Below are 272,414 nucleotides of genomic sequence, written 5' to 3'. Positions count from 1 at the left end.
AATATAATATGTCTGAAGAAACTACTGCTGAGTGTTCTGATACTTAAATAGAATGACAACATACAGAAAAGCGCCTATTGCAGTATTAGAACACAGAAACTCAAGTTCTTACTATTGTCCTGGAGCCCAGGTCAGGCTCCTACATACTCTGGATGGAAGATTTTTAGCCCAACCTCTGACTAATATCTACAGTTAACAGGTCATTCTGCAAAGCAATCATTTGGTGGATTCATTACCAAAGAATTGAATTTGGGGGATATTTTAGTCAGCCCGGGCTGCAGCGAAACAGCATCCAAGCCACAGACTGGGTGGCTTAAATAACGAACATCTATTTCTCACAGTTTATGGATATCCTGGGAAGTCCAAGATCAGGGTGCCACCAGCTTCCCCAGATTTGATGTCTGGTGAGAGCCTGCTTCCTGGTTTGCCAAGGCCTTCACCTTCATCTTTTTATGAGGGCATTAATCCCATCATGAGGGCCCCACCCTCATTACCTAATCTAACCCTAGTCACCTCCCAAAGGCCCCACCTCCAAATACCATTACAGTGGGATCAAGGCTTCAACATACACATTTTGGGGAGACACGTCCAGTCCACAGGAGGTGAATTGGCTGATTCCACACTGACTTGGAACTTCAGACGCAGAAGCCTTGGAACTTTCTCCAGGTCTGATCCACGGTCAGCAAACAAGCTCCTCTGTGGCTCGTGTGGCCTTAGCCAGGGATGCTAGGGAAACTGTGTATTGTCTGGGTACCTAGCACAGAGTAGGCACTCACCAGATAGGGATTGAGTGGGTGACTGTAACTGAAGTGGGTCCACCCAGAGTCCACACCTGGCGCTGTACTTTTCCCCACCAACACCAATGCTGTGGGGTTGCTCTTTTGCTAGGATATTTATATACCCTCCATGCATCATGACAGCACTGATTTTGCTTCTGGTCTCAGTTCCATTTCAGGGCTGGGATAAGTGTTTACCCCCTGCCCAATGCCCTCCCTGCTGGGATCCAGGCAGCACTGAGCAGCCCTACACAGAAAACTGGGGGAGCTCGTGGCCTGCCCTTGTCCACGCCTACTAAGGGCTCCAGCACCTGGCTCTGTGCGATCAGCCTCGGGTGCTGGTGGCTGGCAGCGGCCATCCCACAGGCAGCAGGGCCACAGCATGCAGACATCAGCTGGCTCCTCTCTCCGCACTGCCCCATCTGCTAGATGCAGGTGACACCAGGAGAGGCAGGGGCAGCTGGCCAGCTCGTAAACTTCCAATATGTGTGTGCTTGTTGCATCTGAGCTGGGAGAGTGAGGAAGGGTTGTGTTGGAAGGGCACCTCGCTGTCCCCAGGGAAAGAGCAAGGAAAGGTTCCCTTCCTAACCCACTTTCTAGACCAGCTGACACTGGGATTCCACCCTTGGGGTATGTTACTTGCCTGCCTGAGCCTGAATTTCCTCATCTGTGTGAAAGATGGAGAAAATCATCATAGAAAGCCATGTTATTAGTACCAAGAAAATGAAAGGTTAATTTCCCAAATTCCTACTGCCCAAAGGCTGATGGGTGAGACTTGTTAAGTTTTCTGCAGATGGTGAAGCAAGGGCTAAAGGTAACAGGACTCCTGCCAAGGTTACATGCCAAGCCCACCCCACCATGGCCTTGCATACCTCTGGAGGAGGAAGGATTGGATCAAAATCGCAGACTATCTGTAGATTTACAGCCTCCAATTTTTCCAGGGAGAGGACTTGGAATCAAATGGCTTTGAGAGTCAGGCAGGTATCATAAATGGATGGAACATGCCAGGGGTTTGCATGGTAAACATTAACCACGTCCCTCACTTTCACAGTGATGCTTTCTCGACTTGCTGGTAAAACAAGTGGTCCTTCGGGTATATGTTTTGTTTTCTCATTTTTTTGTGGATTCATGATCACAGAGAAATTTTCTCTACTCCAAGCAAAATACTAAACTACAGGTTCAAGTTGCAGTTTATGGAAGGAGCTGGGGAGACTCGGCAAGCAGAGCAGCCCCAGCCCTTCACTGAGGGGTGGACATGGGGACCAGTATGGCCAGACCTTCTACTGTGCTTATGTAATAAATGCTGGGCATCCTGACTTTTTAAAAAATGTAGAACCTCCTGTTTTTGCTGTTTTGGTTTTCTTCTTATCTTTTAATAGTGCAAATGTCGTTTAAACCTTTGTGTGCACCAAATAAAACCTACCTGCCTGTGGCCCATGTGTATCCCACCCTCTGCCAAGTACTTGAATGTTGAAGCAGTTCTTGCTAAATTATTCCAAATTTAGCATTCCATGTGTCCCTCCTCGTGCAGCTGGGATGTTGGGAGCCTTTGGAATCCTCAGTGACCAAGGGAGTTATGTCTTTGACCTTGACTTGGGCCTTGTGTCCTTAGGGGATGCCAGGATGCTGGTGCAGGCTGGACAGAGGTGCAATCTCCTTTACTCAGTAGAATTTCTTTCCTGGAGTCTTTCTGTCACCCTGAGGCGCTGGCCCCTTCTGCGGGCCACCTCCTGACCTCTCCTGGGGTGATATTAAAGAAGAAACACTATCCTGCTGTCCTCACTGACTTCCTGGGAGAGATGACAGACCAGTAGCACTAGGGTGAACCCTTCAGGCATCGAGGCCAAGCCCCTCACTTTACACATAAAGAAGCAGAGATGCAGAAATCTCCCGCCACCATCCTGGGGCCCACAGCTCATGGATGACCGTCAAGAGGTGAGCTCCTAGGTCTCCTCCTCACTGTCCAGCACTGTCACTTGTCCACTGCCCCTGCCCACACTGAGGACACTGACCCCTCCAGACCTTCTCTAGAGGTTACTGGGCATTGGTGTTGCATAAATGGAGAACTTCAGAGCTGAGGTTGGGAAAAGTGGGGAAGGCCAGAGGGAAACTGAGGTGGGGGCAAATTTGGAATACTGTCTCCTGGAAGTGAGCAGAATGCACCTGAGATCCATCCAAGAAAGGATTCTTACTTATTTTGTCCCCAAGGTCTGTGGGCACCCGTGCCCATGGAGCCTATGAGGTCATGCCAGGCAAATCCGATGTGCAGGCAGCCCTGGCAGAGGTGTTTCACCCACTGGTCTCACCAGTTCACATGGCTGCTCCCCCAGGCTGGCCAGAGAGGTGAGCACCGGCTCTGTGGGGACTCCGGCTCCACCTCCCCAGGCCTCCCCCTCTATCCCCCGCTCAGAGGCTTCCACTTGCTTGAGATTCAAATCCAGGCACTTCTCACTCGGGCGAAGGATTGGCTTCCCTGATGCAGTGTATCCTGGGAGGGAAAGAGTGGCTTGAAGATGGCTGGTCCTGTGATTTCTAACCTGTGATCTGCTATTTCATCCTAAATGACGCATTCTTTTAAATCAAGAGCTTCAACTTTCTATCCAACAATAACCTATGAAAAAAATTGTTAAGAAATGGGGATGTGTGTGAATTTAGTTTGGTTTTTTTCTTCTTTTCCTGATTATGATGGGGGTGGAGGAAGTAACATGATTGAACTCCGAGTTATAGTCCACTAGATACTTTTATATACCTTACCTCATGTAGTCTTCAAAATATTTCTGGAAGGTGTGATATCTGTTTTTAATTTTTTTTCTATGTTACAAATGGGGGGATCAAGCCTCAGAGAAAGTGAGAAATATACTAAATATATACCCCAGCTTGGAGGGACTGTGTCTGTCCCATCCCAGCTATTTTCTTAGGCCTTTGCACAGTCCTGGCATGGAACAAGTGCTCAATAATGTTATTTTCCAGGGTGGAAGCCTGTGAGTGATGAGACCTTCATGAAAGATGAAAAAAGACCTTGTGGGATGAAGGAGAAAAGAAAGAGGTTTGCATAATTAATACTGAAATAAGAAATGACTTTGATTTATACCACAGCATCTTTCTTCCAAGGATTCTGAGGTATTTGACAGTTATCTCACTTGTCTTTTCACCAGTTCTGGCAATATTCCTGCCAAGTGGGGGGACATGAAGCGTGGAATGATTTAGAAAGGGCCACACGCGCAGCGCCAGGGCCAGACACAGTTAGCTCCTGCTCTGCGTGCATGCCCCCTGGCCCCACTGGGATCTTCAGGGCACTCCCTCTTCGGGCAGAAGGCCCCCTCCCCCATCCCTATCACCTAGGGGATGAACTCAGCAAAGGGGAGTCACTCGAATTCACCTTGGGCTTTTAGCAGGTGGAGAGAAAACAACTTAGAAAATCGACTGTGGAGAAGTGTTTAGACAACACAGATGCGGACAACACCCCTAATCTGGCTTCTTCCCCAAATAGGATCTTTCACGCTTATTGCGATACCTAGAACATTGCAGGAAATTGAGTTGAACTGAAGCAAAACCTCAAGTAAGCCCTTTGCTGAGCATTTCTGTGTTGCTTTTATTATTACAAAAAAGAACATACTGCTAATTTTAGCTATAGCTACAAGCTTTGCTTATATTAATCTGATATGGTATCTTTTCACCAAAATCACAAAGGGAAGGTTATAGAGGAAGTGACTTTACCGTCACAATACTTTAGGAGATTTCTGTACCCAAACTAGAACTCTAGAGACCTGTAAACTGGAAGCCTCACACGAGACTCCTACGTACACACTTGCCACTACCTGTCTCAAAAGCTTGTCTGAGACACAGAAGTCTTAATTAAATGCAGATGAAAAGGTGTCCTGAGTTGATTTTCTCATTTAACATTGACTTTCTTGATTTGAGCAGCTCAGTAAGAAACGAGACATAATTGAGTCTTGCTTTTAATTAACATACAGATATATATTTATTTATTTACTAGTTCCACTTGGATATTGCTTAATTTTCATTAATGCTGCTGAGTTTTTTCTTTCCATAGAACAATACTCTTGTTAATCTTGCTCGCATGCAATTAATTGTGCTGTGTTTATCTTCCTGGTTTCACCATTAATTCCAGCGTAGAACCAGTTATTTTTATTTTTCACTGTTCACAACATCCTTCAATAGGAACATTCATCAGTAATGCCATGACTCACAGTATACTTTTATTTTGGGTGGAAGGAATTGAGGACTTGGTTTGGAGGAAGAAATGAGAGGGAGGTGTCTATAAAAGACTCTTCATTGGGAAGCATGGGATGGAAATGTTCCACAAGTGCCCACTTTTTGATATAATTATGATGCTGTGCTTGGCTTCCTGCATTACTTCCTGTTCTCTCAGAGGCAGATGACAGTACTAAGAAAACAGTCCTAGGAAAAGATTCCTGTATAGTTATTGCGTTCCTAAACACCCAACAAACCTAAACAGCAAAACACCTTCATGCAGTGGTTTTCAACCTTTTTGGCACCAAGGACCGGTTTCATGGAAGACAGACTGGGGTGGGAGGAGGAGGATGGTTCAGGCGGTTATATGAGCCATGGGGGTCGATCGGGGGGGCTGATGAAGCTTCGCTCTCCCACTGCTCACCTCCTGCTGTGCAACCTGGTTCCTAACAGGCCATGGACCGGTACGCGTCCCGGGCCCCGGGGTTGGGGATCTCCGTCTTAAGAGACAGCGATGTATTGATTCACTACACACCTCTGGTCAAGTTAGGAGTCAGGAGTTGAAACATGACATATGAGGACAGTTCAGATTCCCTCTCCGTGGAAAATATATAATAGTCTAAGCATCCGAGGCTTAATAGAAAACTAAGCCTTCAGATGACTTTGGGGGCCTTTAATCGAGCACTCTCTGAAGCCTGTTCTGCACGCCACTCAAAGGACTTCAGCCAGATAGCCCCACTTGGCTTTTGATTCCCCCTTGAACCGGGCATCATCCGTGGCCATACGAACAGGTGGAGAAGAAGTAAATAGAAGCCACTTTCAATTCACAGCATGTCTCCAGCTGCCTTTTTTGCTTTCTACAGACACTCAGGAGCACTGGTGGAGCAGACTAATCATTTTAGAGAAGAGAGCGAGCTGATTACATATAACCTTAGCCTTATCAAAACTCCTGACTGAAATACTTCCACTGGTGAAAGAATATGTACCAGGCCTCAATATTTTCAACAACCATTTTCACTCCCATGTACTTGGATTTAGTCTCTGCTAGTTATTAGCCTAAAGGCAGTTCTAAGTTCTCCATCGAATTCTATCTACAGTGATTAGAGGAGTTGCTCTTAACACATTCTTCGAGTCTTCAGCTTCAGCCCCTGACATGAATGAATAAATGGGAGTTGAGTATTGCTGGCAGGAGGAGAGGGTTCCAAAGACCCTCCTTTGTCTTCCATTCCAGGAAAGGGCAAATCAGATCATGCAATGCCTTTCCCGAATGTCACCTCCTGTTCTCTGGTTTCACTGAGGGAAGAGGATGTCCTAACAGAACTCTGTGCTTGGAGGGATCGGGTCTGCAGTGTAGCAGCGCTTGTCGTATCAGTTTATACGCCAAGTCAGCTTATGTTTGATTTGCTTCTTTGGTGATAACCCAACAGAGGTAAATACAAATTCCAGGATACATTAGGCTCATCTCTAGGCGATCGTGCCAAGTCTAACTATTTCTCTCCTTCCTCCTGGGCCAAAGTTTAGTAAGAAGAGGAAAAGGAGAAATCGCTGACAGTTCCTGAGTGCTTACCTTGGGCCAGGTACTGTGCTAAATGCTTCACGTGCATTACCTTATTTCATCTTCATTTGTAAAATGAAGACACAGAGGCCCAGAGAGGTTAGGTGACTTGCACAGGGTCACACAGCTGGTGAAGCACAGGGCGTGGGGCGCTCTGACTCTGTGCAGATTGCCTCTCCCCTAAGTGCCTGCTCCAAGGTACCAGGTGCTCAGAAAAGATGAAATCTAGAAGCGTAAGGCAGTGTCACTACTCCACAGAAAAAGAACTATTGTCAGGAAACACTGAAACGTCTGTGGCCTTCTTTCCAGGGTAAGAATACATTTGCTGAACTATCCTTTAAGGCACTAATGACTGGGTCGCTGAACACCACCAGCTATTATTGTTTTCCAGGCTGACACTTGGCCAGTTCTTTCTCTTCTTTACTTTCAGGCTAATAATTAGATCTAAATCCCTGACAGGACACTAACTGTCACCCCAGGGGATTCTAGATTTCTTTACTATTGCCTGCAAAGATTTCATTTTAAAAAAGCCCTTTGAAACTATAAGTAAGTGACACTCAGCCACAGCTTTAAAAAAACCTATTATCCATTTGAGTCTTTTGAGGAAAGCATGCTGCTCTCTCTCTCCTCACCTTGAGGGATCAAACCTTATCTTTATCTCCAATTTGAAGACGGAAGATCCCCAGGAGGACCAGAGAAGGTAGCCTCATAAAAGTGTTGTTTCCATCAGCACCGGTGTCGCTGCCAGGTTCCCTTGGACAGCATCCCGGCCCTTGGAATAGTGTTGACTTGGAATTTTTGTTTTTGTTTTTAATATAAATTTGTTTTCTACATATAGTGACCATTATGGTGGTGGCTTTGCTTCTCAGGGGAAAAAGTATAAAACTGTTCTCTATATGAATAAATTAACCTCTTGGCCTCCGTGCGAGGTCACTTCGAGCAAGGCGTTTAGAGGCGAGGTTTGCTGTTTACCCACCGTTGCCCCGCTCTCCTCCATGCCCCTGCCTATTTGCGGCAGCGCCCAAGCGGCTGTGATCTTGGAAGGCAGCTTGTCTCCGTGTAAGAACACCTGACCCAAATGGGGCACTTTAAATCCTCTGAGGAGCAATAAATAAGTCACATAAATAAGTTACTGGCTCAGGTGGGGATCTCTGGCCTCATTAACATGTGTTAAAGCAACTGAGTGGCCTCTCAGGGAACCCAGGTGTTCAGGAAAAATCTGTTCTGAGACCTTCTTATCACTTTATATTATGACTCCTTTGGAGAATCCTAGTTCCTTTGAGGAGGGAGGGAAAGAGCTGACTGGTCTCTACTAAGTCTAGTCTATTTACACAGTAAAGAAAATGATTCTAGCCAGAAGGCCCCAAAATGAGATTTGGTAACTATTCCAGCCAAACATTTTAGCCAAATGTTTTCTGGGAGACTGTATCGAATACTTTTTCAGAGACATAATATTAATACAAGAATATTTAATTTTACTAAACGTGAGCGTTTGAAAAAATTGAAAAAAATGTTTTGTAACATTTCAAGCACAACTATTTTAAGGCAATTACTAAATGCCCCACCATCTGTCAATCAGCTTAAGGCATAAAGGAAGATTCTATAATTTTCTAACAACTTTCTTTGAATGGGAGTGAGAACAACTGATATTTGTTGATGCTTTCAAATGCATTTCTGCACAGGACCCAGGGTAATATTTTCGGTTCCACTTAGGAATAGCTGTTACCAGAATAATCCCTGTTGACAGCTCAGGCATGTACCTAAATGTATGAGGAGACATGGGTTCTACTGAATTCAGGATAATTAAAAATTTTTTTAGAGATTTATGTTATTATTTATTTACTTATTTTTGGCTGCATTGGGTCTTTGTTGCTGCGCACGGGCTTTCTCCAGTTTCGGAGCAAGGGCTCGAGGCATGCGGTCTCAGCAGTTGTGGCGTGCAGTCTCAGCAGTTGTGGTGCACAGGCTCAGCGGCTCGGCGGCATGTGGGATCTTCCCAGACTAGGGCTCAAACCCATATCCCCTGCATTGGCAGGCGGATTCTTAACCACTGCGCCACCAGGGAAGCCCCAGGATAATTAAATTTTTAAAAATCCAACATACGTGCCTACCAATTCAACTCTGAGACCTGAACAATTGGTAACATTGCAATAAAGGTTTCTTGGGGTAACCAAATACATGCATTCTCTGACTTGCAAGACTTACAAACATTACATTCTAAAAACATCTGGTTGAGCTGGGGGTGGAAACTCCCCGGAGGGTGGGGCAGCAGCCCTCCAAGGAGCTCCTGGGAGGGGGAGGGGGAGGCGTCGCAGCACAGGGCTCACGTCCAAGATGGCGGGGCAGCTATTCCTACAGCCGCTAGGGAAAGACATGCAGCAGTGGGGAAAGCGAAAGTTCCAGTACTTTCCAGCTGCCCTCAGCATGCGAGCAGGAGAGAAAATTTTCCCCACAGAATTTACACGATTGGTATGTACACAAAAGTTTACTTCACCCATAATGCAGCCTAACCACAGCACCCCCCCAAACAGTTTTTAATAAAAAATGACTCAGAAAGTCTTTACAGACTGACCTAAAGAGCTAACTTACCATTTATTTTAAAAATTAATAAGTAGAGAGCTTCCACGGAAGTTTTAATCCACGTTTTAAACAAGTACACTTCTCTGTAAACAATCCACTTGTTGAGAATGGAAGTCCACCAGATTTTATGTTGTCAAGTTTAACCCTGAGGAATTTTGCAGGCAATTCAAAGAAAATTAGGAAGTAAATGATAGTTGTCCTTTTTGGAAGACAGGTCTATGATTAAATAAGAATATTTTAAGAGAAGGATCCTGGCTCCTGGTACCATGCCATGGTGTTGCAACATCTTTAAGAGAACAGCAGCTGCAGGTTTGCAAATCTGCCAAACTCACCTACTATCTGGCCTCCAGATTGACATCAGATGGCAGTTTTAAGAACTATAAGTCATTTTCTCTCAAAATCAGACTCTTTACCAAGCATTTCTCATCATCCAAATTGGGAAAAGATACCTGGTCGTCCACAAGTGACTATTAACAGAGCTGAAAAGCTGCTGTCTTACAGCCAAATGACTAAATAAATAAATGACTGTTGAATAAATGGAGTTCTAATCATTCAATCCAAGATCACTTCTATGTAGTCTGCAGTGATGTCTCTGGCATTAAATAATCAATCCAATTATCCATAACTTAGGGTTAAATACTTCATTTCCTTCTGATTTGATGGAAGGGTACTTGAGCATCAAGCTTAAATACTCAAACGCCAGGGGCAGAGTTCCCACACAGTCTCACTTCTAACACCAAACCCTGTCAGTTGTGCTGAAATCTCTGAGCTACCGGTGAAATCATGTCCTACATGGATGGTGTTACCATAATCCATTATTTTCTAAAGCTGTCAAACTTGAGGACTCGAGCTGAAAAGGTTGCCACCCAGAAATGAAATCCAGTTGCATCCAGAAGCCTCCACCTCTGTGGGAGTTCGAATCAGGTTGAGTGCAGTTCTGTGCTACACAGAACAGCTTTCTGTGCAGGTGGTAGGCTATTAAATGCTTTCTGAACTCCATTAGTTACTCCTGTTGAGAGTGAAAAAAATCCTCATCAATGCATAAAAATTAAATTGCCTATGAGGTAAGGAATAAGACAGTGATTGGCTGCCAAATATTATTTTCCATTCAAATGGTTTACAATCACACACACAATGCAGAATCAGAGTACATACCTGCAAGGAACGCGCCTAAAATCTAACGCCATCTCACTCTGGTTACGATCCCGGTTTTGCTTCAAGTTAACACCCACTCTGCCCCCACCCCCACCCCCGATGGAGCCCGCGACTCCATTACTGGAGGCCAGACACTCACGGGGCTCAGGCTGGCCCAACCGGGGCGGCAGAGATGCTTGGCCTCTGTGACTGAGAGAGGTGCGTGGCTCAGGCAGAGCGCAGAGCTGCAACCTGGGGTGGATGGGACTATTCAGAAAGAGAGAGGCATTCTTTTTTTCTCCCCTCTACCCTCCCTGAACTGAGGAGAGAGGTGGGTCTGGGATTGCAGTCAGCCGAATGTTCTGTCATCACACACACGCACTGAAGGCAGGCCACAGGAAGGAGACTAAAGCTGAAAGCTGGAGAGACGGCTGCTTGGAGGCCCACTATCCAGCTGCACATCTGAATTTTCAGTTATGTTAGTGAATAAATCCCACTTTTCTTAGATTCAGTTTTACTTCCACTTGCAATCAAACTAGTCCTAACTGATAACCAATTAAAGTGGAGAACCATTTCCATTTCAGTCTTAAAGAGACTTATCTCATCCTACAGATAAGGAGGCACCCTCAGAGGCAGGTAAGTGGCTTGCTGAGGTCCTCCGCTAGTTAAGGTACAGCCAGGACTAGCAAGGTGATGTTTTCACTCTACCATTGGAAGAATTAATGCATTGGACTTGCATAGAACTTTTAAAACTTTGCTCTGATTGAAAATTTTCTTATTAGATATTGTTATACTTTAAAAAAGAATCTGTAAGTTAATATTTTAAGTCATCCTTTGCATTGTTACCTAGGACATGGACTCGAAAATATATTGATAAACTAAATTTCTCAGTAATGTGCTTGTGGTCTGCTGAAGCAGCAACAGAAATAAGTCCAACGAAAATTGCTTAAAATGTTTTATTAAGTATATATAATATTACAGGGTAATATTTACAAAGTTATGTTTTTTAAATAAAAAAAGTATCTTGGCAAAGATCGCAGATATTCAAAGCTTCAAACAGTGATAAATTGATTTAATACATATAAAAAAAGCCTTTAACGGTAACACAGCTGTAAAACAACTTTGGTCTTTAAATCACTGCAAAAAATGGCTACTGACAAATAGCACACCTTTAATTGCTATGGAAAAAAGCCCAGGAGAGGATCTTGCACATAGCAACACTGGAGTTTCCTTTATTTAGAATGGTTAATGGATATTTATTCATACGGTGTGGGATCTAATTCTCGGCAATGGCTTTTTGTAAATAATGCTCCATTTAATAAAAACAAAAATGCTTCCCTCTCTCACCAACCCTGATAACAACACTTTTAAGATTCCACTGATGTTGCCTTACAGAGAAGTTTATTACAAGTGCTCTCTTTTTTCAAAAGGCTAAATTTATGGGAAAGCTGGTCATACATGTTAAGTAAGCGCTGTCAAAAGCCAAGGCGGGAAAACTTCCTGTCCACTGCTCATCTCTTAGAAGTTCGTCTGGATTATCCCTATTAGCCATGGAAAATAACAAAGGACCCCAGCGGATGATGGCCGTCAGTGATTTTGAAAATGTGACACATGTAAAACAGTTTCTAAACAAACTCTCCATCAAATGAGACACAACAAAAAGATAAAGGGTTGCCCAACAATCATTTCTCTCGTTTCCAACAACAGGTAAATAAAGGGGTATGCCATTCCACACACACACCAGATGTCTGTGTTTTCATACCCATGTTAGGACAAGAGAAATCTAGGTGACACAGAACTTAATTGTTATTAGTGAGGAGGAGGAATAAACTCACCACTTTTTAAGCTTTATTATAACTCAAACCCCAATTTGGTTGGATGACTACAGCATCCTGAAAAGAACAATACTCTCAACTATGGGATAGTCCCATTATTTTCATTCTGACATTCTCAGAAATTCTAGCAGACTGGACCTGGGGTTTCCAGGTGAAAAAATCATCACCTTTTAAGGTTTTCAGAACATGTGAAATTTGTCTAAAAAGAAAACTCTCTAGCTCACCCTATTACAAACACGGGGAAATCTAAATACAGCCTACTCTCAATCATCAAACTTATGGAGTGAGCATCTAATGTATGCAAAACACTGCAGGAAGTGAAAGGAAGAAAAAAAAGGCTCTTGCTATGTATGGAGGAATTTTTAAATTGAACGAGAGAAGCAAGACAGAAGCCCAACAAAGCAAATAAGCAGAGACACGTGAAGTACTAAGAAAGGTAACTAAGAGATGAAAGAGGCAGCTGGACAGATAGGCACAGACCGCAAAGGAGAGCCAGTGGGGGAGGAAGGGCAGAAGGACAATGTTTTGAAGGAGAATTCGATTTGGCCGAAAAGGTTGGAAAGGTTTGTTGCCAAAATGACAAATGGTGTCACTCTGAGAACATACAGTAAATAAGACTGAATGGAAGAGTTGATGGCAAAAACTGGGATCACTGAGTGAAAAAGCAGATTATTGGTGGGGGTGGGGTGGGGACAGATATATGATGTTCAAAACATTGTTAGCAACTTTAATTTGGTGTGACAGAAACCTTACTGCCATTATAAGTCTAATTTAAAGAGCATGAACTGGCCCAGTGATGCCCAAGGAAGAGGGCTCCTGCTGCTGTGGTCCCTTTTCCAGAGAAGCTGACGAGTGAAGGGTTGATTTCATCTGGCGTTTCTCCGGCTACCTCTGTGCATTGTCTAGGGCAGTGAAAGCCTCAAAAGACAGGCAGTGTTAAAGAGAACACAAAGGATGGGTAAGTCCCAAGACTGAACCCCAAATAAATGAGAGTTGACTACATATTAAAAGGTACAACTCCGGTTCACAAAAAACTTTACTATAAAGATCTCATACCTGACTTTTTCTTAATAGAGACTAGGAACTTGGATCTTTTTCAAGTCCATCTGCTTTTTCCCTCCTTTCACCAAAATTGATTTCTAAAGTAACAAACCATATTAGTAAAATATAAATATTTTCGGAAGGAAAAAGAGCAGTGGGAGCCACCAAATTTGTACAAAGGAATACAGCTCTCTCTATACGTGGTAATATTTTGGACAGGAACACAGTTAGGGAAGAACTTTTTCCCTTTCTTTGTAATAAGAGCTGTCTTCATAGCGTGTTCACCTTTCTGAGAGGCATCAGCAGGTTATAAATTTTGGTTTGCCGTAGACAAACCACTTGGTCCCAACGTAAACTATGACAAGTAATTGGGCATAAAAGAGGCACATGGGAACATTCAGTGGACTAAGAAATTATTAATAATGCAACTACAAATATGAATATCTTATTACACAAACAGGAAGAATACCTAGTATTTTTAGAGGGCACTAGTGAGCAGTCAAAAAGCTTGGCAAGTTACCTAGAATTTTTAAAAGTTTTAAGTGATCAAATATTCACATCAAATGTAAGTCCACCCAATAAAGATCTTTGTTTTTAAATGTTTTCACTAAAAGCATGAAATTCACATTTGCTCTCCCGTAGGTACCCCACTGCTGTCCATACAGAAGATGCATGTGCCTATCTTATACATGTGCACGTACGAACACACATCCACAAGGGAAGAAAATCTAATAATCTAAAAGTACTCCAGGCGATCACGACTGTCAGAATGTTAATTTTCTTCTAACGGGGGTAGGAAAGCTGGGGGTTTTGTTTTACTGTTCAGTCTCAGAGTAAGGTGAATACGAGGCAGGACTACAGGAGGAAGATGATGGGTGTTTATCATGCAACACAGATACAACAGCAATAAAACCACCCACTCAGGGCTGGCCGATTGGCCTGACGGTGACACACACTATGTTACCATGCAGGAGACTCACAGTTCAAATCTCAATCTTGGTTTTTCATGCCCCAGATCAGAAAAGAAGCGAAGAAACACTGTAGATTGTGCCTTCAAATCCGAGGAAGGGAGTACGTATGTTACAACCATCGCTATTTCTGCTGAAAAGTGGGAACATAGTTCTCTGAGAATAAGTCTGGCTCCTTTCTGCAGTGATGCTACCGTGTCACTGGACCATGTTCAAAGCGGAGAAAAAGTGCTACATCTCATACAGCAGAAGCAAATAACAGGAGGACAAGACAGATGTAAAGGGTTGTGTGAAACAAAGAAGAAAATATCCCTCAATAAAATTACCCTCCATCTGGAAAGGGCAGGTACACTGTATGTTGAAGGAATAACGTGTGAGTGGCAACCCCCAAGAATGAAGACCACGATCCCCACTGGTATCACATCCCACGCAGGCAGCCCTCAAGACGTTCCCAACTGATTCTTGTCTGTACTTAATGTTATTCCCTTGACCCAGAAGTGGCAGACACATTATTCAGCTAACACAGTAACTGCCAAACTGGCTGCGAACCTGAGTTTGCTAAGGTTCTATGGAAGCCACTGTTTTCATAGATAGTTCTGGGTAACCAAGTTAGTGCCAGGGAATTCTCACCTTGAACCAATTTAAGCTGGTGACCTAGAGTTAAGAGGCCCCAGAATCTGAGAGGGATCATTCTTGGAAGTTGCCTACTCTACTTTTGCCCCTAACTGAATAAAAATAACAACAAAAAACTGAATATCAATTGGGCACACAACACAGATCATAATTCTTTTATTAACTAAATTAAAAATGCTTTGAATAAAAACTTAACTGTAACAATCATTTAAAGGTCAATTATCTACTCTCTCCCATAGATGGAAACCCATTATTTTTCTTGTTTTCTTCTCCAAAACAGTGAATCAAGGCCATGGTGCTTAAACACAAGTGTATTTCTTTCATGTCGTACTACTCTCCAAATCAGAGTCCATCACTTCACTTCAGTTACTCTGGAAAATTGAAAAATGAACATATAATTGCTATGCATGTCTATTTTCTATGCCTTAACAAGTTGATGTATTTTAAAAATTGAAAATCATTTCAGATAGGCGGTACCTAAAAATAAACAAAAATTATGTAATCTTAGATTTGCAAAAAGGTCACAGACATAAACCAGGCAAATCATTAGCCTTTTTAATTGCAGTCAGTAAAAGGCCAATGCCAAATGGAAATAAAAAGCAACAAAATCTGATAATCTCCGTTTGCTGGGGTGACTGAGGAGAAGCCAAGAGGCTTTGATTTTTCCAAAGCAGAAGATATTGATCCTAGAATAATATTCTATCACTTTCACTTTAGATCAACATCACTCATTTAATGTAAGAGAATTAAATACGTGATCAGGCATAAGCGAAAGAGGAAATGGGACGGTGGTCCTGAGAGGGTACTGGAACCTCACTCACCGACAAGGCAAATAAACTGTGGGCATGGTGCACTGTCAGTGCACCCACCGTACAGACATTGGAAAAAACCCAACAAGTTCTGAGCAGCTAAAAATCAGCAAAATGAAGGGGATTTCAAAGGTTGTTATAGATTTCACGCACAAAAGCTGCTGTCTAACTCCTTATACGATGGTGCAAAAAAAAAGGTCACATCTTAAGGGAAATTAACAAAGAAGAGGCACTCAAGGTTCTTCTTCTGGTTTTCTGAAAATGCAGAAGTTTAGTTTCTCCATACAACTACAGAAGAATGACACCACAGTAGGAGAAGGAAAAAAAACAATGAAATTAAAACAACAGAACACCAGACTGTAAACATGGACAAACCATGCCACACTTTCAGGTACTAGCTCTTTTTTTAAATGTCATTTAATATATTCCTGCTAATGTCTTTTTTTTAGGAGGGCAGTGGTTGGCAGAGCATGCATTTTTTGTAATAAAGGCTGTGACACAAACTTACAAAAGTGGGATCCTTCTATGAATGCTTACTGAACACAGTCTAAGCATTGTTTTAAACTTAGTCCACCACACACAATCAGCATGTTTTTAATCTTATACAAAAATTAATTGCACTCAGGGGAATAGAGCCTCTTGAGTTAAATGCTGCACTTCGATGTAGAGGTAAGCAGGTAGGTCACAGACTTTACAACAGTAAAATAGAAAGCAGACTATTCACATGATCAAGGAATGATTGTAATTATCAAAGGTATATATAGGAAGTTTTGATAAAATGAAAACAGTTATGAAAATGCTAACAGAACTAAAGTATCAGAACATGTTAAGGTAAAATCAAAATGAATGCTTATAGTACTCAATATCGCAGGTTTATTTATCTTTAAGAACTAATAAATGTCTTTGAAATAGTCAATGAAAATTATGTTATTAGCCCAGAGTCCCCCCAAAAAGCTGGAGTGACTAAACATTTCTCTCTCTTTTTTAAAATCATTCCCAAAAGATTAGAACCCAGTTCCTGCTTGGGAACCCAGAGATATTAAGGCTCCATGGGTTAAATGCAACAAAATCACCAACACAAGCACAAAAGAAACCCTGTCAAGATGATAAAAATTTGCGCCAAATTATCTAAGTGGAGAAGAGTTTAGTTTCAGTCACCAGACACTGCATATGAAAAATGTTTTTTAAAAAAAGCAGGAATTCCTCTGTTATGAGCAATATATTGGAGAGTCTGATAAGTGACATCCTACAGCTTTTATATTAGTAGTTTTGCAACTTTTAATAGAGTAGATTTATGTTTTACAAGTCAAGAAATGTAGGCCGTTATGATTTGACAGTGTCCCTTTTATTTAAAAAAAAGCCATACTTTAAAGAAGCAATTTTATTTCTTTTCAGTGTCCATATTTTAACCCCCCTATAACTGCAGGTGCATTTTACACTTACCATCATTCATCATTCCTTTTGATTCTTTAAATGCTAAGAATTAGTAAGAAGCCAAGCAGTTAGTAAGATTCCACAATGAGAAATCATTTCTAGACAAATATGCAGTAATGTCATGCCAACTATTCCACAGCTCTAAAGCCAAATTAATTTTAAGGTTATCTGATTACAAAAGCCTTTCTGTGGATCATACCCACAGGATGCACAAAGGACAAGAACTCAGTTGGGAATACAGATCTAGATTTAGGGAGAAAGAAAGTGAGATGTTTTGGTCTCACTCCATGATGACAGCCTGTGTCTTCCTGAAATTTATAATTAGAAGTTGAAATTAACTGAGATTCTTCTCTATTGGGGGTGTTACATTTCATCTTGGCCAATTAAAAAGGCAACAGTCGGGGGTGGGGAGGGGCACAGTTCTTGAGGCACTAGCCTACTGTGTTCCCCCTTTGCCTGGCAAAGAAATAAAGCCACTCTTTCTTTCTCCTCCATTAAAAAGAAAGAAGAAAAAAAAAAAAAAGGCAATAGTCCCTCACCCAAATATCACTTGCCTAGCACAACTACTCGAGAGACACAGAACAGTGCATTTTTCTCAGAGGTGAGAACATTACAAAAGCAATACTCTTAATCCTTGATGAATAATCATGAAAAGAGAGGTTAAGGCAATTAAAAAAAACCTAGATTCTTCCCAAGGCATAGACAGCATTCTAACTGCTTTGGGGGCAAGTTCAAATTATTATGACCTGGTAATGGATCAAGAAGAATATATAAATTTGTAATAACCACATACCATTAAGGGGTTCCTCTACAGGTTTCTGGAAAATATTTAAAATATATTTACATAAAATAGAATTTATTTCATGTCCTTTTATACTAAAATTTATATATGCTAACATTTAAACTATATGTAAACAGCGAATCCTACAGTCAGAAAACAAACTAAGGTAATAAAGGTTAGTTAGAAAAGCAAAGCTTGCCAAGTATAGTTAATAGTTTTATAACAACTGAATTATTCTCTAATATTCTTTTATGCAGAATTTCCCACCCCACCCTGCCTCTCTCTGTTTTAGAAATTGTGAGAAGCACAAACACAGAAAGCAACATAGTAAATAATACAGTTAAACCAGAGATGAGAGAAAAACAATCATTTTCAAGTCATGCAAATTGAGGTCAGTAACAGGGAAAGAAAAAGTGTTAGTATTTAAGTGTCTAATGGCTGGATTACATCTAACAGAGGCACTTTTAAAACTTCTGGCTGTTTGTGACCAATGTAGCTATGGCACCAATCTTTTTAGAATGAACACCTGGGGTAAGAGGCACTCCCACCTCCCTTGCCTCTCAGGCACCTGTGTGGAGCCTCATCGGCTTTACGGGCATATGCAGTCTCCACTTCCTGCCACGGACAGCAGTCTCACTTCTGGCATTCCAGACAGAGCTATTATTAATCCTTTATAGAAAGATGAATACAATATAGTCCTTTCAAGATCTTATTTCCATAAAGTAGCTCTTGTGCTTGTCACCATGATGAGTCTTTATCTATAAATGTTTTTTTTTCACCCTCTCACCCCTCATTTATCCCTCTCACTTTATTCCCTAAATTTGCTCCTTTTCTTGGAATTTTCTCAGGTAGCTTATTAAGGCAGCGAAGATACAGTAAAAACTACAGTACAATTTGGAGGAAGAAAAATGCTTATAAAGTGGGGGAGGAGGGAAATGAATCAATTCGGCTATTTTTCAGCCACATTTCCATTTATTTTATAGATTATCATTTTTAATGAAATCAATTTAATATAAACGTCTCTCCCTCATTGTTAAGTCTGAAATATCATTCTGTATATCCACATCAAATGGATCTAACAGGTGAGGCAATATATTGGAATCCTTGACTTCCTTCAGCAGATAATGCCTGTTATTCTTACACATAAACTTTTCATTTCTGGGTGTGGGAAGACAGCATGACCTTAAGGAATCATTTATTCTATCCCATTGCTAGTAAAAGACCAAAGAGAAGCTTTTTTTTGTTTTGTTTTTACACCCTTTATTGGACTATAATTGCTTTACACTCTTGTACCAGCTTTTGAGGTACACCAAAGTAAATCAGCTGTATTTATACATATATCCCCATACCCCCCTCCCTCCTGCAACTCCCTCCCATTCTCCCTGTCCTGGCCCTCTAAGGCATCACCCATCATCGAGTTGATCTCCCTTTGTTATACAGCAACTTCCTATTAGCTATCTATTTTACAGTTGGTAGTATATATATGTCTATGCTACTCTCTCACTTCGTCCCAGCTTCCCCTTTGCCCCCTGCCCCCCCAACCCCGTTGACAAACAGAAGTTTTAAAACAGATTGGATCTATCCATGCAAAGGTCATGAAATGACTTCAGTGTTCTCTTAATTTGATGTCACACTACACAGGGAGCAATGGGGTTGAATATCTCAATTACCATTCCTCAGACTAAACCATCAAGCAATCATACCCAATTCATTTAAGAAATTTTAACTTACCCTAGGAGGCTGTATAGTCTTGTGATCAGAAGCTGGTGAAATTAAAAAATAAGACAATGAATTTAATAAATGAAAGAAATTAAGGCAATATTATGTTTAATTTTAAGATAAGATGTTCAGGGCTAAAACTAAAGGTGCCAGAAACTCCACTGAAAGAGTCCTGGCTTTGACAGACTTAAAAAATACAGAACACTCTTAATTATATACACTGACAGAATAACACGATGCAAATAATCCACCCCAATCAAATAATAAAGAGACTAAACACACATACCCTATCATTTGTGATGCGATATCACCCCCCAAATCAGCCACTTGTTACACTCCATAGTGGAAAAACTTTGGCATCTATTCACCCTCATTGTAGGCTCTACATCCCTCACTACCCAACCCAGCTGGAATGTGGAAAGAATGGCGCAGGGACCACTCCATCGCTCGCTCACTGCTCGTGTTCCCTGTAGCTCAGTATTCTTTTTTTCTTATTCCATCTTTCCAGTTTTCAAAGCTCTACATAGCTAACAAACTAAAGAAAATATCAGATCCCTCTGAGTTTAGAGAATTATTCTAGGCAGCTAGTTTTAGCTACGATCAAGCCCTTCTCCATATTCCTTCTTAGGTTTTCAAGTTACCCTTCACTGCTTCTCAACAGATTGATTAATGAAGATGAAGGAATACAGGGCATGAAGAAAGTGACAAAGGGAAGAGGACTGCTCTAGCTGCATAGGGAAGAAAAGAGAACTTTCTTACAAAAACCAAGTGAGAAGGTCCAGGAGCAGCTAAAACCACTCCTGAATACAGAATCAGAGTTCTACAGATAACAAAAGCATCAACGGGCAACATCTGGTGAGTGACTCTATAGGAAGGTGATGCTACTGGACAGTCAATTCCACTGTTCTCTGGATTGGATGATGGCACTGGATTTACTTATGAGCAGACTGAAGCAGGCCCCCAGAACTGTTCTGCTCTTCTGTGCTAATTATTTCCTACCACTCCTCCATGGCCACTCTATTAAGCTTCCAAAACTGATGGGAAATGGGGGTGAGACCTGATCCATGCGGAGTCAATCTATAGAGGAGTCAGAAGCTCGTAAGGCTCACTCCAACAGAGGGAAATAGCAACTGACTGGCCTGAAAAGTTTCTCTCTCCCATTGGAACTTGGAGAGGAGACACAGAAAGAAGACTAGAAAGCTGGTGAAGGGAAAGAAAGGTGAAAAGGAGACAGAAAGTAAGCAAAGAGAAGCTCAAAGCTTAGAGCCAAGGGTAAGAAAATATACCAGTGAGAAGACATGAATAGGATCAAAAAATAAAAACATTAAGGAGAGGATGAGCTAGATGGCTAGCAGGTAAAGAACCAAAGGGAGAGGAACTAAGGAACTACACTGGCAGGAGGGCATCAGCTAACTCTTGTTACTGAGAGGGCAAATGATGACTCAGTCTTTAGAGATGTACTGGATTCTTCCAATTCCTAAACCACTCGCTGTTCCACTCTCTGTGAGGCCCAGTTATGTATCTGTTCTCATGAGATTCCCATCTCTGTTAGTGTCATGTGTGGCTTGAAAGTAAATCTCCTCTACTAGAGGCACTTGGGGAGTGGTTTGGTCCTTGCAACCAAACAAGGAAACGTCTTTTCAAAGTACTATGGAGTGAAATGTGTCGGGAATATGGGTAAATCACACTTAGCAACCTCCCAAACAAACCAAGCAGAATTACAGAACGTTTTTAGGGACAATCGTGACAGTTACATGTAAATACCACTTACTGCGTCTATGTTCTATCAAGGACAAGAGAACTGAACACCTATGTAAATTTCTGATTGGCAAGGTGAAAGGTCAGAGGTAAGATTTTAGAGCTATATTTTTGAGCTCATAAATTATTTATCAGAATTAGTTCTAAGAACTGCCAAGCAACTCCCTTAATAACCCTAATAACGTGTAAAGAAGAGTTTCTGAGTTCTAATTCTCAGGTCCAAGGAACGTCACATTTGGCTAGCCCATTATGAAACAAAGGTATCTATAAAGAACAGTGATTCAAAGGGCACCAGTCGGCTGTGATCCCTCAAATATTATAAAACCAAACAGTGCAGAAGTGAATTTTGATTGAGTTAATCCTCTCCAATAGGCATATGACCTATGTGACTAAAGGATGATTGTGATTTATCTGCTGTTACCATGGGCCTAAGGCATCAACAGCCATGTGTATATATATATTTTTAAATCACAAGCCTTAAGCATCCCATATGAGCTCACTTGCGATGCTTCTTGATTTGTTCTTTTCTTCCAGAAACACTTGACACATGCTATAAATATATTTCCAGCTTTTGAATTTTCTGGGACAACTTTTTCTACTGATACCAGATTCACCTCTCCTCAACAACGGGGAAGAAAATATCACTGAATTTTACATATTTATTTCATGTCCTTCTAAAATATCTGAGATGTGGTAAGTATGGTTTGTGACTGCCAGTAGGTTGATTTGTATCAAAACATGACTATATTCCCTGATACTGAACTAAATACTAATGGCTTAAGAAAATTAACGAGTACTGACTCTTATGAAGAATGGACTTAAGTTTCCTACATAGGTAACACACCCAACTTCAGTGAGTTTAGTTAGTTCTTTTTAATCTTCTATATTTTCTCACATTATTATTGTTCTCAGCCCTTGGTTTCATTTTATGAAATTTAAATGTTTCAGTAAACAAACAAACAAAAATTCCCAACACAGTTAAAAAAGAGGAACATAGAAAATGAAACTTAAAATCCTACTGCTTAAAGTAATAATTAAGGCTCCAAATTTAAGCTGGGAAATAATGAAAATGATAAAAGTTAAATCTCTCAAAGGGACATAAACTTACTCCAAGATAGCTTGGATTTAAAAAAAAAAAAACTATCTGAGGATTTTATTATATTTAAGTCAAGACACATTCTTTAGACTTTTCCAAAACAGAGCCTCTGAAACAAGTAAAAGCTACATTGGAAGCATTTACAATTTTTACTTCCTGATACAAATGCTCAAATTTGCAACCTTAATGTTATGTATACTCAGATTTACACATTCAGATTATTTATGAAAAACACATTAACTTTTCTAGTCTACATTATCTAAAGAGCTACTTTCCTGTACCTTTTCTCTTCTTGCCCTTCAACTGACTGAAGGTATTCCTCTGAACTCTGGTATCAAACAAGTTGATTTGAATAGTTAATTTAGAATGGTCTCAAAATGTAAAGAAAACTAAATTCTTAACTCACATATGGTATATTTATATATCAAACTATCAGAAAGAAAATATAGTTTGGGGAACTTTCCAGGATTTCAGTTTCAGTTTGAATTGGATGTGAGAATAATACGTTTGTAATGATACTGGTTTCGCAGGCTTCTCAGGGATGTAGTGGTGGAAAAGAGAAGAGAACAAGTTCAAGGCGGTAGAAGCTAGACAATGCCTATTTCCATTGAGTCAGCATCTCCAGACCTGCTGGTCTTCCTTAGACATGGAAGGCATCGGGGAACATGGGGATAAAAGGGAGGGTAATCCAGATAATGAGGGGAAAAAAGAACAAAAAGCTGACCATCAATCAAAGACACCTAATACTACATCACGCTGCACGGATAGTGCAGTCACATACTGTTCTTAAGTGTTCGTAGCAGCACCAGCAGCAGTGTCATCTTCAAGACACAGACAGACAGTGATTAGAAGACTCAACAAAAATAGAATCTGTACCAAAATTCACAACGTTATACTCAAGATGGCTACCAAATGAATGCCATTCTGCTTTAGAAGTCTTAGTTGTGTTGTATGGCTTGAGCTAAGAAAATTTCATTGAGGAAACAACTCTGACTTATGAACACATAAACTAAAGATAGTTAATTTTTGTTAGGTATTTTAATTGTTCATCTAATATGCATTAATTAAAGAGGGGCAAAAAACACATAACAGAATTGAACTCCATGATTAGTCAGTGAAAGCTGAAGTTCATAAATAAAAGTAAAATTTCTTTGAAAGTACTATACAAGTCATATGGGGAATTATTTGACTACAACAATTCGAAGTTTATATCAATTTTTAGAAACATAAATTTCACCTAAAGCAAAGCAGAAAGACTGACTTTTTTACCCCATTAATTTGTAACTTTTGATTATTTTGACAAATGTTTGAGTTTGCTTTACTTCATAAATAAGAAACAGATATCTTTTATTTAAAGGGCAACTAATATAAGCCAGATTGTAGGGAACATCCTTAGCTTAAGTAAGACATCACACTAGTTTTAGGCACTATTAAAAGCATCTATCTCCATAAACGTATTAAAAATAAGAATTTACACAAAGATCTGTTATTTGAAAATTGGAAGATTAAATACAAAGTTCAGAAACAATAAGCTAAGTCCACACTTACTCACAACTGATTTTAAGAGTAGTAAAACCCTAAAATTTAAACTCAATGTTCTTATCATACTGGTTTTAACTAAAAATATTTTAAAGTCAAGTGCCAGAGAACACTGCTCTTAAATTAACAAAAGTGACAGCTTTTGAATTTCAATTCTGTCTACCAGGGGAATCAAGGTCTGTAAACAGTCTGCGAGAATAGCAACTGACAAACAGGTCTCTGTGAAAGGGCTCTATCACAGAAACAATGGGCCAATTAAAAATCCTTTTTTATTAATTAAAATGAATCCTCAACAAGCTCTCCTTTTATTTAGTATAAAAACGTCTATACATTCTAAAACATAAAGCTGTTTTCTTTTAAACTAGTTAATAATCTAAACTTTTCATTAGTTCATGAGTTCTACCCTCTTTTATTACCGCCCAAATAATTCCAAATTTATTCTTTAAAAAGTACAGCATCATTCACTGTATTTTCTCATTTTTGGAGTTCCAATGCATTTCTTTTATCCTAAACAGTAAGAATCAACCAAAAGCATTTTCCAGATTATATATTTGAAATTCCTGGCACAGGCTAACAAAAATAAGTTTGACTTACCAACACATTTCATAAAAACTAATCCAAGTAATTCTGCTAGAGCTATAATACCCAAACCTGAAATCGGAAGAGGACCATGCACTGGGGTACACTCTGTAAAAACAAATGAAATTCTATATCAGAAATTCACATGAAATAATTGAATTTTTAAAAAGAACTAGCAGTAACAGTAATAATATTGAGTTTTAAGGAGATTAATTCTTTTTCTAATTATCAAGAAACAAAAATTATCTATATATGCTCATCAGTATTAAGTCAGTGAAATGACTCCAAATTATGAAAAGAAAAAAGCCTTTGTCTGCATAATATATACCTTATCACATCAAGACTAATGGAAAATAGTGTGTAAAGCCTAAGGCTCCAACTAACTGGATGGAGCCTGGCTGTTTTAAAAGCTCTCCCACAAATACAGGCATTAGGAGTTTGGCTGCTGGAACAACCAGCCCGCAAGCCATCTACAGCCAGTATTCTCATGGCAGTGTGGAAAGCACTGTTCTCAGTGGGGTGGAAATGAGAGTTCTAAAAGAAAAGCTCACAACAGCAAATGCTGGCAAGGATGTGGAATTTTCAACCACTGCTGGTGGTAATACAAAATGGTACAGCCACCTTGGAAGACAGTTTGACAATTTGCTAAAAAACTAAATATATTCTTAATGTCCAACCCAGCAACTGCACTCCTTGGTACTGACCCAAATGGAGTTGAAACTTAACATCCACACAAAAACATGCACATGGATGTTCAGAGCAACTTTATTCTTAATTGTCCCAAACTGGAAGCAACCAAGATGTCCCTCAACAGGTGAATGGATAAACAAACTGCAGTACACACATACAACGGAATGTTATTGAGTGCTAAAAAGAAATGAGCTATTAAGCCACAAAAAGACATGGAGGAAACTTAAGTGACTATTACTAAGTAAAACAAGCCAATCTGAAAAGGCAAAATACTGTATCATTCCATCTATAAGACATTCTGGAAAATGAAAAACTATGAAGACAGTAAAAAGATCAGTGGTTGCTAGGGGTTTAGGGGGAGGGAGGATGAATAGGCAGAGCACAGAGGATTTTTAGGGCAGTGAAACTTTACCGTATGATATTATGACTACGATCCATGTCATTATACACTTATCAAAAATCACAGCATGTGTTGATACAACACTAAGAATGAACCCTAATGTAAACTATGGATTTTGGGTGGTAATATGTCAATGCTGGTTCAACAACTATATCGCATTTACCACTCTGGTGGGGGATAGTGGAGGAGGCTGTTATGTGGGGTATATGGGAAAGTACTCTCTGTACTTTCCACTCAGTTTTGCTGTGAGCCTAAAACTGCTCTAAGAAATAAAGTCTATATGTTTAAAAAAAAAAAAAGAAGAAAGAAAAAGAAAGAGAAAGAGAAAGAAAAATTCTCCCTAGTAGGACGAAGTGAGACTAGAGAAGGATGGGACTCTTACCTGAGACACAAAGGCCGAATCCAACCACAGAGAGCACGTAGCCCAGTACTTGAAGGATCAATATGGCAAAGGTGAAGAGGGACATCCCTGTAGCTGGAGAGAGGAAAAATGGGTTGAGAGTATCTAAAAAAGCAATCACTCCTACTTGTATTTTGTACAATCAAGAATAATATCGTATGACCAAAGACTGCCTCTGGAGTTCCTTGTCAGATGGTAGATTCTTTTCCAGTGATCTAAACCTTGCCTTTCCATACAAGTGGTAGGCTCCAGATATACACATTGAGCAATCTTTAATTTCCACACTGAGCTGAGGTGGACTGGCAGTTTTTACCCAAAATCTTAAAAATAATGTTCGCTTACCACACTTGTGCATTTTACAGCGTGAATGGCTATCATGCCTGGCTTCACCACATGCATACAAAACTGCTGTGGTGGAGAGAACTGTTAGGAAACATGCCATTGTAAACATCCTAACCTCTATCCGTGTGTCTAGATCTGTGATTTTATAACAAATCAATACCTTTCCAATGTACAGCAAGCCAGAGATACGCTCTAAGGCTGAGAGTTAAACATGCAAATAGAAAAAAAATAGACTCTAATAATAACAAAAATTTTTTAGTGACTTATTCCCAAAATGCAGTGAAAATGACACCAACTATAGGTTGGATATCTACATCATTTTTAAAACTACAATGCTAAGATTTGCCAGTAACTAAAAAAAATTAAATAAAGCTACTCTCTGTTATTTATAATCCTATTTTGTAGAGCTAGTTTTTTTAAAGAGAGGCTTAGGAAAAGAAGAGAAAGGGCATGTTTAATATCTACTTACAGCTTCAAAAAACTGAAATAAAAACACGAAGATAATCATTAAGAAATTATGTAGCATAATTTTAAAAATCCACTGATATCAAGTATCCATGAAAATAATTTTTTACAAGATAACCGAATGCCTTGAAAACCTAAGCTAAACTTAAAATTAATCCATATGAGGAAAATATCACTAAGAATAGCCTGGGAAATCTTATAATAAACCAACTTCTACTGAGTTGTTAAAAAAAATCATACAAGAATATTTTAACCAAAAATGCTGCTTTTTAAATGAAAAAGGTGGGCAAAATTATGCTATAACAAATACTCACCTATCACAAATACATAGTACTGAAGTACTAATAATATTGCTGTAGGAATTACAATTAAACCAAGTCCACAAGTATTCTTTGTTGAATATTCACCTGTTAATAATTAAAAATGATAATTAATATTTTCCTACATACTTCCTACTCTTATGGGATGTTAAAGTACTTAACTTATTAAATGTATTAATCTCAATACTACTCTTACAAACTACAAAAGGTTTAAAAATACATATTTCCCCCAAAACTTCACACAAAATGACTTTTCTTGTTTATTCAAGACCAAACTTAAGACATTTAAATGTCAACATCTAAGTCTCAACGTGTCAAACCTTGAATCGGCTCTGCCTCCTTACCTACCCTACATCATTCCAGTGAGAAACTCTGTAAACTCTTACCATTCCCTTCATTTGCTATATTCAATCTGTCCCAAAGTCAAAGCAGTTGTTCTTTCAGGTTTTCTTCTGAATTCATCTCCTTCCTCCCCATGTCTTTATTAACTCCAGTTGCAAACAGAGCTGCCCAATGTATGCTCCTAAACACTACACCTATACTGTATTCTGCGTGAAAGACAACAAAGGCTTTCTACGATTTACACTTGTGAGTCCCAGCCTGTCTCTACTGCTCTTTCCATGTGCCGCAGACCCTTATTTCCCACTCACACTGCCATCCTTCAAGAGCAACTGCAATTTCAGATAGATCTGCTCCCCACGTCCACTCCCACCTCCAGGTCTTGGCCGAAGAAGTGTGCCTCTGGAATGGGTTGAGTGGTGGCCCTAGAGATATGTCCACCTCCAAATCCCCTGAATCTGTGAATATTAACTTATATAGTAAAAGATACGATTAAGTTAAGGATCTGAAAAAAGGAGCTTATCCCAGATTATCCAGGTGGGTTGTGAATCCAATGACAGGCATTTTTGTAACAGAGAGGCAGAGGGAAATTAAGTGGAGTCAGAGGGGAGGAGGATGAGGTGATGTGACCACAGCGGAAATCAGTTACGCTGCCATAAGCCAAGGAGCTGCACAGATTGCCAGATATGCCAGAAGATACAACAGGCAAGGGATGGATTCTCCCCTAGAGTGTATGGAGGGTGTACGGCCCTGATAACATCTTTATTGCAGATTTATGGCCTCCAAAACTGTGAGAGATTTCTATTGTTTTAGGATACCTAGTTTGTGGTAATTTGTTACAGCAGCCAGCCCTAGGAAACTAATATGCACCTCTCCAGAAATGCCCTCAACCTTATCAATCCTGCTTTCTCTCATAATAACCGTACATCTTACCTGGGATGAACAGAATGGCTCCAACAATGACAATGACAGTGAGCACTAGTCCAGTACCTAACAGAAAAATGGTTTTCTCCTTCGTACAACTGGATTTATATTTAAGCGCTTAAAAAGAAAAAAAAATTACATGAACTTAGTCACAAGAAGTAAAGCCATTTCTGTAACTTACAAGGTATAAAGATTAAACTGATAACCTGCTATAATTGAACAACCTTTGAGGAACAACTCCACATCATGTCGAGCCGTCTCAAATCTTTTACATGATAAGTCAATGGCTAAATGGTGTCACGGCAGTGTAAATATGGATGCTGAATTTACAGGTGACACTTTACTTCCCTAGAGTGAAATTAATCAGGCTCTCTCAATCGCGGCATTATTCATACGAGAGTGAGTCAAAATTTATCTGCACTCTGGCTGTAGAATCTATAGAAGTTTTCATATAACCGGAGTGTGGATAATTTTTGACTCACCCTCGTATTTTGGGTCAGATAAGTTGTTGTAAGGGACTGCTCTGCGCATTACAGAAGGTTTAGTACCATCCCTGGCCTCTGCACCCTACATGCCAGTAACAGCCCCCAAGTTGTGTCAATCAAAAACATCTCCAGACATTATCAAATGTCCCCTGAGAAGCAGAACTGCTTCAGGTTTACCACTAATATACACACTGCTGATGAGACATAACTTGCTAATTAGTAATAGCGAGAAAAAGAGAACTCTGTTCCACCTTATATAAAATTACTAAAGCAACTGGAAATCTAAACATTTTGTTTTGAAAAAGTAGAGTGAACACTGGACAAATCACATCCTCTTGAAATCCTGATGTGAGGGAAAATGCTTTAATTATCCAACCAAAATAATTTCATAAAAATAAACTACAAATACTCAACAGGTCGTAACATACATGTTATGCTTTTGATGCTAGCTCTGTTGTCAAGTATCCAGCTTCCCTAAAAGAATAATGTAATGCATAAGCCTAAAAATATTATTTTGTATCATATATTCACTTTTTGGGTTTTGTTTTGGTTAATATTTAATTTTCACCAAGAAAGTTGTTAAAAGTAACCTAAAAGCAGACTGAATAGCACAAAGAGAGTGCGTGACTGAAATTGTTTCCTCCACACATGATATTCTCCATGCCATTTATTAATGGGCAATCGTCCTGAGGGGGAAATTTTAAATAATTTTATATTTAGCATTTCATTTGTATCCACTAAAATGACAAACAGATCAATTATAGTAAAAACAACAAATAAACTCCTAAATGACCATGATAAAATCTATGTTTACGGTAGTATAATTTAAGGTTAGATTATAACCTATGGTTAAGGTATTTAATGGATAATACAGGTACCTGAATTTAAAATCTGTACTCATACTTTAGTGGCTGTCCTCTTTAGGAGGAGATGGAGGGCTAATCAGTAATCAGTCCTGAAAGTGAGTAAATGAAATCCACATTAATCAGAAAAGAGCGAGAAACAATACAGCAGGCTTCCCAAGCTTTTTTTTTTTAAGCTCTTTATTGGAATTTAATTGCTTTACACTATTGTGCCAGTTTTTGCTGTACAACAAAGTGAATCAGCTGTATTTATACATATATCCCCATATACCCCCCCATAAATAAACAAATAAATAAATTTATTTATTTGGTTGCATTGGGTCTTCATTGCTGTGCGGGCTTCTTTAGTGGCAGCGAGCGGGGACTGTTCTTCGTTGTGGTGTGCGAGCTTCTCATTGCAGTGGCTTCTCTTGCTGTGGAGCATGTGCTCTAGGTGCACGGGCTTCAGTAGTTGTGGCTCACGGGCTCTAGAGCTCAGGTTTAGCAGTTGTGGCGCACGGCTTAATTGCTCTGTGGGAATGTGGGATCTTCCTGGACCTGGGATGTGGGATCTTCCTGGACCATGGATCAAACCCATGTCCCCTGCATTGGCAGGCAAATTCTCAACCACTGAGCCACCAGGGAAGTCCCCATAGAATGGTCTTTTCAAAACCTCTGGAGTTAGCTTTTGTTCCTGTTGATTGGTTCAACTACCAATTTTCAAGGCTACCTAAATTATTCCTCAAAATTAAGCAGCAATTTCTAACAAATATATTAGCAGGGTCTACTTAAGTAACTACTGGCAATGAAAGACCATGTCCGTGTTTTCTTTAGTGAACCTTTATAAAGGGTTTGTTTTGACTCATTTTCTTTGTTTATAAGGCCCACGTTTTAGCAGGTCCCATAGCAAGTCTGGAGAAAGTATCTTGTTGCTAGGCTCAGATGTCAAATCTCCAGTGTAGCTAAATGGTCAGGAATCTGATACGGATGCCACAGGACCCAATAATCTCAAGGATTTTGTGTGTGTGTGATCTACTCTAGTCCTTTAATACGTGGATTAATTCTTATTTATCAAACCTATCAAAACTTTAAATGTAACAATGAAAATAAATTCAAGTAATTCCCCAAACATTTAGCATTAAGATAATTTAATGTGGTTTTCTCTGCAGGCTCTTATCAAACTTCCTGGTATGATTTTCTGACAAAAATCTGCATGCTTTAAATGATAGGCCTTAGGTAAAAATACTGAAATCAATGCACAAAATAAAATAGGGGAAATACAGCATTTGCACTTTTTAAAGACTTAAGGGCAGTTTAAGGTTTACAACAAAACTGAGAGGGAAGTACAGAGAATTACCATATACTCCCTTTCCCCACATATGCATAGCCTTCCTCATTATCAACATCACTCACAAGAATGATACTTTTTTTTTTTTTTTAAACCAAGGATGAACCTGTACTGACCCATCATAATCACCCAAAGTCTACAGTTTACATTACGGTTCACTCTTGGTGCTGTACATTCTATGGGTTTAGACAAATTTATAACACCATATATCCAATATTACAAATTACACAAAGTACTTTCACTGCCTAAAAATCCTTTATGTTCTGCCTATGCACCTCTCCTCCCCATCACCTCCCCAGTCCTAGAACCACTGACCTTTTGTCTCTACAGTTTTGCCTTTTACATAATATTTTATTGTTGGAATCATACAGTATGTAGCCTTTTCAGATTGCTTTTACTTAGGAATATGTATTTAAGGTTCCTCCATGTCTTTTCATAATTGGCAGCTCATTTGTTTTTAGTGCTGAATAATATTCCATGGTCTAGATGTACCGCAGCTTACCGATTCTCCTACTGAAGAACATCTTGGTTGCTTCCAAGTTTTGGCGATGATGATCAAAGCTGCTATAAACATCTATGTGTAGGTTTCTGTGTGGACTTAAGTTTTCAACTCTCTTTGGGTAAATACCAAGGAGCACAAGGAGCACGATGACTGGATCATATGGAAAGAGTATATTTAACCTGCAAACTGTCTTCCAAAGTGGCTGTACCATTTTGCATTCCTACCGGCAATGTAGGAGTTCCTGTTGCTCCACATTCTGACCAGCATTGGGTGTGGTCAGTACTTACATTTTAACAAAAACTTATGAACACAGTGCTTCCTGACATGGGAATACCAAATATAAGGGGAAACAGTGTCAAGTTGTTTCAACAAATTAGGAATTCTGAAAGTTTCCCTTTTATACCTTCTATAAAGTAATTAAATGTAGCTAGCCACTTCTCAGAGATGAGATAGGCTGTTGATTCATTTGTTCTATAAATATTTACTGTGTGCCTACCATGTACTGGGCCCTTTCATTAGCCTAAGTCATATCAACCAAAATGGGGTATGAGTGGAGGTTACTTTATTCAATAATAATTGGTCAAGCACCTACTATGTGACAATCACTATTATAAGTCCTGCAGTGAACAAAGACAAATATTTCTGCCTCAATGCTCCTCACATTCTAATGTGTGAATGAGTGTGTGTCGGTGGTGGGGAATGAGTCATGGGGAGTTTTACTCCCAGATCATCTCCTCCAGTTAAATAAAAGGTGTGGCTCTACTCTAGCCTAAGAAAGTCCTATTATGTATTTAATCTTTCAAATTCATGAGAACAGAGAAATGACACGTCCCTGTAGCCACCTGAAGAAACGTGGCCAATACTATGAATAGATACTCCATTAAGGCTTTCTTGTCCTGTTGTCACTGACATAAAGCACATACAAGACAGAACGCAGGCTGTGGTTGAAGAAGTCTAATGAAATTACCAGGCTCAACTTGGAGATCAAATAAAACTATCATCTTAGTTTCCATGACACCCCAAAGTCGGTATTCAATCAGCCCATACAGATCCACACAAGCTGAAGTCCACCTAACAAAACTTGAGAATCCGTAAATGCAAAACCTGTTCTAAACGCATGACATTTATTTATTTATTTTTAAGAACTTTTATTGAGATACAACTGACACTAAATGCATGACATTTAAACGATCCCTTATTAAGTGATTAGTGAGTTAGTGGCGAGATAGGAAGGTTAACCAGTGAGGTAAAATGCACATCAAATAAAGAATAAATCATAAAGAGAGACACGTTTGATTTTATTATTATAGTGCTATTTTCTGATAACTCTCAGAAAGTAATTTTAAAATGTTTTCTGTATCTGTTGTGCCACACATCAATACTGTCTCCAATACAGGATAAAGCACATCTGAGAAGTTTTAAAATAAAATTACATTTCAAATTTTTTTACTTAAATTAAAATTACTATTTTTGTAATATTGAACACACTCATTAAAAAAAACAATGAAGGTTTTGTGAAACTGGTGCTGGCTAAAAATGAATATTAATGCCAATAATAACTGATTACTTGCCAGAAAGTGAGTAAAATAATATTATAATGAACTCCATATATTACCCAACTTGATTTGATGAAACAATTTTGTCAAAATGAAGACTGACTAGAAATCACATTCCCAGACTACAGGACCCAGAAATAAAAGAGCCCAAGCTATATGAAGGCTGGGCTTTGAAGTACTTTGAATAAAAAAGATAAAAGAAGATGTCTAACACACTAACTTCCTTTCCTGGGTTCCAAACATTCCTGGTCTTGTGGGTGGTGCCACACCTTCAGAATATATGCAGGAAGTTGGGACGTTTGAATTTGGAAAGGGTCAAAGGTACAGCAACTGTATTTCTATAGAAGAGTATACTGCTAAGGTATAGTTTTGTTTAGTTCCTTCCACAATAAAATCAGTGTATAAAAACATGATTTAATAACAGAATTTGATAATTATGTAGATAGAATCAAGGGGAAGTGACGGGAGTTCAAGATTATTTAACAGAATTTTTTACAATAATATTTATCGTGATGATGTTTCACCTTCCTGGATAGAAATTTCCCGGTGCAGTTAGTGTATGTCTTTACTTCTTCCGAATGATTTTTCTAATCTACGAAGAAATTCTGTTCCATTATTTCCTATAAATGTGCTTTCACAGCCTAATCACTTTCAATATTAAGCTAGTCCTCATGATTGGCTCTCAAGACTGTTGTGATAGAGATTTTTTCCCCTTGATTTCCAACAATGATTTTTATAGACACCCCTAACCAAATACCTCTGAGCAGTAACCAAAATTCTTGTGGAATAACCTTGAGCAGGGACTAGAAAGTTAGAAAACGAAATGAAAGGTGCCTAGAATGCACAAACTTGAAATAAATTACAGCTGTCCTCTCCTTACCTGGTTCTGATATGCATGAATTTCATTTATCATCATTCAGTTAAAGAACACAAGTCCCCCCAAAACACAGTTCAAATTTCAGCCACCACAATATATTAACTAAGTGCATAAAGTGTAAACTTCACTGCCCTCTCTTCAATCCACAGATCACAACATAAATAACAGATATGCATCACGATCAGTGACCAATCATGTCACCTTTTTTGAAGACTGCTGGTGACTGATCACTGGACATCTGTTATTCAATTCACGCACAGACAGCAAAGCACATGTTGTGTTACCTCCTGTCTCCCAGTCATAAACCATTGTAACATTTTACAATGGATAATCAAAAGAGGAAACTGGGCAATAAAGGCAAAGGAGCAAAGGAAAGAGATGTGATAATGCTGGAAGTGATACTCGAATAAAGGTAATTGGCATTATAGAGTATCTGACTGTGGAATGCCAACACTATTGTCATTCAGGAGGCTCTAGATATGTAGCCAGAAGAACTTGGTAGAAGTGAACTTATTGGCATACATGAGGACAATGAGGCAATTTTGACAAAAAATGAAGATGTCCCAAAAGAAGTGACTCTGGCAAAAAAAAAAAAAACTTCACATGAAAGGAACTCCTGGAGATTGTTCATGACAATGAAATTGCAAAGGATAGTTCATGACATTGAAAGTGATGGAAGCTGACTGGACCTAGGAAAGAAGTATGACAATTCACCAAGCTATAGACAAGATACATGCTCTGTATTCAGTTATATGACAAGATGAGGAAAGCATTTTTCAAACTACTCGATAAAATTCTTCAATTCTCAATGTTTTTAATGTTTTAACTTATCATGTACTAAACATTAGTTTTACCATTTTTTTTTCATTTCCTAATACATTTACTACTGACAGTAAGAGAGGTTTTAACGTTTTGACAAAAAATTTAAAGGTCATGGAACAAGAGTAAATTCTGGCATTTTTATCAGATTGGTTTGCAGAGTTTCAGCTTACATGGTCATGTTTTTAGTCCCACAGTTCTATGTAAAGCAGGGATTCACTGAACAATACAACAGTTCTAAAGAAGAAAAAAATAAGGATATTCCTATCTCAAAGAATTTCAACATGTTATCCAGTTCTTGATATGGAGTTGAACCTTAATCCTATAAAACCTAGAGGTATTGATGCAGCACTTGAAATCATTTATCAAACATCTAAATGATGGAAAACACCTATTATATTGTCAAAGAGTAAGGAAGAACAACCCTGAAAATCAGCCAGGAACAAAACTGTCAGTGCAGTGGAAAACTCAGTTGGTACAGTTTTCAAAACAAACCCAAAATACCTGAAATGCAACACTATTAAGAGAATTGGTGCTTCAGTTAAGGCTCAGTGTTTGATTCTAGGATTCCCCGAGCTGTTTGCTAAGCATAGGATTCTGCTTAAAAGTTTGTAAGTTAAAAAAGCTAAATGCAAAGGTATTTAGGAACATTTTCCTGTGAGAGACCTTCGTCTTCAAAATGTTTTCTAGGGCTCACCATATTTGGGAGCCTTTGGCTTGGCTTCCAGAGTTCAGACATCTTCTCAAGGCTTCTTTCTCAGTAGGATCGATGGCATCCTGAGATACAGTTCAAGATACAATTCTGGTATAAAGAAACTCTTTCTCCTCAAAGTGCAAACATAATCTGCTGTCTTTACTGGGTGTTTAGCTGACAGAAGGTCTAGGTTTTATCTTGGATCACCAAAAACAATGACACACAGAGCTAAAAAACCAGAGAGAAATCCCCTGTGGTCAAGTACAGAAAAAGTTAACAGGAACTAGAAATTTAGAAAGTCATGGGTCTGAGTTACTATTAATACTTTAGAGCCCATAAGCTTCCACACTCTTAAAAAATGCGTAACCAAGCAGCAAGTGGGAAAAAAAAAGGGGCTTTCCTGTTGATGGAATCCCCAGGCCATAAACAGGAGGCCTCCTACAAAGAGTACCAAGGGAGAAGTAGATTTAGATTCATGTCGATCCCAAAGATGTGACAGAAGGCACAGAGCAGTGCTGTAAAGCCATGGGGCAATTTATTTTTCGCTTCTACATCTCTAGCATACAGCCCAGTGCCTAGTAATCAGTAGGCACCCTGTCAAAAGACATTTACTGAATAAATAAAGTGGGTCCACATTCTATTCTATCAACAACAGTTTCATTTACTCAGTGTGCATACCCAGATATAGGTTCACCCTTCATGGAAAGAAAAAAAAACCCTTGAAATAATTTCAAGACAGGGAGGCAGGATAATGCAGTGGTAAACAGCACTTTTTCAAATCCCAGTACTACCAAGAAACAGCTGGGTGACTGTGAACAAACTGCCTAACCTATCTGCGCCTGTTTCTTGTCTATAAAATGGGAATAACAGTATCTATTCCCATAGAGCTCCTGAAAGAAGTAAATGTGATTTCAGAGGTACTTTGCATAGCGCTTATCACACAAAGCAAGAGCTCTACAAATATTTAGGTATTATTATCAAAAACACCTTTAAATATGAGCACAGACTGGGTAAATCAATTATATAGGTACCTCCTAAATACACACACACACCCCACATTTACTTGTTCTAAGATTAGCCTAATTAAAAAACTGTCACTAAAATATTTATTAGATTTATGATCACATTCCTCAAAATATGACCAATAGAAGGGAATTCTCTGGTGGTCCAGTGGTTAGGACTCCGTGCTTCCACTTCAGGGGGCATGGATTTGATCCCAGGTTGGGGAACTAAGATCCTACAAGGCATGGCCGCCCAAAAATATGACCAATAGAATATAAAAAAGAACATTTATCCTGACTATCACAAAAATGAAAATTAAGATGATGTTTTTTCAATCATCATCTTAATTACCAAAGATTTACTGAAGATTTTAGAATTATAATGATGTCAAGCTTGTGAGGTGAAAGACAGGTATTCTCACCTGCAGTAGTAATTGATACAATGGTGCTGGAAAACATGTTGGCAATATGTATCATGAGCCTTAAAATACCTTCTCTGCCATTTCTAGTGTTACATATCTTTAGCACAGTTACTTTCATAGTATCAAGAAAATATGGAAACATCCTTAATATCCATCAAGATAAGAGTTAAGTAAATTATAGTACATCCATAAAAGTGGAGCACAGGCAACTATAAAAAGATTTCTGAAAACATGGGAGGAAAATGAGCATTTACAAGTATATAAGCTATATGAGTCCACTTACGGTTTTTCCTTTTTTAAGAAGAAAGCCAGAAAGGGAAGCAGGTAATTCACTAGAATACCTCAATAGTTTTTTTTCCAGGCTGTGAGCCTCTAGATGATTTTTGTTTTTTCTCTATACTTCCTACAGTGCTTAAGAATCTGACTGCCAATGCAGGGGACATGGGTTCGATCCTAGGTCTAGGAAGATCCCACATGCTGTGGAGCAACTAAGCCCATGTGCCAAAACTACTGAGCCTGCACTCTAGAGCCCGCGAGCCACAACTACTGAGCCCATGTGCCACAACTACTGAAGCCCCACGTGCCTAGAGCCTGTGCTCCGCAACAAGAGAAGCCACCACAATGAGAAGCCCGCACACCACAACAAAGAGTAGCCCCCACTTGCCACAAATAGAGAAAGCCCATGCAACAAAGACCCAACACAGCCAATAAATAAATAAATTAAATGAATAAAATAAAATAAAAAAAGAATACTCTTTAAAAAAAAAACAATGGTAAAGCTTATTTTGTAAAAATATGATTGACAGTGAACACATTCCTGGTTCAGTCCACTAAAAATAATGGTAATGGTAATAATACTAATGGTAACGTCATGACCAGCACAGTTCAACCAATCCAAATGCAACACAGCACACTTCAGTGAAATGATTTCACAATCTTAAAAAAAAGGCTATTTCCTATCTAAATCTTATATGACACAGACCTTAAGGCCTGGGTCTGCCAATTAGGGTTAAAGGCTTTCCCTAACACCAGTGGATGAGGTCTTGATGCTATACCAGACTTTTTTTCTTTGTTTCTTCTTCTTGATATAAAAGGCTTACTGAAATTCTAAGAAAATTTCCACAAGAATTTTAGACACTGTTTTGAGAGTAAGAGTTGTGAAATGTCTTGACAGTTGTCTCCCTTAGCCCTTTCTTCCTCTTTTTTGCCTTTTAGACAAAAGTTGAGAACAGCTTTGAAATAACAAAGCATTTCCAGAATGCCATACATTGAAAAGAGTCCTCAGAATACAAAATCAGTCACCTCCCTTCCATTTTTATATATCACTTTGGATACACATGACAAACTTCTGAGTAAAATTCATGAAATGTACAATAGGCCAATCCACTACAATATTTTACTAGCTTTCATTTTATAAAAGTTGCAGAATAAAATAAATGAAATGAGCCATTAATTACTCTTTGCCTTATATAAATGTTTACTGGCCTTCAATGACTATTTCAGTGTGTTATATAGGAAGATGAGAAATAAATCTTACATTTTAAAAGTCTAAAAGTTTAGACTGTCACCTCAGAACTTTACTAAGTTAGTAAATTTCCTTTACCAAATTGGTATGGAAATATGTTTGAATATAAACATCAACCAGGATGCATAATACCTTTTTACCTACTAGTGACAATTCTGCATTGTTGATGCTAAACTTAATATGGCATCAAGATTTGTCCTGAGAAGTTTGGTCACATGATTATTACAGCAAAACATGATCAAAAAACATAACTTTCCAAAGCTACTTCCTTAGAGGCTGCAGAATTGCACAGAAAGGATGACAAAATATGGCTCAAACTGGGCTTTTCCAAGGATGAACCATGAGTACAGAGAAGTTCAAACTTGGAAAATAAAGACAGGAAAGTCTTAATACTCAAAAGAACAAGATCCTGTTTTTTTTTTATTGAAGTATACTTTATATACAATATTATATTCATTTCAGGTGTACAACACAGGGAATCAACATTATATACATTATGAATTGATCACCGTAAATCTAGTAACCATCCGTCACCATACAAAGTTACTGACTATATTTTCCATGCTGCACATTATATCCCCATGACTTATTTATTTTATAACTGAAAGTCTGTCCCCCTTAATCTCTTCATCCATTGTGCCCACCCCCCCAAATCCCCTGCCCTCTGATGACTACTAGTTTACCTTCTGTATCTATGAGTCTGCTTCTGTTTCGTTTGTTCATTTGTTTTGTTTTTTAGATTCCACATATAAATGAAACCATATGGCATTCATCTTTCTCTGTCAGACTTATTTTACTCTAATACCCTCTAGGTCCATCCATGTTGTTGCAAATGGCAACACTGCATTCTTTTTTTATGGCTGAGTAATATTCCATTATATACCACATCTTCTTTATCCATTCATCTAACAATGGTCGCTTAGGTTGCTTCTATACCCCGGATATTTTAAATAATGCTGCAATGAACACAGGGATGCACGTATCTTTCCAAATTAGTGTTTTCATTTTCTTCAGATAAATACCCAGAAGTAGAATTGCTGGATTGTATGACAGTTTCATTTTCAATCTTCTGAGGAACCTTGATACTGTTTTCCACAGTGGCTGCACCAATTTACTTTTCCACCAACAGTGCATATCCTGGCCAACACTTGTTATTTGTTGTCTTTTTGATAATAGTTATTCTGACAGGTGTGAAGTAGTATCTCATTGTGGTTTCAATCTGCATTTCCTGATGCTTAGTGATGCTGAGCATCTTTTCTTGTGTCTGTTGGCCATGTGCTTCACTTCCTTGGGAAAATATCTATTTAGGTCCTCTGTCTATTTTTAAAATGGGATTGTTTGCTTTTTTTTTTTTTTTTTTGGATATTAACATGTGTTAGTACTTTATATATTTTGGATATTAACTTCTTATCAGACATATCATTTGCAAATATCTGCTTCCATTTGGTAGTTTGCCTTTACATTTTGTTGATGGTTTCCTTTGCTGTGCAAGAGCTTTTTAGTTTAGTTTAGAGGTACACCCATTTGTTTATTTCTTATTTTGTTGCCCTTGCCTGAGGGGACAGATCCAAGAAAACACTGCTAACACTGATGTCAAAGAATGTACTGCCTATGTTTTCTTCTATGATTTCTACGATTTTAGATTTTACACTGAAGTCTTTAAACCACTTTGAGTTTACTTCTGTATATGGTGTGAGAAAGTAATCCAGTTTCATTCTTTTCCATATACTTGTCCAATTTTACCAACACCATTTATTAAAGAGAGACTGTCTTTCCCCCACTGTATAGTCTTGGATCCTTTATCATAAATTAGTTGACCATACGTATGTTGGTTTATTTCTGGGCTCGCTATTCTGTTCCACTAATCTATGCATCTGTTTTTGTGCCAGTAACATACAGTTTTGATTACTAAAGCTCTGTGGTATAGTTTGAAATCAAAGAGTGATAACCTGCAGCTTTGTTCTTCTTTCTTAAGATAGCTTATTCAGGGTCTTTTGTGTTTCCATGCAAATTTTAGGATTATGTGTTTCAGTTCTGTAAAAAATGCCATTGGTATTTTGATAGGGATTCATTAAATCTGTAGATTTCTTTGGGTAGTATGGATATTTTAATGATATTAATTCTTTCAATCTATAAGCAAAGAATATCTTTCCATTTATCTGTTGTCTTCAATTTCTTTCATCAGTGTCTTATAGTTTTTAGAGTATAGGTCTTGGTTAAATTTATTCTTGGTTAAATTTATCCTTTTTGATGCAACTGTAAATGAGCCTGTTATCTTAATTTCTCTTTCTGATAGTTCATTCTTAATATATAGATATACAACAAATTTCTGTATATTTATTTTGTATGCTACAACTTGTTGAATTCATTTACTAGTCCTAAGTTTTTCTGTAGAATCTTTAGGGTTTTCTATATGTAGTATCATGTTATCTGTTTTAAAAGTTTATCATGTTAAAAGTTTTACTTTTTCCTTTCCAATTTGGATGCCTTTTATCTCTTCTTGTCTGATTGCTGTGGCTGGGGCTTCCAATACAATGTTGAATAAAAGTGGTGGGAGTGGGTATCCTGTCTTGTTTCTGATCTTAGAGGAAAAGGCCTCAGTTTTTCTCCATTGAATATGATGTTAGCTGTGGGTTTGTTATATGTGGCTTTTATTATGTTGGGTATATCCACTTTGTTGAGTGTTTATCATAAATGGATGCTGGATTTTCTCAACTGCTCTTTCTCCTTCAACTGAGATGATCAAATGATATTTATCTTTTGTCTTGCTAGTGTGGTGTATCATGTTAAATTAATTTGCAGATATTGAACCATCCTTGCATTCCTGGGGTAAATCCCATTTGATCATGGTGTATGATCCTTTTAATGTACTGTTGAATTCATTTTGCTAGTATTTTGTTAAGGATTTTTGCATCTATGTTCATCAGAGATGTTGTCCTGTATTTTTTTTTTCTAGTGTCTTTGGTTTTAGTATCAGGGTAATTCTGGCCTCACAGAACAAATTTGAGGGTATTCCTTCTTCAAATTTTCTGGAATAGCCTGAGAAGGATAGGTAATAACTCTTCTTTAAATGTTTAGTAGCTTCACCTGTGAAGCTATCTGCTCCCAGACTTTTGTCTGTCCAGAGTTTTTTAATTACTAATTCAATTTCACTTCCAATAATTGGACGGTTCAGATTTTCTATTTCTTCCTGATTCACTCTGAGAAGATTGTGTGTTTATAAGAATTTATGTATCTCTTCTAGGTTGTTTAATTTGCTGGTGTATAACTATTAGTAATAATCTCTTATGATCCTTAGTATTTTTGTGGTGTCAGCTGTAACATTTCTTTCATTTCTTATTCTATTTATTTGGGTCCCTTCTCTTTTTCTCTTTGGGCCCCTTCTTTTTTTCACTGTTTTTTTAAGTCTCTTTTTCATTTATTTTTGCTATGATCTTTACTATTTCCTTCTTTCTACTACTTTTGGGCTTTGTTGGTTCCTTTTTCAGTTCCTTTAGGTTTAAGATCATATTGTTTGAGATTTTTCTTACTTCTTGATGTAGGCCTGTATCACCTTAAACTTCCCTCTTAGAACTGCTTTTGCTGCCGTGCAAAGATTTTGGATCATTGGGTTTCCATTTTCATTTGTCCCCAGGTATTTTTTAATATCCTCTTTGATTTCTTCAGTGACCCAATGGTTGTTCAGTAGCATGTTGTTTAGCCTCCACTTGTTTGTGTTTTTTCCAATTTTCTTCTTATAACTGATTTCTAGTTTCATACTGTTGTGATAAGAAAAGATGTTTGATATGATTTCAATCTTTTTAAATTTACTGAGACTGATTTTGCTGCCTAGCAGGCAATCCATCTTGGACAACATTCCACGTGCACTTGAAAAAGAGTGTGTATTCTGTTGGTTTTGAATGGAATGCTCTATATATATATATTAATTCTATCAATCCTGATGTATCATTTAAGACCAATTTTTTCTTATTAATTTTCTGTGTAGATGATCTATCCACTGATGTAAGTGGAGTATCAAAGTCCCCAACTATTGTATTACTGTCAATTTTCCTATAATACTTGCTTTATATATTTAGGTGCTCCTTTGTTGGGTGCACAAATACTTATGCATGTTATATCCTCTTCTTAGATTGATCCCTTTATCCTTACATAACACCCTTTTTTGTCTTCTCTTAAAGTCTTTGTTTTAAAGTCTATTTGGCTTGATATGAATACTGCCACCTCAGCTTTCTTTTTGTTTCCATTTGCAAGGAACATATTTTTCCATCCTTTCACTTCCAGTGCATGTACATCTTCAGGTTTGAAGTGAACCTTCTGTAGGCAGCATACAGATGGGTCTTGTTTTTGTGTCCATTCAGCCATCATATGTCTTTTGCTTGGAGCACTTAGTACATTTACATTTAAGGTGATTACTGATAGATATGCACTTTTATTGCCATTTTGTTAATTGTTTTCTGGTTGCTTTTGTAGTTCTTTTCTGTTCCTCTCCTTTTTCAGTTTCTTCCCTCATGGTTTGATGATTTTTTTTTAGCTTTGTATTTCGGTTCCTTCACCCTTACTTTTTGTGTAGCTATTAGAGGTTTTTGGTTTGTGGTTACCATAAGGTTTATAGACATGGACCTATATACACAGCATACTGTTTTAAGCTGATAGTCACTTAAGTTCAAACACATTCTGAAAACTATGTTTTTACTTCCTCCCACCATGTTTTATGTTTATGTCATATTTACATCTTTCTATTTTGTATACACAAATAACACTGTCATTATACTTGATTTCACAACTTTTGTCATTTAACATTCACTTTTTAAGTAACAATCCACTGCCTTTGCTGTATATTTGCCTTAGCAGTGAGAGTTTTCCTTTTATATATTTTCTTATCTCTAGTTATGACCTTATTTTCTCCACTTAAAGAAGACCCTTTAACATTTATTGTAAGGCTGGTTTAGTGGTGATGATCTCAGTTTTTGCTTGTCTGGGAAATTCTTTCTCTCTCCTTCAATTCTGAATGACAACCTTGCCAGGTAGAATACTTTTGGTGGTAAGATTTTTCCTTTCAGCATTTTAAATATAGTAAGTCATTCCTTTCTGGCCTGTAAAATTCCTACTGAAAACTGGCTGATAACATTATGGGAATTCCCATGATTATAACTAGTATTGTTTTTCTTTAGCTGCCTTTAAAACTCTCTCTTATCTTTAACTTTTGTCATTTTAATGATATGTCTTGGTGTGGATCTGTTTGGGTTCATCTTTTTGGGGACTCTCTATGCTTCCTGGACCTGAATATCTCTTTCATTCCCCAGCTTAGGAAAGTTTTAAACATTATTTCTTCAAACACATTTTCTGCCCCTTTCTTTCCCTCTTCTCCTTCTGGGACCCCTATAATGTGAATGTTAGTATACCTGATGCTGTCCCAAAAGCCCTTCAAACTATCCTCATTTTAAAAATTATTTTCTTCTGTTCAGTTTGAGTGATTTCTAGTACTCTGTATTCCAGATCACTGATCTGTCCTTCTGTATCATCTAATCTACTGTTGATCCCCTCTAATGTATTTTTTACTTCAGTTATTTTATTCTTCAGTTCTGATGGATTCTTTTTTCTATTTTCTAACTCTTTGTTGAAGTTCTCACTGTGTCCATCCATTCTGCTCCAGAGTTCAGTAAGCATCTTTGTGATCATTACCTTAAACTCTTTATCAGGTAGATTGTTTATCTGTTTCATTTAGCTCTTTTTCTGAGAGCTTCTCTTGTTCTTTCATTTGAAACACATTCCTCTGTCTCCTCATACTGCCTAATTCTGTTTATTTCTATGTATTAGGTAGATTCATTACATCTCCTGCCTTAGAGAAGTGGCCTTATGTAGGAGATGTCCTATGGGGCTCAGCAGCAAGCTTCCCTATGGCTACCAGAGCCAGATGCTCCAGGGGTATCCCCTATGTGGGCTGCATGTGCCCCTTTATTGTGAGGTCAACTCTTATGGGCACACTGGTGGGCAGGACAGGCTCCCCAGCAATGTTGGCTGTGCAACTTGTCAGCATGCAACTGCTACAAGTTGCACGATTGCTAGTGGGCTGTGCTGGCCCCTGGTGCTAATATGTTAGAGGGAGGATTCCAATATGGTGCCCATCAGTGCAAGTGTCAGAGTGGTAGAACAAGACCATAAAAATGGCTGCTGCCAGCGTCTCACTTCTGGGGGGATCCCAGCTGCTTCCTGTCTCTCAGCGAGGCTCCCCAAGATAAGCAAGTGGAGACTCAGACACCTGAAACTGCTGACTCTGTGCTGGGACTTGGAGCAAGTAAGTTTTCATGCACACCCTTTAAGAGCAAAGTCTTCATATCCTACAGCCCTCTGGTTCTCCCAAACATAAGTCCCACAGGTGTTCAAAGTCAGACATTTTGGGCACTTGTATTCTTGGTTTAGGACTCCCAGGATGGGGAAGCAGATGTGGGGCTTGACTCCTCAGTCCTTGGAGAGGATCTCCATTGTTGTGATTTTCCTCCCACTTAAGATCCTTAAGTGTGAGTCCTGACTAGACCACATCTCTGCCCCTCTTATTCATCTGGTTGTTGTTTCTTATTTATATCTTTAGTTGTTGAATAACTTCTCTGTTAGTCTTCAGATTATTCTCAGAGATAGTTGCTCTGTAAGTAGTTTTAACTTTGGTGCACCATGGGAGGAGGTCAGCTCAGGGTCTTCCTACTCTGCCATCTTGATCACTCTTTCTATAACATCCTATCTTAACACCAATGTAGGTGTTACTATCTCTTTACCAAAGAAAATAATGTATGTGTAAATGCTCTGTAAACATTAAAACCAGCTGAGTCAAACATAGTTATTATCAGGATTTTCAATGTTCATTCTTAAGAAGTTAAAAAAAAAAGGCCACCTTCTTAGGAATTAAAAGTAAACTGAAGCAAATTATGAGTGACAATATGGACTTCAAGGAGAATATTAATATTGACTGTGTTCTTACTTACCACACTATCATGCTTGCTAATACAATTTGGTTAAATAAAATATTTCACCAACATTGCCTGTCAGAAATAACAATTTAACTGCTAAAACATAAATGAAAAATAGAAATAAATACTTACTCACAACACCAAATTGTCCCCAGAACAGAAGTATAGCCAAAATTGGGAAAATAACAATGAGGATATTTTCTTTTGGAGAAAACCATGAAACTGGGAAGAGAGAAAACAAAAATCACAATTAACATTTACTATAAGCACTTTAACTCCTGCCCATGAATAGTCAACAATATATTTTATTATGGAGATGGAAAATAAAAACAATTAATTAAAACTTTGGCCATACAATAAATAACGAATTATACATATAATTTAACTTATACAGCAAATTTTACTTACGAAACAAGAAACTAGTTATTTAAGTACTTTTCATCACATTTTCCGTAATCCATGACTTCTAGAAGGAGAAAATATGGCACAGGAGCTGAGAACAAGGTTCTGTAGCCACAGTGCCTGGCTTTGAAACCCAACCCTAACTTACAATCTCTGTGACCTTGGACAAAGTCTTAACACCTCTCTGTTCTTCAGTGTCCTCACTGTTACACTGGGACAACTAGACTGTTGCGACTGTTAACAAAGTTAATACATGCAAAGGGCCTAAAACAAACCTTGGTATTTACCAAGTGCTCAATAAGCATTAACTACAATTACTATTATGTGCTCCTGCAGTGAATACCTGTATGTGTCACACGCCAAGAATTTACCTTAAACCAACAATGAAGTCTTTCTGTAAAGACTGACTCAGGGTATCAAAGTGAGGAAGTTGTACAACTGGGTACCTTCACCTTACTCTGATTAAAACCAAGACAGATGTGAGCCCTAGCTTTTCTCAAACTTACTCTGGAACAGGAGTCGTATTTATGAATAATTAGGCTTCAAATGATTGTCTACATATAAAGTAACATCAGGGGCTTTAGGTATTAAGGAAGCTTCTATTAAGTTCGTTACAAGTTACCTAGAGAATGATAATATAAAATATGTTCTATATAAAGGAAATTGTGATGTTAAGTCTTCAAATAAGATTTGTTGAGAACTTAAAAAAAATTAAGTTTAATTGCATCTTATCAACTCTTAAGACCATAATTTTACCTGTGAAATTTCTTCTCTAACAATAAAGCCAAGTAAATGCACTGAAAGCATTTCAAAGTTTCCCTGTGTAGAGGGAATTTGCTTTGTGAAGAACTCTTCTGAATGCTGCCCAAAGTAACCATTTGTGTTCCTCTAAATTTAACCCTTTCAAATCTTCCATTACTCTGCCTCTGTATCAGCATGTTAAGAAACTTGTGGGCTTTCGTACAGTAATGCTAGCCATGCATTTCTTGTGTTAGCTTATAATGGTAAGCTCTGGTAAATGTTCACAATAATATAACATTATAAATTCTATCTGGCAGATACTAGCTCTCCATAATCTAGCATCTTGCCCTACACATAGTAGAGACTCAGTTGGTTTGTTGCTGAACGTTCCAACAGTCAAAAAATAGTGAGTGAATCAAAGACAGCTTTTTGGGGTGGGGGTGTGTGGATGCTCTCATGGCTGCAGATCTCTACCAAGGGACAGATGTTTTCAGGTAATCTGAATTAATACCTTAATTTCTAACTGAATTACTGAGCATCTTCCTATACCAAAAAAAATTCATTTCAATTCAGTGTAAAATCCTACCGGGAAAAACTTTCATGAATCATCCTTAGGTTTTCATGTCTAATGCCCAAAGGATTTGGTAAGAGCTCTATGATCTAATGACTATTCTTAACTTATTTTTCTCTACTTGCTTTATTATTTTATTTTTTTTGAGCTCTGTACATTAACTCCTCAAATCCTCACAATCATTACATGAGGATTAATTAATCCCTCCTCCTCACTGAGGAAACTGAAGCCTAGAGAATTAAGGGTCTTAAGTATCTTAAATTTTCAGGTCCCAAACTGACTTCTGACACTCCTCTCCCTACTCCTTCACCAAACCTACCCTCTTGGTTTTCCCCATTTCAGTAGTGGTGACCCCATTTCTCCAGCTGCTCAAGCTAAAAACCTTGGAGTCATCCTTGACTCCTTGGTTTCTCTCACACCTCACTTCTGGTCCTTCAAGATATAGCCAGTATCTGATTTCCTATTCAAGATGGGCTGACGAAGAAATGTTCTTTCACTGGCCTTCCCACTTATACAACAAAACAATCTTCAAGTCTTAGCACATATTAAGAGAAATCTCTCAGTGAAAATAAGAAGTGTGTTTGACCTGGTCTGACCACTTATTTTCCACTTATCACACAAACATTTATTAAAAGCCCACCATGGGTAGGGTACTCTTCTAGGTATCTGAGATCTAGCAGTGAACAAGCCAAGTGGGGCCATGGGGCTTGGGTGGGGAGGGGTTGAAGAACAGACTCTTATGGGTAGTAAGGCCTCTGGGGAGAGGAACTGGCTCTGAGCCTTGGACTGGAATGAGCCTGCCACATGAGGACAGGGGAGAAGATACACCAAAGGAACAGCAAGTTTGAGCAACTGAACGATGGCCAGTGTGACTAGAATTTAATGATACAAGATGAGGTGGAAAGAGTTTGCGAGGGTTAAGATCATGTTGGGTCTTCTCAATTTGTTAAGAAAGTTTGGATTTTATTCCACAAGCAATGACAAGTAATCAGAAAGCTTAAAATAGGGAAGAAAAGTGACCAGATTTATTTAAAATCTTCTTTGGCAGCCACGAAGGGAATGGATTAAAGAGAAGCAGGACCTATCAGAGTTAATCAGCAATCGGGTAGTAGCAGGAAGGTAGGACATGGCCCACAAATGCAGTCCTGAGTTCAGTTTACTTATCAAATTTAAAGACATAATAGGGAACTGTTCCAAAGGAAAGTGACTAGGATAGGGATGCTGAAACCACAAGCAATGGTTAAAGGAACTGGGGATTTTTACCTTAGACAAAAATAAACTTGGAAGAGAAATACCACAGCCCTCCTACTGAGTGAGAAACTGCAGGGCTGCAAGTTTTAGCTTGACTTCAGGAATAACTGCAACTGCCTGATAACAGACTAAAATCCTCTGGAAAGTAACAGTCTCATTATGTCAAGTGCTCACGTAAAAAGTCTGAATGACCAACTACCTGGGGTGTGACAGAAGTAATTCAGGAATTAGATAGGGAGGTAGACTAGATGACTCATAGCTGGCTCTACACCTCTATGCAAAAATAATAAGAGCCATTTCAAAGACAGAGGGTGGGATTATAGAACCAAAAATATAATTGTCTAAGTGATTCTTAACTGGAGCTTATCAAAATTACCTGGGGTTTATCCAAACATCACATACTCTCCCCTTTCAGCTTCTATTCCAATAATCACTCACACGTGTGGGGAGGGGGGGGCAGGCCATGATTCTCTGTTTAAAATCACTGCTGTAGCTCCCTGCTGTAATTTATCTTCTCTCACTGACATGAACACTTTACCTCTAATTTGTTAAGGTGGGAAAAATTTGAGGATCACTGAATTGGATATCTGAGTATCAAATGAGATGCTATGGAAAAACCCAATGTTTTATATAAAACTACGTATATTCCTATTAAGCTACTGATTTGTTATGGTAAATAGTACTGTCAGATGACTCTTTATTTCCCAAGGGGTGAGGGAGACAAAATACTTCTCTAAGGTCCCTTTCAGTTCTGAGTTTCTATAGCACTAAGAAAATTAATTAAGCTTAAAATGGACTAAAAACAACATTATTTTTCCACCCCAGGATTAAGAAAGATGATCCAAGGTTATCCACACTCTTATTCCACCCATGCTACGTCTGACAACTATGCCTATTATTCTCCAATTCCTGGTCAGGTAGAGTGGATCGCAGGAAAATAAACTTAAGGCAAAGAAATGATACTAAGAGGATGTGGTCTATGCGTAAGTGTTTAAATTTTGCTTCCAAGTCTAAATATTATAAAAACCCAGGACTTCATTCCTCTTATCGTTGTGTACAAAATGGGACAACCTGAAAGAGCCAAGAAATAACTCTAATCAATTAAGTGTGCCTTTCCTTCAAACAGATACAAGGTACACTTCTGCACAGAGAACAAGTTTCCACAAAAAAGGATCACAATAAAATTTCTGGCACTAAAATTCAAACCACATTTTTACATGCTGCTTTAGGACTGTGATTTTTTTTTTAATTTATCGACTTGCCTAGGATATAGTCCCCAGTTATTTAAGCAAAGCCAGAATTCTAAGGTGGCCCCCCCAAATCCCACCCCCTGCAAGCAGCCTTTTTTAATTTCCTCCCCTTGAGGTAAGGATGGGACTGTGACTATGACAGATTTCATTCCCATGATTATGTTGTTTCATATGGTAAAAGGGATTTTGCTGAATGTAATTAAGGTCCCCAATTGGTTGACTTTGAAAAAGAGTGATTATTCTTGACGGAGGGGGGTAGACCTAAAAAGACCTTAAAAGGGTTTGGGATTGTTCTAGCAAAAGAAATTCAACATGTGGCAGGGATTCAACAAGAAGAAGAGTCTGCTTAGCTGGCTTTAAATAGGGAAGAGGCAGTGTGGCAAGGAATAGGAGCAAGCTCTAGGAACTAAGAGAAGCCCCCATCAGACATCCAGCAAAGAAACAGGGACCTCAGTCCTATAATCACAAGGAATTGAATTCTGCCACAACTATGTGTGCTTGGAACAAGACCCTGAGCTCCTGATGGGAACACAGCCTGCTAAAACCTTGATTTTAGCCTTGTAAGACTGAATGGAGAACCCAGTCATACCATGACCAGAACTGTGATCTACAAAATGGGTGCTGTTTAAAGCTGCTACATTTGTGGTTGTTTGTACATGCACTAGAAAACTAACACAAGCAACTCAAAAGGCCATCACGTCAACATTATGAACATAATGTATCTCATGCTGATAAAAACGGAAATGGCAACTTTGCTAAACCTGAACAGACCTTTTAAAACAAAACCCTAATAGCTTACTCAAAAAAAGGTAAAATTTTAAGCCTCTAAGTTTTTGTATCATTAATACAATAAACATAAATATTAATAACACATTTTATAACTCTTATTGTTTACATTTAGTAATTTGGTTGTTTACAAGGTATTTTCACAGAAACCACATACAGTGGTGGTAAACATACTGGTTTTAAAGACAGACAGATCTAGGTTAAAATCCTGGCTATGACTCTGGTCTTGAACAAGCACCCTAAATCTCTCTTGCCTCTTCATCTGTTAAATGGTTAAGACCTATATCTATCTCCTAGAGTTCTTGAGTTCAGGACACAACACACATAAACTATCTGGCACGTGCCCTAATAATAGTGCCCAGCTCACAGTAGGTGCTCAATAAATCTTTGTTAAGTAAGCAATATATTTTGAACAAGCCTGTGATGGAAATGGTATTCCCATTTGACAGACAAAAAACAGAGGGCCAGATAGGTTGAGTTTCTTATCCAAATTTTCTTAAACTAGAAAATGATAACGTATAGAAAAAGCTTTCTAAATTCCAGTCCTGTGCTCTGTCCATGGTACTATACTATACATAGGCACCAGAGGTATATAAAATCGCATAAAGAGGTATATATATCTCATAGATAGTATTTCTAAAATACTGTGATCAAAAAAAAGGGCAAAAAGAATGGCCGCCCTTAGTTCACATTCTAGTAAGCAGAATTCTCTATTACGCAATTTCTATTCCTCATTTATGCCTGTATTTGTGAAAAAGTACTGCACTGTAAAAATGGTTTCTATTGCCTAAATCCCCAAAGTCTACATGATAGGTAAGTCTCATTATCACAATATATTTGTATTCCACTATAAGAGTCCTGCCCCAACTAACTTTTTGTGCAGAGAGAAGGGTTTTTTGTTTGTTTTTTTCCCCCGTAAAACATGGGTGCAAAATCATGACATAACAAGAGCAGATGCTGGCAAGGATGTGAAGGAAACCAATGTTGCTGATGGGAATGTAAAATGGAACAACCACACTGGAAAACAGTTTGGCAGTTTCTTTAAAAACTAAGCATATACTTGCATACAACCAAGTAATTGTACTTCTGGGCATTTATTCAGGGAAATGAAGACTGTGTCCACCCAAAAATCTCTACGTGATAGTTCACAGCAGCTCCATTTCTAACAGCCAAAAACTAGAAACACCCAAAATGTCCTACAATAGGTGAACAGTTAAACAAGCTGTGACATACCCATACCATGGAATATTAGCCAAAAAAGACAGAGAAAGAGAACAAATTATTGATACAGGCAACAACTTGGATAGATCTCGAGGTACTGTGCTGAGTGACAAAAGCCAATCTCAAATGATTATATACTGTATGATTCCATTTATGTAACACTGTTGAAATAACAAAAGTATAGACATGGATAACAAATTAGTGCTTGACAGGTTAGCATGAGGGAGTGCTCTGTGCTAACTAAATAGTTCTATATCCTGATGGTGGTGGCAGGTACACAAATATACACATCATAAAATGACAAAGAAATATACATACATTGACCACTGTCAACTTCCTGGGTTTGATACTTTATTATAGTTACATATGATGTAACCATTAGGGGCAACTGAGTGAAGAGTACACAGCACCCCCAGCACCCCTCTGTTCCATCTTTGCAACTTCCTGTGAACCTATAATTATTTCAAAAAATAAAAATGGGTGCAAAGCCAAATGTCTGAGACCTCTGATAGAATTTTCTACATTCTCTACAATGAAACAATACCTCCTCATTTGAATGGTCCCAAAGTAAACACAATTCATATTTTTACAGGGTACTTTGAAAACAAATAAAGATGAAACAATCACACACAAAATTATAAACTTTCTCTTCATCTCAGGTGTTGGTACCCCTTTCCCATCCATCTTCATTCCATATTCTGGCCTTTCAAGTCTCATATCTCGAGTTTACTTCTCAGTGACCCTGAAACTACTAGTCCCTACGTCTTGTTTTTACATTCCAATGAAACTACATTCCTTCAGAAAAATTTCAACTAGATATTAGATTATCCAATTCCAGAGTAGACCCCTGCTGAAAGGTATACTTTAAAATAAAGAAAAAAAGCTCTTCATCCTAAATGAATATCAAATTAATAAAAGTTACAATGTAAGAGAGATTTCTAAGCAGAAAAGCTTTCCAGATTCTGCTAGCCTACTCTAAGCCATCTCCTGCCCTTTCCGTGGGGAGCAAAAATCCCTCTCACAACACCCCAGGCCAGCTTTAGGAACTTGATACCTTCCTTTATAAAACAAACACCCCCAAGAGCACAATATACATCTGCAAGGCACTTTGGTTCACAAAGCACTTGTACACAAGGGATCTCATTTGGTGCTCATTAGACTGCAGAATACATAAAAGCAGGTATCTATTTTCATCCCCTTTTTTAGAGAAGAGGTAACTTGACTTGGCGAATTTACTTCTCAATATCATAAAGGTGAACAGTTAAGTTGCAGAATAGGGCATATAACTTAGGTCTGCTGATCCCTAATCCTAAGCAATGCCAAAATATTCTATCAAGCTAAGCACCCCATTCCCAGTGTGGTAACAGACATTTAATAACAGTAAATGCAAGAAGAACAGAGGCAAATAGTAGATCCAACTGACATGATCTGATCCAACTGAAAGCAGAAGTTCTCAAAGTATGGTCTAATCCTGAGATCAGTAATATTTCTAGTGACTCTAAATACACCTTTCAAAATGGGAAGCTGAAATGTACTTCTGTGTGGTTGAAGAACTCAGCTGGCACAGCAAGGAATAGAATAGAAAGGAGACTTTTTAACTTCAGCTAACTTTACCGGTTTATGCAACTCACCAACTCAAGCTGGTGAAGAAAGGGCAGAATTCATGGTGCTATAATCAAGGCTGAATTTAAACAAATTAAATTGGATGCCTAGCTCTCCCACATCTTGGCCAAGGAAAAAAATACCAAAGCAAGGCTAAGCACAGGAAACCTCAAGGAATCATCTATGATAACCTGATTTTAATATTCTGATTCTCCACTTAATCTGTTCTTTCCAGAGGAAGCATGGCTATCTAGGACTTGTCAACTCTTGATCAAAGTGTAAGGTTTAAAAAAAAGGTGAAATAATTGGAAAAAGCCTTGAGAATTAATCACAGGAAAGAAAGTACTTTTGATGGTAGCAAACAGAAATGCAGAGTAGATGACCCCAGACTGCTCACTTCAATATAACAGTCCTCAGAACAAAAGTTTGAGAACCACATGATGTACAAATTAATAAACAACAAAGGAGATTTATTGTGAAAAGCAGAAGGGCAAATAAGATAAAACTCATGATCTTAAAGCTGCTAAACATTCCAGTGACATTTATTATTAACAGTTTGCTTTTTGATTCAAAGGAGTTCCCCATTTTACCCCCCTTTCTAACAGGATCATGTTGCTGCAGGAGAAATAAAAGGGAAACTTTATAAAAGTCTTACCAACACGATACTTTAGTTCTATGATGGTTTCGCCTTCTCTGCTTAATTCTGTTACTTCACAAGTGTAGTTTCCTGGGATGGCATCATTCTTATTCATCATCAAAGAGGCATCGCCTTTTAGTAATTCTGATTCTGAGATTCTTGCGCTACTAAATTCAGGAGTGGGCTTAGCCATTCCCTGACCTCCATCAAAGATGAAAATGTCTTTTCCTTTAAGTTTCCACTTGACATACAATTCAGCAATGTTCCTCGCCTCCACGTTACTAACAAAACATGGGATGACAACAGTTTGATTGCAAGTGGTGTATTCTACAGATTTGGTTGCATTAAATATCAGCTGAGCTGAACCTGGAAAAGAGAAATAAAATTGTTTCATTTCATTACAGAATTCTATACTATGAGATCTCAGGTATGTTACAAATCCTTAAGATAAAAAGAAATGTTTCTATTGTTCACTTAAGTAAGCAAGCAGCTACAGAGAAGAGAAGATGGGCAAGGTGAGAAGAAGAAACCAAGTATTTTAATATTAATTGAGCACCGCTGATAAACAACATCGTACCTCTTCCTTATTCATTCCCAGTAAAACAAAATATACATTCTCATGCATCTTGGGAATAAATTCAGCAACTGTTTTAGAACATGCAGGTGTAGTGTTTGGCTTTTGAAGCTCTGAAGTAATCATTACTGTCTTCTGATATATGTAGAAAAATGCTGTCTTATGAGAAAATTTTAAACAGAAAATAAAACCAAATATTATATTCAGTGTCAACTTCTATACACGTCCTCCAAATAGAACTTGCTACACTGATACGAAGTTTATCTCTATCCCTATGTTACATTTCCAAAAAAAGGTGGCAGGCTCTACTCTACTTAAAAATAAAAAGTAAATCACATGAATCACATCACATCTTCCCACTAGGATGGAAAGTCTTAGAATGCTAAGGAGAAAAAACCATTCTCTATGGCTATTTTCCCATTGCAAAACAGACAGCAACAGACATTTTGTATGCAAGTATAATAAAGGATTATATACAGTTGAATGGCATTTTCCCACTCCCACATTTCACTGAAACTAAGGAACAACTTCCAAATGTATATTACAGGTATCCCTTCCTTCTAGAAACAATATACTACCCAAAATAAAGCTAAGATGCAAGTTGAAACCAAGAGCAGATACTGCTAAGAAGTAGTATATATTCGATCCACTCTTTTCAATAGGATAAATTACTGGTTGTTGCCTTATAAAAGAGGGATTGAGAAATGCATCTTCTTTCATCTAGAATGTGCGAAAATGTGGAGAAGTTGTAGCTGTCTTCCATATTCTTCAGCCATTTAATGACTCTTTCACCTAAGTAGTTGGTGCTTCCCTCAAAAAGAGCACTAACAAATATAAATAAAACCTCACGTTTAATCGTCAAAATTTGTTCCTTCATCAGGGGCAGAGGATGTCATTACTCCAGGAAAATAACTACTAATCGATAAACGCCCACTGCACTGAATGCTAGGATGTGGAGTGGAATATAACTGAACAATGTTCAGGAAGCCTGAGAACAAATCGCATCTTTGTCACTTTTCAGTATGCAACCTTAAGCAATTCACTTAAGTTTTCTATGTCTTGGTTTACTCTCTGTAAGTAAGGAGATCAAAAATGAACACCGGGCTGCTTCACAGAATTTCGGTCAGCATCAAAAGAGAAAATAATATTGGCAAGTGCTCTCTAAACAATACTGTGCTATAAATCTGTGGGGTGACATTATAAAAACTAGGCACTACAGCATTTTAATGTAATGTTCCGAACCTTCTCTGACTGGCAGGTCTGAATTGTTACATTTCTGGGAATCTGCCCTCTGAATCAACCCTGTGGGCATCTACAGCTCACCCCTCCCCAGTTCTCTACATTTCTAGCCATCCACATATCAGGAAGCCCCAGTCGAAACCTGGACTTCCAACTGCATTCTTCAAAACCCTGGGGTTGTGAATTATTTCCCCCGAGAAATAAGCACTGGGGGATTATATAGTGTATAAGGAGAGAAGAAAGCGACTACGATGTTGGAATCAGAAAGGGAGGAAAGTGTCAGAAAACATGGTCAATGATTTTGACGTGGACAGAAAGATTACTGAGAGTCCTTTCAATGGAGTGCTGGGCACTGTCTGACAGATCCTTTGAATATCTGATTCTATAGGCGCCTGTGCCTTTTGCTAAGACTGGGCTCTTTTCACAGTTTTGTAAGTTGTAGAAAACTGGTGGACAATGCACATGATTCCTATCCACAGAGATACAAATAAACCTTGTTCTGCAACCAACTTCCACCTGGTGGAAGAAGCAGTTTATAAACTATATTTTAGGGCCTTCCCGAGCAGTCTAGTGGTAAAGACTCTGTACGTCCACTGCAGGGGGCACAGCTTCCATCCCTGGTTGGGGAACAGAGATCACACATGCTGCGCCACAGGCAATAATTAATTAATTAATTAATTACATCTTATTGCCCCGAGGACACTGACCAATTTTGCACCTTTTCACAAACTCATTTCACCATTCCTGACTGCCTATATGTACTCTGTCTATTGCCTATATGTCTGTTCTTCCAATTCTCCTAAAACCAAGATGGTTGTACCATGTTGCTGGTTTGCTTACTAATGCGCAAAATAAAAACTTTGACACATTCATTTTATATTTGTTTCAGTCAAGATTTTACCTTCTTAAAATTATCCTTTAATAAAAGATACAAGTGAAGAGCTAAGTTATCCCAGCGAACTTTTTTTAGAAGCCTCTAGGTGAGAAAGAAGTCAGTAAGCACTCCATGATTTCATAACTTATATTTAGAAAATGATTTCTAAAGAATATAGAAAGCACTGATTACACTGCATTATTTGTTGTAATAGTAACACAAACATTTTTATAGCTGAAGCAATTTCAGTAGAATAAATTCTGTCAATAAAATTCAAAGTGAAATTGACCTGCATAAACTATAATTTGAATAACCCTTGCACTAATAATTAATCAGTGCAGTCCAAAAACGTTGCTCCATCAGCTGTTAACTACAACTTCATCCTCTATAAACATTTGTTAAAAAGCTATTAAGCAGTCAGATTATCTGATTTGGTTTTTCTCTATGTTGCCTACTGCCTTATGATGAAACAGCAAAGCGAAGAAAGGATCTAAAATACACAGAGCAAATAAAGGATCGTATAGATCATTGTCATGAATAAGTAAATTCTGAATAATCAAGAAATGCCTACAGCAGTCTCAATCAGACAGCAATTGGTAAGTACAACCATCAGTGGCACCAGCGTTACAGATAAATTAACAAATGAAATGGGAAAATTCACTTACATCAAATGCCAAAAATATTGGACCCGACAACCTCTATGAATACAGACCACCCACTCACACCATCTCATACTACAGTCCTGAAAACATCTACTATACACTTGCAGAGAAGGCTTAATACATGATACAGCACACAGATCTAGCTCAGAAATGCTAACATGCAACAAATGTTTATTGAGAATTACCTGATCTGAAACACTGTGACAGGATGTGGGGATACAACAATGAAAAAAAGTGTAGGGATTACCTTTAAGACGCTTATAATTCTCACTTGGGGGACTGATACATACATTTTATAACCCGAAGTCATAAGTGCTGTCCTTCCTGCATGACCTGTATGAACAAAGTGCTATGGATGGGCAGGAGAGGAATCAGTCTCACAGGTTTCTAAGAAAATGTTTGTTGCTGCTACGGGAACAACAGAAGACTGTCATAGACCCTGCCCTTTTTGGCCTTCAATCTTCTATCTTTTCGCATGTTCCATGTAAAATTTCTCTCCTTCATAACAACTCTGAAATCACTCTCCTTTTGCAAGCGCTTATCCCTATACTCTCCAAAGGAGCCCTCTCCTCCTATTTCTTATTTCAAGTTGAGTCCTCCAGATAAGAAACCAGAAGCTTCTAATACTTCCACCTATAAACTGTCCTGCTACCCCAACTATCCACACCTCTCTTCCGCTCACTTCCTCCTCTTCAGAAATGAACTCCTTCACCTAAGAGCTAGTTTCCATTTCTGCCTCCACTCATTAATCTCCTCAAGGACTTTCCCTAGTTGATTATCATCCTCCAACATCCCCCAAGTTCATTTACAATAGGTTTAAAAAAATTTTTTTAATTGCATGAATGTTAGCCAACTGGAAAAAAAAAATCCCTTGTACTTGTCTCTCTCTCCTAGCATCCTATAAAGATAACCTAAATGCATTTCTTCACCTCACTCACTTCTAAAATCTCTGCCACCTGGCCTCCACCGTGCCTTCTTCACTACAACAGCTCTTGCCGAAGTCACCAATCACCCCCTGTGAAAACTGAATGCACGCGGTTCACTCTATCTTGACTCCTCTACAGTTCCTGAGCCAGTGGGCAGCTCCTTCTTGCTCTTATCTCAGCTTCTATATCTCTGGGTTTCTTCCTAGAGCTCTCTCCACCTCACTGCAGCATTCTTTCTTTACTGAAATCTATTCCCTGACTCACAGTAAATACTAGGTTCCTAAGAACTTCCTATCCAGCACTGCCCCCTCCCCCTCCCTGCCCCAGTATTCTCCCTTACTCCAGGTTTTAACTACCCACACATTTTATTTAACTAAGCCCCACCTTTTTCCTTAACTGCAGACCTTTGAAAGTCAACCGCCTGCTAGATGTACTACAGTTACTTCAGAGTCAACACGTCCAAAAATCCCTTACCCTCTGTCTACCTCCATCCCAAACACTCACCTTCCTAAAGTATTTTCTATTATTTACCAGTCAACCAGCCCTGGATCTAAGAATCGCGCTGGATTCTGCCTTCTCCTTAGCCATGGAGAATTCTTGGTAGGCTCAACCTATTTAACAGTTCCTAAATGCAATGTCTGTTGTATGAATTAGACATTCATCATTTCTGCCTTGAACTATTGCCATACCCACCTAACTAGCTCCCTATCTCCAGCCTCAATGTTTCCCCATCCCAGCCATGTATTTTCCACAGTTCCCAAAATAATTGTTCCAAATGCAAATGTGCACTCTTTTGCCCAATATATTTTAACAGCAACCCCCCTCCCCCTTCAAGCTAAATTCTAAGTGTGTTAGCATGGAATACAAACTAGGTCCTTCAAAATGCTGTCCAGCCCCACTTCCTGTACTCTCTCATTTCTAAACTAAGCTTGGATCATAATGACCTTGAAATTCCATGGATATGCAGATACACTCTCATCTCCATGCCTTTTCCCACATGCACAAGCGTTCCCCAGCCTAAGGAGGCCTGTGCCTTTCACTGGGTGTACAGGTAAGAGCACATACTTTGGAGTCAGACCTTGGCTGGAGACTTAGCACTTCAACTAAGGTGTATAACCTTAGGCTAGTTACTTAATTTCTATATCTCAGTTTCCTCATCTACAAAATGTGAATAGTGATAATGTATACCCCATAGAGATTTTGTTAAGATTTGATGAGATAATGAACGTGGAGTTCTTTTCTTTTCTTTTAAAGTCTTTATTGAATTTGTTTCAATATTGCTTCTGTTTTATCTTTTGGTTTTTTGGTCCCAAGACATGTGGGATCTTAGCTCCCAGACCAGGGATCGAACCTGCAACCCCTGTATTGGAAGGCGAAGTCTCAACCACTGGACTGCCAGGGAAGTCGCAACATGGAGTTCTTATTGCAGTGCCTTTCCCATACACAGCGAATGTTCAGTAAATGGCGGCTACAGTTCACTAACTCTGGTTCTTCCTGAAAGCACAGCTGAGATGTTCAATCCTGTCCCCCTCACGACTACTATTCAACTGGATTCATCCCTCCTCATTGCTCCCATTGCCCCCTGTTCAAGTGTCGTCACTGCACTTACTATCAACTCTTGTAACTACTGTTTTACTTTACTGATCTATTAGCATCAAAAGATAGGAATACAACAACAATGTCTTCATTTGGTATCCTATGGATCTAACCCAGGGTCCAGCAAGTAGGACTCAATACATTCCTTCTGAATGTAAAAATTTAAAGTATGAATCCCAAGGAAGGAAAATCTAAACATCTTATCAGGAAAGATTCACTCTTCTATATTTCAAGAGAATCCTCCTCTGTTTCTTACTTCTATAGACCTGATTACAGTATCGTGAAGCTACATATTTTAATGAAAAATCTAAATCAAGTCAGTTGCAGACTGGATGGAACAGTTCCTTTAAAATCACTTGATGTGTCTAAGAATGCCCTTCCTAGCAGGTGGTGTTTGAACTGGCTCTGGAAGGATGAGTACCAATGTCATAGAAAAGGGCTTTCTAGGCAGAGTACATAATGAGTACAGACAAATGAGGAAAGAGTATAACCGGAGGCCAACGTTTACTCCGGTGAGCTCTAGGAAAAAGGGCTGAAAAAGATGGTTAAGAAATAATGTAAAGGCTTCCTTGAAAGTCATTCTGAGGAGTCTGGAGTTGATAACATAAGCAATAGTAAACCACTCAGACTTACTTACATTTTAAAAAATAATACAGCAGTATGAAGCGTGAATTGAGGGCAGGAAGGGAGGTGGGAAAGGAGACCCATTAAGAGATCACTGCAATAATCCAGGAAAATGACAACTGAAGAGAAGGCCAAAAATTACAGTGAAAAACAAAAAAGTAAAGTCAATGTAAGTCAGATGTGGGAGGTAAAGGAGAAGAGAGAATTAAAGTTGTTAACTAAAATCATATGTATAACTAGTTAGACTGTGGACTAACTACAGAGAAAAGAGATTTAAGAGATTTCGGGGTGAATATTCTTTCAATATTTAATAGGCTGAATATTAAAAGTACCTGTGGTACAATGAAATGGAGATGTCCAGTAGATCCCAGGATACGTCAATCTGGATTTAAGAAGAAAGATCTGAGCTACAAAGACTTGGGAATTACCAAGAACACAGCTGGTAATCGAAACTGTGAGCATAACAAGATCACCCAGAGAGTCCTTGCAAAGCAAACGGAGCAGGTACCAGAGAAGAAACTGTTGGGGAATGCCAATATTTATGGAGCAAATAGTTAAAGAGGAACAAACTAAGGACATGAGAAAAGGAAGTGACAGAAGTAGGTGGGGCAGCAAAGAAAGCCACTGGAGACAACAAGGAAGGGTCTTAATATGCACAAAACAGATGCTAAGCAGGATGAGTAAAAACAGCCTCTAGATTTAAAATTTCATCCTTAGCTTCTTCATCTGCAGCAATGTCAGCAGACTAGGGACTCCAGTCAGACTGCATCTGAGAAGTGAAGGGGAGGGGAGAAAGAAGAGGCAGTGATTCTCTGTGAATAAATCCGGCAGTATAAGAAAGCAGAGAAAGAAGGCAATAATGGAAAGAGCATGGAGGCAGGGACGAGGCCAGGGTTGTTTTGGTTGTTCTTGTTTGTTTTTAACACGGGGTAAAACTTGAGCATGTGTGCAAGCTAAGATGAAGGAATCACTGAAGAGGGAAAGATCTAAGGTGCAAGACTGAAGGATTAAGGTGACTGGGAAGGTCTCCAAGATGGCGGAAGTGAAAGAGCTGTAGACAGGGGGTCCTTTCCTTGGAAGGGTGATTAGGAACACTTCTGACACTGGGGGAAGGAGAATGAGATGAACGTTGCCTAAGATATTACAGACAAGTTTAGTAATGGTGGGCGGGAAGTTGAGAGAGTCCATACCACACACCACTATTTTTTGCAGTAGAGTAGGAAGTTAATTATTTGCTTGGAATGGATGTTCAGGACTGGGGTAAGAGGCCGCAGCAGTCACTAAGGTAAATGAAGCAAAGCATGTGAGTAAAGACACTTGCTAGAAATGAATCCTACAAATTTTTGTCATCAGGCTTGGGCTCTGGTATGAAGAAATGGAGTCTCAAACTGAATCGGGTTAGAATTAGGGTCAAACGGAGGATTTGGTCAGAGCTCTCCTCACCAGAGACCAAATAAAGTCTGGGGTAAAATAGAGGTGTCCACGTGTGTTTAGTTCTGACTCAAACTAATCTCCCACTGGGCTTTAAAGTGGCCTCATAACAACAGAAGTGGTCAACCTAGAATTATAAGGCCCAGGGCAATTTAAACTCGGTAACATCCAGAACTACAGCTTTATCAAGCACTTAAAATATATTAAGTACTACTGAGGTAAAAGAAAAACAAAAAATTCCTTCTCTTTATAAGCTGCACTTTAAGTTATTAAAAGGCATACAGCCTGAAATTTGTCTGTATGTCCAAGAGGGCCCTGCAAAAAGCTTAGAGCATAACATGGGCTGATACTTGCTTGAAACAGAAAAAGCAATTTTGACAGACCCTGCACTTGCCAAATCCCTTGCCTTGCTTTTTAACCTGTATATGTGACATGTATTCAAATATGCACTTATTTTTCTAATCTAAATCTTAAACCCTGGGATTGAGCAGATTCTGAGTCTTATACAACTGCTCCATGGAGATGGGATAAAATATTCAGAGCAGGGTGTAGCTTCTAATTCCTGTTGCAACTCCATGTAACCACAAAGAGGGAAAATCCAGGTTCTATTGTCTTAGTCGGGGTATATCAGAATCAAATTTCCTGGGTGCTCTACATTTTTTTCCTTTAGTACTACAATGAGTTCAGCAAAATTGATCCTACACTATCATTCTCATTCTTTTATCAAAGAAGAAATATCAGCACTAGTACACAAAGTGAAAGTTGCTTTATCACAACCCAGGAGTACATTATATTAGGCTGAAGCACAAGATAGAAAAATACAGAAATTTTTATCTTGTATAAAAAGGTATGACAGCAAAAACCTAAAAGATGGGCAAAATGGCTATAGGAAAATTATGTCATGAAAAGAACATAAATGTATTAAAAAATGACTATAGTAGCTAGAATTGAACTAACATTAAGGAATGCAGTTTTAATAATGTATTTTGGACTTAGAATATTTATCAATTTTGGGAAAATCACCTATTTTTCATCTTTAGAACCTGGCCTTTCAAATCCCCATTAAAAACTCAGTGGCAAAGACAAAACATCTGCCAAAATACAGATGACAGCATGAGCAAGCGTTCTTAATGGTAGGCGTTTAGTGTAATGCTTTAGCACACTGCCTCTAGACTGCTGGGCAGCCCTGGAAGTAAGTACTTTTAAATAGGCATTTACTTCCTTAAAATGGAAAATTATGGTTAAAACTAATATATTTTTCAAAAGAAAAGAAGGCATTTTTGTTTTAGACAGCCAAATTACTGCTACACTTAGACAATAAAAATGCTTTTTTAGTCATGTATACCCTTGATTTTAAAAACTCACTTTGAACAAAGAAAAATCATTCAACTACTGAAAACACAGTTCATATCACTGTCATTATTTGAGTAACATTTTATTTACCAGTTAGTGAATACCACTGAAACTGCTGATGTGCTTTTAAACAATGTATACTTGGACATATGGGGGAGGGGGGAGGAAAAGAGAATAGTAATTCATTCTGCATCTTGTAAACCAATACAGGGTGTTGTATTTTGCCTGGAATTGGAAGGAATGGGCATTTTAGACAATGTCCTTCACTACAAAGATCTACTGAAACTGTAGTGGCTACCAGGAAAAAGCCTTTGATCAACAACCATAAATGAAACTGAAAGCAAAATCAAACTTGAGTACAAATAAACGTACAAATCCATTACTTCCTTACACATTCTAGAATCTAAACTTGGTCTCCCAAATACTCTGGTTTATAACTACTTGTGTCCTGAGACTGTTAACATCTCTTCATACATGTTCCTTTAAAACTACATGGTAAACACACACACACACACACACAAATCCATTATATCTTATGACCAACACTATCCCTTCCTGTTTTATATTCAACACTTAACAGAACTCAAATGCATAATGCCTCAATTTTGGGTTTTTTTCAGGTTATTATTAACTAAGTACAATAAAACACCATAAATTCTGAATTCTAAGACTCTGTAGGGACTTGAGCACATTAATATTGTATGTAAATGAGTGCTACTTATACGTGATCATACCTATTACTAAAGGAGGCCTATTTCTATCCTCAAAAGTACCATTCTAGCAGTTCTTTCTAATCCACTTGAAAATAGGACCCCTGTTTTTAAAACAGTACATGATTTACACTTTCTGTGCTTCAAACGAGCCTTGAGACCAACGGTCTGAATTAGTAATACTTTATTACAAATTCACAATCGGGTTCAATATAAGGGTTTCTGATCACACAACTGGTTTCTGAAAGCGGTATTATCTGAGCTATAATGATCGTAACAGGCAATAAGCCATTAAGGATGTTAACAGGAAACACTACCTTACCTAATATCAAGCCTTTAGGTAACAGAGATTGATTATTCACAGCTCCAACATCCCAGGAGGTTTCACTGAGTGAGGAAAGAGCTAAGCCGGGACTTAAAAGGCATTTTGGAAATAGCTTGAAGTCACACGCCTTTATGAAGGGCACAGTGAGGCCAGTAACGCGCTTAAAATCTAATTAATTTATAATGTGGGATTCCAGAATTAAATGTAACAACTGCTTGTTACTGTCACTCCAACTCAATTCTGAATTTTACAAAAAGTTCACAAAAGGCTCTAGAGATGTGAAGGGTGACAGGCACTACAGACCCACGACAATTCCTATTCCTTCCTCAGGTTTTACAGACGAAGCACGTTTTGAAAAAGCGAAATGGATTCCCACAGCTGGAGGGCCAAAACGCCTTTGGCGTCGACAGACACCAAATCCCACTCCCGCCGCAAATATGCTTGGACTAGAGGTTACTGCCTTCATACTTCAAGCGAAATCTGGATTACTTTAAAAACGGTTCCCCTAAATAAAGTAGGAAAACTTGAACGTGCAATTTGGACAGTATGAAAGTGGCTGATGGGGCGTGGGGGTAGCGAGAAAGAGTTTCCATCCAGGAAGCTTATTTGCGGGGGTGGGAGAGGGGGAGCAGCCAGAAGAATCTTCTGATTAAATGCTGGGTTGGAGATGAAACTTATTTGTGTCCTTTACGTCCCCTTAACTCTTGTGTTCATGCGGGAGGGCAAACAGGAGAAACCCCTTCTTGCAGACTTTGCCAAAACGCGCACTTGCATCGTGAGAGGCTCGGGCCCTCCCACTCTCCCTCCTTCAACCCCAAATGCACTGAGGAGGGAGGGGGGGGACCCTAACAGCTGCCAACCCAGCGCCTGCGATCGCGCCCTTTCTCTTCACAGCTAATTTTTGCGCGCAGTGCGCGGTGTGGAGCCTTCCTCGGCGCGTGCATCTGGAGGTGGAGAACCGGAGAAGACGAGTCCCGCTCTCACCCAGGGGGAAGGGGACGAGGAGGGAAAGGAGGAAAAGACTGGGGTGCCGCCGACTCGCGGGGCCCTCCCACGTCCGCACGCCGCGCGTGCCGGGCCAAGGCGTCCCGCGCCCCGGCCACCCTCTCCAGGGAGCCGCCGGGCAAGCCGGGGCGCAGCCCACACACCCGCGGGGGGCCGCGGGGGCGGCCAGCCGCGAGCCGCAGAGCCAAGAGCCAGTGACCACCTACCGCAGCGCGCCGAGCCCAGCAGCAACAGCACCACCAGGAGCCACATCTCCGCGCCCGCCGCGGGGTCGCCGCCGCCGCCGCCGCCGCAGGTGTCCGGAGCAGGCGCCGCCGCCGCCTTTACGGAGAGGACCCGCCGCCGCCGTCTCGCGTCACAGGCAGGACCCACTGCCCAGGCTGCCTCGCCGCGCGCACGCGCGCTCCCGCCGCCCCACTCCCGCTCCCGCTCCCCCGCCCTCGCGGGCCGCGCACGCGCACTCGGCCTCGCCCCGCCCCGCCCCGCCCCGCCCCGCCCCGGCGGCTGTGGACGCGGCGCCCTCAGGGCTCGTGGCTTCGAGTTCCTGCTCCCGCCCGCTCCCTGGCGGTTGCGCACGCCGGGCCTCCCGGCGCCGCCCAGTCGCCCCCGGCCCCCGCCCCCTCGTCCGTGTCCCCGCCCCCCACGGGAGGCCGGGCGTGTGTTCCCACGCTCACGGGGGCCTCGTTTCTCCCGCGCCTGTCTGCTATTTCCCTGTTGCCTTCCGCACCGCCCTGGGCCCCGCCGTTCTCCCTCCGCGCGTCCTCCCCACCCTCACGCTTCAGGAGCCGCCGACCCCGGGCGCTGCTCACCCAGACCTCGGAGCCCCGGCCCCTCTCGGGCTCCTGACCGTCCGCCTCTCCCGGCGCTGGGACCCCGACGCCTCCGCGCCCCTTACCTCTGCCCGTCGGCCCCCCCCCGCCCCGAAGCTCGGCCGCCTGCCGCAGGAGCGCGCGCCGCGTGGGGGCGTCTCCGCGCCTCCCCCGCCGCGGCGAGCCCGGGGGCACCACGCCGAGGGCAGCCCGATGGCGGGCGCCGGTCCGCAGGGAGCTTCCCCTCGCGCCTCGCCGGCTCCCGCGCTTGCTCGGTTCGCAGACTGCCCCCATCTGCTTTGGTGTCGGGGTCTCGGCTCTTTCTCTCGCCTGGCCAACCTTTGAACGGCATCACTTACACAGGTTCCGCTCGTGGTGGGAAACCCTGTGAGGTGCGGTTGACGCTGAAACCCCGGGGGCGATCAGGCACGGTCGCAGACGTTAGCAGGGGTGTCCGAGACGTCCCTTTCTGCAGAGTCGCTGGGCCAGGGTCGTGATCTCACGTGTGCACTCATGCAGTTTGGGTTTAGCTTGCTTGCAAAATGTGTTCACAGTGAGGCTCCAAGCCACAGTATGGACGAGGCCTTTGAATAGCTCCCCGAATCGTACAGGCCACATCATTCATACCGAAGCGAAAGCCCTTTTAGAGCTACTTTTAACACTTACCCTAAATGATGGAAACTCCTGTCAAAAAGTCATGCTCTGGTGACTACCCTAAGGGCGTGCACGTCCTGTCCCCTCCTTTGGTTGTTTTTCTCTTACCTGGTGGAAAACAAAGTAGTTTCCCACCACCGTATTGCACTCCTCCAAATCCCCTACCCATGGCGTCTCCTTCATTGCTTCCCAATAGTAATAAAATCCAGGAAGTGAAATTACCACTCTGACCCTCTGTAGCAGTGTACTGTGTTACATATACTATGGAACTCTTCCCTATGATTGTTTTTCTGTGTGCAAACCTCTTCCCCACAGCGTTATCAGTTCTTTAAAGTCAGAGAGGGTATTTTACATATTCTCTTCTCCAAGACTTCCTGTTGAACTGGGCAAACAGAAGGGGTTTTAATAAACGTGTTGATGTGACTTGAGGCAAGCGTTGCTCCAGTGAAATTTGATTGTTTGTTAATGATTAAAAAAAGAAAGAAAGAAAGAACGAACAGTTGCCTGGCAGATATCTTACTAAAACAATGGTTAATAATTATGGTGGTAATGATTTGAATGGCAGCCTTGACACCCTGAGGCTACCAAAGGGACTGATGGATTCTCCTGCAACTGCTGCTTATGTGGATACAAAAGAATCATCCATCAGACTTTGAGCATTTGGGACATTGTGTATCACAGAGCAGCTGGTTGGCTAAATAAGGCTGTCAGCTGTCCCTGAGATCAACCAACCCCCCTAAAGCCGAAGAGTGACTGGGAAGGACTGTCCCCAACCTTCAGGGATCAGTGATGCTCTTTTTTATCCTGGGAGCTGCTGAGGCTGTGTGCTTAATGTAGCTTTGTGCAGAAAATGGAATAGGCTTAAGTCAGGTGAATGAGAAGTCACCTGGGTGACCACCTCTGCTCTTGGGAATCTAGCTGGGATATATTTTGTTGGTGGGGCAGAAGGAGGCCTGTTCCAGGAGAGACGATCCAAAGCAACCTACCTAGGTGTGATGATCTTCTCTCTGAGATAACTTTGGGTTCCTTTCTCTAGTATCTAACCACCTCACATTTGTGTTTCCCTTTTAACATTTGCAAGCATTTTTATTTGGATTTTGAGCTCATCTTATCTTTATGTAAGGAGTTTTCTTGGATGGAAAACAAGGGAGTAATGCATAGAATGTTTTCAACCGAGGTAATACACACTAGGCATATTACCTAAATTAATCTTCATAACAACCTTAGAATGAGTATTATGATCTTCATTGTAGTGAGGAGGAAACAAAGGGAAAAGAGGGATGATATGCACATTGCCTGTGGTTCTATGATACTTCTTATCTCTCATGAGTGTCTAACTCCCTTGCCCTCTTTTCCCTACTTTTTCTTTTCGCTCTGTAACATCAAAGATGCCGTAGTTTCCCCTTTGTAGATGAATAAACTTACAATTCCCAAACAATTGCCACCCTTTATCATTATGATTACCCTTATAGATGAGGAAAGTGAAGCTTGCTCACAAGCTCAGGGAGGGGATGGTGGTTGGTCTGACTCCAAGGCCAGTGAAAATGTTCACAAGCTTCCCTTCTCAATTCATGGTCAGCTCCCCTTTCTTTCACTTTCTATCTTAACAGTACATGCACTTTTATGTTTCTATCTTAACCATATCTACTTTTATGTTTCTCCCCAAATTACACCTACATCCTACCACACAGCCTGTATTGATATGCTATCATCTAAAAATGTGTATTGACATAGTTGTATCCTTACTGTAATTTTTCATTCAACTAGACCTTTTTTTTTTTGCCTCATGTTGGTGTGCCACGCAGGGCCATGCATTGTCCCTGATACTCCTGAGAGAGAGCTAGAACTGTACATGCCTAACTGTCAAGAGGCCTGTGCTCTGTGCAGAGCCAGGTGCACCTTTCTATATAAGTGGACCCACGTCAAAGGACCCCACAGCAGACTAAAGCCCAGGATTACCCCAGTACAAGTTAAATGCCCCTTCTCTGTATTTTCAGTCATGTTTGGTGCATATCAGTTACCTTATTATATTGAAACAACCTGTTTGTGTTGCTGTCTTCCTGTTCTACAACCACTCCTTCCTAGACTGTAAGCCCAATGAAGGGAGAGACCACAGGAGTCCTATTCACTGCTAGCCCCACTGCCTGGCACGTAATAGGTAATCAACGAGTGGTTGTTAAAAAGATGAATGAAAGAATGATAAATAACCTCTCAAGGCCAGGAACTCCATCTTCTATGATTCTCTGGCAAAGTACCCATCATAAGGGGATGTTCCATGAACTGAAATTCTGTGAACTGAACTATTGAGCTAACTCTGGTGTTTATCTGATATACCAGAGGTTTTTTTTTTTTTTTTTTATCACCACTAAGTTCCAATTTTTGGCTTATCAATCATCAAGCTAGTTGTAGTACCTGCTGAGTATTACCTCTCAGTGTCTCTGACTATGAGTTTTTTTTTTTTTTTTTTTTGGTTTGGTTTTTGTAATGAAGTGTCTTATATTCTTAACACTTCTGGCCCATGTGATCCTAGCTAACTTCTCTGCCCTGGTCAGGCATTTTACATGCACAACAATGGCTTTTCCATGCTGGGACTATTCTACTTTCAGGTGTCTGTGCTTCAGTCATGCTGTTCCCTCTGCTTCATATGTCCTTCCCCACATTCTCTTCTTTTCTCTTCGACCCAAAGAATTCCAACTCATCCTTCAAGGCCAAGATCAAATGTTACCTCCTCCAAGAAGCCTTTCTCAACCCTACGTTTGCTTTTTCCTGTAACTCTCCCTCTTTTCAGGTCTAATGACCTTTTCCATTATATTGTACTTTGTTCATGCTGCTAATAAAATGTGAATATATATTTCTTTCTACATACCTGTCTCCTCTTCTGTCATGTTATCTAGGAAAAAAAGTGAAATGTTTTTGAGTATATTTGTATCTCCAGGGTCTGGCACAGTGGCTGGTTGAGATCTAAGGAGTGTGTGTGTGTGTGTGTGTGTGTGTGTGTGAAATCAATCAAGAGAAATCAGTGTGCTGTGTAGTATACAGAAACACGTTAGCCTAGGTTTGAGTTACAGCCACGTACTACCAGTCAACCTTGCACAAGTTATTTAACCTTTCTGAATTCTAGTTTCCTTTCCTCATTTTAAAAGCTAGATGATAAAATGATAAAAGTAATAGAAGTTAACTCTTCAAATTGCCTTGAGAATATAATGTTAACACTTTTACAGTTACATAGACCAATGCCTGGTGCACAGTAATCACACAATCAACATCAGCTCTTTTTATTACAATCTTCTTATACTGAGATGGGTCTTCTAGAAGGGCAGTGAAAAGTATTTCAAAAGGATCACCAATTGCTGGCCTGGAGGTTTCGCGAACTATCTACAATTGTGATTTAAGCTAGAGGCACGTGTCTGTGCCCATTGGGTAGCCCCTAGTCCTCTCGCTCTTCTGCACACTGTGCTGGTGATTGAATGCTGAGGGACCCACATCTCTGTCTCCTGGCTCAGGGCCCAGTGTTCTAGGATGTTATTCCAACTTGACCTAGTTATTAGAGCATAGGAGTCCCAGTCATTAAATAAAGCCGTGTAGCAATGAGGGTCTGTGTACTCTGGGCAAGGACTGGGTTTGGTTGGTTAGGCAGCTGGAAGATATCCACATGTGGCTGGGGAGATGGATTTTGGAAGGAAGGCTCCAGCAGCAAGGAATGATCTTCTTCCTCGGCTGCGCTTCAGTTAGGGGCCAACGCTCAAAATAGAAACTGCCTCCCAGCAGGAGGATAGTAGGTAGGGATGAAGGTTTCTGGTAAGAGGTATCCTACCGGAGAGACGACAACCTGATCTGGTGTGAATTTCCTTGTGGATATCAGATGTGCGCAGGCTTCTTTTGCCTGGGTCAGGGAGAAGAACTGTGTGTCCTGCTCCTCCTGCTGTTGCTGCTGGAGGCTACCCCTGTAGCGGGTCCGCACTCATGACTGCTGGAAAGCACTAGAGAAACACAGCTTCTCTGTTAGGTTGTAAAATCGCCGCAGGCTTATTTCTATAAGAGCACATAACAGTTGGGGTCCTGGGAAGGCCCCTTGTATCTTGCCCAACTCTCCTCATTGAGGGCAGATAACATACATATAGGGGGGTCACGCTATATACCAAGACCTCACCATACTAGCGTGTTGTATTCTAACCCTGCCAGAACAAATTACCACAAATTTAGGAACTTAAAATCACACCCATTTATTATCTCACAGTTCTGTAGGTCAGAAGTCCAGTGGGCTCAGCTGGTTGCTTTGCTTCTGGTCTCACAGGGCCAAAATCAGGGTGTCGACTGGGCTCCTTTCCCTTCTGGAGGCTCTAGGGGAGAATCCGTTTCCAGGATCATTCAGGTGGTTAACAGAATTCGGTAGCTATAGAACTGAGGTCCACCTTTCTTTGCTGGCTGCCATCTAGGGGGGGCTCCTTAGCACCTGGAGGCCTCTTTTGGGTCATTGTGTATAGCTGCACATAGCCTCAAAACATGTCGGAACTAGCAATGGTACACCAAATCGTTCTTTTGTTGTCATATTTTTTCTGCCTACCCTTCTTCTTCCACATTTCTATGACTGACTCCTCCGCCTTCCTCTTCTACTTTTAAGTGCTCAAGTGATTAGATTGGGGCCCTCGGGTAATCCAGGATAATCTCCCTATTTTAAGGTCTGTAACCTTAATGACATCCACAAAGTCTCTTTTGCCATGTAAAGAAACATATTCGCAGACTCCCCGCGGTTAGGGGCCTGGAAATCTCTGGGAGGCATTATTCTGCATACCACCCTTAGGCTCTTTCACATTTATGTCCCTCAGTCCTCATCACGGCCCAGTGAGGGAAGCATCTATACCCATTGCGCATGTGTAGAAACCGAGGTTCAGCGAGGCTTATATCACAGGTTAGGAGATAGTGGAGCTGGAGTTTGCATCTTGCTTCAGATCTCACACTCCTTCCTCTGCTAGAGAGAAGGAGTAGTGGGAGCAAAGCAATTGCATGATCTGCCACTCTTGCTGCAGTTCCTGCTATTGTTTCACGAGTGCTGTTTCTCAACGTAGTGAGGTAGTCACCACCGTGCCCACCAAATTTCCAGTTCTCCTCCTAGATCTCAGGTAAGTGTATCCGCTAGGCATCAGCAGAAAACAGGTAGCATACTCCAGTGAAGTGATTTAGAAGAGATGGATTAAGAGACTGTTTACAAGAATGTGGGTGGGGTTAAAGGAAACGGGCAAGAAAAGGTGAAGGGCTATTAGCTAACAATAGCTATTGACCCCGGGGTCCCTAGGTCTGGAGGTGCAAAAGGAGGAAGGGGTTACCAGAAAGAGAAAGGAGAAACTGAAGGAGGGCTGCTGGGCAACAGCTGTGGCCTTTGATGGAGGAACACAGCCACCACCAGCCTGGTGGGGAGGAAGGTGTCAAAGTAAGTAGTCAGTCTTCACCTCTCAATTCCTGCTGTGGGCAATTCTCAGCTGTAAGCTGGGGTGGGGGGTGGGGGTGGGGTGGGAGGTGGGGGGGTAGGGTGGGGGGTTGGGGAATGTCTGGAAAGTTCAACTTTCCAGGCTCAGCAGAGTATGGAAGGGTGGAGAGTCAGGCGTCAGCACAGTAGGACTATCCCTCCCTGTCCCCTTGAAACTGGGGAAGACTGACTGCGCAGTGCATTAGTTTCCTAGAGCTGCCCTAACAATTTACCATAAACAAAGAGACTTAAATCAAGATAAATTTATTCTAGAAGTGTGAAGTCAAGGTGTCCACAGAGCCATGCTCCCTCTGATGGCTCTGGAGAAGAATCGTTTCTTGCCTCTTCCTAGCTTCTGGTAGACCCTGACAATCCTTGGAAATCCTTGGCGTGAACTGCAACACTTCACTCTCTGTCTCCATCCTCACATGGCCTTCTGCTCTGTCTGTACAGAGCTCTGTCTCTTCTTATAAGGACACCGACCATTAGAGTTAGGGCCCAACCTAAATTTAGTATGCTATCATCTCCAGATCCTTAGCTATCAGCAAATACATCTGCAAAGGCCTTATTTCCAAATAAGTTCACATTCTGAGGTACAGAGAGCGGACATGAATTTAGAGGGGATATTATTCAACTCACTATAGCCAGGAAAGTGTGTTAATTCTGGGCAGGGAATTTGCCCCTCTCTGTCTTTCCCTCCCCCGTGGCAATCAGCAGTGCTCCAGACAGTGGCTACTCCCTCAGCCTGGGTCCTGGAGTGAAGATAGAGCAAAGCGGAGCCCCAGCTGATCTACAAAGGAAGCGCAACAAGAATAGAAATAAATGTGTCATCTCTCCTGAAGGGATAGCATTGAAGTATTTAATGACCACAGTCCAGCCCTTCAGAGATATTTCCAGCAGCTAATGCAGCTCCCCATTTCTTTCCTTACCTACAAAAACACCCTTGAATACTGATGTTAACCAAAACCACATTGCAGGCTTCCTGTTCTTCTTAGTCCCAATTCCACTGGCAATGTTTTACTGCTTATTGTTCCTCTTTGGGGCCAAGGTGTAGAAAGAGATCAAATTTAAAGACAGCCTTTTGTATCCTTAGAGGGGTAAGTTTTCTAGAAAAAAAAGAAAAAAAGAATGAAGGCTAGAGCCCATGGGTGTTCTAGGAAATTAGCTGCAGAAGAACTGTGTACATTTCAAGCTGACAGTCTCATCTCCAGTTTCAGAAGAATTCCCCACCTGCAGCAGCTGGAACTGTCTGCTGAGGAACCTTTGTTCTCTGCCAAAACCAGGGCTCCCTAGATGTGCTCCTCCCCGCCCTACTATGGTCATAGCACAAAATTACTCAAGACACTTGTGCCTCATGATGTCTGCTTATGGAGGCTACGTGAGATCTCTGGGTACATCTGCCAACCTACTTTTCTCTAATACTGGTCTGATTGCGATGGGTGTGGGCCAGGGACTCAGGCATCAGACGGGCTTTAAAAGTGAAGTGCATATACTAGGACCAAACTGCCAGACGAGACAGATGTACATATTTGGAATCATGAGAAAGATCGCCTGATTCCATGTGCCTTTAACCTCACTTGTCTGTCTGTCTGTCTTGAATGGCAGCCTGGACTTGAAGTCTCCCACATGCCAACAGCCACTGCTGCAACTTCTACTCGCTTTCTCCCAACCAAAGATCCCGTGAACCCCAATAGCAGGAGGAAAAGAAGAAGTTATTGAGACACTGTGCTTAGAGGGATGGTTCTCTAAGCATGGTATCTGAATCAGCCCCATCCACAGCACCTGGGAACTTGTTGAAATGCAAACTCTTGGACCTTACCCCAGAAACTCTGGAGTGAGGCCTAGCAATCTGTGTTTTAGGGAGTCTTCCAGCTGATTCTGGTGCATACGGAAGTTTTAGAGCCAGCAGCTTAGGGTTTGATCTCAGAAGTCAGGTGGCCTGCCTAGGAGGTCATCCATCTTGCTAAAAATATCATCAACTCCTCTGTCCCCTTTGATTTGGTGGGAAAGACCCACATGTAGTACAGTGGAGAATCCCTGGGAACCCCGCTTATCTCCTGGCCCTCTGGGCATTTTTTAGTTGCTGTAGGTCACAAGTGCTAGCCGGGCTGTGGCGGTGACCTGGAGACAGAATCACATTGACCACAAGACAAACATCTTACATGGGGGCAGGGTTTCTCTGACATCTCGTGGTGAAGGAGCACATATCCCACCTCATTCTGAGAGAAACAGAAGTATATTTCCATATGGCTTGAGGATCTCTTTAGCTCTATATTTAGTGAGTTTAGCAGTAGTTTAAGAAATTGACTTTATCGTAGTTTATAAATGGCCTTTCTTGTGTGTCCATCAAGGTACTTAGGACCTGAAATCTGTGCTAATCTCTTGTGAGTTTCCACTTACAAGATGCCATTGTGATGTAGAAATGTAGAAATCTTCCATATGGTTACATACCTGTGCTTCTTTGTCTAGAGAATGAAGTAAATGAAACGGGGGGATTCCCTGGAGGAAGGACAGATCAGTACCCATTTCACCAGATAAATTCAGAGGCACCCACGGGGCAGCATGTAAAGTAGGGGAGAAATGAGTCACATTCTATCATAATTTAAAAGAAAATGTGTTCATTTTAAACAGTCACAAGGGGCTAGCCCACCTGGAGCTTAGTTCTGGTAAACTAAGGTAAAGGGTTCTGGTTAAGCTGCTCTGTTGCTGAGAGATAAGTGGCATTCTTTTCCGGGGGTATGCACGAGCGCTCCTTTCTCTGGAGTTGAGAGGAGGGCTCCTGATGGACGAATCAGTCAAATGTGCTGGTGGATACATCCCGCTCCTTTAGTCGCTCAGACGATTCTCTTAATTTTGTTAGCAGTACCGGCTTGCCTGAGAAAGTCCACTGTTTTCCCTGTACAGTACAAAATCTTGTGAACTAGGAATTTTATTTTTTGCCCTTTTTTGTGTGTGTGAAATGGTTGCTTTTATTGAGCAAGCTCTTCCTCCTCTCCACTTTCAGAACCCTCACTGCATTTTGGAGCATGGTAAATATAGCCCCAGAAGGCCAACTGAACGTACTTGAGATTTTACCTCCCCTTTCCCTAGCTCATCTCTTCACGGGGCTAAGTCTGTGTCTCTCCAGCTTCCTTTCCCTCCCCAAGAAGTGGCTTCGTGCCAATAGAACTGGAAGCTAGATGAAAAGCTATCAAAGCACTAAGGGAAGGAATCGATAGTAATATATGTAAGCGTGTATATATATATCACAAGCGACAGGCTCATTTCCATGCAAGTTAAGATATTCTCAGTGCCTCTAATTGATGCCCTGCGTATCTGTGCACACACACACTTTGATGGGGATATGCACGGCTGGATTCACCCTGCAGAGGCGAAGTGGACAGCTGCCCATGGGCTGGGGTTTGACTTGGCTCTAGGGCCCTCTCTGTGACTACCGCAGCTGGCCCAGGCCCTTTGCCTGCTGGGAATTCCCACATCACTGGCCTCTTTGGATTCAGGCACTGAAAGTTGTTTAAATGCAAATTATTTTCTAAGTGGTAGAGACATTATTATTCATTAATATTTGGGCTTTCATGAGTTTATGAGCTTAGAAGAGAACAGGCCAGAGTCTTTGGTAACAGAAGCCAGAGAGATATGTTTTAATAATGATAGGTGGAAAAGAAAGAGATTGGAAATACTACAGACACTATAGCCATAGGCTCAAGGAATAGCACGAGGACACTAGTTATATGGTAAGGAATAAGATGGAAAAAGGAAACTGGAACATAAGGTGGCTCCCTAAGTCATTTTTGCCAGGAGCTCCTAGAGATTCTTTCCTAGGCAGGAGTGTTTGTAGAAACCCTTGCTGAGACACTGGTACCTTTCACATTTGCTGTAGCATCACTATTTCCAAGGATTTATTTAGTGATTCAAAGATACTTATTGAACACCTAGTACATGCCTAGACACTGTGGGTGTATCAGGACAACAGACCAGACAGAACCTAGCCCTCAAGGAGCTTGCATTTTAGTAGGGGTGGGTGGGGGTGGGGTGGGAGAGACAACAGACACAGTGCGTGAGGGAAGTGTGGTAAGTTAAATGGTGATAGAGCTCTGGAGAAGAAGAAAGCAATGAGGGGCTGGGGAGGGAGGGCCATTTTAAATGAGGTGGTCAGAGAAGGCTCACTAGAAGGTGACATTTGAGTGAAAAGTGAGTAAGGAGTAAGGAAGCCCTGCACACACGTCCATGAGGAGATCATTTTCAGCAGATGGGAGAGGGAATGCAAAGTCCTACGTTAGGAGTCTGCCTGGCTTGTCTGAGGAAGGGCAGGGGGTGGGGGAGGTAGGGGGATGCGGGATGGGGCGTGGACAGTGTGGTGCAGACGAGAGAGAGCACAGGGGAGAATAGTAGGGGACAAGGTTGGAAGACCATGGGGAGTCCAGTTCACACAGAGCCTTATAAGACTTAACTTTTACTCTGAGTGACAGAGTTTTGAGGGGCAGTGTTCTTATCCAAGCTTCCATTTAATAGGCTACTGCTAGGGTCGGCCAGAGATGGTAAATGTCTTTAGTAGGTCACGAGGTCTCTGTTGCCACTCCCTGACGATGCTGTCATAGCGCAAGGTGAACCAATGAGTGGGGCTGTGTTTCAACAAAATGTTATTAACAGGGACAGGTGGCAGGGCAGGCTTGGCCTGTGCTGATCCTTGGGCTGTTGCAATAACCCACAGGAGAGACGAAGGTAGTTTGGACCAGGGTGGTAGCTGTGAAGTTGGATCAGATATTGGCTACATTTTGAAGGTAGAGCCTGCAGGACTTGCTGTTGGACCAGATGTGGGGTGTGAGACAAAGCAAGGATGACTCCTAGGTTTTTGGCTTGAGCAGCTGGAGGACTGGAGTTCACCACCACTGAAATAAATGGAGAAAACCCAGCAAGGAGGCTTGGTGTAGGATTCAGGGGAGGGTATCAGGAGTCAGTTTGGGAAATGAAAATGTAAGATTCATTTAGGATAAAGGAATTGGATCATATGTTCCCTAACTCTCCTTCCAGCCCTAATATTCTATGATTTCACAACTGTGAGAGAATGAACACCTACCCTGGTGGCTTCGGCGGTAATTGTGTTCTCCAGGGAGACTTTCCACGCTGCATTACTCCATCTTTCCCAAATGCGATTGGTGATTATGCTAGCTAGAGATCCGTTGCTGGAAGGAAGAAACACTGAAAGGGAGGCAACTGCCAGCTGAAACTAGCAGGGGGACTTGGAAGAGTGGCAGGAATGGCGTACGTGCCCGAGGAGGCTTTGAGGGCTGGAGGCAATTCCTGTGTATCTTAAGTTTCCTGGAGGTTATTCCTAATGGAGGGTTGTCAGCCGACAAGGCTAAGGATGTTCAATTTGTTTTCAGAGAAAAAGCAAAGCATCTTCTTCAACTTCACCTCCACCCTACCCTCAAAACAGCCACACTTCAGACCCGCTCACCCTCCGCATAGATACCCTGGAGCCGGGCGCTGATGCTGACAGCGCCTGGGGCCCCAGGGGACACAGACGTGGTCTTTGCCGTTAGCTTCTGCAGGCGATTTCGCCTCTCTTCTCTCTTATCGCTCCTCCCTGGGAGATGTGTCTTCGGTCTGCCCAAATTCTTCCACCCAAGAAGTGGCTCGGTGCCAGTGGGGTTGTTTGCTGTGTGGGGAGCTGGCAAACCACTTTGGGAGTGAGCTGATAGTAATGTATTTAAAATATGAGCATTTATCAGAGCAGCAGATGGAGGCAGCAGAGTGGAGCTCCCAGAACGGAGGGCAGAGAGTGTTTTGCTCAAGTGTAAAGCGCGCACCATCTAGACTCAGCTGGCACCAGCTCCTGAAACCAGTGAAGAGAAGGAGGAAAACAAAAAAAGGCCACCTTTGTGCTAGGTTCCGGAGGTCACAGCATTCCCTGACCGCGAGTCCTCAGTGCTTCAAAGACTGCATTCTCTCCAGGATGGGAAGGAAAACCCCTCTCGGTTGTTCTTCTTAACATATTTTACTCCCCTAAAGCTTAGTAATTTTAATAAAAATTCTGAAGCGCGGAACAAAGGGAAATACAGACCATTTCATTTATGTATGTGTGCATTAATTCACTCACCAAACACTTATTACATGCCTAGACATGCCGGGCGCCGTGGCATCCCCTGGGACAGAGAACTAGGCAGATGTACATGTTGTTGCTGTAGTTCTTAAATATTACAACTGTCAGAAGTATTTTCGTTTTAATTTTTAACCACCATCTCCATAACCCACCCTAAGAGTACAAATATATTCAAGACTTATTCTATTTACTATTTGAACTAAAGGAGTATATTTTTTAGTGGTAAATTTCCTTAGAGCCCAAGTACTACCCTCAGTACATTAGCGGGGAAAAAACCTGTGATATTAATTTCAAATGGCCTGTTTAAGAAGTGTATTACTTTTATCATGTCAGGGTAAAGTAGATACATTAGAAAACACTCAGTTGTTATAGATGACTATATCTCTAATCCCCAAACTACATGCTCTTAGAGTTGTTCTTTTTATTTTTCTGGGTTTTTAAAAAATTTATTTATTTATTTTTGGGGGGCGCTGCACTGGGTCTTCGTTGCTGTGCAGGGGCGTTCTCTAGTAGCTCCAAGCAGGGGCCACTCTTTGTTGTTGTGTGCGGGCTTCTCATTGCGATGGATTCTCTTGTTGTGGAACACAGTCTCTAGGCGTGCAGGCTTCAGTAGTTGCAGCACGCAGGCTCAGTAGCTGTGGTGCACGCGCTTAATTGCTCTGTGCATGTGGGATCTTCCCACACCAGGCATGAAACCCGGGTCCCGTGCATTGGCAGGTGGATTCTTAATCTCTGTGCCACCAGAGAAGTCCTGCTTTTTGTTTTTAAAGCCATTTATTCAGAAACCTTTGTTGAACATTTATTCAGTTTCATATTGTGTGATTCCCTGGGCAGTTACGAAGGTGACTGACAGACATTCCTGACCCACATACCTGCCCTCCTGCACCACAAGGGGCTGGACCAGACCTACATTCAGGAGAGCAAAGGACCATGGAAGGAAAGAGCCAGACAGCCCCAGGGTTGGAGAGGTGGTCTGTGGTGAGGATGATCAAGGCTTGAGGGAAGCCCTAGAGTGGATCAGGTCAACCAACAGTTCTCAGCAGGACATGCATTGCCCTCTCCAAGAGTTTGAAAATCTTAGGGGGTGTTAGCGGTGGTCACTGATGGGAGGACAGCTCTGGCATTTAGTGGATGGAGGCCAGAGATGCTAGATGTCCTACTATGTGTGATTTGGTCACATACCACAAAAAAACGTCCTACACCCAACATGATGTTCGAGTGTCCTGCCAGACATTCATCTGGGTGAAAATTTGATCATAATTATCTGAGTCTAAAATCCAACACGTCACATATAAACACAAAGTATGCTTTGCACAGTTTTAATAAAAACTGCATTTCCAGGAATACAACTCTCTTATGAGTCAAAGAAAGACTGTGTTCTGTTCTTGGAATTTTGCCAAGAGTCGTTCACCGTCCTGGAAAGTCATATCACTGATTGTCTCATTTCTTGTGGTATTTGTGTCGCCAATACAATATACCTGAATCGGCTCATTTGTATCTATGAATCCCCAGTGGTTCTAGGCGAATACTTGTTATGTCTTTGAGTGTCGTTGTGCCCAAGCATTTACATACAGAAACACATATTTTATTCTGTACTACTTGCATTTTTTTCCTATTACAGTTAAAGTATTATTTTGGATTTTTTAAAATTATGAGTGTAGATATGTTATCCATGACATTTATTGCAAGATAGTAAAGAACAGGTTACTTTTTAAAAATATATGCAAAAGAGGCATTGGATCCCTGGGGTGAGAACCAATGGGATTGGCAAAGTAGGTGGAAAAAGCATTCTAGGCCAGTACTCTAAAATTTTAATGTGAATAAGAATTGCTGAAGGATTTTGTTAAAATGTGGATTCTGATTCAGTAATAAGCTTCTGGGTGAAGCTGATGCTGCTGGTCCATGGACCACACTTTGCAGGTGCGAAGGTATGACGTCTTGGAAGAGTTTTTCTGGGAAACGACTAGGAACTTGGTATAATCAGCACAAAATGCAAAAGGTTATATGGTGGGAGATAAGCTAAAGAGGGAGGCAGGGTCAGATCAGGGAGGACCGTGGCCACCCTGGTTTCACTTCATTTTGTAGACAGTTGAGTGCCCTGAGAGAATTTTAAGCAGAAATGTGTACTGGTTCATCTCTGCCACCATGTCAGATGGGTCTGCTGTATGTAGAAGTCCAGTGAGAAGGCTTTTACAATTGATTCCTGTGAGAACACAGAAATAATAAGGACCTGAACTGAGGAAGCCACAGCAGAAGTGGAAGGAAGAAGATAGGCCTGATGATTTGTAGTTAGATTTACTGGAACTTGATGATTGATTGAATGTGGATGGTAAAGGACAGGAAGGATCAAGAATGACTTGCAAGCTTCTGACGTGAGCTCTGGGTGTATAATGATGCTATTATTGACCAGTATTGCCAGCAGAGGAGGACATACAAGCTTGGGGGCAATGTTTAGGGAAATTGACGTTCAGATGAATGAATTCCACGTGCCTATCAAAAACTAGAGAGATGTCCAGCTGAACTTTGATGTGAGGACTTTCATTGAGTATGTGTGGAGAAAAAGGACCCTGTACATTGTTGGTGGGAATGTAAATTTGTGCAACCACTATGGAAATTAGCTTGGAGGTTCCTCAAAATATTAAAAATAAAAAATGATATGATCCAGCAATCCCACGTCTGGGTATATGGTTAAAGGAAATAAGATCAGGATCTCAAAGAGATCCTGCATTCCCATGTTCATTGCAGCATTATTCACCATAGCCAAGGGATGTGTACAACTGAAACGTCCATCAACAGATGAATAAAGAAAATGTGGTATATACACTCAATGGAATATTTTTCAGCCTTAAAAAAGAAGAGAATCCTGCTGTTTGTGACAATATAGATGAACCAGGAGGATATTATGCTAAGTGAAATAAGCTAGACACAGAAGGACAAATCATACATGATACCATTTATATGAAGAATCTAAACCAGTCAAACTCATAGAAGCAGAGAGTGGAATGGTGGTTGCTGGGGCTGAGGGGAGGCAGAAATGGGGAGGTATCCGTTTAAGGGTACAAAGTTTCAGTTATACAAGATAAATAAAGTCCTAGAGATCCACTCTACAGCAAAGTGCTTATGGTTTACGATTCTGTATTATACACTTAAAAATTTGCTAAGAGAGCAGCTGTTACATGTTATCATAAAAAATTAAAAATAATAAGCTAAAGGGCAGGAGGAAACTTTTAGAGGTGAAGGATATAACTATGGCATAGATTGTGATGATGGTTTCATGGATATATATATATCTCCCCAACTCATAAAGTGGTATACACAAACTACGTTCAGCTTTTTGTATGTTAATCATACCTCAATCAAGTGGCTTTTAAAGAAGTGTATTGTATTTTACTCTAACAGATGTCACTCACATAGGTGTTCGTTTGCCATGTTCTAGTGGATTTCCGAAGGAGTAGGGGAGGAATGTGTACAATTCCTACAAGCTCCGTGGTTGTCCAGGCCTGGTGTTAGGATGGGAAGAAAAGGGGCAGTACTGACATTTTATTGTGAAAAATTGGGTGAAGTATTACAATCACCTGGTAGGTGTCAGAGAGTAGAAGACACAGGTGGAATGAATTCCTGCTTCCCAGGTTCAATCTCTGTCTCTTTCTGGCCCTTTCCTCTGTGTCTGTCAACACACACACACACACACACACACACACACACACACAGAGTTCTGTCTTTGTGCTGCCACCAGTTTACGGACATTCGCCTGGCAGTAAGTTCGAGGTGGTCCTGTGAGTTCATGGGCCTGGCGTTCCGCCTTCTTGTGCTTAATTGTATCAAGCTCCACAAACATCATGAGCAACTGTTCTTGAGTGCTCAGGACCAGTCCTTGCCCATAATCTTAAATTGCTTTATCTTAATTGATTTTCACTGACTCTAAGAAGAAATTTTGTAAATGAGGAAGCTGAAGCTTACAGAGGTCAGGTAATTTGCCTAAGGTCACACAGAGAGAGGAAATGATAAATTTAGCCTGGACCCCATTTCCTTCCTTACTTGAGCTGCAATTCATTTCCCCTAAACCCTCCCTTTCACACCAAAGTAGTCACTGTGCCCCTAACACCCCTTGCTGCTCCACACCTCTGCACACACTGCGTACTTCTGCTTGGAATCCTCCTCTCAGATATTCAGCTGTCAATGTCCTGCCTAGTAATCTGTCAGTATCCTACCCAGGGACCCCCATATCTGCAGAGACTCTTCTGAGCGTCCTCCCTTGATACCCTGCACACATTCCCCTCTTGCAAGTATCATGCGTCACTGTAATGATGTGTTCACATACCCCTCCCTCTCTCCAGGCTGTGGGCTCCTGAGGGCAGGGCCAGCATTAGTGTTCTTGACTCACTGTGTCGGGTAGATATTACTTTCCAGTAAGGGCTTTTGAACTAAACTGGTGTGTATACTTATTAGTGGGTTCTCAGTAAATGTCACTGGACCTAATAGTGCCTGGGAGGATCAAACCAGTTTCTAGAGAATGTAAACACTAGCAATGGGGGTGGGGAAAAAAAAAGTGGCTTGGAAAATCATAATCTCGGAATCCATTATTTATGTATAAAACTTTTAGTGATTGTTTTCCTCTCCTGTAATTCTTCACCATTAATATTACGCTTAAAAAATATATTAGGCTTACTTATTAAGTTTAGTTTATTGGGAGTCAATGTTTAATTTAAAAATTTTATTCTAATTAGATTTTTAATAAATAGTAACATGTAATAACTGCCAATAATATTTTAGCATATAAAACACTTAATTTTTAACATAATTAACTTTTAAATAAAATGTAATAGAAAAATGACTCTACATGCAACTCTATACTTTGACCAGGTTTTAAGTGCAATCTTATCCTTGATTCTCTTCGTATAGCTCGTTCCACAGCTTTCTGTCATTTTTGTTGCCTGTTATTTCTTAGTAAGGTTTATGTGAAAGAAGATGGACTTTCTTCAGGCTGACAATAAAGTGGGGGAAAACAACACTGACTAAAGAAAACCAAACAAAATATAGTTACTTTTAATATATAGGAAGATATAAAAATGTCTACAAATAAACATTTTGGGGTTTAATTCCATTTTTTCTGTAGCCTATGTTAATTTTATTATAAATTAACAAGTGTTTTAAAACATCTACAATGTTGTCTGTCCTGGCTTTTGTGATTCAGAAGAGGTTCTGGGGTTCGGGGCTACACTAACAGATACAAATTACTATATATAAAATAACCAACAAGGACCTATTTATAGCACAGGGAACTATATTCAATATCTTCTAATAACCTATAATGGAAAAGAATCTGAAACAGAGAATATATATATATATATATATATATATATATATATGAACCGAATCACTCTGCTGTACACCTGAAACATTGTAAATCAACTATACTTCAATAAATAAATAAACAAATAAAACAAAAACCAAATCAAACCAAACCCAGTTGCAAACTAATGTCCTTAGCAAGACAGCTCAATTAATAAATTGTAAATTTTCACTGTCAACTCCTAAAAAAAAAAAACTCCCTAAAGCTCCTGTTAGAATCTTCAGGGAACAGTCACTCAGATAACCTCAAGTAATGTTAACTTATCCTACAACCATGTTTCTCAAACTGAGGTCGCCACATCTCTGAGGATTACATGAGTTACTGGCCAGGAATTTATGGGAAGCAACCAAAAAAGAATGTGGCATATCTTCCTAAGTTGTTAATTTAAATTAATGGCTTAAACATTATTTTTATATAAAAACCATTTTATATAAAACCCATTTTTATATATAAATCTCTTAAGGAGGAGAATGCAAATTCCTCATGAAATTTTAAAGATAAAAATAACAAGAGACTGCAAAGAAATGTTGAACTTGTGATAAGCTGTTTGGGCTCTGTTTCAGACTGCTAGTAGTGCACAGGCTTTCCTTTTCTGTGTTTAAGTGGAAAGGTCAGAGAAATATTATATAGGATTCACACAGAAACAAGGACAATAGCAAGAGCTGCACAACGCAAAGTTGGAGACTGGAATGTTGTTCAAAGAACAGAGTGAGATAAAAAAAAAAATGGCTAGGATGCTAGGGTGACTCTAGCAAATGAATTATCTTGACATCACTACCGCAGTGGAATGCTTCATCCTCTGCCCTTAAGATAACTCTGGCTAGGGTCTATATGTCTGCTTCAACGTTTCTTACTCCCACCAGCCAACCACTCTCTCCACTCCTTTGTATATTGATACCTTTGGGTTTCTTCTTTCTTATTGCATTTGCTTTCTAATAATTTTAGTATATCCAGTAGTCTTTCACACATCCTTTACAGCCTACCCTCTTTCTGGGTATCTTTTCTTCTGCTCTATCTTCCAAATGCTCAAACCAGTTTGTGTATTACATGTAAAACTCTCCAAAAGATGGAATATAATCCCTCCAGTTAATCACCAATATTCCTGTTTTGGCATAGATTTTTTACCAAGCTGCCTCATAGAGCACCAGCCAGCCTACCTGTCGTTTGCTGTCGAGTTCAGTTCCCACTTCTGGGGAGGCTGGCTTTTGTTCTGTCAGTGGTGTAACACAGCTTACAGATTAAAATCACATCAGTTGAAGGTTCATCAGGTCAGGTTTTCTCTGCAGGAGACTGTGGAATTGTGTCATGGGCATTCTGACTCTTACCTTCTCCAAAACAGCCCATCTAAAAGATGTCAGAAATGGATTCCTTTGGAAGGATGAACAGCTGATATAATAAGACAAAGATCTGAAGACTTTTCATTGATTCCAGAATTCTGGATAAACTTACATAGAAATTTAAAGAACAGAAACTTTGTTTGAAGGGACCACCTAGGTAATACAGGTATTCTTCATTATTTATTTTTCTTTTTCTTAATTTTTTTTTTTTTTTTTGTATTTCAGTTACAGAGGGGTGAGTTGACCATACTCCTTAGTTCCCAGCCCAGCATCACTATTTGTCTGAGCAAGGCCTCCTTTGGTTGATTTATTGATTAATTGGAATCCTTTCCACAATGTCTCTGACAAACATTTTAACCTACTTCTGGAACTCACTGTCTCTAAAGGGAACAGCTAATACCATATACAAGGCCCTCCAACTCTTAGATAATTCTTTCTTACTTTATACCAAAAATAACTTTCCTATAACTTTGCCCCAAAGTTCCCAGGTTTTCCTGTAGAACCCTACAGAAAAAAAATCAATTCTTTCCTCAACTGATAGCAGGAAGCCCAAAAAACACCACTTTTCTTTGTGAAATATATTCTGTTTCTTAATTGAGTCTTCATATGATGTGGGTTTAAGACAATTTACTACCTAGTCACCTTCCCTTGGAGAAACTCTAGTTTGACAATGACTTTTTAAAAAATAGGTATTCAATTATTTTGAAATTGACGTGCTCTGCCAATGCAAAATATAACCCCCTCCCCTTCCTTAATTTCAGTTTCTATTAATGCATTCTAAAATCTGTGTTAGTTTTTTCGAAATAATACCACATTTTTGACTCTCATTGAACTTTAAGTCTTTTTCAAGTGAACTTCTGTCAATCCAGAGCTTTTCTACCTTGTATTTAAGTAGTTGATTCTTTGAACTTAGATGCAGAACTTAACATTTAACCCTGTTAAGTTGTATATCGTTAATTTCATTCCACCTTTCTCCTTTGTCAAGGTCTTTTTCAAGTTTGATTCTTTAATATGGTTTATCAGTTTTTCCTCCAACTTTTAGTCATCTATAAATTTGATGGACAAAATTTATATTGGAATTCACCTATCTTACTGAGTAGTATGCTTAAGATTTCAGGAAAGAGGGCAGAGAACTGTAGAGTGGCTCTCACATGTTAGTGTACAAAAGAATTATCTGGGACATTTGTTAGACATGCAGATTCCAAGTCTCATTTCTGGAAATTTTGATTCAGTAAATGGGGATGGGACTTCAGATGTGTGTTTCCAACAAGCACCACATGCGATTCTGGTGCTTTGGGTCCTAGGTCACACTTTAGAAACATGTTCAAAAATTTCCTTTAAGCCTGAGTTGACAGTAATGTGTTCATTCATTCTAATAGGGCGGCTGTCTATCACACTGCTGAACAAATTGCTAACGCTGAATGAATGAGTGAAGAGATGAAGGAACGAAGAATGGGAATGAAAGCTCAGCTAATAATCCAGTTCATATTTTTCCATTTTAATCACAATATCAATATGATTAACTTTTTCAAATACTTTGTTGCAATTAAATTGTGTCTTTGATATTCCCCACTGGGAAAGGTGTATTTTGTATGACCTATTCTTCATAACATATGTCGTCACCTAATGGTCGTGTCCTTTCTAAGTGCTCACATGTCATGCGTTTAATTCCTCTAAAATTTCATTGAGAATTAAAGGGTATTTTATATTAAAGCCCAGAGATCTCCCTCTACTAATTCCTCCTTGACATAAGAAATTAGGGTGTATTTTTAGTGTTTGACTTCTTTGCTCCCCTTCAGGCCATGTTGTTCATCTTTTCTGTTTTAACATGTTTGCAGATAAATAAGAACCCAAGTGCCAGACACTTCAACAAGGAAAGATTTCTTACTTTTCCCCAGATTTTATAGTTTGGAAAATTTTCAAAGTCCACAGAAAGACTCAAAGGCTAACACAATGTTCTTTACGTAGATCAACAATCGCTAGCATTCTGCCACATTGGGTTTTTTTGTATCTAGCTATAGCTAGGTAGATTTCTTTCCCCTGAACCAATTGGTCACCATGTTTCTTTAGTCTCTTTTAGTCTAGAACAATTGCTTTACCCTGTTTTCTGCCTTTTGGAGTGGACATCTGAATTATCTAAGTATACTTCTTGTTTTGTTTGTTTAGTATTTTAAGTGCTGGCCTTCAGATCACATAGTTTCACATATTCCAAAAGTAAAATTAAAGAGTTTTTTTTTTTAAGCTAACTTTTAAAATTTGTTCCTAAAGGGGAATTGGAGCTGCACATCACAGTGTTCACCACAGATTTTAAGGAATCAGACCTGAGTATAGGAGAGAGGGACAGAAAGCTGGATGGAAGCATCCTAGACCCTGTGAAATCTAAGGAAGCTTCAGCAAAGCCATCAGGGATTTCTCTAGACAAAGTAAGCCATCAGATCAGGGAAGGACCTGCCTTAGTATCCCTGCCAGCACAAATACAGGATGGATTTCAGATCCCAGCCCTGGGTATGTGGAAGGAGACCTGAGAGGTGACACAAGGCTCCACACCAGGGTCATGCCCCCTTCTAGGGGTGGTGCTTATCTGATTGGTTGCAGGGGGCTTAAGGACAACTGCCCTCTCGCCCCAACTCAGGACAGATCTGGAGGGTCCCCACTGAGGCTCTGTCAAGATCTCATCACAGTTCAATGTCTCACTCTGCTCAATCCTGCTTCCCTCCTTTAGCTACACCTGTCGGTGATTTTAGGAGCATTCTCTAATAAACCCCCTGCACGACCATCTCCAAGCACTGTTTCAAGCTCTTATTAGCTATGAATGTATATAATCCTCAAATGCGATGAGGTAGGTGCTGTTAGCATCCCTATTTTATATGTGAGGACCCTGAGGCACAGCAGAGTGGCTAAGTGATTGCCCAAAAGTACAAAGGCTTGACTCCACACAAGGCACCTGACAGCCCTGCCACTCCCTGATCTGCCACAAGTGGCTCTCCTCTGTGACAAGAGATGGCTGTTGGAACACAGAGTATCCTAGTTCTATCATATTTTCAAGATGCTTCCTAAGCAAAGATGTAGAAAACCTTCCTGTAGATTTAACATGGGAGGGGATTTGTCCTGATTGTGCAAGAAAGGCAGGTATAGGCAGTCTAACCAGAATCTTTGTTCTTCCAGAGGGCTTCAGCCCTAACCTGGAGTTCACTTCACCCTCTAAGCTGACTTCCTGGAGCTCAGTTTTCCTCTGGAGACATGATACACCTGCCACTCTCACTCTTGCAAAAGGAAAGAATATGCACAGCACAAAAAAGGTAAAGAGAGATTAATAGGCTTCTCTTCCCGGGGACAAGAGGTAGTTATTGTTTCCTGACCTATTTGGGTATGCATTCAGAGCTTGTATAATAGCTTAACCAGCCCATTTAGCATTTATGCAATCTGTTCTACTTTCAACAAGCTCTTTAAGATGTGACTTACTTAAAAATCTTCATAAACCTGTAAGGTCAAAATAGCCACTTCTATCTATAGGAAGACTCAAAGAATTATGAAGACTACTATTGTAGTTCACAGTTGGGAAATCTTTTCACTCCAGTGATTTCTTTGAGGCCAAAAGGTAGGATGACCAACTGTCCTGCTTTTGCCTGGGCTGAGAGGGTTCCCAGGACGTAGTATTTTCTTTGCTGAAACATGTGAGTCAATCACCCTACAATAGACACTTTATGATTCAGCACCATTTTGTTACAGGAAATGCCTGCTTCTCTATTGCAGATACTTTGTATTATCTCAAAAATATTATATTTTATTATTAAACTAGAAAATTTAGCATGGAAGGAAATACCACGGAAGGAGAAACTAAAAACCACACAAGTCCATAGTACAGAGATCACTATCTAAACGTTTTGGCACCTTCCATACGTTTTTCCTTGTGTGTGTGTGTGTGTGTGTGTGTGTATGTATACATATATTTTACAAATCTAAATTGTGCAGTACAAATAATTTTGTATCCTGATTTTCACTTAGTGTGAGCATTCTTCCATATAAGTAAATTCTTTTTGAAAACACCATTGCTAATGGTTGTATAATTTCCATTGAGGATGTGCTATATTTCAACCACTCTCCTATTGTTCAGCATTTAGGCTAATTTTTTTTCTGTTAAAGATAATGTTGCTTTGAACACCTTTGGGTTTTTAATCATTTCTTTGGGAAAGGTTTCTAGGACTGAACTGGGTGAAAAGTTATGGGCTTAGTTAAAGCTATTGAATCCTATCTCCAAAATGCTTCCAGAAAAGGTTGTATATCAGTGGTGTTTATGCCTGCTCTGCTGAACTCCTGCCAGCACTGAGGATTTTTTCAATCTTCATCAATGTTACAGGTTAAAAAGAAGTTACTCTAAACAATCTGCCTTTCTTTGTTTAATGAAGCTTAAACCTCTTTCATATCTTTCTCATTTGAACTCTGTAAATTGTTTGTTCAGATACTTTCTCAGATTTTATATTTAATATCTTGCTTCTCAGTTGACATGAACTCTTTACAGACTAACTATAGTAACTCCTTTTATGTCATACTTGTTTCAGGTACTTTTCTTGATTGACGGTTGGATAGATGTTTTTAAAATACCCTTAAAAACCTTAGATGTTTGTGACCTTTAAACAGTGTGTCAAACTCTGCACACATGCACACGTACACATACAACCCTTGGGAGAGGTCTATGCTGAAAGTCTATTTTTTTAACTCTCGGCTCATCAGACTTAAAATTATTTTGTAATATTTGAAAAGAATATGTGTAATACATATGTAGCTTTGAAGAAAAATGGTAAAACAAAATCACACGAATTAACCACCCAACCTAAGAACTGAACAATGCTAACTACTCAGTGTTCCTCCCCTTGATGGCTAATTTTGTGTGTCGCATTGACTGTGCCATGGGGTGCTCCAGGGGAGCCATTATACCCGAGCATGTCTGTGAAGGTGTTTCTAGATGAGACAGCATTTGAACTGGTGGACTTAGTAGATTGCTCTCTTCTGTGTGGGTGAGAATTATCCAATCTGTTTGGGGCCTGAAAAAAACAAAAAAGCGGAAGAAGGAAAAATTTACCCCCTTTGCTTCCCGCCTGCCTGTTGAGCTGGGACATTGGGTTCTCCTGCCATTGGACTGGGGTTTACCCCATCAGCTCCCCTGGTTCTCAGGCCTTTGGACTTGAACGACACCGCCGGCTTTCCTGGGTCTCCAGCTGGCAGATGGCAGATCCCGGGAATTCCCAGCCTCCGTAATCTCATGAGCCAGTTCCTTATAATGAATCTCTTCCTCTACATATATTATTGGTTCTGTTTCTCTGGAGAACCCTGACTAATACGCTCCCCAATCTCAGATTCCTGTCTTTCCTAAGATTTAGCTACCACCTGCTTTTGCTTTTATCATTCCCTTGTTTTTTTTTTAGAAAAACAGTTTTATCCTGTATATGTTTGTGCCTCTAAGCATATGTTTAGTTTTCCTATTTTTGAGCTTTACAAAAATAGATTCATCTTTTAACTTATCTTCTCAGTTTTGCTTCCCCCCTCCATTAAGTACTGTATATAAGATTTATGCATCTTTTATGCGAAGATACGAGTCACTCACCTTCACCCCTGGATAATATTTCATTTCATGAATTATATATATTATATGTATACCTATACATACTGGTATACACATAGGAATGGAATGGCTGGGTTGAAGTGTTTGTTCATGTTCAAATTTATAAGCTATTGCTAAATTGTTTGCCTGTGTGCTTGCACTAATTACATTCCCAACTGCAGAGTATAAGATTCCTGTTTCTTGACTTCCTTGCCAATGCTATGATATTTTCAAGTATTGAAATCTGGTAGCCATTTTTCACTCAGGAGATTTGCACTCACTTTTTAGGCTAATTTGTCCAAGTCCTTGAAGCCTGAAAAGTAGTTCTCAAAACAAACCCAACTTCTTTGGATTTGGGTTTCCAGTTTCTCCTTGAGGTCAGTCAGCTTGGCATGGTAGCTTTCCAGGAAAACACTTAACAAGCTGTTCATAATGTGTCTTGCTGGGTCTAATGCTCAGCCCTCCGAAGAAGAGACCACATCGGTTCGGACAAGGGCACCGCAGATGGAGTTGGGAATTGGGAAGCTTGGGCTCTAACTTGGTTCTGTCCTGCAGCTTTGCAGGGCAGGCATATAAGTCATGTCACCTCTCAGCATCCCATCTGCTCACCAGGCAAAATAGAGCTGACCTTCCTCCCTGCCCTGCAGTGAGAATGAAATCCTGTTGTGGAGCACTTTGAAATCTTTGGATGAAAAGCATGACAGAAGTGCCAAGTGTGATTGTTACCCGTGCCAGCAACACTATAAGACAGCATAAAAATAGGAAGCAAAGAAAATTTCATTTCACAAAAGCGTCAGGGAGAAAATTGGCTGGTCAGAATGTCAGTCCCTGTTTTTGGTTCACATAGACACTGGCTTTTATAAAATTAAAAAAAAATAAATGTACACATTTTTGTCTTTGCCAGGCAGAAACCCTTTGATCATTGACATCCCTGTGACATCAGGTGAGTCACTGATGCAGAAGGGTGATTGATACCTTCAGAGACTCTGTGAAATCACTTCTTTGTAGTTACCCCCCAAATTCTCACCTTTCATTATAAGGCACTAAAGCCATAAAGTCTGAGGGGATGTTACAGGTTGAGGCTTGGGGAGGGTCCAAGCCTCAACACAGTTATAACGTCCAAGACACCATCAGCTGAAATGGAGACCTGGCCTCTGCTCAGACGTTCTCAGAGCCCCATTCTGCCCTTCACATGAGAACATAAGACATGCAGATTTAAATTCTCATACGGGACCTTTGCAACAACCTTTGATATATTAGGAACCCCCAAATAAAGTGACTCATGCTAATTAATGCACAGGTTCATGCTAAAAATGACTTAGGCATAATTTTAGTAGCTTAGACCCATCTTTGGTATAATGCTGTAAGAGACGTGTGATGAGCTGTAATCACTTTACTCATGAATCGGATGGGCTGTGGAGACAGTTCTAAACCACAGAAACGACAATTTCTCACCCTGATCTTGCTGCCTATTATGACACTTAGGGAATTTAGAATGGGAACTTTTGATTCTTTTGCCACGTCTTTATGACCCAAGTTTTTTTTTAAAAAGTCAGACCCCTACAGGGTGGTTTGGTTGCTGCACCCCACTGAGAAGTTGAGAAAGTAAAAGGTTAGAAGGTGTAGCCATGGGCGTGAAGGGGGATGTGAGTGACATGAGTCCACCCACAGCAACTGTTCCGTGAAGTTATGAATCATTGTGCTGAGCTCCTAATTTCCACCCAGGAAGGCAAAACTACTGAGCCTCTGGAAATCTTTTGTTCAGAATTTCTCAGAGAAAGGGTCTCATAGTGTTTTGTGGAATAATCTCTATTTTTAAATGGCATAATAAAATTATTTCCCTAGAATCGGCATGGTGTGACTTTGGTAGAAATACTTTCCATTAGGACATACTCCTTAGGACAAAAAAATGTCCCCTGTAGTACCCAGTCACCTGGCAATCTCTGTTTATTCTATTCAATAACCCCATGAGAAGGGTCATTCGCACTGTATTTTCAATCGCTTACCTGAAGAAATGAGTTGAAAAGTGAAAATCCAACCTGCTGATAGTTTCTTTATCTCCCCACACCTAATAATTGGTTTGACTGATTGTTCTCTTTTAATTGACAGATTATTTATGCCTCTGTGAATTACAGTGTTGCTAGGGTATTTCTTCAAAAAAATTATTTTAGAGGTTAGAACTGTCCACAGTCAGGGTAAAATTCCATTCCCGTCTTCGTCATTCTTGTTTGCATGATATGACTTTCTAACAATGTCTGGAGAGTGGAAAATTCCACATTCTGGAAACACCATGTTGATTAAAACAATGGAGCACCATAGGCAAATGATATTAAGGGAAAAAGAAAATGAAATTGCACCTGTACCATAATTTCAAATACACATATCATGCATATATGAGCATGGACTGAAAAAGGAATATAGACAGAGGAAAAAAGACAGTTGGTTAAGATGGTGGGATTATGAAAGTTCCCCTCATGTTTTTTTTAGTTCTCCACTGACACTCTTACAGTGTTGCTTGTGTAGTAAGTACGGTTATAAAAGGATTCAGCTGGGTGCAGGAGAAGATACAACGTGAAACCTAGTAAAGTGTAAGCTGCAGGTCCCCTCACTTACCTGGGCTCAGTGAGCACCTGAGTTGCTGAGCGTTGAAGAGCTTTCCAGGTGGAGAAAGGAACCGCGCGACAATCAGAAGCATTTCTATGTCAGCATTTCTGGAAAATCTCAGAAGAAAGGGACCTAATTCTCCAGTGCTCCTGAAATTTGTCATGATCTATTTTCTCGTTCGAAGTAAATATTCACTTCCATGCCTAATTTTGTATTTGTAAATGTGCATTTTTTTTTCCTTAAAGAGGGCTCTCGTGATTGTATAAGCTTCATGCCTCACAAACCCTGAAGGTGCCTTTGATTAGCTGGGTCCTCAGAACATCAACCGAGGACCGCCAAATGTGAAGTCTGCCACCGGATTCCATCCCTGATTTTCCTAAGTACCGTGGAGAAAGTGCTGTTGTTTTTGGGTCACCACACTTCTGATTCTACTTGTCTCCTCCTAAACTGATCTCGGTACTTATTAATGGGAAAAGCAGCTAGGAAATACAGTTTAGAATCTCAGGGTAGGAAGGGACCTACCTGAGGGTCAATTTCAGCCACTCCTCTGATGCTCCATTCTCCTTTTGAAGGCGTCTGAGCCTAAGTCTCAACCCTTTGCCAGAGGCAACACATTACAAAGGCTTTTTTCTTGCCTTGAGTCAAAACCTGTGGCTATTGGTGTTGCTCTGTGCTCCTGGGTTCAGTAGAACAAGCCCAGCCTTTCAGATGCTAATGGCAGAGAGCAGGGAAAATGAAGTAACTCAGTTCTTCCTCGACTTCCCTACTAGGCTTGCTGTGAAGGGTTTTAATACACAAACCTATAGAGAAGATTAAGTCTCTGAGTTAGGTGTTCTTATTATCACCAAGGGTTATTAGATTTAGTAAATAAACTAGAGAAAGCCCAGTGAAATTCAAATTTCAGATAAAAGCAAATAATTTTTAACATACATATGTCCCTCCCCCCAAAATGTGAAATGAACTTGTCCTTGGAGAATTGCTACCAAAGTGTCATGCCTTTTACTGGCAATACTATTATTATGCTTGTTTTGGAGCTGAGGAAACTAAAGTTCAGAGTCTCGCAAGAAGCAGAGCTGGAATCCAAGCCCAGGTCTTTGGTTTTAAAGCTCAGGTTTTTTTTTTCCTTCATTATATGATACGATTATGCAATATCTCCCTCTGACCCACTCCAAGCAAAATGTGAAATTAGTTCTTTTAGAGAAGAACTACCAAAGCTATTAAAACAAACAAATAAACATCAAACAAAGAAATAACAAACCAAAAGTCAAACATATATTTTCAACTATCAATAAGAGAAAACAACACCCGGGAAACTACTGGTCCACTTATTTAAGATTATGGTTAGGATTCCTGGTGGGAAACCAGCAAGAGCTTTAGGTTGGAGTGAACCCTGGAGGTGTGAAGTGACCCTGAGAAATAGAAGAGAACCATGGGCTGGAATCCCCTTCTATACAGAGCTGTTTCCAAGGCCGAGGAAAGCATTCTCCTTCTTCGTGGGAAAGGGGAGGTTGGGCCCCCAATGCACACCTTCCCACCTGGGTGTCACTAGAACCCGATGTCCTAATCATATTTCCCTGTCACCTCTCAGCACTGATTTACTTTCTCTTCCCATCCTCCATGCGGCAGAACTAATTGCCTGCCTAATTGCCAAAACTAATTGCTGTGACATTCATTGTTCATCTGCTCTCTTCTCTGGCTTGAGCTCAGGCAGGTGGCTCACGCAAAGGCAAGGATGGAATTATTTCTGGATCGCTTCGGGAATAGGGTGCTTTGGAGCCATGTCCCAGCCATTGCTTCTGTCACGGAGGTGGACCAAGGAACCAGCTTCCTCCCTGCAGAGAGGACAGTGATTCTTGGCAGAAGTTCACCTTTTTCTGGCGTGAGATGGGGTTGCTTTGATGGAGTTTGAGTGCATTAAATTATACTTCTCAGGGAGTCCTTTACTCCTATTTAGAGATTAAAATTAGATTTGTTCATTAAAAAATTCAGAGAGATGAGCCTTCTTCTCTCTGGCCACACAGTTCATTGGAGGCAGAGCTGAATCTTGTGCTGGGATTTCCCAATTCCCACCAGGATCTCTACTGTACCACACTGCAACTGTTACAGTTGCACTCAATTTTTCTTTTACATTTCTTTATACATTTTTATTAAAACACTTTCAAGTAGTTTCCTCATTGGTAGCTAGAATAATAATTGTTAATATTTATTGAGTTGTTATGAATATTAAGCCTTTTCCATGCATTATCTCATTTAATCCTCAAAAACAGCAGCATGAGCAGGTGCTATCAGCATCCTTACTTTACAAATGAGGAAACCGAGTCAGAGGAAGGTTAATAACCTGCTTGGGTTTGATACCAGAGCCCATCCTCTGGCCAACACAAGGTCATGTGCAGGATCTTGATGACAGCTTCTGGATTCTGATAGACAGAAGAACTTCGAAAGATGGATTGAAGGTTGGAGCAGTTTGAAACTAATCAACCAAATTATGCAAATTAGCATTTAAATTTATTGTTGAGTCAGGATTCATGACATCCTCTTTCCTCCATATTGCTGAGATAAACACAAATGGATCGCACTCCTGGTTTGGGATGAACTTGAGGAGATCAGGAGGAATTCCTGGGACTTATCGGACAGTGGAAAGGACTGTGTGATGAGTCAGAGGCCTGAGGTTGGGTTCAGTATCTGCCTCTAGCTAGCTGCGTGGTCCTGGGATGACCTGGTTGCCTCATTTTCTTCTGTGAAATGAAGGAATTAGACTCCATGGTCTAGAAGACCAGGACCGCGGCCATTCTACACATCTTGGATAGCACGTCCAAAATGGAAGGAGACAATGGCAGAGGCCTGTAATAACTTCCAAGACAGCTCACCAGTGGCTGTTAATAAAAGTCTTATTGTTTGGTTCTTGATCCTTTCCCCCATCAGTGACAGGAAGAATAATAAAAGCAATGGCACTATTGTGTGAAATAAGAGTTTTCTCATCCAGAAGAGAACTATGACATATACAATAGCAAACTATTTGGAAGCTGAGAAAATAATTATATAATTGACTGAACAGGGTAGGAAAAGTGAATTATGATAAGGGAAAAGGACTAAGAGCTAAAAAATGTTTTGGAATTTTGTTTGCTAAAAAAGGGTGCATTGTAAGGTGACTAACGTATAGAAAGAAGGAACTATTTCAGAGAATTTTTAAAAAGAAGGCCTAAGTGCAATTAGAAGAACACAAGGAAGGAAAAAATAAAAATTTAAGTTCATCTGAGGAAAAAAAAGTTGTCTTCATGAAAAACTCAGATTTTGAAACAAAGACTTCTGTCTTCAGTTGCCTTTTTAGAATTCTTCTGGGTAATTTTGAGACCCTTGTGATCTGCAACATCTAAATGCCTATTTGAGGGGAAGATAGTAAGGCATGAATTTAAAAATTAATTTTCAGGGTATAGATTTTATAGTAGAATGTTCCTTAGCAGGATGTACCATGGAAACCTGGTAGAAGGACCCCTGTAGAAGAGGGCAGAATTCAAGTTCCCTATCTGCTCCTTCCTTCTGTGTGACCTTGGGCAAGTCCCATCCTCTCTCAGGGCCTCAGTGCCCTCCTCTCTTCATGAAGTCACTGGATTGAATGCCTCCAAGGCCATATTCTGTATATGTGCATTTCTCATTGTAGAACATGGTTAAAAAACCATTTTGTGTTGTCAGTCTACAGGCTACAGACGTCAAGGTAAAACCCAGAAAATCTATTTTTAAAATTCTGAGTGTTGGGTTTAGTGAAACAGTCATATTTTGGACTAGGAAGTTCTGCTGATAGGACGATTCTAGAGCAGTATGCCTTGCTCTCAGGTCAGAGGAAGTGAATGCAGGCTCTTCTTTTCCCTCTTTCCTTCTTTGCTCAGGGAAGTGTGCACATTGTTTTGTGGGGAACCACAGCAGCAAACCATTCGAGAAAGCACTTGTGCAATTCAGTGTGGCTTGTAACTACAGTTCCTCCCAGAGGCCCTCACTGAGCTGCTTGGCTGTGGGAATGCCACGTGCTCTGCATGGCCGCTGGGAGCCGAGTTAGAGCTTCAGCTGCAGCGTGGGAGTGACGGGGAGAGACTGCCTTGCAGTGGGGTGGGAGGCAGAGCCACCTGTTAAATGGAAACACCCGCTGCAGAGGGTACACTGAAGCCTGAGAAATAAGGGGGTCCAGGGCTCTGAGCTCCACCATTATTCTGGTTAGAATGTACCAATTAGATCACAGTGCCGTGAGGGAAACCAAGAAAACCACGAAGGCCAGTGAGTACTGGCCTGCGGAAATAACAAGTCATTGAAATAGTTCTGAGGTGGCGGCCAGAGGGGCTGGGGTGGAGGAGAAGTCAGGGAGTGGGAATGGGGAGATAAGGGGGGCCAGATGCAGTAGTCTAGGGCCTGTCTCACGTCAGATATGTGACCTAAGATCTGTGTGTGTGTGTGTGTGTGTGTGTGTGTATCTGTGTCTGTGTGTGTGTGTGTGCTCGTGCAGGGGAGGGGGCTGTCACTGGAGGAGGAAGCATGGGGAAAGGGAGGGAAAGGAGAGCGATAAAACCATGACAGGATAATAAGCATCTGAAATATTTAATTACTACAAAGTGTTCTGAGGCTTTGTCTATAGCCATCGTTTCCATACTGCAGGTTGTGGCTTGCAGACGGTTGTGAGATAAATTTGGTCGTGCAGGAGTTCTTAGCCTGGGTCCATGGACACCGCTCCCCCTCCCCTCAGAGGCACAAGCATAAGATTGTATTTCAGTATAATTGAAATATGAGTTTTTTTTAATGTATTAAAAAACATTAGTCCTATGAGTTTTGTTTTATGCATTAAAAAACATTATCCAAGAAGGGATCCATAAGCTTCACCACCCTGAGTAGAAATGGCACCAAAAAAAGAGGTTAAAAATTCCCAAGGTCAAGACCAATATTTTTAAAAAGTTATTATGATAGACTAGATTAAAAAGGAAAAGAACGATTTGAACTCCACATGTAATAAGGGTGAGTATTATTTTATGAAACTTTTGCTACAGATATATAAACATGTGTGTGTACAAGTACACATATGCATATACTGTGTGTATTTATACATATACATATTTATTTCTAACAGTAGAGTATGGCGAAAAAAAAATTGGTAGCCTTCAGTCTATTGGCTTCTAGACATTAGGGTAAAAATTTTAAAATCCAATTTAAAAATGTTGGGTGTAGAATGTGGTAAGATTTTCATATTTTGGATGCAGACATTTCACACTGTACATTCTGCACAATGACAGAATTCCAGCCAACCTCTTGGTGAATGGTGACCAGCTGGCCCTGACCACAGCCTGTAATGCATGGTTACATCTCTTTCTGCCTTGTTGAGGCCTGAGTTAATCTGAAGTGATGAAACCTCTAAGAACACGTGTTGATTCCTGTCGCTACAAGGCACAAAGAAGTGTTAGAAGCAGAGGTATTATTTCCTGAGAGGTGTGTCTTCCTGTTATTTCTGCCAGGAAGTTTGTTCTTTCCTGCCAAAACACCAAGGCCATCTAAAGACACAGAGAGTGACTCCCACTGAGGGTGACAGCAAAAAACGAAATGCAAAAATGAAGACAGAGAAATAGGAGGCAGAGAGGTGAGATGTGGCAAATGTTCGACAAAAGGAGGGTAGGGTCATCACGGAGAGAAAGGCAGAGAGAAAAATAGCAAATGTATAAGGCAAGGAGCGGGCCAGCTGACCCGCAGTGTAGTGAGAAGCTACTGCTAAACTCTGTTAGCCCCCTGCAGGATTCACAGCATCAAGGATGGTGAAACGAAAAGAAAGAAAAGGCAGTTTGGCAGGAAAGATCAACAAAGACAAATCCTAGAACAAGACAAAACTGGGGTTACACTTGAACCAAGCCGGAGATACAACCTCCCCTGTTGGTGAGCTGTTGCTAACTTATTAGTATTTTAAAAATGAAACTCATATTTACTTGGTTAGCGCAGGAAATGTAAGTTTCACCAAAGTGCGGACTTTGGTCTACCTCATTTCCTAGATCAGCACCAGTGTCCTGGTAAAAGAACAATCAATATGTGTAAAAGAATATTAATTGGTCAGCTGGTAGTTGATATTTGATTCCTTGGAATAATAATAATAGTGATAACTAAAACATATGCAGTGCTTAATAGTTTAGAAGTCAATTTCATGGGTATTATCTCATTCAATCCTCACACAGTCCCATCAATTATCACCGTTAGCAGCCTCATTTTAAAGATAAGGACACTAGTTTAATGCCATTCGATGGTAAGTGTCTGGGATTTTAATCCATATTCTCTGAAGTGAAGGCAAAGGCCAAGGCCAGTATAGCACTTTGCCTCTTTTGGAATGTTGTACACTTAATGTAAAAGCCTTGTAAATGTAAGTACCATATCCATACTAGGTATGTGTATAAGTTTGCGTCTTCCAGGAAGCTGACACTCTGATGGAGTTAGGAGTGTGGGGGCGGGGAGGGAGGAGGAAGTGCCACATGTGAAAGATAAGGAAGGAGGGAGCAGGATGGGGTACGGACACTGATCTGGCATCCCTCCTTATGAAAGAGGAGGTGGAAGGAAGCAGAATCAAGCTGGGAGTGCCTCAGACCATGATACAGATCTGAGGAAGTCTTAACCAATACCAGGGGAATCCCAGAACAAAGATTTCCTGTAGCAGAGTCCCACATTGGATAAAATGGCCAGGCTTTGGCCCTCACCATGCTCATCAATGTCTGGGTCTGCCCAGGAAGCATGTGTCCTTGCCTTGAAAGTTGAGGTGGATTCTGCAGGCAATGCAGCTGGATGTTATCCGCTAACTGTACTTCTCCTAGCTGAGTGACAAGCTCTTTCTCAAGGGGAGAGGCAAGTGGTTGCCCCGCCACGGTCAGTACAACAAATATTGAGTGTTACTTAAGATACGACATTTTCTCTACAATTACATTTTAAGTACGCTAGCTGGGTATTGTCCTATTTAGGATACTTTGACATTCTAGTTAGCAAACTATGGCCCGCATCAGGACTAAATGTCCCAGTTTGAGAATACTAAATTCCTACCTACAGGGTTAACAGAAGAAAAGCCATTACACTAGGTTGAGCAATTAAAATTTGATACACTGGATCAGGTCAACCATTACAAAAACAAAGGTGCCGCCACTCCATTTTTCACATTCATGGTGGCCTTGGCCGACTGATCACAACTCTTCCTCATGAGTTTGTTGTCTGCCTCAAAATTATTCTCAGCGTAGTGATCCCGACAGCCACTACCAATCTATCAATGTTGGCACCTGAGATGAAACCAATTTATCATCCTAGCACTAGGTAATGGGGCAAATATAGGTCTTTGAGCAGGTGTGTGTGTGCAGAAATGTGTGTGTGTCCCTGCTAGTGAGAGCATTGAGTGGGGGGAGACGTGATGAAGATGAACCCTCGAACCTGTTTAATAGGGACTTAAGTTTCATGAACATTTTAAAAAACATTTTTATTGAAGTATAGTTGATTTGCAGTGTTGTGTTAGTTTAAAAAAAATGTTTAAAACTTTTTAAAAAGTTTGAACCCAGAACATTTTGTCCCCCCAGAAGCAATGTTATAAATAAGAATTATACACAAAAGTCGGCACCTACATTCCTACTTTCCCTTACATACGTATTAATAGAGATGCTTTTGGATCCTAACAACACGCATTGACCTTATCGAATAGGGGTTTGCTTTTTCTCCCATAATAAGAAATTTGCAGATAGCCTACTGCCAGCATAGATTCCGTGTTTTAACAATGCATCCCTGTGCTTCTGTGGCTACTTTCTTCACAGTTACGGAATGGTTGTTTTTGTTCTGGGTGTTGCTTTCAATGCCAGAAGAATTTGGAAGCAGGGGTGCCCTGATTCACCAGGAAAGAACGAGCTCTCTATGAAACCTCCCCTAGAAGACTTCCATTTACATCTCATGGGCCAGACAGAATCACTGACTATCTCTAGCTTCAAGAAAAGACGGGAAAGCACATGTTTTGTTTTCGAGCCTCTATAGTGGGAGGTGGAAAGAGAGAAGGGATTGGGAGCAGCTCTTGAATAGCTCACCAGTAGTGAATGACACACCTGGAGGATAGTCATAATTGAATTCTACAGGTTAAAGTGACTTTCAGACGTTCTTGAGCACAGGTGGAAAATACTGTTTACTCTTCTATTTTCAAATGAAGTGTCCGTGTACAAGTACATTCATTGGATGAGGGAGCATTCCATGTTTATGTGCTTTAGAAAAATACACGCTTATTTTGAGCTTCAAAGAACCTATGTCTTAAAATCTAGTCATTAGATAATTTTGAGCCCAAATATTATTGATACATCAATATTCACTATAGGATTGACCCAACAACTCAACTGCAAACTAAAACGAGAATTCTAAAATTAAATTAACAATGAATTGTAATTAAAGGTAACAGTGGCAGAAGCCAAAATCTCCAGTCCACTCATGATAGCAACACTAAAAATGTAGACCATATTTACTCAAAATTACAGAAGTTCCAAACTATCTCCACGCCTTTAAGTAGGTCACATGCCAAAGTTGACAATCCTTTGGTGCTATTCAGTCTTCTTAGTAGATATAGAATTAAGTCCTTGGTAAACTCTAACACTGTGTTAATTTTAGATGACAGTACCATATTTTAGTAATCCTTAGTAACATACTTTGTTGGTTATTAGAAAGAAGCTCTCATATGTAAAAAAGAAAATCTAAGGCATTGTATGCCATTTGCTTCTAAGAACTGGAAGAAGGAAATTTTGGGAATTCGTTTTTGGTCCAGTTTTGGATAATATGTTGACCTCTATTTTAAAGAATCATGATGTAGTAGAAGAGAAAACTGGTCTGATGTCAACTTCTGGATTTGAATTTTCATTCCACCTCTGACTACTTGGGGCAAGTCTCTTAATCTCTTCAAAGCCTGCTTTCCTCACCAGTAGACCAGATACTGATACAGAAACTCTACTTACAATCAAGGTGTAAGTGAATCCATTTGGTGGAAAGTCCCAAGTAACTAAACTTGCAGTCCCAAGTGCATTTCTAGAATTAGGAGCATGAATCAGTTTTGTAAACTTTTAACAAAGTCTAGTGGTCTTATTCATACATGAGCCATGCCATGAATGCCTAGCTGAGACAATAGAGCTTGGCACACAGAAGACACTGGATAAATATTTTTTGAATGAGTGAATGGTGTGTTTTCTCCAAATCATCCTTATATGTATCTGTTGGAAGTCTGTGCAGGCAGAAAACTGCTGTCTTTGGAAATGTCCCAGTGTCTTGATCTGCCCCTTAGCAGCTAGTCCCCATTCTCACCACCTCCGCCCTTGTGTGGATGTAAGGCAGATTGGAAGAGAATTTCTCTTTGGCTAGAGACAAGAGTTTCAGGAGTACAGCCCCATCAGCTCATCCTTAAACTTCTCCAATGCCTAGAATAAACCCATGGTTCCTACCCACACTGTGTCTAGCCACATACTCAAATAGTGTTCCACTGTATCCCTCTTCCCATCTCTTATGGTCCATTGGAACAGGTACAGCATTTTTATATGTTACATGATTTGCTCTTTGTCCTTCAGAATCATTTTTACTCTTGAATTATTCGTTCTATATTCACATGAAGCATTCCTACTTTTCTCACCACTTTAAAATTTTAAAAATCTCTTCTGTTTCCATAGTGATTGTATATCTTGACAAAGACTTTTAACACTCTCAGTGTTCTTGGACTTACTGGACCTGATGTGGTTAATAATGTTCAAGGAAAATGTCTTAAAATAAACACAAACACAGCAAAATGCACTGATGGCAAGCAATGCAGTTTTAGAGTCCAGAAGGCAGCAGCCCACAGTGCAACATCATCTGCTGGTACCATGTAGTGTGTTCTCACAGGAGAGTTTTGTTGTTATCTGTGCACATCCACAGGTTGAACGTCGGCAAGCAGAAGAGTGACTGTAACTAATCTACTTTCTTCACAGGTTTGTTGTTGGAATAAAGTGAAAGTGAAACCGTAAAATATTATGCAGCTCTTTGTTGTCATTTCCTGTAACAGGCTCCATTTCCTCACTTCCATTTTGGGACGCCAGGAGCAGATTTTTGTCCCACAGTAAAAGTGGGAACTCCAAGCTCAATCCCTCTTTATTTCAAACATAGGAGCATGCGTTCAGTCATCTTCAATTCTCTTTTTTGTTTTCTTTCTCTTTCTTCTCTCTCTCTTTTATCTTCTTTCGTCTTTATGCTATTTCAAGTTAAAGAATCTTTAACTTACTGTTATAGATCAATACATTTGGACCAGGTGGACCAATAAAGAAGTAGTATATAAAGTGGTTAAAACCCAGTAAAAATATCTTTCTACATGTCTATTTCTGTCTGAGTGTGGTACATGTTTTATTTACACACACACACACACACACATGCAATCTCACTTAATTCCCTCAACTGCACAACTGTATAATAATTTTATGCCCGATTTTCAGATGAATAAACAAATAAGTTAAGTAGCTTCTCTCTCACACACACACACACACGAATGCCACAATCAGCAGGAGAGGTAGGGCTCCTGGTTCGAAGAGTTTACATCCCCTACAGCAGGAAGGGGAGTAGAGACAAAATTCCTAGTTGCGTATAACTTGTGAACTCTCTCCATTTTCACAAGAAAACAGTTCCCATTATTTACTTAATGGAAGAAAGCAAATCTTTTTATACATATTTTGAATTGGACTAAAAGAGGACACAGATTGAGATTAGAGTGAAGGATTTTTATTACATCCCAGAGCACCAATATAAATTGTGTTGCAGTTATGTTTAGCTGAAAGGTTTTCTAAATAATAAAGAGGAGACTCACTTATTGGCATTTCTGAAATGCTATAGGAATGAGCAAGTGGAGATGCCAGCTCGTGTTCATGTAATGTAATCAAATAATGAACGACCAATTTTTATGTTGAGTTATAGAATCACACAGTTATAAACAATTTATATAGAAGGAGGGGGTCATAGAGATAACCTATAGGAAAAACAAGATGGAATTTTCCAGCCAAACTTGTCTTGGCTCACAACTACCTTAGACATATTGTCAGATTTTGTAAAGATATTTTTCCTCTCACACTTCACTTTCACTATCTAGAAGCCAAGTTGAGGCATTTTCCTTGATGAGTGGGACTTGTAAGGACTAGCGCAAGAGTGGAGTGGGCTTTAGGCAAAACTAAACGTGGGGGAAATTACTGGTGTAGCTGCATCTTGTTTCGGTGTCTTGAGCCCAAGCCCTATCCTCACCAGCTCCCCAGGCACCACAAATCTCTGCAGATACAAAATCCCCCTTAGAAGCAGCTCCCAGGTCTTTTCACAGTGCCCTGGGCTTAATTTCTCTTTTGTCACCATTCAGGTTTAGCAATTCAAATATTTATTGCTTCAGGGCCTCAGTTTGTGGACACTAATTTGTGCTAATACCCATAGTTCTTAAGATCTAAAAGTGTTTTTCTTCCGAGTAAGAGGTTTGCATTTTAACACAGGTAAAAAAAAAATATGCCTTAGTTCAGAAGACTGGCATCATAGGACTGTTAAAATCCCACTTCCTCCAGGAAGTGTCTCCTGCCTCCCTCGACCCCCACAGGTTAAAAGTTTCTAGAAAGGCTCCCGAGCAGAATGTACTTTTCCTGCCGAGACACGGAGCACCCATTACTGTGATCACTGTTTGGTTGTCCCCCTTCTGGACCCACTGTGAGTTCTGTGTGTTGCAGCCTCATGTCTATTCATATACGTGTACTGCTCTATGAGTTCCCACCACCTAGTTCTGTGATGAAATGCTTGGAGGACCTCAAAATAAATGCGTGTGGACTGGAGAATGAATGAAGTGCTAAGAATTTCAGAAGCTAAAGTGAGGGGAGAGGAGAGCAGCATTTTGGAGGCCAGATGGTTTTTATTTATGCTTCCTACTTAGTTATTTTATGAGGCTAGAAGGCCCTGCTGACAAACCTCTGAAAATGGCACTTGAAGATAACAGACACAGATTTCAACATCACTTCATGCATTTCAGAAGACCACTCAGCATTGGACGTAAATGGTTAAAGAGGGCAGTCTTGATCTGTTATAGCCAGAGGTGCTGTTCATATACAGAAATTATACAGAAAGTGTCAGGGCATCCACGTTTTACTCAGTGAGGGAATTTGTTGTTCAGGTTGAAACCCACATGAAAATTACTCCTTTCACCAACAGGAGCAGAGAATGAGAAGAAAAATGAAAGTAAAATCTCCCCAGTATGACGTAGACTACAGCAGGCCCTCATCTGCTGTTTCGCTCTCCAAACTTTCAATTATCCACAGTCAACCTTGGTCAGAAAAGATTAAATGGAAAATTCCATAAATAAACAATTTCATAAGCTTTATGAACACCCAGTTCCAAGTAGCATGATGAAATCTCTCTCCGTCCCTTCCAGGCCATGAATCATCCCTTTGTCCAGTGTATTCCACCAGGTAGTCACCTAGGATATCCAATCAACTATGGTGGTATCATATTGCTTGTTTTCAAGTAACACTTATTTTACTTAATAATGCCCCCCAAACACCAAAGTAGGGATGCCGGCAATTCAGATATGCTGAAGAGAAGCCGTAAATTGCATCCAAATTTAAGTGAGGTGAAAGTTCTCGACTGGATAAGAAAAGAAAAATATCATGTGCTGTGGTTGCTAAGATCTATGGTAAGAATGAATCTTCTCTTTGTGAAACTGCACGAAGGAAAAAGAAATTCACATTCACCACATTAAGTGATAAGAGCTTAGTTAAGATGGAAAAGGTATTAAATCAGTACAATAAGGTATTTTGAGAGAGATCGTATTCACGTAACTTTTATTACAGTATGTCATTATAATTATTCTATTTTATTGTGAGTTATTGTTGTTAATCCCTTCTTGCTCCTAACTTATACATTAAACTTTATCATGGGTATGTATGTATAGGAAAAAAACATAATATATAGAGAGTTTGGCACTATCTGTGGTTTCAGGCATCCACTGGGGGGGTCTTGAAACGTATCCCCTGTGGATAAAGGCAGAGGGCTTCTCTAGTCAGATAAAGAGAAGAAAGCTCTTAAGGAAGCAAAAATAAAAAGAGGAGTATTTCAATGATATCCTAAGTAAACAGTGGCTAGCATTTTGACTCAGCCACTGGAGAGTATGAGCCCTTCCTTAGCAATACAGTGATAAGAGCTCTTCTCAAAGTAAAGCAAACTTGGAGCACGTGAATGAGAAAACACTGAGAACAGGGGCCAGCTAGGCTGCAGCCTCTCAGAGCAGGCAGGGAAGGCTTCGCTGAACAAGAAGAATAGGAAAGTTTATCCCAGACCAGAGACTGCTCTATTTGTCTTTCCTGTGGGAGTCTTCTTCAGTTCTCAGTGAGGAGGAATTGTGAGTTCCATCAGAACTCCACTGCATGGAACATACCGTCTTTTAGTACAACTACGGCTAAGTCAACAGCATGTAGCTCTCAGTAATACGGCATCTTGGTCATTTTCAATTTTCTTTTTCTTCTTCCTTTTTCTCTCTCAGTCTCTTTCACGTCCCTTTGTATTTACAATATTTCAAGCTAAAGAACCTCTTTGATGCTATTATAGATAAATACATTTGGACCAGGTAGACCGATAAAGAAGTTAATACATAAAGCAGCCTAAACACAGTAAAAGCATCTAATTTCTACATGTCTATTTCAACCTGGATGTTACCTGTTTTGTTTGTATACACACACACACAGTCTCATTTAATTCCCCCAACAGCCCCGCTCTATAATAACTTTATGCCTATTTAAAACAATTTTTATTGAAGTATAGTTGATGTATAATATTATATGTTACAGGTGTACGGCATAGTGATTCACAATTTTTAAAGGTTATATTGCATTTATAGTTATTATAAAATATTAGCTATATTTCTCATGTCATACAATATATTCCTATAGCTTATTTTATAGCTAATAGTTTGTACCTCTTAATCTCTTACTCTTATGTTGCCCCTCTCCCCACTGGTAACCACTAGTTTTTTCTCTATATTTGTGAGTCAGCCTCTTTTTGTATTACATTCACTAGTTTGTTGTATTTTGTAGATTCTATTCCATTTGGAATCTTAAAAATGCCCATTTTAAGATGAATAAACAAATCAGGTAAGTTAAGTAGCCTGGTCAATAACTGGGATGCGGAGCACCAATTTAAAGCCACACTGTCTGGCTCCAAAGCCTTTATTCCTTTCCTTGCCTATCTTGGGAGATAACAGGTACAAAGTGCGGCCAAATCAATGTTGCAATTATTGTTTAGCTTAGCTAAAGATGTAATATCCTCATTCCTAGGGAGTACATTTCCCTACTCTTGAAGACAAAATTGTTTTAAAGCTACAAGATACGACTGAAGACTCAGAAGTGATCCACACACAAGTTTTTAAACCCAGCATCTTCACGGTTTCCTTCTTCCTTTAGCCTGGGCCAGTGGACACAATGGCCACGTTCCTGGCATGGGGATCGCATCCTTAGTAGGTGTTTCTGAATTGGTGCCTAAGGCTCCAAGGCTTAGGTGAATTCCTCCAGGATCCTACACACCTTCCACCCTCCCACAGGGCACCTGCCCAGGTGAGTGGCATGCCCTGGAACTGGTTCAGGATCTACCACTTCTACTTCTCCCTGCTTGGCTTACAGTATGACCTAGTACAGGATCAGAATGTTGATATATTTTAATTTGCTCATATGCCAAATGGCAGTGTTTATATTTGCAATTCTGAACATTGATGGGGAGAATAAATGGAATTGGAATTCATACATGCGAACACCACGAAGTACTTTGAGCTTCACTGAAAGGGGAGATATATGAGACATTACATTTAGAAATCATTTAGGAGCAGCAAATGGAGAAAAGCAACATTTTGCTTTTAAAAAAAAATCCCACATCACAACCCCTTCGCTATGTGCAGCACGCAGTTTAACAGGTGTGTGATTTATTCATTTATTCAGACTCATGGACAAACCATTCCATCACAGCACTATTGTCTGTGAAGCAAAACACATTTACAACAAACTGTATCAGCTTCTTCAGAGACACTGAATCAGCTGATCTCCAGAAATCCTTTGCTGCCAGTTGAAAAAGAGGGTTAATGATCACCAAAATGGTGAACATGGATAATTAAACTTGACCTCAATAAACTCTTTTCCGTCCTGGGATTTCTGGGTCATCAGTAGCTAGTGCTTGATATGAAAGGAAAAAGTATTTTTGTGTATTATTTCCATTGGAGAAATAATGAAAAATAAGTTTCTCTACATGCATCCTGAATGGTCAATGGCCCTGGTGGGACATGTTCTATAGCCCTGCCCTTCCCACCTTCCTCAGTTCTTCTCTTGGAGGAAGATGGTCTTCTAATTGGTGAGACTAGGTGAAGAGCGCCACCTACTCGCCACATTTCCTTACTGGGCAAAGTTAAGTGTTGATAGGTCACTGTTCTTTTTCTCCTGGTTTCTTAGACCCAAGTGCTCCTAGGAGCTGCATGTACCTATCTCAAGTCTCCAAGCGCTTAGCTTGTCACTGATGGGTCCAGCTATGTCACTTGTTCTTGCTTCTTCACTTGCAGGTGGGTGATAAGTCATGGTCCAGTGGATCCCCAGGTATAGATACTGAGCAGAGAACTAGTAGGTCCGGGCTGTACTTCTGCGCAGATTATCAAAGTGCCCTGTGTCCTCTGGCCCATAACAGAAAGCTGATCCTGTGATGGACGGTGCAGTGTTATCCTATCCTACTTTACTGCCGATAAAGCTGTCACTGTGCTTTGATCCTCCACTTGCTCCTTTTGCCAAGTTCTTAACTGAGTGGAATTGGAAGGTGAGTATTGGATGAGTGATTTTAACCCTGCCCCCGAACTCCTATAGAACAGGAGGATCCCTGAAGAGAGGCCGGGCAGCAAGGAAACTGAGGTGGGGAGGATAGTGTGGAGGCATGTGTGTGCCTCTGGGTGTATGTGGAGAGAGAGCTGCTTTTCACTTTCTGCCTGCCTTTAATACATTACAGTGCCCTAATTTAAAAAACTAAAAAGCTACGTTCAAAAATGATCCTGGGGACTAGAATGCTGTCAGCATAGTGGGAAACATGCAGTCAATAAGTAAACAGACCATATCAGCCTGGAGACCTTTCAGAACAACATTTCTACTCAGGAAAAAAAAAAGGTGGATTTAGTCTATTTAAATATTTCCCAAGATCGCTGTTAAATTCCAGGTTTCTTCCTTTGAACTGTGTTGCATGTTTGCCTTTGACTGAAAATAGCCTGGGCTAGAGACCATTTGATATTCACCCTGTGACTATTTTAGTATTGGAGCTGGACCAAAAGAAATTCATGCTCAATGAAATGATTTTCACTTACTAAGATGAATTCACTTTTTGCTTCCTTCAGCAATTCATCAATCTAATGGGAAAATAGAAGCTATCATAATAACGAGAATAGACTTCTAGGAGCAGGAGCCAATATCAATACTTTAATAATGCAAATTCTATTGCTATATACTTGGTTTCAGTCCAAATTTGCTTTTAATTAAGTTTTCTTGCCATTGCATGCTCCTTTTCCCTCCTCCCTCGCTCTCCACACACACCATATATATATACATATATATATATCTTTTTTCATAGCACAGGTGTCACATTTGACCAAATCTTGTTGTCTCTAGACAACACTGATAATGATGAGGAGGACATCAATATCACCATCATCGTTTTCGTCATCTCGATAAACATTTTTAGAACATTTTGAATGTGACTGTCAGCTGGGTTTTGGATAAAGTAAATACCTTCTGTCGGATATATCCTGAAATAATAACACTAATTGAAAATTGCAGAGAATATTGTTTAAAGTAACATATTATCATAATATATAAGTATCAAAATTTCATACTGTATCATGACTAAACTTATATAGCATAGGACACTCAAACTAGAAGGGCTACCAAATTCTGTTATTTCATTGTTTATGTATAGGACAATTTTAAATATTTTTAGGGTAAGTGGTTCTGAGCAGTAGGCATCTATGTACCTAAGAATGGTATGGTCAGTCTCCCAAGGCAATAGAAATAAAAGTAAACATAAACAAATGGGACCTAATCAAGCTTATAACGTTTTACACAGCAAAGGAAACCATAAACAAAATGAAAAGACAACCTATGGAATGGGAGAAAATATTTGCAAATGATGCGACCAATAAGGGCTTAATTTCCAAAATATACAAACAGCTTATACAGCAAAACAACAAGAAAACAAACAACCCAATTGAAAAGTGGGCAGAAGAACTAAATAGACATTTCTCCAAAGAAGACATACAGATGGCCAACAGGCACATGAAAAGATGCTCAACATCGCTAATTATTAGAGAAATGGAAAACAAAACTACAATTAGGTACCACCTCACGCTGGTCAGAACGGCTATTATTAAAAAGTCTGCAAATAACAGATGCTGGAGAGGGTGTGGAGAAAAGGGAACCCTCCTGCGCTGTTGGTGGGAATGTAAGTTGGTGTAGCCACTATGGAGAACAGTATGGAGGTTCCTCAAAAAACTAAAAATAGAGTTACCATATGATCCAGCAATCCCACTCCTGGGCATATATCTGGACAAAACTATAATTCAAAAAGATACATGCACCCCTATGTTCATTGTAGCACAATTCACAATAGCCAAGACATGGAAACCATCTAAATGCCAATCAACAGATGAATGGATAAAGAAGATATTATATATATATACACACAAACACAATGGAGTTCTACTCAGCCATAGAAAGGGATGAAATAATGCCATTTTCAGTTACATGGATGGACCTAGAGATTATCACACTAAGTGAAGTAAGTCAGAAAGAGAAAGACAAATTCCAAATGATATCACTTTTATGATATCACTTATATGTGGAATCTAAAATATGACACAAATGAACTTATCTATGAAACAGACTCACAGACCTAGAGAACAGACTTGTGGTTGCCAAGGGGGAGGGGGTGGGGAGGAATGGAGTGGGAGTTTGGGGCTACCAGATGCAAACTATTGCATATAGAATGGATAAACAACAAAGTCCTACTATATAGCACAGGGAACTATATTCAATATCCTGCGATAAACTGTAATAGAAAAGAATATTTATAAAAAAGAGAGTATATATATCTATAACTGAATCACTTTGTTGTATAGAAAATATTAACACAGCATTGTAAATCAACTATACTTCAATAATAAAAATTAAAAAAAAAAAGAATGGTATGAAATCCTGTGGCTTCTCCCATCTTGTCCCTCTATCTTCAGTAGGATGCTCTGGACATCCCATAGTTAGCAGGCATTTCCCAGTCTCTGGCTCCTTCATTTCTCATCTGCTCCTGGGCTATTTCCTGCCCATTCATGACTCTGCTTTATTGTCCCCTACTCTCTATCTCCCTTTATTCCTTGAACCAGGCCTTTGATTTCGGGCTCCCTTCAAGGACTCTTGCCTCACTTTCTATCTGCTTGAAAAGGGATAACCCACCCAAGCAGACTCCAGATACAGCTGCTGACCTAGTTTCTCTGGTGGGTGGATTTGGACAGCACAGATTCAGACCATAACGTGGTTGTTCTTCATCCTTCTTTACCCAGTCATTAAATATTGAATTTGCAAAAGGCTTAGCCCTGGGTGGAAGAAGGCAAGTCCACACTGATTAATAAAATAGTTACTAGAGTCTGAGAACCATGCTATGAGTTTTAATAACCTCATGCCATTTCATATTCCCAACAGTGTCATAAGGTGGGAAATATTATTGTCTCTGTTTCACAGGTAGGAAAATTTGGTTTGGAGTATTTGAGTAGTTTCCTCATGGTTGCACAGCTAGGAGGTAACCGAGCTGGGATGCAAATCCAGGCAGTTTTACTCCGGGACCTCTGCCCTCAACCACCACTCTGTATTGCTGTGCGTTATATGGAATCCTAAGTGTGGTGCTCTCATCCACACTTATGAGTGCAATTGCCATCAAAGCATGATGATGCCTGAACTTCAGGCACCTCCTCCAGATCTCCATTTGGATGTGTCAAAAACACTTCAAGCTAAGCATATCCAAAAGTTAACATAATTATTTTCCCCTCCAAACCCAGTCCTCTTAAGTGTTCCCTCCATCAGTGAAGGGCAGAGTCCTCCACTTAGAGGTACAAGCCAGACACTTAAGCATCATTCCTGACTCATCCTTCTCCTCTCCTTCAGTGCTGTGTCCAATCCATCATTAAGTCCTGCTGCTGATACCTCTGAAATACGTCTCAGAGCAGTCCTCTTCTCCCCATCTCCAGGATCACTTGCTTTGCCCAAACCACTGTTATCATTCACCTGACCTAGTGCCGCCACCCTAAATGACGTCCTCACTTCCAGCCTTGGCCCTCTTTATCTGCTCTTGACACTGCAGTATAAGAGCCCTTTTAAAAATGCAAACTGACCCTGTTATCCCCTGCTTTCATGGTTCTTATTGTTCTTAGATAAAGAACTATCTAATGCTCTCTGTACTCATGACCACTTTCCTGCTTTCATGTGGGCATCTTCATCCTGCTGCAGGGCCTTTGCACATGCTGTTTCCTCTGTCTGAAATGTTCTTCCCACCTGGCCCCACCAACTCTGGTTAACTTACTCATGCTTCAGTTCTTAGACCACATGTCACTTCTTCAGGGACCCCTTCTTGCCACCCCCCACCCCCACCTTCTCAGACTAGGACAGGTTCTCCTGTAATATATCTTTATAACACCCTGAACCTCATTGTCATAATACTTAGCTCAGTTTGTAATAATGCTTGTGTCTTATGTGATTATTTACTCAATGACTCTCTTCCCCAGTGGACTATAAACTCCCTAAGGGCAGGGACCAAGTCAGTTTTTGCTGAACATTGTATCCCCTGTAGGCATTGATAAATATTCATTGAATGAATATAAGATGAATGAGTTTTAAAACACAACTGAATTAATTTTAAATGCAATGGATTAAATGGCAAGAAATAAATCTCTGTTGAGTGATAGGGAATATATTAAATTTTAAGGTAGTCAAATTTTTTTGACTCAAAACTGTCTTCTAGTGTAAGCTTCTTACCACACTCTGAATATCTCGCTGAATAATCCTTTTAATTTTCTCAGTGACATATGACAAATGGGTATGCTCTAGTCCGTTCCATCCTTGGGTCTTGAAACTTGGCCAAACTGCAGTGTGTGGCAGCCACAGGGCACTGCTTTGGGGTACTGGCCTGGCAGCCCCCCTTTCCATCATCCTCACCACACTTCCCTGCATCTCCAACCTTCTGGGCTTCCCAGCTGCCCTGCGTTCAAGCCAGAGCCTGTTGCTGGCCCTTGGTTGGTGTGATTCTTAGGCTCTGTTTTTTGTTCCACCCTTGAATTTCGTGTCTGTACAGCTTCAGTGGAAGTAGGGAGTGCAGGGCTGGAGGTAGAAGGGAGAGAGGGCGGCATTGGGGATACTGGTGGTTGGGCTCATTGCAGCTTCCTGGCGGGAGGGAAATTTGTGAAGGTCTGACCTAGAATCCAAACAGCCTAGAAGAAAGAACAGGGAGTGTTGAGAATTGCATGAAAGGATGAGATACTAATAGGATTCAATATTTTCAGTGTGCTTTGGGGAAATGATTAAGTGCCAGGTCTTCTAACTCTGAATCTCTGAGCCTGGTCCAGAAATCTGCACTTTAATATGCAGCCCAAGTAATTTTGGTGCATGTGGTCCCTGTACTGCACTTTGAAACAACACAGACATACAGCATACAGTCACCTTTTATTCAGAGCACTGTTAACACTTATTCTCAAAAAAAAAAAAAAAAACAAAACAACAACAACAACTCTGTATTCTCAGCTCTACTGACTTGCTTGGAACAAGATACATATATTCCACCAATGGGCTGATGCTCTGGTCCTTTCTGCTAAATATATTAATGGATATCTTTGTGTTTTTATGCTGAGAAACATAGAGGAGCAGTTACCTGTTTCTCTTTGTGAATCCCAGGAACATCTGTTGCCTAACACCTGGCATTCTCTGTAACAGGTGTATGCTCGAGATAGCAATGGTGAAAAATCAGATGATTTTGGCCTACACTGCAATTTGCAGCCTGTCACTCCTGCCAAATGGGTCAGTTGAGATGGAAACCACAATTTGAGCAGATGTGTATTAATAATTTAGAGAAGTGTGACAATTTAGAGGAAAGAGAACAAGAAGATGGGCTATCTTGTGAAGTGGGAGAGGCAGTTTTCAACTATCCAGGAAACTCATTTTGGTTCTTCCTCTTTATAAGATCTGCTTCCCTCCTTACTTGTCCCCCAAAGCATTAGCTACTTCTAAAGCCTATGAAGGAGATAGAAGTTGGAACTTTGTTTGAACAAAAGAAGGAAGTTGTATCAATGGTGGAGAGAGACCTCAGTTAGAAGACTGTTAGATTGTCTGATTCAAACCTTTCATTACATAGACGAGGAAGTGGAGGCTTAGAATATTATGTGATTGAGCCCAGGGATGGGCTACTTTATCTTTTATTCTGTCTGGAACCCATAGTGCAGCTAGAATCCAGGTGTCAGATGTAGTTTATTATTCTTCCCACATTATCACAACATGGTAACTCAAAGAGTTCTAGGCAAGGGAAATGGTCAATGATGTTCTCTCCACTACAATAGAGATTGTATGACCACAGGCACCTTGCCTGTCTTGTTCTTCACTGTAACCTCAGCATTTAAAACAGTGTCAAGCACAATGTGAGTAATTGGTAAGTCTCAAGAAACCCAGGTAGCTTCTGCTTCTGTGTTTCTGGAAACCTTGGGCTGCCTGTAAGTAGTCTGGCTACTCTGATGGAGGGACCACGTGGAGAGACGTGGTCCCAATCGGAACCTGAGAGTGAGACCTTATTTGGAAATAGGGTCTCTGCAGATGGAATCAAGTTAAAATGAGGTCATATGGATTAGATGCGACCTAAAGCCAATGGCTGGTATGCTCATAAGAAGGCCATGTAAATACACAGATACCCAAGGGGAAAAGGCCACGTGATGACAGATGCAGAGATTGTAGTGATGCAGCTGCAAGCCAAGGAACCTCAAGGATTGACAGCAACTGCCAGAAGCTAGAAAGAGGTGAGGAAGGATTCTTGCCTAGAGCCTTCAGAAGGAGCGCGGCCCTGCTGACGCCTAGACTTGGGACTTGTAGCCAACAGAACTGTGAGGGAATACATACCTGCTGTCTTAAGCCACCGGTTTGTGATACTTTGTTACAGCAGCCCTGGGAAATGAAGAGAAGAGAAGAAGCCTTGGAACTACATGGCGAGGGAATGAAGACCAGCTACCCAGCACTCTGGTTGGTTCTTCAGGTGACTGTAGCCCCAGCTGCCATCTGACCACAACCACACGAGAGACTCCAGGTGTGACAAGCAGAACGGTCAAGGGGCCTCAGACGCGTGAGGATCCACAGCACGGGGTGTCTTGGACATTCCAGCCCAGGAGAGCTGAGGACTGTAGCCCCAGCTCTCATCACATGGGACAGAAGAACCACCCGCCCGAGCCAGTCCACCCACTGAATTGTGAGAGATAATAAAATGCTTGTTTTAACTACTACATTTTGGGATGGTTTTACTACACAGCGATACATAACCAAAATATTTGGACTCAGAAGCAGGTGCTGAGATAAGGGAGGGATTTAGTAGGAGGTATTCCCAGGAATTCTAGAAGTGAATGGGGGAAGTGGGACAGCAAAGTGAAGACAGCCAAGTGAGGATATGGCACTGAAGTCCCGGAGGGTAAGTTTGGCTAGTCTTTCAAGGAGCCCTGGAGACAGTGAAAGTCCTACCTCAGCATTGTCCCCATTAGGATCAAAGACACTGGTGTTATCTGAACTCCTTTACCCTTCAGTCATTGGTTAAGAGTTGCCCCAGGAGCAGATAAACTCTCAGTCACTTGTGGCTCCAAGGTGGGGGATGGGGAGCAGGTTAGGGGAGGTTAGCATCCTGAGGGCAGCACGTCAGCAAAGAGACACAGGTGCCAGGAGTGAAGACACTCACAGAAGCAGAAGTGTAAATTAGAAAAGGGAGGGTGATCAGTTTGTCCCAATTTGCTAGGGACCTTATTTAAAATGGAAATTCCCTAGGGAGCTCACTCAGTTCTAGGCGAGTCAAACAGTGAGTTGGTCACCCTAGAAAGGGACCCCAGGGGACATGGGCAGAGCCTGACAACATCTGCTATAGCGGATGCACGAATATCTCTAAACTGGAGAGAGTGGAGCCCACAGGACTCTCCAGAGTCACCTCTGTAAGAGACCAAGGATGCTGGAGGTCAACCAGCAGTCAAGGACCCTCTTAATGATAAGAGCATGTGACCTATGACAGGTATAAATGATTTCAAACTGTTTCAAACACTGCAGAAGGGCTGAGGATGATCAGAGTGGGGAAAGGTCTTTTAGTTTGACAATTGCAGGCATGGGTGAAAGAAGAGGGGCAGAAACACGTTGGTACGACCTGAAACTCAGCAATGGGCCCACAGCGCAGCATCCCCCATGGACGAGGGTATAAAGGGAGCAAGAAATCTGGGAGTTAGAGGAATGATGGGGGACAGGAAGAGATGAATATATTGCTAGGATTTTTTAAAAAATGTCTGTGTTCCATAATAATTATTTTTGGGTGTTTTCGGAAGGAAAAGAGTTCATGGATGAAAATGAAAGTAAAAGGTAGTCAGGGGAGGGGTGAGGTTGGTGGCTGATTGTTCCGGTAGGGGGAAGAAATGGAGTCCCAGTCACTTCAATTACAAGCAGAGAAGCTGATTTAATGTAATTAACGGAATGGAAATAAGGAATTTATTAGCAGGAATGAGAACTCTTCAGTGACAAAGGCAAAGATAATGGGGAGATTTCATTAAGGCTTATAGATTAATGAATGGTTTGAGGACAATAAACATAAATATGTTCGTTTAATCTCAGCACATTGGATGAAAGGGGTTTGCTTTTCAACAAAGAAAGAAATGCTTATAGGATAAACAAAAGGAATGCTATTTGATTTAATTCAACAAGTAAATATATCAAAGAGTCCCTGCTAACAGGGTGTAATATGTAGGCTAAATTAGAGATAAAGAGGTTCAACACAGGTTTGCATAAATTACTGAGTGCAAATTCATATCAGATTAATAAAGAAAAGTGCTTAAGATTTTCCTGCTTATTTTTTCATTTGTATTTTATTTGGTTTAAATATTTAGTAAATATAAAAGGACATACAGTGAAAACTTGCTCTCTTGCACCTGTCCTACAAGTGCCTAGTCCCTGCCTCTCTGAACAAGTAACCACTACTATGGATTTCCTGTATCTCTTAAAGTATTTTAAAAAGTATATACACAGGCAGATAAGAATAAATTCTTTGAAGGCAGGGAGTTTAGTCTGTTTTGTTTGCTGTCAAATCCTCAGAGTCTAGAAGAGTTCCTGGGACATTGAAGGTGCTCAGTAAATATATATTAAATGATCAAATATAATTATTAAACAAATACCAGCATCCTATACATACTTGCTTGTTTGCATCTTGCTTTGTTTATTTGAAAATATTTCTTTGAGAGCTCTCCTTGTTTGCACATGAGGACCTTCTTCATCCTTTTTTCAGAGCTGAGTTATATCCCATTGTATGGATGTGCCATCATTTATCCAGCCAATCTCATTAATGACCGCCTAGCTTGTTCCCAAGTTTTTGTTTTTACAAACATCACTGCAATGAATGATCTCATGTGATGCGTGTATTTGTAGGATAAGTTTTCAGAAGTGCAACACCAGTTTTTAAGAAGTCAATGTCTCAGATAATGGTGACAAAAATTCTTGATCAAATGGACCACTGACCTGCCCCGCGTGACATTTCTTATGTTTTAGTCAGTGGTCATTGGGGTTGCTAATGCCAGGTGTCTTTGGACTGCTTTAAAAAAAAAAAAAAACAGATTTGCAGAATGAGAAATAGGGAGAAGTACTGAAAGCAGTGAAACTGACACATGGATGCTCAAGATCAGGGAAACTGGATGACCGGTGATGACCTAGAGGCGTGGGACAGGGAGGGTGGGCGTGAGGCTCAAGACGGAGGGGAGATGGGATACATGTATACATACAGCTGATTCACGTTGTTGTACAGCAGAAATGAGCGCAACACTGTAAAGCAATTATACACCAATAAAGATCTGGAGGAAAAAAAAGGCCGAAAGTATCGAATCATTGCAGAATTTAATCTAAAATCCCAACTCTTGTGTGGCCACTGCTTGGATGTCTAAGCTGGCTGTTTTCACTGTGAGGTATAGGTTTTAATTGCCACTGTATCATAACACACATTTATGTTTTCATTCTTTTCTAAGGACAATTGAGTGCCCAGGGTTCTTTGTGATCGTGCTTCATCATAGCCTTTTATTTTCCTCGCAGCCTTGGGGCTTTGATCTTATCATTTCGGTCAGACCATGACACCAGGGACATCAGGCTGAAATGACAGCATCCCACTTTGTTTATCTCAGTGTTGTTTCTTACATGGGAGGGCAGAACTGAATTAGACGTGGATAATGGTGCTCAAAGTAAACAGTCTCCGACCCCTTAACCCAGACACGCATGGCTATGCTTCTTTTCACAATCATGTTCCCATGTGGAACATGAAAATAATGGTACGTGGCCTGCACCCACTGAGGGCGTGGTGGTGAATATTAATAAGATAAGCTTCAAAATGCGGCTTGAGCTTTTCAGTCCTGAGGTTCTTGATAAAAATTGGGTTATAGAATTAGTGAGATAAAGAAGCACATTCCAACCATGACCATTTTTCATTATAGAGTACCTCGACAATTGCTTTAAGCCTCAAACTCCAATACAATACCTAGGAACTTTTGGTACAGCGCATGTGTATTTTTAATATTCTGCTTTATCTTCTTATGTACTAACTGCCAGGGACGGTGGGTAGTTTAGTCAATAGGCAGATATGTTTTAAATGTTCACTGGATTCTGTGGAGGCATCAGTCTGAGAAAGAGCCCTGGGCTGCCAGCCGGGAGACTGGCTTTTCTCTGACTCCTTCCCAACCACCTGAGTGCCCGTGGGCAGCCACTTCACCTGAGCCTCAGTTTCCTTTTTAGCAAATCAGGATGATTCCTGCCCTGTGAGTCTCTGTGGGTGGATGGGAAATGTTGTTTAGTAGGATAAGGGCCATTGAAGATTAATATGACTATTAATGTCTCTGCAGGGTACTTCCTCACGTGGGAAAGAAAACTGAGATATCAGGAAACAGGGGCCACACACTCTGGGTCAGGGCTTCCCAACCTCAGCTGGGCTATAGACCAGTAACGTATCTAAGTTTTCTACTGTGGTGTATCAAAACTATATAGGCCCATGTGTGTGTAAAATATGTATGCCGGATACATGTAAAATATGGTATATGGATATAAAATATAGGGAGAGCAATACTTCAGTGATACCAACAACAAAAAGATCTTCCTTTCAGTCAGCTCACACTGAACCGGCCTATGAGGGAAGCTGCCCCCTGAAGGGATAGGAAATGTCAGAGTGGCCCAGGGCCAGACTCAGAGCCCTGCCAGCCCACGTTCCAGCCCTGAGAACAGGACTGTGGCCTTTGGATGCCCTTAGGAGCCTAGTACAGACTCCATTCCCAGAGCTCTAGGGACTCAGTCAGAGGGGGGAGAAAACCTGTTGATCATTTTTTTTTCCCTGAAAGTGGCCAACTAACTGGGGGCCAGTGATGCTGGTACCTGTGGGGCTGACTAGAGTCTAGGAGGCAGCGAGGATTCACTCATTTCCACTCAAATGCCTACTGGGCTAAGCAGTAATGCGGAAGAGGGAAGTAGCCAACATAAGGATTCCTATAGCCCAGAGTCATTATACTTTATATTTAGAACTGCAACCGAAGGCCTCTCATCTCAGGAATACAGCTGGGAGTAGGGAGGACTGAGGTTCAACAGAGCGCATCCCTCCTCTTGATCTGAGGTCACACGTGGGAATGCAGGCTTCCTGTTGTGGCATCTTCCAATTTTTAGTTGAGGTCTACATCTGAATTTTATGTGACATTATTCTAAGTTGGGGATGTTGGCACGTGTGTACATGTACTCATACACACATGCACAGCTCATTATGTGAGACAAGCTGGGCTGGTCTCCTGGGCATCCCTGGACCCTCAGGGGTGGGGAGGAGATGGTGGTGCCAGGCAGACATGATTATAACTCAACAACATAATGGGCTCTCCTTCTGGAGCTCAGCCCAACATCCAAGGTGCGGGTAGAGAGGCTGCTGGGCCATGATGGAAACTTTCATCAATTTCCTAGAGCCTGGCAGTTGAGGAAGGTTACTTTACAACTGTTTAGATTCTGCATTTGGTTTGTCAAGGATTATGGGTTCCCCCAGCCATAAGAGAGTTAACATGCAGGGGAGAGAACTATGCTTTAATAGCTGCGTGGGTTTCTGAGAGAAACAATATGAATTGTATTACAGGAAAGGTGGGTCCAGGAAATGGAACTTGGTGATTCCTATAATCATAAACACTGGCTACTTCTAATAAGGGGAAAGGTAAACATGCCGAATAGCAGAGCTAAGCAGCAGACCCCCGTAAGGAAATTCCAGGGAAATGGTTTGCTCTAGAATTAGAAGGAAAAGTACTTCCAAATGATTCATTGTCTTCCTCCTTTCAACAGCCTGGAATTTTCCAAATGATAAGCGATAGGCAAGAAAGCGTCTGCCAGGGCACAGACTAGAACTATAAATTCGCATAGGGTACTTCTATTCAGCTGATTATTTCAATTTTCTCACCCAGTAAGCGCATAGCAAAGAACACCTTTCATACCCTGTGAAAGCTGATTTGGAAACTATAGGCTTGATTTTTTTCTTTCACTATTAAGCCTGTATGTAGAAATCAGCCACACCTAATTTAATCACACCATGTTTCTATTTTGATGATGAGATCAAAGGATTTATAAACTGAGGCGTCTAACCCCAGGAAAGCGGGAGGGGAGGCAGTGGTGCTGGAAGTGGTGAATGGTGAAAATCAACACATGTTGAACACCCAAAGATGCAGTCATGTCCACGATCTCATTTAATACTCAAGAGTCCCCAGAGGGAGGTATCATTATCTTCGTTTTATAATGAAACAAATTTTCTTTTTGAAGGTTTGTTCTAATTAGAAATCAAAGTGAAAAATAAAAGTGATACACAGGAAATGAGGGAAGCAGGGAAAGCAAAGAAACATTAGAAGCTGCATTCCCCTTACTTGCCTTTAACTGATCTGACTAATCCATCTTACTTTCCTTCCTCTGGACCACACTTAAGGGGAAGCACTTCCAATCCTCAGTCCTTTTCCCCGCCTCTGTTTCTGAAAGATCTTACCTATGCCAGCCTTGAGATACAGCCTCCTGAAAGACGACTCCCATCTCTGGCCCTGATTCTGTCCTAATTCCAGACCTGTGTCAGCCTCGCTCGCTCCCAGCTACCTGTACACATAAATGAGCGGAGCTGAACTGCTCACAGGCAACCCGTGTGTGTGCGGCCAGAGTCACTCCAGCCCCTTCCAGAATCTCAGTGAAAGGAGGACCAAAGAGCATCTGCCTAAACCAAGAGATCAAAAATCTGGCCGAAGGGGGCACGCTGGATGAGCAGCACCCTCTGGAAATGATAGGGCTACAGAATGGTTTCCAAGGACCTTGCACTTTCCTGGTGTCCTGGACATTTTGGATCCCCTCCCAGGTGTGTTCACTGCAAGAGGATGCCCATTCCGTATCCCTACCAAACCCTATTTTCCTTCCAGCTCCAGGGCCTGGGAAGACCAGCTCTTACTCTCACTGTCCACAATCTGGCCTTACCTAGTTCAGCATTTGGTATCATACACACTCTGCTCTGACCTCTGTCCTTAGATTGAAACCCCAGGATTGCTACTTCCTGATTGCAAACTGGACTAAATCCTGACATCCCTGAGCAGACTTTGCCAGGAATCAGTCTTTGGCATGTCAGCCTCCTCCAAGGAATGGAAGCTTGGTCCATTTTCTCATTTTCCATTTTAGCTTCAAGTCAGGTTCTTCATCTTCTCCCATACAAACTACTGACTCACAGTCCCAGAAGCTGTCTATTCGAGTGTATCCACATGTAGGTTTTGAACGTGCTTCAAATTCCATGAGACTCAAATAAAGCAGGGTCTCTCTCCTAACCCTGACTCTGGTTCCTTCTCTATGTTCACATGGAAGAAGTGTCGATGGCAGTAGGCAGAGAATGGTGTAGTTGTCACCTATAGCTGCCAAGGCCTCCTCACTTTTTCTCCACTGATACCTCTCTGGAAAGTCATGACTGGTGTCTTCTCTCCCTCCCCCACTCAGCTGCCTCTGCCCTTTTACGTGTGGCTTTGCCACTAACTGGGTGACTTTGGTCAAATTTTTTCTTCAAGCTGTTTTGAAAATTTAATACAGGCATGCCTTGTTTTATCGCGCTTCACTTTACTGTGCTTCGCAGATAGTGTGTTTTTTACAAATTGAAGGTTTGTGGCAACCCTGAACAAGTCTATCAGCACTAATTTTCCAACAGTGTTCTCTCACTTTGTGTCTGTGTCACGTATTGGTAATTCTCACAACACTTCAAACTTTTTCATTATTATTATTATTATTACACTTGTTATGGTGATCTGGGGTCATTGATTTTATTTTATTTATTTATTTAAAATTTACCTATTTTTTAAATTTTCTTTAAGAACTTTTATTGAGATACAATAGACATAAAATAAACTGCATATATTTAAAGTGTACAATTTGATTTTTTTTATTAGTAATGTATATGTATATATGGCAATCCCAATCTCCCAATTCATTCTCCCCCAACACCCCCTCTCCTTCCCCACTTGGTGTCCATATGTTTGTTCTCTACATCTGTGTCTCTATTTCTGCCTTGCAAACCGGTTGATTTGTACCATTTTTCTATATTCCGCATATAAGTGTTAATATACGATATTTGTTTTTCTCTTTCTGACTCACTTCACTCTGTATGACAGTCTCTAGGTCCATCCATGTCTCTGCAAATGTCCCAATTTCGTTCCTTTTTACAGCTGAGTAATATACAATTGTATATATGTACCATATCGTCTTTATCCATTCCTCTGTTGATGGGCATTTAGGTTGCTTCCATGTCCTGGCTGTTGTAAATAGTGCTGCAATGAACATTGGAGTGCATGTGTCTTTTTTCATTATGGTTTTCTCTGGGTATATGCCCAGTAGTGGGATTGCTGGGTTGGGTCAGTGATTTTAATGTGACAATTGTAATTTTTGGGGGGCACCATGAACCATGCCCATAAAAGATGGCAAACTTAATGGATAGATGTTGTGTGTGTTCTGACTGCTCTACTGACTGGCTGTTCCCCAACTCTCCCCCTCCTTGGGCCTCTCTACTCCCTAAGACATGACAATATTGAAATCAGGCCAGTTAGTAGCCCCATGATGACCTCTAAGTGTTTAAATGAAAGAAAGAGTCGCACGTCTCTCACTTTGATTCAAAAGCTAGAAATGATCAAGCTTAGTGAGGGAGGCATGTAGAAAGCTATGCCTCTTTTGCCAAACAGTTGGCCAAGTTGTGAATGAAAAGGAAAAGTTCTTGAAGGAAATTAAAGTGCTCCTCCAGTGAACACACAAATGATAAGAAAAACAGCCTTACTGCTGATATGGAGAAAGTTTTACTGTTCTGGATAGAAGATCAAACCAGCCACAACATTCCCTGAAGGCAAAGCCTAATCCCGAGAAAGGCCCTGATTCTCTTCAATTCTATGAAGGCTGAGAGAGGTGAGGAAGCTGCAGAAGCAAAGTTTGAAGCCAGCAGAGGTTGGTTCATGAGGTTTAAGGAAAGACGCTTCCCCTGTAACATCAACATCAAGTAAAAGATGAAGCAGCAAGTGCTGATGTAGAAGCCACAGCAAGTTATCCAGAGATCTAGCTGAGATAACTCATGAAGGTGATTACACTAAACAACAGATTTTTCAACATAGATGAAACAGTCTTATATTGGAAGAAGGTGCCAGCTAGAACTTTCATAATGAGAGAGGAGGAGTCAATGCCTGGCTTCAAAGCTTCAAAGGAGAGGCTGACTTTCCTGTTAGGGACTAATGCAGCTGGAGACTTTAAGCTCAAGCCAACGCTCATTTACCATTCCAAAAATTCTACGGCCCTTAAGAATTATGCTAAATCTACTCTGCCTGTGCTCTCTAAATGGAACAACAAAGCCTGGGTAACAACACATCTTTTTACAACATAGCTTATGGAATATAAGCCCACAGTTAAAACTTACTGCTCAGAAAAAATGTTTCCTGGACTTCCCTGGTGGTGCAGTGATTAAGAATCCTCCTGCCAATGCAGGGAACATGGGTTCAAGCCCTGGTCCAGGGAGATTCCACATGCCATGGAGCAACTAAGCCCGTGCACCACAGCTACTGAGCCCGCACTCTAGAGCCCGTAAGTCACAACTACTGAGACCACTTGCCACAACTACTGAGGCCTGTGTGCCTAGAGCCTGTGCTCCACAACAAGAGAAGCCACTGCAATGAGAAGCCCCTGAACCACAACGAAGTGTAGCCCCCGATCGCCGCAACTAGAGAAAGCTGAGTGCAGCAACGGAGACCCAACGCAGCCACTAAATAAATAAATAAATAAATAAATAAATAAATAAATAAATAAAATTTAAAAAGCTTTACAAACAGATTTTAAAAAAAAGGAAAAAGAAAAAATGTTTCCTTTCAAAATATTACCACTATTGACAAGGCACCCAGTCACCCAAGATCTTTGATGGAGATATACAATTAGATACCTGTTGTTTTCATGCCTGCTAACACAACAACCATTCTGCAGCCCACGGATCAAGTAGTCATTTCGACTTTTAAGACTTAGTGTTTAAGAAATACATTTCATAAGGCTGTAGCTGCCTTAGATAGGGATTTCTTTTATAAACCTGGGCAAAGAAAACTGAAAACCTTCTGGAAAGCATTTGCCATTCTAGATGTCATTAAGAACATTTGAGATTCATGGGAAGAGATCAAAATATCAACATTAACAGGAGTTTGCAGGAGGTTGATTCCAACCCTCAAGGATGATTTTGAGGGGTTCAAGACTTCAGTGGAGGATATAACTGCAGATGTGGTGGAAGTAGCAAGAGACCTGGAAATAGAGGTGGAGCCTGAAGATGTGGCTGAGCTTCTGCCATCTCATGATGAAAGCTGAACGGATAAGGAGTTTCTTTTTATAGATAAGCAGAGAAAGTGGTTTCTGGAGATGGAAACTGCTCCTAGTGAAGATGCTGGGAAGATCGTTGAAATAACAACAAAAGATTTAGAATATGATATATACTTAGTTGATAGAACAGCAGCAGCAGGGTTTGAGAGAATTGACTCCAATTTTGAAAGAAGTCCTACTGTGGGTAAAATGCTATCCAACAACATTTCCTGCTACAGAGAAATCATTCATGAAAGTCAATCGATGCAGCAAATCTTATTGTTGTCTTATTTTAAGAAATGGCCACAGCCACCCTAAGCTTCAGCAACCATTACCCTGATCAGTCAGCAGCCATCGACATCAAGGCAAGACCCTCTACCAGCAAAAAATGACGACTCTTTGAAGGCTCAGATGATGGTTAGCATATTTCAACAATAAGGTATTTTTAAATTAAGGTATTTACATATTTTTTAGACATAAAGTTATTACATACTTAACGGACTACAGTATAGTGTAAATGTAACCTTTGTATGCACTGGGAAGCCAAAAAATTTGTGGGACTTTATTGCGGTGGTCAGGAACTGAACAACAGTGTCTCCAAGGTATGCCTGTAGATATACTAAGTTCCTCTCAAAATTGTAGCTGCTCAGTAAAGGATTATTATAATTGAAAAAAATGTATCACACTATAACCAGCTTGACTTACTGCTGCCCTCTCATGCCATATATCTTTACTTTTCTCAGACTGAGTGTGTTACAGCATAATGGGTTCAATTCTACTATCGTGAAGCCTTGGGCATATTACTTAGCTTCTCTGCATCTCAGTTTCATATCTGTAATATGGAAATAATACCTGTCACTCAGTTGCAAAATGAAATCTGATAATACAGATAAGATGCTCAGCACCGTGCCTGGCATATAGGATGAAAATCACTATCTTTGTGCCTTTGTTCATGCTAGTCTTCTTAGAACACTGCTTCTCTTCTTTTTCATTTTGCAAAATTCTAGAAGTCCTGGTTGAAATATCCTTTCTTCCCAGTGGATTCATGTTTCCTCAGTTGCATCCAGGTCTATTATCACAGTCTATTGCATTATGCATATTTGATTGACCACTTTTCCTGCTTGACTTCTTATCCTGGTATCCATTTTATCATCCTTTTCTCCCGGTGCTCCTCTAATACTTCCTCTCGGTCACCTGATCCCTTAATCCTGTAACACATCCCCATGACTTTGTGTCTTTCCTTCCGCCTGGAATGGCTTTCCCCCATTTTCCTTTGCTACTGGAATCTTCTTCATCCATCAAGGACCAGCTCTATGAATTCTCTGTCTCCTCCAAGTCAGAATTACTTTTTCACCTAGCTTCAATAACACTGTTTATTTCTCCATTAGGAAACAGCATTATAACATTTTGATGATATGTACATATCTTTCCCATTAGACTGTGAGCCCCTGGAGGGAAGGAGGATGTCTTATTTCATGTTTGTTTCCCTCAGCACCTAATCCTGTGCTCAAAATATAGGAGTAATTCATCAAATTTTTGTCGTATTTGTACTACATAAATGTACTAAATAGCATCTTCCTAAACCAATAGGTTAGATATATGACTGAGGGTGGCACTTCGGGATCAGCAGTACCTTCTGTAAAGCTCATGGGTAGCTGAATGGTTTCCAAGAACCAGATGAATAGATGATTTAAAATGTATCACAATATCTATCTGAAATAAAATATCCAGTCATAAACATAAATGTAGGCTAACATTTAATGACCAACAAAGTCCAGGAAGCCTAAGAGAAACCAGGTCCTATGCAAGGATAATAGGTCAGTGAAACTAAGAAAAAAATCCAATAAATTCTGGCTGTGGTTTTTAGTTCCTGTGTATTTTGAAGAATCTTTACCGAAATTTGTGCTTTTGGAAAACTGGCCAGTTTCAGTCTCAGCATGGTTGGGTCAGGAATATTTCCTGTTACCAATGGGAAACTGCTATACAATTAAATGGGTCAGTGATGCAGGGAACTGAATTAGTTGTTTTTTTTTTTACCAGCAAGTAATTGAACTAGTTGTGCATTCTACATATTTTTGGTTGTACAGGCGTGATCTTTGAATCTATCGTGTAAGAAGATGCTTGGGCTGCTTTAGCCTATTGATTTGAGAAGCAGTAAAAGGAACTGGGTTTAGTTAGGAAGGCAGTAAAATGACATCAATAAAATAGTACAGGGGATGCACATTTGACACACGCGGTAGGTTTATGGAGACAATGATTTTTGAGAACAATTTGCAAATCTGGTCTAATTCAATTAGTACTATAATAATCTACCTTAAAATACGGTGGAACATTCTGTTGTGTATTTGCTGCATTTGGTTCTGGTCTGTGGGATATTATCACACTTATCAGTGGTATGCTGGTAAACCGGCTCTCTGCTCTGTTCTGTTTTTGTTTTTTAAAGCCCTGATTTTTAGTGTTTTCCTATTTCTGTGGTGTAAATATTCCCATGATGGGCTGGTTTTAAGCTACCAATGGTTTAATAACTGCTCTCAAAGTTTCTGAATCTCTGACAACCAGCTCTTAGGAGCTGGTACACCATTGCAAGTTATTACAAACAGTGGAGGAGAGCCTGTTAAAGTTTTAAAATCACGCAGTCTTAGGACTAGAAGTATCCAGAATATTCTAGTCCTACTCCTAGCTTTTCAGAAGAAGAAAATTGACACTGAGGATAAGTAACATCCTAAAAGTCATGCAGAAAATTACTAGCAAACTTGGGATTGGAATCAAGGTGTCTGTACTCCTCTTGCAGTATTCTATGCAAAACCCTTTATATAAGGTAGTAGAGAAAGTAGTCATTGGATATGAATGGAAATATTACTATATAATCTTGCATTGGGTTGTGGATGGGACTGTGAAAGTGAATTTCCCTCAGAGCTGTTCCAAGCTGCGTTGAGAATCACTTAGGAAATTGTGCCGTTTGGAATCTTGATTTGTTAAATGCGCAGGCCACTTAACCTTTTGGGGCTTTGGTTTTATGATTTTTTTAAGTGACAGTTTTTAATATTAGTATGTCTTAAACTCTAATGTTTGTTACATAATCTACGGTACTTATTAAAAATCACTCCAGGTGGGGCTAATTTTAAGATAGTTCACAGGCCATACTTTAAGAAACAATAATTTAGATCCTCTTTAAAGACCCTTTTAGATATAAAATGGTTTATGTGTTTACTTGTAGCCAGGAAATATATCTATAGTGGTAGCTCCTTAAAGTAGTCCTTAGATTAGCTGCATTAAAGCCACCTGAGGAGCTTTCTAAAATTTCTGACCACCCAAGGCCCCACCGAAGACCTGTGAAATAAGAACTGAGGGAGAAGAGGGCTGGAAAATTGGGTGTCTTTTTAGAAGTTGCCTATTTGATTTTGATTCCCAGTTAGAGTTAGGAATTTCAATGGTTTCTAGCCTAGAGACTGCTGTGTAGGGTAAGAAAGCGGTAACTAGTTGTTAACTACTGACCCATAGAGTAGAGGCTATGTACAAAGATGTTATCCAGTACCTTCTCAGGTAGGGGATGGGAAAAAGCAGGTGATGGGTTCTACCGTCTGAGGGTCAACTGGAAAGTGTCCTTGTGGTACTTAGCAATGCAAGGACAAAGTATGGAGGGGACCAAGGTGGGCCTCAAATAAAGCACTGATAGTGAGTCAGCAAATTACAGGTTTGAACTTTGCATGTCTGTTTCAATAGCACCCAATTATGGAAATCTAATGCTTGAGACCTGTTTAGAACAGGTAAGATGAGCATGGTTCTTGCCCTTCTCTTCCCTGTTTTTTTTTTTTTTTTTTTTTGCTGTGCGCAGGCTTTCTTTTAGTTGCAGTGAGTGGGGGCTACTCTTCGTTGTGGTGCACGGGCTCCTCATTGCCGTGGCTTCTCTTGTTGCGGAGCACGGGCTCTAGGCACGTGGCCTTCAGTAGTTGCAGCACATGGGCTCAATTGTTGTGGCTCATGGGCTTTAAAGCACAGGCTCAATAGTTGTGGCACACAGGCTTAGCTGCTCCGTGGCATGTGGGATCTTCCTGGAGCAGGGATCGAACCCATATGCCCTGCATTGGCAGGCGGATTCTTAACCACTGCACCACCTAGGAAGCCCTCGTTTCTGTATTTTTAAAAAGACTTGTCAAGAAACAGCAACAACAACAACAAACTAGTGAATCCAAAATTGTTTTTACCCTCTACAAGTGCCTTTCCACCTTTACAAATATAAAGTTTTAGGAGTTACAACTTTGTTGTTGGGCATATTCAGTTTTAAAAGATAAAGCTTTGACAGTGCTTGCTATTTGACCACAAAATAGAGGGGTCCTTTCTAACTACTATAATTGCATTGTTATAATGAAGACGGCTTTAAAGAAAACACAAAAAGCCTTTGGGGCTGGCATAGAAGAGTTTTAAGAAGAAAAGCATTTGGCCATTTAATCCTGGGTTCTCTACAAAGTTTCCCAAATCCTCAAAGTCTACTGCCATTCGGAGAGCGTCCATCCCATCCTTGTTAACCATCCACGTACCAGAGTTTTCAATCAGAATTACACGTGCTTCCTTATCTTCCTACACCGGTCCACCAGTTCTAAAAAAAGGTGGGAAAATAATCTCAGATTTGCGTACTCATTTTCACATACCCATTTAATTAAATCTGCATTCTTAAAGCATGTTCTGGGTGAAAAGGGTCTGTGATTATGTATTTGCAAAAAATAAAATAAAATAAAATAATGAAACTACATTTGCTGCTTGCAGATTCACAACGTAGATGAGAAGTCGTGAAGAAAATGAAACTTGGTTAACGTTTCTCAAATTTACTGGTTATGGAAACTATTGCTTTTGTTTAAACTCATGGGAAATACTGACCTAGATAAACTAAGAGGGCGGTAGAGGGAAACTTCCTTAGAGTTGTCAAAAAGTTGTTCCTACTTGGTCAATGAATAAATGACTATATAAATTTGACATGTTCAAGGCCATATAATTTTATTGGAGAGGTCATATGATTTACACAAGTCGATTGTCTATTTGATTCAGAAGGGGGGATTAACTTCTATATAAAGCATATCATTTCCAAGAACCATTATTTTTTTCCTTTATATTTTGAAATAATTTCAGATTTATAAAAAAGTTGTAAAAAATGTACAATGGATTTCTATATACTCCTCTCCAATTCCCAAAAGTGTTAACAGTTCATCACATTCAAAAAATCATTCTCCCTTTCTCTATGTATGTGAATACACACACACACACACACACACACACACACACACACACACACACACACACGTATATGTACATTCTTTTCCCCTGAATCATTTGAGAGCAAGTTGCTGACATGATGCTCCTTTACCTCCAAATACTTGTGTATACTGCTAAAAACAAGGGTATCCTTTTATTTATCCACAGTACAAATATCAAAAAATTAACATTGATTTAATACTATTATCCAGTCTACAGACCTTATTTTAATTTTACCTGTCTCAATAAAGTCCTTTTCTAACAAAGGTTTGTTTTTATTTTTTTCCTGGACCAGGATCTAATCTGGACTCACTTGTTGCATTTAATTATGTCTCTTTCAACTCCTTTAATTTGGAGCAGTTCCTTCGTCTTTGTTTTTCATGACATTATCATTTTTGAAGAACACAGGCCACTTTGTGCAATGTCCCTCCATTGGATTGTCTGATGTTTCCTCATGACTAGTTTCAAGTCATACTTTTTTAGGAATGTGTGCTCTTTTCAGGAGACACATGATGTCTATTTGTTCCACTACTAGTAAGGTTAATTTTTTTTTTTAATTTAATTTTTTTCATCTTTATTGAAGTATAATTGCTTTACAGTATTGTGTTAGTTTCTGCTGTACAACAAAGTGAATCAGTTATATGTATACATATTTCTCCATATACTCTCTCTCTAGCCTCCCTCCCACCCTCCCTATCCCACCTCTTTAGATCTTCACAAAGCATTGAGCTGATCTCCCTGTGCTATGCACCAGCTTCCCACTAGCTATCTGTTTTACACTTGGTAGTGTGTATATGTCAATGCTACTCTCTCACTACGTCCCAGCTTCCCCGTCCCCCTCCCCCACCCCCCATGTCCTCAAGTCCATTCTCTACGTCTGCCTCTCTATTCCTGCCCTGCCGCTGGGTTCATCAGTACCATTTTTCTGGATTCCATATATATGCGTTAGCATACAGTATTTGTTTTTCTCTTTCTGATTTACTTCACTCTGTATGACAGACTCTAGGTCATCCATCTCACTACAAATAGCTCAATTTCGTTCCTTTTTTATGGATAGTAATATTCCATTGTGTATATATATATATATATATATGCCACATCTTCTTTATCCATTCATCTGTTGATGGACATTTAGGTTGCTTCCATGTCCTGGCTATTGTAAATAGTGCTGCAATGAACATTGTGGCACATGTATCTTTTTGAATTATGGTGTTCTCAAGGTGTATGCCCAGTAGTGGGATTACTGGGTCATATGGTAGCTCTACTTTTAGATTTTTAAGGAAACTCCAAACTGTTTTCCAGGGTGGCTGTATCAATTTACATTCCCACCAACAGTGCAGGAGGGTTGCTTTTTCTCCATACCCTCTCCAGCATTTATTGTTTCTAGATTTTTTGATGATTGCCACTCTGACTGGTGTGAGGTGATACCTCATTTTGGTTTTGATTTGCATTTCTCTAATGATTAGTGATATTGAGCATCTTTTCATGTGCTTGTTGACCATCTGCATGTCTTCCTTGGAGAAATGTCTATTTAGGGCTTCTGCCTATTTTTGGATTGAGTTTTTTTTTTGATATTGAGCTGCATGAGCTGCTTGTGTATTTTCGAGATTAATCCTTTGTCAGTTGCTTAGTTTACAAATATTTTCTCCCATCCTGAGGGTTGTCTTTTTTGCTTGTTTATGGTTTCCTTTGCTGTGCAAAAGCTTTTGTTTCATTAGGTCCCATTTGTTTATTTTTGTTTTTATTTCCATTATTCTGGGAGGTGGGTCAAAAAGGATCTTGCTATGGTTTATGTGATAAGAGTGTTCTGCCTATGTTTTCCTCTAAGAGTTTTATAGTGTCCGGTCTTACATTTAGGTCTTTAATCCATTTTGAGTTTTTTTGTATGGTGTTAGGTAGTGTTCTAGTTTCATTCTTTTATGTGTAACTGTCCAGAGGCTCTTTTGAATTATGGTTTTCTCTAGGTATATGCCCAGTAGAGGGATTGCTGGGTCATATAGTAGTTCTATTTTCAGTTTTTTAAGGAACCTTCATACTGTTGTCCACAGTGGCTGTATTAATTTACATTCCCACCAACAGCGCAGGAGGCTTCCCTTTTCTCCGCACCCTCTCCAGCATTTATTATTTCTAGATTTTTTGATGATGGCCATTCTGACTGGTGTGAGGTGATATCTCATTGTGGTTTTGATTTGCATTTCTCGAATGATTAGTGATGTTGAGCATCTTTTCATATGTTTGTTGGCCATCTATATGTTTTCCTTGGAGAAATGTCTATTTAGGTCTTCTGCTCATTTTTGGATTGGGTTGTTAGTTTTTTTGATATTGAGCTGCATGAGCTGCTTGTGTATTTCTGAGATTAATCCTTTGTCAGTTGCTTCATTTACAAATATTTTGTCTCATTCTGAGGGTTGTAAGACCGGACACTATAAAACTCTTAGAGGAAAGCATAGGCAGAACACTCTATGACATAAACCATAGCAAGACCCTTTTTGAGCCACCTCCCAGAAGAATGGAAATAAAAACAAAAATAAACAAATGGGACCTAATGAAACTTAAAAGCTTTTTCACAGCAAAGGAAACCATACACAAGTAAGGTTAACTTTTAATCACTTAAAATGCTATCTGCCAGGTTTCACTAAAGTTACAATTTTTCACTTTGTATGATATCCTACGGGCTTTGAGATTATGTAAATATTCAGTTTTTCATTAAACTTTCACCCACTAGATTTAGCATCTGTCAACATAAATAAAGAGGTAGATTGAGGCAAGCTCAAATTATCAGAAAATATTGGTGCCCTTTTTCTAACAACATTTTGCTCATTTCATTCTCTATGTCCCATTTTGGTAATTCTTGCAATATTTCAAACTTTCATTATTATTATTATTATATTATATGTTTGGTGATCTTTGATGTTACTGCTATGACTTGCTAAACCTCAGATGATGGTTAGAATTTTTTATCAATATTTTGTAATTAAAATATGTACATTGTTTTTTAAAGACAATGTTATTGCATAGTTAATAGACTACAGTATATTGTAAACATAACTTTTATATGCACTGAGAAAATAAAAAATTCATGTTACTTACTTTATTGCAATATTCGCTTTATTGTGGTGGCCTGGAATTGAACCTGCAGTATGTCTGAGATATGTCTGCATGGTAGTTGCCAGATGGTGATTTCTAAACTCAGTATTCCCTTTGCTTTAGCTGCCATTCTATTGAGGGAAGAAACTTCTCTTCTGCTATTGGTTCATTTATCTCTATCTGTATGGACTTGTGGTTTCTTGTTTCATTCTGTGGGTTATAATTCATTACTATAATTATTTGTTTTGACACAATTGTTCCAGATTGGCTGGTGGGACACCCCTCAATCTGTGTCCTTTAGCCATATCCCCATCATTCTTTGAGCACATCCTTACTACCTGGCAGTGCAAGGTATTCCAGGCTTATCTTGTGCTTTCCCTGCCCCAGCCCCAGGAATCAGTCGTTTTTCTAAGAAGTCTGGGTGTGTGTGTTTGGTTGTTTTAAGTAGAAATTTAGAAACCAAGATCTGAGCATTAGGTATTTTCATTGTTACTGGGCTGTCACTGCTCCTAGACTCTCTTAGAGGAGAACTAGTAAATACATGTATACGTGTATATGCATTTCTACATCTATAAATATTTATATTTTCTATCAATATTAATCTATATATATGAAAAATCCATGAGTTCATACTGATGCTGCCAATTCCAATCCTGGACACATCATTTATAATCACTATCTTGAAACTGTGTCAAATATCACAGACTTGAAGACATTAAATTCACCTGCTGTAGAATAGGAACTACGAGATATTCTGGAACTGCATAATACCAGTCATCTACCCATTCATTTAACTAACTCTCACCCTATGTGAAGTGAAATATGGAAATGAAAAAGACTTTCTCCTTATCCTCAAGCAGCTCAATGTATTCGAGATGGTTAAGGAAAAAATAATTGCAATATAGTACAATAAGTTCTGTTTTAGAGTCATTCACAGTGCTCTATGGGAACAGAGAGGAGGGCCACCCAACCCAACTTGAGTAACCTGGGTTATTTCAAAGGAAGTAAAAATAGGTTGCTTACACTAGTTACTGGAAGAGTTCTTAGATTATTGCATTTGCATGAAATGAAGAGTGTACTTTGCTTCCAAGGAAAAGTGCATTTTATGGAGCACTCTGATTTACCTAGAAGGGTTCTCTGCATTGAATGAATTCATCACAAAACTGCTCAGCCATGACAATACCTATGCAAATAAGTCCCAGGGGAATCACTGTTTGTGGGTCCACTCTCTATTCCACCCCTCCCAATGACCATAAAGGAAGGGAAAAATTTTGGACTTTTTCAAACTGCCTATTTATCCCAAATTAAATAAACAGACTTTGCCATTGTATCAATTGCCACCCTCTTGAGTAATAGTTTATTTATACTGATTTTCTTTTATCTAAATTCAATCTTAAACTACAGAGAGTATGAAGAAAAGAAAAAGATTTGTGTGTGTGAGGGTATATATCTAGAAAGTAAAGGCTAAAAAAAGAAACTGAGGTGGGGATAAAACATTAGGATAAAAAATGAGGAAGGGATTTTATTATTTTTGTTGAATATATATGTATTCTTATCAAAATTTATCACTAGAGCTTTTTGCCCCCTGCTTTTCAAAAAATAAATGTGGGCTATCTTCTGGTTTGAGCACAACTCATCAGTTTCCCCCAGTCCCAAGTCTGGTCACTCTAATATTGCTCATGTCACCAATTTAGAAATCCCGGACTAGAAAGTTGCTCAGTAAGACGTGTAAGGAAAGATCACCAGTACCAGGAGGCTGATTTGACATGACTTGCTGTCTCTCCTTCCACTACAAAATGGTTATTTAGTATAGCTGATACCATAGAAAAAAGTAGAACTGAGAAATGTACATACCTTTTCATCACTATAGGAGCAGAGTCAAATATGACTGAAATATTTATTAGGTAGCCTTAGATCATAGAAGAGATAAAATCAGTTTAGCCATGAAATGCTCATGATAAATAATAAACTTCAAATGTTAATAAAGCTACTGAAAATTCTTCTTATGCTTTCTTTTTAAAATTTTAGGTAACCATAAAGCTGAGGCAAGGATAGTTTGGATTCTTGGAGAGAATCCCCAGGGACTTCCCTGGTGGTCCAGTGGTTAAGAATCTGCCTTCCAATGCAGGGGATGTGGGTTCGAGACCTGGTCAGGGAACTAAGATCCCACATGCTGTGGGGCAACTAAGCCTGCCTGCTCTAGAGCCTGCACGCCACAGTGAAGAGCCAGCGTGCTGCAATGAAAGATCCTGCGGTGCCGCAACAAAGATTCCGCATGCCACAAATAAAGATCCGACTCAGCCAAATAAATAAATAAAATTAAAAGAAAAAAATAAAAAGTAAAAATCCCCAGCCATCATTGGCTGCCTCTGGATGCAGAAGCACTTGTGATCCCTGTGTGTGGATCAAACGGAAGGGGTCAGGCTTGCATCAAAGGCCCATGTGCTGACAGCAGCAGCAGCCCCTGCAGAAAGCATGGGTCCTATACACTTTGCACATGTACCTCTCCCTCAGATGCAAGGAACCATAAGAACAATGAGCCACCAGGTGGGGGCTTCAACATATATAATGATTAGTGAAAGCTTCTTTGAAAATGAGAATTTTTAATTACTTTATTAAATATTATATTCAATTTAAAGGCTTAGACCATCCCTAATCATCATGATACAATATGTGTTGTATATATGTAAAAAATACCCATTCGACATGCTTTAAAAGGAATAACTGTTTTGAAATCTGTGCAACATGAAATATGATTTGATACAAAAAACCAGCTAATCAGAAGCATGAAAAACGATATGTTTTAATAAGAGCCTATTGCAGATTCTGGAATGACTGTGGCGTGCATGTCCCTGGTCATGTTGGACTTCTCCTTCAGCTTTGACTGGAGTAACGTGTGCTCCACAACACCGATTCTAATGTCCATCTGAATGGTTTCTTGTTTCAGCTTCGTTAAGCTCTGTTTAATCTTCACCAAAGGAGCTGCAGAATGAAAATAACATGGAATAAAAATGTTCATTTGGAGTATCCGTGTATTATGGAATGGTATGACATTTTCCTCACTTTGTGTTAAGCCAAAAATAGGGTTAAAAACACAGCTAACAATTTACTGACATTCACACGGTTTTGCTGTGGCATTTTAAACACCTGAGATTTCTAGGCTGGGAAATGATGTAGCATTTGACGTACTGAGGCTGAACTTCCTTTCTTTTCTAGAGGAAGAGCTGCTAAAAGGGTGTTTAAGGATGTCTTCAATATTTTTTAAGGGGGTAGTATTTTTGTCTAAAGGAAATGGGGATATAATGGGAGAAAAAGAGAAGGAAGAATTACCTTTGAGACATAGCTAATGAGCTCATTCAAACACACTGCGAACCCCTATACATCACCTTTTGAAAGATCACTCAGTATATACCACTAGAACTCTAGAAAATCTTTCTAGAGCATTGAAGGGGCTTAGGCAATCACCACTGGGCCACGTCAAAGTAACTAGTTCACAGCAGAGGATGATTACGGCAGGATTATTAATTCTCCCCTACGTGACCCTTGCCCAGTCTGGTCTACTGTGGAAGAGGGGGAAAGAAAGGTCATCACATCACCATCTTTGTGCCATCTGGGCATATACTTAGTGCTTTTTTTGTATATAAAATGGAATAATAAAGCTCATTTGATGAAAACAGAACAAAATATTGTTTTTTTAAACTGGCATAACAGAGTGCATATTTAAATATTTCCTACTCTTTCTGAATTAATAGTTTGAATTTTTAAAAAAATCCTACACGATAGTAAAAAAAAGATTGACTCTTCTCAGCAGCTCATTTGTAAGGAAAACAGTATACTGACTATCAGACTTCATTTTTGCACCATGCATCTCTCCCTCAAACAAATTCATTTTAAGCAGCAGACATGCTATTTATTAATACCTTTTCTGAAAATAGATTTCTTAAAGATATATTTTTCTTCTGCTCATTGTCTTCTTAAAATGAGTGTGTACTTACCACCATCAGTCATACTGCTGCCTTTTTCTTCCATTTCCTGTTTTACTTTTTCTAGCTCTTCTGTAACCTTTCATTGAAAACAAAAGTTTTCTGGACTTTAATAAACTTTCCAAATTTTTGTATGATGTATTAAAAATATAATACATACATAAAGGGATACAAAGATATTAGCAGTATTCTGGACATAATTTGAATAATAAGATAAAGTATGCAGATATGCAAAGCTTTTTATCTTCTGAGAGTGCTCCTATTGTTAAACTTCACCAAATTATTTCTTTATTAACTGTCTCAGGTTGTAACACGATAGAATAAAAATGATCTAAGTTGTTGTTTAGGCATCAGGCACTCAAGCTTTGCAGTTGTCTCGTAGCATCTACCATGCCAGTCTCTAATGATCAGTTATTAATTAAAATAGCGTAAGCATCCTAAAAGGATTTTAAATTTCTCAAGGTTTACTATGTATCTTTCATAATATTATAGTTTTATAAGAGAATATGCCACCTTTTCTTCTACAGGACACTAAAAATAACGTTTATACCATATGGCTATATATAAAAATATCCTGACTGCTTTATCCAAACCATGAACTCCAGGAAGCATACTGTGCTGTTATATCGGCTCTTATCTGTGCTCTATATCATACTCCAAATTATACTATTATAGCCTCTACAGATTCCAAACTAGCAATGATATAGGTAGAAAATATCATCTTTAAGAAAATTTTGATATGATCTAGAACTAAACCATAATTATTGTAACTTAGTGGGCTTTATTTTTATCATACTGGTGAGTAAAAACTTCCTTGGGAATAAAGTGCTCATCCAAGTAAAGCAAATTAATTTTTTTCAGGCACCTGAAATGTTACAACTGGGGATAACTATATACTCCAAAAGAACTAAATGGTTCCCTGGATTCCCTTCAAGTGTTAATTTACCTAACATCAGTGAGCATTTTACTTCTGTATAATGTTTTATTTGTCTAGAAGCACCACAGGGTTAGAGTCTAAATGGGTTAGAGTCTAAATAATTCTAAAGTTATATTTTTAGTATTTTAAAATAACTATTTACTTCTCAAATAATCTCCATAAAAGCAGCTTAATTCTACTATACAGAAAAGTTTGTAACAACTATATTTGATTGTATTCAAAGATAATCTTAGACTTTAGTCCCATATTGGCTACTGACCTTGCTGTAAGTTTTTTTCCTCTCAGCTCTTCAGTGAAAAATGGGAGTATATATTATTAATATACATATATAAATATATATAGGTAGGACCCAATATATAACATATATGTATTACTAATATAATTAATATGTTATATATTAGGTCTTACATCTTTTGCAAGATGATTAAAATAAATACAACAGTATATGTAAATATTCCATACGTTTTTAGAAGGGAAAGGGTTACAAGCTACTCCCAATTTGTGGACAGAGAAATACTCAGGATCACACACAAGTTATCAACAACGGTCACTGAAAACAAATCTTATATCTTCAAGACTAACGTTAAAATTTATTATAAGACATTTAAGTCAATGCTTTACCTACTCTTCTGTATTTTAATTAGTATGTTTCAAAAAAGATTAAGGAAAATTATAAATGTGCTAATATTATCAGCAGGTTTTATGTTACATTTAGTAAAGCAAGTTCAGGCATTTTGTGGAAACAAGTAGTATATAAATATGTAATTGATTCATTGATAAGAAAATTTAGGGATTTTCTCCTAAAGAAAAGGATTTTGAGCTACAGGAAGCAATTACTAAAGTAAACAACCCACGGCTGTAGCAGATTAAACCATCCATGGCTCTGAACAGCAGGGCCCTGCTGACAGGTGAGAATTCTGCAAGAGCACACTGTATGTACCTCAGACAGGAGTCTGGTCCTTTCAGTTACGCCGCCGTTTCCCTGCTGGTAACGCTCTCTCGCCTAAGGGAGAAAATATTTTGTTTAGTGGCAGATTCAAAACAGAAGCAGATTACTTAAATATGGCCTCTTTGTGTTTGTAACTTCTGCATACCATTTAATTACAACCCCCCTCCTTGTTTGTGAACACATTTGTGAAAAGTGACATTTTAACCATAGCTATTTTATGTCCCTAACAGGCACCGTGTGTTTAACGAAAGCACTATACAATGATGAACTACCTTAACCTTCATATACTGATTGTGTAACTCACAGGGGCATGGTTCACAGTGAAAACTGTTCTCAGCCATTCCTAAACAGTTTAGACAATGGCTCTTGGTCGATCTAATCTGCATGCTATGCAGAGGAAACGCGTTCTAAAAAATCAATCATAACAGAGCATCAGAATCAGTAAGGAGTAACAAACAGTAGGACAATATGGAATATGTTCTTGGGAACTAATTTAACAATCAATTATTTACTATCAATGTTTGGAGAGATACAGGGTGGCTTTAACCTAAGACTTTTTACAGCATTTTAAAAGTAAAAATATTTGCGAATAGATGTATATATGTGTGAATGATTAATTAAACAAATAATAAAACAGTGAAGCTTACTTTCTGCTTGGTCTTTGAGAACTTCTGAAAGTACAGAAGTATCTCAAGTTTATTTCCATTTTTCCCCTTCTAACCTTGTCTGCTGAAAGAAAAAAAACACGCCTTCAACTGACATTTGCAAGCACTCTTAGTAGTCTTCCTCAGCATCAGGAAAGAGGGGGCATAAACCCCAAAGGAAGCCTTTAGATCCCCACTGCTGGAACGAACCTGCTGCTTTCTAAGGCTGAAGGTTTTTCTTTATTTTTGGTTGAATTTCTAAAACTTTGGAAGGATTAAAAAATTTGCTCATTTAATTAATTAAACTGCTTGTCTTTGAACGTGTCTTGCTTTCATATTCCTTATTATGTGGTTGCAAGCTATTATAGCGAGGATGTCTTTTCTCCCTGACACATGTAAATGCATACTATTCTACGTCCTCCTACTCAGACAGCAAATTAACAGCAGACTTCGAAACAAAACCAGGAGTCCTGACACTCTGTTCCTGTTCTAAGCCATGTTCCTCAGCAAGATTACTTAAATCAAATGAAGAAATGCATTTAAAGACTTCTAGGAGGTAATTTCTACCACATGTAAAATGGAGATGACAAGCTCTACTTGCTTCCTAAAGCAGGGAGAGAATCAATGTGCTGCTGTTTGTGAAAAGTATTTCATGATTCTCAGATGAAAAGTGCTGTATCCAGGTTAGGGATTAGGGTCATTAATTGGAATGAACCTGGACATTATTCTTTACTTACTTCACTCAGCTGGGCCTGAGCTGCACGATATTCCTGAACCAAGTGCTCAAGCTGATTGTTGATGTACTTTTCTCGGCTGCCAATCTTTTCCAGAGTCCTACTAATTTCACTATGAAGTTTGTCCAAAAATCCCTAGAAATTTCATGAAATTTTAGTAGACAGAGAATTCACAACTACATTTTTCAAAAGTAATTTTAAATGGGTTAAACCTCCCTCAATTCATCCCACAAATTCTCAACCACAAATGAAAAAGAAGACAGTCTGAAATTTTCAGGAACAAAAAAGTCTGTAATGAGAATTATTTTAGTCACACGTTGCAGAATGTTAAAATAAAAAAGCACCTGGTAGTGTTAGTCAATTTCTTTGTCCTTATGCAAATCTAAAATGTATGTGAGTGGAATGTGCTTTATATAAAGTTCACAACTGAAGTAGGTAAGGGAGTAACATGATTTTCTCATAGCACTATTCAAAGATGACTTGACTATTCCAGTTGGAAGTAGATCATTAAACTTAGAGCTCTAGTCTGGGACTCATAACTTCTTATTCCAGCTTTGCTTCTTTGTGGTATTCTCCAAAAGTCCCTATTTCTGTCAGGGCAGCAAGCCTGGGAAACTGTGGGTTCTAGGCATTGCTGGCCTGGTGCTCTGTTATCCCTTGAGATTCAGAGAGGAAAGAATGATGAAATGATTCTACTATACCTATATATATATCTGAAGTATGTAATATACTAGATACATATTATATTGCTTTTATGTAGTTACCTTTCTTTAGCTGGTTTAAGTGTTAGTGCTGTTGAAATATAATATGGTACATTCAATCAGTGAACTCCTCAGGGCAAGGACTGAGTCTTTTTTTTCTTTCATGTTCTCCCTTAATGTACTCATGTACTCATCTGAAGGAATTCACATACCTTGGTCTCCTTTAGAGCAGATTCAATTCCACTTTTGTGCTGGTGCATTTGGTCAACATGGATTCTCCAGTCCTATGGGCATAAGAGCATATAGGAACAAGTAAAAATACTACACTTCCTCCTTTCCTCTACTTTTTTGAAGTTGTATCCTTTATTTTAATTACTTTGGTTGCTGCCCTATTTCAGGTGGGAGAGTCCTATATATAGCTTGCAATCAGATTATAAAGAAATATGTGTAGAGCACTTTAGGATAAAAGGTTCTAAATAAATGTAAATTATTTTATGTGTTCACAGAGTGATATCTGACAATTTGAATATAAATTATCCCTGCACTGCTGGTGGTTAATATTTATCACTACCCATCAAAATGAAAAAAAAAATTCTAATTACTAGAAAAGAAATACCTGTTTAAACAGTAACAATTATGTTTGCCAGAAGCAACTCTGGAATCAAGTATCATACATCGAATATTAGTTTGTCCCTTGAAATTAAAATGGGACACTTCTTCAGACTTTGGAATCTCTTTCTTAAGAAAGGAAGTCTATAATGATTATCAGAGTTCATATATTTGAGATGTACTACTGCGAGACTAATCTGAATTTGTGTGCATATTTGAAATCTCTCCACCAACATTTTAATTTCCTACAAGAGATCCTTAAAATGTTTTGGTTTATGTTACTAAAGATAACAATTTTAAGACTTGAGAAATACTCATCAGAAGTGAAGAAATATTAAGGTGAGTTGAAGTAAGTGATGGAGCCAGGACATCCCTTGATCACACGTATCTGCTTGTATGTCATGATACTCCACTGTGCTATTTACACTATTTTGTGAAGCAAAAACTATTTTGTGAATAGTCCCATTCTACTGACTTCTTAACTTTGAAATACGGGCCAGTGACTGTAGGGTAAAAAAATCCTTGGGTACTTCACACATACCAATTACAGAATTACATTACAGCTGCAAAGAACCTCCAAGAGCATCTAGCCTGACCTTCATCATTTCACAAAGGCCCAGCCACAGAAAAGTGCACACCCAAAGCCACAGAGGTGGTGGTGCACCTGGATCAGGAGCCAAATGCACTAATTCCCACGCAGTACCTTTTGGCAGTTCAGAGTTGATAAAAGGAGGAATCGGCTGCTTGACACCAGTGAAGGTGCTAGAGCAGAGAACAAACAGCACTTTCCTTTGTCCTTAAGCATTTTTCTGTCTCATGAGTGGAAAGTATCTCAGAATACAGAATGTGGAAAGGACCTTGAAGATCATCTACTCATCCATCTAACAGTCATCAAGAGCAGTGGTCCCCAGCCTTCTTGGCACAAGGGACTGGCTTCATGGAAGACAATTTTTTTCACGGACCAGGGTGGGGAGGGGCATGGTTTTGGGATGATTCAAGTGCATTACATTTATTGTGCACTTTATTTGTTATTATTATTACATTGTAATATATAATGAAATAATTATACAACTCACCACAGTGCAGAATCAGTGAGAGACCTGAGCTTGTTTTCACTTGCCACTTACTGATAGGGTTTTGATATGAGTCTGCAAGCAACTGATTTGTTATGGTCTCTGTGCTGTCAAACCTCTTTGCCGATGATGATCTGTATTTGCAGCCCTCCCCAGTGCTAGCATCACCGCCTCAGCTCCACCTCAGATCATCAGGCATTAGATTCTCACAAAGAGTGTGCAGCCTAGATCCCTCGCAGGTGCAGTTCACAGTAAGGTTTGCAGTCCTATGGGAATCTGAAGCCACTGCTGATATGATAGGAGGCGGAGGTCAGGCAGTCATGTGAGCGATGGGGAAAGATGGGGAAGGGAAGCGACTGTAAATACGGATGCAGCGTCACTGGCTCTCCTGCCACTCTCCTGCTGTGTGGCCCTGTTCCTAACAGGCCACAGACTGGTACCAGTCTGTGGCCCCAGGGGTTGAGGGTCCCTAGAGCAATGCCTTCATTTTACAGTTGAGAGGACTGCTCACCATCTACGACCATGGCTTGACAGATGCAGCCAGTAAACAGGCCCCTCCAACTCAGCCAGTCAACACTGGAATAGGAAGGAGAAGCAACTGGCTGGCCTGCAACTAGACCTAATATGTTGAGCTTCAAAATGGAAACCTCTTTAAGCCCAAGCAAGCATCTTTATGAAAGATAATAAACCTAACAAGCATCATTATATTAATTTTTTAAAGAAGTACTCATCCTGCCTGATTCCAAAAAGAATTTAAGAAACTTAATAAACACCAAGCTCAAGCATTCCCATGGGTCTATGCTCCTGTCAATAGATGTATATGTATCTGTGTGTATATATACATATGTAAATGTATAAACACACACATACATATATCTATGCATATATTTTATATATGTATAGTTTTAAAATTTATTGTAATTGATGTGCTTAAAATAGCTTGTGTTCTGCTTTTTCTACCTAGCATTATTTTCTATCCAGCAAATGTAAAAAATGTATTTTTTTCATGTTTTGATATTCAAAGTATTTTGAGAGACGCTAACATGCCTGACTCCTCTATGTATAACTATGAAAACTTACACTGATGTTGAGCTCCATGGAGGAGCTGGCATTTCAGTGGAACCTTGAAGCATGAGTAGCATTTCAACACACTGGAAAGGAGGGAGAGAGTAAGGGTATTTTAGGCTGAGGGAGTAACAAGAAGAAGATAAAACAGGAAAACAGCCTGGGCTGCTTGTATGGGGAACAAGCAGCCCAGGCTGGCTAGAATATAACACAAAAAGTTCTTGGGGTGGGGTGGGGTGGGTGAATCCCAAGGAACCAAAGCTGGAGAGGTAGGTTAAATTAGATCAAGGGCTTTAATTAAGGAGTGTGGATTTTATCTTGTAGATAATGGAGAGCTATCAAAGATTTTTGGTTTCAGTTTTAAAGGTAAGTCTGTGTTTTGAGACAGTAACACAGTGAAGGACTGATTAGAAAGGCAAGAGGCTGAAGACAGGGAGCAGACCAGTTGAGAGGCTGTGTCATGGTCCACCTGACAGATTAGCAGGGGTTAATTAGAGCAGTGCTTGTAAGAATGGAAGCTATGGGGAGGATTCGAGAGACACTGCTGAGAGACTAGCAGCACCGATTACTAAGGGCAAGTGCAGGGTGGCTGAAGTGGAGGTGGGCAAGTAGAGGAAGACCTCTGTAGGGTTTCTAGTCTGGGGAACTGAGAGGACAGTAATATCACAGTGTGACAAGAACAGAATAGATTTCAGGGAGTCAGAAATATTGAGGAATTTGAGTTTGGACTTTTTAATTTGATAAGCCACTGGGGTATGGTGTATTCTTATTGCCTTTTAAAGTGGAAAGCTAAAAAATGAATAAAGTGGAAAGCTAGTAATGATTTATAATTATCCACCAGGCAAATTCAAATGTTTATTAAAATCTTTTAGATGGACACATTTCCTGATGTACAGCTATTTTTATAAAAGCCTTAAAAGTGTTCTTACCCTTTAACACAGCAATTTCACCTCTAGAAATTATTCCCAAGGGAATAACTGGGGATACACACAAAGATCAACGTCTAAGTTCTGTGTAAGATAGCAGATGACTCTCTAAATATCTAACAGTAGAGGACAATTGCAACTAATTTTGTAATATTCCTTTCATCCCTAAAAATAATGCAGTATGATACCGTTTTTATAAAGCTCAAAGCAAAACTCAAGGATATACTCTTTGGAGATACACACATATGTGAAACCACTGGAAAAAAAAAAAAAAAGACGCGGCAGCAGCAGCTAAGGACAGTACACAAACCAGAGCATGGTGGTTACCCATGGGTGGGGAGGGGCAGCAGCAGAGCAGCACACAGATAACCTTCAGGATGGTGTAACGGTCTCGTTCTCAAGTTGGGTAGTGGATTCATAAGTGTTTGTTTTACTATTGGATTTTATAATTCTATACGATTGCACATTAAACACATTAATATTGCACACTGAAATGTTAAATTCATGTTCTCGAAAATATTTCATAGTCAGAAAAAAATGCACGTTAACAACATAGATAATGTGGAAAAACATTGCCAAAGAGTATATTCATTTGCTGTCCAATTTAGTAAAAATTAGTATTTGTGTGTATTAGCGTGTATTAAGACAGGGATTTGGATATTGGCGTTTTAAATTTCTTCTTCATCCTAACAACATTTTCCATATTTCCTACAAGAGAATTTTGTCACTTTTAATTATCAGGCAAAAAAATGTCAAAAACTTCTGGGTGCCCAAGACCTTTCTGAAAGGGGTTTAATATAGTTACAATAGAGAATATAAATGATTGTACTTGTAACATTTTAAAAACATGAATATACAGCTTTTAGAAAAACTATAACTGAGATGGTTAAAAACTGTACAAAGGTTTGTGGTAAGAATGGAGAATATAGGTTTTAATGATATGTAAGGATTTGATCCTCTAAACAAGTAACAGTAAAAGGAACTATTAAACAATAATAGCTATTCTTAAATAAGAAAGAATCCATTGGGTTACAACGCACTTTTAACTATCTTTCCTTACTTGAGACTCACAAAGGTTTGGAGCACTAAGTAGATATTTTCGTCCCTTCTTTTTCACCGCTATCATTCCCTGTAAGAGGGTTACGTGACTTGCTGGCTGGCTGTGTAAGGACTGCACTTCACTGCTCCAGTGATGCTGGCCTTGGCCATTTGCTTCTCTTTGGTCAGTGGAATGATGGTGGACATGGCCTACACCAGGATTGTGCAGAAGCTGTAAGAGGCACCCGCCAGCTCTTTTGCCTTTTCTTTCAGCCAGGTTAACAGGCATGCCCCACACAGGGGTATCCTTTAGGTTTGAGACTATGAAACATGGAACACAGCTGGAGCAGAGCCACAGCTGAGCCACACTTTGGCAGATGTGTATCTTGACTGAGAATAAATGTGTGTTATTATTATTGTAAACCACCGTGATTTGGGGGTGGTTTGTGATACAGAAAAACTGACTATATATACATAATTTATAGGGACAAAAAAGAATCAGATAGGTTAAACGACCTTTCCAAAGTTTTATGCCTGGAAAGTGGAAAGCACTCCATACCAGTGCTTTTTCCACATATTATATGTTGCTTTTCTTTGTGATAAAATGAAATACCAAAGAGTATCTAAGGTAAACCAAGAATTCTTTTTGTTACATATCAAGTGAGACCACATGGACCACTGGAGGTTTACTAGTCACCAATTTCATGGCGCTCTACGTGTGTCTATTAAGCATCATTTCTCATCGCTATTGAAGTTGTGTTTTCCACCTAACCTAGCACATTTCCTCTCTCTATGGAAATAAGAATACTAATAACGATATAGAATATCATTTCTTTAGACTTTCTATTTTTGAAAATCCTTTCATACAAAATCTCATGTGTAATTCTGTCACCTCTGAGGTAGATGGCAAAGGTATTGTTGTAACTATAACCTCCCTCCTGGCTCCAAATTCTTTAGCACCAAATTATGTATCTCCCTCTTCTTCAGCAACTGGGGAATTGTGATGACATTTCCACAGACGGTGATTCACAGTGTACCATAAAATCAAAATGTATAAGACCTTGTTGCAGAAGTTAAGGTGACTGGAAGACTACATGGACCTCTGTGTTTCACTTCAACAGGACGACACCTGAACGATCTCCTTTGCATACCCAGAGACATTTTATTTCTCTGCCTGGATCTCCAACTCAATGCTTAAAGTACCTCTCTGAAACTGCAGGGGAAAGAGAGACTGAAACATGAGCTAGGGATGGCACATGGAATTTTTATCTGTGTATAAGTTACACTAATTTACAACTTGTGAAATGTCAAACTCTCAGTTTTTTTTCACCCAAGTGTGAGCTTCTTTATGTGTGGAGAGGCAGAGTGCCAAAGGACTCTTGATATAGAAAAGCTGAGGAAGGCACCTTCGTGTGTATTGGGATGGTTTTCTCCTGGGCTCAGGAAAAGTCCACGCCAGAGCATAGCCGACTCTGGCAGTTCACAGGTCTAAGGGCACCGTTTGCTCCAGCCCCCACGGGCAGGACAGGGCCCCAAGGTCCTGAATGTGTCTTGAACTGCTTTCCATCACAAAATGTTACTTCTGCCATATATCCCACTTTTCTCCTCTTTTCTTACTGTTCCTCCCTCAATTCTGCTATGAATAATTAGTGATGAAATCTTAATTCAGTGTTCTGTTTCTGCAGTTTTATTTTAATGAATACAAAAATATTTACAAGGGCTTTTATGGGCTCCCTCCATTAAAGGTGCCTAACCCATTTTTTCTTACTAGGGCTTTGTTTCAACTCTAAATTTGCTTTCTCTAGGGATTTTCAAGATCACTCTGGGGAGGAAATCCTATGTACCTCACATCCATTCTGAGATCTTTTCAAATCTAATAATAACAACTCCAATGTTAACATTCAAGGAATGCTTCGTAAGTGTCAGATACTATGCTAAGCACTGTTCATACATCATCACATACAATTCTCTTAAAAACTTTACGAGGGTATTGAGATGTAGCTACTTTAAAGTAGGCTGCCCAAGCTCATAGGCAAATCAGTGGTAGAGCCCAAACTTGTAAAGACCAATATATCATATCATGTCATTTCCCTGATGAAATGCAGTAAAGTATAACTAAAAATTTTAATGGGGTGATGGTTAAAGAAGACTTTAATTTTAACTTTAATATTTGAATTTTTACAAGAATGTATATATCAACTGTATAATGAAAAAACATATTTAAAACATTTTAGGATAAACATATATAATTAAAAACTTTCTCACAAAGAAATAGCCTCACCTACACGGCTTCTTCAGTGAATTTTCTCAAACATTTAAGAAAGAAATAACAACAACCTTATATGAACTCTACCAGAGAACAGGAAAAAAAAAGGAAGAGCAATTGCCAATCTGTTTTATAAGAACTGCATAGCATTACAGTAAAACCTGACAAAGTCATCTAAAAAACAAGAAAATTACAGATCAATATCTTTTGTAAACATAGATATAAAAATCCTCAACAAAATACCAACAAATAGAATCCAGTAATGTACAAAAAGATAATAATATAACGTGATTAAGTTGCATTCATTCCAAAATGCAAGGTTAGTTTAATAGTCAAAAATCAACCATTATAATCCACCATAAGGAGAGAATAAAAGAGGAGATAAATCAAATGGTCATCTCAACAGGTAAAAGAAAAAAAACACTTGAAAAAATTTAACATCCATTCATAATAATAACTCAGCAAACTAGGAACAAAAGGAAAATTCCTTAATCTACCTTATGATATTTATAAAAGTCATAAAGCTAACATTATCCTTAATGGTAAAATTGAAATACTGAAAGCTTTCCCCCTGCTAAAGCCACTTATATCCAACATAGACTAGGGTTCTTAATTATTATTTCAAGCAAGATAAAGGAAATAAAAGGGATAAGGCTTGTAAAGAGAAAAATAATATTGATGTTATTTGCAGATGATATAATTGTATACACAGAAAGTGCAAAAGAATCTACAGGCCTATGGTTAGAATAAGTGAATTTAGCAAGTTTGCTGGAGATGTGAACAACTATACACACACAGAGAAATATATTTTTATATAACAGCAACAAATAAATAGAAAATAAAATCTAAAAGATACCACTGAAACAAACAGACCAATGTAATAGAATAGAATGTCCAGATACAGACCCACACAAACATGTTCTCTTTTTATGAGAAAGCAGAGCACTGGTAAAAGGATAACCTTTTCAACAACTGGTTCAATTGCATATACATATGAAAACCAAATAAATCCTGAGTTCTACCTCACACCCTCACACTGTACACAAGAATAAATGCTAGATGGACTGCACATCTCAATGCAAAAGGTAAAACAATACAGCATCAAGAGGAAAACAGGAGAATATCTTTATAACACGGGGGGAAGCAAAGATTCTTAAACATAGATTTAAACAAGTGTAAACAAAGATTCTTTAAACAAATATTAAAACATAAATATCAGCCATACTCCACTCCCCCAAAGGAGATCACTTTGAGTATATTAAAATTAAGCCGCCTTTATCATAATACCCCAATTAGAGTGAAAAGGAAACTAAAGAGCAGATATCTGCAATACATATATCTGACAAGGGACTCATATCCAGGGTATATAAAGAACTTCTATAAATCAAAAGAAAAAGCAGAAAACCCAATAGCAAAAGACAAAGGAGAACATCCAGTTGCCAAATAAACATACGGAAAGGGGCGTAACTTCATTAGCCATCAGGAAAATGCAAATTAAAATGACAAATGAGACATCACAACAAACCTACCATGATGACTAAAATAAAAAAGACTAAAACAACACTGAATGTTGACGAAGATGGGGAGCAACTGGAACTTTCAGACTCTGCTAGGAGTATAAATCTGTATAACCACTTACAAAAGCTATTTGGCAGGGTCTGCTAAAGCTGAACATACGCAGACACTATGACCTACCAATTCCATTCTCAGCAGAAACTGCAGGAAGAAGGTGTATTTATGTTTCCCAAGACATGTTCAAGAATTTTCAAATCAGCATCATGTATGTTAGTCACAAACTATAAACAACTCGCATAAGCCAGATGTAGGCTACCTGGGAAGGGCACAACCTTGAGTTAGGCAGCTCTGCCCTGAAGCAGCAGACAGCTGGAGGTTGTCTGCTGCCCGCACTCTCTGTGGCTGGGCAGCAAGTCTTTGCTTGGAAGGGGCTCTGGATACTTCACTTCTGTTTTAACCACAGGGAGACAGACTTAGTTATCAAAATGATAACTGTAGCTGCAGTGGTTAGAGGTAGGGCCAAGAGTGAGCTGCAGTCCCAAAGTGATCGGTCTCAAGATTTCACTGTGGAATACTGATGTTCCTGTGACACGTTTAATACTCCATTCACAGTCAATGATAAAATTCTCTGGAAATCTGATGGCAGGAAATCAGGTTAAATGAAAGAGGCAGAGAAGACAGCTTGATAGAAGGAGTTGCATATGTCTGTTCACGGTAGCAAATATTTCTGGGACAGGTCAATAATTTATCATGCTCTCTGCAAGGATATGAGCAGCATATTTCCCTCCTCCACCCAGAATACTTCCTTCTCTAATGACAGAACATTATCTGTATTCTCTCTTTTTGCCATTTTGCACAAGCAGTTGTGCAATCTCTTCTTCCTGCTCTAATTGTTAGATTAGTTTTCAGCTTCATCACTGCTCACATTTACATATGTATTTGTGTGTGTATGTGTGAGAGAGAAAAAGAGAGACACAGACTGTCCTTTAAATGAAATAACTTTTTTTTAAGAGATTAAATTACTTTCTTAAGGAAAAAATACCCAGCAGGTTGCAGGATAATCTCAGAATGTGGCTTTCCTGAATTTTTAAATGTGACATTTTTCTTTAATTGTCAGCAGCTTAAAGTCTTCTATGGTATACACCTTTGTGGTGAGAAAGCATGATTTTTCTTTATACATGTTCAAAGAACTAGACACATGACTCAGGAAGAGATCAGTATGTATGTGTGCTATGTGCTGCATGTGTGTATTTGTTACAGGGGGTGTGGGAATCACGCTGGAAATATATGTTTTCTCAGGGAAGTTCTTGCTTTCTAGATATTCCTCTTGTTGAGAAAAACAAGACTAGCTTGTAGAGGCTGAGCAAAGGTTATCATAACAATCACTGGGATTCTCACACCGGCAGGTAACTGAACTGAAACTGGAGAGCCATAATCTCTCCATAAAATGCCTTGTTAGTTAAATAATTACATTTCTAAAGTGTGCTCAGAGATTATTGATACTGACTACCATCTGTTACTAAGCATTTGCCTACGTTGACTCAGACTTATCATTCATGCTTACTCTATCCACACCCCTTTTATGTGGCCACACAAATCATCCGAGTGACAGTTTCCAGACTTTAGAAGGTGTTACCAGCCTTGAGAAGAGATGTGGCAAGGCAGACAGGGGCCCTTCTGAGAATGCAGGAACACGGTTAGACTGACTCAACGTCATTACTGCACAGGATGCTGAGGAACCAAGGTGGACAGCTGGGAGAGGTGACCTTGCCAGGCCTTCTCAACTTCAACAATATACTAATCAAAACTTTGATCTCATACTGATATTCAAAAAACAAAAATTGAAAAAATGGAGTCATCTGCATATCTGAAGAACTAAGAAACATAAATCCTTACCTTGGCATAAAGAAACAATCACATATAATGGGATAAAGACTATGGGGGTAACACTTTGTCCAAATACTAAGAAATGTGTAATAAAACACTCTGATATGAGAACTGCTCTAATACCGTTGATTGGAAAAATGAGTCAAGGCAATTAAAAAGTGCATTTTATACGGAGGTCCATATGATAAATGGTTTCTGCTTCAATTCATATTTTATATTAAGTAATTAAAAGGAAATATGAAATTATACTTTGTAATAATGATATATTTAGGCAGTCTAGAAATTTCAATGATAATCAATGTGTATTAACTCAATGCTCTCAATCACAAATGTCTATTTGAGGTATATCTGCTGTGAGGAATTAGTAACTTTCCTCTACAGCATTTACATAACATGCAGTCTTTATTGGTTATTTCCTCAAAAATCTACCATTGTTGATGCTCTTTAGTTGAGGTGATAGTAATCTCTAAAGCAAAAACACTTGCTCTCCTATTTCAACTTGTGATAAATGAAACCTTTCCGGATCCAGTTGAAACATTTATCATGCTCAGGGTAAATAGGAAGGAAGGCAATATCAACTAACTTTACACACAGAATATCCTGAATGTTCAACAAGACTGTGACAGAAGCAGCTAAAAATCGTTTCCGGTTGCTTAAGAATGGCTGGGTTTTTCTACACCGCTATGCAGTATTTTCAAATGTATAATTTAAGCACAGTATTCTTTCCCACAACCCTGTCCATGACCCACATGCTACAAAGGAAAAAAAACAGGCTGACCTTGAGAATACAACTTAAAGTCCATCAAATAACACCATGTTTTAAAAATAATACAAAAATCCAAAACAGTATGCTGTTTTGTGTAGTCTCCCTTAAAGAAAGCTTGCCTGTAAAAGTCCATCAGTGAACATCTCCCTTCATTCTCTGAGACGTGGCAGTTGAGTAATCACACCGGCTGCTCTAAAAATGTATGTGTCTAGTTAATTTAGGCAGTTTATTTTGATAGCATTCACCTCTTTTTGATTATAGCAGGTGTTTCAAGGATAAATTTGCTGAAAATTGTATTTTGTTTAAACAACAGCAGCATGTACATTTATGGCCTTACTATATTAAAAAGCATTTATTGTCTGGCAGCAATGGATACAATTACAAACATTTGTGACAGTAATTGGAGCTATTACTCCTGCATAGAGCCTCATGGAGACCAACTTACTGCCACCTGTATTTACATGCGTTACCGGTAATTACAAAAGCTGATTTTTTTAATTTGGTGCCTTATTTTTTAAAAATTTTGTGACTGTGCTTCAACAAAAGGTCTACCAGAAAATCTGTAAGAATTATAAATGTAGTTTCTCCATTATTTAAATAACAGGCAGAATCCCATTTTATGACTAATATATATGTAAAATGTATTCCTGTATCCTGGCCCACAGAATATATTATACCTTTTTGCTCACGACTGCAAGAATCCTATCAATATAGCCTATCCAGCAACCGGAGTACAAGTCTTGAGAAATGCTCTTTAATCTAAAACTATAATAATTTATAAATCTCTACAGGTCAGAAATATTTAGAAAGCTAAATCTTATCAACACTCTTCTTACACTGCATCCAAACACAGTGATGGCAAAAGGTCAAAGCGAGTTGACCTTCCACTGTTTTGGAATGAAAAAAATACCCTCTGTTGCTTCTAGATACAGATTTGTCTACAAGAGTGAAAAGAGAAAGCCAACCATTGTACATTTCTGCAGGATTTGGCTTCCAATTTGAAGAGACTTAGATCCAATACAGCAATTCTGTGGTCCCCCCAGGTTCATTTAAATGGAATTCCACCTGCTGATTAATGAAGGCCTCTCTATTCCCTCTTAGGTTTTAGCTCTCACAGTGACTAGAGAGCCCAAGGGCTCAAGACTATTGTAATGATTCCATCCTTAGCACAAAGACTCTTCCCAATAGGTTTCCTGCTGTGAATTACCCAAGGCAACACCTGTAAGGTTTATTTACGTTAAAACAAAATCCAATTGCTTGGAGTTGAAATTTAAAGTTTAAGGTTCTTTTTACAACTGCAACCTGAGAAAGTTGGATACTGAAGAACAGGTAAGGATGTAGAAAAGCAGTTCAGTGAATCAAAGGCTTGAAATAATTAGAAACACATGCTATAGTACTTCCTAAGCGTTAAATAAAAAAATAATCTCTTTATCTAAATTCCTTGTAATGAACCTGAGGATTTACATAATGACTAAAGACATTTTGGTGGAATGAAGGGGGTACGTAGCCAACTATCTTTTAAAACAACAAAGCGGGAAACATTTAATTATAATTTGGAAAAAATTCTAAGTCATTAATCAAAATTCTAATTACAATACCACAGGGCATTAAGGCACGTTAGAACATTTGTTCATTGCATTAAATACCTGCTATTAAATCATTATAATATACAATCTTTTAGGAATAAATACTGCATAATTGAAAAAAAAGGGCTTATGTAAGGTTTAGTTGAAAACTGATTTCATGCTTGCTGCTCTTCCTTATTTCTGGGGAACAGAAATAAATATTATTAATGATTACTTGGTTTCTATGTAAAAACCCTTGACTTGAAAAAAAATCATTCCCCTGATAAAGATTAATAAGAGTGATCATTTTAAGAAGACACTTTCCCTTGGTTCAACAAATAAAGTTGAGAAACTGACATACAAATGGACAACAGCTAGATCGTTACCCAAAATATTGAGAATTCTGACCCACAGCCTATGGCAACTAGATCAGGAAGCCAAACCACAACCTCTGTAGCAACTGACTGAAATGGTCAGGACTTAATAACTGTCAGTTCCCCAACTTTTGCTCAACCCACATCCTCCCCCTTCCCCACCCCGGCCTATTTCCAATGTAGGACCAGTCAGACAAAGCCAAATATCCTCCCTTAACCAATCACACGAGAGGCCCTGCTTCTAGTCAGCCCGCCTCCAAATTTCCAGTCACATATGAACATACTTGAAGCCTTCCCTTTTTCCACTATAACTCTTTTGAGTTTTCCTGAGTGCCTTAAATTCTCTGCCAAAGGTAAGTGGTGATGGCTGACTCCCTTGCTACAGCAAGCTCTGAATAGCCTTTGCTTGTTCTCATTTAGGTGGTCTCTGTTTATTTCCACAAAGTCAAATAAAAACTTGCTTTTTTTTATAGTAAAAAGAAAATTAAAAAAGATAGAATAATTTTCCTCAAGAAACAGCATTACGTATTTATTTAGCAATCAAAATTAATCAAAAATACAGAAAGTGAAGTCTCTATGAATATGCATTCACATTTTCTATTCCCCCAGAAATAGAGGACATGCAGAATTCTTTGGCAGCTTAGCTTTAACCGTTTTATTATTCAACTCAGCAACTGTCAACTGATTCACTTAAAAATTTTAAAAATTACTATTATGGAATTTAAAATATTTCAATCAGTAGGAAATATTATCCTTCAATAATTATCATAAAGTACCTGGAGAAGAGCCCCTCACACAATTAAAAACAGGTAACAGCAGCTACGACCTACAGGCTGGTCTGACTGTATGTTCTGCAGCAATGGGTAATTACACAAGATTTCTGAATTTCATTTTCTATTTAATCTTCATTTCTGCTTCTTGTTCGCCATGTTTTCTCTTTCAACTGGATTCCCACATTCAGTAACCACTTGTTCTCTAAAGTGACTCACTGGCCAACCCATTTCTTGCTATTGGTCTGTGTTCTCAGATCTTACGGTCCTCAGGTTTGCCTATACACTAAGCACCAGCTCTTGCCTGATAATGCCCCGTCATTTCTCCCCTCAGATCCTAGAGCTCCTGGTTTGACCCCGAACTGCTGAGCATGGCCAAGTCATCTCGCTACCTGGCATTCAGCTGGAGATTGATGGTAACCTTCTAGCATACAGACAGCCATCTAAAGCTATGGTTTATAATTTTTAAGGATATGTGGAAATGCTCATGATGAAACGTTATGTTAAAAAAAGAGGTAAAATCTCAACACTATACATAAAAGCACACAGAAATAGTGGTCAGCATATATTTAGTGATTCTTCTGGCACCATTCTAAGTGCTTTAGATGTGTTAATTCATTTAATACTTTTAATAACTTGTCGAGGTAGGCTTTATAATGGATTCCATTTTACAGATGAGGAAACTGAGGCACACAGTAGTTGAGTAACCTACCCATAAGGTCCAACCGCTAATAAGTGTTAGACTCAAGATTACTACTCAACTGTCCTGGATTCAGAATTTGTGCTTTTAACCAGTATGCTATATTGTCACTAATCGAATAGGAAAAAGAGCCTGGGTTGGAGGTTCAAATATCATATTTGTCACTTACTAGGCAGGGGGAAACAACTTCTCTGTGTTTCAGTTTCCTCATCTGTAGTAAAAAGGTACCTTCATATCATAGGGCAGTGGAAAGGATTAAATGAGTTAACATATGTGAAGTGCTAGGAATAGCACTTGGCCCAAAGCAAACACTTAGCAAATATCATTTATTATTATTATTTTCATCACATTACATATACCTTTACTAAGGAAAAAACTAGAAAGATTTATCAAAGTGATACTTATATGAATCCAATTACATCCTATGTAAACATATAAGGCTGATTGTTATCAATATTCCCTTAAAGGATAGACACATTAGTGCAGAAATTTTGTAAATTCTTCCTGAATACTGATACACACACAAATGTAAGAGGGCTATGGTAGAACACAATAATATTACAAAACAATATTGTAACATAACAATAATTAACATCTATCAGGCAATAACTATGTGTCAGACACTGTTCCTGGTGCTTTACAACAACTCCATGAGTAAGTGATATAATTAGTCCCATTTTACAGATGAGGAAAGGAAGAACAGAGAGGTATAGCAGCTTGCCCTAGATCACACAGCTAGTAAGTGGTAGAAATATGAATTTGGGGTGCCAAGGGAAGGTGTGTGAGATAGGATCCATCTTCTCTGGGTCTTTATAGCTACCACAGCTCTACTGTTTCTGAAACCACAGCTCAATAAATCAGGGTTTGATGGTGGGACTAAATGTGTGGTCCCTCGCTTCTAATTCACAGTTCACTGCTTGCCTCCTCTCCTCTTGAAATATTACTTCTGCATTATTTTTATAATTAAAAACAAAATTGTATTTTAAAAAGACTCAGAGATTAGGATAATTCTGAGTATAATTCACAGATATTTGCTCTTAGTTTTAAACTCCGCCAGAATAGTTATGTAACACTTGTGGGCACTACTATTGGGTGCCCACAAAGAACACTAAAAAACAAAGAACAATAAAAAAAGATAAAAACACAGCAGAAATGGAAAGAGTTAGAGAAATTCAGAGAAAAAAAAAAGAAAGAACAAAAAGCCCAAGCTGTAGAGTTGCAGACTAAAACCCGCAGACGATCTTGCTAGGTGGCACTGAGCAAGATCTAATTTGTGTCCTTGGACTGCCCTTCTAAGGAATAGCCTCCTGAGCCTTACTCACTTGGTCCTAACTGAGGCATTAACTAGGGCTGAATGACCCAGGATTGGGGTGAATTTATTGATTCTCTTGGCAGAACTTCTGATTGTGTCTTCAGACACATTATTCCAAGTTGAGGCAGATCTGAGATGGGTATATAGCTCCTCCAGAAGTAATCACCAGGAGCATCCTCTATACCCAGCTCTAAAAAGGGAACTGCTAATATAGTCCATTCGAGCCAGCATATGACAAAAATCCTTTATCTTCAGTTGTGGAATGTATTATTTGTAGTTTTGGCAACATATTTATTTTCCCAATTGTAATTTGTTTAAGCTAATATTAAAATTTATTTGCATTTTTTGACAACTGGCAGTAGTAACAAGTAGTGCCAGAAACAGGGATAAGTTAGCCTTGCAATAAAAACCTGACCACATTATGAAGAATATACAAAATAAAATACTGGCATATGACAGGATCTCATCAAGCATACAGACTATGATATGCAAAAAAGAACAGAAAAGATTTACTTTTTTTGTAATACCCTACTAGGAAGCATACAAGAAATGAAATGGAACCTGTGAGAAAAAAAAGGAAAACAAACACTTGATCCAGTGCCAAATCAACATGGGACTTTTTTACTTCTAACACAAGGTCATTTTAAAGAAATTTATAATGGATTTAAACAATGGTGACCCGATATTATTTATCTCCTACATCTCTATGCTACTTAAAAATTAATGTAACAGTGATCAGTAAAACACATTGATCTGAAAATAATTAATTCCTTTTTTTCACCCTCAAACATGAAGTTGAAATCTTGAAAGGTTCTAAATAGCCTGTGGCGAGTGAAAGCTTATTGTTTTGTCCAAAAGTAAAGGAAAGGGTTTGGTTTTGGTAGTTAGGAGCTGAGGAAGAATGGGATCTACCATGACGCTGGAGTCAACCTCTCCTGATTAAGGAGGATGATGAGTCCGTGAGAAACCACATATATAACCAGATTATTTCTGAGACATGAATGACATTTCTCTATTCATTAGCCCCTTATTTTCTCAAATCAATGTATAATTTTATTTTTCTTAAGTAAGCTGAAGAAAGAATTGACCCTAAAGCTCAAATTCTCATTTGCTACAGCTGAAATACTTAGCAGAAAGAAGGGTTTATGAAACACTGGACACAAAGACCAAATTATCTAGAGAAGAATTCTGAAAAAGCAATCAAATATGACCTTACGTCAGTATGTTTTACCACAGAAATCTAAACTCCAAAGGATATTCACAGATTCTAGAAAACACCAACCCCCAAAAAACTTTATCTGGCATTTTTGAATGTCGCCTGTAACACGGACTGTGTAATCAATTTGATACAGTATATCCTCATAAGATCAAAGCTGGTAATGAATGGCATGAGACTGAGTGTCCAACTCTGAATTAGTTAATTCTTCCCCAAATCAGAAGAACATTGATTCTTTACTAATCCAGGATTTTGATTATTGCAATATTGGTTTATAAAACTATATAGGTTACCAGTTACATTTATATTCTTTCTTTATTCAGTTACTTCTATTACGTGGAGATCAATGACCCTTCTTAAAAAAAGACGCTTGTGTGATCCCATTAGGTTTCAAGTGAGATGTTTGACTTCAAAAGTTTACTTACCTTGAAAGTAAACAAGTTAATCCTAGGGAAACACGATGTGTTCCAAATCATTTTAAAGATATATTCCTTGCTTTGTGGACCATACTACATTATTTATTCGTTCAACAACAATTTATTAAATCTCTATTAAAATAAAATACTGGAAACTGAATCCCTTCTTAACTCATTTGTATAACTGGGAGTACCCCTGACCCTGAAATGGACTTATAAAAATGTATCTGAACAGAATGTGCTCTCTCTTCTATACCTTATTGTCAGTCCTGATCGTGACTTTCAGTTGTGGTAGTACACGTTCCACTTCTAGACTCCATTCCGCAGCATCTGTTGTGGATTCCAAAATATCTTCTTGTTTGGCAGACTCGTTCATATCCTAAGAAAGGAAAGATATCACAGGATTGAGAGTTTATAAAAAGAAATGGTAAAATTTTGAGGCATTTTAGCAGCACTGCACGATTTATATCAAGCATGGTAGTGTTAAAATTATAGCAGCAGAAGAAATTCTTTTCTGTCCTCCTATCCATGTTGAAAGAAAATAATACACCAACCTGGTAGAATAGCAAAATAAGTATTTCTAAAAGAAGCAAATACGTGATCTAACTATTTTTACAAAGAATAATGCTTTTGAGATATCAGAGTGAACTCAATGGGAATACTGTCAAATGCACAAGCCATTTAGGTATGTTAATTTGTAACAGTAGAAAAGATACAAACACTCATATGTTTGGTAAGAAAATATTGTCTAAGATTGAATTCACTGTACTGAAACACAAACCCAAAATCTGAGAGACAAAAAAGATAAGATCCCAGAAGTAAAGGGCACGTTGCTTCCAAATTCTGCATTTATAAGGTAATACTTTAGTTAGGTCAAACCATAATGTAGCTTAAAAATGTGATTTAATGCAGACCTATTTAAACTCAAATAGGGTAGGGGCCTACTTTCTGCATTTGATTTCTCCTGTTGAGTAATAAGACCAATTCATGACTATTTTTGAATCAGAAAAGGAAAACTTTTTTTTTTTTTCCATTTTCTCAGCTCTCCACATTTCAGCATTAAGTATGTATGGATCTGAAAACATAAAAAAAATTAATGATTTAAAGATAAAACTTAATGCATTAATTTTGGTAGTATTTTTCCTTTTATGCTCCCTTGAAAAATTATTTTAAAAGAAAAAATATAAAAATTTATTAATATAGGAAAAAAGAAACCTGAGAGACATAAACAGCCAAATACAATGTGTATAAACTTTATGTGGATTCTAATTTAAACAGTCTGTAAAAAGATGTTGTTGAGACAATCAGGAAATTTGAATGTGGAAGAGTATTAGATGATATTAAGGAATTACTAATTTTATAGGTATGATAATGGCATGGTGGATATGTTTTTAAAAAAAGCCTTATAAATTAGAGATAAATGCTGAAATATTTATAATGAACTGACATAATGTTTGAAATTTACTGTAAAATACTATGGGGCAAAGAAGAAAGGGAGGGGCTTTAGAGGAAACACAATCGACAAAACGTTAACTGTTAAACAGGGTACTGTTGCATAAGCATTCATTATCTCATCCCAATTCTGTATGTTTGAAATTTCCCATAATACATTTAAAAGTAAAAGACTATATAAACAACCTCATGGTGAAATTACATTCTCAATGTGAATTTATATCACTAAAAGATATTTCTTATCCAGTCTAACACTAAGTACAAGAACAACCTTATATTTGGATTTGATTTTGTGGGGAGCTTGAGGTCTTTAGGGGCTTTGAACTCACTCCTGATTGAGTCTCTAGGGCAATGTTGACATGAGAAAGCCTCTCTCTCCTACCTCCCAGCTCATATTAGCAAGTTCTAAACAGACTCAGAGCCTTAAAAGGAGAGTATATTGCTTTTTGCTCAGAAATTCTGGAGTCTCTACAGTTCTAACCATGCAATTAGAGGATGGGTAACTAATACATGCTTTTTCATTTCACAATATGTGGTCTGAATTTATTCAGTTATGTTCTATTTTAAAAAACAATCCAGAACTCTAAAAAATACAAGCATTAATTTAAGAAAAGTAAAATGTGGAAACTCTAAATGAAAAATGTTCAAGATTCTATTTTAAACATTAAAGTGCTCAGTTAAATATAGAAACATTGTACTATTCTGAGTACCTACTATAATGCTATATATCTATATAAACTGAATCCAAGGTGGCAGCAGAGCTGGGGAGGGGTGGCAGTATTCACAAAGTAGGCATGTGTGAAGTTATGTAAGAATGTATGTGATGGCGCGAGAGGAGATACTGTGTCTCCCAGTGGAAACCTAAAGCCACGGAGGGGGACGTTCTTAGTCATGAAACTCCACATGGACATTCATTAACGTTCATATACTTGCATACCCACTGGCACATCCCAGTACCCATCCCTGGCTCTAGGAGGCCCAATTCTGACTGGCTCATTTTCTATGACAAACAGAGCAGATGTATGAGGCATGGGGGGGCGGTGGGGAGGGGAGGACGCACGCACCGCCAGTGGGAGGTGAGCCCTGACATTTGGGGCGTGTGTATGGTATGTACACAGGCTTGCTCCTGCCAGGGTTATGAGCCTCCACATCCCGATCCCGCAGAGCCAGGCTGAGTCAACAAGAGGCATGTCCTCTTAAGCAGCAGTTTTGTATGATTCTTAATAGAACACAGATGTTCTGGTCACTGATTTAAAAATGTTTGATTTACAGAACCACCGTTTGCATGACCTGAAACTGGTGCTACTGATAAAACCCCTGAGCCACTGTTGCCCAACCCCGTCCCCTCATTTCCATCCCCCTTCTTCCCTTCCTTACAGGAGGGTGGAGCCCAGAATCACCAAACAAAGCCAGAGAGGGTGCCCATCCACCTTCCCACTTTCTTCAGACCAGAACATAGTATTGTTCAAGTTGTGCATAACATACTTAAAATTTTTACTCAAGGAAGGGCACATTTCTCTAATTTTCACAAAGGCAAATGGGTTAGTGTCGGCCCTTTTTGACTCAGAATCTAAGAGTTAGTAGAGTACGTGGAGATCAAACATCACATCAAGATACCCCAGTGCATAAGCTATAATACTATTTGTTTTTATACTGGACCCTTTAGTAAGTTGCATTTACCCTTCTTAGCTTATTATCTGGTTCCCTTAAGTAATAACTTGCTAATTCCTACTCCCAATGTCTTGAAGTGATTTAATGTAGCAGCTCAAAAGTTTTCACTCGTTCCTAGGCTACAGTTATTATACTGGTGGAAATGGCCTAGTTACTAAATGAAGAAAGGGCAAAGAAAGAGAACATTAGGTTTGTAGAGCAGCATTAACTTATTCAAACTATACAGTCTCTACTTCCATCTTTGCACATCTATTTCATAACCTTGTTCCTCACTCAAAATTTCCTAATGCCTAATAAGTGGATACATTAACTGAGAAAGCCCTACATATGAAATATAAATCATTTCAACCATGTCTTAGTAATAATACTCTACGAAAACCTTTCCTTTCCAATAACAAATAACAAATGGTATTTTATGTGGAGCTACTAGTAAAAGAGAAATAAACTGCTGTTTCCATTTAATCAAAATTTGATATCATCATGACAAAGTCCCTCTCTGAAACAACATTAACTAAGACAAAGCATGACTCCTGGGAAATTGCGTTTTCCAGTTAATGCTGCTGAAGAAACAATTAGAAGCTCAATAAGACACAGGCTATCCCGAAGTCTCATTTATAATTAATTATTTACCACTAAGCCATTTGTTAAGCCCCTACAACATGCAAGGTAAAAATCCACGCACTGTGCTTGGTAAGGAAAGATAAAAAGGATTTAATCCCTGCCCGCAAAGAGTTCACAGCCTATCAGGAAGAGTCTGAGGCTAGTTAATGGGGGTAATAATTGGTCCTAAGAAAAAGAAACTGATGAGAACTGACCCTAAGACTGCCAAAGGAAGAACTGAAGATAAAAGTCTAAGCTATCCCATAATGTAACCTTGAGGCATACTATCCAAGGTCAGTTCAAGGATCAAACACGCAATGTTACTAGCCTGCTAAGAATCCTGTTTCAGAAAGTGGTCTCCCCTTTTCCCAGGTAGTATTAATGGGATAGTTAAGCATCTGAAGAAATACTATGTTCTCTGTGTGTGTATGTATTCACTCACACACACACACCCCCCACATACACATGTAAATAAACATAATTGGATGTGGTTGGTCTTTTGATGATAGGGGATAATAAAGGAAGGCCCTGCACATCAGTGAGGGAGATCACATGAGGGTAAAGAAAGCCCCTTGCAACCTCTGAGCTGTTGGATAGTGTAGTGTTGCAAAGCTGTTCTGGTCAACTAGGCTAAGTATGAATACAAAACTTGATAACATCTTCAAAGTACAAAACCTCTTGTTTAACTCTGGGGACTCTAGGTAGGCCATGGCTACCAGTAGGGGGAGTAATGTATTAACAGAGAGAGATGGACCTATTATTAAGTATTAATACAGAAAACTGTTACAGGTGATATACAGTGGAAGCACTGGTCATATTTTTGGTATACCTGTTGAGTTGTCATTTAAAGAACTTAAACCTGTTTCTTCAGGGAGGAACTATTCCTAATGGGTACTGCACACTCATTGTTGGAAAACCTCATAAGAGAATGGGGACTAGTCAGATTACTGGCCAGAGAAATGTTGACTGTGACCTCCTGATATCAGCAAGAGTTAACTCCACCCATTTCAACTCTGCTAGGTCCATGACAACAAAAGCCTGGTACTATAGGATCTTTTTGATCCCAAGAGTCCAAGCCAGACTGGGCAGCTGGCTCTGGTTAAGACACTTCCCTGTTGGGAATAAAGAAGGAGAAGGCTGGAATAGCATAAGGCAGTATTTCTAAAACTTGACTAATTATGGCCACCCTACAAAACATCCCTTGATCACTGATTGAGACCTTGTCTGGTAAAGGGAACATACATGCTGCATGGGCAGACCCGAGAGTGAAGCTCAAGGCTTAGTCACCCATGAGAAGATATTTCCATGGGAATGGAGACCCCCGAGTCAGACATTACAGAGAGATCACAAGTTGATATGGGAGCCCACTGGGAAGACCTAGATCATGAGGGCCTGGGCAGAAACTGGATTCACAGACTTCCAGGTGAAAATGGGAGATGAAGGGAGAGTTAGGTGATCCCAACACTGAACTAGTAATGAAACAAGAGCAAGTGGAGGTGCTTAGTCTACAATTATCAAGCCAAAATCCCTACCTCTTAGGAAGATCAGACACCACTGTCAGAATGGATTCTGGATACTGGTAAATGCTGACATTTACTAACTATAATTTAATCTTTTTGATGTCTCTTATCGTACTATTCTGTAATACAATGATGCCCTCAGGGCTGAGAAATCTGGATATGACTGATCCCACACTAAATGATCCCAAATAACTATAATGTTTTGCATTCTTATGTCTGCTTTTAAGCTGTTCCTGTAGCTTCTCTTGTTATCAAGATGCCACTGACCACCCATGGCTGTCTCCCTTCTTGCCTGCAGCACCTCTTCCTCCTCCTAAGATGCTGTGAATTTAGAAAGCTAATAACCAAGCTTATTAGAATTTAGGTAAAGTAACAACACAGGGGGAAAAAGTGAGTGCTCAAGGATGGGGGCAGTGCGGTCAGCACTCTTCACAGAAATTTTTAAAAATGGAAGTGTTTATACTTATTTTGGTTGCTCACGGGCCTTTTTTTTTTTGCATTCTTTCTCATTTGCTGTTTTTTTCAAGATAGGATATACTATAGTAGCATTTGGTTAATGGTCTTACTATGAATTAAACAGGGTTTCTCCTAAGGATACCTAGTGTCCTTCTTACCATCTATCAATAAAGCTAGATAGAAGAATAAATAAGTTATTTCAATCAAGAGTGTTCCCTCAAAATCCAATGATTTTAATGAATTATATTTAAAGCGGAGTTAAAACCTTTCATGTCCCTACAAGTCAATTCTTCTTCATGATTAAAGAAGCACAAATTGTGAGTCTGATTCATTATTTTCTTTCCAAATTAGGTTTTACATGATTTAACACTATATTACTATGAAGAAAAATGTTTAATACCATACAAAAAGCATATTCGGATTTGTTCTGAATAACCAAATTAAACCCTGGCTAATCTGTCAAAAGAAACAGATAGATGGTAGCCTCTGTCTTTAAATATATGAAGTTCATAAAAGTTTTTCTTAAGTTCAATTTTAAGACTATCAAAAGAAATTTTATTCTGAGTTATAACGTGAACCGAGATTTGAATAACTTATGCTCCCACAAATCAAAAAAGGTAAAAAGAAAGCTACCCAAATTAACACAAAATAAATTTAATTTTCCAATAAGAAATCTGAAGATGTGGCACATATATACAATGGAATATTACTCAGACATAAAAAGGAATGACATTGAGTTATTTGTAGTGAGGTGGATGGACCTAGAGTCTGTCATACAGAGCAAAGTAAGCCAGAAAGAGAAAAACAAATACCATATGCTAACTCATATATACAGAATCTAAAAAAACGGTACTGATGAACCCAGTGACAGGGCAAGAATAAAGAGCCAGATGTAGAGAATGGACTTGAGGACACAGGGGGAGGGGGGACAAAGGGGAAGCTGGGACAAAGTGAGAGAGTAGCATTGACATATATGTACGCTACCAAATGTAAAATAGCTAGTGGGAAGCTGCTGCATAACACAGGGAGGTCAACTTGATGATGGGTGATGACTTAGAGGGCTGGGATTGGGAGGTTGGGAGGGAGTCTCGGGAGGGAGGGGCTATGGGGATATATGTATAAATACAGCTGATTCACTTTGTTGTACAGCAAAAACTGACAAAACAGTATAAAGCAATAATATTCCAATAAAGAGATTAAAAAAAGAAGAAATCTGAAGTTATTTCTGAATGAGAATTTAAACTCCAATATTATTTCTATTTAATACATCAAACTACCTTTACTACTTTAACTACTTTAGCTACATTGGTACACTAAGTGCTAAGATAAAATCATCTCTGACTTTTTATTTCTCAAAATAAAACCAAAAGAAAGGACCCCAGGAAGTATATCTGGAAGAACTAATGGAGACGTTACACGTAGTGTTGCAGAGTATGCAAAATAAGTCTAACTTTTTATGGCAAGAATTTCTATAAGGTTTCTTTTGAGGTCGTAACCACATGGATATATCGGTGCTCAAACACATTTGAAGAGTCGATTCATATACCTACTGAGAGGAACATGAAAGTCCAATTAGCTGTCAAGATTAAATATTCTCAGGACACAAGGAAAAGGGAACTAACTTGTCTTGAGAATCACCAAAGTATGATGTAAATGTTAAGAGGATGAGTCAAGAATCTCATCTCTGGTCAAATCCCACCTGCATCACTTACCAGCTGTCATTAAATCTCAGGGTTCCCATCTGTAAAATGGGAATAATCACAGTACCCTCTCCTCACTGGAAAGGTTTATATGGGGATTAAATTAAATGACGTATTTGAAAGGCTTTCACAACACCTGGTACATAGTAAGCCCCGAATATATGTTAGCAGTTATAATTATCATATTATATGCCAAGCATGGTACTAGATGCTTTCACATACGGGTTAAGTGCCCAGTAATAAGACCATGAATCAAAGGAGATTTATTCCCATTTTTTTTTCGAATGAGAAAAATGAGGTACAGAGCAGTTAGATAATTTTCCCAATGTCACATCATTAGTAAGTGGCAGGGCCCAGGCAATGTTAACCTAGAGCACAAGCTCTGAAATACCTTACTATATGCGTATCAATCCTTTGTCATATAGGTTACAACTATATTCTCCCAGTTTATTACTTGTCTTTTAACTTTATGGTGTTTCCCACCCCTACATATACAAGGTTTTAATTTTTATGCATTCAGATTTATCAGTATTTTTCCTTTATGGTTTTCAGTTTTCTTGCCATGCTTTATCATGCTTATTTCAACCCATGAATATTACACTTGCCATTCATATTTTTGTGCCTCATCATTTTTCACTTTGCTGATCCACGTGAGGTTTATTTGGGTGTAAGATATGAAGGGAGGAGTCCATCTTTCTCCTCCAAATGGACAGCCTGTTATCCTATCACCATTTAATTGAATAGTTCAGTTTTCCTGATTGATTTGCATCGCTTCATATACTAATATAACTGTATATGTGGATTATTTTATGAACTTCACTAATCTATTTTTGTGTCAGTACCATAATTTTTTTCAGACTTACAAAAAATTACACAAACAGCACAAAGAATTCCCATACACCCTTCATCCAGATTCACTAAATGTTAGCATCTTACACGACCTCAGGACAATTATGCATAAAGGGATATCTGGGTGCTGAGATGTGAAGAAATTTTTAATTTTTTCTTTGTACTCTTTTGTGCTTTCATTTAAAAAAGAAATATATTTATCTTTAAAAAGAATAAAGTTTTTTCAATAAAAACAAGTAAAAATACAAGTTTAACTTCCAAAAACTAGCTGGTACAGGTGGTAAACGCTTTAGAAGTCTGAATAAGAGAGAGAAGTGCATTTTAATGGCGATGGTGAGATTTAAGTTTAACTTCACAAGGAGGTATGGATGTAAACAGGCAGAAGAGGCCAGCCAAGTGTTCACACAGGCAGGAAAGCATCAGAAGCCAAAATGTGAAACATGGCATGACCACAGCTTGTGAAGATCATACGAGAAGAGAGACTAGGGGCTTAAAAAGGTAAATATTAGGGAGCAAAAAAAATCGAATATATTGTGAAAGACCTTAGATGCCAGGCTGAGAAATGTGAATTTTGTCTTCTCAGCCATAAGGGAGGCAAAGAAAAGCTACAAACAAGGTAAAACAATCTAACCCAATGAATCTTTATTTGGTGCCTACTACATACCAGGTACTGCTCTACTCCAAGGATGGTGACTAAAATGAGAAAACCCTCATAAGAGAATCTGCTAGTTATGTTTTATGACGGTTTATGGAACATAGGGTTTGTGGACCATAGGATTAAAAGGAGCTGCGGTGATAAAGGGAAGGTATCACTAAGGAGGCAGAATTTGAGCTCAACCTTGAACACTGGACTCAGCTAGAGAGATGAGAAGGCATTTTAGGTAAGAGACAATGGAAAAGAGGATGGAATGAGAGCAGGTATACTCATGAGGTGTCTGAAAACCTATGAAAGGACTGGTTTAACTGGAAAAGTTACTCCAGTGAAAGAAAATAAAGTTGGCTATGTGGACAGTTGTCAAATGGCTAAGGGTTTTGAAAGCCAGACCAAAAATGTATCGCTTACAATCTGTAAAAACTGACCTGAAGGCAATGAAAAGCCATACAAAGTTACTGAATTCACAAAGACCTGACAAAAGGCATGTTTTGGTAAGTAAGATGGAGGAGTTAGACGAAAAATATTTTGGAAAAGGGTGGGGGTGGGGAGACAAATATGAGAGAGATTTCAAAGGCAGCACCCATAGGTCTGAGTAACTAACTAGATGTCCTGGATGAAAATGAATCATCAGTCAGATATTCCAAGCACTAACACTGTTAGGGGTGGATGGGTGGGGGTGGGTGTATTTAAAGATCATAGGTTTACTAGAGGAGGACTGACAAAAAGCACACATTCTGGGCATGCATCTAATATACTGAACTGCATAATAAATCTATGCTATTAGTGCTGATTTAGGAAATACATATAACCTACCCATTTATAAAATGACAGCTTTCAAATGATTCCTGGAAAAAAATTATTACTTTTCATTAAATTCCCCTTAGTCATTTCTCTAGGGGATCCCCTATGTGACAGCAGATTGAGTCCAGTGGGCTTTCAATAATAATTCATGTGACAGATTATGAAAATAAAGCCATGCTCTCACCAGAGCTTCCTAATTTACATCAAAAAGCAACCTTCTTGATAACTTATATGCCATGTAAGCTTCTTACTCAAAAATACTCATGGTGATCTAGAAATTTATTTGTATTGAGAGATTGGGGCTTTTGCTATTCTCCTACAACATCTAAGAATGTAACTAATTCTAATATCTAGGAGAGGTAAAAAATTATACAAAATAAGAAATGTATACTCTATGCCAGCACCATGCTAGGTGTGGTCCCCAAGTTCTATTAATCTTAAAATAACCCTTGGTTGAATTGTGTCCCCATCTTAAAGATAAGAAAGCAGAGTTACAGACAGGATAAACTGGTATGGCCACATGGCTAGTGACATGTGGTCAGGATGTTATCTAAGGCTGCTTTTCCACCATAGCATTGACCTTGAAGGTATGGACTCAGAGCTAGAAGGGACCTTGAAAAGTCCTTGCTCCCTACTTTTTTCTAGGCTCACAATAAAACCAGGATGGAAATAAGGATCTTTCCTATTTCGTGTGGATTCAAAAACTACACTAAAGATCAAGCAAAACTCTCTTTTGCACCCAGCAAGAACTGCTGTTTGAGCCTCCTCTGAGCAGTGAGGAGTACAGCTTTTTTCTCTAACCTACATTTCCTATTCACCTCCAGATGTAAAACTGATGGGGTGGTACGGGTTAGTTACCAGAGAAATAAAAGCATTTACTCAGCCATAATGCGTTCCATCACACTCAAACATGTGGCGTTTTAATTGTTTCTTCTGCGAAATACCAATGATAGACTTCCCAAGGTCACAGCACAGATATGAAAACTCACACCCAAATGTTTTCGGAAAGGAGAAGAAAAAACATTTTCCTCAAGCAGGAATCAGAACCAGGGGTAACCTATGGGGTATGTTATGTTGTAGAATGGTATTTTTTTCCTGTATCACTCAGAAAGGACATTTTGTTGAAAAGTAAAGTGTAAATCATATGTCAAACGAAGAAAATGTAAAATATTTAAGACATTAATCAAAGCAGATCCATCTTCTTCCCCTTTCTGATTACAATATTGCAGACTTGCCACCATTACACCCTAAACTAAAACTGAAATGATGATTTTTATTCTAAGCCCAGATTTCTACTTCTTTACAGCTTTTGCTTTTTAAGCTAAAAATTCTCTCATTCTTGGTACAATGAATTTTTTGCTAAGTAATTAAAAACCAATTGTGTTTAAACCTTTTGAGATAGTTGGTTTTATGCTGTATAACTCAGGATTTGATTTCTAAAACCTCAAATTTAGCATCTCAAGGAAGAATGGTGTCTATGGCATGTTTGAAAAAAATGTTTTGAAATGAAGTGATGGGCATTTAAAAATAGAATTCAGAGAGCGCATAGCTTCCCTCCCATCCTTTTTTCTGTTGGGGGAGAAGAATGATACATCTGCATTATGCTGCCAGAACACTGCTGCTGTGATTCTACTGAGCTTCAGAATGAAGGGGCGCTAGAAAGACCACCCATAATTACAGCATCGTTACCATGAACATGCAGACACTTTCCAATCGGCATACGCAAGTTTGAAGCAGAAATGACCAGAACACTTGCCGAATACCTTGCCACCAGAGCCTTCCCTCCCTGCTCCCACCCCTCACATCTCTGAACACTCTACTGCGCACCTAACCCTCACAGGCTTGGCCCAACTGCCAGAGCTTTAATTCCACACCAGTGTTGCCCCCACGGCCACCCTCAGGGACACTTTTGCTCAATTTCAGATTTTGAGAACATTCAGAAATCAGAGAGAGAATGCAGAACTTTGTGGGCTAGCCTCAAATATTAACATCCATCCATATTTTTTTCTTTCTAAGAAAAAATTCAAAATTTAAATAATTAACATGCAAATCAAACTCTGGAAAGATAGAGCAATACCTCACTAATTGCAGGAGTTATTTTCTTGCAAAGCACAGGCACACCTCAAGACATTGCAGGTTTGGTTCCAGACCACCTCAATAAAGTGAATACCACAATAGAGTGAGTCACGCAAATTTTTTGGTTTCCCAGTGCATATAAAAGATATATTTGCAATACAGTGTAGTCTATTAAGTGTGCAATAGCATTATGTCTAAAAAAATAATGGATCTGCTTTAATTAAAAATATTTTACCGATAAAAATGCTAACCATCATCTGAGCCTTCAGCAAGTCATAGTAGTAACATCAACGATCACTGATCACAAATTGCTGTAACAAATATATTAATAATGAAAAAGTTCAAAACATTTCAATAGGCCCTAGATCAAGATGGCAGAGTAGGAGGACGTGTGCTCACTCCTTCTTGCAAGAGCACCAGAATTACCACTAAATGCTGACCAATCATTGACAGAAAGATACTGGAACTCACCAAAGAAAACATCCCACATCCAGAGACAAAGGAGAAGCCGCAAAGAGACAGTAGGAGGGGCGCAATCGCATTAAAATCAAATCCCATAAATGCTGGGTGGGTGACTCACAAGCTGGAGAACAGTTACACCGCAGAAGTCCTGAGGGTTCTGAGCCCCACGTCAGGCTTCCTAACCTGGGGGTCCAGCAATGGGAGGAGGAATCCCCAGAGAATCAGACTTTGAAAGCCAGCGGGATTTGATTGCAGGACCTCCACAGGACTGGGGGAAACGGAGACTCCACTCTTGGAGGGCACACAAAAAGGTGTGCTCACCAGGACCCAGGGGGAAGGAGCAGTGACCCCATAGGAGACTGAACCAGACCTACCTGCTGGTGTTGGAGGATTGCCTGCAGAGGTGGGGGGCAGCTGTGGCTCACCAAGGAGACAGGGGCACTGGCGGCAGGGCTTCTGAGAAGTGCTCATTGGCGTGAGCCCTTCCAGAGTCCACCATTAGCCCCACCAAAGAGCCTGTAAGCTCCAGTGCTGGGTTGCCTCAGGCCAAACAACCATCAGGGTGGGAACACAGCCCCACCCATTGGCAGGCAAGCAGATTAAAGTGTCACTGAGCTCCACCCACCAAGTTGGATTAAAGTCTTACTGAGCTCTGTCCACCCAGCCCTACCCACCATCAGTCCCTCCCATCAGGAAGCACCCACGAACCTCCTAGATAGCTTCCTCCACAAGACGGCAGACAGCAGAACCAAGCAGTATCAGCAGCATTTCATCTTGTGGAACTGAAAATCACAGCCACAGAAAGATAGAGAAAATGAAAAGGCAAAAGACTTTGTACCAGATGAAGGGACAACATAAAACACCAGAAAAACAACTAAACGAAGAGGAGAAAGGCACTCTTCCGGAAAAAGAATTCAGAGTAATGATGGTGAAGATGATCCAGGACTTTGAAAAAAGATTGGATGCAAAGATCAAAAAGTTGCAAGAAAAGTTTACCAAAGACCTAGAAGAATTAAAGAACAAACAAACAGAGATATGCAACACAATAACTGAAAGGAAAAATACACTAGAAGGAACCAATAGCAGATTAACTGAGGCAGAAGGGCAAATAAGCGACCTGGAAGACAGAATGGTGATAATCACTGATGCAGAAAAGAATAAAGAAAAAAGAATGAAAAGAACTGAAGACAGCCTAAGAGACCTCTGGGACAACGTTAAACACACCAACATTCACATTATAGGGGTCCCAGAAGGAGAAGAGAGAGAGAAAGGACCCAAGAAAGTATTGGAAGAGATTATAGTTGAAAAGTTCCCTAACATGGGAAAGGAAATAGCTACCCAAGTGCAGGAAGTGCAGAGAGTCCCAGGTAGGACAAACCCAAGGAGAAACACACCAAGACATATAGTAGTCAAACTGACAAAAATTAAAGACAGACAAATGTTATTAAAAGCAACAAGGGAAAAACAACAAATAACATACAAGGGAACTCCCATAAGGGTAACAGCTGATTTCTAGCAGAAACTCTGCAAGCCAGAAGGGAGTGGCATGATATATTTCAAGTGATGAAAGGGAAGAACTTACAACCAAGAATACTCTACCCAGCAAGGATCTCATTCAGATTTGATGGAGAAATCAAAAGCTTTACAGACAAGCAACAGCTAAGAGAATTCAGCACCACCAAACCAGCCTTATAACAAATGCTAAAGGAACTTCTCTAAGTGGGAAACATAAGAGAAGAAAAGGACCTACAAAAACAAAAACAAAACAATTAAGAAAATGGTAACAGGAACATACATCTTGATAATTACCTTGAATGTAAATGGACTAAATGCAAAAACCAAAAGACACAGACTGGCTGAATGGATACAAAAACAAGACCCATATATATGCTGTCTACAAGAGACCCACTTCAGACCTAGGGACACATACAGACGGAAAGTGAGGGGATGGAAAAAGATATTTCATGCAAATGGAAATCAGAAGAAAGCTGGAGTAGAAATACTCATATCAGATAAAATAGACTTTAAAATAAAAAATGTTACAAGAGACAAGAAAGGACACTACATAAAGATCCAGGGATCAATCCAAGAAGCAGAGATAACAATTATAAATATAGATGCACCCAATACAGGAGCACCTCAATACACAAGGCAAATGCTAACAACTATGAAAGAAGAAATCGACAGTAACACAATCACAGTGGGGGATTTTAACACCCCGCTTACATCAATGGACAGATCATCCAGACAGAAAATTAATAAGGAAACACAAGCTTTAAATGACACAATAAATCAGCTTGATTTATTAGATATCTATAGGACATTACATCCAAAAACAGCAGATTATGCATTCTTCTCAAGTGCACACGGAACATTCTCCAGGATAGATCACATTTTGGGTCATAAATCAAGCCTTGGTAAATTCAAGAAAATTGAAATCATATCAAGCATCTTTTCTGACCACGACACTATGAGATTAGAAATCAATTACAGGAAAAAAACTGAAAAAAACACAAACACATGGAGGCTAAACAATACGCTACTAAATAACCAACAGATCACTGAAGAAATCAAAGAGGAAATCAAAAAATACCTAGAGACAAATGACAATAAAAACACAACGATCCAAAACCTATGGGATTCAGCAAAGGCAGTTCTAAGAGGGATGTTTATAGCGATACAATCCTACCTCAAGAAACAAGAAAAATCCCAAATAAACAATCTAAACCTGCACTTAAAGAAACTAGAGAAAGAAGAGCAAACAAAACCCAAAGTCAGTAGATGGAGAAAAATCATAAAGATGAAAGCAGAAATAAATGAAATAGAAACAAAGAAAACAATAGCAAAAATCAATAAAACTAAAAGCTGGTTCTTTGAGAAGATAAATAAAATCAATAAACCTCTAGCAAGACTCATCAAGAAAAAGAGGGAGAGGACTCAAATCAATAAAATTAGAAATGAAACAGGAGACATTACAATGGACATCACAGAAATAAAAAGCACCATAAGAGATTACTACAAGCAACTATATGCCAATAAAATGGACAACCTGGAGGAAATGGACAGATTCTTAGAAAGGTATAAGCTTCGAAGACTGAATCAGGAAGACACAGAAAATATGAACAGACCAATCACAAGTAATGAAATTGAAACTGTGATTAAAAATCTCCCAACAAACAAAAGTCCAGGACCAGATGGATTCACAGGTGAATTTTATCAAACATTTAGAGAAGAGCTAACACCCATTCTTCTCAAACTCTTCCAAAAAAATTACAGAGGAAGGAACACTCCCAAACTCCTTTTATGAAGCCATCACCCTGATACCAAAACCAGACAAAGATACTACAAAAAGAGAAAACTACAGACCAATATCACTGATGAATTTAGATGCAAAAATCCTCAACAAAATACTAGCCAAGAGAATCCAACAACACATTAAAAGGATCATACACCATGATCAAGTGGGGTTTATCCCTGGAATGCAAGGATTCTTCAACATATGCAAATCAATCAATGTGATACACCATATTAGCAAATTGAAGGATAAAAACCACATGATCATCTCAACAGATGCAGAAAAAGCTTTTGACAAAATTCAGCACCCATTTATGATAAAAATTCTCCAGAAGGTGGGCATAGAGGGAACCTACCTCAACATAATAAAGGCCATATATGACAAACCCACAGCACACATCATTCTCAATGGTGAAAAACTGGAAGCATTCCCTGTAAGATCAGGAACAAGACAAGGATGTCCACTCTCACCACTACTATTCAACATAGTTTTGGAAGTCCTTGCCATGGCAATCAGAGAAGAAAAAGAAATAAAAGGAATCCAAATTGGAAAAGAAGAAGTAAAACTGTCACTTCGCAGATGACATGATACTATACAGAGAAAATCCTAAAGATGCCACCAGAAAACTACTCGAGCTAATCAATGAATTTGGTAAAGCTGTAGGATACAAAATTAACACACAGAAATCTCTTGCATTTCTATACACTAACAATGAAAGAGCAGAAAGAGAAATTAAGGAAACAATCCCATTCACCATTGCAACAAAAAGAATCAAATACCTAGGAATAAACCTAACCAAGGAGGTAACAGACCTGTACTCAGAAAACTATAAGATACTAATGAAAGAAATCAAGGATGACACAAACAGATGGAGGGATATACCATGTTCTTGGATTGGAAGAATCAACATTGTGAAAATGACTATACTACCCAAAGCAATTTACAGATTCAATGCAATCCCCATCAAATTACCAATGGCATTTTTCACAGAACTAGAACAAGAAATTTTACGATTTGTATGGAAACGCAAAAGACCCCGAATAGCCAAAGCAATCTTGAGAAGAAAAGACAGAGTTGGTGGAATCAGGCTTCCTGACTTCAGGCTATACTACAAGGCTACAGTGATCAAGACAGTATGGTACTAGCACAAAAACAGAAATATAGATCAATGGAACAGGATAGAAAGCCCAGAGATAAACTGCGGTCAACTAATCTATGACAAAGGAGGCAAGGATATACAATGGAGAAAAGGCAGCCTCTTCAATAAGTGGTGCTGGGAAAACTGGACAGCTACATGGAAAAGAATGACATTAGAGCACTTCCTAACACCATACACAAAAATAAACTCAAAATGGATTAAAGACCTAAATGTAAGCCAGACACTATAAAACTCCTAGAGGAAAACACAGGAAGAATACTCTTCGACGTAAATAATGGCACGATCTTTTCTGACCCACCCCCTAGAATAATGGAAATAAAAACAAAAATAAATAAATGGGACCTAATGAAACTTCAAAGCTTCTGCACAGCAAAGGAAACTATAAGCAAGACGAAAAAACAACCCTCAGAATGGCAGAAAATATTTGCAAACGAATCAACAGACAAAGGATTAATCTCCAAAATATATAAACAGTGTATTCAGCTCAATATCAAAAAAACAAACAACCCAATCCAAAAATGGGCAGAAGACCTAAATAGGCATTTCTCCAAAGAAGACATGGATGGCCAAGAGGCACATGAAAAGCTGCTCAACATCACTAATTATTAGAGAAATGCAAATCAAAACTACAATGAGGTATCACCTCATACCAGTTCGAATGGGCATCATCAGAAAATCTACAAACAGTAAATGCTGGAGAGGGTGTAGAGAAAAGGGAACACTCTTGCACTGCTGGTGGGAATGTAAATTGATACAGCCACTATGGAGAACAGTATGGAGGTTCCTTGCAAAACTAAAAATAGAACTACCATATGACCCAGCAATCCCACTACTGGGCATATACCCAGAGAAAACCATAATGCAAAAAGACACATGCACTCCAATGTTCATTGCAGCACTATTTACAATAGCCAGGACATGGAAGCAACCTAAATGTCCATCAACAGAGGAATGGATAAAGAAGATGTGGTACATATATACAATGGAATATTACTCAGCTGTGAAAAGCAATGAAACTGGGACATTTGTAGAGACATGGATGGACCTAGACACTGTCATACAGAGTGAAGTGAGTCAGAAAGAGAAAAACAAATATCGTATATTAATACATATATGTGGACTATAGAAAAATGGTACAAATCAACCAGTTTGCAAGGCAGAAATAGAGACATAGATGTAGAGAACAAACATATATGGACACCAAGTGGGGAAAGCGGGGAGGGTTGGGGGGGGAATGAATTGGGAGACTGGGATACCAAATTGTACACTCTAAATATATGTAGTTTATTGTAAAAAAAATTAAAAATTAAAAAAATAAAAAAATAAATAAAAAGATAGGGAATTTATAAGCCATTGGAGAAAAATATAGACCTATTTCAAAACATTAAAAAAAATTAAATGTGGTATGGCAAAGGATGCCATAAACATAGAAAAAAGGCAAAGAGTAGCTTAGAAGAAATATTTGTAATACATATAAAAGATAAATTATTAATATCCCCAATATACAAGGAGCTCTGACAAATTATCAAGAAAACGACAAAAACAATTCAATTGAAAAGAAGGCAAAAGCTATGAATAACAATTCATACACCAAAAAATCCAAATGATCGATAAACTTTGCAAGCCTGCTCAATCTTATTCATTGTCAGGGAAAGGTAAAATTAATATAACCATGGAATATAATGTCTCATTTATCAAATTCACAACAATTCTAAGACAATATAATACCTACTGCTGGTAGGGATGAAGGGAAAAGTGTATTCTTATTCTTTGCTTTGTTCTCATACTTTGTTGGAAATATAAAATATTGAAGCCAATTTGAGAAGAAATCTGGAAATATCTATAAAAGTGTTTTAAATTCATATTCTTTCAATCTAGTAATCCCATCCCCTCAGAATTTATCCCATAGATGTAAAAGTATCAGCCCAAAGTACATAGTTATAAGATATTTATTACTACAATATTTGAGTAGCAAAACACTAAGGAGAAAAATGAATATCAATCAGAAGTGGAATAATTGAATAAACTGTGATACATTGACTCTTATGGAGCCATTAAAAAGATTCAGTTCCAGCTCTACCAGTTAATTTGAAGAGGTTTTTTTCGCAATGTATTTTCAAGTAAAAAAAAGTATATGTAATCTAATCACATCGTTATGAAATAAACTAAAAATGTAAACACCAATATATGTCTAAATGTCTGTGTGATCACAAACATGGAGAAAGATATGAAAAATATCAAATCAGAATGTTATTAGTTACCTGGGAGGACCAGAGGGAAAGAGGGGTGTGTAAACAGCATAAAGAGATGATTGAAAGGATGGCTATCAAAAAAGTAAAATAAAATAATATTTAACATCCTAAAAAAAAAAAATTTTTGATAATTATCAAAATGTGACGCAGAAACATGGAGTGAGCAAATGCTGTTGGGAAAATTGTGCCGATAGACTTCCTCGATGCAGGGTTGCCACAAACCTTCAATCTGCGAAAAACTGCAGTATTTGCAAAGTGCAAGAAAGTGAAGTGCCACAGATGAGGTATGCCTGTATTATTCATAAAACCATAACGGGATAACAAAACTGGAGGAAGAAATCATAGTAAAAATGGTTTTAAAATATATTTTTTAAACCTCAAAGTAAATATCTGTTCTGAAAAACACCTACTTCCAAACAAAGCAATGCCATCACTGTAAGCGTTCATGACTGACAGGAAGCACCCCTTTCTTAGAAGTCGGGTTTCAGTGTTCATAAAACACTGCTGCTGCGTCATGATCCGATCAGGCAGACACTTCAAAGTTTAGTCAGTGGGCACACACATCTCTTCACAAATTCTTCACATTAGCAACTACAGGCTTCAACTATGTAGTGGGAGTCAGGAAGCTGGATCTCTAAGTCTCCTTTCAAGGAAGGACTTGCTCGGCTGCAGGGAAGGTGGCCAGCAGGCGGCTTCCGGCTGTCAGTTCCCTGGGGCTCTGTCCCGCCTGCAGAGCCACCTCACCTGGGGGTGTGTCCTTCCCAGGGCAGCCCACCTCCAGCGACCAGCCCAGCTGGCAACACTTCTCCCCAGCTCCTCACCAGGTTGGCCAAGGCTGTGTCAGGCCTGGCTCGCAGCTCCATCTCTCCCTCAGCCCAATCCTGCTTTCTTACCCCGTCCTTTCACCATGAACATCTTGCATCCCAAACTCTGTCTCAACGTCCACATCCAGAGAACACAACCTGCAACATATCTGTTTCATTTACTTTCTCTCTTGCTCCGTTTACCAACAATTCTCAGGAAAATGCTCGTGTAGACCCAGCTTCTTGAGTTACCGTGATACTTTTCAGGGTCTAGACTTTGCTTTATTTAATGAAAGAAAGGAATACAAGTAGATTTTTCCCTGCGTTATCCTGCACAGCATATAGCAGAGGTCCCAATTATTGTTGAGAAGCCCTCTTCTCTATGAAGATTAAACTATACTTTCTCATAAAATTATAAACATAAAATAGTGTTCATTCACGTGTGTATTCATTCAATATTATTCAACACTGAGCACTTTCTGCACACCAGGCACAGGTGAAAAAGCAGTTCAAAAAGCTTCTGCTCTAGATGAATTTGCATTCTACTGGTTGAGACAGTCAATAAACAAATCATATGAATACAATGCCAGAGTCTGTGAAGAACAGTGAAGCAGGGGGAGGGGACAGAGAATGACTGGAGAAGCATCTACTGATTCAGAACCGCAGGTAGAGGAGGACTGCTGTCATCCACACACTGCTGGGCTGACATTCACCTATGCATCAGTACATCAATTTCCCAGATAGTATCCATCATTCTTATTCTAGTGAAGAGTTCATCACATCAACTTTAGTAAAATAATATTTCTTCTGCATTGTGAGCCCACCTGCTGCATGAAACATAAAATCTTAAATCCATGTTACTAACCTATACAGCAATTCTGTCTTGGGGAAAGAGCAGCCTGAGCCATTGCAAGCTATAGTCGGATACAGCTGTCTCAGGCAGATGGCTTTAGTGGGCAATATCATAAACTTGCCAGATTTTTTAAAATGTGAAAGGGTTTTCTGCCTCATTAGTACTTCACGGCTGACCATCCACAAACACCTGGTGTTCAGACTTCTTCCTCTTGTGAAAGTGCAACCATACGTAGTCCTAAGCTCGAAAAGGTATATATTATATAATCATTGTCCAAAGGATCTAATACCTAGATAATTATAAAGTCACAGGTATGGGGAAAACCTACCCTTATACAGCTTAATTCAAGTGAAAAAGTGAAATCAGGACCAATAGGGACTTAGAGTAGTGACAAAAGCAAGTTAAACTACTTTGCTCCTTTCCAATACTCAAACGACTTAGTCCAGAGGGAATCACAGGTGGCTTTTACAGGCCTTTATTTACACCATCAATATAAAAATGAATAGTACTAGTAACAGCTTCTAAGAATAACTGTGTATGCATCTCTACTTTTGTATTTTTCTTCATACTTTAGAACTCTGTCATCACATCTTCAACACATACAGGAACACCAAGCAGCATAGTGTCCTTGCTTAAGGTTCTATCTTATTGAACTCTTGTTATAAGGTAAAGGAGAAAAAGCAATAGACTTGGGAGTTTGGAGAAACTGAGTTCAAACTAAGCCACTGTAATTTAATAGCTTTTTAAAAGATCAAACTGTCCCAAGGTTATAAATTTCAGTATTGTATCTGTAAAATGGAGATAACATCTTCTCAAATACCTTACAAGGTTATTACAAATTTGTTTTAAAGTACTTTGAAGGACTTCCCTGGTGGCGCAGTGGATAGGACTCTGAGTTCCCAATGCAGGGGGCCCGGGTTCAATCCCTGGTAGGGGAGCTAGATCCCACATGCATGCCGCAATTAAGGGGCCTGCCTGCTGCAACTAAGACCCAGAGCAACTAAATGAATAAAAACAAACAAATAAATAATTAAAAAAAATAAAGTACTTTGAAACTACAGAGTGATCTGCAAATGCATTGTTACAACTGGAGTTTGGATTTAAATGTTTACACATTATTCTGAAATAATTTTCAATTAAGCAACAAAAAATACATTCATCCATTTAAGAAGCATTTATTCAGTATATTCTGGGTCATACTAGGGAGAATATAAAAAATGATAGTTATCTGTTAGTAAGGAGCTTACACAAGTCAGATTTGAGAGAAGGAATGTGGGGAGAAGGTGTGGTTTTGGTTTTTGCCAACACCTTCTAAGTACTTTCTGTGTGCCAGACATCGTTATAAATGCTTTACACGTAGTAACTCTTTTAATCTTTAAAAACTCTACGTAAAAGGTAATATTTTTATCCTCATTTTGCAGATGAGGAAGATAAGGCACAAGAAGTTTGGAAACCTGCTGAAGGTCAGACACCTAGTAAGTATTGAAAGTCTCAAAGTCAACTCACACACCCAGGTAAATTAGCCGCAATGTTATGTTATATAACGCCTCAAGTGGGCAGAAAATGCACACATACCATTAATAATAGTTACTAATGCTGACTAACAATACTAAGGCAGTGAATGTTAAGTGAAGAGATCACCTTGGGGTGGGGTGGCCAAGGAAGTCTTCACGATATGAACCCAAAACTAGATCCAAACTTGTTTGTAGAACTGAGATAAGAATAATTAAACAAAGGACAAATAAGATTGTGTTTCATATGCACTTTTTTGAGCATGCAATAGGTATCACTTTATTGAAAAATAACATACATATAGGAAAATACAAAAACCCCCAAACATACTTTTGAAATATCTCATTGAGTGGGTTCTCTTTTATAGGCTGGGTTTATTTCCTAATTACAACAGAGCAAAAACTGACTTGAAGCAACGTCTGACCACCTATTCGTATACCAGTTTTAACAGAATCCATTTTATTTTAAAGAATTACCATGTAAGTATTTCCTATCATCAAGACCATTCAATACTGGCCACTATATTAAAAAATAACCTAAAATTGAATTATATATGTCTTTCCATAATAAAAAATGACATAAGGCAAATCAATTATTTCCGGTTTACATGAGAAGCACTGAGTTGATATTCCATGGTATGGACAGGAACTTGCCCCTCTGATTTTTATATTTGCTATAATTATAACATTTTATATACAGAAAAACAGTTTTGGGAGCTACTTTTCAAATGACACACAAAGCAATGGCCAACAATGATTTCTACTTGTTTCAATTTCCAGCAGAATATGTATACTGTATTGCTTGTATTCTGTGTATATCCCACGTAACTTACCAAGCGATAAGTCTGGGCCTTCAAAACGTTGAGGTCAATAAAGTTTTCTTCATTGTCTGTCTCCTCTTCCTTAGGAAAACAAAAGGGTTTCAAAGTTAACAATTATAAAAGTTGTAATTAAAAAATGTATTTCCAGATTTCACATACTTAATAATATGCTAAGCTTGATAGAAAGACTAACACAAGAAAAGGTATTTAAAAGCCTAGTAGTGTGCATAAAGTAGGGCATAATGTTATCTGTTTTTTGAGGTTTTGATAATGCCATTTAAAAACAGGACCTTTTTTTACAGTCACTGAAGAAAAAAGAAAGAAAGATGCCATTGCTGTGAAACTAGGGATAAACATAAGAACAGAACAAGAAACGGTCCCAAGTGGCATATCTGAAATAAAGAGATACTGAAAGGAGTTAATGTAAATTTTGAGTAATCTGACTAAAAGGGACAAAGATGAGAGGCTGACAGATATAGAATACTCTCACCTACTCTAGGGACCAATCATATTAATGTATATTTTTGACATCTCATCTCTTATATGCTCCAGTTTAAAGATATTAAATATTAAGTTTATATAAGGATGTAAAATATACATATGTAAGATGCTAACCTTGTATCTTAGATATTAACTATCTAAAAGAAAAGTCCAGGTGGAGTCCAAGCTGGTCATGATCCTAGCCCAACTGAGGTGGGGGATGGGGTCAGAAATGACCCTTTGAGAAGCAATCCCGTCCCTAATATACAGTAAATACAGAGTCTGAGCAGGTTCTATAAGCTTGTAGGACAAAACATTAGCTCCCTTTCTTTTCAAATGTCTTTGTGGTAAAGGTGACATACTGGATGAGACAAATTTAACAAGTGTATCCAAAGCTTAAAGACATGGTAATAAAGCCAATGGAACTTAGTCTTGAATTCTTGTACAGAAAAACCAAAGCAAGTGGGTGTTGTTTGGTGGACACTTTCATGGGTAAAGTTGTACAAAAGCTGCAGTGGTAGATTTCAAAGATAACCCTTATCTTTAAGCACTTAGAAGTATCAAGCATCTTTTCCGACCACAACACTATGAGATTAGGAATCAATTAAGGAAAAAACTAAAAAAAAACAAACACATGGAGGTGAAACAATATGTTACTAAATAATCAATGGATCACTGAAGAAATCAAAGAGGAAATCAAAAATACCTAGAGACAAATGACAACAAAAACACTTTCCAAAACCTATGGGATGCAGCAAAAGCAGTTCTAAGAGGGAAGTTTATTGCAATACAATCCTACCTCAAGAAACAAGAAAAATCTCAAATAAACAACCTATCCTTACACCTAAAACAACTAGAGAAAGAAGAACAAACAAAACTCAGTTAGTATAACGAAAGAAATCATAAAGACCAGAGCAGAAATAAATAAGAGATAAGCAGTAGCAATGATCAATGAAACTAAAAGCTGGTTCTTTGAGAAGATAAACAAAATTTATAAACCTTTAGCCAGACTCATCAAGAAACAAAGGGAGAGGATTCAAATCAATAAAATTAGAAATGAAAAAGGAGAAGTTACAATGGACACCACAGCAATACAAAGGATCATAAGAGACTGCTACAAGCAACTATATGCCAATAAAACTGACAACCTAGAAGAAATGGACAAATTCTTAGAAAGCTACAACCTTCCAAGACTGAACAAGCAAGAAAGAGAAAATATGAACAGACCAATAACAAGTACTGAAATTGAAACTGTGATTGAAAATCTTCCAACAAACAAAAGCCCAGGGCCAGATGGCTTCACAGGCGAATTCTACCAAACATTTAGAGAACAGTTAACACCTATCCTTCTGAAACTTTTCAAAAAATTACAGAAGAAGGAATACTCCCAATCTCATTCCATGAGGCAACCATCACTCTGATACTAAAACCAGACATAGATACCACACACACACACACACCACAAATTACAGGCCAATATCACTGATGAACATAGATGCAAGAATCCTCAACAAAATACTAGCAAACAGAATCCAACAACACATTAAAAGGATTACACAGCCTGATCAAGTGGGATTTGTCCCAGGGATGCAAGAATCCTTCAATATATGCAAATCAACCAATATGATACATCATATTAACAAATTGAAGGATAAAAACCATATGATCATCTCGACAGATGCAGAAAAAGCTTTTAACAAAGTTCAACACCAATTATGATAAAAATTCTCCAGAAGGTGGGCATAGAGGGAACCTACCTCAACATAATAAAGGTCATATACACTAAACCTACAGCTAACATCATACTCAATGGTGAAAAGCTGACAGCATTTCTTTTAAGATCAGGAACAAGACAAGGATGTTCACTCTCGCCATTTTTATTCAACATACTTTTGAAAGTCCTAGCCATGGCAATCAGAGAAGAAAAAGAAATAAAAGGAATCCAATTTGGAAAAGAAGAAGTAAAACTGTCACTATTTGCAGATGACCTGATACTATACACAGAATCCTAAAGATGCTACCAGAAAACTACTAGAGCTCATCAATGAATTTGGTAAAGTTGCAAGATACAAAATTGATACACAGAAATCTCTTGCACTCCTATACACTAACAATGAAAGATTAGAAAGAGTACAGGTCTTTTGCCTCCTTAAGTAGGTTTATTCCTAAGAATATAGTACCTAGGAAAAAACCTACTTAAGGAGGCAAAAGACCTGTACTCAGAAAACTATAAGACACTGATGAAAGAAATCAAAGATGACACAAACAGAGGGAGAGATATACCATGTTCTTGAATTTGAAGATTCATTATTGTGAAAATGACTATATTATCCAAAGCAATCTACGGATTCAGTGCAATCTGTATCAAATTACCAAGGGCATTTTTCACAGAACTGGAACAAAAAATTTTACACTTTCTGTGGAAACACAAAAGACCAGGAATAGTGAAAGCAATCTTAAGAAGAATGGAGATGGAGGAATCAGGCTTCCTGACTTCAGACTATACTTCAAAGCTACAGTAATGAAAACATTATGGTACTGGCACAAAAATAGAAATACAGACCAATGGAACAGAATAGAAAGCCCAGAAATAAACCCACATACCCAGAAATAAAACCACATGCCATCTAATCTATGACAAAGGAGGCAAGAATACACAATGGAGAAAAGACAAGTCTCTTCAATAATGGTGCTGTGAAAACTGGACAGCTACATATAAAAGAATGAAATTAGAACAATTCCTAACACTATATACAAAAATAAAGTCAAAATGGATTAAAGATCTAAATGTAAGAGCAGACACTATAAAACTCTTAGAGGAAAACATGGGCAGAACACTCTTTGACATAAATCACAGCAAGATATTTTTTGACCCACCTTCTACAGCAATGGAAATAAAAACAAAAATAAACAAATGGGACCTAATGAAGCTTTTGCACAGCAAAGTAAACCATAAACAGGACAAAAAGACAACTCCCAGAATGGGAGAAAATATTTCCAACCAAGCAATTAACAAGGGATTAATCTCCAAAATATACAAACAGCTCATGCAGCTCAATATCAAAAAACAAACAACCCAATCATAAAATGGGCAGAAGACCTAAATAGACATTTCTCCAAGGAAGACATACAGATGGTCAACAAACACATGAAAAGATGCCCAACATCACTAATTATTAGAGAAACGCAAATCAAAACTACAATGAGGTATCACCTCACACCAGTGAGAATGGCTATCATCAAAAAATCTACAAGCTATAAATGCTGGAGAGGGTGTGGAGAAAAGGGAACCCTCCTACACTGTTGGTGGGAATGTAAATTGGTACAGCCGCTATGGAGAAGAGTATGGATGTTCCTTAAAAAACCAAAAATAGAGCTACCATATGACCCAGCAATCCCACTCCTAGGCATATATCTGGAGAAAACCATAATTTGAATGGATGCATGCACCCTGATGTTCACTGCAGCACTATTTACAATAGCCAGGACATAGAAGCAACCTAAATGTCCATTAACAAAGGAATGGATAAAGATGTGACACATATATACAATGGAATATTACTCAGCCATAAAAAGGAACGAAATAGTGCCATTTGCAGAGGTGTGGATGGACCTAGAGATTGTCATACAGAGTGAAGTAAGTCAGAATGAGAAAAACAAATATCGTATAATATCACTTATATGTAGAATCTAGAAAAATGGTATAGAGGTGAACTTATTTGCAAAGCAGAAACAGAGTCAAAAGATAAAGAGAACAAACTTATGGTTACCAAGTGGGGAAGGGGGAAGTGGGATGAATGGGGACATTGGGACTGACATATCTGCACTACTATGTATAAAATACATAACTAATGAGAACCTACTGTATAGCACAGGGAACTCTTCTTAGTGTTCTGTGGTGACCTAAATGGGAATGAAATGTAAAAAAGAGTGGATATATGTACGTGTATGACCGATTCACTTTGCTGTACAGCAAGAAACTAACACAACATTGTAAAGCAACTATACTCCAATAAAAATTAATTTAAAAAAAGAAATAAAAATAAGCATGTAAGACAGTGGTTCTTAAGATGTGATTCTTAGACCAACAGCATTTGCATGAGCATCGCCTGGGAGCTTGTGAAAATGCAATCCAAGGCTCCATCCCAGATTTACTCAGAGAGCAAAAACTGTGGAAGTAAGGCCACTAAAGTAAACTATGCTAATCTTTGGGGAACCAGAAAGATTTTAGTAAAATATGAAACAATATAAATGCAGTATATATTTATACTGAAGTAACATTTACTTTTTTAGGGATGGGGGCAGCGGGGCATAGCGGTACAGACAAAACTGATCTGTTTACATCTTAAATCTTAAGCATATATGCAGATGCACACCTCTGAGAAACAGCTCACTCTATCCTGTGTTTGCACTAACGATGGTCTATTTAACCAGAGTAAAGGATTGAAATGCCAATGACTCAGCGCCCCTGGGAGAAGAGACAAGTTTATAATGCTTTTACAATAACCTAATCAGTACTGTTTACATAGGTGATCAATAAATACTTGTTGAATTATGGTGGATTGAATGCTAATAGGCAAAAGGCTTTAACAGTAGGTACCAGTGAAAGGATTTAAGTTACTAAATACCAAGAAAGCATTCAAAAGCAATTTGAATGTAAACAGACTCAAAAATAGTTTTAAAATTAAGAGAATTTTAATCTCAGTAATTTAGAAGGCACTCAACAATTTCCTGTCATTTCTTTGCCTAATATGTGTCCTCTCAATTCTCTTCTTGCCAGTTACTAAGGATATGATTATATACTGTGAGAACATTGTGTGAGAATATTCTGTGTCATGATCCCAATCCTCCCTCCCTTTTTTCTGCATCCCTTCCTCCCTCCTTCCCTCTCTCTTTCTTTCTTTCCAGTTATCAATGTGTCCTATCTTTATTTGGCCAGTCTAAAACTGAAGGTTTAGAGTTTCTTGCTGATTGTAGAATAACTTTGCTCTGTTAGAAATGATCTTTACCATCCTTGAGCTACCCCACAAACTGGCAACAAAATGAAGTACTATCCCACCATCCAAAGGCTTTCTGGCACTGATCCAGCTCTCCTTAGCAAGAAGAGTGGGAGAGGTAAGAGAGGTCCCCTTAGGATAATATGATGACAATAAGGGAGAAAGGAAAGAAAAAAATTCGAGAGACTTGACAGAGCCTCAGAGGCAACCGTCTGAAGAAGGCTTATGACAGTAGAAGGTCTTTACTTCACCGTTGGCAAGAAATGTGTGAAGAGGCTGCTTTCCATCTAGTTTGTTTCTCTAACTACACAAACAATAATGCTGCTTTGAACTTTAAACGGTTCTTAGAAAAACAAACAAACTATAATTTCTAAAAGTTACAAGCAATGTGCTGACAGATGATTTTTGGTCAAATATTTAATGAACACCTATTATGCACCAGGCACTGCATAATAAACTGGAGATACAAAAAATGTGCAAAATTGGTTTCTGACCTCTTAGAGTTTTCCTCCTGATTAGTAGGTTTTCGTCCTTTTTTATCCCTGACTAGCAGTTTTGAGTTATAGGTCTTTAAAGTTAAATATTGATGCTCTAGGACTAGGTTTCTGCAGATAAACTAATAACTAATAAACAGTAACTAAAAAGACAAGATGAGGAAAATACCTGAGTAAAATAAGTGACATCAACAACTGAGACTATGAGGACTTAAAATTCTCTGAGCCTGAATGGAAAGATCTATTACGCAAAGAATAAAGTCTAAACTCCTTAAAATGCCCCAAATGATCTGGACCTGGTCTATCTTCCCAGTTACTCTTAAGCCACCCTCCCCGCCCTCACTTAGGAGATCTGGCCACAAGGGTCTTCTCTCAGTTCCTTGGTCATGCTAAGCTCCTTCCTGCCGCAGAGATTTTGTACATGCAGCACCACCAGGGTCTTGCCCAGTGCCTGCTACACAGCAGGTGATCAATAAACACGAGTGACCACATTTTTATCTTAACTTTAAAAATTTATCACATTAAACATATGGACACCAAATCAGGAAAGCGGGGGTGGGGGGTGGGAGGGTTAGGTGGGATGAATTGGGAGATTGGGACTGCCATATATACATTACTAATAAGAGAAAAATATCAAATTGCACACTTTATATACAGTTTATTATATGCCAATTATATTTCAATAAAAGTTCTTAAAAAAATATCACATGAAGAAAGATATCTTTTAAACTGATTAGTTTTACGATGGTCTTTTTCCTATCAATAGCAGTCATCTTTTTGTACATATGGTTTAAAATATGTATACTGCTAATAAAATACATGTTAAAAACTTTGAAGATATAAAGACACATAGAAGAGAAAATAATCATCCACAATCCTTCTACCCATATATAACTAATGTTAGTATATTGATATCATTTGTCTTTTTCTGCATATTCCACACAGTTGAGTTTATGCAGATAGTGTAAGCTGTCATCCCCATGTCACTAACATTTCTTTGTAAACAATTTTTAATGGCTATATGATATTCTACTATCTGAATATAGTCTAATTTATTTAATGGTTATTTTCATCATTTACTATAAAATAATGCAGTGATTAATATCTTTGCAGCATATGGTAGCTTAATAAATTATTTTAAGCTGAAATACAGAATATACGTATTATCTATTGATTCAAAAAAATCAACTGAAAAATTTAATTGGTTTATGAGAGTAAAATACACTATAAAGTTTTTTCCCCGCAATTTTAATCTCAAATCATACGTACACCTCCTAAAACACCAGAGTCAACCCATCTCTCGTTCTGAGGAAAAGCTCTTTCTCTCTACCATTTTCCTAATCTAGTCTGTTGTAGAGACATGAGCATTTAATTTCACACTGTGGACACAATGTTAAGAATGGGGATAGGCCCAGAGGCTGCAGAACAATTTAAATAATGTTGATATTTCTAGGTATGTTTTACAGTTCCTGCAGGGTAGCAGTGGTCCTAATTTTAGAAGCATAAAGGAACTCCTAAAAATGAACAGTGTTCTTTTGAAGCAGAATGTATTAATCCTAAATTCTATTGCTCTCTTCTAAATTGTTTATTATTTATGGCCTATTTAAGATCATGAATGGTTGTTAATAAATGTTTACCCATATAACTAGTGGTCTACTACTTCCTGTCTACATATGAAGGACCTCTGCTAAAATTCAGGCCTCAGTCATCAGAGAACATGAGCAGTAACTTAACTAAAGGTCGAAACAACTGATACTTGGCACTCTATTCAAAAGCTTTTCTTCTCCAGAAACAATGAAAGAAAATATATTCCAGAAAATGGAAGTCTAGGGGAATTAAGAGAAGGAAAATGAATTCAAAGGTGAAAACGAACAAAAAGTTCAGCAACACACATACCACAAATTCTTCGTCCACTTTATTTAATGTTAATTCTGCATCATCCTCTGTGACAGTTTCTTCCTCTAATTCTTCCACTGGGTATGTTGGTCTAAAATAATAAAGCTTAACGTGAGATGAGAGTAAAAAACAAAACATTTCAGCAGGGCAAAAAGGCATCATGTAAATATTAAGGATGCCCCCTCTACACCAGTTCTGGTCCTTTTTCACCTGCCCCCCTTTCAATAATCACTGTTAAATGTTTCACGTACCCTTCCTGAAACTTTCTATGTAAAGAAGCACAAATGTTTATCTCCAAATTTGAAGAATTAAGTACATAAATGGGATGATACAATGCATACTATTAGCCAACTTACCTTCTTCACTTACTAATATACTACACTTAAGTACATATACAGTTGACCCTTGAACAACATGGGTTTGAACTGTGTGGGTCTATTTACATGGCGATTTTTTTCAATAGTAAATACTACTCTACTACACGATTTGTGGTGGGTTGAATCTGCAGATCTTGAACTGCGGATATAGAGGAACCACTCATAAAGAAGGCCTACTACAAGTTATATGTGGATTTTTCACACCCTTCACCTCTGCATTGTTCAAAGGTCAAATGTACACCTCGCTCTCTAACACTCCTGCACTGTATTCCACTGAACAGCAGTACCAAACATAATATAACTAGCAAGAAACATTTGCTTGGCTAATTGCTATGGCTGAACATTTAGGTTGTTTCTAGTTTCTTTACTAGACAATACTGAAAAGATCATCCTTATACATTTATCATTTATCTATATCACTTAAAATAAACTTGTATAATGGCTGGGTCAACAACTTTGTACTTTTTATTGTTTTGCTTGATATTGCTAAAACCAACTTCCAAAATGTTACCCTAATTTACACTCCCAACAACAGTGACTCCATTTCCATACATTCACCGATATGGTAAACAAACTTTAACCTCTGCCAATCATCTAAGTGAAAAAACCTCACTCTTGTTTTAATTGCATTTCTTTCACATGAGAGTGGTTGAATACCTTTTCATGTTTTAATTGGTTATGTGTGTTTTTCAGTGAAATGCCTATTTATGCCCTCTTCTCTTGTGTATATTAAGAAAATCAATGCTTTGCCTCAACTGTGTTAAAAAGATTTTTCCTAGTTTACTTCTCATACTCTTAGCTATTCAAGACTGTTACATTTCTTATTACATAGACTTAGCAACATTTTCCTGCATGGATCCTAGCTTTAACAACATATATACAAGGCTTGCCCCTCACACGACACATCCCATATCCCTTTGGTCTTTTATCACCCCTATAGTTTCACTTTTCACATTTACATCTTTGATCATCTGAAATTTATTTTGACAGAGGTAATAAGAAGGGCTCCAGCTTTGTTCTTATTTTCAAAATCTAATCAGTGGTTCTAACACCAAGTACTGAACACTCATTTCTCTATTAAGATTAATGACATATTTCCCACATTAAAAATAAAAGTAATTTGCATTCATTTCTGGAAAGTTATTTAAAAAATCCATACCTCAGGTTAACAAAATACAAATTTGACATTTAATATTAAGGAAGGAAAGTACTACAAACCAAAACCATCTTCTTGAAAAATAAATTTCCTATTTTTTTAACTAATTAGAACTAGATAGTATCTTAAAGGCAATGTTTTCCCAGGATTTCTATGTTTTCTAGGGTTTGTTTCAGCATATTTAGATATATACAATAAGCATCTATAAACATGTAACTTCTATGTCACTTACATATCACATAGCTGATATATTCTTTAATCCCTATTTTCAATGTTCCCCCCATATAAAAATTTATAAATTTTCCCTATAAATTATCCAAGTCACAATGAGTAGCCAAGAATAGGATATGCTAAGAAACAAAGGAAGTACCAAATTAAATAGTGGTTGAGATACTAATAGCTTCTGGTGAATTTAGAAGGCAAATAGATTTAATAATTTAAAAAAATGCCAAATGCAGGATATCTCATAACTTTTGTGGAATCTAATAAAGAAGTAATGTAGATCATGTACTCATTCTTCACATTGCACTAAGTGGTACTGTTTGGGTTGGAGCATATGAAATCACCACTTTTTTTAGTTCAAAATAGATGAATATCAGTAATTTCATACAGTTCAACCTCATGATAACCTAAGTCAAGGAAGTTTTTAAAAGTATTCATTAATAGAGAGTAGATAACTTTCCTGAGAAAATGTAATTGAATATACATTAAAATATACAAACAATATATACAGCTTTTCAAGAAGTTAGTTCTAATCCAAAATCACTGCTTGTTCATGTTTTTACCTGAATAATGCCTTCCACAATCTCTAACCTATCAATAATCCCAACCTCCAAAGGACCACATTTATATATTTTCCAATTATAACCTATACAAATTGGCAATTTCTGAATATTTTATTCCCTTATCCATGTGGTCAACATTTATTGAGCATCTATGATATACCAAATGCTATGCTAACTGCCATAGAGTACATACAAAGATTTCATAACTTCTAATAAGAAACTCAGACCTGTAAACAAATGACTTTAATACCATGGTATAGATACAACAATAGAAATATAAACAAATCACAGGTCAGAGAAAGCAGCAATGAATAACGTCTAACAGACTGTCAGGTGGCTTCAGTATTACTCTTGCCTCGTCAGTATAAACAAAGGAGAAAATCCCATTTAAAATACTACATTAATTTCCATTTTTTCCCCTTAAATCTGTAGCTATCAGTTACTCCCATGTACATAATATCTTTGACTGCATAAATAAATATATGCAAGAAACTTCCAAAGATTTGCCTAAATTGACCAGGATGTACAGTTACAGTTAAATCTTTAATAATTATATATTTGAACTGGGAAGGGGCACAATATCAGAACTGGTTTTGAAGATACCAGATATTCCAATTTTGTCTATACTGACTTTTCTAATTCTAATTACCTATGGCATTTTCAGTTTACAACAGTCAAGAGGAAATACTTCCTATCAGTTCAATTAAACAGCTCTGAACCCGCAGAAGAAAAAGCTATGCACATAAAATCACCATTGCCAGGTTGGGTAATTTTTACCTTTTCCAAGTGAAACCAATGTATTTCAATGCTTCTTCGGCTAAACAGTCAAGAACATAGCATACGTGCTCTCCGTAACCTGACTTTAATTTTGAAGGAGGAAAATCTGCAGTTCTCCCCTGAAATACAAAAGATAAACTGGGTATAATTTGTTATTTATATTGCAGATTTCAAAATATTTTAAGCAAAGTACTGCTGAATAAATGTATCACTTTTCTAGTCTTCAAATATGATTTAAAATAATTACATTGCTTCTTAGAAATCCATCTCTTTAGTCTTTTGTTTTAATCCACTGGTACATAAACATTAAAGGAAAATGAAGATGTTTTATTGCCAAAAGTATCAAACTAAAAGGCAATAACCTCATGACAGCAGAACAAATCATTGATTTTGTTAGGGTGAAAAATCAGTATAACCACTAGGTTGGTATCATATCGTTAAACAACCATGTGAAGGAAAGATGAAGTGATTCACTTGTCAAAAGTCAGTAACGTGTGTGCCAAAAGTTCTTACTGCTTGTCCCCAGGAACAGTCAGAAATGAAAAGCACCCAGGAAAAGTCAGAAAAGTATAACTGCGATCATGGTCTATTAAATCAAAGTTCCCTTTCAAAATACAGTGTTTCGGCTTCCTAGCTTTTAATCATTTTTTAGAAGGAGAACTAAGTATCCACAAATGTATCTTTGAGACATATCAAGATTAAGAAAAATACTATTACTTTGGGCTATAAAGTGTGTACACTAAGCATTTTAGAAGTGGCATTAACGTTATAATAGCAACCATTCTGAGAAGATTTTACCTGAAAAATAAATCCAGATATAATTATATATATATACACACATACATATGTGTGTGTGTGTAGATAGTTATTCACAGAGAATTCTTCTAAAAGGCTAGCATTTATGTTGCTGAATAACCAGTGTTAAAAATGTCCTAACTTGAGAACATGCAGAAAAAGGACAGTTGTGTACACTTACAAATGATCGAAGCTCAGATAATATGTTAGATATTGTTGCATTAGGGTCATCATATTCTTGAGGCTGCTCAAAAGGGCGTCCTGCTTTGTTAATCAACCAAGAAGCAAGAGTGCAAAACATGTAGAACTGTTCCCCAGGATTGGTAGGCAGTGCAAAATAGTGTCTGTTTCAAAACAAGGGGGGGAGGGTGAAATATGAAATATTGCAAACAAGTCCATAGTAGCTAAGGGTGCTAAATCCAAAATTGCCAAAGGATTGTTTTCCAAATGGCTTTAACATCAAAAGACATTGATAATTCACTCTTTCTTTGAAGTTTCTAGTAATCCACAACACTCACATTAAAGTTTTTAATGGCAATTACTACTGGTCACAAAATATTGGATCAAAGACTTTACATCCAGAAAATGCAGGACATGTTAAAAAACTGAGCATTTAGAACTTTGGCCAAAATCTTTTATGTGTCAGGAATAATTAATATGAGAGTACCTCCTGAAGATGGTAATTTGGAATTAAGAGACTCTCAGAGTTCAAAAAAAGACCTTAATGATTATTCACTATGCATTTTTACATTTTTTATAAGTCACTGTTATCTTTACTTAGTGTTTCTAACCTATCTGCTATGTTAAACAGTTGTTTGCATTTTGGCTTCCTATTAAATCACTTGAGGAGCCTGTCAAACTATTGCTAGCTGATTAAATATTGCTTCTTCCCTCACGGATTAAATCACAAATTCTGGGAGTGAGCCTCCAGTAAGGTTATGTTTCAAAAGCTTCCTAGATGGTTCTAAGGTGCAGCCAGGAGTAAGAACCACTGCGTGCATATCACATCCCCAGTCCAACAAACATTCGTTGACTTTAGGCTAAATCCCCTAGCCTACTAAAAATATACCTATGAGGATACACATGATTTGCACCTAAAAATACCAGGAATAAAACCTGCTAGCAACAGCATTTGTCAGTTTGATCAAAGATCTTATTTTGCTTTTATATGTAGCTATTACAAATGTGTTCATAATTGGGTTTAGAGACATAATAACTATTTTTTTGTAAGAATCAGCAGTCTACTCCTTCCTGTTTCCCAAACTTTTTCCTGCAGCTTAAGTGTAAATGTTCTGGAAGATAACAGAAAGCTGGGAAGAAAAAAAGTCCTTCCAGGTAGGTATCAATATATGTTCACACACTGCTAACAACTCATCTTTTCCTTATCAGCTGATAACAACTCCAAGACAGAGGAATGGATACTGATAGATACTTAGACCTAGGACAATGGTTCTCAAACTTTAGCAGACATCAGAATCACCTGCAAGGCTTGTTAAACAGACTTCTAGGCCCCAATCCTAGGATTTCTCTAGACCTGGGAAAGGGCCTGTGGGATTGCACATCTAATAAGCTCCCAGGTGATGCTGCTTCTGCTGATCTGCTGACTGCACTTTGAGAACCATTAAACTAGGATTATCTCCATGCAAATCCATGACTCAAAGTACCCTGCTGAACTCCTGAGGAAATAGTATAGAGATTACATCAATAGAACCTTAAGGCCACTTTTTTTTAGCTTGAAAAATATACTTGGAGAAAAAAAACCACGTTTTTATTAACATAGAAAATGTTGATTGTTTACATTATCCTATTCATTTAAGTAATAACTTCCAATCTTACAATTTCTATCATGAATCAAGCAACACTACTTCTTCCTCTAACTTTTCTCCTGTTATGGACTGGCTTAGCAATATGGGCAGTTTACATGAAGCCTACATATCTTCCAACGCAAGTTATTGGAAGAGAGCAAGGAATGAGATCCAAACTGTCAAAGGAAATTATATGAGCCTAGCTATAGCCAAGAGAAAGTACTACAGATTCTTAATCTAAATTGCCTCTTACACAATTAAATATACACAAAAAATTAACACACAAAAATAAATAAGTACTAAAGTGAAGGGAAGCTATAAAACTTATTTATGAGGCTATCACTAAGCTATACTGATTGGAAGAGAAAGTGCTGGCTGGCCATTACCCTGAGCAACTAATGCCAGTGGCTTCAGGATATGATGGTCTTTTTCCCCACCAGAACAGGGCAGAACTTTAGATTCTATGAGAAAGAGACAGTTCCAATAACTGTCCATTTCATTTGTCTTTTTCACGTCTCAGTTTCCCAGAGTACTGTTATTGCAAAGGCATAAGTCTTTTAAATCATAGCAATTGGCAAACAAGTTTACTAACTGCATATAAAGTGCTCAGCAAGGTCTGAGGTTACAAGTTGTAGGGACTGGTTCTCGAAGAGGAAAACAAAAAGTAGAGAGAGATCTACGCTGATAATGGCATTCACCTTTGGATATGAGATTATGAGTGACTGCAGTACGTTTTTGCACATTTTCTTGTGTTTTCTGAGTTTTGTATAAGAGGTCTTTTATTACGTTTATAATCAGAAAACAAAATCAAGTTTGTGTTTTATGGAGCTGTGTGTGTGCTCTAAGCAAGCTGTCTTCCAATCCTTTCTGTAGTTTCAAAACTTTACTCTCCCTACAAAAATACCAAGTCTAAGCTCTGTGAGTCGTCCAGCCCTCCGTCTCCAAGTTTGGGGTGAAGTGCCCTTTCCTGCGTAGGAAGACTGAGGCAAGTGCTTGCTAACCCGCGCTTGGCATTCCCCAGAAGACCTGAGGAAGGCATCTCCCCAAGGCCCAGCCGGCATCCAGGCGCTCGGGGGACGAGGGCACCCACCTGGACAGGGGCTTCAGATTATTCTTCCGGAGGAGATCCTCCTCATAGCGGAGCAACTTCAGCTTCTCCACCAGGTCCTCCATCACCACGAACATGTGGTAGGCCGCGCCGGGCCCCCGCTCCACGACCACCTCCCCCGCCCCTTCGCCGCGGGACCGAGACACCCCATCCTCCAAACCCGACGGCGTGACCACTGCCGCGGCGGCTGCCATCGCGGAACGGACAGGAAGAGCCCAGCGAGAGCTCCACCGGCCTACAGACCTCCGCGGCCTGCGCTGGCGCAGCCAGGACCTCCGCGGCCGGTTACCAGGCGACCGCCGGGCAACCCGTCACCAGGGAAACCAGACTCCGCCTCCTTCCTGCTTAGTCCCGCCTAAATTCCCTCCAACCAGGGCGGGCTTCCTGGATGACATCACGTATAGCCCCGCCCCTTTACCGCCTCTAGGCAGGCGGTGGCTGGTAGACAGCCCCGCCCTCTGGGGCGTGGCGTTCTACCCAGGTTAGGCCACGCCTCCTCCCGCTGCCCGAGGAGCGTCTACGGTGTCTCTGCTGTGCTTTTCTGGTGGTCCTTAGCAGGCTTTAAGGGGCTTGGGCCGGTGGTTGCCAAGGGCCCGTGAGTCGGCGTCTGAGTCAGCTGGTAGCAGTTAAAAAGATTAAAGGGAGAGGAAGACGTGCAGTATTGAAGGCTACGCTAGCCCACTGGTATCTTTTTTTTAATTTTTCTTTTCAAAATTGAAAGTTTTCACAGTTGTAAAATAGTTGATATCATAGGTTTCCCTTTACCTCAGGAGCTTTCAAACGAGAATTTTTCTTACTCTTTCTCTCACTCGGGAATGTTGTATTTGATTTAACAGTATATTGTAAGATTTGAAATGTTATAATTCTCCAGGACTGGGAAAAGTTGTTAGTTGGGCGGGGGGTGGGGAAGAAGAAAGGCAGAGGATAAGCACAAAGGAGGCATGAGGAAGCATTTGTTCTACCTCAGAAACAAGAATTCTAAACTCACATCCTGCTACTTAATTTGTTTCAAGCCCATTACATGTAGTATAAAGTTTTGGGGTTCCTTGTTGAAACTAACAAGGTAATCTTGAAAGGAATTTCCCTGCCCTGTAGCTCCAAGTGTGGCTAAAGACAGAGTGTTGCTGCTGTACTGTGGAGCTGTTGACCTGGAAAATACTAAAAAGGGGGCATAATTGATCACAGCTTTACAGGTCTCAAAACAACAACAAAAAAAACTTGTGTATCAAGCAGTTTTCCTATCACCTACATAAAAAATGAGGTAAGTGGTAGATGCTGGAGATTTCCTAGGAGAAGAAAACTTATGGCAAGAGGTTGAATGTATGTTTGTATTTATGTGATTTTTGATCTCTGATCTCCTGTCTCTGCTACTATAGAATATAGAAGAGTCCCATTTTTTGACAGAACTGGTTTGAAATTTATTTGTAGTATCTTTTTGTTAGACAAATGGGCAGAAGAGCACTTCTTATTCTAATATCATTCTAGACCTAACTTGTTTCTGATGCCAGTAAAGGATCAGAGTGAAAAATCAGAAAGGCAAATACCTTTTTCTATTTACCAAAGAAAAGAAATACATAAACTGATTTATGTAGAAAATAACCCAAAGAAGAAGACCACTGAAAAAACATTTTTAAATAACGTTGTTTGCCTGTTGCAGATCATTAACAGCTGCTTTTAATAAAAATGAGTGGGAAATTTGAATTTGATTCTACCCATCAAATTGTTTTTCTTTGCTTCCTTAGAACAGTGTTTCTCCCTCTTACATACCAAAAACAACCACCACACATGTGGGTAAGGAATATTGTGGAAAGTTATCTGTATAACTTTCAGAGAACAAAATAGATGCATAGCTTTTTAGGACTGGAAAAAGTAAAAGCTCCGTTATATGCTTCAAGATCCTTGATTAATCAGCAAGTAACCTGTGGCTTTTTAGATGACTCTCAGAACAGTGTCTGGTTTTACAGGTAAATTGATTTGGAGATGTTCACTTGAAGGCAGGCTGCCTACATAAGATATTCTGACATTTGCAGAAAGTTATATATAACACTCAGAATGAAAGAGTTAAACATTGTTTTTTGACTGATGAGAAATCCTCCAACAACATATGTATTTTGACTGGGGGGAAAAGAACATCTCCTAGAATCTAGCCATTTCCTTCCCAGGTACAATACTGACGCAGCCTGGCTTGAAACCAGTACGAAGAATTATTTCCCCCTTTGTGTGAAGAAGAAAAAATGAGATTAAAATATAAACTGTCCCCCAGTAACTGGCACAGAAAAAAATGAAACAAAGGAAAAACCAACTGTTCAACACTGCATATTTTCTCACAGGAAAAAAAAGATGGGAAAGAACACTGAAATGTCATTTCATTTTTATGAGGCATAGGGATTATTTTTGCTGAATTCTTGTTTACCCATAATAGTTTAACACTTCAAGAGGTCTTTTGTCTGATGGAAGTAGTTTCCTTCACGTGTGTAAGAATACACACTCAAATCCTCTTCCAGCTTTCTCAGCCACCCAGAAGCTTTGGGGTACATTTGTGTTAGTATTTTGGCAGGAGTTGCTCACTGGTTGACTAAGGAGTTAAATAGGAGCTTGAAGAGAATAGAATGTTGAGGCATGTGTGTACTCTCAAGAATCTTAAAGATTTATCCCTGGCTTTATGCCTTGACTGCAATTGATAATCAGGCTTCTAACTTTCAGTTTTATCTCTTGAAAACTATCTATGAAATGATAGGAGGTAATTTTTAAGGCCCTTAAATATTTCTGTGAATGGGTTAATCTCTGAAAACCAAAGAGCATCCCAATCAAAGGTGGTTTAAGCTAAATGGATTTCCCTGAAAGATGCTGAGCAAGGCTGGGGGTGAAAAGGAGGCAGATTCAAAGATGGAGGAAGGCTTTCCAGGTGCATCTCCAAATATAAGAAGTCCCCCAAGAAGATTGGGCAGACAAAGAACAGAGCTTCTTTGTGTTATCAATGGCTTAGTACTACCCATTTGGGATGTTAAAAAAACTTAGAAAACCACTAACTGAATAAAATTTCCTTAACCTGATAGAAAGTATTGGCCAAAAATCTGGAAAGAAAAAAGTAATTTTTAAATGTGAAGCATTAGAGGCAAAGCCTTCTAAAGTCAAGAACAAAGTGAAGACATCCACTCTTCAAAACTGTGCTAGAGATCAGAGCCAGTACAATGAGACAAAAAATTAGTACGTACTGTAGAAGAAAAAACTGTTGCAGGTAATATGAGTAAGTGAAAAATCCAAGGGAATCTACAGACAAGCTGTTAAGACAGTTCAGCAAGTTTGCCATATACAAGATGCAAACTAGAGAAAATTCATGTGAAAATCAAAAACCTCAAAAACAAACCATTTATAGCACACAGGAATAAATTATCATTATGATTATGGAGAAATTGTTAAAGTCATGGAAAATCCAAATAGGGATATGATACTCATCAATGAGAAAAATCAGTTATGTTTACCTAATCCATAAACTCGGTGCAATTTCAACTAAAATTCCAAGAGGGCCTATAATGAAATTTATGTAAGAGTAAATTTAAAGAAGTCTAAGGAAGGAATCATAGCAGATAGTAAGTTCCCTAATAAAAGTATAACTTAAAATAATGGCATCACAGGAATAAGTAGAAAATAGCCTGGAGACAGGTGAGAGTTTACATGGAAATTCAGCATATGACAAAGTTGGCATTATTAAATAGTGGAGAAAGATGAGGTATACAATAAATGCTATTGAAGCTATGGGTTATTTATATGGAAACAAAATTATATCTCTGAATTTCCAGCACATAAATTCCATGCGGATTGAAGATATAAATGTGAAATACTTGTAGGATGGTTAGAAGGAAGAAAAAGAGTATCTTTAATCACAATGTAAGGAAGGATTTCTTGAAGGAAAAAAAGAACAAACTTTAAAGAAAAGAAACTCATCAAAATTTAAGAAATTAAATACAAAAGAGGACTCTACACAATGAGGAAAGAAGATACTTGTTACCTTTTTTATGTGAATGGTTTAGTTTCCAGGATACACACAAGATAATAGATCACTATAAGGCCTCTGTGCCATGTTGGAGGATTTTAGGTGTGTTCTTCTAGGTCAGGATTTCTTGGCCTAAGCACTATTGACATTTTAAGCTGGATAACTCTTTTGTTGTTTGGGGCTATTCTGTGTATTGTAAGATTTTAACAGCATCCCTGGCCTCTACCCACTAGATGCCAGTAGCACCCACCCATAATTGTAACAGCTAAAAATATCTCTAGACATGGCCAGCTGGCCCCTAGGTGACAATATCCCCCCTGGTTGAGAACTACTGCTCTAGAGGCATGGGTTGAAATAGCTAATGCCTTTATAAAAACCACGAATGGGGACTTCCCTGGTGGTGCAGTGGTTAAGAATCTGCCTGCCAATGCAGGGGACATGGGTTCGATCCCTGGTCCAGGAAGATCCCCCATGCCCCAGAGCAGCTAAGCCTGTGTGCCACAACTACTGAGCCCGTGTGCTGCAACTACTGAAGCCCACGTGCCTACAGCCCATGCTCCACACCAAAAGAAGCCACCACGATGAGAAACCTGCACCACAACGAAGAGTAGCCCCTGCTTGCCACAACTAGAGAAAGAAGCGCACACACAGCAATGAACACCCAACACAGCCAGTAAATACATAAGTAAACTGAAAAATAAAGTAAAATGGACCAGTCAGCTTGATTTAAAAAAAACAAACAAGCCAGGAATGTAAAGGTAAACAAGTGGCCGAGGGATGTGTGTGTATGTGTGTGTGTGGTGAGGGGAAGGACTATGGTGAGCTAGAAAACTCATGAACCATCTCAAGGAGGGGACATTTTTGTCATGCAGTAATTCAGCTCAATTTTGCTATGTTTTGTGATTTTGCAATGATCTAAACTTGGATTTGTATGTCACTGTGAGATCCTAATGACTTTGAGGGTGACCTTTCTAACACAAAATATTATTTCAGGGGCTGCTTCAGTTGTTAAATGTATTTGATTTGTTAATGCATTCAAGTTCAAAATGAGAAGCCTTATTTTATTTTTATATTTAAATCTTATTCAACTTGTAAATATAGTAAATTTGTTACAGTTGAGTTTAACGAGGGGATTTACAACTTTAAATTCCTATAGAGGTTTTAAACTGTTCATACACTTATATTATTTTAATATTATCTGATAAACTATTCCAGATATGTAAAATCTCCTGAATCTGAAAGTAAAAAGTGGGAGAGAAGGGAAATAAGTTCTATTAAATATTCTAATACTGTTTGTAAAGACAGATTTCAATGTAAAACCCAATGTCTAAAGCAGTTATCTTAAGTCAGTCTGTTTGTCTAACAGGCTAAACTTTCAAACATTAGATACATAAGGATCAAATAGGCACACTTTGTTCTTTAATATAATTATACTACGGTAGGTTTGACCTTCATCATTACTTACCCACTTGGGAACGAATCATCATCCCAACCTGAAACTGTGAAATTTCCCATCCAATGCACCAAGAGATTCTTGCCCAAAACACCAGTAGGACACACTAAGTCCTAACTGGCTGTGCCAAACTCCCTAACTTAGAAAGGGAAGTGAGTGGTTTTGTAACCCATCCCCCTGGATTTGCTTTGTTTTTTAGTTCTTTACTAAATGGAAGTCTTCTAAACTCCCCTAAGATTGTAGTTAACAGCTTCAGCTAACTTTGGCTCTCAAGGTGGATAAATGCCATGCAGTTACATTGTATGTCTTTCAAGGCTTCTCTTTGCTCCATGGTCTCATTTTCTTGGAGGAGAAACTGCATGGGTGAGCTGAGTTCCATTTACTGCCTCTGTGTAGGTGATGGGGATGGTTACTGAAGGGTTTCAATTGAGGCACATGTGTGGAGGGAGGGGAAGGGGAAGATGATTAAATTTGCACCTTAGAGTGTTTTGACAGTATTGTAGAGAAGGGACTATGGGGAGATGAACATTGATTCAGAAGGCAATAGTCAGGTCAGAGATGGTCCTGAACTGGGATGAGGGGCGATCAGAATGGTGAGAAAATGATAGTTAGATATTCAGAAGGAGACTCAATAGCATGTAGTAATGGGCACCATGATATGTTCTCTGGGGCATGAATGGCACCATAAGATGCCCCACTGTGGGGCAAGAAGGCTGGCCTTTATGACCCTGTCTCCCTTGGTCATTGGCTGTGGGCTGTCCCAGACATCTCTGAGGTGGCCTCTATTGGCAAGGGTAATTTTCTGGAAAAGGATGCAGCTGTGGACACTGAGCAGCCAATATTCATAGCAACTGGGGAATGCAGGTATCACCCTGGTGAAGAGGGATCTGGGCAGGTACCAGCAACTTTTACTACAATAGTTGACATTAAAATGCAACACTTCAGAATTTATGTAGCTCTGAAGTAGTGAAGATGGTCATAAGCGAAGATATTTTTTAAAAGTCTGCTAAAGATTGATGAGCTGTAGTATATACTGTCAGATGGGAAAATAGGTAACTGCAAATATTGAAACATTCATTCTAGTTTCTTGATAAAGAGCTCTATTCCATCATATATGTTAGTAACACTTAATTTATTACATATTGGGTACTAACAAGGATTGATCGATTTGTCAGAGTTTTGAAGGTTAAATAGAAATAGGTTTATTCTTTAAGGTCTAGGTCGAGAGGATTCAATTTATGTTACAGTCTGGAACAGCATCTTTTCCCCCAAGGTAAAATTAAATTCAAGATGGAGAGTAAATAATAAATGTCATGAGAAAATCGTTCTTAATGGGGGTCCCTTGAGCCTAATAAAAGCAAAATCTGCTAGATGTCACACTTTTTTTAAAATAATGGATTTATTTATTTTTGGCTGTGTTGGGTCTTTGCTGCAGCGGGCTTTCTCTAGTTGGGGCAAGCGGGGGCTACTCTTTGTTGCGTTGCGCAGGCTTCTCATTGCAGTGGCTTCTCTCATTGCAGAGCATGGGCTCTAGGTACGCAGGCTTCAGTAGTTGCAGCAAGTGGGCTCAGTAGTTGTGGCACATGGGCTTAGTTGCTCCGAGGCATGTGGGATCTTCCTGGACCAGGGCTCAAACCTGTATCCCCTGCATTGGCAGGTGAATTCTTAACCTCTGCACCACCAGGGAAGTCCTAGATGCCACACTTTCATAGTACAACTCTGCATTGCAATACACAGTACACCAGGCTTTCTGGTGGCCTGTTTTTCAAATGGTTATTGGCACCTTGTTTTGAGGCTTTGGAACCCGTTGCTCAAGCCATTACATGGTAATAAAACATTAAATCCAAACATGTTGTTTTTATTCCTAGCTATTTAGTGGAGATGCTTTCCTACTCCATACCTACATATAGAACAAGGAATCCATTCTGCCTTTGCACCCAGTGAGATTTTGACAATGAGAGAATTTTTTTCTTTCTTTCTGAAGGTGTGAACGTGAAAGCCCAAACTAATATATCCAGAGATCAGTGTTTTGCTATTGACAGCCACAGAGTATTTTCTAAATTTTTTTGCACAGCAAATATTTGAGTACGTATAATGTGTTAGGCACTGTGCTTGGGCATTGTGATAAAAAGACTTATGAGCCTGGTCTCTGTGCTCGAATAACTCATACTCTAATGTGGCATATGTGTGTAAATTGGCAAGTACCACCTAGGATATGTATTTTGGAAGAAGGCTCTTCTGTCGTAGCCCTGCACAAGACAGTTGGTTGTGCCTCCTCTGCACCCCTATGGCCTGTGATACTTTCTCTCTGGAGTCCCATTTTTCTCCTATGCTCTGAAGGGTTGCGAAGTTTTAGGGGAAATTGGTAGGAGAATTCATATGATTGAGGTAGATCTCTTACCTGGAGAGGCAAACTTCAGAACAAAGGTGATGGGTCCTCTCCTTTGTGTCTAATTTGGGGGACGATGCCCTTTAGCCTTTTGCTTAAGGGTGTAGAGGGGCACGAGCAGACTCTCTTTACCTAGGGATTTTAGCAAGGGGTCTGCCGTTTAGAGTCAGGCATTTCTAGAGTCTGGAGAAGAACCTGCATCTATGTCCATTCACCAAGAATTCGAATTGAAACGTGTTTAAGTGCATTTTAAGAACTCATCCCAATGTAGCCCTGAACCAAGAGCATAAAGTAAAGATTTCTTGTGACTTTCTAACAATGTATCATTTTCACTATGCTTTTGTGCTTAATCTGCATGCCCAATATATATTTCAAAAAATTATAGCTACAGAGTTCAGAGGAATACTCATAAACTCTTTATAAAACTTTTCTTCCTTTTCTGCAGTACCTCAGGGCAGAGTATGGACCTGTCACAGTGGCTTTGTGGGGAAGAGTAGACAGTTGTGATGGTATGTAGACTGAATGGTTGTCTAAGCCCCTAGGAAGAAGGGGAGATCTTCCCCACAGCTCCCCTGTGGAGCAGGAATTGATGCTTTCCCCTTCATACCATAGAACAGTGAAAGAATGGCTAGCCATCTACTAGCCCATTCTTACCCTGTTAATGTGAAATGTTTACACTTGGTCCATTTTCAGACTTCAGACTTTGAACAGACTTCTCTTTGCTTATTTTCATGCCTGTGGAAAAAAACTGTTTTTGTTTTTGTGGCTTTAAAATTTACTCTCAGGTAGAACAACTCACCTCTCATTCTCTCAGTCTTCTTGATTATGATATATTCTTCTTCCCGATGAACTCTAAATTTATTTAATGTTAAAATATGTACTCTTAGGATATTGCTTATAATATTAATTTTATCATCCAGGGATATAGCATATACTATATTTGAATCTCTTGTTGGGTTAAAAATGTCTGAAAATCTGTTATAGTTTTGATTTTTAAACTGACAGATAATTTTAAAACAATTTCTTGCTATTCTCCTTATGCTAGTAAGTTAGCACTGTTGAGTATGGAAACTGCGTGTTTCACTTTCTGAAGGCAAGGAAAGATTGTTGCACTGCAAAAGATTTGAATCTCCTCAGCTACTTGGAGGAAGAATAATACTTATGAAATGGGAGGCTGGAGCTTTTATAAGTAAAATTAGAAAAGCCCCAGAGGATCTTGCTCTTTCAAAAGGAACACGAAGTCCTTTTACAAAAGAGAAAGAAAAAGATTTTTATTCTTGCTTGGAATACAATGACAGCTTCCTTATATTTTCCCTGCAGATCTGGTCCTCTTTCACACTTTTGTCTACATTGTTCCCGGAGTAATCTTTCTAAAATGCAAATAGGGGCACATCACTGTCCTGACTGACATCCATACGTGATGCTCCATTTGGGACAATATACGCATTTCTTAGCCTGCTATACAAGCCTCCAGGGGCATATCTGGGCTTTGTGGGGCTTGAAGCTTATGCAATTTGGAGGCTGGGATCCTTCCTAATATAAAGAAATATAACATTTTGAGTTCAAAATGAGCTTCAGAGTCTTAGAAAGGGGGATGCTCCTTGGAACATAAATTTTACTAATTTCCTAGTGTATCTGCCTCTACTAAAGGAATTGTTTTATTCCTCAAATGAGTTGCACTTACCAGGTCAATAAATAATGACTAAGGTAAAGTGTCCAATAAGCTGTAGTTGAAAAACTTTTTTCCTCTGCCCTTCTAGATTCTTTGGCTGAGGCCCTGCAAACTAGACTAAAAAGATAGATTAACAAGAGAAAAATGAACAGTTTATTAACATGTGCAGTGAGCTTACATGCAGGAGAAACAGTGATGAGTCACTCAAAGGGATGGTTAGAACTTGGGCTTATGTACATAGCATTTTAACAAAGAATAGTAGATGTGAAGGGAAGAGACAAGACAAAGGAAATTGAGCTTCCAAAGTAAACAAATGGGGGAAATCAATGGAAGATAAGGGTTGTTTTGGTAAGGCACGTTGTCTGTATTCCTCTCAGCCCTATCTCTGGCCTGGTAAGGGTCTCCAGTGACTTTTAAGAGTTTAAGTTTGGTTTCAGGCAAATATGGGGGAGGGCAGAGAGCTTTTTGTTTTTTTTTTGTGCATCTGCTGTGTCTCAACTGTCTTCAGCTCAAAATAAGCCTTACGCCGAAGTGGCATATTTCAATGTGTCGTATTCTGATCCCCTACAGCCTAGAGATCTGACTAGAACTCAAGACCCAGTGGCTGCATATGGCCAGAATGGTTCTTTCTAACATGAGACCTTTCTATAGTCACCACAGTAAGGAAAATATTAAGCCCATAGTGTTCATACTAGGTTTATTTCAAATAGGTTCAAGTTCAACCCTTAAATTGTTAAAGTTAGTTAAATTACTTCCCTCTGATTTGAGATTGCAACTCTCTACCCGGTAGTAACTAATTTCCTTCAGTGATTCTTAGCTACATGGTTGAAATATTTAACAGTCTTCTTGTCTGGCTGAGCCACCAATCTTAATGATGTTTTAATAATGGCTGATTGGATCCTGTATCTTTTCTGGCTTTGTCTGGCTCTGCAGTCAACACACTAAAGTCGTGCTCAGATTAACTCTTCCTCACAGCAGATGATGGTTCTGGTTTTTGTCTCAGTTGAGACTGGAGGGGTGGAATGATGAGAACGGCTACACATACTCTTTGTTTCTTAACCTATGTGACCATCCTCTCCTCACTCTGTGAATTTGGTTCCTCCCTTTTCTTTCCTCTAGAGCCACTTTTTAAAGATGGCAATGATTCCTTATTCTTAAGGTAAGGAATTCTTAAGATTCCTTATTCTTTTCTCTAAAGCACTTGTAAAGTTTGAGTCTTCCAAGAATACAGGCCAAAATGTGATTAGACATGTAATCTCATTTATTAGGTTGTATGTCTGGGCTGGAAAATGGGAAGGGAGCTGCCAAAGGCTGGGTCAGCAGTTAGATCTTGGTGCGAGGCTGACCCAAGTGAAGAATAAAGGAAGAAAGTTTGTATGGAAGTGCCCACTCTCACTGCCATGCCGTCCAAGGGCCTCAGTCAAAACTGGCAGCCTTTTGTATCACCCTGTATACGGGCAGAGTGAATATTCCCAGGTTTGGAATACGTTGCCTCCAGAAGCAGAAGAGACCTTCCACGTGTTTCGCTTCCTTCTTTGTGTAGGGAATGCAGGATACAGTAATTTGTCTTCTACTTTGGGACATGTCCTGGCATGCCTGTGATCACTGGATTCTTAAAACTTCACTGAAGGGACTGGCACCTGAATCTTTGAATTCTCACCCTCAGAGTGCATGCATTTTACCACAGCCTCCAGCATACCAACCACCTCTTGTTCCTGCTCAGTCAGCATTATATCATGGATGTAATGGGTAGGTGTGATGTTCTCTGGGATGTTCTGAAGGTCTAGATCTCTTTGGACTATGACAGAGACAGGAGAGTTAGCATAGCCCTGAGGGGAGATTTTAAATGAATATTGTTGTCCATCCATGTGAACGCAAACTTTCTGGTTCTCTTTCCTGATGGGGATTGAATAGAATACATTCACTAGATTAATGGCTGTGTATTGTGTACCTGATGCCATGTTATTTTGCTCCATCAAGCAAACCATGCCTGGTATAGAAGCTACCATCTAGGGTGTTGGTTGGCATTGTGACAGTCTGCAGTTATCCTCCAGGAGTTGTCTGGCTTTTGAAGGGGCCAGAGTATCAAATTAAATTGAGATATGATAGAATCCACCATTCCTGCATCCTTCAGATATTACTTAATGCTGGTACTCATCTTTGCCACATCCCTACATGGGATATGATAATATTTTTGTTTTAATGTCTTGGGAGGTAGTTTCAGAAGTTTCCATTTGACTGTCCCACTGTGACAGTTCTTACTCCGTAGGCCAGAGACGATGTGGAGATTACTCCAACTGCCAAGCTTATCAACTTAAATCACACATACAGGCATGCTGTTGTCATGGTACACACTTGCCATGGTGTGGCAGGGTCTTTCCTCCTAGAGCCCCAGCCCCTTCTTTAGTCAAAGGGTTACAGATGTGAATATCTGGTCAGGGAACGGAGCAAGTGATTGTGACTTTGTCGGTCAGTCACTTTCAGCATCCTGCTCCTCTGTTCTTTATTTGGTTGTAATATTAAGCAACACCCTTGTTAGCTGCAATGTATTTTGCCTCCAGGGACACCATGCTCTATTAACCATCTCTATAACTCCCTGTGGGTCAAGCAGCCTTGTCTGCCCTCTGGCCTTGCCAGTCATTATGATAATTATAGCCGCCTGGCTCCTGACAGACAAGTGCTGCTCTCTGGCCTCTATTACTTAAAGTCCCTTCATCTCCATGGATGGTAGCCAGTCTAGCTATGCAGTCGCCTCTAGTATCAACATCCTTGGCTTGTAGAGGAAAGCCATCACAGAGTTTCACAGTGGCGCTGGTGCCTCTCTCACCAGTGCGTTCCTGATGCTGTTGCCAAATAGTGTGCTTTTTGCAGCTTCCTATAGAACTCAGTCTTCTAGTGGGTCTTTTGGCCTTATGTATCCATACCACATGTCCACTTTCCTCAGCTACTTAATTCCTTCATTTGCCTTCTGTTAGGGTAACCTCTTTGAGAGTTAGCCAGGCTTCTAGGAGCTACCCCAGCTGCAAGTTTACCTATCCTCTGGGGTCCTTGCTAGGGTGTTAAATCCTGGGTCTTGATAAAGTATCCCTAAGTCCATGAATTCTGGCTTATTCATTCATACATTCTGTCCCATCAATCAAGCACTTTCAAAATCCATTTCCAGGAGTAATTTCCTGGCTCCTGCTAGTATATCCCTGCTCATTCATATGATTCTTTAGGTGAATAGTCTCTTTCCTCCCTTATAAGGCCCAGCCCATCTCCAGCTGGGTTAAGCTGGGATTTAACCCTACTTATTGGCCTGGCAGCCAGGAGAGATAGCAGGGGTAGCCTGTGTGTATTGCCTTGTCAGGGTGAAAATTCTGCTGTGCTGGGTGGTGCTGCAGAAATGCTGGCTCTTACTGGGGAGGGTTGTGCTATCTCTGCAATCCCAGAGGGTCTGGAAGGTTGCAGAATCAGCATCCTCAGGACCTCCACTCAGATGTTCCTATCCTATTTCAGGGTTCCAGGTTTTTCCCACCAGGACCCTGACCTTCACACAACTCACCTGCCTTGGCTGAGAATTAAAATGTTTCTGGAGCTCTGAAACTTTAATAATCAAGTCTTGAGCCTGCTGCTCAACTGTGTCTACTCTCCTAGCAAAAGACAGGCCTTTTAGTAAGCTACCACCAAGACTTTCTGGGTCTTCTATGATGGTTTACAGCCCTCATCTCTTGTTATCCTTCTGCAGAGTGTCAAACAACTTAGCAGTAATCAGCCAACCCCTTTATCTTTGTAAGTATTGTTCCCCCAATTTTTTTCAAATGCCAGTATCATCCCTACCTGTCACAGCATTCACCTCCCCTAGAACATTTTCCAGAGATCATTCACCAAGGCCATCAAGAATTCACTGGTGAGAGGTCACTGAAATGTAGCAATTTAGCCCCTATCTTTTGCCAGAAAGTGTGTGATCCGCCTACCTACCGAGGAGGATGGTGTCCTCTGTCTGCCTGGTGGTGGTTGAGCCGGTACCAAACCCCCACCTTACTGTGTGTTTTTAGGACCACTTCTGGTACTACTGGTGTTTGTCCGTTTAGGTCCTCTGAAATCAGACACCGAGACTTGGTTAAACATAAAAGGATTTTATTAGACAAAATGCCTGTATGAGAAAAAATGATGAGGGAGATGGAAAAGGCTGAAAGAGCTGTCAGACCATGGGCAAGTCTGAATGCGAATGAGGAAGAGATGGAAGGACGGTTGAGTGGAAGCATGTCATTACAGTCTAAGGAAGGCTCAGCAAGGCTGTCAAGGAAGTCCAAGCAAGATCGCCCATCGGAGGAGCCCCGTGTCTCCCACAGAACTTGGTCACTGCCTGAGGGCTACAGAAGCAGCCCTTGGGTGTGTTGCCTCCAGACATGTAGCGGTTTTTCAGATCACAGCTGGTGGAGCCTCTGGTCAACTCTGCTCACTCTCATGGCCACCACAGCTTAATCAGTGTTCTAGTTACTATTTTTGCATAACAACATACACCAAAATTTTGCAGCTCAAGACACCATTCTATTTGTAATGTTAAGGAAAAACTAAAATGGAGGCCATAGTTTGAATATACCCAGAGACCAAACACTTATAGTCACATAACCAAAACTTAAGCTGTCCTGATTTCCCTAAAATGCTGACTCTGACCTTAAACAAAACTTAAGCTTAAACAAAACTTCATGTGAAGCTTATACGGTGCTGTTACCCTAAAAGGAATGTAATTCTCTAGTAACCATTCACAATGGAAAACCATGTACAGTTGACCCTTGAATAACATGCGTTTGAACTGTGTGTGTCTACTTATATGTGTATTTTTTCAATAGTAAATCCTGTAGTACTACATGATCTGCAGTTGGTTGAATCCAAGGATGCTGAACTATGCTGGGTGGTTCAAGGGTCAGCTGTACTCGCTCATTCATACTTTGTAAACTGAGCTGTAGCTGCTGAGACCTGAGCTTCATATTACTGTTTGGTTTTGAAGTCTCCCTGTTGCAAAAAGTTTGTCTCCTGCTCGATAAAATATTTATATCAAGTAAAGTGCTCTGAATTTTCTTTTGATAGTAGATTCTGTGGGCCAGGAACTCAAATAGAGCATAACAGCCATGGCTTGTCTTTGCTCTGTGATGTTTCAAGCCTCAGCTGGGAAGCCTTGAAGGCTAGGGCAACTCCACGGTTGAGGTCTGGATTCCTCCGAAGGTTGATTCACTCATGGCAGATTCACCACCTGGGCTGGGATGGCGTGGGAATTAGGACTGCCAACACTAGAGTGTCTACACGCGGTCTCTCCATGTGGCTTGGCTTTCTTACAACATGATGACCTTAGGATAGTCAGACGTCTTGCAGTTTGGCTTGGGGCTGCAAGAGAAAGTGTTGTAGTAAACAAGGAACACCTTTTGTGATCCAGCCTCTGCTGTATTGTATTGGTCAAAGCAGTCACTAGCCAGCCCAGTCTCATGGGGAAGGGACAACTCCACCCCCTTTTTTGATGGTAGGAGTGACATAATTTTGTGACCATTAAATAAAAATAAAAAATACCTCAACAGGTCAACAGAATCCTGCAAGGAAGGCTGTAGATAACCTGCAGCTTAGTTTCTTGCCATTGCTAGCTTCCTGGATTTGTAATCATCATAACATACTTCGACTTGTATTATAATTGCCCGTTTACTTCTGCTTCCGTCTTCCTTGTTCCCCTGCACCTGGCACACCAGTGCTTAATAGGCATTCAATTAACTCTTCCCTTAAACTTACTTTGGGAGCAAAACTATGTAGGACAATGTAGAACAATAAAATCACAAATTCACGTGGTTCAAGTTGTACTGTAAGAATTTTTTCTCCCTCATGTGAATTAAATCCAGATTGATGAAAACCAGGAATTATCCAAATAACAAATTGCAGGGAGCTATTTCAAGATTCTTCCTTTTTCTGAGGTGGTTGATAAACATTTCAACTATAGTCTGACATTTACTTTCAAAATAATAAAATCCTAACTTGCCTCCTGAAATGGCCTTTCTAAACTGGGAATTAGGGAACCGAGTTCTCATCCAGAGGTAATTAAATGGCCTTAATAGGTAGCTGATGACTTCTTGAGGACCTTCTCAGTGTATTCAATTGCAATGTTTACTACAGTAAGAAAACTATAAGAGAATTGTGAAGAATGACAGGACTTTGTCCTGAAGGATATTCAGAACAATTCTTTAACCTTCCTCTACTTATATCTCACTTTAAAAATATTACCAAAAAGTAAATGAAGAATATTAGATAATAAAATGGATTAAAGTATTTAATCCCTATCTGCACAGTGGTTAAAATGCAAAGTAACAGAAGCAGCAAGAGGGAAATAAATGAGACCAAACCAAAATACATCTTATGGCTGTGTGTCAGATTACCCCTGAGTTTGTTTAATCTCTATGTGATTTATACATGAAGAGCTAGCTAATTTGTGATATTGTTTGGAGAACTCAGAGGTATCAGAGTGAAGGCAGGTTTTCCAAACTAAAATGAGTTGGGAAGATAAGAAAATCCGCCATTTAAAATAAATTGGCTTAGGGACTAGCAAAACTCAGTACAAAGCTCTATCGTGAATGAAATCCTTATTGGAAACTTAGCTTTGACCTATCACTAATTATAAAATTCTTATTTTAGTCTTGTGCAGCAATAGATGTTATTTATTTCTAAATTTGATTTTGCCTGTGACAATTTGCATAGCTTGGTAACAACAATTTTAAAGACAGAACAAAGATCCATTGAAATTAGAAAAACAGGTTTCTTACAAATCCATGCTTTTCATTATGGATTTGATAAAGCAATAGGTTTACCTTGAGTTGTACAGAATCTAATTATTAGACTTGGGCCTGTCTTTTTTTTAAATTAATTTTTATTGGAGTATAGTTGCTTTACGATGTTGTGTTTCTACTGTACAGCAAAATGAATCAGTTATACATATACATATATCCCCTCTTTGGATTTCCTTCCCATTTAGGTCACCACAGTGCATTAAGTAGAGTTCCCTGTGCTATACAGTATGTTCTCAGTTATCTATACATAGTATCAGTAGTGTATATGTGTCAATCCCAATCTCCCAATTCGCCACCACCTCCCCCTTTGGTATCCATACATTTGTTCTCTACTTCTGTGTCTCTGTTTCTGCTTTGCAAATAAGATGATCTATAACAGCTGTCCCCAACCTTTTTGGCATCAGGGACTGGTTTCATGAAAGACAGTTTCTCAGGGGTTGGGGGGATGGTTCAGGTGGTGATGCGAGGGTTGGGGAGCGGCAGATGAAGCTTTACTCACTCGCCCACTGCTCACCTCCTGCTGTGCAGCCCAGTTCCTAACAGGCCCCAGGGGTTGGGGACCCCTGATCTATACCATTTTTCTAGATTCCACATATATGTGTTAATATACGCTATTTGTTTTTCTGTTTCTGACTTACTTCACTCTGTATGACAGTCTCTAGGTCCCTCCACGTCTCTACAAATGACCCAATTTTGTTCCTTTTTATGGCTGAGTAATAGTCCATTGTATATAAGTACCACATCTTCTTTATCCATTCCTCTGTTGATGGACATTTAGGTTGCTTCCTTGTCCTGGCTTGTAAATATTGCTGCAATGAACTTTGGGGTGCATGTGTCTTTTTAAATTACGGTTTTCTCTGGGTATATGCCCAGTAGTGGGATTTCTGGGTCATGTGGTAATTCTAATTTTAGTTTTTTAAGGAACCTCCATACTGTTCTCCATAGTGGCTGTATCAATTTTCATTCCCACCAACAGTGTAGGAGGGTTCCCTTTTCTCCACACCCTCTCCAGCATTTGTTTGTAGATTTTTTTGATGATGGCCATTCTGACCTGTGTGAGGTGATACCTTATTGTAGGTTTAATTTGCATTTGTCTAATAATTAGTGATGTTGAGATTGGTAGGATTACACCTTTATCTTTCTTACATTCCCTTTGTTTTTGTAGTCAGACTAGCACAGAACAAGGTGGACTGCTTTCTCTATGGTCTCTCTGTCTCACTTCTGACAGGCCTGATCAAAGAGAGAATATGTATGTAGAGATGGGGGGGGGGTAGTTCTTTTACTTTGTTTTAGCATAAATTACTGGGTTGAAAGCTTAAAATAATAATGAAAATACCATGAATCCAGAAAGATGTGTTTGGGTAGTTATATCCTGAGTGGAGATCAGTTGTAAGCGTCATGGAGAGAGGGGAAGAAGGGTACTTACGTTTGATGTTAATTAAGGCTACAAAACTAGAGAGGAGATTCTTTTAGTTTAAGAAATTAATTGAACTTATCTGAGACTTAAGATAATCATTCAGTATACATCAATAAGACATGTATTTTTTAATACCTAGTCAAGGTAATTAAGGATTAACCTTTTAGATTCTAAAACTAACCCTCGATGAGAGTTTTCTTAAATGTATGGGGTTGGTGATCCTAGTCTACGAAAAACTAGTTCACTGAGCAGCCCATCCCCCAACCAACAAGGAGGTTTTGATTTACTGCGTATGAATGGAGCCTGCACATCTATGTGTTTAAAGTCTCTACAGTTGAATCTGAAATGCAGCTAGTAGCTGTATCATCCTCCCAGGAAAGTTACTGCTTCTGTCTTGCGTCACGTTGCTATGGACAGAAACTACCTTCTTTTTCACAAATACTGCTTGTTGGATTAACTACACTACCCTGACATGTTGCAATGTGAATTTTCCTCCCTTAGTTATCACTTCGCTCTATCCGTCTTGGTCCGCAACTTTCTGTCAATACCGTTCTACCATACAATAAAGGGTTTTTTTTTCTGCTTTATGAAGAAGAAATAAAACCACAATTAAGCAGTTTTGCTTCTTTTCACTGGATGGCTTTTTAATCGTATTCTTCAAGCAGTGGGGCCTATCCTGTCCTTATTGCTTTTTCTTTTGAAAACCTAATTTCAACTTCCTGATGCAGTCCTTTCTTGTTTTTTTGATTATATGGCTGTTCCCTGAAACTGTAATTTGTGTTGTTGAATTTATGTATATGTTTCCCTCCGTTACTTCCTAAATGACTGCAGAGTTTAGTTTGAGCCTCCTATCAGGCCTGGACTGTCTTTCACAATAATAGACTGTCTGGCGTTTGAATACTCTAACTGCTTTGAAATAAACCTTCCCAATATCTGGCATACTTTTCACAATGTACTTGACATTCTTTTCTTTGATTGTAATAGATTCTGAGGTGTTTATACTTTCTTCCAAAGTTTCTATTACTTCTACTTCAAAAAGCATTAATGTATGTTGATCAGAGTGAAATTAATTCCAGGGGAACAAACACTTACTTCCAAAAAAGCATCTTCTTAAAAATCCTGCTTCATTCTTTTCAGAAGGATTTGTCACGCAAATCAAGAATTTTAGAGTACAAGTTTCCTCCACTATTTGAAAGTAGAGCATTCGTATTCAACTTGTTGTAAGCCGAAATGGTGTAAAGCAAAGAAACAATTACCTTAGGATATACTTTGCTAATGGGTGCACAAAGCAAATCAAGATAAAGCACAGATGCTCACAGAGTTCAAAGCTATGGCAGCTTGATGCTGAAATGCTGAGTGTAGTTTCTGGGGAAGGAGTTGGGCAGTGTCACTCTCACTGCTTGGGGCACACGCTGCCTTTATAACAGCTCAGTGCAAAACAAATCAATGTAATTTTTGCTTTTCCCCTTTTTTTGATAAAAGCCACTTTCAAAAAGTGGGAGGTACCGGTATATTCTCTTTCTCGATGTCTCCTTTATAGGAAGCATTCCTTTATCAGTAGTCAACTTAGAAAAGTTTTATATAAGTAGAATTTTTCTATTAGTTTTACAGTAGAAGAAAATTGGAATCAACTAACATGTCCATTGATACATAGTTTAATATTCCATTGTATATATAGGCTCTGATTTAGGCAATATTGAAAAAAGATGTTTTAAGATACTTGGTGACATAGAAAAATACTCATGCAATCAAAAAGTAGATTTGAAAATTGTATATAAGCAGCATAGCATCAGTGTTCTAAAAATACATGCATGTAAAAATAAGGTTAATCATGTTATTCTGTAATGATGATTGCATTATCTGTGTTTCTTTTTTAATTTTCTTGTCTCTGTAATCATATGCTCTTTAAAAGTAAGGAAAAGTTATTAGATCATTTTTTTTTTTTTTTTTTTTTTTTTTTTTTTTTTTTTTTGGCACACGGGCTTGCTTAGTTGCTCCGCGGCATGTGGGATCTTCCTGGAGCTGGGATCGAACCAGTGACCTCTGCATTGGCAGGCGGATTCTTAACCACTGCGCCACCTCGGAAGCCCCTATTAGATCATTTTTTAAAAATCACATATACACTTGTGTTAATGTACATCAGCTTAGTTGGGGTTATACTTTGTTTTATAATCTAATAATCACTTATCAAGTTTAGTACAGCGACAGAGGAAATAGTTGCTTGCTAAATAATTGTTCTGATTCTTTCTTCTTCATGATAGCTATCATTTGAGTACTTTCTGTGTGGTTAGGCACAGTGCCAAGGGTTTTAAGTATACAATGTTTTATGTATCTAATTCAGATACTACCTTGCTTAAGCCTCAAAAGGAAACTAGTGTTTTATAGATGAGGACACTGAGGGTCAGACTGTCTAAGGTCACACTGCTGCTATGTGGTAAGCTGTGTCTGATCCAGGGTCTCTAATGACAACGCCCATAATCTTTCCACTACAAAGTGAACATTACCATGCTTCTTCTAGAGTGCTTGGGTAATACAGCAGCCCCTAACAAAATTATCTGGATTTACAATAAAGCTTCTCCATGGCCCTGCTTCTCAATTAGATTTTTTTAATTAAATCGAACTTTTAGTTTTAAGATAATTGTGGATTCACAGGAAGTCATGAGAAGTAATCCAGAGAGATCCTTTGTACTCTTTACCTAGTGTACTCCAATGGTATCATCTTGCAAAACTATGGTACATTATTATCAGGATATTGACATTGACATAGTCAAGATGCATCACCACAGGGATCTCTCATGTTGAACTTTTGCAGTCACATACACCTACCTCCCACCTCAACCGCTGGCATCTGCAAAACTGTTCTCTGCTTACCTAATTTGTCATTTAAAGAACATTACGTGAATAGAATCAAACAGTATGTAGCCTTTTGAAACTGGCTTTTTAAGCTCAGCATAATTCTTTGGAAATTCATCTTGGTGGTTGTGTGTGTCAACAGCTATGTGTAGTTGGTACTTTTTTTTGCTGAGTAGTTTTCTATGGTGTAGGTGTACCACAGTTTGTTTACCATTCATCCATTGAAGTATATCTGTGTTGTTTCCAATTTTTGACTATTACAAATGAAACTGCTCTGAATATCACTGGTTTTTGTGTGAACATAAGTTTTCATTTCTCTGGGATAAATGCTCGGGGGTGCAGTTGTTGCGTTATAAGGTAGCTGCATGTTTAGTTTTTAAAGAAATTGCCAAACTGTTTTCTGGACTGGCTGTGCCATTTTGCATTCCCATCAGCAATGTATGAATGATTCAGTTTCTCCACATCCTCACTAGTGTTTGGGGTTGTCATTATTTTTAAAGAATTTTAATTATAACTTAAAATTTTTTATTATTTTTAATTTTTTAATTAAAAAATTTTGTGATAGATGTGTAGTGATTATCTCACTGTAGTTTTAATTCACATTTCCCTAATGTCTAATGATGCTGAACATCTTTTCATGTGCTTATCTGCTATCTATATATCTTCTCAGATACAATGTCTTTTCATGCCCTTTGTCCATTTTCTTTTGGATTCTTTGCTTTTTCACTATTGGGCTTTGAAAGTGCTTCATATACTTTAGAAACTAGTCCTTTGCCAGATATATGGCTTCTAAATATTTCCTCTCAGTCTATAGTTTTTCTTTTCATTCTCCTAACAGGGTCTTTCACAAAGTAAAAGTTAAAATTTTTGATGATGTCAAGTTTATTAGTGTGATTATGGATCATATTTTTAGTGTCAAATCGCAGAACTTTTGCCCAACTCTGGTTACTAAAGATTTTCTCTTATTTTTCTTTTCTCTAAAAGTTTTACAGTTTTACATTTTATTCTTAAGTTCAGGCTAATTTTCCAACTCAGTCCTAGAATCAACCATTCTAGCCTACAGAGCAAGGAAATATGTGTTACACTAACCCATACACTGAAACTTGCATGTACATATCAAGAAATATTTTTATATGTAACCATCCATATCTATAATTAAGCTAAACTTGAGTTTATACTGATGTCTCCAACTCGACTCTCTTACTGTATGGATCATTCTAGCTTCCTTCCCTTGCTTGTCTGTAAGTTTCCAAAAGTGAGAAAACTGGTTTCTATCATCTGCCATCTATTTACTTAATTGCTCAATTCCAGTATACCTATACAGTGGTATCAGAATTGTTAATCTGTATCCCAGTGGGAAACAACTTTATCAATGAGAGTACAGTGCTTGTGTACGGTTTCTTTTGCTTTAGTGTTAGCAGCTCCATTCATTTCCAGAGATACTTTGCTCAGCACCTTTTCCCCCTTTTCCACATTTTTGGTAAAGTTGTTTCATACATTTGTAGTACAATTAGATTGTTTTGTCACAGTTTGTGTTCCATCCTAGAATCCCCTGACCTTCTAAATGATTTTTTTAAATTTGCATGCCTTAAGGTTTACTCTTTGTGCTATGAAGTTCTATGTGTTTTGACAAATGCAAAATTTAATATATCCACAATTACATTATAATAGAGATTGCATGCCTTAAAAATATCCCCTGTGCTTCACCTATTCAACCTTCCCTCTTCCCCCTCCTTCCTGGAAAATACTGATCTTTTAACAGTCTCTATAGTTATACTTTTCCAGAATGTCACATAATCGAAATCATATAGCATATAGGCTTTTCAGACTGGCTTCTTTCACTTTGTATTATGCATTTAAAACTAATCCACGTTCTTTCCTGGCTTGATAGCTTGTTTTTTTTTTTATAGCTGATGTTTTGTAAACATTCCCTGAAATCGATGATTCTCAGCCCTATCAGGCCCAGTGCACCCTTACGACGAATGTTTGTAATGCCTTCTTTTCTATATCAAAGTCAAATTAATCAGTAATATAACCTAACTACATAGTTTTTAAAAAATCAATATAGTGTCCTATTACATACAGGAGAAATTTTAAAAATTTAAAGTTATATATTCAAGCATGTAAATGTTCAGTCATGAATATATTAAAAGACAATGAAATAGTCAAGTATTAGTACTGTCTTTATGAATAAGTGAGATGATCAAAAGTCATTCCGTACAAGACACACAGAGAAATTGAAGCATAAGTATGAGTGGACATTAGAAAAAAATATAGTATTACTTCTGTGGTTAATTGAGATAGAACTTATTTATATGTAATGAGAAGAAACAACCCCAGTTGAAGTAGGAGTAACATTCCAAGGTAAATTACAGACTGTTTTTTAAAAAAAATTTTTTAAATTACAGACTGTTGAAGTGAAAACAATGGGGATATCTAATTCTTGCAAATGAACTCAGTATTGCAAGTATGGTGTTAAAATTTCCTATATGGTGACATAGGGTTTGTTAGTGACAAAGTATCATGTCTCCTGCCATTTTGAAATCCCATTACATGTTGGAACATATGTTCAGTCTCACTAAAACAGCCTGGGAGGCTATCTTCTTCCATAAGCAATAGGGGCTGTAGAATAGATTGGAAACAAACTATAAATAAGAGGCTATAGAGAAATTATGTGATGAACCATAGGGACAGTATTGTAGGAAGAGCTGAAAACAGGCCCAAAATAATTCCAATGCTCTTTTCACAGTATAAGTTTTTGTCCCTGTACTACAAAAAATAATGTAAGATGATAAGAATGTGAAATTTTAAAAATATTTTTATAATGAAATGTAGTGTTCTGCTAGTTTAATAATACTTGGCATGAAGTCACAAAAGGAGTCCCAAAGCTACCATATATTTGCTACCTGCCTTGTTGTTTTTGCAATAATTGCATTTCTACACTGATACCCTTTTTAACTAATATGCATTTTAAAATGCTATATAACATTGCATAGATAGAAAGTAGAGGGATAGTAAGCTATTCAATAGTTTTAAAAGAGTCTATATCTGATTTAAGCTTTTCTCTCTGCAACACCCTTCTCTTAAATTATGTTGACTTTTTGCATAAATATACAAAAAATCTTTTTAGTATCTACTAAAGTATCATTAGTTTGTACTTGTAGTGGGTTTGGCACCCTGGGATATTAAAAATGTGTTCAGGAAGTTACCGCCTGTGTGGGGTTGTCTTTCCTGTTTTAGAATATCTAACATTCTTGGCCCCTAATGGTTACTAAATGCCTGAGCCTCCATGTCTCTGTCCCCAGTCGTCAGAAAAGCAAAAATGCTCGCATGTTTCCAAGATATACCCTAACCTACAGTACCTGCCTTGTTGAGAATCTCAACTAAATCTATGCTTTCTAACCTTTCATGAGGAATATTGTAAGTTTCAGCTGCTTGAGCCTAGAGAGTGAAGTCTGGATGAATAGAATCTGTAACAATTTCCTGGTGACTGGAGAGGCCATCATGTATTTGATGAAATGGGAGTTTCAGAACTGAGCTCAAAGGTCAGATTTTGCAAAGGAAGGTGCAAAAAAATGTACTTGAGGAGGAAACAGGGTATTAGCAAAGAAGAAAGTTAGGTCAGAAACTAATTTTGCTCATTTTCTGTTGCTTTTCAGTCCACAAAACTGGGTTAGGACATGGAAAGCAAGAAGAAAAAGAAACTAACGTGTGAGCGTGTACCATGTGCCAAGAGCTCTACTGATACTTCCAAATCTAATCTCCATAAAAACTCAGAGGAGGGTGCACTGTTTTCAATTAATTCTCACTTAATAGTAGAGGAAACCAGGATCCTAAGAAATTGTCACTTTTCCTACCTAAGTTGAAAAACAATCTGCTGAAAAAGAGGAACAAGAAGAAAATTGGATGTTGGAAATGGAACAGATTAGCATATTCATGCTGTTGAATAGACAAGCAGGCTTGTTAGGCGACAGAGATCAATGTTTTGGGAGAAATAGAAAGCCTTTGTGAGATGGTAGGTCCAGGCACTGTGTACTCCTAACCTGAGCTAAGGTCTTTTGTCCAAGTGGTGAGAACATACAACTGTTTTACAATATTTATTTTGTTCCCTATAGGTAGGAACAAAATACACCACCCAAGGTTTAGGCTTTTTGATTTAGGTCTGGCTGTGGCTAGACCTCCATTATTGCTGTGATTGTGCAATAATTAAATATTTCAAATTGAAAGATGGAAGAAGGTCCTGGTAGCTTAAAGATTCAGTGCCAGTGAAATGTTTTGCTTTCTAAGGCTTATGGACAGAAAACCTCTAAGTGTTTATTTTATGTGCCACTCTTGGCAAGATCTGCATTTAAATCAGTGGGTTTTATGCTTTAATTTTGGAGTCTCAAAGGTAGTGCTTGGGACATGCTCCTACCGGCTTGTGAGAGCCAATTGTTAAATTTTCAGGAGTTCTGCCATCTGTTTGTTAAATCTTGATAGTTTGAAATCAACTGTGATGGCAATATTTACATCACAAAATCAGAAGACCCTACAGATCCAGCCCCTACTCCCTGCTTCAGAACTGTTAAATGTCGTATCAGCAGACTGCTGGTTAAAGGTTGTAAAATGATTCAGCTATGGTCATTGGCATTTGCTCGTGCTCAAGGGTATCTTTCTGTGGCTTATAATCACTGGCCGTATGACAACTACTGAAAAAATTATTTCCTCCTTTTACATAACCCACTTTTGGTTGGGATGAGGTCAGTAACAAAGTCACTTATTTAGGGGGGCTCTCCAGTGCAGATGGTGGAGGCGATCAGGTTGTGCCTATTACCATGAAAGCTTTTATTATTCCTCCTCGTCCTCATTCTTTACTCCCACAGCCCTCTGCTGTCACTGGCAAACACTGTAATCAATTTACTGGCTATATTTTCTTACTGTGTTCTTATAAAATGTGTACTGTTCTGCATACATATATTGATTTACAGAAATGTTCATCTCAGTGTATCTTATTCTATTTCATACCTTTTACACCCAGAACTAGTTTTAAGGATTTTTGACTTAAGTTGTAACCAGTTGTTCTCCAGAAAGACTTCACTCGTCACTTTCCCATCATCCATTCTTTTTTTTTTTTTCTTTTTAAGATTTATTTGATGATGTATTTATTTTTGGCTGCGTTGGGTCTTTGTTGCTACGCACGGGCTTTCTCTAGTTGTGGCGAGTGGAGGCTACTCTTTGTTGTGGTGTGCGGGCTTCTCAGTGCAGTGGCTTGTCTTGTTGCTGAGCACGGGGTTCAGGCAAGCAGCCTTCAGTAGTTGCAGCACATGGGCTCAGTAGTTGTAGCTCGAGGGCTCTAGAGTACAGGCTCAGTAGTTGTGGTGCACAGGCTTAGTTGTTCTGTGGCATGTGGGATCTTCCCAGCCCAGGGCTCGAACCCGTGTTCCCTGCATTGGCAGGTGGATTCTTAACCACTGTGCAACCAGGGAAGCCCTCCCATCATTCATTCTTGAGGATCCCCGTATTCCCACATTCTTGCCAATACTTGACAATTTTCCGACTTTCTATTCCCAGGCTAATAGATGTAAAATAATATCTTTTCTTAATTTACATTCCTTTGATTACTAATGAGTTTGAGCACCTTGTTATATAGTTGCTAGCGTTTGAATCTTCTGTAAATAGCTTGTGGGTGTATACTTTGCACAACTTTTTTTCTTTGGTGTTCCTGTCTCTTTAATGTACATTCTAGATATTACCTTCTTGTCAATTTCAGATCCTGCAAACTTCTTTGGAGGAACAAATTTAAGTACCTTTACTATCCAGGCCCTAAAATTAGGAACCCATAATTTCCTATTTTTCGGTGAAAGTGTACCAAGAAGAAAATTGTGGTGATTGGTTCTTTTATCAAGATAGATTAGATCATGTTTCAGTACCAAACATTTTCCATATCTTTATGGTTTAAACAGGCAGCATGCCTGAGAGAGAAATAAATATGTCAGCTGTGGATCAGCAGGGCAGGTTCTGCTTTTCACAGTAACTTGGGGACTGTCAGATCAGCCACCACCTCAGCATTGCTGGTTGCTAAGACAAAGGGAAAGAGAGATTCTGGAGCATTTAGTACCAACAGTAAACACTTGGTCCCGAGTTGGTCATGCGGCCTTACCCATTTCCAAGAAGTCCAGAAAGTATAATCCTGCCATTTTATGAGAAATGAGCAAGATGCAAGTAGTCAGCAAAAATCACTATTATTTGCCTTTCTGGCCATCAGATATGCAGGTCATCACTTTCTTTCCTGCAGCCAAAATACATTCCATCTTTCTTGAAAGATACAATCCAAAAGTCACTTCCGGTCAGTGCATCAAACTCAAAGCCCAGCATCTCTAAGTAATAAATAGAATTCTTTACATCAGGTCCAGGTGTGGTCCTTCATTATCTGGAAACCTGTGAATTAAGATGGCAAGTTTCTCACACACCCAATATACATTGGTGGAATAAAGGAAGGATAACCAAAACAAATAATCCTTTTCAGATTGGGAAAGAATGGGAAACTTGGGAGTCAGTGGCAGTTTTTAGATCACCCTGGGAATGTCTTGTGAGACTCCTTTATGCTGTGGGTTGTGGATATTTCTAATTTGGGCTCAATTTTGCTCTGTGAGAAGGACTTCCAAGTACATTGTTTTCCAAGGTCCTTGGTTTAGGCCTTGGGAAGTTTCTCCTTTCTCCATTATTTTCTGTGGCTACAGTTGAGGAGAGCATTGGAAAATATACCTTCCTGAGATAAAGAAACTTTATCAGCTTGTGCTTTAGGGCCAAGAATCATTTTAAGTTTCAAATAATCATCAAATTTTGGTCTAGTCTTGTGGTTCTTTGGACTAAAACTACGCATTTAAATGGGTTCTCATGTGTTTGATTCCTTTCAGCAGCATGTGCCAGTAGACATCCACAATAATTTTCAAGACTGGGCTAAGTTGTTACGTGCACAGCTTGAACCTATGAGGATTTGGTGGGAGAATCATAGCCTTTGTCTGTTTTCACTGAGTCATTTTGTCCTCTTTAAATAACCTAGTGGATGCCACAAACTTAACTAGATCTATGCTTTCTGACAACTGAAACCATTCAGAAGTTTTCAGCTTTCGCCATGCCTTTGATTTGGTTCTTGCTGTAACACTAAACTTTAATAAGCCTATATTGAAGAATCCTTGCATTCCTGGGTTAAATCCCCCTTGATCATGGTGTATGAGCCTTGTAATGTGCTGTTGGATTCTGTTTGCTAGTATTTTGGGAAGATTTTTGCATCTATGTTCATCAGTGATATTGGCCCGTAATTTTCTTTTTTTGTAACATCTTTGTCTGGTTTTGACATCAGGGTGATGGTGGACTTGTAGAATGAGTTTGGGAGTGTTCCTCCCTCTGCTATATTTTGGAAGAGTTTAAGAAGGATAGGTGTTAGCTCTTTTCTAAATGCTTGATAGAATTTGCCTGTGAAGCCATCTGGCCCTGGGCTTTTGTTTGTTGGAAGATTTTTAATCACAGTTTCAATTTCAGTGCTTGTGATTGGTCTGTTCATAGTTTCTCTTTCTTCCTGGTTCAGTCTTGGATGGTTGTACTTTTCTAAGAATTTGTCCATTTCTTCCAGGTTGTCCATTTTATTGGCATATAGTTGCTTGTAGTCTCTCATGATCCTTTGTATTTTTGCAGTGTCCATTGTTACTTCTCCTTTTTCATTTCTAATTCTGTTGATTTGCGTCTTCTCCCTTTTTTTCCTGATGAGTCTGGCTAATGGTTTATCAATTTGGTTTATCTTCTCAAAGAACCAGCTTTTAGTTTCATTGATCTTTGCTATTGTTTCCTTCCTTTCTTTTTCATTTATTTCTGATCTGGTCTTTATGATTTCTTTCCTCCTGCTAACTTTGGGGGTTTTTTGTTCTTATTTCTCTAATTGCTTTAGGTATAAGGTTAGGTTGTTTATTTGAGATTTTTCTTGTTTCTTGAGGTAGGATTGTATTGCTATAAACTTCCCTCTTAGAACTGCTTTTGCTGCATCCCATAGGTTTTGGGTCCTCATGTTTTCATTGTCATTTGTTTCTAAGTATTTTTTTATTTCCTCTTTGATTTAATAAGCCTTTTTTTTTTTTTTTTTTTTTTTGGATCAAAAGTCTTCTCATTTTTATCTTTTACCATTTGGGGATGAGGAGCATTGTCTTTCCCAACCCTGCAAGTCGTAGACTTTCTGGATCCTCTCTGTTCCCTTTCATTCTTTCTTGTAAAGTAGGCAACTCTCTTCCCAAATTAAATGAGTTAATCTATTTCTTGTTTGTTGATAAATATAGCCAATGATAACTAAAATTCTCTCTTCCAACCTTTTCCCTCAGAGATGCAAGTTTATCAAGCATATACAGTACATACTTTCCAAGTGTCACAGGTGACAACTTAACCAAATGTTTCATCAATCTATGTATAACATGGATTGTTATTCTTGCAGCCTCCAAAGTTTATCTTCTTGCTACCTAGCCCCTAGGCCAATGCCAAATAATTTGATATTTTTGTTAGGTGACACCTCCTTTTCTAAATACTTACCTGTATAATGATCCAGGCATTCTTCTAAGATGGGTGACTAATATAGCAGGTAACTGTGAGGCTCTGCTGCTTACTGGACTATCATCCTCTTGTTACTGAATTAGAAGGAGGAGGCAATTAATTGGTTCATTGTCTCTTAAGGTTCACTATTTCTAAGTCAGTTACCAAATATCATGTTCAAGTAACACTGAATAAATATAAATATCTATATCATCAGTATCTAAAACTAATATATTGAATATCTCTTTTCCCCCTTGTTAAAATTGTAGCAAGCTTGAGGATGTTTCTCTTATGATTAGCCTTCTGATCCTTTCACACAGGTACAAAGAATAAATGGGTAACTTGGTATTACCTGTCTTTTGTCAAAATATGCTTGCATAATCAGAAATTTTCAAGGAATTGTGTTGAGGATATTCAGGCTCCAGCTTTGTGGGTTTGTCCTTTCAAGGGATTCTTGAGTAATTTTAGACACTAACATATTGAAGTACTGACTTGGGGAAGGTAGGGAAATGAATGACGCTCCTCTACCCTGGCAGTTGGGGTGGGCAACAGACTCTCCCATAAGACTTGAGGGAGCTGACACCAGCTTCGTGTTTAGAGTTTGTTGAGCAATAGGTCTCAGACCCATCCAACACTGCCAGGGCATAAGAGGTGGATGAAGAGGGTGAAAAAGTCTGGATAGGCTAGAGAGGGCCACTATGACCCTGAATTAATCACACCACTGAGCTTAACATCAAGAAGACTCAAACTCCCAATGAACCCGGATGGTTGACACCTGATCATTGGGTACCAGAGTGTCAACTCCAGAAGATGGGCAGATGGAAGATAGTGACTGCGTCAAAGACAAATGTAGGCCAACTCATGAGATCTGTATGTAGAAAGGGGTTGAAAACTTCCTCTAAAAGGGCAGATAGTAAGTATTTTAGGCTTTGCAGGCCATATGTGATCTCTGTCACATATTCGTTTTCCCCTCCTTCCCTCCTAACCCCTCTTCCTCTTCCTTCTGCTCCTCCTTTTCCTTCTTCTACTTCTCCTCTTCCTCTTTCTTCTGCTATAACTCTTTAAAAATGTAAAAACCATTCTTAGTTCCTGGATCATACAAAATCATGCCTGCAGACTATATTTGGCCTAAGGGCTGTAGTTTGCCAGTTCCTGGTATAGAGGAATTTGTCCAAATATCTGTAAGACCATAGATACTGGGAAGCTACAACGGAGGTGAGGGGACATCTGCAGGAAAAAAAATGCATGTTATATAATGGAGTCCTTATTGGTCAATGAGTGTTCTAAAACACCAAATTCCTTGGTACTAGCAGTTATGCATAGAAAGGTGTGGATATGCCCTTTCTCCCCACAGCTGCGTTGACATAATTTCTGAACAAAGTTGAGAAAGAAGCCTGAAAAAGGACCTTTAAATAGGAATGCAATTAAATGATTTTGAACTCAGCTGGAAATAATCATTGAATCGGACTATCTTTTCTACTGCTAAGCATATGTAGGGCTACAGAGCTAAGATGAAAATGTTTATATAGATGGTTTTCCAATTATGTCCTTAACAATTTGATTTTCAAGTCTATACCTGTTTTACAAAGATGTTTGAACAACCAGCACTGAGTTTGTACAATGTGGTTAAAAATAGTTTGGCATTCCAAGATAAATAACTTTATCTCTTATAGGAGGTTTGGATAGACATAGAGAAAAAGGAGTACAAAAGCTATATTCACAGACTAAAAGACGTCTTGAATGTGCAAAAGACATAAGATGTAATTTTTAAAAAATGTATCTGAGAAATTTTCTAGACTTTGAAAATTTGGTATTTTTCAAGCCAGTTCTGACAACACCAAACTTAAAGATACTGTCTTGGGGGATTGGGATTGCCATATGTACATTTCTAATAAGGAAAAAAAAATCAAATTGTATACTTTAAATATGTGCAGTTTATTGTATGTCAATTACATCTCAATAAAAGTTCTTAAAAAATTTTAAAAATAAATAAAAGATACTATCAAAGTTTACTTGATTAGGAAAAAAGTTTAGCACTATCTAGGCTATAAGAAAAAATGAGAAAATTCTGAATATTGGAAACATTTAGGTTTTAAAAGCATACCAAAATTCAATTACAAAAATAAATTTTAAAATCGCTCCTACACTTGTTCTTTGTGATTCCTGATGGGAAAATCTGTAGGACAAAAAAAGAAGGCCTTAAATCTTGAGCTGGTATCTAGAAAGGGTTAGTTGACTCTTTTAATGTTTTGTATGCTTTGGCCTAAGGAATTGCAGCTATCATGCCCATCTTTGGAGCAGTTAAACTCTTTTAACCATAGCTCTTGGACAATAATCCTGGGAAAAGACCTCTTATGATCCTGAGAAAATCTAGTGCACGTGCATTTGGTCTTTACATCTCTCCTTTTGAAGGACTTACTGAGGTTTTTGCATGGTATCTAGCAGGTGTGTGCCAGGGCAGAGTTGTATAGGGTTTGAGTCAGGCTGGTACATGGTGGTATAAACCAGGTCAGGGATCATGGAATCCCCAGGGCCAAGATAGAAAAGAACCCCAAGGCTGGTGTATGGCTGTTGAGAGAGTGTGTTTACATCAGCTTCTTGATGGCTTTTGCTGTCTTTAATTCCAAGGCAGCCCAAGTCCCTTTGCCCAGTTCTAGCCTGCCTTTGTAGTACCTTAAATATTGGACATAAAGAGACTTAAAATTGGATTGCATTTTATCTCTTGGTCTGATGTCCAGCAAGACTATATTCCTGGAATGACCTGGGAGTCCAGAAAGACTCGAGCCAGCCATTTCTTGGAGGTGGGTTATTGTCTTGGCATAGTCTCCCTCCATGCGATAGAGGAACACTGTTAAGGGGTCTATATTAGGTGCTAATGGTAACAGTTCTGTCCTGGTAAGTCCCCAGTCTATCCAGTTATCCTTTGCCCAATCCTTGGGCAGTGGAGAGTATGGCCATTAATGATTCTAGATATCTTGTTCAGATGATTTGGGGCAGAAATATCTACTTCATTCAGTTGTCTGCTTCCTCTGAGGATCTTGAATCAGCAGTTGGCTTGCAGTTGAATGTCATTTTAAGGTCTCTAACAGCTGTAACTTTTTAATTATGTTAAGAATATTCCTATTTTTACAGAGAATTTTGGATTGATAAGGACAGTAAAGTTTCTGAATGAATGACAAAGCCTTTTATCAACCCTGAATAATTGCTCCCCACCAAAATGTCTTTCCCTGCCAATGGATAGGGATAAATGTTAGGTTGACCTAGGTAGAAATCATGAAGTCTTACGGTCTCTCTTTTTAAATTCTGCTCACTGTAATTACTGTGTCTTCAACCATTCAGAAAATAAGTGTTCTATTACTGCTACATATTCACCTATGGAGTAAACAATTTTATAAAATTTATTTGGAGATGCTCAACTAATCCTATCATTCATAGTTTCAGTCTGTATTACCTTCAGAGTTTTTTTCAGCATTATGTTAATTACAGATTGAGGCATAAACTGGGCATATCCTCTCTTACACTAGAAGAGTTTCCCATTAATATTTAATGTCAGAAGCCATTTGTCTCAATTATAATTAATTGTATCATGGAGGATTTTAGCGAGGTTCTTTGGAAGTTATCTGGTGACACCAGGCATCCTTCCTCGATTTCACAGATCTTATTTTCATGAATTTTAAAACTTCATGATTTCCATTTTTTCCCTGATTTGGGGGTCTAGTTTTATGTTTCTATTGTGGACTCCTTGAACTTCTGCATAATATTTTTCCTTTTTGTTCGATAAGAAAGTATATTTGTAGTAGAACTTTAGTCAACGCAATCTATTAAGAATGGTGGTCTGCTATGGCTATCTTTTTTACTGTAGGCTTCTATCTTGATGATAGGCAACTTTCTTGGGTAGAAAATCTTTGTGTTTATATAGCATTTCAAAGTCACGAACTACTGAACTACTGATGAACTATTCCAAAACAGTATCAGTGGTGTGCGTGCACGTGTGTGTGTGTCATATTTATTGGCAATTTAACATGCCCTTTGTATGACCACAAGTTCGACCATTTGAGCTGATTTGGTTTCTGTTAAGGGACTGGGTTCTATAAGATAGTCTAGAGTAGTTATTGCATATCCATTCCGGGGTTATTACCTTTCACTTTTAAGATAAAACCTATCAATAACAAAAAAGTCTGAATCTGGTATGGGCATGTCCAGAAGATCTGTTCTAGGATAGACACTTTTCAAAGTACAGAAAAAGAACCACAAGGTTCTCTTTCATTAGGTAAGGTTAATCATGTTGCTGGATTAAGAATGTTAAATCAGTAGATAGGAATATGAAGGGAAGAAAATAACAATATTTCATAATTAGTTCAGCATCAACAGAAAATGATAGATGTTTTAAGTTAGCAATAGGGACTGTGCTGCATGTGGTATTAGCAGATTTATAGATGACTGTGTTAGTTCAGAACCTCTGGGAAAACAAATGTCAAGAAGAAGTTAAAAGTGCAAGAGCTTCATTGGAAGAAATGAACTTATGAAATATAAAAGTAAAAGGGACAGAGGAATAATCAGGTATAGATTTTAGACTGTGATGCAGGTCTGGTACTTGTGAAGGAAGAGAGACAAGGAGAATGAAGAACAAAATTAAGAACAGAGCATGTCAAGCTGGGTAAATCTCAGAGAAAGTCATTTGGTCAACCCAATAGAGAGCTCTAGAGCAAAGATTGCCCTTTAAGGAAGGCCAGTGTTGGGAAAAATGGCCAGGACCTTTTATCAGAGTGACTGAGCACAACCTGCCGGGGGAGACTGTTCTTCTCACTTTGAATGCTATGGCAGATCTCACAAGTACAGCCCTTGGAAGTTGTCAGCTAACTGTACTCCTGTGGCAGGTTTTCTCTTTACAGGAGGTCCTAATGGAACATTACATTGCTGTCCCAGGCCACCCTTGCATTATGCAGATCCAGGGAGCACAAGTTCAGGAAGCAGCTTCTCCAGGGTTCCTGTGGGCTTCTTTTCCTGAGTGGGGACTTGGAGGGAGTAACCATAACTTTACCATTGCAGTTGATCTTGTGGTTGTAACTGATGAGATGAGTCCTAGCTGACAGTCCAGCTCTCTTGAACTGTGTTATGACAGAGGGCCTTATTAAGTGAGGACATTGTTAACTGTCGCTTTAGGCAAAATTGTAAAGGAATTTCGTCTGTTTCACACGAATGCAAGTGTTTTGATTCTCATTTCTGATTGGAGCAGAAAAAAAATTGTTAAATCTCTGGTTGCATACCATGTACCTGAGGCCTTATGGATCTGCTCTAGTAATGGTACCACATTCAGCACAGTGGCTGTGTCAGGGGCTACTAGCTGGTGAGTTTGCAGTGGTCTATAGACATTCCCCAGGTTACACTCAATTTTTCTAGGATCAGAGTGGCAAATTAAATGGAAATATAATAGGGACCATCACTCTTGTATCCTTTTTGGAATTGGGTGTTGTTTTATATTTACTGTCGTATTTGGTATGAGAGTATTTCAGAGACTTCCACTTGACCCTCCTCACTCTGATAGCTTTTACCACTAGGACAAGGACCTAATGTGAAGGTTAATGCCAAATGACAAATATGTCAATCCTAATTACATGCTTGAGGACTAAGAAACTGATATGTGTAGCTCTACAAACCCAGTAGATGCACTCTACGTCAGTAGAATCCATGGATTACCTGGTCTTTGCATGTCCCCCCTCTAACACAGGAGCCTTAATTCTGTTCTGTGGGTATCAGTGTCAGTGAAGACCCTATGCCCTAAAGTCCTTGAAATGTCTGGGTATTCCTCTTTCCACTATGTTCAAGTAAATGGCTGTAATTCTGGTTGGAAAAGAACTAGTGGAAGCGTTACAGTACATACCTAGTATGGTTTTGAAAAGTCCTTCATCCTAAGGACTCAGTCACCTCTTTAGTCAGTCAGTTCCAGGTCTTAAAACTGATAAAGTCCAGGAACTATGCAAAATAATGTGACTTTGAAATGAAATGACCACATTCAGCTTCCTGCTCTTCCAATCCCACCTGCCTTTGTTCGTATGAACTAGCGGCATCCTCACTAACTGCTGGTCTATTTCGTCTCTAGAGACACTACAGCTCCCTGTGGGCTACGCCCCTTAGCTGCCCTTCTAAACTTGCGGGTTGTTAAGGTAATTTGGGGCCCTTGGCTTATGGTATTTAAGCACCACCACCTCTCCCCTATTATTTCCCACTAACCCCATTGCTATGAGTAAGCCAACACTAAGACCACCTTTCCTGCTCTTAGCCCAAGCCTGAGGAGGATATCAAACAGTGAACCTTTTAGAGATGCTGGCAGCCTTCTCTGCAGCACATTCCTAACAGGCTTGTTGAATGGCAAATTTTCTGGGCCCTAGTGTGGTACATAATCCTGTGGCAGGTATTCTTTCTGGCCTCATACGATATATCCATTCCAGCATGTCCACTCTCCTGAGCCTTTTGATTCCTTTCTCCACTGTGTGTCTCAGCAACTCAGGCATTTTTACTTTGTGCAGTGTGGACCAGCACTTCCCTAGGTTTCTAAGAACCACCCTAGCAGCATGTTCACTCCAACCCCAGGGTCATTACCATATTTCTGTAGGTCCTTTTCTTCTCTTATGTTTCCCGCTTAGAGAAGTTCCTTTAGCATTTGTTGTAAGGCTGATTTGGTGGTGCTGAATTCTCTTAGCTGTTGCTTGTCTGTAAAGCTTTTGACTTCTCCGTCAAATCTGAATGAGATCCTTGCTGGGTAGAGTATTCTTGGTTGTAGGTTCTTCCCTGTCATCACTTTAAATATATTGTGCCACTCCCTTCTGGCTTGCAGTTTCTGCTGAGAAATCAGCTGTTAACCTGATAGGGGTTCCCTTGTATGTTATTTGTTGTTTTTCCCTTGTTGCTTTTAATAACTTTTCTCTGTCTTTAATTTTTGTCAATTTGACTACTATATGTCTTGGCGTGTTTCTCCTTGGGTTTATCCTACCTGGGACTCTCTGTGCTTCTTGCACTTGGGGAGCTATTTCCTTTCCCATGTTAGGGAACTTTACAACTATAATCTCTTCCAGTATTTTCTCAGGTCCTTTCTCTCTCTCTTCTCCTTCTGGGACCCCTATAATGTGAATGTTGGTGTGTTTAACGTTGTCCCAGAGGTCTCTTAGGCTGTCTTCAGTTCTTTTCATTCTTTTTTCTTTATTCTTTTCCGCATCAGTGATTATCACCATTCTGTCTTCCAGCTCACTTATTCGTCCTTCTGCCTCAGTTAATCTGCTATTGGTTCCTTCTAGTGTATTTTTCCTTTCAGTTATTGTGTTGCATATCTCTTGTTTGTTTGCTCTTTAATTCTTCTAGGTCTTTGGTAAACTTTTCTTGCAACTTTTTGATCTTTGCATCCAATCTTTTTTCAAAGTCCTGGATCATCTTCACCATCATTACTCTGAATTCTTTTTCCGGAAGAGTGCCTATCCCCTCTTCATTTGGTTGTTTTTCTGGTGTTTTATCTTGTCCCTTCATCTGGTACAAAGTCTTTTGCCTTTTCATTTTCTCTGTCTTTCTGTGGCTGTGATTTTCAGTTTCACAAGATGAAATGCTGCTGATACTGCTTGGTTCTGCTGTCTGCCGTCTTGTGGAGGAAGCTATCTAGGAGGTTCGTGGGTGCTTCCTGATGGGAGGGACTGATGGTGGGTAGGGCTGGGTGGGCAGAGCTCAGTAAGACTTTAATCCGATTTTGTGGGTGGAGCTCAGTGACACTTTAATCTGCTTGCCTGCCAATGGGTGAGGCTGTGTTCCCACCCTGGTGGTTGTTTGGCCTGAGCAACCCAGTCCTGGAGCTTACAGGCTTTTTGGTGGAGCTAATGGTGGACTCTGGAAGGGCTCATGCCAATGAGCACTTCTCAGAAGCCCTGCCGCCAGTGCCCCTGTCTCCTTGGTGAGCCACAGCTGCCCCCCACCTCTGCAGGCAATCCTCCAACACCAGCAGGTAGGTCTGGTTCAGTCTCCTATGGGGTCACTGCTCCTTCCCCCTGGGTCCTGGTGAGTACACTTTTTTGTGTGCCCTCCAAGAGTGGAGTCTCCATTTCCCCCAGTCCTGTGGAGGTCCTGCAATCAAATCCCACTGGCTTTCAAAGTCTGATTCTCTGGGGATTCCTCCTCCCATTGCTGGACCCCCAGGTTAGGAAGCCTGACGTGGGGCTCAGAACCCTCAGGACTTCTGTGGTATAACTGTTCTCCAGCTTGAGTCACCCACCCAGCATTTATGGGATTTGATTTTAACAAGATTGCGCCCCTCCTACTGTCTCTTTGCGGCTTCTCCTTTGTCTCTGGATGTGGGGTGTCTTTTTTGGTGAGTTCCAGTGTCTTTCTGTCGATGATTGTTCAGCATTTAGTGGTAATTCTGGTGCTCTTGCAAGAGGGAGTGAGCGCACATCCTCCTACTCCGCCATCTTTATTCTCTCCTCTCATTACCATATAATAACAATTATGTGCCCCAAGTCAATAAACTCTCATTTATTCAGTCTGGTGCCCCTGGTCAAACACCCTCAAAATCCTTTACAATGGATTTTGTTCCTGTTAGTACAGGCTAGCTAATTTTTGCAATTCCTTTAGGATCTAACAAGCCTGGAATAACCCCAGCTGGCTTATGCTGAGATTTAAGCCTAGTTCTCAGCCTTAAAGCTAGGAGACAAAATGGGGGCATTTCTTAAGGTAGACATGTGATGCCTCATGAGAAAGAGCCCTTCGAAGTGTCTTCCTGTATGAGGTCAATGTTAGCTTTTAATAAGAAGTGTTGGGCCATCTTTCCAGGTCTGGTTCAGGGTGTCCACAGAGCCACAGTCCCCAGGGACACCCATCCAGACACCTCCTGCCATGTTTCCCCAGACAAGGCCTTGTCTTTGGCATAGTAGCCTCTGTTTTGGATGAGCTTTCATTAGTCTTTGAATCTTCCCAAACTTACCTATCAGATTTGGAGTTTGTTCCTCAGTTGTACCTGCTCTCCTTCTGAAGAATATAAGAGCCTCTTTGTAAGCTACTGCCCTATGGTGTCTTGTTTCCCCTCTCGTTCATCAACAAAACTTAGCCCTCTCCCTTTTTTTCTTGATGAGTCTGGCTAAAGGTTTATCAATTTTGTTTATCTTTTCAAAGAACCAGCTTTTAGTTTTGTTGAACTTTCCTATTTGTTTGTTTGTTTAGTCTCTATTTCATTTATTTCTGCTCTGATCTTTATGATTTCTTTTCTTCTACTATCTTTGGTTTTTGTTTGTTCTTCTTTCTCTAGTTACTTTAGGCATAAGATTAGGTTGTTTATTTGAGATTTTTCTTGTTTCCTGAGGTAAACTTGTATTGCTATAAACTTCCCTCTTAGGGAACCTATGCATCCCATAAGTTTAGGATCATCATGTTTTCATTTTCGTTTGTCTCTGGATATTTTTTGATTTCCTCTTTGATTTCTTCAGTGACCCATTGGTTGTTTAGTAGCATATAGTTTAGCCTCCACGTGTTTGTATTTTTTGCAGGCTTTTTCTCTTGTATTTGATTTCTAACCTCATAATATTGTGGTTGCAAAAGATGCTTGATATGATTTCAGTTTTCTTAAATTTACCAAGGCTTGCTTTGTGGCCCAGCTTTTGCACAGCAAAGGAAACCATAAACAAAATGAAAAGACATCCTACAGACTGGGAGAAAATATTAGCTACCAACAAGGGATTAATTTCCAAAATATACAAACAGCTTATACAGCTTAATATCGAAAAAACAAACAACCCAATAGAAAAGGAGGCAGAAGACTTAAATAGACATTTCTCAAAGAAGATATATAGATGTCCAAAGGACACATGGAAAGATGCTCAACATCACTAATTATTAGAGAAATACAAATCAAAACTACAATGAGGTATCACCTCACACCAATCAGAATGGCCATCATTAAAAAATCTACAAATAACAAATGCTACAGAGGGTATGGAGAAAAAGGAACCCTCCTTAACTGTTGGTGGGAATGTAAATTTGTGCAGCCACTATGAAGAAAAGTATGGAGGTTCCTTAAAAAACTAAAAATGGAGCTACCATGTGATCCAGAAATCCCACTCCTGAACATATATCTGGAGAAAGCCATAATTCGAAAAGATACATGCACCTCAATGTTCATAGCAGCACTATTTATTTAGTTAGTTTTTAGTTTTAATTTTTGTTGAAGTATAGTTGATTTACAGTGTTATGCTAATTTCTGCTGTATAGCAAAGTGATTCAGTTATACATATATACATTCTTTTTAAAATATTCTTTTCCATTATTGTTTATCATAGGATACTGAATATAGTTCTCTGTGCTATACAGTTGGACCTTGTTGTTTATTCATTCTATATATAAAAGCTTACATCTGCTGACCTTAACCTCCCACTCCATCCTTCCCCCCACCTCCTCAGCAACCACAAGTCTGTTCTCTTTGTCCGTGATTCTTTTTCTGTTCCATAGATAGGTTCATTTGTGTAATATTTTAGATTCTACATATAAATGATACCATATGGTATTTGTCTTTCTCTTACTTACTTCACTTAGTATGATAATCTCAAGTTCCACCATGTTGCTGCACACATTATTTTGTTCTGCCTAAATGTCCGTCGACAGATGAATGGATAAAGAAGCTGTGATATGTATATATATATTATATATATATATAATGGAATATTACTCAGCCATAAAAGGAATGCGATAATGCCATTTGCAGCAACATGGATGGACTTAGAGATGGTCATATTAAGTGAAGTACGTCAGAGACAAATATCATATGATATCACTTACATGTGGAATCTAAAAATATGATACAAATGAACTTATTAACAAAACAGAAATAGACTCACAGGCATAGAAAACAAACTTATGGTTACCAAAGAGGATAACTGGGGTCAGGGGGAGAGATAAACTAGGAGTTTGGGATTAACATATACACACTACTATATATAAAATAGATTAGCAACAAGGACCTACTGTATAGCACAGGGAGCTGTACCCAACATCTTGTAATAACCTATAATGGAAAAAATCTGAAAAAGAATGTATAAGTGTATATCTGAAAAAAACAAAACAGCAATAATCAGCCAATTCTACTTTTCTTATATGTATTGTTACCCTTATTATTTTTTTAATTTTATTTTTTATTATCTGTTTTATACATATTATTGTATATATGTCAACTTCAATCTCCCAGTTCATCCCACCACCACCACCCCCTTATTATCTTTTAAATGCCTGAATAGTCCCACTGGCAAGATTATCCCTCCATTGGGATGTTTTTCTTGTCCTAACCAGTGACATTTTTTAGCAATTGAGCCTCTTTGTTGTGCCGGAGAGTAGCCTTGCCTCACACCACTCAGGAAGGAGTCCTTCTTGCCACCCAACTAGTGACTAAATCAGCCCTCAAACCCCATTTAACACCTACTCTCTTGAACCACTCAAGGTACCAGTTGTGCTAGTTTGTATCTTTTAGGAAGCAGTCACCAAGACAGAGAAATGCATGAGTTTTTTGTTTGTTTTTTGCTTGTTTGTTTTACTGAAAATGCCTGTGACACATAAAGAGGCAAGTAAGCAGGAATAGGGAAAGCTTTCTGACTCTGATGCAGGTCTGACATTTATGAAATAAGGCAGGGAAGGAAGGACAGAATGGATAGGAAGAGCGTGAGACTGAGGTGCAGCTTTGAGAGTCTTGATGAACCTGCCAGAGAGCTCCAGAGTAAAGACTGCATATCACAGGATGCTTGCATTGGCCAGAAATAATCACATTCCAGTATCGCTGTTTTTCTAAGTAATTGCTGGAAGCTGTTTGGGGAGGATTCTCTTTGGCTCAAACACAACAATAGATCCTGAAAATGCTACAGCTGGAGGTTGTCAGTGGCTTGCACTCCTTGTTATAGGTTCTTCTTTAAAGGGAATTCTAAGCAATGTGCTTTTGTACTTTTATGCTGCCAAATTAGATATGGGCTAGAGGCTAGACATTACTTTTTACATTTCAGATCCTTTATCTGAGATCATTTCCCTTCTCTTTGAGTCACATTCATTAGAATTTACTTAGTGAATTGATTCTGGTTGTGAAAAACCAGAATAATTTAATGTCTTTTTCTTCAGAATGTCTTTAAGTATAGGATGATGTTCTCCTACATATATCATTTCTCTGTGTTCTACCTTCCATGATACTCTTAAGAGTTCAACCATCATTCTAAATGCCTTTATTTTATTGACTATCACTTCTCTCTGACTACTTTTATAATCTATCTTTCTTTAACATTTGTGACATGTCAATGTATGGTTTTATTTTTTATTTCTTACTGCTTCAGACTTCTAGGAAATCTTGGCTTTTTAATAATTATAAAAAATTACCAGCCACTATCTATCTCTTCCTCAGGCTCTCAAGTCCTTCTGGAACCCCAATTAGACATGTGTTAGACTCTTCGTTCTATTCTCCATGTTTCTTGCCATCTTTCTTATATTTATGTATCAATCTTTCTAAGATGCATTTTGGAAACTTTTTTCAAATTATACCTCCAGTGCAGACAGAGCAAAAATAAATTTAGTCAGCTTTTTAACTCATACTCTGAATTTTATATTCTATGTGCTATATTCTTCTTTTCTACATATTCTGTTTGGTTGTGTTTTAAATCTCTCAGTTCTTGTTCTTTAAATTTCTTGTTCCTAGCTCATTCTCAAAGATCTCATATCTTTAAACATATTTGCTTTTTATTCTTATTGATGATTCTGATATTTGAAGTGTTGACGGGTCTGTTTCTGCCAGTTCTTAATCATAATACGTTTTCATGATTATTTTGTGATTTGTCTTTTGGTGTGTGTATGGAGGTGCTCAATTTTCTTGGAGTTTTATCTGTGGGAATTCTTAGAGTTCTGGGTTATTGTTAGGCTCCTAAAGAGGATTATTTTCTTAGTGTTCAGACGTACAACTAATCCAGGACAACTGCAAATTAAATTCTGTGCTTGGGGTTTTCTTGGACCACACGGGTAACTTGAAAGAATGTAGACAGTAAACTTGAGGACTAGTTTATGTTTATGTGTTCTCTGGGAAACATTTATTTCCTTTTCCCTTCACCTAGCACCAAGTTTGAAAAGGCATGTTTTCTTGATGTCATCTTCTGGGGCAATGTTCTTTTTCTTTCCCTTATATTCTGAAGGAGTCAAAATTTCATGAGGGATATTCTGTTAGATTCCCTAACTAGATGGGCCATAGGATTTATTTCTTCCTCATATTAGCTCATGAAGAAGATTCTTGAGAATCTCTAGGGTTCCGCAAAAACTGACAGGTCAAGAAACTGATTTGGTGCCTATTTATCCAGCATTCCTGGTTTTAAATAATTTGAGGGATTTTTTTCATATTCCTTAATCTTGTCTATTGACATTTTATAGAAGATTTTAAAAATATTTATATTTATTCTCTTGGATTCAGTTGGGAAGTGTTGTTTAAGATATTTAATCCACCATACTTCTCGAACTATAAATACTGATAGCTCTTTATCAATTATGTGTTTTTTTTTTATTTCTTAAATTTTTAAAAAGATTTATTTATTATTTTATTTATTTATTTATCTCTGACTGCATTGGGTCTTCTTTGCTGTGCTCGAGCTTTCTCTAGTTATGGCGAGTGGGGGCTGCTCCTCCTTGTGGTGCCCGGGTTTCTCAGTGCAGAAGCTTCTCTTGTTGCAGAGCACTGGCTCTAGGCGCGTGGGCTTCAGTAGTTGTGGCGTGTGGGCTTCAGTAGTTGTGGCTCGTGGGCTCTAGAGCGCAGGCTCAGTAATTGTGGCTCACGGGCTTAGTTGCTCCGTGGCAGGTGGGATCTTTCCTGATCAGGGCTTGAACCTGTGTCCCCTGCATTAGCAGGTGGATTCTTAACCACTGCACCACCAGGGAAGTCCCAATTATGTGTTTTATTTAATCTCAATTTTTCCCCAATGTTTCTTATTCAAAAGGAAGGGTTTCTTACATAGCAGAGCGGCTCCCTGGCTGCGATCTATTGAAAGTCAGTCCTTGACACAAGAGTTTGTAAAAAAAACAAAAAACAAAAGTAAGGTTGCATATTTTAGTAACTGGATACTTTAAATGAAACAAACTTTCAATAAAAATCTAACTTACCCCAAAATACTCCTGGGAGAAAAACTCCCTGTGGAGGAGAAAAACATAAAAGTTACCTGTAGTCCAGGAAGGAGAACCTGTTTGTCCCCCAAATGTTTTCTTTTTTAAAGCCAACTTGCTGCATTCCTTTGTTATCTAGTACAATCTTGATGTTTACAAAACTTTTATCCCTTTCTGGTTTACCCATAATCTATTCTACTTCTAGAGCCTTCATGTTTCTCCCTATTGATCTTCTATCATCTTCTTCTTGCCATCCCCATAGGCTATTTTGAATGCTATTATGGTAGGACAGCATTCAGTCCATTGGAAAGTAGCAATATGCATTTCCAAGGTTCCCACTTACATTATTTTTCCTGTGAAAGACACTGCAGGACTAAAAATTTTTCACTGACCCCAAAAATCCTTAGCCTCAACTGTTCCTCTCCACCTCTTACTAAAGCAAACTGTCCCATCAATGGCTGCTAAACCGTGGCCCCACTCTTGAAGTCCCTGCATTTTGTCCTGTGACTAACACAACCTCAGTTTTATTACTACCTTTCAAGAACTTTTACAATGAAATTTGACCTTCTTTAATAGAGCCTATAAAGTCTTTAAATGGTTTTTTGCCGCCTAGAACACTCAGCTTGAGCACTCATCACATTGTAACTTTTAAACCAAATGCTTCAGTTAACTCCTTTTGTTTTTCTTCTCCTTTCACACCCCTTTGTTCAATAAACGCTTCGTGGTTTCCAGGCAATGGGGACCCTAGTTGCTAAGGTGACAAAGTGAATAAATACGATAACCGTTCTCAAGGCTTTTTAAAAATTATGTAATAAGTAAATAGTTTCCATGTGATTTAAACATTCTTCACATCCACTGGTAACTGAAGAAATACAATCCAAGTCTGGGTGAACTTGGCCTCTACAGATGAATAGGAGAAAAATATGAGGGCATATCTGACTCAAGTGGAGATGGTAAACCTGTGTTTCTGGAGATGGGGGTACCTTGTATAACATGCAGAGACAAAATACATTTCCACAAAGGAAGACATCTAATCTTCATATAAAGTAGGCTTCTCTTAAGGAATTTTATCCTTCAGCTCTCTTCCAAAGTGGGGTAGGAGATTCTGGCAAATTTACATCTTCCAGAAAATTTTTTTAAAAATGGGTACAGAAAAGGTAGATGGATTCCCGGAAAAGTTAGATAGATTCATTTACTGTTTTTAAGGAAATGTAAATATTTTAAACAGACCACTGGGGTGACAGCCAAATTGACATATCTGAGATTTCTCAAAACATGTTAAAGAATCTTCCCCTTCAGATTACTTTGACTTATTAGAACCTGTGAGTTATTGTCTCCAACTCCAAATAATTATTTAATAACAAACTATCATTGTGTACTCCATTGTTTTAGAGTTCTAAAATTATTTAAAATTAGTGTTCTTCACCCAATAAATTATATGCTTTTGGAATGTTATAGTTTAAATTCGATTATGCGTAGCTCTCATCCAAGAATTTAATGTGGGAGAAATAAGACTCTCTATCTGTATGTTACACTAGCTATGTCCTTATATTGCTGTTCTGTAGTGAAGGAAAGCCTGGTGTGTGACTGCTGGAATAGAGGCCTGAGTTCTCCCTTGTGGTGGCTATAGGTAACTCCCTTACACAATAGTCCTGGACTCTGCTGGCCACTGTCTCCACTTCTGTTTTGCTGACCTTGATATAATTTTACTTCACCTGCTGTGGAACAATGAGGAAACTGGGAATAAAGACAGGGCAAGACTGGTGATAATGGCAGGATTTTATTGCATTATTGCCTCTATTTTTTTTGTAAAAGGTGAGGCTATCTTTCAGAAGAGAGAGTTGGCATGTGTAACCAGTCTGTTCCTATGAGGTAGATATCTGGTGTCATCCCCATTCTGTTACTGGGAAATGGCCCTGTTGTGAAAGAACTGGCCCACAGGCACTCTTAAAAATCACCATAATATGGGAGGAACTTGCATTTGAGTAGACGTTTGAGTATCTACTGTGGGCAAGGGGCTTTGTTAAGCAAATCACACTCCTGTACAGAGCGAAGGGGAAGAGTCAGGAACAGCCTTATTGCTATTGAGAAGATATAAGGGTCTGGCAGATACTGAGTCTCCCTGGAACGAGAAGATTCAGAGGAAGTCTTGTAAAATGCACTTGAAAGGTCAGGAGACTGGTAGCATAGTTTCATTTCAAAGAGGAGCAATTCAATATTTCATTGTCTACGGGGAGTCAAGCACCTTATGAGTGCTCTTGTTTAATCTTCTGCTCCACCCTATGAGGTAGATGTTTCCCAGCTCTCACAGATGAGGGAACTGCAGTGTAAGGGTCAAATAGCCAAAGACAGTGAAGGGCTTCTGCTTCCAGGAAGACCAAGTGGAGGTACTTGTCTCTTTTTCTCCCACTAAGTACAATAAAAATCCTGTATGTAGAACAAATATAAGGCTCTGAAAGGTAGAAAGAGGAAGGACAGCAGGCTAGGAAACCCAGGCCCCAAGGAGCTACAGTGTGGAGAATTCCCTGGGTTTTCTTTTAGCTTCTTGTATTGTAGACTTGGAGCTGAAGAGACTGGCAACCAGAAACGCCAAGAGGCATAGACCAAAAGGCCCAAACGAAAGCCTGCTCTCTCTACTAAACAGACCAGAAAGGGAAAACCTAGCAAGACAGCAAACTTTTAGACAATAACCTCTACTCGTACCAAGCATCACATAAAAATGGTGGTGGAGAGCCAAGACTTGCACCCTCTGGGGGCTGTAAGGAAGTGCCATGCCCTCCCACAGGGATGGTGACAGAGAAGACTGAAAAGGAAATTGGGACTTTTGTCCCTTCTAGGCACGAAGGAGAACTTTGCCCTCCCCAGAGTGTGAATGCAGACTGTCGGAGCCTGGACTTCACCCTAACTCTGCAGTAATGAAATGGCATCCCTGCCTTTCCCCATTGAAGCTGTAGCAGAAAAAGCGAACTAAAATATAATGTAAAAGTAAGATCTAAAGTCTCATAAATTAAAAACATTTGCTCTGCAAAAGTCTCTGTTAAGCAGATGAAAAGACAGGTGACAGAGAGAAAATATTTGTAAACCATGTATCTGACAAAGGACTAGTATCCAACAGTAAAAAGACAAATCATTAGAAAATGGGCAAAAACATGAACAGATATTTCACTTGAGTATATGAGTAAATAAGCACATGAAAAGATATTCAACACTGTTAGACATCAGGGAAATGCAAATTAAAACCACAATGAGATATCAGTACCTACCTATCCGAACAGCTAAATAGTGACAGAAGCAAATGCTGGTTAAAAAAATAGTGACACCACAATGAGGTATCACCTCACACAAATTAGAATGGCCATCATCACAAAGTCTGGAAACCACAAATGTTGGAGAGGGTGTGGAGAAAAGGGAACTCTCCTGCACTGTTGGTGGGACTGTAAGTTGGTACAGCCACTATGGAAAACAATTTGGAGGTTCCTTCAAAAACTACAAATAGAACTACCATATGATCCAGTCATCCCACTCCTGGGCATATACCCAAAGAAAACCATAATCCCAAAAGAAACTTGTACCATCATGTTTATTGCAGCACTATTTACAATAGCCAGGACATGGAAGCCACCTAAATGCCCATCAACAAATGAATGGATACAGAAGATGTGGCATATATATACAATGGAATATTACTCAGCTATAAAAAGGGATGAGATGGAGCTATATGTAATGAGGTGGATAGAACTGCAATCTGTCATACATAGTGAAGTAAGTCAGAAAGAGGACAAATATTGTATGCTAACTCACATATACGGAATCTAAAAATGGTACTGATGAACTCAGTGACAAGAACAAGGATGCAGATACAGAGAATGGACTGGAGAACTCGAGGTATGGGAGGGGGCGGGGGGTGAAGGGGAAGCTGAGACGAAGCAAGAGAGTAGCACAGACATATATATACTACCAACTGTAAAATAGTCAGTGGGAAGTTGTTGTATAACAAAGGGAGTCCAACTCGAGGATGGAAGATGCCTTAGAGGACTGGGGCGGGGAGGGTGGGGGGGACTCGGGGGGGGGGGGAGTCAAGGAAGGGAGGGAATACGGGGATATGTGTATAAAAACAGATGATTGAACCTGGTGACCCCCGCAAAAAAATAAATGAATAAAAAAAAAATAGTGACACCAAATGCTGGTGAAGATTTAGAGAAATTGGATCACTCATATTGCTAGTGAATCACTCATGCTGCTGGAGGTAACATAAATGGTATCACTATTCTAGGAAACAGGCAGTTTCTTAAAAAACAAAATATCCCAGCAATTGCACTCCTGGGTATTTATCCTCTCAAAGTGAACACATATGTTCACTCAGAAGCCTGTTCATACTTATGGCAGATTTATTCATAACAGCCAAAAACTGACATCAGCCCTGATGTCCTTCAATGCGTAAATGGTTAAACAACAGTACCCACACTATAGAATACTACTCAGCAATGAAAAGGAATGAATTACTGGTACATGCAACAACCTGGATGTATCTCCAGAGAATTATGCTGAGTTTAAAAAGCCAGTCCCAAAAGGTAACCTACTCTCTGATACCATTTATAAGACATTCTCAAAATGACAACATTTTAGAGATGGAGAATAGATTAATAAATGCCAGGGGTTAAGCAGGGTGAGAGGAGGGAGGTAAATGTGGCTAAAAAGGGCCATACGAGAGAAACTCGTGGTGATGGACGTGTTCTGTATCTTGACTGTATGAATATCAATACCCTTGTTGTTACAGACAGAATTTTGTCCCCCCCCACCCAACCACCCAAGTTCATATGCTGAAATCCTAACCACCAGTACCTCAGAATGTAATCATATTTGGAGATTGGGTCTTTAAAAAGCTGCTTCAGTTAAACCAAGGTCATTAGGGTGGTCCCTAATCCAATATGACTGTTTTCCTTATAAGAAGCAGAAATCTGGACACAGACATATATAGAGGGAAGAATAAAGGCACAGGGAGGAGACAGCCATCTACATGAGAGAAACCAACCCTGACAACACCTCAAAGTGTTCAGCTCACCTGAACGTTAGCTTCTGAGGCCATGAGGCCTCAGGAGGAACCAACCCTGTGGACAACTTGTTCTCAGACTTCTGGCCTGCAGAACTGTGAGCAAATAAATTTCTGTTGTTTAAGCCACCCAACCTGTGGTACTTTGTTATGGCAGCCCTAGCAAACCAATACCTTCTTTATGATATTACACTACAGTTTCTTTTTTTTTTTGTCTTGTTACACTACAGTTTTGCAAGATGTCACCTTTCAGGAAAACTGGGTAAAGTGTACATAGGATCTCTTTGTATTATTTCTTACAACTGTATGTTAATCTATAATTATCTCAAAGAGGGAAAAACAAAAAACAGAAGTGGTTCTGAGGCTCAAATGCAGGTCTTTCTGTTGCTAAAGCTTATACAGAAAAACTGACCCAGACTTTTGACACAGTCCTGTGTCAGAGGGCTGTCAATTCCAAGGCTGAGTCAAAAATCCAAACTATGAATTTAGATTTAGGCGATTGATGTGGGTGCTGACCTAGAGTCTTAGTGGTGACAGGTCAAAGGTAGCATTTTGCCCTGGGTTTTTCTGATTTTCTTTATTGTGGATCAATACTTACTGACTACTTTCTTCCATATAAAAAGGACTCTATTTCATAGACCCATACCTTAGAGTAGGGAGTGACCTCAATTTCTGTTGCTTTCATATGTAAATGAAACTACCTCACCAAATCTTAAAGGTAATTGACACCACACAGTGTTCTGTGACTTTCCAAAGTCATACTGCATAGTTTTGAGTGCAACTGTTTCGTAGTGATTAAGAATATATTGCTTTTATAGATATTTTTGGTACCACATAGATGTGAAATTCATGTCAGCTACATTGGGTCCTCAGCTGAAAAATAGTAATCTGAATTAAAGAAATAGTAGCCTGTTTCCATGCTTAAAAAGTAAAAATCTAAAAGACAAAAACTCTCTGTTGAAGTCAGGATGCTTCTGTCTGTTTCTTAAGCAGTAAGGGATTTTTGTAAAGATTTTCAGAGGTAATTTTGACTTTGTGAGTGTTTGCTTTATATGCTGACTTTAGAAATTAACCTCCCATAAAATCCAATCCCACTTTGCTATTTTGACACTTCTTTTGTCTGGAAGTATTCATTAACATTTTGCGTAATTGCCCCGTTTCCAGAGCAAGTATATAATTTCCTACAGAGTGAAGGCTTCATAATGCATATCCAATAAAGTCCATCCCGTCTACTTGCAGTTGATGCCTTAGTCTTACTGTGGGTTTCAAAGAGATTTTTCTGCTGTGGATCCTGTTGAATCTTGTTGGCCACCTGCACTATTAAAAGGTGACCCCCAGTAGTGGCTATTTGTAACATCTACTATTTCTCAGTCATTATTCTCCTATGAACTTCTAGCTCTTTTCTTTCATTCTTTTTTTTAAAAATTTATTTATTTTATTTTTTATTTATTGGCTGCATTGGGTCTTCATTGCTGTGCCTGGGGTTTCTGTAGTTGCGGAGAGCAGGGGCTGCTCTTCATTGCAGTGCTTGGGCTTCTTATTGCGGTGGCTTCTCTTGTGGAGCACAGGCATGCGGGCTTCAGTAGTTGTGGCACATGGGCTCAATAGTTGTGGCTCCTGGGCTATAGAGCACAGGCTCAGTAGTTGTGGCACACGGACTTAGTTGGTCTGTGGCATGTGGGATCTTCCTGGACCAGGGCTCTAACCTGTGTCCCCTGCATTGGCGGGTGGATTCTTAACCACTGTGCCACCAGGGGAGACCTGGCTCTTTTCTACACACTGCTAGTGATCGTTGCCAAGTCAACTTGTAAGATTTTAAGCAAAATTGATCAGACTGCTTTCAAGACTTTGTTTTTTTCACCAAGATAGCCAGGTAAATATGAATCTAATTTTGATAATAATATTGGAGAATAGGGAAAGCAATGATAATGTACCTATGAGAACCTATGTTCTAGTGGAATATGAAGTCAAGGATGGAATTATTGAGACAAAGGTAGTTTATTTCTAAGGAGTAAGTTACATAGAACTTCAAGAAGAATTTTTAAAAAATCAGTTATACATGTTTTTTTGCTCAGGATTAAAAGCAATCATGGAAACAGATTTCACTTTATTATTTTTTCCACTGACATGACCTATTATTATTTTTATGTTCAAACAAACTACACTTCAAATGTTCTTTAAAAATTGTAATATTATCATACGGATAATTCCGGTGTGCATAGACTGGTAACTGATACCTTTTTATAGGTTTCTCTATTTTAGGTTTTGAGAGAAATAGATTCCTTAACCACTCCATATAGACTCTATGTGTTCCTTAGGAAAGCCCTGGAAAAAATTCAATCAGTTTTTCCACATTGATGAATGTTTTAGCTAGTATACCTAAGATCTAGAAGCTGGGTCTTCATTTCTTTTCTTCATATTTGTAACATAACACACTGCATCTCAATTTTTAGTGACAAGCAATCACAGCAATGTTTACATTCAAGCTGCTTGATTTCTGGTATCCATCAAATATTATAAAATGACTTTGTTGGCTCTTAAATCAGAAGCATTGTGGCTAGCTGATCTGATAGGCTGCATAAACTGCATAGAACTGTTCCTTTTGTACTACTGTTTATACTTGGATTTGTCCTTTCCAAATCAAAATAGTTTCACATTCAGCGGTTGGGTTTTCTTAATCCTGTGCAGGTATGTGAAGCTGATAGCAATATGGTACTTCATCCAAGAGATTTCATTAATTTTTTTGTACCAGAAACAAACAAATATGAATGACCATGTTCCATCTTTATAAAGTTATTGAAACCAACTCCCCATTAATACATATATGTATATATAATTACAATGGGTAAATATTGATATTATTGCTATTATAAACCTCAAAGCTATAAGGACATCATAGTGTTTTCTCCATTCTGTGAGACTGTTTAAAATAAGCCATCAATATATATAAAATAAGAAGCCACAAGAATAAAAATTTTACTTTTTATTAGAAAACGTACGATGAAAACAGCCAGGAAGGTTTATAGACATGGATCCTAGAAATGTCATTGGGTAAAGGTAGCTACTTGCAGCTCTTTTAAGTCACGGGCAGAAGGGCAATTTATGTATTTTTCTTCATATTTACATATACATCATTCTTCTTAAATAATCACTATCTGGAAAGTAATCACAATTTTCCATTATTAAGTACCTAATGTGTGCAAAGCTGTATAGAGCTTACAGAGGTTATACTTGATATTCAAATATTAAATCTTATAGCTGTTGTTTATCTGTGATTGTAAGTGGGAAAAAAATGAGTATTGAATTTTAGGTCTGGTGATTAATAGGGTAACAAGAAGAATGAACCAGAAAATTGAAAGAATGTGTTTATAACCTGTTGTAATTTGGGTTCCTCCAAGAAGCAGAGCCTGAAATAAGTCTTTCATGCAAGTATGTGATTTGGGGAAGGGATCCAAATAATGGAGGGGCCCGAGAAGGGTGAAAGAAGGAAGGAGGGAGAGAGCTTACTTGAGGGTTTGTTCTTGGGTTGGCTGTTCATGTGGGCAACTGGGGCTTAGTCCTGGTGGGGATACTTTAAGGAACTGTGTAGGAGACCCTTCAGAATTGTCAACCAGAGACACTGAAGAAAGGAGCTACTTGACCCCTACAGGCTAAAATTAACATTGGAAGGTGTTGATTTTCTCTCCCTTGGCATTCTCTCTAGGAAGCAGAGGATCCCTGGGACAAGCAAGATGGACATACAGAATAGCTGAGATGAGGCGCCGTTAAGAACACCTGTGCACAGCTAGTGGTTGATTCAGCAGTGGCCAGAGCCAAGGGTGGGCTGATGGGATGTGAGAGGGTAACGTGATGCCCATCTTTGACGTGCATTCACTAGGTGCATTACTGGTTCACTCTTAGCGCCTGTTTCCTCATCCTAAAAGAGTCAGAGGGTAACCTACCCTGCCTCTTTCCTGGGGTTAAGGATCTGTAAAAGCACATGGAAGCAATTTAAGTGATAATGCACTATAAAACTGAAAATAATTGAGGCTGTTCTAGACATGAGACATGTAAAAATGCAAGGAAAACAGAGAACAAAGAGGAGGTCACAGAAAGAATCTAGAAGGACATGAGAAGCCCCTGCATATGATGTGACAGTTCTGTAGCAACCATGGGCCAGGACAGGAAGATGTGCACAAATGATGACAAACATCACATTTAGCATCTAGGAAAATAAGTGTGTGAATTTAACAAATCAAATTTTCTACTAGCTAGCATTAGGAGATTGTTTCTTGTTAGAAATAAATATTGATTGAACTGATTTAGCAGATGTGTAATATATAATGCTCAGTCTGCCTTTCAGACCAATTTAAGATCGTCTGCATTTTAGTCATGCCCGTCTACCCCTCAGCTTTAGAGCTCAAATTCACTTTCTTCTGCAGTATTTTGACAATTGAAAGACTCCAGCTGGATTATTAATTTCAGCCCTATTTGATCTCTGAGGATTCAGCCAGTAGCTATTCTCCCATCCTCAAGTTACATGACAGTTATGCTTTTATTTCCTAAGAACTTTTGCAAATTTAATGTGTTAAATGCCAGTGTTACTTTAAATTCTCTTCTGAGCCTTAGTGTAGGTGCATATGCGTGATAGATATAATCAATGTTAACGATATCCCATATGCCATTTCTCCTCCCAGCAACTTGAAGACATTATGGAGGAACTTGGCAGAGGAGAGCCCAAACTGGTACGTACTCAAATTGGTAACAGCTCTCAAACCTAACATCTGAACCTCTGCAAGCAGCAGCCCTATGGGCCTCCCTAATCTAGGTTCCTAATGGCTCATACTACTTCCTTTCAAGTACCCCTTCCTGGAGAGGTAGTGACAAATACATCACAAGGGCAAGGCACATAACCTACAGCTGTTGATCTAGTCTTCAGTCGTGGTATAAATGTTGAGGTAAATGTTGAGGTAACTTTCTCTAACATAAACCTCAGGGTAACCCTCATCTCTCATCTATTGATATTCTTAAAAACCTTAATTCTATTTTTACTTCAGCTTCAACAGTCTCTGCATAATAAATACCTATATGATATTTCATCTTAAAACTTCAAAAATGTTCAAAGAATATCTAGTTCTTCTATCTTGAGATTCTGTGAAGGTGTTCTCCCCATGTGTGGGCTTTAGGATCTTAGCTATTTCCTTAAACTAATATTAGAGTGTCTGTGAGGTACCAGGAACTATGTGGCCCTGGGGATTCAGAGGTGAAAGCTGGGATTGCCTGCATCTTTAAAGGCAGTCCTGGTTTGATCTTATTTCATAATGAATCTCATTAAATAGTGATAAAAGTTGACATGGGTGACTTCGGGGATCCTGGGAGGGGTGCAGTGAGCTCCAGTTCAGATCCTGGGGGTAGTAAAAGACTCACCACTGATAGTACTGAGTAGAAGAAGGAGGGCAAGAAAGAGTGGGAAGGAGTTGCCCCCAACGTACCCTGCCTTCTCCTCCAAGTGTCTCCATTGGCAGGAGGCCAAAGTGGATGTGGGCAGAAATACACGAAGGCTAGAAAGCTAGGCAGGGCCATAGGATCAAGGGCTTTCTATGCCTTTTGATCCAGACAAAAGAGTCCTATTGAAGTCCTGTTGAAGAGTCCAGTGTCCTTGTGAAGTAACAAGCAAATACTGACCATTGACTATGTGCTAGTATGTAGTAGGCACAATGCTAGATGTTGGGATACAGGTGTGAGTAAAGCACAGTCCCTAGTGTCTACCACACATGTGAGCGTGTGCGTGAGAGAGAGAGAAAGAGGAGGAAACACCCAATAATTATAATTACAGTAAGGTGATGTGATAGCATGAAGCAGAGGCACTGCTAAGCTCTCCCCCACAGAGTTCAGGGAAGTCTTTACAAAGAAAGCTATCCCCTGAAGCTGAGTTTGTTAATCTTGGGTGTTCTAGCAACCAGAACTGCAATGAGAATTGTAGGTACGGCTAAGCTATGACTCTGTGTGAGCAGCAGAATTTTCTTTATGACTCCGTAGCAAACTAAATAGGCTTGCTCTGAACCTTAAGGTCAGAGAGCAGTCCCACCCAAAGGAGTTGCCTGAATCATGCTGATGGTGAAGGCTGGCACACAGAGCGTGGAAACCAGAGTGCACAAGCTGCTCCATTATATTGTCTGTAACTGGGCATTCTGATTTCTGGACTTTAAACATCTGTATTGACCCTGACCTGGGTGTGGCCAGGAGTCCTGCATAACATCATTGGTTTTCTTGATCTCTTATAGGGAAGTAATGAAATACGCCTTAGCCTTTACTTTCTGACTCAGACGGCCTTCATCATCACAACCACTCACACCTGCATTCAACCTGTATTCTTGCAGGCTGCTTAGCCTTCGGCTGGAAGGCAGACACTTCTAAGTAAGGTAAGGCATTTTTTTCTAAGTTGTTTATACCTAAAACTTCAAATAGGGCATGAATGAATTAAAAAAATGTGTGGTTTTACTTAATGCCTTATTTTTCTGTTAGGAAAAAAATTGTGACTGGTTATGTAAATTGATTTAGTGCAAATATCTGCTACGTGCATGCAAAATACATGCTTGCTAAAATGTTGTCTTGAGGGGTCATGCCGAAATATTTCAGATAAGTTATCAAAAACGATAAAATGCAAAGGACAGAAGTCATAGTGTTCTGATAAGATTGTGAAGGAGGGATGAGAAATGTTTGGGAAAGTATTTTGGGAAATTTATGTCTGAGCATATATGCTTACTTCTAATTGTTCATCTAGTTACATTACGGAGGCTTGTTAGCTGCCCCAAGAATTCATTTTTCCCCGTGTGAGGAAGGAAAAAGGGCTGTGGTTTTCTAGCAGAATCAAGTGACCTTTGAATTCTAAAATAAGAAGCTGAAGTCAGCTAGAAATTTACACTGTCTCGAGGGAGAGTCATTAAGTAAATCTCATTTTTAATGCCTAAGAAAGCATTCAGCAAATTAAGATTTAATTCTCATTAGGTTTATGATATTTGGACTTGGGACAACAGAAAAAAATTCTGAAAGATAATTAAGTTTTCTGTGTTACTGGTACCTGACAAAGAAAACTAGAGTTTCTACATTTCCCAAAAACCTGGAGGAAATCACTTTTGTTCAAACAGTAATCTGGTGTCATCTCCCACATTTATAAGCATATAAACATGCTTTTAATTAAAAGTTGTAACAAGTTGTAGTGGTCAGGATCATAATCTCTAGGGTCAATTAATCCTTGGTGTGAATACCAGCTCCACCATTAAGCAATGGTGTATTTTTCTCTGAGCCTTAGTTTCCTAATTGGTAAAATGAGGAAGACAGGACCTCCAAGGTTTGCTGTGAAGAAATGACATGCATTAAAGTGCTTAGCAGCATGCCTGGTGTGTAGAACATGTTCAATAAATATTGATTATTAGTTCAGAATATAGATATAAATGACAGATCATTTCCTAATAATATCGTAACGTGATATTATGACATACAATCATAATACTGATTATCCTAAAAGTTTGGTGGTTCTTAAGGTACATTAGAGTCCTTGGAGGAAGGCTCTGCCCAGTTTCAGTGTGTGGCCCCTAGCATGCTCTATCAGCTGGTCTGTGCTGGGAAAGGCACCAATTCCTGGATTTAATTTTTCTCCAGACACTTAGACAAGACCAAATCTGTGTGAATATTTTGATCAATAACTGAGGATCCTGGGCGGCCCTTCCAGGCTGTGGTCAGTAACCAGGTGCACATTGTATAGTAAGGAAATTATACATATCTTACCTCCTGAAACTGGCCAATGAGCTAGAAATTCCCAGATGTTTGCCTAGGAGTGCAAACTTTGTTCTAAATTGTTACAGTACAGCATCCTCTTCTTTGAGGCTTTGAATGAATCTCTGTAACTGACTTCCAAATCCAGACATGCAAGGATTTCCCCAGAAGCAGCTCAGGGGCTACCAAAGTACCCAGTTACTTCTTGACTTATTTTAAGGCCTGGGAAGACCAAATTGCCTACTCAGGAAAACTCCAGGCTTTCTCAGACTTCTCCCAGGTGAGACTGGCCCTTGGGTATACACTCCCTAGGGCTCTGAAATGACTTGCCTAGAAAAGAAAACTAGGGTCCAAGTTCATTCCACTTAATTGGAACTATAAACATATGTCATCCTAAAAACCCTGCTATTCTTGTTTTCTTTGCCTTTAGGTTCTCCTAACACCGTATTCTCTTTCTCACATATGTACACCTTTCATTGGTATTTGGTTGTTCTGTTAATGCATTCAAAATCCCTCAAATTTAGCCCAAAGCAAAGTTCCCAGTAAATATTTTAGGACCTCTTTCACTCCATGATTTTTAAAAATATATGTATGTCTTTCTTTTGTGATAGACTTTACCCTTGGAGGCTTGCTTTTCTCTGGATTTCATTTCCAGCAGGTGTCTGTGACAGTGCCCTCGATTGCTTCCCTCTCTGCTGAGTAAGATGTGGCTAGCAGGGGCAGCTTGTTACCATCTCTTCAATTTCAGAATTTTTCTTTGTAAATACTGCTAAATGTCCCTTCAGATGTTTACTTTTAAATTCTGAGCAATGGGGGGGTTCCTCTTCCTTTGCTCTTGATCTTGGAACCTTGTAGTTTATAAATTGTATGTCACTCCTTATAAGCTATTTAGAGTTCAAACTACTAATTGCCAACCAACCAGACATTAAGATACAAACCAGAGATATATGAAAGTACGTTAACGGCTTTGTTACTTTAATACTTTCTGTTTCAGATGTGTCTTTGCCATGGCCACCGTTCTGTCCTACTTACCATCTTTTTTTAAAAATTATTAATCTTTATTGGTTGCTTTACAATGTTGTTAACCTCCACTGCACAACAAGATGAATCAGTCATACACATACAGATAGCCCTCCCTCTTGTACTTCCTTCCCATTTAGGTCACCACAGCGTATTAAGTAGAGTTCCTTGTGCTATACAGTAGGTTCCCATCAGTTGTCCATTTTGTACATAGTATCTTTGACTAATGGGGTCCTTTTTATCTAATTTAATGTAGATTAGAGGCAATGTAGAGACAACCTTCTGAAGAGAAAAGCCTTCTCTTTCTGTCCCATCTTCTATCTGCCTTAGCTGAAATCACGAGAATGTCCTGACAATTATACAAGGTCAGTGTTACTAAGACTTGCAGTAATATTTCTATCTATTGGGTGATAAAGTTTGACATCATTTCAAATTAGGGAGGTAAGTATTTCTTCTCTCGGAAAATACCACTGTCTTATATAAATTTCAATACTTCATTAAACTTTCTATTCCCAGTAATATGTCTAAAATTTTATTCATTGTTTTGGGACAACCTTAGACATATTTTTTCTTTTAAACCTATTGTAGTTAAACTGGGCCCTCCTCATCACACTTTCCCAGTTCACCCAATCCTTACCTCAGCTGCACTGAGTATTTTTAAGAACACTTTTCCATATTTAAAATAGACTTTCTCAATTTATATAGTCTTTGAATAATTTCATCTAATCATCTGATTTCTAAAGAATTTATTATACCTTTTTGTAAAGCTGTGCTATATTTTTTAAAACCCTAAACATGTAATGATCATCTACCTATAATTATGTAAACAATTTTTACTATAACTTTTGATATAATTGCACAAATCCCCTCAAGCTATGTTTCTGAGAAACACAGGCATCAAGCTAAAATATTTAGCAAAGATGTCTCATTTGTTTAAAGCATGATAAATGCAAATTAACACAAAATCAAGATGCCCCTTTTTATTAGCAAAATTCTTAAAATACCTAATGTGAAGGGGAAGCTAGGACGAAGTGAGAGAGTAGCATTGACATATATACATTACCAAATGTAAAATAGATAGCTAGTGGAAAGTTGCTGCATAGCATAGGGAGATCAACTCGATGATGGGTGATGACTTAGAGGCCTGGGATAGGAAGGGTGGGAGGGAGTCGCGGGAGGGAGGAGATATGGGGATATATGTATAAATACAGCTGATTCACTTTGTTGTACAGCAGAAACTGGCACAACAGTGTAAAGCAATTATATTCCAATCAAGAGCATAAAATAAAATAAAATAAAATACCTAATGCTGGTGGTCTTGGGGTATGACAAGCACTTTCAAACATGGCTAGGGTATATTACAAAAACCTATTTGAAAGCAATATCTTAATAAATATAGAGCACATATAATCCTAGAGTCAATTTCAAATTCATAAAATGATACATTGTAAAAAGTGCCCTATACCTAGTCAGTTACGGGAAAGCTCATCTCCTGGTGGGTGTATTGGAATAGAGTCCTAAGAGCTAAGATGCTATTGGTTATTAACTTTTTTCCTCTGAGATACATTTATTTGCCTATGGGACCTGTAGAGAATAAAAATGAGTATTTTTTTATCCCCAGTACTTTTATCCTTTTGATTATGAGGCAAAAGCCTCTGGCAACTTCTAAAACTCCATCTGGTAATTGTTGGTAAGGAGGCCTCATTTCTGAGTTCCAAGGCTTTTATAGCAGTTAAAACTTATTGGTTATGTACTCTATGCTAGGCATTGTTCTAAGTACTTTTATACATGTTCATTTGTTCAATCCTCCAACCACCTAAGAGGTTTCCCCATTTCTATCCAATGCCACAGAGCCACGTAGAAGAGTCAGGGTGTGTCCTAGCAGTCTTACTCCTTATTGGTCTTTCTCAATAAGATCAATTATGTTACGCTTATATCCCTTCTGCTCAGATATTATCAGACATAGATATAGCTAGTCATAATGTGACAATGTATGATCTATCCTACAATCAGTTGCCGTAATTTTTTCTAGAGTTAAATGCTAGGTTTAGTTTTCACGTATAGCGTATGTATTTAATATTTGCTGAAGAGCAAGGGTATATTCAAAACATTTATTAACCCTTAAGACAGGGGCACTAGCCAGTCAGTGGGAACACCACCCAGTCATAATACACATAGTATTAAACAGTCAGTAGGATCATATGCATATAAAGTGGGTAGGTATCAATCTACTCCATAGCCAACTCATCCAGGGATGTCTGTGTACCTCAAGAAAATGAGCAGCTAAGTTTATCACTGACAAGGTACATTATGTTTGAAGATAGCATGTGAGATCAACCTTTGGAATTTGATAAGGACTCCATAATTACAACTGCAAAGCAAGTTCTTTCTACATCTTGTGTTGTTTCATCTGGGCCCAGGACTTGGCGATTGTCATTGTACTTGGGCCTTCAGTTCACCTTTAGACATTCTTTGTTCTATTACTTTTAGTTTAAAGAACCATCTTTAATAGGAACATACCAGCAAAATAAGAATTCTACTGTCTGTTAATTGTTAAACACATGCTAAATAGTAGAGCCCATCCTTCCTCCAGTACAGGCTCCAAATGTGGCTGTACAAAATCTTGTCCTCTCATTCTTAACTCTTCTCATTAGCTTTACCTCAAACTAGAATTTGTCTTTTCTGATATTTTAGTTCAAGCCTGTGACTATGCTGATTTTGAATTCATCCTTGATAATACCTTTCTGACTTTGGTTATTCTCTTTTTAAAATCTGAGTTTAGAGACACCTTTTCAGTCCCAAAGTTTTCTTTGGCTTTTTTGTGCCTTTTTGTAGGGGGCGGAAGGATTATTTGTGATGTTATTATTTGTACTGAATTTGAGAAATTCATCCATTGTGTCATTTTTCATTTTTAGGGATTTTTATCACGGAATCATAGCTAAATCCTTAGAAATGTTTAGAAGATAGTCTTTTCTAAAGTCTATAGCAAATGTCTATAAATGTCTATCTGTGCTGGATGAATTTTTTTTTTTTTTTTGGTAAATAATGTGATTACCTTATTATAAGTCTCTCCAATAAACAACCCATTTTGTTCTTCCTCTTTCCAGGAGAGCGGAGTTATATTGTGCTTGATTTAAAGATAGGTGACATGTACTGTGTGAGGAGTAGTTTGAACATTAGTCTCAGATCTTGTCAAGTAAGGGTTCTAGTATCTGAGATTGTAGAGCTTTTGCAGAGCAGAGGCTTTCACTGTTTGTAACCACATCTTCCACCCCATTTTTCATGAATGGTGTTTGATAGTGAGATTTCAGAAATGAGTCTTCTAGAACTCCCCTCTGGTTATACATTCCCAGCAAAAAGATAACTCAGTCATTTTCAACTATAACCAATGTGTTCATAACTTTTTCATTACAGCTTTGACATGAGTAAAGTTTTGTACTTCTTTGGGTATAAATATCTCTTTCATTACATCTGTGTATCCTTATAACTCAGAGACATTGTGTACTTACTGTATTAATTATCTATTGCTGTGTGGCAAATTAACCCAAAATGCAGTACCTTAAAATAGCAAGCACTTAGCTCACAGTTTCTATAGGTCAGGAATCTGAGTGCCTCCCACCCAGGGCCTCTCAAGAGGTTGCAGTAAGTTGCAGTCAGTTGCAGTCAGTGTATCAACCAGGACTAAAGTTTTGTCTGAAGGCTTGATAGAAGCAGGATCTACTTTGAAGCTCGTACCGATGGTTGTGAGAGAGATTCAGTTCCTTGTGGGCTGTTGGACTTGTTCCATTCTGACTATGGGTACAAGACCTCTCACAGTTCCATGCCATGTGGTCCTACCCATAGGGCAGCTCACAGCATGAGTGGCTCACTCAGAACAAGAGAGCAAGTGAGGGTCCAAGACGGAAATCAGTTTTTTTGTAACCTAATCATGGAAGTGATATCTCATCACTTCTGCTATATTCTGTTTGTCAGAAGTGAGTCACTAGGTCCACTTCTCTCTTCCTTGAAGGTAATCACGTTATTTATCAAAAAAATTAAAATTCATCCAGCACAGATAAACATTTGCTATAGACTTTAGAAAAGACTATCTTCTAAACATTTCTAAGGATTTAGCTATGATTCCGTGGTAAAAGTCCCTAAAATGAAAAATGAACACAAGAGAACTGCACAAGTATGTGAATTCTAGGTGGCAGATTACTGGGGCTCTCTTAGAGGTTGCCTATCATACTTACCAGTAGTGTCGTATATGTGTGTGTGTGTTTGTGTGCGTGTGTAAAGAAAAAAGAGTCTCAGTCAGTCGTGGGCTTAATCTAATAACTTATGAGAGGCCAAGCATGATAAATGCTACAATGGAAGTGATGACATTGCTACGAAGTGTAAAGGAGTGTGGTTTGGAGGAGGATCTCAGGAAGCTTCATGAAAGACATGGGGTTTGTATATGACTTGAAAGATGGAAGGGGTTTTGACAGGCGGGTGTTGGCATAAAGGGCATCCCAGGTTGGCACAACTTGGACTGAGCACAGGGCACAGTCAATAGACTCGTAAGTGACTGACCAGAATCTGGGGTATATGAAGACTGGGGATAAAGGGAGAAATTTCAGAAAGATAACCAGGGACTAGATTATTATATCTTAAATTTTAGTTTGAGGAGTTTGTGTTCTGTAGGCAACATGAATCTTTTGGCTTTTTGAGGAGAGTAGACTGGTCAAAGCATGTATCTGGGCCGTATTTTCTGTCCTCCATGACACGTGGTATGAGGTTAATAGCAGGTTTTTTATACTTAGGCCTCGCCACTTGTTATGAATTTGTAATAAAGTATTCAATTCCTTTCCCCACAATGTACTCATCTATAAAATGGTCATATTAGTTTGTATTTTATAGAGTTATTGCTAGGATCAAGTAAAGAAATGTTTGTAACATATTTGGCAAATTTCCTGTCACATGACCAACACTTACTGAGTGACTTCTGTTGATTACAAAGTGAACCACAGCAGAGCTTCTCATGTGAGTGGGTGAAGGAGGTCTGTCTTATTGCTTAAGCCATCTTTGTGGGCAGCAAAAAAGAGTAAGAGAGCTTTGTAAGATCAATTTTTTGTAGTTGACTTTATTTACTTTATGTATCGGAGTCTGAGTGCCCAGAAGAGCATCCAGAAACCATATCTCCCCAAAGATGCATAGCTGAAATGATCAGATCTGGACACACCCAAAAGATGATTGGCTTCTCAACCTTTTGATGATGTACACAGTGTGGTGTCGAAGGAGGATGGGCTCTGGAATGGGACTCAGGTTCACTGCTTGAGTATCTTTGTGACTTTGAGCAGTTTACTCTCTGAACCTCCGTGCTCTCATTTTAAATGGAGAGCAAATAGGGACTTAGATGGAGACTATTACAGCTCATAACTAATTATCCAGCCTTTTAACCTCTTTTCAAAGATTTATCTCCATTGAGAAGACTCCCTTAACTCCTCATCTTTTTAAGGCTCTGTATAGATGTTCTAATTGAAATTTTTTTCTTTTCTATAGTTTATACTCCATTACCCTGCCATCTAGAGATGAGAGAGGGGTTTCTAGGAAGGGAAAATCTTCCTTACTCAAACACAGATTTTCTTCAAGAGAAAAAATGATTTGTAATTGATGAGTTTATGATAATCATATTTTCCAATTCTGCCTACTTAGAATCTTATTTCTCTTTTTACTGTTATACTCTTTGGTCAATATCATAAAATACCTCAACCTCCATCTTCCTCCCCAATCTGAGTTGGCAATATTGTTTTAGATTCAGAATTACTTGTTCCTTTGAATTTGCTTTAACCTAACTTTTTACACCTAATCTCTTCAGATTAGAAGGATGGCTATCAGAAACATGCTTCTACCCACTAGCCAACTTAAAATCAGTCTCTGTGGAGGATAGCTATGACCTGGTATGTGGTATATGTAGAGCATGTAAAATATTACCCACTTTGCTAGAGTGGGGCCTGGTGAAAAAGAAAAATAGAAGCTCAGCTGGAGAAGTAGATAAGAATTGTGACACTGAAATGTGTGCCTCTGAAGATGCACAGTGTATAGTATACAGGGGCATCTCCCTTTCCCATGTACCTTCTGACCAGGGCTTGTGGTGCTGTTGAAGGGAAGAGAAAGATCAATGGCTTCTACAGAATCACCTCAAAGGAGTTGTTGAGGGCTTCCTCTCTTCCAGGGAGTTCTGACGATTCTTATTTCTTTTTTTATGAACAAGGAATCTTTCCCAGGAATTGCTTCAGGAGTAACCAGAAGGAACCCTGGTCTCCCTCAGTAGTTTCCTTCAGCCTTCCGCAGTTTCCCTAGAAATGGTAGGTCTACACTCAGTATGCAGATCTTTGGGGCCCTGGAAAGTCATTGTGACCTTTTACTAGTTTTCCAGCCTCAGAAGGGGTACTTCCACTTTAACAGATATTTGATAGTGGTTCCCCAAACTGTTTTTTAAGCCACAGGCATGTTGCGTGTTTTGGGAATTCTAATTCTGGAAATGAGACCAACCTTCTCTTTGACCTCAGGATTGTGTAGCCCATTAAAACAAAAACATCCTAGCATTTATTGGAGAAAGAACTGTTCAGATGATATCAACAGGAACCAAATTGCTTCAGTGGCTCAGGTGTTCAAATGCCAGTAATAACTGGCTTAGTCTCCAATTGTAAATGTACATGGGAGAGAATAGGTAAATATATGGAGGGGGTGTAGAGAGCTTCCCTTCTTCCACTTTTTAAATCCTTTCTCAATTGAAAGGATTTATTTTTAATCTTCTCATAGAATTTAAAATAAACACTAAAGTTGATTGTAGGGTAAATTCTTTAGGGATGTTGATTTACTATGCTTTTCATCTTTGGTTATATTAAGTGATAATTACCAATAGTGGGCCTTTCTAGCACATTTTTAACTTTAGGGGGAAGCAAAAACCCAAAGCCTTTTTGAAATACAGGAGTGCTGTACCTAGTGTCTTTTCTGTTCACATGACTAGTCTCATTGTGAGAATCTAAATATCTTCTAAAGCAACCATGTCAATTGTTAAACATCACTCCTAAAAATTTACAAATTGACAAATTATATTACTATTCTAATTACATGTGAACTAAGCTATCAGCTTTATAATTTTCAAGATCAACTTGGCAATAAGGAAAAGAAACCTGTTTACACTTTTTAAAAAAGCTCAAAATGTTAAATAGTTTTTGTAAAAAGATCCAGGAAGTATAGAATCGCCTAAGTGAAAATGGGAGCAAATGATGGAGTCAGGGCTTGGAAATCTTAAGATTGTTAGCGTAGCAGGAGGGGAGAAAGGAGGAGAGTATCAGCATGATAGGGGTTTGTGTCAGGGTAGGATGCTCTCAGTTTGAGATTTCATGGGTGGAACAGTTCTGGGTGATAAGGGCAGGAATCCGTCTATGAAAATGACAGGTTGAGTGGAGAAGTGATTAGTTTTGGAGTTCCTGACATTTTCCTCATGGAGTTTTGGATTTGTTATTACATGGGCATCAAAATTACTCGCAATGGAATCTAAAAAAAAAGACTACAAATGTGAACATCTACAGAACTGAAATAGAGTTACAGATGTAGAAAATAAACTTATGGTTACTGGAGGGTAAAGGAAGGGAGGGATAAATTGGAATATTGGGATTAACACATACACACTACTATATATAAAATAAATAACTAATAAGGACCTACTGTATAGCACAGGGAACTATACTCAATACTCTGTAATGGCCTGTATGGGAAAATATTTTTTAAAAGAGAGTAGATATATGTATTCATATAACAGATTCACTTTGCTGTACACCTGAAACTAACACAACATTGTAAATCAGTTATACCACAATAAAAAAATTATTGACAATGGAGAGAGAGACTGAGTTTTGGTGCTAGTTTTCAAAATCTATGGATACTGATCAGAATTTAGGAGATAACACATGAGGGAGGGGCATAGGAAAGCCAAGACAGATAACCCAAGTCACAAGGTGTTTGTTAAAAAACACTTAATACCTATGAAAGATACAAAGAATACTATACCCAACCGTATATGCCCCATCCAGCTTAATACAGTTGACACTTCTTAGGGGCCTTCCTATGTAGGAGCAAAGGTCACTTCAGAAGAAATTTTGATTTTCACAGTGAAATCCAGAAGCACTAAAGATACAGAAGTGATGGTTTGGAAAGACCATTGTTGTACCAGGACATTGCCAGCTTTATCTGCAGATTCCAGTGTGAGAGAAGGTGGAAAAATGAGTCACCCTTTCTTATGAAAGAAGAGAAGAAAGGAAAATGATACCTTTGGGAATGAATCAGGTTTCAGTTGAGGCTGGAAAACAGCAAAAATCTAAGCAGGTTATAGGTATAGGGCAGTTTATTGTGAAATGATGTTTTTAGAGGGCACAAGGGAGAGATCTGAGAGGGGCAGGAGAAGTATGAGGCTGGGTCAGGGGAGGAGCAGCACAGAACCTGGGAAAGGGAGCATGTGAGAAGATGAGTGTCTTGTTCACAGAGTGAAATGCCTGCTTTTGCAGAGATGTGAAGATGAAAAAAGAACAGCTCAGGGTTTTCAGGGATAACCTGCCTGGGGATTTCAGTGAATTCATTTGTATCTTAGGGAAGATTCTACTACAAGCAGCTGCTTAGCTAAAGATTTAGGTGCAAATGATTTATTAAAATAGTGCCCCCAGGAGAAACCAGTTAGGAAGTTGTATGGCCAGACTGATAGGTGAGATGAGAATGTAACCCAGGTGAGCCAGTGACATGCAAAAAGTTGTTGGCTTGGGCTTCTAGGGAACTACTCAACAAGAAGTGTCAGCTAAAAATCCTATTATTTTCATTGGGAATTGGAAGTGTGTGGATGTCAGGCCTAGGACATGATACTCCTGCAGCTGTATTATTACCGTGAGGAAAGCCAGATTTGCATGTGGAGAAACCCAGAGAAAGCAAAGCAGAGACATGGGACCCAGTAACATGATTCCTGGATCAAACTGGTCTGAGGCTCCCAGAAGTTCCAGTTATGTTTTTCAGAAAATTTCTTTTGTTTTCTAAGCCAATTTGTTCCAGGATTTTGTTGTTGTTGTTACAGCTTGCAACAGAATTCTAAGTTCTCAAACACTTTAGGAAATCTATCGTGCTTATCTAAACGTGCTTTATTCGTGGGATTGAGAGTAATCAAAAATGACTAATGACATGAAATATTTAGGCTTCTAACACAGCTGAAATATTCATAGCATTAAATGAAAAAAAATTTCTTTCCCACTGAAAAGGAAAGAGGTTATACATCCACAGATATCTCTTCTAATTTATGTCTTCTGCTCTTGGAATTTGTCTTTTTACCGTTGGAGAGTAAAGAGACTGAGGTCCTCCAAACCAATTTTCCCCATTGAGATTAGCTTTTTATTTTATGTTCAATACAACTTTATATCCTGAGTGTGCTCCAGATAATACATTTCTAATTTTTGTACATTTCTGTGCTTTTAGCATTGCACACACTGACATAGTTCTGCAAGTTATCTTTGAAGGGCTTTTCAACCGTTCATTTATCTGGCCTGTGAATCCCAAAGATGTGACAGCAGAAATAAATAACTGAATTCCAAGAATACCTTGGCTCTATTTTCCCACTTCTATTTTCTTTTCTGAAGATTCCAGACACGTGTTGTTTTCGGGGGCATTTGCTTTCTTCTATAGCTACCTTCTTTCAGTCCTTTCTCTTTACTGTACCTCCTATTCAACTAGAAATTCTCTCCCCGTATTTTCCTCCCACCATCTGAAGTCAGCTGTATTTCTCTCCCCTGCCCCCAATTACTTCAAGTGTCCTTGTCTCTTACATTCTTATTTTCTTCCTTAGGCTAATTTGAGAGACTGCATTGCTCTTCTTCCCCTTTGGAGATTTTAAGAGTGGCCCACAGTAGTTTTCATCTGTTTGACAAATTCTTGTAATCTTTCCTTGTAAGAATTCTACCTGTGTCTTCCTTAAATCAAGCAACCCTAAGGTTGTCTTGCTTCCTCCTCTCTTCTTGGAACCAAACAGCATATTTTATTTCCCACTTCTCTCTGCCTGCTACCTTAACCCTTCTCTCATCACTTCTCTTGTGCTTCCAAGTTGGTTTAGTCTGAGTGACACACTTGCTGCGCACCACCCAGGAGCTCAGTCGTCTGGGTGTTGCTTGCACGTTATAAAAGGTAAAGCAAATTCAACCCACGTAACTGAGCCAAGGTATTTGATTGGTATTCTCATGTTAGAAGAAAGCTGAGTTATGTTATGATTTTAGGAAATAAGGTTAGTAAGAATCTGAGATTTGATTTCCATGTTACTGTTTATATTCACCATCTAATTCATACAAGAATATATACTTACTAGTTACATAGATCTGCTTTTTCCAGTTGGGAAATGGATTGTAATATGAAGATTTAACAATCTGGCCTGCTTATGGTGTATAAATTGGGTTCAAAGAGAGACCTCATTTTGTTTTCTATTTCATTATATAATAGGTCTGAAATAGTAAGCATTGGATTAAACTAAACCTGTAAATATTTTACTGCACGGGTGTCCACCTGTCTCCCTTTATTTTGCTCACAGGTTGTTGACATAGGCATTATTTTATTGACAACTTTACATCTCCCCCAACTTTTCTGCCCTGCTAATTTACTTTGATTTGTTCAGGTTACGGCTGAGGATTTTTTGATTCAGACAATTTAAAAGATTCAGTTCTGTTCAAGGCAAGTAATAGATTTTTTTTGAATTAGCTTTTCAGTTTTTTTCTTTTCCCAATTCAGTTGTGGCCACTTCCGTAGTGTTTCTGCAACTCAGATGGAAAGTGGCTACTCCTTGAAGAAAAGTGCCTGTACCTAGTTCTGCTCCTGGGGGCCTAACTCAGAAGAGATTATGCAACAGTGTCCTCCTGCAGTTGAACGGAGAGGAGGTAGGAAGAGGAGAGAAGGTGTTCCTTTTCTCTATTTTTCCTCTGATGCTCCATTTCCTTCTAGACTGGCAGGAAAACAGCACCAATTGATAGGAGATAAAACATCATGGATTCTGCATTCTCTGTTGTCTTCTGTGGAGAACTCGGAGTCCTTTTTTCCTTTTTTCTACCCCTGCCTCTTTGTTGCTTGATTGGTTTAGGCAAAAAAGTAAACTTTTCTCTCCCCTCCCCTTTTATTTGATATGCAGCAGCTTAATTGTGATATGTCTTGGTCCTGAGTGTTCTGTATCAACTTTTTCGGGAATTTGGAATTATCTTTTAATCAACAATTCAATTTTGTCTTCATTTCAAAGAAATTTTTCTTGTTTTTTCATTTGTTTTATCAGGATATCTCAAATCTTTCTGTACTATGGTGTGAAGTAATAGAAAAAATATATATATATTGGTCTCTGACCATGGTTCCTGACACAGAGCTCCTAAATCCTTGTAATTTCCCAAGTTATAGGAACACCTGGAGTATCTCTTGTACTTTTTTTTTCCATTGGAGAATAGTTGCTTTACAATGTTGTGTTACTTTATGCTCTATAGCAAAGTGAATCAGCTACATGTATACACATATCCCCTCTTTCTTGGATTTCCATATCCCCTCTTTCTTGAATTTCCTTCCCCTTTAGGTCACCACAGAGCGTTGAGTAGAGTTCCATCTGCTATACAGTTAGTTCTCATATGTTTTATACATAGTAGTGTATGTATGTCAATCCCAATCTCCCAATTCATCCCACCCCCCACTTTCCCCCTTGGTATCCATTCGTTTGTTCTCTATGTCTCTGTCTCTAATTCTGCTTTGTATACCATTTTTCTAGATTCCACATACACACGTTAATATACGATATTTGTTTTTTTCTTTCTGACTCACTTCACTCTGTATGACAGTTTATAAGTCCACCCATGTCTCTGTAAATGGTACTGTTTCATTCCTATTTATGGCTGAGTAATATTCCATTGTATATATGTACCACATCTTCTTTATCCATTCCTCTGTCGATGGACATTTAGGTTGCTTCCATGTCCTGGCTATTGTAAATAGTGCTGCAATGAACATTGTGGTACATGTATATATATATATATATTTTTTCTAAAGATATAACTGTCAGTGTTATTTTTCAGGCTCTTTATTGGAATATAATTGCTTTACCCTTTTGTACCAGCTTTTGAGGTACACTAAAGTGAATCAGCTGTATTTATACATATATCCCCATAACCCCGCCTTCCCACGACTCTCTCCCACCCTCTCTGTCCTGGCCCTCTAAGGCATCACCCATCATCGAGTTGATCTCCCTTTGTTATACAGCAACTTCCAACTAGCTATCTATTTTACAGTTGGTAGTGTATATAGGTCTATGCTACTCTCTCATTTCATCCCAGCTTCCCCGTCACACCCCGCCCCCCAAACCCCATGTCCTCCAGTCCATTCTCTGCATCTGCATCCTTATTCTTGCCCTGTCACTGGGTTCATCAGTACCAATTTTTTTTTTTTTAGATTCCGTATATATGAGTTAGCATACAGTATCTGTCTTTCTCTTTCTGGCTTACTTCACTCTGTATGACAGATTCTAGGTCTATCCACCTCATTACATATAACTCCATTTCATTCCTTTTTATGGCTGAGTAATATTCCATTGTATATATGTGCCACATCTTCTTTATCCATTCATCTGTTGATGGGAATTTAGGTTGCTTCCATATCCTGGCTATTGTAAATAGTGCTGCAATGAACATTATGGTACATGTTTCATTTTGGATTATGGTTTTCTCTGGGTATATGCCCAGGAGTGGGGTTATTGGGTCATATGGTAGTTCTAGTTTTAGTTTTTTAAGGAACCTCCAAACTGTTTTCCAGTGGCTGTACCAACTTACATTCCCACCAACAGTGCAGGAGAGTTCCCTTTTCTCCACACCCTCTCCAACATTTGTGGTTTCCAGGTTTTGTGATGATGGCCATTCTGACGGGTGTGAGGTGATACCTCATTGTGGCTTTGATTTGCTTTTCTCTAATGATTAGTGAAGTTGAGCATCTTTTCATGTGTTTGTTGGCCATCTGTATGTCTTCTTTGGAGAAATGTCTATTTAGGTCTTCCGCCCATTTGTGGATTGGGTTCTTTGCTGTTTTGGTATTAAGCTGCATGAGCTGCTTGTATATTTTGGAGGTTAATCTTTTGTCCGTTGTTTCATAGGCAACTATTTTTTTCCCATTCTGAGGGTTGCCTTCTTGTCTTGTTTATGGTTTCTTTTGCTGTGCAAAAGCTTTTAAGTTTCATGAGGTCCCATTCATTTATTCTTGATTTTATTTCCATGATTCTAGGAGGTGGGTCCAAAAGGATCTTGCTTTGATGGATGTCATAGAGTGTTCTGCCTATGTTTTCCTCTAGGAGTTTGATAGTGTCTGGCCTTCCATGTAGGTCTTTAATCCATTTGGAGTTTATTTTTGTGTATGGTGTTAGGAAGTGTTCTAATGTCATTCTTTTACATGTTGCTGTCCAATGTTCCCAGCACCACTTATTGAACAGGCTGTCTTTTTTCCATTGTGTATTCTTGCCTCCTTTGTCAAAGATAAGGTGCCCATATGTGCTTGGGTTTACCTCTGGACTCTCTATTCTGTTCCATTGATCTATTTTTCTGTTTTTGTGCCAGTACCATACTGTCTTGATCACTGTGACCTTGTAGTATAGTTTGAAGTTAGGAAGCCTAATTCCACCAACTCTGTCTTTCCTTCTCAAGACTGCTTTGGCTATTCAGGTCTTTTGTGTTTCCATACAAATTGTAAAATTTTTTGTTCTAATTTTGTGAAAAATGCCCTCGGTAATTTGATAGAGGTTGCAGTGAATCTATAAATTGCTTTGAGTAATATGGTCATTTTCACAGTATGGATTCTTCCAATCCAGGAACATGGTATGTCCCTCCATCTTTTCATGTCATCTTTGATTTCTTTCATCAGTATCTTATATTTTTCTGAGTACAGGTCTTTTGCCTCCTTAGGCAGGTTTATTCCTAGGTATTTTATTCTTTTTGTTGCAATGATAAATGGGATTGTTTCCTTAATCTCTCTTTCTGATCTTTCATTGTTAGTGTATAGGAATGCAACTTTACCCAATTCATTGATAAACTCTAGTAGTTTCCTGGTGGCATCTTTAGGATTTTCCATGTATAGTATCATGTCATCTGCAATTTGACATGATACAGTTTTACTTCTTTTCCAATTTGGATTCCTTTTATTTCTTTTTCTTCTCTGATTGCCATGACTAGGACTTCCAAAACTATGTTGAATAATAATGGCGAGAGTGGACATCCTTGTCTTGTGCCTGATCTTAGAGGAGATGTTTTAGTTTTTCACCATTGAGAATGATGTTTGCTGTGGGTTTATTATATATGGCCTTTATTACGTTGAGGTAGATTCCCTCTATGCTCACTTTCTGGAGAGTTTTTATCATAAATGGGGGTTGAATTTTGTTAAAAGCTTTTCCTGCATCTATTGAGATGATCATATGATTTTTATTCTTCAATTTGCTAATGTGATGTATCACCTTGATTAATTTGCATATATTGAAGAATCGTTGCATCCCTGGGATAAATCCCACTTGATCATGGTATGTGATCCTTTTAATGTGTTGTTGAATTCTGTTTGCTAGTATTTTGTTGAGGATTTTTTTAAATAAATTTATTTATTTATTTATTTATTTATTGGCTGTGTTGGGTCTTTGTTGCTGCACGCGGGCTTTCTCTAGTTGCAGCAAGTGGAAGCTACTCTTCATTGTGGTACGCGGGCTCCTCGTTGCAGTGGCTTCCTGTTGCAGAGCACAGGCTTTGGGCGTGTGGGCCTCAGTAGTTGCAGTACATGAGCATAGTAGTTGTGGCTCATGGTCTCCAGAGCCCAGGTTCAATAGTTGTGCGCATGGGCTTAGTTGTTCTGAGGCATGTGGTATCCTCCCGGGGCAAGGATCAAACCCATGTCCCCTGCATGGGCAGGCGGATTCTTAACCAGTGTGCCACCTAGGAAGTCCTTGTTGAGGATTTTTGCATCTATGTTCATCAGTAATATAGGTCTGTAATTTTCTTTTTTTGTAGTATCTTTGTCTGGTTTTCATATCAGGGTGATAGTGGCCTCATAAAATGAGCTTGGGAGAGTTCCTCCCTCTGCAATTTTTTTGGAAGAGTTTGAGAAGGATAGGTGTTAGCTCTTCTCTAAATGTTTGATAGAATTCAACTGTGAAGACATCTGGCCCTGGACTTTTTGTTTGTTGAAGATTTTTAATCACAGTTTCATTATTTGTGATTAGTCTGTTTGTATTTTCTATTTCTTCCTGATTCAGTGTTGGAAGGTTATACCTTTCTAAGAATTTGTCTGTTTCTTCCAGGTTGTCCATTTTATTGGTGTGTAGTTGTTTGTAGTAGTCTCTTATAATTCTTTGTGTTTCTATGGTGTCAGTTGTTACTTCTCCTTTTGCATTTCTAATTTTACTGAATCCTCTCCTTTTTTTCCTGATGAGTCTGGCTAAAGGGTTATCAATTTTGTTTATCTTCTCAAAGAACCAGCTTTTAGTTTCATTGATCTTCACTATTGTTTTCTTCATTTCTATTTCATTTATTTCTGCTCTGATCTTTATGATTTCTTTCTTTCTACTAACATTGGGTTTTGTTTGTTTTTCTTTCTCTAGTTGCTTTAGGTGTAAGATTAGGTTGTTTGAGATTTTTCTTGCTTCTTGAGGTGGGATTGTATTGCTATAAACTTCCTTCTTAGAACTGCTTTTAGTATCTCTTGTTCTAATACTTTTTTTTTGACCTCCTTTCTGACTCAGAGCTCCTGAAACTCCTGCAAATTCCTAAGTGATAAGAGTACTAGGAATATCTTTTGTTCTAATAAGGCGACTCCGGGTGGACTTTTTGACGGCTCCTAGATGGGGACTAGTCACCAGAAAGACCATCATGACTAGAAGCTTGGAATTTTCAGCCCTGCCCCCAGTTCACTAACAGAGGGGACAAAGGCTGAAAATGGAGTTAATCATTGATCATGCCTTATGTGATGAAGCCTCCATAAAAATCCCAATAATATGGGGTTCAAAGAGCTTCCATATGGGTGACCACATCCATATACCAGTAGGGGGATGCATCCCAACTCCATGGGGACAATTCTTGCCCTTGGGGCCCTCTCAGACCTCGCCCTGTGTATCTCTTCATCTGGTTGTTCATCTGTATCCTTTTTCATGTCTTTTAATTACCTGCGAAGCGTAAGTGTTTCCCTGAGTCCTCTTTTCTTCTCCAGCAAATAATCGAATCCAAGGGGGAAGAGGTTATGGGAACCTCCAATTTATAGACAAATGAGACAGAAGTTGTGGGTAACCTAGGGACCTACTACTGTAGATTGGCCTCTGAAGTAGGGGGCAGTCTCGTGGAACTGAGTGAGCCCCTTAACCTGCAGAATTTAACACTATCTCCAGGTAAATAGTGTCAGAATTTAAATTATAGGATACCCAGCTGGTGTCACAGAATTGCTTTGGTGAGGCAAAAACCCTCACACATTTGGTGATCAGAAGTGTTAGAAGTGAACTTTTCTGTGTGAATAGTAAAGGAGGCACACAAGGAGGAAAACTGTAGGTTTTTTAAAATGATAATTGGCTTTCAGTAGTGTCTCTTTTGTGTTTAGCTAGTTCTATATTGTTATTCTCTCTAGGAATTTTCATGCATATTTTGTTTCCTTAGAGTTGTAATCCCATTTTCATCTTATTCTTTCATCTTGTTTTTGTTACTTTCTAGAGGATATGGACCTAATGTAAGTGAAGGCTTTCTTTTCTTTGAACTGCTTTATTCTAGTTTGGACTTTATTTTTTAGTCATTTGAATGCTATTCCTATACCCCACTCCTTCTTGGACTATGGTATGTATTACATATTTACAGTATCAATTCTTTATTTTGCTCAGTGGTTAAATAGTCAGATTGCCCTGACATAGTATGTGTGATGGATTCTCAATTTTTTTGTATTGACTCTGAGACCTGTGTCTACTATCACAATCACCAATGCCACCACCTCACATCAAGGAACTCTTTGAGAGCTGGGTATTTTTTATTCTATCCTCATTTTCTTAGTCTGAGTTATTGGCCAGGGGTAGACATTAAGCTTTGTGCAGTTCTTAATTAGATAAGTGGCCTGAAGTTTTCTTTAACCATTCCAAGGTTACATCAGTTAGTTGAAGGTGTGTGTATGTGTGTGTGTGTGTGTGTAGTTTTCTAAGGGGAAATACATCAAGAGGCTTGGATGATTTCTCCTAGTTAAAGATACAGCTGTGTAAGCTATACTTTCATTGTAGAGTCAGCTCCATTGTTTATGTTTGCATTTCTTTCCTGGTGCTCCCCAGTTGAGGAAAAAAGGAGAAAAATGGTTTCTTTCTAAATTTGGGTATATGTTTGTTTCCTAGGCTTCCTATAACGAATTACCACAAATGTGGTAGCTTACAGCAACAAAAACTTATTCTCTCACAGTGTGTGAGACCATACTCCTTCAAAACCTCGAGGGGAGAATCCTTCCTTGCCTCTTCCAGCTTCTGGTGACAGCAGGCATTCCTTGGCTTGTGAGTATAACTCCAGTCTCTGCCTCTATCTTCTCTTGGGCTTCTTCCCTGTGTGTCTGTGTGTTCTTTCCTATATCTGAATTTAGGGCATAATCTAATCCAGTATGATCTTGTTGTGATCCTTACTTTAATTACATCTGCAGAGACCATATTTCCAAATAAAGACACGTTCTAGGGTTCTAGATAGATGTGAACTTTGGGGAGACGCTGGTCAACCCACTATAGGTATACTAGAAAGAACTTTGAAGATTTTGTCAACACACTCACAAATCTACCGGGTCACTGAGAGTTGGCTATATCCCCTCTATTAAAGGCCACAGCTCATGTTCTGCAGACCCCAATCTCTCTAGATCTGGCAAATTGCTCCTTCAGCCCAAGGTAATAAGTATTCTCTTCTCTGCTGCTAGCCTTGGGGTGGGGGGTGGGGGCAGCCGCATCCTTGCTAGTTTCCCTTAACCCTGCGCGCAGCTTTGTAAATAACTGCATCAGTAAACTATTCTCGATTACCCCAATACATTGTCACATTTGCAGCTCATTCCCTGCCTGATTCTGCCTGCATGCCTTACCATGGATTGCAAAGGTAGTGTATCTAGTTCCCCACTGAGAACTATATTTCTTATAGGTTTTTCAGATGTATGCTTTGTTATATTAAAAAAAATCTTTTACTCGTTTAATAAGGTTTTTAGATTATTTTGTATGCTATCAGGTTTTTCTTCATGTATTCGGGTGATTGAATCTTCAGCTTTAATCTGTCGAATGTGTTGTACTGATCTGGGTTCTCTAGGAAACAGAACCTGAAGCAAGGATTAAAATATTGATACTTTATTTGGGAGGTGCAAACCCAGGGTAGTGAGAGAGAAGGAAACTGGAAATAAGGCAAGGAAAAATGGGAAACTCTGTGAAGGGATGCATTACCATACTGATGACTTCATGATTAGCCAAAAAAAAGAGACCCAGCAGTTCTCTTGGTAGTTGCATTCATTCAGCATCAGGAACTTCCTGAATGGGTTGAATAGATAACTGTGTCTCCAAGCAGTACTCGGGAGGATGAAGCACATATCTGAGTTTCATCATCTGGTCCCTTTGATGGCAGCTCAGGGTGCCAGGTTCCATGCCCTGCAGTATGGCGTTTCATTCACACCTAGA

General features: G+C 39.0%; 2 protein-coding genes and 1 long non-coding RNA gene across 5 annotated transcripts; 1 reads left to right on the top strand and 2 right to left on the bottom strand.

Annotated features, from left to right (window-relative positions):
* Positions 1–13,118: 13,118 nt before the first annotated feature.
* On the bottom strand, positions 13,119–65,681 carry CD47 (CD47 molecule). Of its 3 annotated transcripts, none has more exons than XM_057696120.1 (10): positions 65,352–65,569; positions 53,845–54,192; positions 45,498–45,587; positions 28,342–28,449; positions 27,064–27,156; positions 25,925–26,017; positions 24,468–24,560; positions 19,493–19,524; positions 17,774–17,798; positions 13,119–15,108 (listed from the first exon to the last, which is right to left on the bottom strand). In XM_057696120.1, exons 1-10 carry the CDS (start codon positions 65,395–65,397, stop codon positions 15,104–15,106), a joined length of 933 nt encoding a protein of 310 aa, XP_057552103.1. In that variant the 5' UTR covers positions 65,398–65,569; the 3' UTR covers positions 13,119–15,103. The 3 variants fall into 3 exon arrangements, with proteins under 3 accessions (XP_057552103.1, XP_057552104.1, XP_057552102.1); XM_057696119.1 differs by lacking the exon at positions 13,119–15,108 and adding an exon at positions 15,115–17,022 and having other exon boundaries at positions 65,352–65,681; XM_057696121.1 differs by lacking the exon at positions 17,774–17,798.
* Positions 65,682–136,162: 70,481 nt separating this feature from the next.
* On the bottom strand, positions 136,163–196,928 carry IFT57 (intraflagellar transport 57). Its single transcript, XM_057697948.1, has 11 exons — positions 196,611–196,928; positions 193,897–194,059; positions 192,921–193,039; positions 189,826–189,916; positions 181,971–182,039; positions 159,279–159,401; positions 141,737–141,808; positions 140,827–140,958; positions 139,437–139,499; positions 137,572–137,638; positions 136,163–136,558 (listed from the first exon to the last, which is right to left on the bottom strand). Exons 1-11 carry the CDS (start codon positions 196,820–196,822, stop codon positions 136,380–136,382), a joined length of 1,290 nt encoding a protein of 429 aa, XP_057553931.1. The 5' UTR covers positions 196,823–196,928; the 3' UTR covers positions 136,163–136,379.
* Positions 196,929–197,272: 344 nt separating this feature from the next.
* LOC130829728 (uncharacterized) lies at positions 197,273–271,210 on the top strand. Its single transcript, XR_009047647.1, has 4 exons — positions 197,273–197,312; positions 249,625–249,672; positions 251,212–251,349; positions 271,116–271,210. It is a non-coding gene; the product is annotated as an uncharacterized LOC130829728 (long non-coding RNA).
* Positions 271,211–272,414: the final 1,204 nt, after the last annotated feature.

Source organism: Hippopotamus amphibius, chromosome 10 (assembly GCF_030028045.1).
Source record: "Hippopotamus amphibius kiboko isolate mHipAmp2 chromosome 10, mHipAmp2.hap2, whole genome shotgun sequence".
In the NCBI taxonomy this organism is placed as follows: Eukaryota; Metazoa; Chordata; class Mammalia; order Artiodactyla; family Hippopotamidae; genus Hippopotamus; species Hippopotamus amphibius.
The sequence above is the reverse complement of the archived record's forward strand: the minus strand, read 5'-3'. Positions and strand labels throughout refer to the sequence as shown.

What these genes read in the sequence shown, in the direction of transcription:
- IFT57 (XM_057697948.1), bottom strand. Translation starts at nt 196,822, where the DNA reads ATGGCAGCCGCCGCGGCAGTGGTCACGCCGTCGGGTTTGGAGGATGGG. An exon ending in AATCTGAAGCCCCTGTCCAG is followed by an intron (nt 194,060 to 196,610) that starts GTGGGTGCCCTC and finishes GTTTTGAAACAG; the next exon opens with ACACTATTTTGCACTGCCTA. An exon ending in CGATCAGGACTGACAATAAG is followed by an intron (nt 141,809 to 159,278) that starts GTATAGAAGAGA and finishes TTATGCCCATAG; the next exon opens with GACTGGAGAATCCATGTTGA.
- CD47 (XM_057696119.1), bottom strand. Translation starts at nt 65,397, where the DNA reads ATGTGGCTCCTGGTGGTGCTGTTGCTGCTGGGCTCGGCGCGCTGCG. An exon ending in GCTGGGCTCGGCGCGCTGCG is followed by an intron (nt 54,193 to 65,351) that starts GTAGGTGGTCAC and finishes TCTCTTTTCCAG; the next exon opens with GTTCAGCTCAGCTGATATTT. An exon ending in AGAACTAAAGTATCGTGTTG is followed by an intron (nt 45,588 to 53,844) that starts GTAAGACTTTTA and finishes CTCTCTTCCCAG; the next exon opens with TTTCATGGTTTTCTCCAAAA.